General features: G+C 39.7%; 2 protein-coding genes across 2 annotated transcripts; one reads left to right on the top strand and one right to left on the bottom strand.

The window, feature by feature from the left end:
* Positions 1-35521: 35521 nt before the first annotated feature.
* Positions 35522-94966, bottom strand: CDYL2 (chromodomain Y like 2). The gene is made up of 7 exons (XM_058846147.1): positions 94827-94966; positions 62388-62982; positions 54397-54614; positions 47688-47860; positions 42958-43168; positions 42112-42255; positions 35522-39998 (listed from the first exon to the last, which is right to left on the bottom strand). Exons 1-7 carry the CDS (start codon positions 94848-94850, stop codon positions 39840-39842), a joined length of 1524 nt encoding a protein of 507 aa, XP_058702130.1. The 5' UTR covers positions 94851-94966; the 3' UTR covers positions 35522-39839.
* On the top strand, positions 94849-236797 carry LOC131582779 (uncharacterized). Its single transcript, XM_058846250.1, has 3 exons — positions 94849-94856; positions 95338-96257; positions 235773-236797. The coding sequence occupies exons 1-2, from the start codon at positions 94849-94851 to the stop codon at positions 96050-96052; spliced, it is 723 nt and encodes a 240-aa protein (XP_058702233.1). The 3' UTR covers positions 96053-96257; positions 235773-236797.
* The last annotated feature ends 5723 nt before the right edge of the window (positions 236798-242520 follow it).

Here is a 242520-nt window from a genome sequence, read left to right as displayed (position 1 = left end):
TTGCCCAGCAACTCTTGTCTGTTTTATGCAAGTGAGTTATTAAGGAATGGGAAGAGGAAGAAGTAAATAAATGTTGGATTGTCAAAATTATTAGTAACATCTAAAACTAGATTTGGAGTAGTGTTGTGTGTATGCATGTCTACCTATATCTATATGTATGGATATGTATAAAAATTGGTACAGTGGTGAAAGAAAGGAGATGACCCATTTAGCCAACATTTCCAGCGTGGAAGGGTTATGGTCCTTGTTATCCTCTCAAGCTCTCTGATGGATCAAAACCCAGCAGTAATACAACAGTGCAGCCTTAGTGAGGGCTTTCACTTTTATTTGGGGATTTTTATTCACCATATGAAAAGTGAAAAAATATAACCAAAAATCAAGAGCGAAAACAAAATACGTTAATCTTTCTGTTGTCTTTTGACACACTGCAAATAGGCATTTTAATTTAGGTATGTTTGACTTGGGTTTGACAGTGAGAGAAGCTAAAATAGCTTAGCAGCAGCAAGAAGTTTTGAATTATCATCTGCCTCTGTGCTAACCTGCATTTTAGAAATATTTCAGCTAAGTGCAGAATTATGTTCTGAGTCTTAGCACTTCCAAACAAATCAGATCACTGATGTAATGACAGATGTGAATAGTATACAAATACAGCAAATAAAAATTTTGCTATTTTTTAGCCCATGGGAAGAGACGACTGACTAGTAGATTTGCATATAGACTACACAGATGCTAATATTTTTCCTTAAGTAATACAATAATTTCTTATAATAAATACCTTTATTTCAATTTGATCAGCAATGATCAAATAATTCAAGTTATTTTTGTTGATGCTATAAAATCTTTTAAGTAATTGTGGCTTTCTCTTCAAAATTAAATCACCATGCTTCATCTTCATTTGAGCTTTCTACAAGAGTGGTGATGGATAGAGACTTGAGCACAGCCCCTTGGGGTCTGTGGTACATTGCAAAGATCCAGTATTTAGCAGATAAAGCCGAAATCAGCCCAGGGAAGCCTCAAGTCTCTTGAGTCCTTTAGATTTGAGCTAGTGATGGGCTCCTTCAAAAGCCTTAGTCTTAAACAGCTGTGAACTTAAGTTCAGATTCAGATCTGGTTTTGTTTTCCAACTTCCTCTTATCTTTGTGAGCAGAACCAAAACCATGGTTTCAAGTCTCTTTTGTCCTGAAGATTAGATGTGCAGGCTTGAAATGTAAATCCAGATTTGGTGGTTTAGGTATGTGCTAATTTTTTTTCCTTTTAAAAATGAAACAAAGTATGAACAACCACCTCAGCAGCTGGCCAGAAAAGCTGCCATTTTACCATAGCTAAATTTGGATTCTCAGTTTAAGTGTAAAATTTGCCTTTTGGAAAGGGAAGAACACAAGATGCTGCCCTGAGACAGTTGGCAGGTGGCAAGTTGACAGAGCATTTTCCTTCAGACCTGTGTCCAACCCCTCAGTCTTGACTTGAAACCGAGTACTGGAATGATAATGTGTTATTACTGCAGAGCAGAGAGAGTGCTTCCAGCATAGAGAGCAGTTGTACACATACGGAGTGTGTGAAGTGATCAGAGTACATACACCAGCCATTTTCTCTTACAAGTGAGTATGCAGACAGGGAATTTGTAATTGCAGTTGGTTTTCTGCAGAAATTATTTTATTACATTCTTTTCACAGAAGTATTAGGGAGTTCTTTCAATTACGCATCTTTTGAAATTGGTTTTAAAAAATTGTATTCTTCTTAGTTTACAAATAGGCACTGGCACCAGGCTCGGGGTTTTGTTTTTTGCATGGTTGTGGGAAATTGTTTAATTCTCCTTTCTGAGTCCTCTTTCTCTAGGTCAGCAGCCAGCAGCGAGGAACATCAAGTAAAAATAAAACTCCTATTTTTAGTTCAGCTACATAATGTCCTATTTATAATACTGAAATTTCAGCTACTACCTGGCCCCTTTCAATTCAATGAACCATCTCGTCTGTTTGCCCTTATTGCTCTTTTTTCACATCTGCCCCTTTAGATTCTTCTGCAATTATTTTAGGTTTGGGGATGCTTTTTCAATGGGGCTTTTAATTCTGCCCAGTGGTGACAGTGATCAGTTCAAGTAATTTGACTAGAAGTAAGGGCAAGTAGCAGCTAGCAGGGGATACTCAAAACTTCACATAATTCATCCTCAAAAATTTTAGCACCATGAAAATCTTGGTAGGGAGGGAAGCATCTGCAGTCATAATGGTATATGAGTTGATCCAGATAAATGTTTGCTTCTGGTTTTAATCCCTCATGACAACTGAAAACATGATACTTTAACTTCATTTTCCTTAGGATGATTCATGACAGTAATTTTCTTCTCTCTCCCCCACCATCCCTTTTGTTTTGTTTAAATTTTAACACAGGCCAGTGAGAGGGAGACAAAGAAGAACACATACACAAACATCTCCTGGGTAGCCAATAAACTACCTAGGATCTGGAAGTGAAATGGTTAAAATTGTGTTGAAAACCTCAGAGTGTAGCTGAAGTCTGGGGTTTGGCAAGTAAAAGATGGCTCCCAACACAGGACCCTAGGAAAAATGCCTTTGTCTGAAGGCAGTTTTTACCCTGCCCGCAGTCTTGGAGATAAGGCGGGAATTGTAACAGGAATAGTTCCAAAATACATTTGTCAGTTTGAAGAGCAAGAAGAAGATGTTGATGTGCTACTGGGCAAGGTTCTGCTGCCGTCAGAGAGTAGCCTTCAAAATGGGGATTTCATTCTCGTTAAGCCAAAACTAATGTAGAAAAATTTCCAGTTAGAAGCAACTTATGAAACTGGATAGACCCTATTATCCACTGGGGACCAGGCACTGAAAACATTTTATTTATTTCCTCCATATGATGTATCTCACTTGAGAGAAATGAAATGACTTGTAAACCTACAGCTTTTCAACGGGGTTGAGTCATGCTAGAGACTGATGAGAAGTTGGATGGGGGCGGAGGAGGAGGGAAAGTAATTCTGGTAATGTGGAGACCTTGTCATTGTGTGGCAAAGTTTGAGTTTTAAGAACCATGATTATGCTTGAGCAAAATTTTTGCACGATGTGTATGATACATGGTGCTGAGCTGTGTTGGAAGCTGAATAAATAGATTGAGTAAGTACTTATCCGGGCATGGTCACGTTGTTGTAGCAGAGGTAGCAAAGTCTGATGGCTGGAAACAGCCATTCTTTAGGAAAATGGGGAGCTGCTTTAAAAGAGCCAAAATAATATAAAAGCACAATTTAAAACCCCTGAGCCACAAACCCTGTAACCCACAGCATTCAGTGGCAGAGGTACAGAACACTTTATGTAATTAGATTCCAGGTACAAAGAGCTCTGCATTTCACAAAATTTCTGTTATCTTCTGAAAAACAACAACATAAAGCTATTGTTTCTTCTTGTCCTGTTTCATCTCCTTGTTTGAATATAAATCCAAAGAGAGTTCCTCCTTCTCAGACAGCTCTTTTTCTCCTTCTTTAATATGCAGAATAAACAATATAAAGTGGAAATAAGTGAGGTATAAATAAAGGAAAAAATATCTGTCTTATGACTGCTCTGTCTCAAAACCTTCATCTGTAGTTGGGTAAAAGATTCTTTTTGGAGAGGAAGGTGATGGGTGGAATGAGGTTAGGTTGGATAAATGTGTAATTCTATTGTTATATTTAGTATCGCAGTATCTGCAAGCCAAGAGAAAGGTAGCAGGGTACAGATGTGCAAAAGAGGAATATTTGAGCGTTGTTGGTCCCTGTTTGAGGAGAGACCATATGAGTGAATGAGGTCAACAGAAGGGTAAAAATAGACAGTGTGAAAAAGGGATGGAGTGACAAGAACCCCTTGGAAAGTGTCCACAGGGTGTGAAGGGAGAAGGAAGAGGAAGAATAAACCACTGAAAGGAGCTTTAAAAAGAAAGGCAAGGAGGAAGCCCACAGTATAAACTGTACCAATCTGAGTTTTAGAGAGAGATGGTTAATTTGTGATGTCGAAGATATCAGTGGGGGTGTGTAGAAATTTGGAGAAGACAGTGTTGTGTCTTGAATTTACAAAGGTCAGCAGTGATGCCTGGGACAGCTGTTTTAGCAAAAGCTTGAAACTACATTTCTGTAGACATGAGGTGGAGACTCACAGCAGCTTCCTGAGTGAAGAGATTCCCGTTTTTAACCTTCTTTGCCTTTAACAAGTTATGATCATTTCATGTCTTGCAACAGACACCCTCCAGCTTTTCATTAAGTGACTAATATTCTTGCACTTTATACAGTCATAAATAATGTGTTAGACATGACCATTCCTGGCAGAGCTCCAAGTTCTTTTCCACAAAGAAACATTTGTTTGCCTTCTACCTAATAATAATCAAAGCGATGAAGACACTGCTATAGTATTTTTGAAGTATTTGGGGTGTTTACTGCAATGTAATACATTCACTGCTCATTGCATTCTCCAGATAATTTATTTTAAGGATGAACACCAGCCTCTTTCCTGAACTCCCTTCCTCCATTCACCTTTCACTTTGTGAAGAATCCTTTCCAAAGTAATCAGCTGGATCTGACCCAAGTACAAATATGCTAAATTATGCCATTGTTCTGTTTTCCTGAAGTATTTTTTCCACCCCCCCTCACCCCCTTGTTTAATATCAACTCATTTGATCCTGTCCCCTTGGCTTTGTAGTACATAGCACATACATTTAGTGTAGCCTTGTAATTATTTCTGTGTATTTAATTTCAGTATCACTTTTTGTCATTTGTTTCCATAAACATTTAAACAGTTTCAAACTGGTAAAGTTTTCAAAGCTCATGCTTTCCATGTTTCTGGTGCCTGAAATGACACCTTAGTATATCTACATCCACATATGCAATTAAACATCTTCACTTAGAGACTGGTTTAAGATGGGAGAAAAGTAGCATGGAAAACTTGTTGTTTATAGACACCATGGTAATTACCTCCATTTATATTAGAGAAGAACAGTTCATGGAGGCAGTGATGATTTTAAATATTTTATCTTAAATAAATGAAAAGCTACTATTGCTCTAGAACATAGAATGTTCTGGTTGCTGTTGTTCACCTGTGCTCTGCCTGCTGTGGATGAAAGGTCCTGAGAAGTAAAGAAAAAGTGTGTGAAAACAGTTTACATCCCTGGATCTTTGATTCTTTAAGGTGACCAGTGCACTGAATGGGATTGAAAATATTCTCCATAAGCAGAGAGAGTATTTAGGAAAGTAGATGATGAATGATTTCTTATGGTGATACAACCATTAAAATCTGTCTGTTTCTTGGACCTTAATGGATGAAATTGGGTTTGTTCCCTCAGAAAAGGGACCAGTCTGTTGGGTTGCATCAACCAGAATTATCAAATAAAACTCCAGGTGAAATTCCACCAGGAAGGCACCTTATCCTCTTTTTCTGGTATGTGTGAGAATTATGACTGGAACACTGCTTCAGTTTTTGCCTTAAGCATCTTGATTTTTATATATTTATTTTTTTATTAATATGCAAAATTTTTCTAAGATATAGGAGAAATACAGATTCCGTTTGATATTTGAATATGTATGAGAAAGAGAAGGCTATCATAGGGGCCATCTTCATATAAGAGAGTCTTATTCACAGGAAATTGGGAGCACAGTTCAAAGAATATATTTAGGCAGGCAGCATTGAAGCAGCCAGAAGAGGATGTGTGATGAGAGAGTACTGCACTCATAATAAATAGAAATACAATGCTACTGCACACAGTAATGACATGGAAAACAGTATGGAACTATCTTCCACTGAGATGGAGATAATGAAGCAGAGATAACGTAGGATTTAAGCTTGAGATACAAACTGTGCCTTCAGAATCCAGAGGTTTTTCATTAAGTATCTTGGATACAGAGAGCCTTTGAGTTACTGCCTCTTCCTTGAATGGTGTAGTAAAAATTAATACCAAATTAATTGCAGAGAAAATGATTCTTCTTATTTTGTCTTATAATGAGGAATCTCAAAAATTATTTCCTATCCTAGATGGAAAACTTCTAATTTTTATTCAATGCTATTCTATAAAGAATAAATGAAGAAAAATGTTGATAGAATTTTATGGTTGGTTTGCTACCAATTAATTTAAAGTACTGGTTTACTGTGCGTTCTCCAGGTTTTCAGTTCTAAATTTGGTATTCCCCATTACCTGTTTTTCTGGAAATTTGAATGATTGCTGGAATTTGGCAAGAGCAATTGTGTAATCACATTTTGCAAACTAGGTGGTAAAAATTTTATTTTGTGGAAGACAAAGCAGAATATGTTTCAGAAAGGCTTACTTCTGCCACTAAATATCATGGTATTTGTACAAAAATAGCAAAACATCCTGAAGAGAGACATGCATAAACCTTTGTGCACATATAGAGAACCTGATTTTCATCTGGGGGTCCATGTAGAGGACTGGGAATCCAAAGGTCATTAAAATGCCATGAAAGGTCTGGCTTTGAATACCATTTTGGCTCCTCTAGAGCCAGAAGAAGGATGAAGATGAGCAGGGCAGGACTTGCAGAATGTTGATCCCCAGTTCTGTGTGTGATGGTTCAAACACCAAGCTCTTCATTGGCATATTCTTACCCTTTCAACTGAAATGAAGCTTGGAAGAGCTGAAGACAGGTCTAGGATTCTTGAGTGCACTGATCTCCAGGAACCTTTTATCACGTTCCTTTCCCGTTTTTTTTTCTTCCTTTTGGGAGGAAAAAAGCTTCTTAATTAATATAGTGTATTTCTGCTTCCACACGGAGATTTTGTGTGCTAGAGCTCATATTTCTAGGGGAGTAAGCCTGAACAAGAAGGAAGCAAAGACTTATGTATCCCTCTTGTGACAAAGGCTAAGTACTATGGACTTAAAGGGTAGAAACCCACTAAACTAGAAAAACTTCCAGTCGGTTAAAATAGAACTTTTTCCCTCAAGAATAATTCTGAATCTGGTCTGTTCAGCAGACCTTTTTTTTACATTAATTCATGTTTTGTATATGTGTAAGTGGGACTTGTCTGTTCTGGTGTTGGGTGTCCCAGGCTCTCAAGGTTCTCACTTTAGTTGGAGAAACAGAGAAAAGCAATAAAATTATCAGGTATGTCACTCCTTTAATTCAGCTGTGGAAAAACTGAGTTGTTCCATCAATCTGAGTGACAGCTTTGGACAGGAAATTATCATGTTTATTTTACTCACAGTCATCTTCCTCATTGTTAAAGGACAGGCAAGGAGATATTGTTTTGCCGATGGTAATGTTCATGGCAACACAGAAAATTAGATTTAAGTAGGTGTATTTCTGAAATGTATGTTTTTCAGTCCCTGACAGGGATTGGAATGTATTTGCTGTTATGGGTTTAGTTGCTAGTTAACATATTTTTGTGTTTTATTCTTGGGACCTGTTTCACAGATGCCTGTGGCTCATCAACAAGTATTCTGTGCATGTTTTGCATGGTAAAATTTGGTACAAAAATTAGGCTTCTATACAAACCCCCATTTGTCATGTTTTTTGGTTTGAAATGAGAACAGAGCCGTGGTTCTGAAAGTTGTCCTGTTTGCAAATGGTTAAAATTAATTTATTCTACACAGAAATAGAATGAAAACAGGTAGAAATCCTCTTCACTTACTCCTTCTGTTGAGTCGTCCATTAAGGATGGCACATTAAGAAAAGAAGGAATGTGCTATTTGTTGTTTCTTTCCTGTTAACATAAGGCAGTTATTCTTGACTGGAATTTTGAAAAAGCAGTGACTTTTCTAGGGAATTATTCCTAACTTGATACTCAGTGCCCCTGAAACTATACTTTTCATGCAATCTCCTGAATTTTCTAAAGTCAGTTTTGGCCTTTTCTGCTTTCTTTTTGTTTCTCCGTTTCTGTGTATAAACATAAACACAAATTAGGATAGTAAGTAGTGTTTGATATGAATATGTGCAGCATAAAACTTTCTCTCTTGCCTGACCCTTTAAGGATTGGATACCCCACTCCTGATGTTGTCACTGAAGATATGTAGGGTAATGTGATCCAGTTTGGTTTCCAAGTCGAAAGCAGTGAGCTGTGAGGTTCCCCTCACTGCTTTTTCTTCTGATGTTTTGCTGTGATTCTGGAGGAGGAGGACTGGGACCCCTTTTAGGACAACACCACAATTCCCTGTGAAGGAGAGTTTTTGCCTTCCCCTCCAATGTGTGCACATTTTACAGGTTTATTAACCTTTAAGACAGACAGAACTTTTCCTGAGCAATGGTGCACGTGGTGCGTAACGGTGGAGGCCAACCTGTGTAACCTCCCTTTTCTAGGAATGAAACTCTAATGAATGTTGGGTCTTTTGTCCTGGCTGTTTATCTTGGTGCTGTTGCTTCTGTCAGTGATGTAATACTGATTAGAGCATCCATGGAGGCACATGGTGGTGATCATTGTAAGCTTCTGTCGCTGCTGAGGGCACAATGTGTGTGGCTGTGTTTTGCCTCTGTGCCAGGCTCTCCTCTAACACACTTCCAGACTTGTGGGACACCAAGCTGGGTAAGCTGTTTTCCTTGGGTAGTTGTGCATCATACCTAATTTTCTCCCTACTTTTCTCTGAGCTGGCAGTGATTCCAGAGGCAACAAAGCAGCTCGTTGGCAATCATCCAGGAAGTATTGCTTTGTTTTCTTTATTAAACCATGAGTTTAGAAGACAGAGACTGGAATGGGCTTAGTTCTAGTAAGTTAGAACAGCCTAGAGGGCTTTCTGTGCTACCCCAGCAGTCTCCTGTGTACCACTGGTAACGTCCCTACTGCGGTGTAAATCACTGGGTAACTCAGCACACCTTTTATTTAGCTGAATATAAATAAACAGCAGGATACTTGAAAGAAATAACACTCCAGAGAAAACACAGTCCTAGTGCAATTAGAGCATTTCTATTTAGATAATTGCTCACAGAAATTATAAGCTTGGATCTAATCCTCAAAGGATACAGAAAATTGGCAGTTCCGGGATGATCTGCTTCTTTCACTCTTTTCCTCCCCTTAATGCCTTAATATCTTTGTTTCTCAAACCCTAAATGCTGAATTTTTTCGGCCTTCTTTCCTACGATACTGAGAGTGATACTGCAAGTGACAAAATAGCAAAGGATGCCCTAGAGATAATCTAATTTTTGAGAGAATCTGTGTAGAGAGAGGAGTGATAACAAGCATGGTAATTTACTGCTGCTTGAAAGAAAAACATGACCTCATGCAGTTACAGAGGGGCTTGCCCTAATTATGGGTGCAGACAAGTTGGTCCCTGGGGTATTGGTGAGACAAGCACTGATCTCCACAAACAAGTATTTACCTCAGCACGACTGTTCTCTCCTATGCTCCCTTTGTAGGAATAGGCTTTTTGTGAATATTTTTTCCCATTTCTAAGAGCTGTAGCTTGGTCCTCAGGTGAAGAGGGAGAATTAGGGTTCTGTGCCTGACTGTGCTATTAACTTGGGCTGTGAGTTTAGGCATGTTAACTCCATTCCTTTGCTTTACCCATGTCTATAGAGTGGGGATTACCAGCTACAGGTAGAGTGCTTGGAGTTACTTCCCATGTTTTAATTCGGTTTCTTTCTTCTCTTCTCTGTTGATTTTTTTTTTTAATCCTTAATTTTCCTGAGACTGAGATCCTTAAAAGCTGGAAAATTTGGAGTATAAAGAGAATTCCCTGTTACACTACTTAACAGAGCACTCTGAAAGAATGGAGTTCTGGTCAGAAACAAATACTGGCGCGTGAAAAATACTGGTGTATAAAAAAAATTACCCCTGTAATCCAGGTCACCCCTTTGTTCAGTTGTGTTTTCTAAAATGTCTCCTCAATCCTCTGTTTTCAATGCATTCTGTGAGACATATTTGCATTTGCAGTTTATAGAAACACTTGCTGCTTTGAACACCTGCCAAAAAGTAGATTTCTAAAGGATGAAACTAGAATAAAGATCTTAGTTTATGTTGCAGTTCATCAGATCAAAATCAGAAGCTTTTAAACATAACACTTCAACAGATTAATTGCTGAAAAATGGTTGAATTCATTGATAAAGCAAAATGTGACGTTAGTTAAGATGTGTATGAAATACTCTTACTAGTATTGAAAAGTGGCTTGGTATTTATATGAGAAGGTTCTAGATCAGAAAAATAGTATGTTGCTCTGTGTGTGAGTTGGAAATACTTGTATGCCTTGAAGTAATTTGTCCTGTATGCCATTTTTTCCCCTGCATATTCCAAAGCTCAGATTTTTTCACAAATATATGGAAAAATGGGTAGGTATCCATATGCAGTTTCTGTGCATGAGGCCTCTTCCCCAGCTCTTTAACATTTATGGGAAGGGAAAAAGTGTGGGTGTGAAAGTACGGGGGCAGTTTGAGAAGGCACTCTTTAAATGGTATGGGATTGTGTCATTCTCCCCCGTAATTTACATCCTCAAACCATCATTTACTTCTTAATCCTACTTTGAATAATGAATATTCATCTAATCTGTTCTTGGTTCTCCATGTAACTCCCGTTGCTGAAGAACATCTTTCCACAGCCACAGAAAGCCACTCTGGATTTCACTTCTCAGGACTGCTGTGACTTAGATTCACAGAGGCTGCTCTGCTGTGTTTGAGCAAGTCTGAAGGTCTTGGTGCAGGAGGAAGAGATGGAACTGCTGGAGTGTGCTGGTGTGTATTTGTTCCAGTCCCCAGAGTAAATTAAACCCGATGCAGGCTCAGCCTCTGCCTCAGTGACTGGGTTTATTGATTTGGAATTGGTAAAATACAGCGACGGTCTGTTCCAGTCCTCCCCATTCATTGTCTGTGTGACACTCCCAAATGGGTGCAGAGGAAAAGCCACAACAATTGAGGATTCTTCTGAGCTGAGGAAATGCTTGTTGACAAATTTCCTTGATTTTAATTTTGAATCATGCTGTTAGATCAGGGCACAACAGACTTAATGGCTGATGAAGTCATCCACATTCTCCTTTGTTTCTTGTGGTCAGCTGAATGTTCACTTGTGTTACTGCAGGACACAAGTTTATGAAGTTGATGTGTTGTTATCAAAGCCTTTTAGTGTGGCCATTATACACCTCTTTTTTTTCCTCCTCTTTAGCAGCCAGCCACCTGCAAGAGCTGTTTGTTGTATCCAAATGATTATGAGAGCATTCAGTGAGGGTATAAACAATTACAGAGCTGGTTTCATTAGCAAAGGCCATGCAGAATCAGTGTCCAGGTCTGATTTCTTCCTTCTTAAACTTGTATCACTGTAATTCACATTGAGGTGGTTAACTTCTGATTTACTTGAGCTCAAGTAAAAATAGATAGAGGTCCACACACTGACACTATTCATGTTGATGGGAAACCATTTATATTGCTGCCAAATTGTTCGGGTGTTTTATTACAGTGGCTGTGAATAAAAGCCAGAGTAAATTTTTAATTTCACTACCTATTATATGAGGGAAACTGAGCTGTCTTATAGGAGCATCCCTAAACTAATTCACAGCAGTCATTTATCTTTGTTTTCTGCAGAGATTGGCTGAACTTTTTAATACACATAGTTTTATAAGGGCAGCAATTATAAAATATTGTTACCTTTCTTACTGTTGAAACAGTTTTCAATGATTACATAGTGTTTGTCGCAAAGAGGAAAACAGTAGAAGGGTTCTCATGTAAAATTTTTGTTCCTGTTGCTTCTCAGAGAATACTGAAAAAACCCACCAAAATCTCATGAATCTGAGCCTTGGCTGTGAAATCTTCACATTTCTGTGGGGAGTAGATAACAGATGAAGCAGGCTTTCTCAGGGGGAATCATACCTCATTACTTGGGAAAATTAATTGGTAGTGCAAATCCCACAGAAGCATCTACAAGATACCTGAGATGTCCAGAATAACCTTATTTTTTAGTCTTAAAAACGGGACAAACAGAAAGCCCTGCACACTTAAATATTATAAATTTAATTAGGGTGAATCTATAAGCTGTTGAAGTGAGTGGTTCCACTTGGTGCAATAGTGAATGCTGGCAGGAATCACATTTCCTGTCTCCCCTCACTCTCCATGACCGCTCTGCCATGCAGCTTTTAGGCTGAATCTCCTTGGGGCAGGGTCACTTGGCACACTATTGAGGAGCATGTGCATGGAGCGTTGCATGTGGATATTCAGGGAGTGAGTTTACCACCAAATCCAGCTGCAGACTTCTCTGTGTCATCAGATTCCTGTGAATTCATGTCAAAGACATGGGACTGGAAGACAGTGACTTGCCTGTACGGAACATATTACAAAAGATATGAGTCAGAGGAACTCAGACACACCAGCATCCTCTGATATATCACAAAAAAGGCTGCCTAATACTTAAAACAATGTACCTGATTTTCCATTTACATAGGCTTTTCTGAAATACAGTTTACTTTTGCTTTGAATGTCCTTTAATGCATATATTGATCTTGTTACAGGAACAGAGGCCTTTTATTTCTGTATATCTATGAGGAAAATCCCCATGTCTCTTCAGTGTCCCAGCTCAATGGATATTAAAACTGGTGCTGACAATATCATGTCATCATCAGTTCTCTGGAACTCACCACAGTGTTGAGTGTTTCTTACAGTACCGCATTCTGGAGGGCATAAAATTACCAGTGCAGGAAAGGGGCTGTATTCTGTGTGAAAATAAAAGAAAGATTGTATTAAAATAACACAACATTTATGACAGCAGAGGCTTCTCAGCATTCACTGCTGTAGCCATTGTTGCCTCTTGGAGACAAGTGGATATTTGACACCTGAAAAGACTGTATCATCCTTCAAGGTTTTTATGATTTCCCTTACTGCCAGTGGTTAGCCCACATTGATACCTAAAACTGTTCTGAAAATACTCTTGCTTGTGTAAGCTTTTCAATCAGGCGAACGACTGCTGATTTAGGTACTTCAGACAGGTTTTGGGATACAGGAGATGCTTTTGTGACAAAGCAGTTTCAGGAAAGTGCCATTCTTTGCCCTGAATTGTGGCTCCAGCACCACTTGCTTTGTACCTGTGCGAAGTACAGATAGAATGTCACTAAATCCAAAAGACTTCTTCCACAGGGACAGATCCATTGAGGTGAGATTGTTTCTTACCTCCACCTCTACTTCGCATTGCCTCTTTGTGTGCTCTCCATGGTCACATAAGCAGTTGTGTAATTCCTAGATCCACAGTGCAGCTGTTTCTGTCTTTATATCATTTACTCTACTTCAGAGGTTCCTGGGCCATAAAATGAAGCTCATTTTTCTGAGCTACGGAGACAGTTTGCTGACCCCAGAAACTTATCTTTGCCAGAGGTTTCTGTACTGCAGCAGAAACTGTGTGAACATTCACTGTGAAACTCTCCCTAAAGGTGTTAATTCACCTTTGTTGGAGAACATAGTCCTGGTGGATATTGGTGAGAAGGTAGAGATGGATGTAGACTTCAGCTGAATCTGGCAAAGATGTCTGTCTGTGGTTTCCAATAGTTTGTGGACAGGTGGCCATCTTCCAGCCCTGCAACCTATTTCTGTCAAGTTAGAGACCTCTTCTACAGCTTTTTCTTGTACCTTGTTAGATTTAGTTGAAGCATTTGGGGCAGTGCTTACTAAGTGTGTCTGAGGAGATGGTGGTGCTGGCACGGTGTTGAAGGCTGCAAATTCCTTCTAGACATTTGTGTGTTTACAAGGTTTGTGATGTCAACCCTGTGTATGCAGATGCAGCCTGTGTTGGTTCACACCAACAAAAAATATAGCCCATAATCCTGGAGAAGCAGGAAGAGCAGATCACAGTAAGGATACAGGGACTCTCAGTGATGTTTTCTCCTTTGCACCACTTAGGTCAGGCTCTTTCTTCTCTGCTGGTGTCTATTGTTTCTGTTCTTTGGGACAGTAATGTAGAGAGTTTTGGTGTTAAAATTTAAGGTCAGGACCATCCAGGATATGAAAAGAGTTAATGTTCCAGCTATAATAAGGGGGCTGAAAGAGCTGAAGAAACGAAATGTTGTGCTGCCTTATCATCTTTCATCTTCCCTCCTCTCTGTTTGACCTGACACTCACAACAGTGGTAAAGGCTCCTGGGCAGGGTTATCCATTGGTAAATGGAAAATACAAGCTCAGGAGTAAAGAGGCAATGTTGTGCAGGGGGTCTCAGTTATGAGGCTTCAATGTTTTGTTTGCCCCAGGACCTAAACCAGCTTGTGGTGGGAAAGCTGAGGTTGAGCTGCAGTTCTGTGCTTTAGGGATCAATACACGAATGTTGGTAACAAAATGTTCTGAACAGCGCTGACTCTTGGCTGTCACTTCCATCTGGCAGCTGGAGGTCAGGGAGGGGTTTCTTGCACTGGGGGAAGGGACCTTTCTGTAGAACCACGGCACAAGGCACTGCTGGTGGGGGCCTGTGCCTGGGAGTGCTGATGCTGATTGAGCCACTGAACTGTTATCTCTTCACAGCCACTCTGAGTGGCTTCCTTGTTTCCCTTACTGCCTCTGTGTGTTGGTTGGGAGCACTGTACTTGCTTTGAAGAGCTCGGGAGTGGAGGAGGAAATGCGCACACGCACACGTAAGCATGCACACACACACAGGAGGAAATTAGGAGGAGTCAGCAAAACAAGGAAGAGTCAGCAGCCAAAAGTCATAGCAGTGAGGAAAGAGTAGCATCTTGAGGAAGTCTTATTAGGGGTCCTTTTTGAGTCAAATACATGTTTTAGTGATGAACCCAGTGAGAGGTTTACCAATCTTACAACAAACAAATGGAAAAGGGGAAGATTCTGGATGGCACTTTTGTTTGACCAAGCAGGCAATATTTGGATGAAGTAGACCTTTATTGTTTTGACAATAAAATAACATAGCTTAAAGCCATATTTGGTTTAGTACTCTTCACTGCAGTATTAAAATGCCCCTAGCTTCTGCCCTGAAGAGCTTACGATTATACAAACTAGGCAGAGAAATAAGGAAGTGTGTGAAATGATGATGATTTATTGTCATTTTTCAAACACATGGAATAGATCAGTAATTTTAAATACTGTCTATGGTAGTGATTTTTTGGGGGAGAGAGTGTTGTTTAAAGGGGCTACTTCCATCAGGGCTAAAGACTATATTGTTCCAGGACACAGTATTTGTGAAGTGCCTCAACTGCCAGAGATATCTGCTGTATGTAGTCTTTGCTATTGTCAGTGACTCAAGCAGACTGACCCTCAGGGATGTGTTCTGCTCTTGTCCTCTGGATGTTATTGATCCTGCTGCAGTGCTACTTGTACTTGCTCTTTTGAGGTATTATTTGACTGGCTGGATAATGCATTCCTGGCTTAATACTAATATGTTGGCACTTAAAACATTTTAGCTAGCCAGCTTTCAAGGAAGGAGAATGACCTGACGTTTCTGGAATGGAATACTAGGAGTTAGGATGTAGAGTTAAGCTGTTCTGGGTATATTTGTCAGGAGGAAAGATTAATGTTTGTGGTGGAATGAGAAGAGCTTGGACTTCAGGTATGGAGGGAGGTAACCCCCACTGCATGACAGACCTCACATAATACTTTATTTGCTACTTTAAATCACCTCAGCTGTTCCTCAGCTGTGTGAGGGATGACAGGGATGGGCTGTATGGAGGGTTCACCTCCCCCTGCCATTCCAGCGTGAAAGGGATCAGACATCTCTTCTTGGTTCACATCAGTGTCATGTCCAACATGTTTTGTTTTTGCCATGGGTTACAAACATGGTTGCTCTGGCCTTACCTTCTGCAAGAAAAGCTCATATTGGAGTGTTATGTGCTGGGAAGTTTAGTGAACAGGTTAAATTTGTCACTGCAAGATTTATCCAGAATGCATTAAAACATGTTAGTTAGTTACATGAAAAGAAGACCAACACCACTCAGTGAGGGTTATCTATGCAATGGGCAGGAGAGACTGAAGAGTTCAGAAAGTTTTGGTCTGAGCTTATTACCACTGTGTTGCAGAAATGCACTTGTCATAACTAAGGTATAATTAGCTTTTAGGTTAATATTATAGGGCTTTTGAATTACCTTCCCTAAAATATACAACAGTTCTTCCTTTTGTTTTTTTTTGGTTTATTTTTTTTTCCTCCAAATTAAACACTGCCCATCAAAAAACTGCACTTATGTGTAGAACACACATGCACTGTTTTTTCTACCCTTTATTTATTTTTCTTTTAACCAAGCAAACACTTGAACACAGACATAAAATTAAATGCAGGAAAAATGCTGTAGTTACGTGCATAAGCAATAAGTATAATTTTGAATATGACAGTATTATCTGTTGTACTCCAAAGCAGAGAAACTACATCTTTTCTACTCTGACATAAGCAACAGTAAAAGTTAAAACATCATTTCTCAGGTTCTGTAAACCAAACTGACTGATGTGCTGTCTGCTGAAATACACATTGCTTCAAAATTGATGCTGCTGTTAGTTTTTATATGTCTAAACTTTTAGCAATTTGTCTTCCTCAAAGACAGAAAAAAGAGGTCGAGGGAAGAGATTCCTAGCATCTGCCCATAATGGAGGATTCTTTTCATTCTGTATTTCAAATCTTTCTTGATCAAACCCATGCCATTTTCTGAAGTGCTTCTCAAGAAGGAAAAATAGTGTTTAGCCTCAAAGGCAAGAATTAAACAGCTTGCCCTAGAGGGCCCTAAAGTAATAGAAAGGGTGAGCACTTGTAATTATTCATTCTGGTGTTTCAGGTTTGAAAAATTTAAAGTAAACCAATCTGAATAGTCTTTCTAAATGGTGAACAGTAAAATATTTTCTTGTCATGAGAAGGATAGAAGATCTTAAAGAAGAGGAAGACCTAGGATAGTTTAGACCTGTCTTGCAGGTCACTTAGTTTACTTTTTTCTGGCACATTCTGTGTTTTATCTGCTAAAGAGGAAACATTATATTTCTCATTAAGTGAAATAAATTAACCTTCCTACTCCCATTTGTGTAGTGAAGATTAAGCTGTGGCTTGCTGGTTACTTTAATTCAGGAGACACAAAGCTGGCAACTGAAGAAGGCTTTCCTACTTTCCCCCTTCTTCTGTTTTTTCTCCTGTTCAATAAAAAAATCATTATTTGTCTATTTAGCATCCTGTGATGCCTGAAGGGGTCACTTAAGTGCTGTTACTTGCATGAGGGAGAGGATGAGTGGATTGGAGGGGGGAAGGGCAGGGGATGTATTGCCAGCTTTCATTGGCATTTTTCTAACAGTATTAAGAGGCAGATCTGTGCTAATCTACTTTGGTTTGGCTGAAATGGTTTTGGTACTGGTTAGAGAGGACAGCTGGGAGCTACTCTGAAGAGGCAGAAACCTCTGCAGCTGCTGCTGCTGAACATCTGGGGATAAACCTCTTCCACCAATGCAGTCTTCACAAGGTGGGTGTTTGTCCAGACCCCAAATTCTTCTCTGCAGGGCTGAAGGAAGAGTCTGGTGAAAGAGATAGGTGCCTGCAAACCCCTTGGGTACTCATTTGGTGTGGAAAGCTCTCCATGTTAATTTCCCATTCTTTTCTATCCTTTCCTATACAGTATATTATTTTATTGGAATACAGAAGGAAGTCTTGCTATAATATGTTCTTATGTGAACCTACTGTCAGTTAAAGGATTGGCAGAGATCCTTCTTCATGGTTGCAAGAAGATGTTGAGAATATATTCCTCTTCATTTTCTTTTTTTCCCATTAAGTGAATGACATTTCTTCAGGAATTAATAGCCCCATCTTCCTCCTCCTCTGATCTCTTGATCAAGGCCGCTGAGGATCTGTAGTAAGGTAAAGCAGGGAAGAGCTGATGGCAGAACTTGTGTTTTACAGTATTGCCAATCTGGTGCCATTAAGCATGAATGAGGCATTGATTAAGAACCTGTGGCATTGCTTTAACAGAAAAAAAGAAATTATAACAAAGTATGAACTCTTATTTCTTTTCTCCAGCTCTGCCACCAAAGTTTTGGAGGAAACCTGGCTATGAATGAGTGGTGGGTCTCCCTTCAGTGAAGCTATCATTCACCTCTGCTCTGGAGCAGCAGTTGTTGGACAACTTTCAGCTGTCCCCATGAGCACTGGGACACTTTTGTGTGTCTGCAGCTCAAACGTGTTCCATCTTTAAAGATTAGGATCAATGTCTTTAAATGATTAAAATAAATGAATGAAATAAATAAATGAAAACGCTTCCTTTATGTGGCATCTCCTGTGGGTGGACAGTGTGCACTTCTTTGAGTTCTTGATCATATCAGAAGATGAACCAGCAGCCAGTCTGTTATGAGCATTCTTATTAAGAGAATAATAAGATAAATAATTAATATGAACTCCTGGCATTGCAGGAGTTCAGTACACACATCATAAAAAACACTTAGGGCAGGTTAAAAAATAGAAATATTTTCTTAGATCTCTTTACCATCCTCTTTGTTGTCATGTTTTTGTTCTTGATTTTTATGTTTTGAAAATACTGTAAAATGTCAACAGCACAGAGCTTGGAAATTAAAACTTGGATAAATGATTATCTAGTACAACAGAATCTGATGTATAAAAAATTATGGAAGCAAATATCTTTTACTAAAGCAGCTCATAGCAGCTGAAGTTGGCTATTTAGCCTTTCAGAGAGCTGGTTTATATTTTATGATGAGAAATTAGAAGCGTTACTGAAACATGATAAAAATCAGCTGCATGTTTTGAAATTAGTGACACTATTTCATCTGGATGTGTTTTTTTTTTGTACAGTTCAGTGCCTTCCATAGTGTAGTGCTCACTAGAGGACCTGAAAAATGAAAGCATCCTAAATTTGATGTTTGTATCATGACCAAGGGACAAAATATTTTAGTAGATGTATGAAATGAGCAAGATTCTCCATGGATGTAAATTATGACAGCTCCATAAGTTTTACTAGATCATGGTATATAATTTAGAACTTGGGGATCTCGTTCCAAATAATTTTCCTTACAGTATTTGATGCCATGAATATTTATGTCTTTCTTGCAGCCATGGTAATCTAAATGATTTGCAAATATCTACATTAAAAAAATACGAGGAGAAAATGTATTATTTGAGAAGTTTGAGAGAAGGAATAGCCAATCCGAGTACTGCCTTTGAGATTCATGCTTCATTCAGGCTTTGAAAATGACAAAAGTCTTAGCTGGGATCATGTGCTGGTTTTAAAACTGAGAAACCAAGTCTGAGAAACTGATGTGATCTCAACTTCCTGCTGTGTTCACTGACACCTGTAAAAGGATATTGAGTGTTGGCGTGCTTGGATAGATTAATGTTGTTTTTGGCAGATGATACAAACTAGTAAAAATCTGGTATTGTTTCCTACAGATCAATAAGAAATGAGAAATGAGTTTAGAATTTTTAAAAAATATTATATTCTTGGCTTTTTGCTTTCCTTGTCTAAAAATATTATGATGAAGTACTGTGGCTACCAAATCAACGAGCTTCTGCAATTTCATTCTCATGTACCCCACCCCTCAAATTCTGAATTATAGCATAAAGAGTGAAATAAGTGAAATGTGTACAATGAAGTGCATTTGTGATCTTGTAAATGCTGCAAACAGCTCAGAGTGTCCCCAGTAGGTTTGTTTGAGTATTGGTTCTTCCCAGTAGATCTGATGAAGTGCAGCTGACTGGAACAAGAGGCTTTGGGTTCATTCTAAGCACTGCTGAAGACCATGGGATTGGAATGCAGGAAGCTTTAGGGCACATCAGAAAGGGAAAGTAAAAATCTTATATTACATGAGGACTATGGAGGCTGAAAAAAAATCAGTTTAATTTTATCTGTGGTTGTAGGCTTTGCTGCAGTAATCCTTGCACATGAATGCATGCATTCACAGCTGTTTTTTAACATAATAAGCTGTGCACATACTTTTTCTGTTCCACATTGTGCTTCTTCCTCTTCTTTTCAGCAGTAGTGGAAGCTGTTCTTGCAGATGCTGATAATACCCATAATACAAAGACTGCAGGAGTGTGTGTTTTCTGAAGTACTTAGAGCTCAAAAGGAGCGAGGTATTTTTGGAGGCTTTAGTGTTACTTCATGGTTAATTTCTTCTCTCTAGCAGTAAGAATTCATCTGTACTTCTCACTCTGTGTGGAGCAGAGTGAGTGCAATAGTAAAATAGGTTCTGTTAAGAAAAGTAGTGATGCTGAGGAAGATCTGTGATGCAAAATACTCTGCAGCCTTCTTTGTCATGCTCAGAAAATAAGGGAATTTCAGTATATGCATGCCCCCATCAAAAGCCTGAAGGTTTGATTGCTGCTTTCAAGCTCATTGTAGGTTTATATGTCAGCCAAGTTTAATGATGAGTGGTATCCCTTCTGTGTTTTATGCAAAATGGTGAAAGCACATTGTCAGCTTTGCTGGAAAGGTTGTCATTTCAATAGTGAAATTTGTGAATGGACTCCTTATACATTAAAATGGATGGCAACTTGGTATTTTGGGTTTTTTTCTGATTTTTCAGTTGACCTATGCACAACCACACTCGACCACATAGACAAGTAGATTAATTCCTTCACAGGCTTTCATGCATGTTTGCTCTTGGATTATCATTTTATTTCAAAACAGCCTGAGAGATGTGTGTACCAGTCCCATTTTACAGGTAATAAACTTACAGCAAAGGAAATGAACGACAATTTATACTAATTCTGATGGCCTAAATTGTGACACCTAGTACTCAGTCGCCTCTTTTCAACCCCCTTGTGGCCCATACACTCCATGGTCAGGGAAGAGCTTCCAGTGCAGTGGGATTCAGAAACATTGTATCCAGTCAGAAGCTCTGAAATTGTGGGATATGTTTGAGTCAAAAGATTTTCCAACGATGAGAAAGTAAATTAGAGATGGGAATGAAATCCACTCTGCAATATGCAGCTGTCCTACCATGAGACACACTTCTTTTTGCTTTCCTTCCTCTGCCCACTCCCTGCCATTTCAAATGTGCTCGTGACCTTCGACAATGAGAGCCTTTTCCTCTGAAACCAAGCTGCACATGTTTCTGTCCTGAGCAATAGGGAGTGTGGAAAAGAATGTTATGGAATTGCATAATCTAGGGCCATGTGGTACTACATAATGTATGGGATGTTTCTCCAAATACTAGTTCTGCTGGCACCTTGCATAGCACCTCCCAAGTTCTCTCCTTTCCCTTCCCACTGAAAAGTCTTATCCTGCCAAATGTGGTTTAGTTCTCTTCCCTATTTATCTGCTGTTCTCCTCCTTCCAGACAGACGACTGGCATGGATGTGTAAAGTCTGGCAAAGGCATTGTGAGCTGAAAGGAGGGCTGCTGTGCTGGGCTTTCCCTCGCTGGGGCTGCCAGGCCAGAGAGTTCCTGCAGCTCAGCTGTGGCTTACTGAGCTGCTGCTGTGCAGTTCCCAGGCATGTGCAGGAGCCTTTATTAGACTTGAGGTGTAATGATTTGTTTACTTAAAGAATAAAGCAAATAATCAGGTTGAGTATCATTCCTAAATGCCCTCACAGTCACTTTGTGTAACTTCTCACTACTTTTTGTAATGAAACCTCTTTAATAGAAAGGCTTGCTCTGGGAGATCATACCTTGTACCTGGAACAAGAACATTTACCTGCTTCAGTAAAAGTGCTCTTAGCTTAGAGTGTGCAAGACAAGTTTGATTTTTGTTCCAAATGTGAAAATTCAGTTTTCCTTGCCTAGTAGGTGTGGTTATGTGTTGTACATAATCTCATATGTAAAACGTGCTACTGTGTTGATGCTGCATTTGTGTATAAAATAATACACTTTGGTTAAACATTTGACTATATTTATATCCCTCTACTTCCTTCAGTGCATAAGAATAAGGAGGCATCTTGAAATTTTAGTGTTTAACAGCAAATTCTCTACGGATTTAGAGGTTTTACTGTGGGTTATGACTGTAGAAAAAAATACAGTGTATCTGTGGGCATTATATTGCATCGATTGAGGAGCTGTATTGAAGCCTTAATCAGTGACACAGGATGGTGAATTTTCTATACAAATATCCTCTGGTAATTATTGTTCACAGAGGTAACAATAGAAAATAATGATATTTTAAGAGAAGTTAATATTTCAAATGTATACTGAGTATATTGTGAGACTTGTGACCTTCTGCAGCTGTCCACAGAGCCTCCCAAAGACATGTTTAAGGTACATGAAGCAATTACTATTTAGTGTTTATTTTAAAACACTAATGAGAGATACAGCACAATAGAAAAGAACACTGGCCATGATCTGTGGTTTCATTTGCAGTATATTTAACGCAGAGTGTAGTTTGTGTTACCCTTTTCTAGTACAAATTGCCTTTGCTTTTGCTAAATGTGCAAGTATGTGCAGTTGAGCATCTGTAGTCACTGTGTTTTAATTTGTGGACATTTTAACTTGTGTGTGTAAGTCAGGAGCTGCAAACTACAACTCAGAGATTCATGTGCCCAGTTCTGAGGACGTGTATCTCCAGCTTTGGTGGTATGAGCACCTGAACATTTTAAGGATAACAGAGAGAAGAGGGATGATGTGAAGTCGATGAAATATGTTAGTGGAAGGGTAGAAATGTTGAAGACTGTGAATAGCTTTACTTACATTCCCCTGAGTGAATTCTGTACGTTGTGATAAAAGACAAAGTGTGTGTTGGGATGAATAATTCAGGGAACTGTTGTATCTCTCTCCCACTCACCAGCCTGTAGAATCCACACTCAGGGGCACTCAGCAGTGACTCAGCTGCAGGACAGGACATGGGAAGTTCCCAGCTAATCTGGCACACACACAGTTAAAAATGTTTACTTACTGCTTCAAAGGCATCACAGTGAACTCTCACACTGGGGTCCCAGTAGACATCATAAAAAGTTCCTGTTTGTGAATGTGCAGACACAAAAGGAAAAAGGCTCAGTAAATAAAACTCCAATCTTGCAAGTGATTGTCAATATGGCCTTTGGTTTATGCACTTGATATTTTCAGGTATGTTCTGCTCGAGTGTAACTTCTTAAGTCATACCAAAGCCCCTGCAACTCTTCAGTTCAAAAGTTAAAATCACTTGATGCAGGAAGGAAGCAAAGTTTTGAGATCTAGAAAGAAAGCCTGGATGGAGTAAGTAACCAACATTCCCTGGGTGTGATGTGTTTTAAAGTGTGCTTGGTAATGAATGCTATGGTTAAATTTAGACTTGCACAGTAAGCCTGCTTTACAAACTAATTTCTTTTCAGCAGTTGTTTTTTTTTAATCTTAAAGATGATTTATGATTTTAGATTTTGAGAAAGATTGCAAAATCTGTCTTTTCCTCTCTTATCCCCATGCCTCATATCCACATTCAGACCAAATAATAATTTCTGTGTGCTTTTAATATTCATCAGATTCACAAGCCAAGCCACATTGGACATTTTGTTCCCCCAAACCTCACCCCATTTCACTCTTGTGGCCTTCCTCCATGTCCCTGCTTTCATTGCTCTTTCCCCAGGGCCTTCTCTCTCTGTCTTGGATACATTTCTTCTAAACTGGGAACTGCTATAACCCTTCTGGAAAAGAAGAACTGTAGAGAACTTAGAAATTCCTTAGCTATGTAAAAATGCAAGCCATATACTAGAATGCCTTTAATGATGTAGCTGATGACATTTGAGTCTCTGAAATTTCCTGACAGAGACAGGGAAGTGGGAATGTGGTGTGCTAGTAATAAAATGTTTTAGGAAATTTCAGCTTTCTTGCATAGTTTCCCCCTGACCCTTTGCTTTCAGAGGCATATCCAATATTGCTGAAAAATACCAAAGACCAAAAAGAAACTTATGATTCATCCTGAAAAATTATATAATATTTATAATTCCTAATCCCTGAAAGTAGAAATTGCACTCAGTGTTCATTAATCAAAATCAAATCAAAATTAATAAGAAGGAAATATGTAGCTTTGCATATCTCAAATGAGCACATAGCTCATATGTTTAGGGTACCATTTTCAGTGTACATGTGTATATACACTGAAAAAACCAAAAAATAAATTTATTCATTAGCATGAACAATATTTCATGAAGAGAAGTTTGATTAATTTAATATTAGTATTTTCTAATTTCCTGTTCTTCTGAGAAATGCTTTTAAACAGGATATTGATTCTGTTTACAAATAAGAGCCAGTTTATTAATATAAAATTAGAGTTGTGCCCAGATGGAAATATGTACTCCCTTGCAGCTCTCTGCCTTGTATTGGAGCTAAATGCTGAGGTTCATTCATCCACAAATAGTGTCTGTCTTTATAGTAAAGGACTTTGGGGACTTCATTTTCTTTTTAGTGTTTCTTCCTCTGTATCTTTGGTAGATTTCCTGTAGAGAGTACCTGCCTGCTGTCTGCTGAGGGGCTGCTCCAGCACAGGTTAAATGCCTGGGATGTCAGTAGGGGGTTCAAGATTCTCATCCTGACCTGTGGAAATTAGCTTGGGCTGTATCACTGATTTCAGGGCTTATGGAGTTATGACCTTTCCAAAAGAGATTTGTAGACACCATTCATGTACTATGCATAATTTATTTACAAATACACTTCTTCAGTGACTAATTTCTTAGTCACTTTATTTTGCATTTGTTTAACTGTGGAGCTGGAAATTTGAGTTTATCCCATGGATGGATGAATGGTTAGTCTGTGTGATGTTTATTTTTTAGAGGAACCTTAGTATCTCAGAAAGAGAGATTTAACTCAAGTGTAGAGTGGCATTCATGTATAGAACAAAAATATCCATTCCCCTCTGATACCTGAGCTTTTTAAAGAGCTTATGGTTTTGCTGTCTCTCTTGATTTAAACAGCTGATCACAGACTTGGAGTTACAATTTGTGGTAATTTGGATACAAGGGAAAACAGCACAATAAAGATGTGGATCTGCTAGAGGGGTCCAAAGGAGGACATGAAGATGCTCAGAGGGCTTGGAGCCTCTTGTCTGCCATGGAGACAGGCTGAGAGCTGGGGCTGAGAGAAGAGACGGCTCCAGGGAGACCTCATTTGTCTCTTCTGCCTTCCAGTGCCTTTAAGGGGGCTTATAAAAAGCAGAGATTGTGGGACTTTTTATGTGGGCAGATGGTGACAGGACAAGGGGCGGTGGTTTTAAGCTGAAAGGGCAGGTTTACACTATATGATAGGAAGAAATTCTTTACTCAGAAATTCTTTACTGTGCCTGCACTGGCACAGGTTTCCCAGAGAAGCTGTGGCTGCCCCATCCCTGGAAATCTGGGATGGGGCTTGGAGCAACCAGGTATAGTGGAAAATGTCCTTGCCCATGGCAGGGGGTTGGAATGAGATGATCTTTAAGGACCCTTCCAGCCAAAATCATTCTATAGCTCTAAGAAACTGTTGATGGACTAGGGTTCTTCACTGATTGTCTAGTTTAGGGGATTTCAGTGGAAAGTGCCTAAATATTTTGCAGACTGATACCAAAAGCAATCACATGTCACACCACATGTATGGAGCACCTCATGCTGGAGCAGAGGATTGAACCTGGGTTTCATAGGGCTAAACCCACCACCTTGATCTGCTTACTTGTTTTCTCTCTAAACTGGCTGATTCATTTGAATTCATTTGAACTTCATTTGAAGTATTAACTGATTATTTGAATGCACTGATTTATTCAAAAATATAACCATGAGAAAAGTAAACAGCAGAATGCAACAATTGTACATTGCAAAAAAAGGGAGAGCAAATTTGATCTGCTGTGATGAGTCTGAGTTTAACTGTATTGGCTAGAGCTTAATTTGGGGGAAATATCATAAATATGATGATAGAGCATCTGATATTTTTCTGGAAAATAACTGGTCATGTAGGAAAACCTCACAGTCTTCCACCCTCACAAATAATTTAAATTCCATCGTTCCTTGGGGTTTTAAAATTACTTCCAGTATGTTTAAAAGGGGCTGTTGACTAGAGATGAGTAAGCAACCCTTCTCTTGAGATAAAATAAACTCTTTGGCTGGCAGTCCCTAATTCATTTGTCTTGCTGTCAGTCACAGTGGAAGTATCTTTATGTTTTCTGAATCAAATCTTCATAGCAGTGATACCCACTAACAGCTCATTTGCTTATTAATGTAATTGTGCACTTTGAGAACACTCAATTTTTGGTGTTTTTAAATTTCTGTGGTTATTTTAACAATTGCTGCTTCAGACTTCAAAATCCTGTATGAATCAGTCAGTGCATTACTCTGCCCCTCATGTTCAGACTAGTCCCTCCTTCCCTTCAAATCACTAAAAGCCTTCTTACCTGATGTCTTCCACTGTGCAGGGTGACAACAAATCCATTGAGTAATTCCAAGTCCCGATTTTGAGAGAATCATTTTATTTCCCCTAATCACCTTTATATAAAAATGCACTCAACCATCCTCTTTTCTTGGAGTAAAGCCCTATTTTCAACCTCTTCATTCCTTGTGCTTTTCCCTGTTAGTTTCCAAGCCCTGTATTCATGAAGATGTTTCACAGTTCTCTTGGAGTTGTAACGATTTGTATCACCTGTTAACCTGTGCTATTTCCTACTTGTCTGTTGTCTCATTGTCTCTTGATCCCCATCTTCAAACCCCATTTTTACATTTCATACAAACCTACTGTGTCTGTTTCTCTTTTGTATTGATCTTAAAGACCTCCCTCTAATGTGATGATTGTAATAAATGAGCCTGTGCAAAGGCTAGATAGAGGCTGATGAGCAAAGCTGGCAGATCTCCCATCTGTGGGCTTGATCCATTCAAGTTGGTGAAAAATCTCTTATTGATTTTAGTGCAGCAAAGTCAATATCAAATTTCCATGTATCTGTATTTATAACTGTATTTCTGATGGTGAATTTTCCTCCTTCTTGGTCAGGAACTATCTTTGTCTGTGTTACCACAGCATCTTGGCAACGGAGACAAATCTGGGTTTAGGATCTCATCTCTATTGTAATAAAATCATAAGATCATTTAGGTTTGAAAAGACCCTTGAGTCTAACCATAACACCAAATTCCCAAGTCCACCACATATGTGTGTCCCTTAATACCATGTCTGCCAACATCACACACTGGGAAAGAAAAGGGAAAAGAATTTAGGTGTTACTGATTCACCTTACTGCCACACTGGAACCAGTGAATTTGTCCACTTTCTGTTCAGTTTTATAATTCTTAATTCTGTAGATCAGTGGGAGACAGCAAACACAGTGTTGGGATTTATGGGTCAGGACACTTGTCTGGGAGGGTGGGAATGAAGTTCCTGTTGTGCTACAGCAGTGTCACTTTGTGGATTATCACATCTGGAAACCAAACTGCTGTAGAAGGGGAATTCTAAAGAGATTGAGGTGACTGTGTATAAATGGGTTTGAACAAAAAAAGGTGCAGGATTGAGCAGCAGTAGATGCAACCTGATCTTTATTTCTTGGCTGGTGCTGCTCAGCAGTTTCCTTGATGACTCAGTTACATGGTGAAATCAGCTTTCTGAATCCACAGAACAGAAATGCCTTTTATAACAAGGGAAGGTTCTTTCTTGGTAATCTGTTCACAAAGTAGAACATTAACCCGTTGAATATATTACTCCCTTAATATAAATGTCATCTTTCTTAATGTTCAAAGCACAGATTATACACAGGGAAAATTGGGAGGTCTTGAAGAACAGAAATGAGAACATTTTAGTGCATTAGTTAACTTACAGGGTGAGAGCCTCACCCCAAGCATGTGGGTTCAGCATTTTGTACTTGCTTGGTTATAAGTCTTTTTATATCAGTTGAAGATGACCTATTTTTTCTACTTGTAAGATTTGAAGCTCTAAAAAATGAACCATTCTTGTCAAATGAACAAGAGCTTCCTCCTGTTTTAAAAAGGTAGTTATTTTCATGTATATAACCTATGGTCAGCTGCTTTAATTGAAAAAAAAAACCAACAAAAGCAGACCAATGGTTTAGTCTTTTTGTAGATCATCTGCAAGTAATACAAAGGCAAATATAACCCAAATACCTCTAAATCCAGTATTTTAGCCTACCTCTGTTTCTTGAAAGGTGATAGGGAGGTTTGTGATCAAGAAGGAATGTTTTTAAACACCTGGACATGTTAAGAATATGACTGTGAAAGCGCAATACTGAGCACATGCTCACTGGCCATGCTGGAGTCAGGCAGTGCTCACAAAAGCAGGCACTTTGGCATTTTAAAAAAGGGATTATTGGCACAGCTCTAGGTGAACAAAGGCTTTGCCAAAACACTAAAAGCTTGCCAGGGCAGACACAAAGGACAGGTTCTCAAAGCAGCTCTGTGCATTTGGTACCTAATTTCTATTGATGCATATTTTGAAAAAAATCACATCAAGAGATGTCTGGTTTTTGACTTGGAAGGAGCCCCACTGCTGCCATGATGTCATTCCATGGATTACCTTAAACACAAGTGCAGCTCTGGCCTTGGGAAGTCAGAAGGGTTCAGTGGTGCAGAGATATACTCTGTTAATTTGCACATCATAAAATAATTTACATTGGAAGGGCCTGCCAAGCTTTAGCTTCATATACAGTAAAATTAAAGTGTTCACAATTATTATGTATATGTATAAACTATTTGTCACCATAGTAATTATATCAATGACATTTAGATTTGATTTAAGAACAAACAGGCCCGTGTTCATGGCAGCCTGTCATTAGTTAGTCTAAAAGACACTAATGACTATTATGGAGAAATACAAAGATCTATAAAGAATATAAAGATTCTGCAAGCAATTTTGGGACCTACTAGACTGTCAGCTACTTACTACATTTATATCACAGGTTGAGAACTACTATCATTTTGTTAGAAAATCAAAATACCTCTGTACTTGGTGTTACTGGTTTTTATCTTCTGGAGATAATAGTATAAATTATATCTAAAAACTAAACATTTGTCTCTGCAGTATTTTTATTTAATCTCTGCTATGGTGGCAATTTTATGCATTTCAACTTTACCCTTATGCATTTTTTTTTCCATTGAGCCTTTATCTTCATTGACACATTTTTAAGTTCTAAATATTTGCATTTTCTTTTGGTTAAAATTCATCCTGGCTGTGCCAAGTTCCTTTTGTCTACTGCCCGTTTTGCTTACCCATGAAGAATTATACTTATCTCCCCATACCTTGCTGCTGCAGAACATTTTGGTACATTCTCCACCAAGTTTACTTTTGAATTGAATGCCTCACCCTTAGGCAAGTCCTGCAGGGACAGGTTCCTGCTGTGTCCCCCGTGGTGAAGTCAGTGAGTATTATCCTTCCTCACAGGCTCTTCCTTGTTTTCCTGGTGGTTTTTTATTATGACTCTGCAGAAGAGCTGCTGGCCTCACTGCTACTGCGTGCTTATTTGTTCCTGTATGTGTTAAGAATATTTTCTTTTAATTTCTGTAGCTTCTGTTAGAGAAACTTAGAGTGTGCTTTTAAGTAAAAGGTTCTCCTCTGTGTCTGAGAGTGGAAATTTCACAGCTTGCCTGTGTCCTGGCCACTGTACAGTGGACATTGGAATCTTTTCTGTTTTCAAATGGATTTGCACAGTGCATGAAAACTGAATGTGGTCTGTTGCAGAATGCTTTTGGCACTCTTTTTTAGTAATTACATATCATTATACTTCTATTTAAATGCAACCTGCCTAAACATTTTATTAGTACTTTACTACTTAATTACCAACTATTGCTGAAAACAGTCCCCACACTGAGACTTATTCCACTTAAGCATCCATGCTAATGAAATGTAACTCCCCTTTTGAAGGAATATATGACATTCTGTGGAATGTTTTTTCTTGGTTGGTTCTTGAAAGTGAGCCACTTATTTAGTGCTGAGTATCTGAAATTATTTAAAATAGTATCTGCCAATGCTTTCTGCAAAAAAAATTGATAATTATATAAATAAAATTCTCAACAATTTTTCACACTATCTGGGTGAAGAGCCTTCATACAATAAGCCTCCAAGCTCAAAAGTGTTCAGGTATTGCTGGTGCTAAATCAACAATTGTGTCATTCTTGTAGTGTCCCTACATGTATCATTTCCTTTGCTCTCTGACTGTCCTGGTGTGTTTTGTAGTTCCAGACAGTGTAAAATGGAATGGAGATGTTGTCATTGCCCAGGAAGGTACACAAGGAAAACAAAAAAGTTTTGGGTTTGGGAGGAAAGTTAAAGAATTTCCTATTTGTAAATGTCTTTTCTTAAAACATAATTTTTAATGGAGGAGTGCTGGGTATATAAAATAGTGCTCTAGAGAGCTCTGGAGCTCTGTGGGTTATCTGGGAATTAGTGTTGTTATAATGATGGAAGATTACTTAGAGCCTTCTGCATACAAGAAAGATGTGTCTTGATTTTCTTCTATAAACTGCAAGCTTAATACTGCACACTGACAATCTTTTACATTTCTCTTTCTTTCAGAATCTCAGCAGGAATTTAGCAGCATGCATAGGGAATTTTCTTCCTAAACTGAAATTCTGCAGAACTTGGTTCTCTTCTCACACTTCTGTAGGTCAAGTGAAACCCATGGCAGAATTCTTCAAAGTGAGTGACATTGGTTTCTCATAAAATTATTCTTTGGTCACAGTTCTGTATTTCCAGTCTATAAGATGATGGAGGGGAATGTGGTGTTTGAAGAGAAAATCTCCTTCCTGCTGCTGTGTTCTTCCATGGGACACTGCCATCTTTCAAGTGTCCTAGATTCTGGTCAACCATGTGAGCTCACAGTCAGCTCTAATTTATCTCCTTTGGCTCAGAAATTTCTGTGTAATCTGCAGCCCCTGCTACAGTTGTTAACATCTGGCAGAAAGACAGAGCTGAAGGATGGGGGGAAAGTCTTTCTGACCACTCCAGCAGGGTCTGTCAGCCCTTGTCTCTTAGTGCCATAAGTGATGGTTTTGTCTAAATTTTGACTTAGACCTTATGCAGGCCATTAAATGGGAGAAAAGACTTTCACAGATCTCAGAAGGGATCCTTACTGTATTTCCACCCTTGGATATATTAGGTGTCTATACAAACTAATTCTTTGCCATTTCACAGCCCAGGCTTAGTCAAGGCAGGACAAATACAGTAAATGGGTGATACTGGCTGTGAGTTGAGTTCCTGGAGGAGATGGCTCAGGCCATGCAGGTCAGTGGGGCCAGGTGTGTAAAAAAGCTGCTCTGTGTAGGCTCAAGCAGTGTGAGCTGGCTGTCTTCAATCTTAACTGGAAATTGTCTGTTCCCTAATGGGGGTAAACTGTAAATTCACAGCTGGTCTATAATTACTCTTAACTAACACTCTGAAGGTAATAACTGGACTCTTTTCTCCCCCTTCCTTTCCCCTCCTCCCCAGGTGTCCAACGTGGTTATTTACACCTGTGAAGAGTGAGTAAGAAAGTAGGTATAAAATGCTGTCATTCAGGTTTGGCAGTGTTTAACAACCTTCTAAACGAGTGTTCAAATCTTCAGGTGGATGATTGAGTACTCTTTCAAATATTTTTTTTTAATCCTCACTTTTTTATGCTCTTTTTCCATCCTGAATAGAGTACTTAGAGTGATCGTGCACAGTGATGCTTCAGTGGGGAATTTTTTTACGATGGGTTAATTTAAAAATGATTTAGGAAATTTCGTGATTGCATCAACCACTCCACAAGAACACTGTGAAGCAAAGCAGTGTGCACAGATACTCCTTTGGGAATAGGACAGATGAGTTGAACTGTATTTTCATTAGGAAAATGTACTCCTTTTTATATCAGAGCAAGTATTAAATATTACCAATTCTAATGCTCTCATAAAACCCTTCAGCTCTGTCTTGCCAGAGTTATCACTGGGATTTTGGTCAGAGTAAGGATTTTAGGACTGCACTGATATGTGTTCATGAACCTCTTTCTCATCAGTTTGCTTTTTTCTTAAGTGTTTGTCCTAATTTAAAATTTGAGAAATTCTGTAAAGTTGGGAGAAAATTGAGATAATAGTTGCTTTTATTAGTGGTTTAAAAGTTCCAGTAATTTTTTTCATCTTTATGGTGTGCTTCCATTCTGTTAGTAAGAAGAATGTTCTCTGAGTGAGGGTTAAATGCATTCTTGACACTTGATTCCCTCCCCTGCCTGCTGACTCACCATTTCATTGGCACACAGCCATGGTACAGTTGTGGAGTGTGTTTACCAAGTGCTTGAATCACAAATGGAGAGCTGTTGAATTTTCTCATACTTGAAATGGTTGGGAAAAGTTTTAGCCTTTCAAATCAGCCACATTGCAGACTGTTCCTTTAAAGCTCAGTTTTAATCTTTGAATATATTTTCAGATGAAAAGCATTTATTTTAAAAGCATCATTTAGACGGAGACAGTGTCTTTGTGTTCTAACTAGTTACAGCCATGTATGGAAGATGAGTCCTACCAGGTCTAACGTGCTTTGGGATATTCCTTTCCAGCTGGCATCACATTAGCATCCAGGAAAATAAGTCTGCTTCATCCTGCTACATGTAAATACGTGAAGAATAAGATGTGCTGTTTTTCTGGTCTGATGAAAGCAGGTGCTGGGGGTGTTATCAGCACCATGTCTGGCTGGGGCTTTTGTCAGATGCCCTGGCCCTGGGCATAAGGAGCTTGTGGGTTCCTTATAGTTAATAAATTACATGGCTTCAGACCTCATTCCAGGGGCAGCCCTATGCAAAGGAGTGATGAAAGGTCATTACCTGAAAACACAGGCCTGGACCCCTGATCTCAGTAAGGCTTGCTCTCAGAAATAAAGGGAAACTCTGGAGCCCACAGTCCAACCAGTGGGATGCTGCTGCCAGCCATCAAAGCTGTGCTCATCTGACTTTTGGAGCAGGAGCATCCCTCAGCAGCGCAGCCATCGGGAGTTTGAAGTTCTTGCTCATTTTAAATTTAATGGGCAAAAGGTAGACTTGAAGGGAGTTGTTTGTCAGAGTCTGAGCCCCTGACAAAGTTGCTGCAGCTGCATACAAAATAAACAAATGAGAGACTAAAATAATGTAGATCTTGAATAATTAGACATGGGAAGAGTTTTATGTGAATTCCTGTGTTCATTTAATGAAAGTGAATACCCCAGAGCCTGGTGGGCAGCATATGGAGTAAGCAGGCATCTGGAAGGACAGCAGTAGGAAATTGCTGATCTTGTTGGAGTAATAGATAGTGTAATACTTATTTACAGACACATCAGAAACACATTTCTGGATGACTGTGAATGATTTATTTCTAGATGATAGTAATTAACTCAGTTCTAAACAGTCAAGATTGCTGCTTAGTGTTTAAATAATTTTTCATTCTAGAAACTCAATTGTTAGATGAAGCTTTTTATTTCATCTTAGGGAGCAGCAGCAGTTCAACAGCCCTTGTTTCAAACATGACTCCTGGTAGCAAAGAGCATTTTCACTTTTTTCTTTACAGCTGTTCACCAATATATTTCTGTCTATGACCAATGTATAAAATCAGTTTCACAGATGTGTTACACAGTCATCCAGAATTCAAGTTGATAAATGTGACTGAAGAGTTGAGGAAGGTTAAAACACAGCAGGGCATGACTTTCTACTAACAGGAGTTAGCAATAACATTGAAAATGTTGAAATCCATACAAAATTTCATAGACACTGCTGTTAAATTTTGAAGTAATGGAACCCTTCCTCCAAAGCTAATAATGTTTCTCATCAAACACTTCATCTTTTGAAGAGATGGCTACAGGATATTCTTGTACTATTACTGTGAAGGAGTTTGCTGTGGTATCTGTCAGCCACTGGGGTTTCTTTAGAAGCAAGTGAAGTCAGGAGGAGGATCTCCATTAATGCTGGTGGCTCTTGACTTGGATCCATGGGGTTTGTTCAAGTAACACCAGTGTCATGAAGTGATAAGGAAAGGTATTACAGTCCAACAATTTTTAAAGTTACTAAATACAAAAGTTTTTATTTTCTCAAAATGAAAATTGCCTTCTTTCTCCCATAGTACTCTTAACTGTTCCAGATGAAAATTACTGAGTTACACCAGACAGACTAAATAATTGGAATTTAACAAAGTTTTTAACAGTTCTATTTTTATCATACATCTGTCATGAGCAAATTTGTAAAACCAAGGAAAGAGTATAAATGAAAGCAAAGTAGTGCTAACAAAGTTCAAATGGTTTGAATTCTAGAGGGGGCTGTTAGTCTGGCTTTCTTAGTAATCTGAAACTCTCCATGCCATGACTGGAGATTGGTTTTAGGTTAAATCAGAGTTGTGAAGAGATGCATTATGTTTGATTAAATTTTACTTCTGAGGGGGTTTCATGACAAAAAAGACACCCAAGGAGAGGTGAATTCCTGAAGTTAATATGACCAGAATCAAACCTAACTTTTTCCTTTGCAACTAGACCGTCCCCTAGTCCAACTTCTGACAATTGTTTTGCTTTGAACTCCCCCAGTATTTAAAATTGTCTTTCTGTTATTTTTCACATGCTTTCATTTGCTTTCAGAAGCTCTCCTTGTTCTTGCCATATGCAATCTTGTTTCTGTTATTCCAAATGAAGAGTGGCACATCTTAGTGTATGCAGAGCTTTGACCTGTTTTTATACCTTAATTAGGATTAATACTTTCCTGTTCTTTTATACATGCAATTACTTCTTTATATTTACTTAACAGGTTGCTCCTTCTTGTAATTTGTGTATTAAGTTTCCACAACAAGGACTGACATTTGAAAAAGCTCCCCCCACATATTTGGATGAAGTTTTTAATTTTAAAGAATTTTTGCTTTCTTTTAAAAATGAGTTATTTAAAATGAAATTTACATGTTGATAATTTGTGTCAAAACTAAACCAAACTTATCAGTAAAACTGTTAGACAGGAAAGGTGTCACACCCTGTTCATCATGTGCACGTTGCTCACAGTCCATTGGATGCTACAATAAGTTAATTCCTGACAAGAGTCACCTTAATAAATAATTGGATTTGTTGATAGTGAAGCAAGACTAGATTGCTCAATCCTCTGCTCCAAATAACTGACCACGGTTTTTACTAACAGTGTCTGTCAGTTTAAAGCCAACCAATATAATTGCTAGAACATAATTGTTTCCTTTGAGTGAAGTGTAGGTCATTTTTTCAGACCTTGTTGTATAGCTGGGTTGGCTTACCCTGGCTCTCTGTAAAAATATCCTTCCTTTTCTGCCCCAGGCAGAAGTAATTTACAGTTACTCTTCTAATCACAGGAGATACATGGTTGGAAATAGCATTTGTGGATGCTATGGGCAAAGCATCCCCTGGTATACAAGAGCCCCTAGCAAGATTGTTGTTTGGAGCCCTGTGGGGGCCCACAGGCTGATCCATCTTCTCCTGCACCAGGCTGGGGCTGGGCTGATTCTTGGTCCTCCTGGCAAACACCACTTCCAAATCAAATTTCCTTATGTGGAGCTAAAATCCTTCCTGGAGCAGCTGGTTCTGGGCAGGAATGCTTTAGGTGATGTACATATCAAATAGTGGAAGTGATAATGGGGTCCTAGAAGTGCTTTTGTGAGACAGTTCTTGGTGGATTTCTTGGACTTGATCAAGAAATGGTAATTAAAATGGATCATAACTGATTTCAGAGAGTTCTCAATGCAGTGTGTCTTAGTGCCCTGGGTTTTGCCATTAAAAAAAAAAAAAAATTCCTTTGAAAACCCCTCTGTGTGCCTGGTCCCTTTGGAAAGGCAGGAGCCCATGAATAATATAATCATATATCATGGCTACCACTTACCACATTTGTTCTGATTATGTAAAACTGAAAATCACTGCATTGAAATGAAGTTTCAATGTTTTTATTCAAAGCAGCTTCTCACAATGTATAAATACTGCATATTAACACACATGAAAAATACAACTTCTAAGGCACCCAGAAATGTGTCCATACACTAGTTACAGGACCATCAACAAATAAATTGTGTACAATTTGATCTAGACAGTCAATATTTGATATATCAGAAGATACAAGTCCCTCAGTACTGTACCAGTTTCAGAAAATATTTACAACACTGTGATATAGGGGTGCCTGTACCCTTATAATATTATAATATGTACTCATCATTACAAATATTAGAAACTGTTTTAGTCTGTTCCATGGCATTCTGACAAAATAACTTAAGGGCCTAATTTGCAAAGTTCTACAATTAATTATTTGTGCAAGTTCTGAAAATAAATTTACATTGACATAACTTGTGAATTTTTGGTTCTTTGCTTCATCTCAGAGGTTTGGTAATAAGCCTTACCAATAGACATGCCATCCCAGCTGAACATCACTCCTTTCCCAATAGCTCAGTGGATACATCTTTCCCCCTTACACCTGACATGGATGAGGACGCAGTGTTTGAAGCAGAAAGAGACTGTTTGATCTTCGAAACAAATGTCAAACTAGTTCACTGGCAAAGGAACTAATGCTTCTTTAGAACAATGCAATTCTTTGGTCCTTTGTTTTTTATGGAAGGCATAACATTTTTATTCACTAAATATCGAAATCCTGTCTGTGAGCAAGCAAGCTAGTGAATGACTTTCAGTGTAGTATTTAAAATAGCAGTAAAGAGATTTAATATGGCTTAAAACATACGGTTAATTGGGCAGACACAGATAACACATCGAGGATAGCGAGTACCCAAATGTACTATGATAAGATTGTCTATAAGTCTCTTATGTAAACTTCTTTAGTGTCTCCTAAAGAGTGCTGGCTTTAGCCAGATTTGACTTTTATAGACCCAGCCACACAAAGCCTGAGATTAAACTACCATGGTTGGGAGCACAAATGCACAGTTTATATATAACAAAGCCCATGATGACAAGTCTACCTATGTTGTTCAAAAGAAACAACCCGTATTATCCTTTTCACAAGAAAAACTTAAGGCCCTGTACTCTGATTTGCTAACTTTCTTACAGCAATTATTTGGGGAAGTCCTTAGTGCTACATAAGCAATTATGCAGCTTTAAAGATTTCTTGTACCTAATGGTAAGGCTTATTCACAAATGCAATACATTTATAAATTATATTTAAAACTGTAAAGGCTGGCAAAATAATTAAAAAACCCAAAACCAAAAATAAAACAAACCCCAACCAAAATTGTCTGTTCATCCCTAACATTAAAAGAGCATTTCATTCTAATGAAAAACTATTGGCACAAAACCATTATATTATAGATTAAAAGAACAGTTCATAGTAGTGAAAAAGATTGCCTAAAACGCATACCCTAACCTACCACAGAAATATAAAAGTTTATATTTTGAAAATATATACTGTATTAAAGTTTGTAAGCTTATTTATTTAAACAGAAATGTACTGAAATAGTAAACTAAGCAACACTTATCTACAGCAAAAATATACATGCAGGACAACACAAAATAAATTGCTTACCTTTAATTTCTACAAATGCAAAACTGTAGATTTTTAAAGATTGTACAAAACAATTTACACAAGAATAAAATAACATACTTAAACAACAAATTGCATTTTTAATCTTAAATACCGTGAATATTAGTAAAGGTACCCAGACTAATATGTACAGTACATCTAGATATCTGAATACCTAGTAAGGATAGAAACACAAGAGAAAACTCAGATTCTGATATTTAAATACTGGAAAAGAAGCTTTCAACATTGTTATTACTCTTTTTTGACGGGAAAATAGATTCCATGAAAACTAGATTGTAACTGTATAGATATGAATAATTAAAAATGTTAACTATGGTTAGCGCTTGCTTTAATGGAAAAATAATTATAGAAAATGTATTTCAACCATTCCTTTGTCATAAAAAATGCTAAGATACAGATATCTGAAAATTCAGATGAAATGGTGCAGTTTAAAAGATCCAACAACGTAAGATTCTTCTCTTTGCAAATCTCGTTCAGAACGCATTCCTTCACATTGCTGAGCAATCTTGCTATATTTATCTACAAAAAGTAAGCATAGTATGGAAATAAAATTCCTAATATCTTATTAACACATGATTAGGAGTTATGGCTCTCTGGACGGGAATAAAGGAAATAAAGGAAATTGAGGAATTGTGGTATTTTCCATTGGCTTTTTTCTTTTTCTGAAGGTGAATGCTGGAGGCCTGATTGTGCAAACTCGTGTGTGAGTGAGTGGTTTTCACTTAGGTGATTCCTCTTTTTCCATGTGCACCTGCCCCACCAGGGGCTCGGGGCCTTGAGCCCCCTTTGTTGTGGACAAAAGCAAGGGTTGGTATAAAACAAGTGGTGCATCCATCACTTCAAACAGTTATTGAAAGAGTTCTCTTTCAGTCATTTTAAATAAGCTAATGGTTTCAATAAGTTTATTTTAAAAACATTTTAAACAGGCTAATTAGAAGGCAGATTCTGTCTTTTTAATGAAGAATTTCCATGAGAACTTCTGCATTTAGGGTAATGATTTCCTTAAAATTCAGTACAATTAGGGTATAAAGACAGCACTTCTAATTATTTTTGGAAAAAGAAATGTTACATTAATATGCTGAAGGCTACTGTTTACTGTAATCACCTGTTCGTTAACTTTACAAAGGCTTTGTTGAAACTCTTTATGGAAATTCTAAGAGGGAGAAAGCTGAGCAGCCTCATTTGCAGAGGTTTAAATCATAGTAAGTCACTGAGCTCAAGGATGGAGAGCAAGTGCACAAATTACAAAGCAAACAAATGTGCAAAGCTTCTGCTTCAAGAGGTTTCAATTTGGGCGTACTCTAATGGCAGGTGAAGTCTCAGAGCATGCTCCTGTCCTTTCCACACAACTGCCCATAGCAGGAAAGAACTGAGAGAGATCCAGTGTTCAGAAGTCAGTCAGTGTCACTGAACAGTACCAGGATCACATTCAGAAAGAGCAGATTGGATTTTCCTTGTTTATTGTGGACTGCTTTTATGGATAGCCGTAAGTTCTTGTAACATGTGCTTGGGGTGGCCAGGTGGAGAGCTGGGAAAAGCAAAACAAAACCTCTGCCTCCACTGAGTTCAATGCCTAGCACCTTGTATAAACTGCTGGCCCACACCCAAAGGCCTCCAGAGCAGAAATTATCTCACACCTGAGGAATCAGGCAACTAGACTAAGGCTCATAAGGATTTGCTTTTAGACTTCAGACCAAAAGGGGTGTTTAAACCTGAAAAACAGTACGATGCCACGGAACGGCACCATTCACCCTGTTACTGATATCCGGCTAACAGGAATATAGTAAACTCAAATAAAGCATCTGGTTGGCAAGCCCTTCAGTGCTCCTCAAGAAGGCAGAAAGTGAAGAGAGACCTAAGGGGGACTCACTGTGTCAGAACCCACTTTTTTTCTCTTAACCGTGGTGAATTAATCTGTTTTCATACATTTTTTTTGTACAATTTTACACATAGAGGAGCATGCACGTGGCTGTTTCATTTACTGCCCACAACATTCTGTGGGTTTTTTATATATTCTTTATTTTTCTATTCAGGTTGCTGCTAAAAATGTGTTTGCATTCTCATGTGATGCCTTTAATTCAGTCAAAAGGGAAATATGAAAATAAGATCTGTGATCAATAAACAGTTGAATATGAACACAAAATAAATAAGTTAAATAAATTTAACAAAGAAAAAAATTCTAGTAGTTTTTGTAAACTAACTTTACATATTATACATATAAATTATCAGATTTTTTCATTAAACTGTTAGAACTTAGAAAAAAATAATTAACATATTTCTAATATATGTTTTTTGGGTCTACAAAAGGTCATGCTGACCCGGATTTTAGACTGAGCCCTCTGTGTCAGCCCAGATGTGCTGCAACAGCAAGAATAAGTTAAGAAGGACAGACAAAATAAACCCTTACAGGTGGGTGAGCCTTGCTGGGCCTCAGTGGTGCTTCTCAGCACATGGAATGTAGAGTTGGATGTGGGTGAGCAATGTGAAAGATGCAGCCTCTGCACAGGTTACGTGCACTGAACGCCTGCCCACGTCTTGGTTACACAAAATCAAACCGGCTACAAGCAGCTGTGCAGCTCACACAGCCACAGGCATTGGGATCACGGTCACAAATTCCTCACTGATGCATTGCCTCTGCTTCTCAAACATGGTCATGTCTGACTCTGGTCACAACTGGAGCAATTTCTCTTTAAGTTAGGTCAAGATATCAGACTTCATAAATTTTGTCTTGCAAGTAGCTGAATAATGAATCCAGTCCTTTGGAAGAACTCCACAGCTGTTTTAGCATCTGACACTCTTTCTCGTTCACATCTTCAAGTCCGGATTTCAGGAAGCTCCGCACGAGACACTTGGACTCTTCCAAGACCTAAAGCCAAAATACGACTCTATTTTATTTTGAATCTGAAAAATTTACTATGGATAATGGTGTGACCAGCACTTTTAGACTCCCAACTCTGTTTTACAATCTAAGTAATTCCTTTGGGCACAGAAATTACATTTGATTTATAGCCACAACTCCACTTGCTGGTAGTCAGCATCTTTAAGAATTGAGGTTGATGGGTTAGTGCCAGGTTTTTAAAAGAATGAGGGATTCTAAAGTACCTTAGTTTATTGAAGATCTGCCATGAAGCACAAGAAGGAGCTGAACTGCCTCATATTGAAATGAAAATGTGTGAGGGACAATATACTGGCTATCTGTTTTCTGGAAGGTGGCCTTTAAGGTTAGACATGTTGGAAACCCAAAGAAAAAAAATGGATGTCCATTATCTTTAACAATTTTCCTTCATGTATTATTTCTTTATCAATGCAGACATTAATACAAAAGGGCCTTTACAGCAAATCCATTTTTAAGCCTATTTGCTTACATTTTTATAAAAGTGAAATATTTTGCAAAAGAATGGTGCTATGCAAAACAAGCATCCTTTGACTATGCTCTGAAGTTTGATTTACTTGGCACATGCAACAAATCACCTGAGATCTTTGCAATAGAAAGCCCAACCTCAAGCCCTTAGTAATTGTTCCAAGTTCTGAAAGGCACAAAGTGCAGGTCTATGGTTGCTCCCATAGTTCAGCTCATTTTTCCCAGACCCATTTTTAAGAACATTGAGACTGATTCCTTTAAAATTAGTTTTTAAATACACACCACCAGTATGTATCTCACAAGGAACTCAACTGGTCAAACAAACCCAATCATAATTCCTACATCAGTGATTTTCTGAGGACAGGAGATTTAATATAACTGATACAGTGTTCTGTGGGAAGGGAGATGCATTCTCTTCACTCAGCTTTGTCAGCACCTTCATGTTAAGCCCAGTTCCTACATGTTGTGGATTTCAACTCTGCTATTGTACAGTAGTATTTAACTCAAGTAAATGGTGTTAATAGCAAATCAAGGGGCCTGTGTATTTTTGTGGTCTGTTTGTGAATAAGTCTTTGAAGGTTTATCTTTGTCCACAAGTCAGCACTGGCCTTCCTAAGGGGTCTTGAGAAAATTTCACTGACAGCCAAAGCAATGAGGGAAGGAAGAATTAACAGTAAAGCCCAGAGGTTTTCCCAACTCAAATAATACACATTATATCAGCATCATCAAATAAAATTCTGCTACATTTCCAGAAAGTTTCATTTGCAATGTCTTCTGTGAGATTTAATCTACATTTTATTTAATTAAAAATCTCTTGTGCCTCTACCTCCTTTCACAGAAGATCCTTTAAATGAAACTGAAAGATGCTGAGACAGTTTCAGGCATAGGAAATATAGCAAGAAACGATAACAATTTTTACTTTAATTACTGCAGTTTTATTTCAGCCAGTATCACTTTTTTCACTGCATGTTTTTTAAACAAGGATGTGCCCAGAATAGAGTACATCTGCCTGAAGGAAAAAACCCCTAGGAAGTAAAGATAGGAAAGGATTTTCTTTCAAGTTTTGTATACGCAAAAGGAAAGTTATAATACACTGTGACCAGACTGTGTTCAAATCCCTCTTGTCTGGTTCTCACCTCTCCTTCACAGCAGAGCTTAGCTGGCACTATCCCACCCTTCTGGGGTGCTGTGTAGAACATTCTGCAGCAGCAGGAACTGTGCAGGTGCAGAAAGAAGGCAGATTCAGCTGAAACTTGGTAGGCCAGGACAAAGTGAAAGGCAAATCTGTTTTCTTACAGAGGTTTCCCATTACAGCTGTAGAGTTTCAGACTGTTACACCTTCATGAAGGAAACCTGTGCTAAAATCCCCCTTCAAAATCTGGGGCAAGGAGGTACCACTCATTGAATAAATACAAATACGGTGAAAGGAAATAATGCCCCACCCTTGTCCCTGAAAATGAGAAACTCCATGAGCTCACTGATCCCTATCCAGGTTTTCTGATGTCAGCCTTCTTTCACAGGTATGGTTGTGGAAACTGAGGTCCCACGTGTGACAAGCCTTGGGAGCACACCTTACCTCTGTCAAATGTCATTTAATGAGGGAGTTTGGATTTCTTACCACTGCACTGCAGGATGCCATTTCTTTCACTCGTAGCATCACTTCTTGGCTAAATGTTGTTGGCCAAAATACTTGTGACACCAGTCCTCTGCTGCAGGCTTCCTGTGCTGTTAGCTTTCTCCCACAGAACAACATTTCATTTGCCTGTGAAACCAAAAGATTCTGGTAATCTTGGGTTATAATTCCCTTAAAATTTTTCTCATACTTGCCTGCTATTTTTACGATTAAATTACAAATGTTCTTCTGTATCTTTCCATACTGCAAAATACTTTAAAAGGAGTTTCAGTAGCTATTTAAGGATTGTGCAGGTGGCCAGAGCACAGCATGGGTTTAATTTAAGAGAAATGTGCTGGCATGCATGGTGAATCTGTATTGCTGATCTTACAAGAGTAACTGTCAGAGATACTGTGTCGAGAGTCATGGAACCCAGTAGGAAATATTTGTGGGGCAAATTCTGATTTATTATACTGGTAAAAGCTAAGCAATCTTACTGGAATCATTGTGGATTATCTTTAAAGAGCAGAGAGCTGTATCTGGCTGTAATACTGCCCACTCCTAACATAATGCAGACAGCAACTCTGCAAGGTTATTCTGCTAATGTATTTCTTCACTTTTCTACCATGATGTTGACAATCTTTGCTTTTTCAATCTTTCTTGTGTATAGCAGGTGTTGTATATTGAGCTCCAAGGTTATTCTTTGATAAGAAGTTGGTAGTGATTAGATGAACTTTCCACAGATTTAATTTCCATTAAAGACAATTAAGAAAATGGTTTACTTTTTAAAGAGAGAAAGAAGATCAGGAATTTATGAAAAGTTCTTCAGCAATTTGAGGTGGAAAACCTTACCAGTGCGACACCCAGAATTTGTGGGAATGTGTATGATGAGCAGCCAGCTGGAGTGAGTCGGATTGTTGCATAAGGTGTCTGAAACCAAGCCTTCTCACTTGCCCAAACGATATCACAGAGTGGTAAAATAGAAGCTCCTAACCCCAGAGCAGGGCCGTTGATAGCAACCACAATTGGCTTCTTAAATTGAATAAAAGCTTTTACAAAATCCCTAAAATAAAAAAATAAAAAAATATCTTGAATACAAAAGTAACTCATAAATACCCAAGTTTAAAGTACTTAATCTGAAAGCAAATTAGAACCACAGAAGAACACAACAAATGCCCAGTTTTATGAAGTCAGAACTGCAAGATATTTTCTAGTTTGCACATGGAAAAGTTTGCTTATTTTTAGTTATTTAATCTTTCTGGGTAACTGGGTTATTGCATAGTTTTGTGTATGTTGTATTAAGTGGATTGCACTGAGTGTTGTACTTTTTGCAGAAAGGTTTGGTTGGGTTTAGTTTTACTTCTGGACCAGTAACTCCTGGGTTTGTACACACAACACTCCTTGGTTTGCTCCACAGTGGCTGGGATGGACCTGGTTTGGCTACTGATGAAATATTAGTCTGAATATTTATTTTTTTTGGAAAGTTCTCTTAAGATCCTGTATCAAAGGTTGCTGCAAGTCCCATCAGTGGACTGGGAGATTGTCAATGTTTATGGCATACCAGCAGAAAGAACAAGATGTTCGAAGGGGAGTCAGAGAGAAATGTTTGAACAGGACAAGTAATCTTCAGTTGGGTCTTCATTGCAAAAGTCTTCAGCAAAGCAGTTGCAAAGCAGATGCCCTTGCCTGACTACCCCAGTAATGTGATCAGAAATAACAGGGAAGTTAAATGTCATCAGATTCATCTGTGTGAATGAGCTAGAATATGTTAAATTCTGTGCAATGAGGAGATCTTTTAAATAAGTTACCTACCAGCAACTGTGGAAAGACAGCTGTTGAATGGAACAGCCTTTATGCCAATTAGGAAAAAGCAAGAGTGTAATTGTGGGCAAATTATGGGCTCCAGCAGCTCAGTGCACAGCAGGTATATGGAGGCAAACGGGATGCTCAGTTACGTTAGAAAAAAGACATGGATAAATCAAATTCCAAGCAAAAGAGGAAATTGAGATTCAGTCCCTGCACTGGGTATTTATTAGGTCCAGAGTCCATCTTTGCTGACAGATTTTAGGAAAGAACTTTTGTCAAATGTGCCATTTGATGAGTTGCTGCTCTCCCACTGAGGTCAAAAGGATGTAGGCCTCTGTACCTGAACACAGGTGGGTCTTGCAGGTTAGAGGGCCCATGTGGCAACTGGGCTGAAGTGTGGGGGCACTGGCTATATTTTAAATGATGACAGAATCTGAGATGACCTAGCATTATATTTTCTATTAATACATTCTGGTTTTCAAGTCCTCTAGTAAGGAGTTAAGTTTTGACCATGGGAAAATAGAGAATTGATGCATCTCTGTTCACCAGTAGTAAACCAGGAGATCACTGTCAAGACAAAGAGAGTGAAATAAGGAACATTATTTTTGTCTCTTCAAGACCACCTTTGTCTAGAGGAGAGCAGGGTTGAGAGTTGTGATTAGTTTTCATTGCAGGAATAATGCTGTTCCCTTATCTCATTATTTCTTTGTTTGTTTATGACTGAGTAGTGACTGTGGATCACTGCACCTTATTAATTCCAGAATTTTGAGAACCTCAGTAGTTATGTAAGCCTTCCAGACAGGACTGCAGTTGGGAATAAGGATGTGATGAATGATAGCTAAAGAGAAAGCAAACTAAGGATAAATGGTGGCAGTAAATCTGAGTACCATGTGGAAGCAGATAAAACCAGTGTTGTGGAGAAAAGTGGGAATCGTGGTGATAAATGGGGCTGGAAGTGAATATGGAAAAGCAATTAGGGATGTGGAGAGGAAACAGATAATGTGGAGGAAGAACAAAGCAGAACACATTAATGGAGGGGAAGGGTTGAAGGAAAGTTGAAGGAAGTCTATGAGTGAGCAAGGAAGGGAGGACCTGGAGAGAGTGGAACATGACATTGAGAAGGCACAGCAAGCCTCTGTCATGAGGGAAGAACGGGGAGCACAGAGGATGGTAAAATGGATGGGTGTGGAACATGCTACCTATAGGATGGAGTGGAAGGCTACAATATTGGGAGATGATGAGTGGAACAAATGCCTGCCTTTGGTCTCCAGAAGCTGCAGTGACCAGCACTCCATCTGTTTCCTGTTTGGTGCTTTGTTTCAGTTTCATCTCTGTACCCTGAACCTGGCATGTTTCCTTGTCTCCAAACCATAAGTTCACACAGGGAGTTTCTGGGTTACAGGATCCTTGTTTCAATTCAAAGCAGTCTTTGAAAAGGATTTCAGATTACAGCTGTTGTTGCTCAGTAGATCCAGATGCTCAAAGATAGGAAGAAGTGTCTGCAGAAGGCTTCTGGATTTGCTAGAGCATGTCTATGAGGCTGACCATTGAATACATGCTGGGAAGCCCAGATACCTCTGCAATGTTTCAGGCTCTTGCTGCTGGTCAAGGCTTGTAGGTAAATCCAGGGCTGTAAATAAGTTGAGCAAGTAAATTTGTCTGATTTCTTCTGAGCACACCCAGAAAGTTGTGGCTCAGGTCCCACAATGCTGCCCAGCTGATGGTGTGAACCCAGTGGTAGGAATGCCTTCCAGGGAGTGTCAATGCCAGGGCTCTGCAGGCCATGCTGTGCAGCCTGTCAGCCCTTTCCCTGCTCTGGGAGGGTGTGTGGATGCTGGCAGCTCAGACTGGTGGGTCTGGGATGGATCTGGGATGGATCTGGGATGGATCTGGGATGGCTCTGTGAGCAGTGCCTGCAGAGGAGCTGCAGTGCCACACATCCGTTCATTGCCAGCCCCGGTGGCTGAGGACACAACACCAATGAATGGAGCATTCATGGGAGAGAAGACTCGACAGGGACTGAAACTTCAGCTGTAACGTGTGACCGGTATAGGAGAGCCACACTTTGGAAAGTGGAAACACATGGTAACCAAGATTTCATTTTCACTTTGGTGCTAGTCTAACTTGATGTAGAGCAGTGGAGGCAGAGATCCGTGGATGTATTTTAGGACATCCAAACCACTGAAAAAAGCAATGGACATTTTTTCTTCTCTTATTACAGTTTCTTTTCCATGAGCTGAGTCCTTTGTTCACAGAAAGCACAGAGAGTGCTAAATGGAAAACGTAGGGTATTGTTTCCAGAAGTACAATAAAAATCTATTTTCAGTGGGCTGGAAGCGGACATGCTTGACAAGGAGCAGTACATTGTACCAATACTTCAAGAGTGTTCTGTGAGTCCAAGGCTGGAAAAACTGAGTACCACAGTCTGGCTTATACTTATTTAAATGTTGGATTGATAAGTACACCTGTATATTAGATGTGTGCAAATAATTGTGAACTTATATAACAACACCTAACTGCAATTTTTACAAGAATAATACTAAATTTGTATCTTTTGGTGGGCGGTGAGTGTGCCTGTGTTTTCAAACAAGACTAGTGATTTTCTTCCCTCACTTTTTTTTTTTTGGTTCCACATTGTTAGAAACCTCTCACATTTAAAAAATAAACTTAGGCTGTGTCTTTCAAAGGGTTTCTCTTTTCAAAAATATCACTCCATGATATTAGAGCATAGTTAGGGTCTTATAAACAGGTTGTAACTTATTACATTTAAGAAGTATCTTTTAAAGTCTTTCAGAATAATTGCTACTTTGAGAATTTAAAAAGTTTTTAACCTGGAATCCAAACTGATCTGCAGTTGTTGTAACCAAGATAATTGATTTTTAATGTATTTTGTGTAATACCTAAGCCTGATCTTATGTTATGTTAATAAATCCCAAGTGGAGATATCTTGTAAAAAAAATTCTTTAATTTTCCTTCACACAATTGTTGCATAATGTTTTAAAGCTATCAGAAGCATATTTATTTGTAGAAAATGGGGGGTGGAAAAGGGACCAAATTGTGTCCTGGTACAGACTGGTGAAATACCATTGGCTTTAGTGGAATAATGTTGATTTATACTGGAAAATCTACCTTGTGGATAATGGAATATTTGGTGATGTGTTGTGCAGATTGATTTGCAGACTGCATGTCATAAACCCTGGAATTCTATTAAGGTGATGTGATGTATATATATATATATATAAGGAAAGTCACATTTTAGTTACAAAAATAAAACTACATTTACATATATATTAAGTAATTTAAATTTAAGAAGAAGAGTGGAGACCCTTCTAGTAAGGTTCTGAAATACAGTGGCAGACTGCTATGTCAACAGAATATGAGTAAGCCATGGATTCCCATTTGGACTGAAATGAATTAAAATGATGAACATTAAAACAAGTAAAAGATCTGCCTTTCAGGAACCACTTTAGAACATGAAGCAATACTGAATTTGGAAAAACAACAAAAAAGTTGTATTTGAATTTGGAGGAATGATTCGAAATATTAAATACAGAGAATTAGAATAAAATAAATCCCTATGGATATTAGCACTGGAAGAAATGTGCTTTCTTTTCTAATACGGAAAGGTCCAAGTTTCTTTTTACTAAACAAATTTGCAGGACTATAATTAGAATGCAATCAACATTTAAATATACAACATTTTTGGACCTGATAAATATCTTTATAATCACACACTGCATTTCATAATTTAGAGATCATAGGTAAGCTTGGGTCACCTTATAGCTTCTGCAATCCTAGTGCTTTCCTTTCTTCTGTCATTGGATAACCTGCCAATTAAATATGAGTAATCTAGGCCACTACAGAATACACTTCCCACTGCGCTGAGAAGTAAGAGTTTACTGTCATCAGCTGATGCATTGCACAATGCTCTCCGAACTTCCTTCATGATCTGTGGATAAAGAAAAGTAAACAATTCGACATGCATGCCGTGGCAATATCATTTCCCTACTTTTACAAACCTTATTGATTTTGAGAGTCTTAAATTTTGGGCACTATTAATAGTTACATCAATTATATATATAATTTTAATATAGAATGATATTAGAATCATTAGAATGATAACACTGAGAGTTTGCAAAATATTTTATATTTGGCAGTGCTTTGTTGATGTTTTACTAATTCAAAGAGGTTTTAGGACTTGGTGGTTCTTTGGTCTATGGGAAATTCTACCCGGATCACGTTATTTGACTGCAATTTAATAATTTCAAATATCACTTTTTTATTTTCATTGTGTACATCACTGTATCCTCGGGAACATGTTTATCACAGCAAAAGCTTATTAATAACCTCAACAGCTTGAAAGGAAAAATTTGTAATCCCCAGTTTTCAGTTCTTCAACTACTTTGGTTTATATGACTTCAACCAGAGCAAAGCAGGACAAGAGGACATCATATATATCATTATGACAAATATATTATTCATTTTTCTGTAGTCAGTGACATTTTTACGGTTTACAAAAGTTAAATCATAAAAGTCCCTTAAAAAAGAGACATTTTGACTTTGATTTACAACTGGATCAAGCTATTAATTGCATGATAAATCAAACCTAATAAAAATCTGTATAGAATTGAGCTGCTGGTATTGTACGAAAATGGCCTTTCACCTGAGCAGAGAATTGTTTCCTAATGATTTTTAAAAGGAAATAGTATTTCATGGCTAACTTCTTGTTTGGTCACAGCTGGGCGTGGTTTGTGAGCTGTAACTCATTTCAGCCCCCTCTCCTCTATAATGTGCTCCTCACTGCAAATAATTTGCTCCTCACTGCAAGGGCCCTGATTTCATCTAGTGTGACACCTCCTATCCTTAATCATGCCCATGTGTCAAAGTATTTCCTATAGACATGGTCCTGCTGCCTCAAATTTTTTGCTTTTGCACCAAAAGATTTGCTGCTGGTGTAAATTTAGGTAAGAGAGAGCTAAATGTGGCTGAGGATTTAAATAGTTTCCATTTCAGAGAAACCCAAGATTTTTAGCCTGTGATTATTTCTGTTCACTACTTTCTGTTACCAAAACTTCTTTAGATCTCTGAAGTGCCTTAAGAAATGTCCCTAAACACTGAAGTTTTGTTGATGCCACCCCCTAGGTAGCCTTTTAATAGAAATCCTATGGATTGTGCTGCTTTCCCTACGGGTTTGTGGGAAGCTGAGTATTACTGGCTGCTGGGACCGGGCATGAGAGAGCAGGTGGTGAACTTTTAGATGCTTCACTTTTACAAGAGCACTTCAGAACGCCTGTAATACTGAGTGTGTGACAGTGGGTGGAAGTGAAGTAATTAAAAGCTGCAGAATTTGGAAGTGTATTTGAAATTCTTATGCAGGTACAAAAATGTCATCAGCGATTTTAGGAGCACTGTTTATTCTGAGACTCTCAGAGGCTGTCTCAGCCCTCAGCTGGGAGAAACACAGCAACACTACACATATAATGGGGAAACAAAGGGGAAAAACCCCTGAAACCTCTGTTCACTATTAAAGGAGAAACTTTAGAATGTGGTAGATATTAAAATTAAAAACAAAAAAGTATTTTGGTTTTCCTAGTTCCATGTGAATGCAATGTTGTCCTCTTAATTCACTGTAAAAGATCTCACAGTCTGCTCTTTCTTAGGGTGAATGTATAAATAATATTAGGGAATACCAGTCAAACATTTTTCTGCCCAGTGAGGAATGCTGCATTAAGTTTGATGCCATGATACCCATTGAGCAAGTTTATTATTCCCCTTCCCCCAGTGGTATTTGCCTAAGTGCCACCTTTTTGCTGTTACCAGTGCTCTCCTTCACACACACCACTGATGTTACAAACCTGCCTCTTTTTTATCTCTCCCCTCACTCATCTGGATGACTTAAGCCATCTAAAACCCATCCAAAGAAAAAAAAATATTTTGTCATCACTGTTTTTTCAGTATTCTGGAGAGGATGACATTGAGTCTGTAATCAGGGATCAATTTCTCAGAAATGGTTAAAAGTGGGAAGGCTTTGGTTACTATTTTTGAGCAGCAGGGGAAAATCAGTTCCCCTGCACCACGTGTTTCTATCAAAAGAAACCAGGAAACCATTATGCATCAGCATTTCCAGGCTCCAAAAGGTATGCTTTTCTCTAAAGAGCCTTAAGTTTGTCATTAACTTTATCATCCAAAGGTGCTTGGAGGCTCATTGGAATCCAGCAATGCCAGCCAAGTCAGTGCTCACTCCCTTGGTCAGGAACCTTGCCATGATTCCTTTGCAGTCCAAAATTCCCTGGGTCCCTTTGTCACTCAGCCTGGTTATGGGCACTGCTGCTCGTGCTGCCTCTGGAGCCTTGGCTTTCCCCTTGGGTTATCTGGGGATGGGCATTTCTATCCAGTTATTTCAATGATTACAGGGAAGCTACAAACAGGAAAATAAAGATAAAAGAGCTGGTTTGTCTGCAGGGCTACAGAGCTGTGTATTGAACTGTACAATTGTAAAATAAATATAACTTTAGTTCAGAATTGCTCTCTGTTTTTAAGGACAAGTTTGTGTTTAATGTGGGTTAAATTCAGTTCTCAAATACAGAGATACAATCTGTCTTTAGTTACATTTCTTTGTCAGATTCCATACTCTTTTTCTTTCTTCCAAAGTCCTTAAAGCTTTCCCCATCTTGCTAAAACTATGGCATTTGCCCAATTAAATTTTATTTTCTCTAGTGGACCAGATCTAATACTACTATTTCCAGAGCTCCTTAGCAATATTCTCCAGATCTGCGCTTTTATTAATTAGCTTTTTTATGGCCTTTCATGTAATTTTCATTTGTGGGGACAGTATTTCTATTTGAATGCATTTGATGAAATTTCCGAGGAAGTATTTACAGAACAGTATGGGCCAGTTATTTAAATTATGATAGTTGACTGGACTGTAAATTTGGACCAGACCTAGTGCTTCACTTACTGTTTTACTGAAACCCAAATATATAATAAAATTATCACCTTCTCAGAAGTTGCTTATATTTTTAATCCTGTCAAGTAAATAATCTCATTAGTTCTTGAACAGGACATCTTATATTGCAAAATAAACACAAACCAGTTAAAGACTTCATTAAACTTCCAAGAGCTTATTTTAATGCCTTTTGCTGGATGTAGGAAATTTCCAAAGGCATTTGATGCCCTTTGCTTTCCATCTTGCTTACATTCTGGGAAAATCAAAGAGCTGGGAATTTATCACCATAATTACACAAAGTATCTTGAACAGAAGTCTCTTGTTCACATAAATAGAAGCACTAGTTAAAAAAGTCAACTTCCCTAAATCTCTGAGGACTCACTGTGATATTCTTAAAGGTAATTATTCTGTAAATATTACCTTAAACCCAAATTTTAAAGCTATTCTGTTGTTCTTAGAGCCTCTTCCCCACTTGTGCCTTTTTACATAGATAAACTTTGTGTTACTGATTCCCTGTCCTTTCTGTCTGGCACCCAAAGGACTCAGGAACCTCTAAAGCTGCAGGCACAAGCACTGGACCAAACCCACAATTTAATTTTGTGTAGAGAGCAGAACTACAGAGAACAGAAAACTTGTACCTGCCTCTTTTTTATTATTTCCAGGTTAGGAAAAGTGAAGGCAAACCAGTGCTCCTAAATGCACCTGGCAGAACTTTAAACCCTGTTATTCACATTTGAAATTTGAAACCCAATTCTTGTGTATGAGAAGGTGCTTGAGGTAGTTCTGTCACTCTTCAATGGAAGCACTGGCTGTTTAGAGAATGTTTCACTTTTAATTCAGGGGAATATGAACTCCTAGCTCTGTTAATAATGTTAAATGAGAAGAGCAGATGGGACCACTTAGTCTGAAACAGAATTTGGATCCTTGAGATGTGCTGAGTTTTAAGAGCAGCAGCATCACTGGAAGAAGAGCTTCAGAAGCAGCAAAAGTCCCACAAGAAAAAATTCCCTAATGGAATTAATAATGAAATATTTCGCAAACATATTTAAAAAACAAATCTTAAAAGTAGCAAGCCTAAGCTACTGAAATAAGAACAAGCCCTCCTGTTTCATGACACTGTCTTGGAAGTTTTATAAGCTCTTGTAAAAAAATAAGAAAGAATTTCTATAGTACCATGAACATTTTTGTAGAAAAAACTCAATTACTAAAGAGGCACAGAGCCAACTTCAATCAGTGCAAAGGCTGCTGGAAAGAGCATTGGCACATTTCATGCTAAAATCACCTGCACAAATGGGGTTACCAACAACAGAGGATGAAGAGTCAGGAAGACTTCTCTAGACTTATATATTTTTTTTTTTGTATAAATAAGTTCTTTGCTATTTTAATTAAATTGACGTAAATAGCAGGGGCCAATGGTTGAACACAACTATTAAATTTCATCTGAAGATTCTTATAAAGCACAAAGGGAAGCAGAGCTGTTGAGGGGTGAGAGGGATTTTGTATATGCTTAAGTTTAAAAGTGTAAAATGATTGCTTGCAGTGCACACCTTTTTTTCTTTAACGTAGATGGCTGGGTATAACCAGGCCACTATTTAAGCACATCAAATAGACCTGCTCTGAATAAATGATTCATTTGCTATTTGGCAAACATAATTTACTGAATGTCTAATAAATCCTGAAGTTCTTCACACAAAATGAAACACACTTTCTTCATTTTGTAGGAGTTGTGTGTTCGTACTTTGCATTCACTGGGGATAAAAGGCATCAAAACAGAAAATGCTCTAAACCTCCCTAAAACACTTTGTCTCACCTATGGCTATGGGTGAAAAACTGCAGGGACAAGTCATTCAACACATTCCTCCTTTCACTTCCTGGGGTTTTTGCTGTAATTGCCAGCAAGAATGTGAAATTGCCAGTCCTGGAGGTGCTGGATTTTGTGGTGTGAATGATCATGGGCAGCAGCCTGGACTGAGGCCAAAGAAGCCGTTTCATGCTTACAGCCATGAGTCTTCCAAGGGCAAGAGCCTGTGATTGCTCTTGGCCTGGATGAGGTTTAAACAGACAATCTCCATGTGGAGAACTCAATACCTGATTAATTCCTGTCCATCCTGGTCAGTAAAGTGGTTTTCTAAAATGTATTTCCTGGTTTTCAAGGGAGCTTCAATAAAGGTTCTAGAAATAGTCTACGCCGGTGATGCAGGGAGTGGACTATTACATGCTTATCATTTATTCTTCCACAGAGGTGGGTTCCTGGCATATTGATAACTTCCAAAGGATGAAATGGATTGGTTTGGCAGATCCAAAGAGCCTGAATTAATCCCCTGGTCAGAGCATCTGAACACTGCTGATGTGGAACAGCACAGCCAGCAATGTAAAGGTATGTCTCTTCTGAATGAACAAAGCAAGTCCATGATTTCATATTTTTTCAGGCCCTTGAGCTCCTTCATTTAAATTACCTGCAGTGTCAATTAGTGCTAATTAAGACAGAGATGGAATGATATATTTGATGCAATCTAATGCATTTTAAGGAATTAGTGTTAAAAAGCAAGTGTTTGGTGTTTGATGGTAATTGCCAAGATAGTCCTTCTAAATATTAGATAGTTTAAAAACTAGGAGTGATAATGTTTTGTATCATCAGTTTTAGCCATTTAGTATCACTCAGTGTATTACTGCCCACGTGTACATGTGCATTTGAGAAGGGCACTCATCATACCTGACCATTGTAAGTAATTTACTTCAAAGTTATAAATTTTCTTATTGAATAGAATGATTCCTCAAAGCTAAAATCTTTGTACAATCTCTCCAGGACATCCATCCTGATGCAAGCACTTATGGACATCCCTTTTCTCCTGACAGGGGAGTGGCAGAACAGGGCACTGTAGCCACAGGGAATGGAAGGAAAAGCCCCTCAGCCCTTCCAGTGATCCATGTGTGCACTGGGGCAGTACAAGCTGCAAGTCTGAGTCTGCCCTTGTGTGTATAGTGTTTGGAACAAGGGAATTAATTTCTATCTTTTATATGTTGTATGACTTTATGCAATTCAGCTGAGGATAGAGCCCCTAATTGGTTAAGATTTCATAAATAAGGACTCATACAGTGATTCAGAGAAAAAGTAATTAGGGAACAAGATAGAATTTAGAATGGTTGTCTCAGGATATAGACTGAAATCTCTGTATACAACTGGAGCACTATTTAAATTAGTAAAAGGAAAGAGACCAGATTTCTCCTAAGGATAGTAAATATCAGTAACTTCAATGTGTGAAAAGCTGCTTCACACAATTCCATGCTGGAAATACTGATTCTACCATTCCTTTTGTTATTATATTTTTTTAGACATGTGAATTAAAATTTAATTTCCATTGCATTCTTTTGGATAGGAAGCCCAAGCGTGAAAAAGTTAGATAAGTCTGCACTCCAGATTTCTTTTCTAAGTTCATCAATTAGGAAAAAAATACATAAAATCAAATTCAAGTGCAGTATTTGCAAGATAAGCCACACATTAGGATGGCTTTCTTTGGCTTTTAGGGATAAACACTTACCTCTGGGGTCAGTGCATTGTTCTCTGAAGTCTGACTTGACAGCAAAATATGTGTGAAACCATCTTCTTTCCGGACTACAATGTCCCTGAAGCGGCAGTTACTTTCATTTTGTCGCACGCTGTATCTCAGTCTCTTATCGAAAACATAATCTTTCTCTCCATCAAGTTTCCTTTTCACAGTGCTGTGTAGATTCAAGCTTCCATTGGCCAGAGAAGAACCTTGCAGATGGAAAAAATCAAAGCATAATTACCTCTATACCATCAAAGAAACGGAGTGATACTATTAGCTTCAACAAAAATAAATAAATAAGAAAAAAATAAATAAAAAGATGTGCCTGACTAGTCAAATGTGGCCTCAAGCCATTGTTCTTATTCTGTACTCCAACGTGCAGAACTTTTTGTTCTCTGATCAGACAACCCCTAGACACAAGGAACTGATGCCATTTTGGAGAGTATCCAGGAGCAGGGAAAAAAAAGAGAAGAAAGATACAATTCCTCCTTAAAAACAAGTAAGAGCAATAGTAAGTCAGTCTTAAAAGACAGTTTATTCTTACACTGTGTATGAGCTGCAAACCATTCCTTTGCTGATGTCTACAGTGTTTCTGTAACAGGCAATAGAGGATGACTGGCAACAGTGCTGAGCGGGGGTGTCGAAGGAGCTTTACAAGGTTTACATGCAATAATCTTTTTCTAATTGCAGATGTTTCATACTATTGCCATTAAAAATAAAGCAGAGACAGGTCATTGAGGGGCAGAGATTAAAGTCACTGTTTTTTGTTTATATAGATACCAGCCCACAATGCACCATTTTTAAGAAAGGCCAAGAGAGAGCTGAATGAAAACACCTTTGTTTGTTCTGTTCTTTACTCCTGCCAAAACTGACCTGTTCCAACTCCTGGTTTCAAATAGCCAGGAATATTTAAAGGGCAGGCGACATGAATATTAGAATACAGATTTAAATTTTATACTTTAAGTGACCATCATACAATTAAAAATGCTCTGCTAGAATAGAATTGAACAGTGAACTCATGAGAGATGACTAAACCAAAATCACTTAGCCTCATTTTGGATTAGCTATGTTTCAGCCTGATGCTTACGTAGGTAACTGATCTGTCTGACACCTCAGAGTTGGCAGTGGCCTGTGGAATTGTTCACAGTGTGTGAAATGCTGTATGTGCACTGCAGTTAGGAGATGGGATGTGAAAACACAGCCAGTGCTCAGCGGTGTGTGGCTGGGTCTCATGTGGTGCGTGCGTGTGCGTACTCACACATCTACACTCGGGGATCCGCCTTCGTCCAGGAGCCTGCTCAGTCAATCAGGAAACTCTTTTTTGTTGTTGAATTAAGAGATACCATCTAAAGCACTGCCTGGGTTATACTGAATAGAGGATTTACCTGGTGCAATGCAAACATGGCCAAATTCCATTAAATCATCAGTTTAAAAAACAATCATTTGAAACCAGAAGTTGGAAATTTGTTTTCTTGACAAAAAGTGTCTACAAGTGTAGAAATAACCATGTTTGAACTTTACTATTACCATGCTTGAACTTTAAATGCTATGAATAATTTCCTATGACACGTTTCTTCTTTTTCCTAAGGTTTTTTTTGGACATGTATTCTTACTAACAGAAATCAACTTGTGAGATTACTAATAGAACACCAATGTCATTGGGAATAATGTACTGAAACTAATTAACTCTTTGACTGGATCAGGCTATTAAATATTGCATTTTTATCTATTCAATGTTTAACCAGCAATAAGCTACTGAATTGTGGTGATTTCAAACTCCCAAAAAAGTGTAAAGAACTTACAAAATCAGAGGCACAAATGCCCATTGAATGGAAGATGTGTCAGACTAACTGCACTGATTATCTACCTACTGTGGAAGATTATGCTACATCTATTTTAAATACAGATGGCAAGAGAAGAGTAGATTAATTCACACAAATAATCCAGCTCAACAAAAAGCTTCACAATAATTTTTTTGGTTCGTTTTATTCTTCCTTATGTATTCAGTTTGTAAATGAATATATGATGTAAGAAACTATAGATCTTATCATACTATTTTAACTATCTGGATGCCAGATGAAAGAAATTTAACCAGAGAAAAGATCTAAATTAAATATGAGAGAAACATAAATGAGAAAGTGCCATTTTCAAAAGTAGATCATTAACAGAACAATATATAGTGAGGAGCTCGGGGTTTCCGTGTCTCCAGTGCGTCCCTGTAATCTTGTTTAATCCGATAAACTGGAGAAAATGATCAGCACACTCTAAAGACAACAGTGATGTGGAACCAGGCCAATTTAGCACGTCTGCTGTGTGGAACTCCTGAAGTCTGCTCTGGAGCCACTGGAGCCATTGGGATTGTCCCTGTATGAGGGTCAATAGTCAGCACCTGCTCAGGGCACACAAGGGGAGCAGCACCTGAGTATGTCAAGGTGAAAAATGACTGTGACAGGCAAAAAGAGACATTCAGAGTCTCAAAGCAATTTATACTGCACATGAAACAAATTGAGGATGCCTCAAATTAACTAAGGAAGCTTTAGATACATCTAAGTATGGTTTTCTGGCTTAACAGTAAGTGAGTATTTGATGTTTAGTCTAAGTACAAAAAGGAAACAGACTGGGAGAAAATACTCTTTCCTTTAGTGGGAGTTTAATCTAATTATTACTTTGTGTTTAATCAGCAGTAGAACTTGTGGAACACTAAGCCAGCATTTATAAGAATATATAAATTCAATTTTTTTTAAGGGAACCTAAGATGTTCCCAGACCACTGCTGCATGCAGTAATCCTTCTCCAAGAACAGCAATAAAAGATGGCAGTAAAGGATGCTATTTAAGGAGAAAATGCAAGCTTGGTTACTTTCTGCAGTTCTTTCCCATAGTATCATCCGTAAGTGTTGTATAGAAATATGGAAAAGCTCATCCCTCCTGTTTTCCTTCAGTGTTTGCTTGTGGACCTTTTCATGGATTTTTCTAATCCCCTTCTGAGGCTGTTGATGCTGTCTGTCTCCACAGCTTCCTGTGGTATGACTCTGAGAAGTTGGGTAGCCACTACACAGAGAAAAAATTTCTTTCATCTGTGCTTTTATCTGATGTTCCACCAGTTTCTGTGAGTGGTCCCTAGTTCTGCTGTCGAGGGATTTCAAGAGCAACAGTTCTGCATTTAGTATATCTGAGACCTTGATGATTTTGTAAACTTTGATCATGCTGCCCCTCAGCCACCCTTCTCCTAAACTGAAGCCTCTTTTATTCCTGTAAGCCTCTTCATTTTAGCTGCCCATTCCTGCATCTTTTACAGTACTCCACCACTGCTGAAGGGTCTGAGACTGGGGCTTCATTCTACCAGGCATTGCAGAAAACACATTGTAAATTTATATTCCAAAAAGCTGAGGCAGACAAAGAGTGGGAGAGGAAAGTGAGCAAGATCGCGCTGACCCTCAGTGCTTTGGGGGACTTGGAACTCCACATCTCCTTCCACCAGGGGTGCTTCTGCCCACTGGTAGAGGACACCTCAAGCTCCTGCCATTTTCAGATACATCTTTTCTGAGTGTTCCATCAGAGCCAGTTTAATGGTGCAGTGGCTGTGCCACCACCCTCCACAGCAACCCCAGTGCTGGTACGAGCAGCCACACCATGGACTGGCCTGGTGATCTGCTCTGGCTGAAAACTCACCCTGCAAAACTGGTTAATTTTCAAACAATGCAGTTCACCTTGTAGCCTCAAAAGCACTAAAACTGGTGCAGAGGGAGGGATGGGAATAACAATCAGGGTGTCATGGGAAGGAGAGCTGGACTGCTGCTTTTATTAGCAGTATGCATATATGCTGAATGGAAAGGATGATGGAGCTGAGGCTTTCATTTTTCCAGGTGAAATAAGCCATGCTCCCTCACTCTCCCTGGTAAAGCAGCTTGGCATTCCTCAGTCTTCCCAATAGCCTTTAACTGCCTCTTTTCCGTCTTTCTTGTGGGTAATGGTTAATACTGTACATACTTAAAAGCTGTGTTCTGTTGATAATTTACTAATAATTTCAGACTTCTCCAGCTAAGGGAGCATCTGTAAGATATCTAAAAGCAATGAGTTTTTATCCAAACTGAGAGAGCAAGCATGTTTACTTGTCTTTTACTGCCAGTATTCTTTCAGAATAAATAAAACAGAATAAGCTAAAAAACCAAGAGGAAGCAGTGACTAAGTCACAGAGCGTATTTAAATCAAGGGCACCATGAGACTACAAAGATTTTTGTAATGGAGAAAAACAGTGGTTAGTGATACATGACAGGCAGAAATTCTTCAGCAGATGGTACAGAAAAAGAGCGATGTAGAAAAAGGAAAGAGAAAATTAAAAGGGGATGTTTTTTGATGCTGTCAAAAAACTTGACAAAACAATCGCTCTCAATTACAATATCTGGAGAGAAACAGAAATGTGGTAACAGAAGACAACAAATATAATCAGAAAGACCAGTATTGTTAGCTCCTGGGAGCATCAATGGATGTTCTTCACAGAGTTTTTCAATATTTTCCAATTTGCAAACCCTGAAATAACTGTCAGTAAAGATGATTCTGCTCTCCTTATGGCAGGACGTGTAAAAGGTAGAAGACAGTTTTTGGTATTAAAGATCTGTCCCAACTTCCACAAGGTCCCAGGCCTCCACTGGGGTACACTGAACATTTCGTGTTGTATGTAGGCCCAGCCAGGTTTTCAAATTGTAGGGGATTTTTGACTTTTCCAAATCTAGGCTTCAAGACAAACCTAAAATTTCTGTCCATATTTTCTGTGCAGTCTTACACTTAGCTGTGAAATGAATCTGACATTCATTTGGGCTCCACAAAGGCAATCTCAAAGCTGACACAAATGTCTGCTTCCTCGGATTCTGAACAGGGCTGCCCAGGAGCCACAGCTTCTGGGAGCCAAACCAGGTCCTCCAGGCTCCCTCTTTGTTCCACATCTAATGCCTGGGAGCCCTGTGAGCGCTGATGGAGCACGCCAGGCTTTCAACTTCCAGAGTGAGTGGCAGACTGCCTGAAACCTCTGGCATAGCTGGCTGCCTCCAAGCTAAACGTGGGAGTCCTGCCAAGCAGACTGCCACACTGCTCCTGCTCCCCAGGGACACAGCCTTAGGACCTTGGCTCAGATTTGGAGAAAGTTTTGAAGCCCAAAATGTTTGGAACAAAATTTCTGTTGTCCAACAAATTGGGCGTTTTTCTCTGAAACTTTCTTCATTTGTAATTTGTAAAATTTCAGCCTGGTTTTATTGTGGCATCAATCCCAATTCAAGTGGGTTTCTGTGATAATAATGGGACACAGGGCAGAATCACACTGGCATCCTCTGTGTGAGTGTGAATACTGAGGGAGTTTAGGAAATTGTTGGACTTGGTGAAGAGTAGCACAAGTTTCTTCCACTTGACATTTCAGACCCCTCTATCAGGAAATGTGGCCTCTCTCAAGCTTGCAGGGCAATATTAAGAAAAAACCTAGTGATTTGATTTTGACCCTTCTTCACCAGTTTCTGTCTGCTCTTACTCAGGCAGTCTCATCCCTCCTCTTTGTAGTTTTCTCCACGCTGCATGTGCTAGGTATCACACAGCAGGACTCGAGGGATTTCTGACCTTGGCAGTGCTGCTGAGTATGGGCTTTTCAGAAAGGAGCCAGGCAGAGATTTAAAGACCTCTTACTTTTGCCTACAGAATGCAAGGGGAGCAAAATATATAACACAAGTCATGGATTTGGAGAATGCAAAATCTGTCATAAAGAACTGTTTGAAAGAAGCTGCAGAGATCAGCTCTTGGGCCAGGAGAGAACACCTGGCTGCTCAGGCAAAGAAGCTTTCCACTGAACGAGAGCTTTCTGACAGGGATTATTCAATCAGGGTGCTGGAGGCCATTCCTTAGCTCTTCTGGGTTCAAAGGAAAGGCTCATTTGGCCTTATAGTTCTTTGTGACCCATTAGCTCTTCATTAAACATAAGATTTTAAAATATGGGAATTAATGAATTTCGAAGATACATTTTTTATCAGAACTTCCACAGGAATAACATAAAAAAAAAAAAGATTAGAAAAACTTCATTAGTAACAGTAAAAAAAACACCAAAACTTTATACACATCTGTAATTAGATATGCAAATTTTCTTAAAGAATCAGGTAACATTTTAAGCATTCTTACATGAGCTCAAACTCCCCAAAATACAAAAACCAAAATACACTTTTAAGTGCTTTAACTTCAAATTTCATTGACATCATCAGGAGTACTTATGCATTTAAATCTGACCATGCATTTTGCTGGTTTGGGAGTTTTTAATAGCATATTTGATGCCTGGTTTGAAAGATCCCAGTAGGTATCACATATAGCCAGTAAGACTGGGCAAGGTCAGCTCTACTTCCCAAATCAAGGAGCATTTGCTAGGCTGCCAGTAGGGTGGAAAATGGAAAGCAGGGTGATATAATTTATGTTGACTTCTGAAAAGTTTTTGGCAGGGCAATTCACCAGAAGCTGTTAAGGAAATGAGTACTATCATGAGCTATAGAAAGTAGCTAATAAAAATAAATAATTGGAACAAATGGTTACTTTTCATCATGTCAAGTTGGCTGGTCCCAAGGTCCCAAGGACCTGCAGAAGGATTAGTTTACTTAATGTATGTATTAATGAACTGGGAAGAGAAATATGAGAGGAAAATTTGAAGGCAATACAAACTAAGTAGAGTGAAAACTAGGAAAGATTTTGAAGAGCTTCACTGAATCAAAAGAAAAAAGGTGAACTGGCAACAGTAAAGCAGATTAAATGCATAGTGAAAGGGATCATACATAAAGCTGTGTTCTAAATTAACTGTAACAAGGAAGGAAAAAAACCCCAAGAGCAACTGTGGATCACTCAATGAAAACCTTTATGCAGTAAGAGCAGAAAGAATAATTCTCCAAAGGTTCTATCATCACCATATCAGTAAGCAGTAGGAAATAATTTGGAACAGCTCCTGCTGTTTTTAAAAGGTATTAAAACCACCCCCCAGACCAATGGCACAAAAGGATACTCAAAACTCTGAGGAATCAGTAAAGCCTTCCAGGTGGTAGGAAGGCTGAAAAGGCTGGGGCATCCTCCACTTCATCCCTTCCGAGGGACAAGAGGACATTCAAAGAAAGCAAAGGTCAACTCCCCCCAAACAAAATCCCAAATCCCAAAACCTGATCAAATGAAATCTGCATCCTATTGTTAACCCCTGGAAATTACAGTCACAAAAGACCATTGAGGCTGTAAATTGGGTAAGACTGAAAACAAACAAACCAAAAAGATTGGACATATATAGATAAAGAGAAGCTATTTAATTTCCATTAAGATGAACAGTTTTTATAGAGAATATAAACCTCATTCTTTGAGAACTAAGCCAGTCTGTAACTATGAGGATTAGAGAGAAATTTCTCCTGTATCTTCTTGTTCACTTCAAGACTGTACCTTCCTCTAAAGTCTGTCTTAAGACTTTTGATGTGTCCAGTCACTGTCAGAGACAAGGACCTGAGTGTTCCTGACTATGACAAGCATTAATACTGAGAACTTGAATCTTATTAAGCCACACTTACCAGGACACTTTAGCAAGAGTGGTATTAATTCTAAAATAATTCTGGTTTCTCTAGACCACTGGGCTTAAGCACACCTAACTGAACAGTGATTTGTTATGTGGAGATACACAAACCCAGAGTTGCAGCACTGTACATATCTCAGTTGTCATTCCTGCTCCATGCCCTGTCCTCACTTCCCATAGGGATTTACACTGCAAAGGCACGTGACAGAGCCCACACTGCTTCATGTCACTCTGTGGGAAAAGGAGAGAGAAGCCAACTGATAAAAAAAATGTATAATGTGTCGGGAAAGTGTGGAACTTGTTTGTGTGTTTCTCACCATATCACTTGTGTGACAACAATTTTTCCACGAGTGGGCCCTACTTGCAGTTGCTGCAATTAACACCCCCCTCCCGCACAGAGGAGTTGTTTAAATCACATACCAATTCCATTCACAACAGGGGAATTGTTACTGACTTCCAACACGCTGGGCAAGTTTTGTTCTCCTTCGTGATCATTTAAATCCACGTTTTGCTGCTGTGAGCCATTCCCAAAATGTCTAGAGTCTTTCTCATGGCTGCCATCTCCATTCTGCAGACCATTATGTGGCTTTTTCAGTGGCATGATCTGTAAACCGCTGGGAGTAGTTCGGTAAGTCACAGTTTTAGCAGCCCTGTCATTTGCAGATCCCGGCTTTGCTGCATACCCTCGTTTCTGTTTTTGATGAGATGGATTAATTCTCTTCCTTTTGTGTGTCGATCCTTTAGACTTCCCAGATTCAGAAGGTCTATGTGAAATTTTCTCAACAGACGACCCTCGGCTTTCCCGCAATAATTTTGGCGCGCTGGCCTGTTTCCCGTGCCTGGGTCGCTTTTCTCTGGTAACGTGCAGTCTGTTGAACTCATCAATAAATTCCTCACAATGGAGTAGATGATGTTCAGGTTCCCAGGTGTCTTCATTGCTCCCGTAGCCTTTCCACCTGATGAGATATTCCCATTTGCCCTTCTTGTTCTTCCTTTTGTCTACAATCCTCTCTACCTAAAAGGAAAAACCAAAATTGTATTATAAAGAATACCCATGAACATATGTGGCACTACAGGAGTGAAATGCAGAACCCCAGTGGTATTTTGACAGCAAGGCCACTGCTCCTTCTGAAAACATTAAAAGAAACATAAACATATCCTCAAATCTGATCTGGCCATTTGCAGTAGCTCCAATGTGAAGAAAAGTCTGAGATCATTAAACAAAGCACAATTTCTTTGAAAATCTGGTTGCAAAATGAGACTATTACTGTTACATTCTTCAGCTACCTCGTGTTTCAAAGAGCCAAATAAAGCTTTTTTTTGCTGCTGTTATTTACTGATCATTCTCCTGAATCCACACATGTATTATTTCCCTATAAGCTTCCCCAGCCGTCTTTGTGTCTTGAAACTACTTTGAACAGAGAACTGATGACAACAAATTGAAGTGTTTCACAGCAAAGATCTTATTTGCAGTAGTGTACATTCACTTTGCTGCTTCCAACTTATAAAAATTTGTATTTTTAGGAATGCAATATTTGAATAAACACACAAAATTTTTGAATGCATCAATTAAAAAATAAAATAGCAAACAAAGGACATTAAGGCAGGATTCTTACATGGAAGGAATGAAATTTATTAGCCCGTTCTGGAGAATGTCATTGTAAGGAACATTTCTACACCAAGGGCTAATGGACTGTATTGGGACTGCTCCCTGAATGTGAATTAAAAGCATCATGATGCTGTGGAAACTGGATGCTGGTCAAGCCTCAAGTAGAGGGAGAATGCAGAGGAAAATCCAAACACACCTGTGGCAGCAAGCTGGGGTTAAACTGCACCTAGTGAAATTCAGTTCAAGTCATTAGGAAAAATGTTGTAATGGCAGTAGGAATTGGGTATTAGAATAATAGTAACATAGGGAAGGTAGGGAGGATTTTTAGAAAAAAGTTTTTGTTACGTATGTCTGCCCTGAAAAGCCAATGCTGGAAGATCAGTTATGATAAGGAAACCTTCAAAGACTCTCCCAGGTTTTATTTTTCCATTCTTCAATTTTTAAATTTTGTTTTTAATATGTGGTTTATGAAGGATAAAGATGCCACTAATGAAAAAAAATCATTATCATTAACCCAAAGCAGTATTGTTAATTTAGAAGAATAAATAAGTGGATAGATCATGTAACAGCTTTCACTGCTCTTCAAAGAAAAATCATCTCATGTGAAGAACAACAGTGGAATCTGTATGGAGAATTTAACCTTGAAGAAGGGCAATTGCAGCAGTGTAAGTAATTGTTCATTTTAGGTCCCTTGTTAGAGCAAACCAGTGGATTAATTCTGTCTGTTCACTGGCTGGAACTGTACATTCATAGAAATCTTGGTGGGTTCCCCAAAGGAGTCTAAATGTAATTAGCAACTAAACATTATACTTCTATCTCAGTTCATTTACATAGGAACTGTGCTAATATATCTCTCTGAGTCATAGTGGACAACTTCCTCCATGTCCAGGGCTCCCACTGCAGCATCCCAAACAGCTCCTTCCTGTGCTCTGGCTTATCAAATATCTACACAGAACCATCTCAGAAGCAAAGCAAGGCATCCTTTTACTCTGAATTTAGCACAGTCCCCTTCAGGATTGCTCAGAGAGGGAAAACAATTAACTGAAGCTCAGCCTGGACAAGTTTGAGATCATTTGTCTGAAAAGAGGGAAAAGGCTCCACAAAATAAATTAACTGGCATTTTTTATTTTCTTTTTGGTCCTTATGTGGGATGTCTGGCTTTCAATTGTCAAACTAATAGTAGACTTATTATGATCTTGTTGACTTTATAGACAGCGGCTGTCCAAATTATCCTTAGCTGTAAAATACCTTCATCTTCCTATCAGGGACTAGCAGAAAAACTGTACATTGAACTGTGGAACTCTGTGTGGGCTGCCTGTGGATTTGTTACCTTAATTACTGCAGCTTGCTGTACCAAGGAGCAAAACACATACATGTATGTCCTGGGGAAAAAATTAAATTGCTGCTAAACTCGGTAGACCACAGCTATCAGTACTGGAGAGTCTGGGTTACTGCTTTTCTGTCTGTGCCAGATAAACAACACATGCATTGCCCTCCCTTTTAATTCAGGACTTTGGACTTGGAAAACAAGCTCCGTGTCAAGCTGGTGCTACTTGGGAGTTCCTTGACTTTGTTTTGAGGGATTGCACCAGCTTTGTTCCCCAACTTGCTCACTGAAGGAAGAACCTCAGAAAGGATGGACAAATACCTCACCTTTTTTGGGATTGCACACAAAAACCACCTCCCCACCCTCACCTTTTTTCACTCATACACGTATCTTTAATTACACAGATTTCTTGTTTGCACATTGTTGCTCTATGTTTTGTGGTTTGAAGAGGTTTTGTGCAGGGTATTTTTTAATATGGAACACACTCAAGTATTTTGGTGATGAGGCATCCTGCATTTCAGTTAGGAGGATGAAATGAGAAAATATGAGTTCCTGGGAAATAAAATAATGGCAATGGAGAATATGATAACCAGTTAAACACAAAATGAAGAGAGAATAAAAGTATTTATGAAATTGGGTCAAATTTAATAAATAGTTTCCAAAAAAAGCTTCAGAAAGCAATTATGTTTGGGAAAGACTAACCATTTCATTACAGCATTTTCAGAACAAAACCATCAATGTTCAAATTTAACTAACTAAAAAAAAGACTAAAAAACTGATGACAAAATGTTTTGTTTCTGGTCAACCCTCTTTTCAGTTTATTGTTTTGCTGGGGAGATAAGGTAAAAAAAAAGTGGTTTAATTCAAAATTAGTTTGTTTACCTTGATTTTTTTAGTTCAGCCATAATACCCACTGGCTTGACTAATGATGCATAAAAAGTCTGAGTAGATATTTTCCTGTCCTCATTACTGCCTCATTGTTCACTGAATGCATCTGAGGGTAACATTGAATATACTTGACCTCTCAACATGGTCCTTTTCTATCACAGGGTTTTAAGTTCTTCAGTAATATTTATCCCCTTTAGAGTGCCACTGGGAAGTGCTTCAGTGGAGGCATAAATATCAGGGTTTTATCCACACCTGCTACTGTCTGTCTCATTTTCCTTCTATCCACAGTCCACAGTAACAACAAACATCACTACTTTGTTTTTTTTAATGATGTGTATTTGTTTTAACAGGTACTATGCAGAATAATAATCTTTCTGTATTTACTTAAGGTTGCACAAATCATATCAGTCTTCTTAATGAGAAATAATTCTGTGACAGCTAGTGATTAATAGAAATAATACTTTAAATCCTCCCCTAGAATAAGCAATACACATCTCTGAGAATATGCAGAAAATATCTAGGGCTTCAGTGCCTGATTTTCCATTTCCCCCTCCGTTCTGTCTTTAATCAGAACTGAGTAACATATTCCTGAAAGTGACCCTGGTAGTTACAGTTGTCAAATCCATAATTTCACTATATTCACTTTGTAAAACTAAGGGGTTGATTTTAATGAAAATGCAATAAGTACAAACAAATTTTGTAGAGGTATCACAGTTAAAGATTTCTAGAAATGTCATGTACCATCGCTTCCCTGGATTCCCTCTCTCCCTGCCCCTGCTGGCTAATTCTGGATGAACTGAGGTTCTGATATGTTACCATGTAAATACTTTTCAAGAGAACAAATAGAATAAGAACATGGCATCTGTGCAAATGCATTTGCAACACTTTTTAACTTCCAAGTAGCCTTAAACCTAGCTCTATACACAGCTGCACAAACTAGGATGAAAGTCATAAATAAAAAGCCTTTAAAAATATATCTGCATTCTATATACATGTGAAATAAAAAAAATATGTTAGTGAATTAAAGTAAAAATATCTGGAGCTTCATAAACCTGAGTGTTTTGCTTATATAGGCAGAGTAGAACCCTACTACCCTTCCTTCACAGAAAGTTCTGGGTCCAAATAATTTAACCATGCAATGTTATTGTTTGCTTGTCAAAAAAATTAAATCTAGGCTAAGTTAGAAAAGGATAATTCCTATGGAATAATTTCTACAGCTGTAACTAACAGTCAAAAGCACAGCATACTCATCTCACTTCACAGCTCTGAAGAGCATAAATAAAAATCCTTGTGCTTCCAGAAAACACCTTCTGGGAGATGAGTATACTTCTAGAAAGGTTTGGAAGGTTGCATATCTATTTTGTAATTTCCAAAATAAATACATGTAATCTCCTCTTCTTGCCATGCACATCCATGTAAGCAATTTAAACTGTAATCAGCGGTGTTCAGATGGTCTCTGTTAGTGAACTCTTCAGAGCTCACATCACAGCAACTGCATGACAGGCACTAGAAAAACTGTCTTTCATTACTATGATTACAGGACTTATACTGGTTTATGTGGGTTTTTTTTCATTGGAGGTCTTTGTCCCATGTTCTGCCTGAGGGTGTTGGAAGGGTATTTGAAGAAAGTGCCAAGGAAGGAAAGGCAGTAAGATTTCTGAGAGAGATAAAGGCCATCTGATTAAACATGTTTGTCTTTTAAAAATTCAGTATTGCCCTAAGTTCCCCCTTTTTGTTACCTTTGCTTTGAGAAATACTGTATCTCATTAGTGGTAAATCTTTTGCCTTCTTGTCTTTGTAACTTATTGCTTTTCTTGTATTTGTATTTGATTTCACAAAATCTGGTAATTGGAGCATTTGTTCCAGATGTACAAAAATATGGCAACATATCTTCTGAAGCAGCCAGTATTCAAGGTAGAAAAATAACAGTGTTATTGGGACAATAACAGGCTGTTGGGACTCTATTCAGAATCTGACTCACAGAAGAGGTCCAGCTATGAAACCCCCTCACTACTAAATTTGTGTTGTTACCTGGAAGGTCAAAATGAAAGTGAAAGGGCTAGATAGTCTTAAAAATGAAAAGGAAGCCACTCCTCATCAGAATTACTCTTAGGCAAAACATCAAAGACATCTTCCCAGGAAAACCAGTGAACACCCCATTAATCTCAAAAGACATTGCTTTTTTTTTTTTTTTCTTTTTAAGCATATGGGGGTTTTATTTTCTGTTTTCCCATTTTATTAGAATCAGAAGAGATCTTAAACTTAGAAGGGAATTCCAGGAACTTCTGCATTTTCACTGGGAAAAGCCTATCAGCCTGTTAAGGAAAGCACTGGTATGGAAACCACTGCATTGGGTGTATGTGCCCTTCAACACAGACATGGGAAGACTCACAACAGAACAAATAAATGCTTAGTTACCTTGCCTGAGCAACATTTGTGTTCCTTCTGGCAGAGGGAGTTTCCCTTCATTAGCAGTGGAGATCCAATGAAGCCCTGGCTGAAGGCTGGAACCAACCACAGCTTCCATGAACACTCATATCTTCAGTGACCTTATGACAGTTTTCTGGGAAATCCCGCCTTTCTGTGAAATTCAGTCTCACTGAAAATGAAATTCTGGTCTGGTCTCTGTTGTTCTTTTCTGACTCTCTTCAAACCTGTCCTAGTGCTGCATCTCCAGTCCCACACTGGGCCCCTGGTTCCTCCTTGGTTCCATCCGTTCCTGCTGCTCACTCTACCAGCAGGACCCATTTTCGTAACTCTGTCCTCTCTTGGTTTCCAAAAGATTCTTCCTGGTCAGAACTTAAGAGTGCTCAAATCTCTCAGTTTGTTAAAGCCATTTCCCTCTCCCACTATAAATTTAAGGATGTAATCTACATCACTTTCTTTTCTAATGATATTGAAGTGTATGTGTATAAGCTATACCTGTGGGGGAAGTGTCATAATCATTGTGGGTTTCACAGCAAACAGGAATAAGAATGTACACAAGAATCTCACACTAGAGGGAGGGTGTTTTTACAAACTGATACTGTCCCCTAGAACAGGAAACTTGGCACATGACACAGGGATCAGAAAGAGGCTTTTTGGTCAACCTGTGTAGCCCCTGTCGTTGTAGGCAATTACATCATACAAACCCTTTCATACTGGACATGCTGGTGATACAGAACATATTTCTGTCAGCCTTATTGCTCAGAGGTTGCACAGCAAACAGCTGTTCCTTCCTAAATGCATTCATTTTCTTAAAAATGTTTTAGGCTTTCATTTGGAAAGCAAGAGAGTTTTCAAAGTTGCAAGAAAAGTGCATGAAAAAATAAAGATCCTTTATAGCAGCAGGTTAAGGTAATCTTGAGAATATTCTTTATATGGAGGAAGAACAGGAGTTTTTCCTTTGCAATCCATGAGTGTCATCCATGTAATCAAAAACTGTTATTTGGGGGAGATTTCTTTCGATCTGTTCCTCCATAAATGGTTTAAATCCATTTGACTTACAGACATTAATCATCACATACAATATAGGTGGAAATCCAAAGAACATGGGGGGTTCTGTTTAATTTAAAGCACAGTGACACATTTATCTATTCTCTGCTTTTTTTCTGCAATAAATCAGTTTGTTACTGTATTTCAGTGGTAATAGTTGAAAAGAAAGCAAGAAGCAGGACATTCCAAATTCTTGGTGTTCTTTATGCTAAAAAGTGGTCAGTTCTGAACACACCCACAACAAACTTGCTGGCACAACTGATTTCTGCCAAATTCAGTGGGATTCTCCAGTTTTCTACTATCTGAGAGTGTGTGTGGGAAATGTGTGCATTTATCAGCAAAAAAGTGTTTGGCACAACCTAGGATTTATGGTTCTGATTCTGCCTATGCTTCCTTTACAGTACTGCAAGTCAGCAGTTATTCCCTATTTACTTACATTCAAGTAAAATCTAAGTAGGAATCCTGGGATTTAAACCATGAAGTTTTTAGTTTTTAATTTTAAATCCAGTTTATAGGAACAGGAGTACCACTTGAAGAGACTTCTAAGCAAACCTGTGTTTACATGAACAGATCACTGTTCTCTCAGTAGGACTGCCTGGAATTTGTTAAAAATACTCATGTTTCCAAATGGATTTTGAAATGTGTAAGTAATACTTAAAAAATAAAAATGTGGCTATCACTAAAGGTACTCTTCAACATTAAAGCAACTCTAGAAATGCAGGAAACAATTATTAATTTACATGAAAATTTTACCGGAAATCATTAGAAAAAGATTAATGTTGTTTCCTTTTATATTCACTGGCAGTTTTTTCTCCTCTACTCTACTGCCTTGTTCAGTTATGGCTTTTTTTGGTGGTTTTTTACAGTTCACACAGTATTTTTCTTCACCATATGGGCTTCATTCAGATTCAACTCAAGGCCAGGACTTCAGTTCAACACTTTTACATCCATCCCAAAGCTTAGTCAGAAGTGAAGATTCCACATTAAAAAAATACAAAGGTTTAGCTATAATACAGCATAAACAAATATTTGAACTGCTTGCTGTACTACCACTCAGTGAGTCATTGCTTTCCAAATGCTACTGGTACGACTGTCATAAAACAAACCACATGTTCTTGTGGGGTAGGTAGAAAAATATTTTCTTAGCCCTTTTACAGCAAAGTGGTAAACTTGAGCACAGAGATGTGAAAACCTCAGTTTTGGGGAGCCCTGTGTCACTAGATGTGTCTACAGGCGCTGAGGATTTGGGATTTCTGACGTTGAGAGGCTTTACCAGCTGAAGAGGGAGGTTTGCTGACTCTGAAAAGGTGACATGGCAAAGAGAAGATGAGGGACAAGAGGGGGCTACAAGGGGACACCGGTCAGTCCAAGTGGCCATTGTATTAAAAGGCTCAAACTGGATTTTACACTGATATATAAGGTGGGAGTTTTGCAGGTATTTTCAAGGATTGAAATGACAGCCTGGTAAAAATGAAGGCTCTGGGTTGGAAAACAAGATAAATGGACAATGAGATGTAGTTAGTCCAGGATCTAAGATATGAAACAGTGGTTTTTGTGTAAAGAATCTCCAGTGGCAGTATGTGTTTCATAGTTCTTGTACACATGGAGATATAACTATTTTTTAAATTATTCTCATGGCTTAGAAATTATATTCTCCAATTTAGTACTTCCACTAAAACCACCCTCTGCTCCTTCTCGCCCTCCAACTGGAGACACAAAATGCAAAGACCATGGGTTGAGATATGAACAATTTACTGGAAACAGCAATGAGATGACAAAAATTTACGGTAAAAGCAACAAGAGGAATAAGAAAATAAATAATTCACATAGAAAAACTCCCTGTAAGTAAACAATACCAGACAGCTCCCTCTACCACATTTTCTTAACCAGAAGAAACCCCTTCTCCCTGGAAGATAATCCCTTTCTGTGCCCACAGCAATGATGTGAGGTGGTGTAGAACAATATCAGGGTACTAGCCATGCCCCTCCTGGCTACCACAAAAATTAACCCTGTCCTGGCCAGAACTAGGACAACAGTAATACATACCTGACAGAAAAGAAAATCAAAAATAATCCCCGGATGACAGGTCTGAATGTGATGGAGGACAGTAATCTCTCCCCATTGTTGACACAGAAGGGAAGAGAAAATGCAGAACCCTGTCCAACTTATAAGAGTGACTGGACAGGGGTAAAGTGACATGAGGAAGATAAATTATATATATCCACTTCATATTTTCTCTCCAGACCAGAATAGGGGGCAACTGGTTTGGAACATCCATATAGCAAAAGTAGTAACAGTCAAATTTGTGAATAATACCATGCAGGGATAGGTTTTAAAGGGAAGTGGCTAAAAATAGATGACTTTGTACAATACAAAAGGCTGAGGGGTGATCCTTTGAGTGAAAAGCTGAAGTAGCAGTTTGTAAAGTAGTGGAATAATAAGAGAAGAAAACTCATGAAACACAAAGGTTTCTTTCAGAATTCAGTAGAATTCTTCATTTTCTTGGTTACACAAATGAAGTTAATGTGGTGGCAGAATACAGGAAAGAGCCAAAAAGAAAGGTAGAGCAGAAAAAGGAATAAAGAAACATGCTTTAGGCAACTATAATGGCATGACAGGAGCACAGGATATTACAACTAAGTATCCAGGATACCACAGCAACATCACAGAAAAATGGCACAGAAAATTTCAAAAATTATCTGTGAAGGAGTAATTGTCAAAAAGGAAGAAGAATACATCATTATCCCCTCAGAAATAGCATTCAGATGAGCAGGGTCAGTAAGCCAAGTTTTGGCCTCAATTATTGCATTGGTTTTCACTGCAGATTTAATTTGTGTTTGAGATATGAATTCTGCCCAGTGTAAAACCAACTTTCTACTGGTGCTTGGAAGGAACAAACCATCTTATGGACAGCAGTAAAGGCAGTTATGAAAGTGGTCAATGTTCATCAGACAGATGCATCTTAAACCATCTGAGAGCACAGCTAATGAGAAATCTGCATTTAAAGTATGGGGACAGTGCTCTAAACATGGAGATGCAGGGTGTGAAAGCATATCCATTGATCTAACAGAAGTGTGCTTTGGAGCAATCAGCTGGGCTCTGAGGAGCCTGTTTGCTTCCAGGGTGGGTGAAAGGCACTGCCACATCTGGGCTTGTCCCAGTGTCTGCAGTGAGTCAGGCTGAGCACACCACACTGCTTGGCACCGACACTGCCCTGAAACTCCTCTGGCAAAGCAATCCCCAGGAGCTGCCATCACAGCTACTGCTGCTGCTGCTGCGGAGGCAACTACAGGTTACCCTCTTTGGCAACAGATGGGCACCTTGATTCCTTGATCTCAGCAAGTCCTCTGTCAGCCCTGGTAATTCACTCAAGCCAAGGATTTGTTAACTGATGAGTCCTGAGTTCTTTCAGGTCATCATGATTCTTGATGATAAGGTTTCAGCCAAGTGTTGGCAGTACTTCCAGCCAGGCAGTACTTCCAGTCATAGGGGTTGCTCTAGACTGGAATCCATGACTCCTTTCAGGGAGGTCCTAAGGAACAACACTTGGATTTCTCAGGTGGCAAGGTACAGACCTTGCCATCCTGCTCCAAATGCCTGCCAGATCACTCCAAGGGTTCCTGTGGAGGCATCTGCACATCTCCATGCTGCAGCTAGCTTTTGCTTCTGTTCACAGACAGTGCAGACCCATCAAGCATCAGGGTGCGACTGGAACTCTGATGAAGCTGAGGAACCATTTAGAAATGCCTATGCTCAAAGCAGTATTGAATATGTAAGTAGTGAATATATTACTGAGGAAATTTTCCATGTATTTGTTAGTCAGATTCCTAACTTGGCGGTTGTGTGAATACCTCAGCTGCTCCTGGATGCATTTGCAGCAGTGATGTGGCAAAGGGCTTTGTTCCATGTCCCTCCGTAGAACAGGGCAATTACAGAATTATATTTTTATAAATGTAGGTTTTTCTGAGATTTATACCCTACATTTGTCTCACTGGGACTGGGCTAGTGCATGCTCTTTACGTGGCACTATGCCAGTCACAAACTGGAGCTGGGGAAGGCTGCAGCTGTCTGCTTGTTATTAATTGAGGGTTAGTGCAGAGACCAATGCACATTGGTGCTCCAACACCCAAACTGTTTTCCAGATACTTCATGAATGGAAGCTTAAATTCCCACTTTAGTATAACAAAACTCTGAGTCACATTTAATACTGAGATCCCACTTGCAAATGATTTATGAGTTTACAAAAAGGACTTTTAACTTCTAGGACTCTTATGAATTGGATAGCTAATTAATCTGATTCTAGCGCGTCAATAATAATCTTCTGCTGTCATGCCTAGCACAAACCATACATGTGGTCAAATACTGGGACAGATGTCCAGAGAGGCTGTGGAATATCCACCCTTACAGATATTGAGAACTTGACTGAGCAAGACCCTGAGTAACCTAATTAAGTCGGTGCTGCCTTAAGCAAGGAATTGGATCAGATGATCTCCAAAAGTCCCTTCCAACCTACATTATTCTATGATTCTGTAATACATTTTGCCTAAAATATTTACTAATGATTTACTAATTCTTTATCAATTCTTTTCCACTTAGAAAAGCATCTCCATTTGGAAAACTGAGTTCTGTGCAATCTGTGGAAGGGTGTGTGTGAATTGATTCAATTAATCTGTGTTTAGAGTCACCAGGCAGCTGGAAGAGAGCTTCCCACAAGCAGCTTTGAACGTCCAACTTTCTTTGATTTGGTACCATCAGGGTTTGTTGGCCTTCAGTCATACAGCAAAAGCCATCCACTCTTTGAGATGTAAAAAGGAAAGATGGGTTGGAAGACCAAGTTCAGCTGCTCACAAGGTTAAAAATAGTTTATTAGTCATTAAATGGATGTTTTTTTAATACTGAGATGCATTGTGAAGTCATTTGTCAGTGTCTTTTCAGTGTTTAAATGAACATTCAGTATTCATGGTATAAGCAGAACAAGGAATGTGCTAAGCTGGGCTGTGAACATACAACATCCTCCATGGCAACAGCTGTATATTTGCTCTTCATTCAATATGATGGAACTAAAGACAAGGATAAGAGGGATAAGTTGCCAAACTTTTACCACAAAAGTAAGAGGAAATATGCTAATCAAAATATACTTGTGTTTCCTGTACCTGTCCTGGAGGTTTGTGCTGAGGTAGTAATAGAATGTTCTGCAGGATAGGATGCTTAGATGGGACTTCATGGTCAGAGTTAGTGTTTCTACTCCTTGTCACCATCTCAACTGTTCTTTTTGCTTTTATGTGGCTCATCCAGAAAGAACATCCACTCTGTGAAGTAATTTCAGACCTGGTGTTGAAAATGGGAAAGGTGCATTGAAATAACTTGTATGTAGAGCAGTATACAAAATAAAAATTTTGGTGAAGCAGATCTGTTTTGAAGTGTAGTGAAACAAAAAATGGGAAAAATTCCCAAAATTAACTCGTGCTGTATAGGTGCATTTTGTACTGGTGCTCACTGCTTGCATCTCATAGTTTGGGAGCAGAATATGGAGTATAATGGCCCGACAAGACCAAAAGATTCCTGGCATACTTGGGAGGGGCAAGAAACTAACAAGATGAATATGTGGGAAAAAGATTACAGCTGGATTATATGGCGCTGGAATAACATATGCAATTTCTGATCACACTTCAACTGTTGTTTCTCTCCAAAGAGCAGTTGTGTACAAAGGCATACAATATCACAGAAATAAACAATAACACCCACGATGGAGAGGTGCTATATTCTTAGTAGCTCAGCAGAAATACTGATAAATATTGGGAAAAGTTTTGCTTTTATTATTCTTATAATGTATTTCTGCTTATATGCTGTAGTCCAATGGAGGAATATAAACCTCACCCTTCTGGAATATCTTTAGGGCTAATAACTAATGTAAGGTATCTAGAATAACTAATCTTGCCTTCTAGATAATAAGTATTTCATGTTTTGAAGATTTCAACATGATGTGCACATGTTTAATTTTTTTAATTTCCATTCCAAGGAAACAAGAAACTTTTGTGGTCATGCAAGAAGGATTTAAACAAACCAAGTTTGTTTTTAGATAATCAGAGGATTTCCCTAGAGAGTATATATTTCCCCAATTACCACTCTGAAATCTTATTTTCATAGTTACAAAACACCATGTAAACCTATCCTACTACATGGATACTAATGATCATTACTGCTATTTAGCAGCATTACAGGCAGAGCTTAGAGGAGTGAGTTCTTTCCTTTAATGTGTAGCGTGCCATAACGTTTGACTTGTTCTTGAAATGAAATGCTCAGAATATGTTAATCACAAAATCTAGTACAGAGTGTCTGTCAGAAAAGTGCTAATGATTGCCTAGTGTGCCCCAAAGACAGAGATGTTAGTTTTGCTGTGCAAAAATTCAGTGTTATTCTGGAAAAGACCTTGCCCTTGGCTGCTGAATGTCACATGGACTGTGCAGTACAGGGCACAGCACAGGCAGCACCGTATGCTCCAGGATCTTTACAGTTCTTGCCTTGCTGATTCCATTAATGCAACAATCATAAATAGTTAGTGCAGGTTTTAAAAGGCAAGTTTGCACCTGTGAATTACTTCTGGAGGGAATTGCAGATATTTTAGCCATGGGTAAGGATAAATACTGGTTAGATGACACTGGGGAAAAATGGATGGAATTGTCTCAGTTTCTCTCTCAATGGCTGGAAAGAGTCTTCCAAAGGTGATAGTAAGAGAGAAAAAAGTGTCTGAATCACCCGTACATCTCTTACATTTTGCTGGAAATGTTCCTTACTTAGATGAGCACTGTGAGGTGTTTATTAAATTCTTCTGATGGCCATAGAATATCAAGTAATTTTTATTCAAGATAATCTGAATGTCTGAAATCTTTCTACTTTCAGTTGTTTGGTGATGTACTTTCTCATTTTTTAAACTCTTCATAATACCATATGTATCAAAATGGACAGCTCTGTCCAAGTTAATCAATAAGCCACTTCAATTTTTTGTAAAGGTCAGAAGTCCAATTTATCTTCAATAGAAAAAATCTATTTGGCCTCAATTATTTTTAAAATAGTATTTTAAAACCTATGATTAAAAATTAGATATTTAAGGAACAAAGATATTTTTCTGCTATCTTTACCCCAGAATCTGCATTTTATGATTTTGGTTTGTCTCAGTTTCGAGACAAATTTCAGGAGAAAATGCCCTGAAAAAGCATTTTCTCTAAGGAGAGAAGGGCTTCAGTAACTCAGTTTTCTTCTGTCAATGAGAGAAACAGATAGCAGGAGGTGAAAGTGAAAAAAAAACCCCTGTTTATTAAAAGAAACTAAAACTGAATAAATGCTGGATATTGAGATTGTTAATCTCAAAATCCCAGACACCCAGTCCCAGCCTTCTCCTGGCCACAGGCGCTTTCCCTCGGTGCAGCTCCAGGCAGGGCCTGCAGGGGCGCTGCTGGCTCCTGTCCGGGCAGGGGGTGCGATGATTCCTCCCCGCCTGCAGGGGTCGCTGTGCCGTGAGCCTGGCCGCCTTTCTCCACACGGTAATGGCGGGCAGGATGGAGAAGGGCTTTCCTTTATGAACCCACTGGGCAACCGATCCTGGTGCCCCCTCGGGAGAGTGAAAGGAGCTGTAGCAGGAAACCTCAGAAGCAGCAAGCAGGAATGGCAGGGCAGGCTCACCTGGGGCAGCAAGCAAGAGGCAGCAGAAGCTCTGCAGCTGTAGCTGGACTGTGGGGCCTCCCAAACAGCTCCAGAGTAGCACAAACCCTGGAGCAGCTGTAGAGGCATGGTGGGACTGGGCAGCGGCAGCCTGGATCCCAAACACGGCAGAGAGAGACTCCCTGGGATTTCTCACCACTGCTAGCTGGTCTCTGGGTTCCGGCTGTGCGGAGGGTGGGGGCAGTGCCTGGAAACTTTTGAAAAAGAGGATGTTCCTGGGCCTGGCAGGCATGCACTGGCTCTGGGCTTCCCAACCGCAGAGCAGCAGAAGAAGCCAAGTCGGCAAGCTCAGTCGCAACGCTGAAGCAAAAAACCCAAAAAGAAGCAGGCGAAAGGCACAGAAACAACAGGATGGATGCCTGGCCAGAGACACCGGCAGCGTGTATTGAATGGAACTTGCTGAAAGGAAGGGCTGTCTCTCACCCTGCCCCAAACTCCCTCCAGAAACCCCAGCTTGGCTCCCAAACTGTGATAATAGAGGATGCGGCTGGGGCGGGGACTCTGGGCACAAACAAAACAGATAAAAAGCCCCAAAAATTATATGGGCTAATAAACCATCCCCAATACATGGTTCTTTCCCTTTTCTAGTGCCCATCTAGTCACAGACTCATAAGTCAGCAACATTAATTATGTAAGTAATTGTGGGCATTGTTCAATGAAGGGCATCCAGTGATAATCTAAATATACTGTGTGTACAGTGAAAAAAATATGTAATCCTGAAGAATTAGAGTCTGAAATCACTTGTTATTTGAAACAGCATAAAGTACTGGAAGTTTATGCTCCATTAGAGCAATCTGCACTTTATTCACACACTAGAATTCATTCTCCAACAGTTGGTCACCATGCCTTTCTTCAAACTATAGATTTTTAACCACCGTTTAACATAAAATGCTAATAATATCCTGTTCATCAAATGTTCTAAAAAAAAATGGTGAGACAGACTCTGCATATGAGTTTGAGGTTTCGAGCATTTTAGGTGTTTAGTGTATAGTATAATCTAATATGAAAACAACAAAACTATTAAAATAATAGCAACCTTCTGGAGTAAATGATATATGATATCACAAAATTTTCTCCAGTGTCACCAAAGTTTTCCTGTTTTGACACATGTTTATTCTATGGCTATAAACCTTTGGAGATATAGTGTCTAGATAACACTAAAAACCAAAGAAATATAGATTAAAACTCAAATGCAGATCTAAAGTAAGTTTTTCATACCAGGGCACCAAAGAACTCCCAGAGCCACTCTGTTAAGAGGAACCCATGTTCCTTTTCAGTATGAGGGCCTGGACTTGCTTATTTGTATGTCATGACATTACTTACAAGCTCAGAGTTACAGATTTGAATGCCAAAAGGGACAATTATAGCCACTGAACCCATTCTGGCTTGCACAGGAATGTTCTTCATCTGTGTTCTGCATGAGGTCCCAAATTCTGATTTACTTAAACCACATTATTGCAAAGTCATCATTTCTTAATTTGAAGTGATTCACAGAAAGTACACCATTGCTGGTAGTGAATCAAAGTCCCATAAATAGAATGCTATAACCTTAATGTTAAAAAGTGTGTCTCAACTCTGATTTTGAAGGGTAAACTTCCAGCCACTGGCACTTTTTATATCTCTTAGTTAATTTAATTTTCCAAACATTAAATCCTGCAAAATGGTTTGCAACATACTGAACAGATGGTCTCCGTGTTTCTTTACATTCTGCAAAATTTGGGAGCTAATGTGATGGCTCTGTCTAAAATTTTGTAGCTGCTTTTAGAGTAATATTCTGAAACTTCACCCTAAATGTTAGGGTTCATCACCTGTGTTTAAAGTTCAAATTAATTATTGATCAAATTCATTTTTCATCATTATTTTGTATATTATTGGTAGAGAGCACTTTTATGAAGTGTGGGACTATAATAATTGCATTCACCAGATCACAATATAAGTAACTTATTTTCTTAGTTTTATTGCTTAGAAAAACAATGGACCTCCTCTTAAAAAGGCACTACTTTGACTAACAAAAATGGAAAAATTAAATGCAAGGAAGATGTGCTCAGTGCTGTGCCCCAGTTTTATTTCTGGTATGCAAAAAGTTTATTCCTTATTGTCTTAAATCTGTACCCATGTGCTCAGTCACATGGCCAAAGAGACGTTTTCACTGTGCTATGCTGGATCACTGCAAACAACTATATAATTACCCACATCTGTCTACAAACTGCTTTACATCTGCATAGATCTGCTGGAAACAGGACAACAGCCTTGTTCATTTGCAAAAAGTTCAAATGCTAAATATGTACTTGAATAAATTTAGAGTCATGTTACTACATAACTGCAAAAGCTTAAAAAGAAGTTGTCTAAGAAAGATGCACATCTATAAAAAATTAACAATTCACCTTAATTTTTTTTTTTTTTAGTGTTTGGGTTTTTAAAAACTCTATGCCATTCATTCAAAAAGACCAATTAAATAAATCGAAACAGAACACTCTAAGTGTTATGAAAGCAGACACAAAAAACATTAATAAAGTGTAAGGAGTTAAACAATTCCAGTTAGTGTCTCATATATTTTTTTACCATAGCAAAGTACATTCACATTTTAAATCCAAAGAATAAGTGTCTTTTAGATATTTGTGCCCAAAAATAAGAAAGGGGTTCATTTTGCTGACCTGACAGACCATTTACTAGGCACAAGTGATTCACCATCAGCTGCATTTGGGAAATGAAGATGTAACAGCATTTTCTTCTCAATCTCAAACGGACTAAATAGTTTGCTGAGCCTGTTGGGGTATGTAAAAGAGCTGCTGTCACTTTAGAGCAGACAGTGAACCAAAAATTACATGATTTTCTCAAATGAAATTCATGACTAGTAAATCAATTTCCACTGAAATAGCCCAGTTCAGCATAATCAGGGAACTCCACGGGGTAAATTCAGTGAGTATTTGCATTAGTGGCACATGAGCTCCCTGGCTCAGGGCAGCCGAGTGTGAGGGAGACAGAGGGTGTACATCAGTGACACTTTCCGGTCCTGGCAGCATTTTTGTAGCGTACATGACATTCAAAAATACACCCTGAGTTTGGTTTTGAGGCCAAGTTCTCTGTAGAGTCAGCTGTGGACAGCCTGTCTTATTCTCCAGGCATTCCTGTGCATGAGGCGGTAGAGAGAGGCAGGGGGATGCCAGAGAGCTGCAAATGGGCAGGGGCACAGCAGGGCTGCCAGGGGACTTCCCAAAAACAAGGCTAGCAACAGCCAGGGAAATACCACCGTCAGCACAAAGGGAAGGGATGGGAAGAGCAATGGAGCACAGTTGAGTGGCAAGAAAGCTCCTGATAGAGCCTTCAGAATAGAACAAGTGGTTTGGGATTAGGACTGATCTTGAAATGGCTGTTTGTATTGCCCAAATTGTACATCCCTGCTGGTGAAGTGACTGCCTTATCCATATGCCACATGGGAGATTTACTGCTTGTCTGAGCTACACTCACACAAAAATGAGCAGCACAGATCTACCATAAGGAAAGATGCAGCAATCCTGTTGTATTTTAGGATGCCATCCTTTTCCTTCAAGAGAGACACAACCTTTTGCTCCAGGAGCATTCTGGAAAATTGTGAATATTTTCACTTAAGGGCCAAACTCTCAGGTATCTTTTGATTTTAGATACCCAAAGATGTTTTCAATGGCATGTTGGACATTTCCCTAATCATCAGTATCAAAAGCTGCAGATTTTGTATTAGTAGAAGTCACAACCTTACACCACAGGCAGATTCTGATAAATTATTCAAACAGTGCTATACTTGTAGCTGTACACAACCAAAACTCTTCAGCACTGCAATAATAACCAAGGTCAACTTAGTTGGTTGAAGTTCTGTTTTTTAAGTGACTTTTGTAAAAATATTTAGCCCTAAGGTTTTCATTTTCTTGGTATAGCTACCATATTTCTCAGCATTTGATATTAAACCACACTGAAATAATTTTATAAAGCAATTTTTTAGTTTGACTGTTCCAAAGTAGACTGTCCAAGTATAGATAACTTACAATACACATCCATTAATAAAATTGTAACATAGCCAGAAAACAGCTGTGATAGTACTTTTTTTTAAAAAAAATTATACTATTTCATCACCCTGCTTGGCCAAAAGTGAGATAAATGCTGCTGCAATGAATTTTTCCTTGTGAAGGTCAGTGTCCATACTGTACATGGAATGAATCCTTGCCATTCATGCTTTACAAGAACAGTATTAACATTCATGAACATTTCAGCTTCAATCATGTGATGAGTTTGGTTAACAAAATTCCAACGCCTTATCTTCTGTGGGTACTTCTTTCACAAAGCAAATAATTTTGTTTCTACATGAGTGTGGATCTCCTGGACTTCAGTGAGCATCTGACCATGATGAGCCATGGCAGTGGAAGCCCTTTGCAGTAGAATGTCTGATCAACTTGATGCTGAGAACAGCTGCTAGAGTGGGTGAACTACTTCCACTGGGGTTGCTGATGTTGCTGAAATTGGTGCAGCATAGAACTGGTGCAGTTTTCAGAGCTCTGCAGTGTACAAGGCTCAAAGGTCAGACTGAGAGCTCTGCTTTGCAGGACTGAGAACTCCAAAGAAACTTTCAGTCCTATATAGAATTTATTAAGCTCATTAAAATAACACCCAGTCCTAAATGAGCCACAGCTTTACTTACTCTCTGTTGTGGCTCTTGAAACTCAGAGTGTGATTCCCTCACACAATAGCAGTGAGAAGCCACAGATCGAAAGCAGCTGCCACCATGTTTGCAGAGGGGAACATGCTCTGAGCAGTCAGCAGTTTCTGTCCCAGAAGTGCTGCAGCTACTGGTTTACCCTGTTCAGAGATGTCTCTGTTTGAGTCAGGTTCATGTAACCTTCTCAGAAATGGAGCTACAGACTAGTCACTTCAAAAGAAAAAAAAAAAAAAAAGCCTCAAAACTGACTGTAAACCAGCCTTGGTTTATCCTCTGCCTCCTTCAGTCAGGCTGTATCTGTCTCTGCAAAGCCATATTGCACTACTGTATAATCAGGGGGGAAATGAAAAGGTAGGTCCTGCTATCAGTTCTTGTGTGAGATCTAAGGCTTATCACACAGCTCCTCTGCTAACCCTCAGGCTTACTTCTCAAGTACTTTCCAAATCTTGAATAAGTGATATATCAACTACTAAATATCTGTAGGCAATCCCCAGATATCCTCTCAATGCCTGTGAAAGTGTACGCATTTAAATGTACATCCAAAACATGTCTTGGTTTTTTTTCAGTACTAAACAACATCCTTGGTGTCTAACCCAGCACTTGGAAAGATCAACTGCCATTACACTGCAACTTTTTAAGATGCTTGTTATCGTGGAATGGCTGCCTTTGGTGGTAACAGGAGCAACAGCAGCTGGACATGAGGTAAGAAAGATATTTAGGAAAAGTTCTGTTAAAGCTGTTCTGAGCTCCACAAAATCCTAGAATTAATATGGGAATCTGGACATCTTAGAAAAGTGTTACATTAAAGCAGAATTTATTTCAGTTAACTAAATGAATTCTGCCTTGTGGCTTGGGGATAAAAAATACAATAAAAAATATTGTCCTTGGTTTGTCAACTGTCCTTTGGACATATATCTTCAAATGGACGGTAGAAAATCAAGGGTTGTGTAACCTAAGATATATCAGCAATGCAGACTGCATAACCAATATAAAAACTATATGTAAAGATATATATACATCTCTTATTGATCAGTAATCAAGACCTTTTTTTCCCTCTAAACTAAATAGGCTACGTGAGTAGCAGTTAATAGCAGGGGAGGAAATTGCATCATACATGATACAAATACAAGGTTCAGTTATGTTAAAAGGAGACCCCGCCTTTCTTCTAAACAGAGCAGGTTGTCAGTGGTGTTTGACATGAGTGGATGAAGCACAAAACCTAACAGCAGCACAGTTGAAAACAATTTGAATCACAGCCCACAGCAGCTTGTCAGTAAGTGGTCGCCCTGTGCCACTGCAACACCTGACAGTGCTTCTGAGACGCACTCACTAGAAATCCTGAAAGTGATGTCATGTCAGAAAGGCAAGGCACAGGCTGGTCAAACAGTGCAGGAAAGAGATCTGTCATCCTTTGTGGTGCCCATGACAAAGCTGGGGAGATGCTATTCAGCTGGGAGAAAGAACAGTCTTCCTTCAATTCTGGCAATTTCTTAATGCTTCCTGTGGCATCAAGAGGCAGCTCATAGGAGATTATGAACTACAACTGGTAGTCCACATGTTGAGCCATGCTGCTCTTCAATGAAAGCACATTCTCAGTGTAACAAAAGATTGATGAGAATAATAATGCAAGGCTTGGGATATGTACAATGAAAAAAAAAAAAAGGTGTCTTCTTTGGAGCTTGTAATTTTTATTATTTTGATCCATTTGATAAATGACATACAAGAGACTGTTCACATCAGCAGGAGAGATGGCAAGGCCACCTTGGCACTCCTGTTTTAACTCATCACCTGATGCAAGTCCATGGGAAAGGCAATGGAAGTAATTTGTTGCTGGTAAAAAGTCTCCTTCCAATGGCCTCCAAATGCTGGGAGAGGACGGGGGAGGAGCACAGCTCTCTGATGCTCCTGAGTTCCATCAGGCCACACAGGCAGCCGGCTCGCTGTGTATTCTGATGGCTTATTTACACTTCAGCTTCCCTAAAAGCACCAACACATCACTATTGTGTACAGAATGCTGCAGAAGGTCCTCAACCAGCAAAAAGTAGAGGAAGGAGCTGATCCAAATCACATGGGCTCTGAAAGTGCTGCTCAGCACATTGATACTCAAATATTTTCCTCTTAGAGACCCACATTTCCTACATTTAATTGATGATCACCATTCTTGACACCAAGAGGCAAATAAAATGCAGCACTGGGAAGGCCATAAAAGCTGGCCAAGAGCCCCATCCTTTTCCTTTTCTTAAGAAACCTGAGGGCTTCTGTGTGTGCAGGGTTAAAAAGAAGCTATTTCTTTGGTACATATAAAAACAGATTATCAAGCACAACTTCATCTGGTGTTTCTGTTACACCTTCTGGGTATCATCAGTGCACAGATGATTAGGGCTTCTACTGCACGTAAGACATTAACAGACCATAAAGGTAAGTTAGAGGAACATTCAGTCTTATTAAATTTTGTTACCTGAACTGCCTGTCTATTTAATTGCCTGTCTCACACTGTTTTTATACACAAAGACAGAAAAGTGGTCATTTTGCATTTCCATTGTAAAAAACGAAACAAACAAAATACCCAGAAAACCACACACAAAAAACCACCCCCCCAAAAAAATTTCTTTTTCTTTGCTTCTTATCAGTTTCCTGTTACCTTTATCACTGTTTCCATACTATGATGTATTTTGCTGACTGTACAAACACTGCATACCGCCATGTATTAATCTGCAGCAAACAGTAACATAAGGTCTTTAATAGTGACCACATGGATACAACACTGTCAAGTTCTTCATCACCTCTACCATCTCCTTTTCTGACTGTTGTAGTACATTGGTTCTGACTTGTCAGCACAGTAGAAAATAATGAACCAGTGCTAATATTTACTGAACACAACAGTGGAAGTTTTTTCTCAACTTTTCCAATTTTCAGATTGTAAAAAGCTTGAGTTTATGCACCTGGACTCTACTACAGACTCATGCTTCCAATTACTGCAGGCAAATCACAAAATTCTAATTGCCCCTCCTCAGCCAGTATTTATCATTACTTCAAAAACTTTCAGGTTATTTCCCCTGGAATCATGTGAAGTCATTTTTGGTACATAAATGTAGTTTTCCCTCTAATTCCTAGTACTTAATTTGGGATCCTAAGTTTCCCTCCTCCTCCTCCTCCCTGTATAGCTTTTGATATGTGAGTCATATTCCTATTTCATTTGAAGCTTTGCTGCTATGTTGCACCATTGCTGAACCTAAAAGTTTGCTACTTCCTTTGCTTACGTAGAGATAAATGCAGTCACTTCACATCAACGAAGGTCTTCCCATGCTGTGTCATCCCAAATTCATGCATTCCCATTTGCACTGCAGTCTCCTATTCTTCCCTTACATTAATCACCAAAACTCTTTGTGATCAACATCTTTGCAGTTTCTCTTAGAATCCATTTACAAGCCCTGTAAGCATTACCGTGCCTTTTACTCATATGTGAACCCTACTTCTCAGCATTTCTCCAGCACCTTTCCTGTCAGATTTCCTGTGCTAAAATACCTGAAACTTATCACAAAAGATTTCAGAAAGACCAATTCATTAGATGTATTAGTGTATTAATTTTGAAAAGTTTTCCCTTCCTCAAAAAAAGGAAAACATGAGAGCAAATTTCAACTGCATAACATTTAAAGACAAATCCATTAGCAGAGACAAACAAATTTTACAAAGTAGTCTTTTAAAAAACTATGCAATGTCACACTTTATTTTAAGATCCCTCGTATTACTAAGAATAATAAGATACATGAGCAACGCTCTGTCCTTTGTTGGAGTGACTGCCAAGTGATGTCACAAAAAAGTTCATTGTGTATGTGTGAAAGAATTTGACAGGTCAGGCTGGTCAGTTAGAAATGAGACTGTTTACGTATCAGTATATTAGTAATCACCATCTCTGGGAAAAAACCCCCAAACAACAGAATAACCACTTGCTGGGTTTGTTAAAAGCTTGCTAAAAGTTAGTGGCTTTTTGATGGATATTCAGGTAAAGCAGATTGACAATTCTGTACAGTATTAAGGAAGTCTATGGATTCTATCCAAAACCATAATGTGGGAAAGCCATGGATAAACCCTTTTAGCTGCTGAAATGCTTTTCTCTTAGGAGAAACCTGGTTTTGTTCATCAGAAATGTATTATTCCATTAATGTAACTTTCCCGTGATTTTTGACTCCCAATGATTTTTGACTCAATCATTTGCCTCATGCCATGCATTTAATGGAACTTTTTCTAGTTTATCTTTAACCCTTTAGCCCCAGTTATTACACAGAGCTACAACAAGGAGCCAAAACTTCATTTTTATTACATATGTTTGATTCAATGTTACTTCATCACCTTCTCTCTTTTGCTCTTTTGTTTGTTTGTACCACACAGTGCAGCTTGTAACAAGTCTGGAATAGGCTGCCCTGGGCAGTGGTGGAATCACCACCCTTGGAAGTGTTCAAAAGGCTTGTGGCACTTGGGGTCATGATTTAGTGGGGAACATGGTGGTGCTGGGTTAATGGTTGGACTCAATGGTCTTAGAAGACTTTTCCAAACTTAATGATTCTATAATTCTAAATCTAGACTCTGAGGGCTCTGAAGTAGAAACCAAACCCACTATTCTGATTTGTCCTTTGTTTTGCAAAGATATTAATTGACAAGGGTTAGGAATTAGAATACCGGGACACAGCTTGTAAGGCAAGTGTGTTTGTGATCTCTGCAGACCATATCAACACCTTAGTCAATAACTATGTTTGTTTAATGACTGTAGTAAGTACAAAACTAAGAACTGCCATATGAGGTCAGACTAAAGGTCCACTTAGCTCAACGTGTTGTATATTCAAACAGAAATTAGTACTCGATGCTTAGGAAACAGCATCTATAGAGTAAGTGCTGCCCTTGCTCTGCCCTCACAGCTTCTCATGATTAGTGGTTTAAAGATTGGTTTGTACTGAAAAGTATAAAAGGATCAATCCACCAAGAACCTGTTTTGCCATTCTTTGAAACTATTTACAATTCTGATTTCCACAACATCCCATGGCAAAGAGTTCCAAGATTTAAATACTGTGAAGTACTTCAGTTGTCTCTGTCACTTGTCTAATTATTTCCTTTGCTGCATATCTTTCCTTGTGCAATGAGAAACAGCATTCATCTCTGACTTAACTAAACACCCCCCATCTGTCTTTTCTACAGCATTCAATCACTTCTTTACCCAGGCAGAAAGTTGTCATAAGGTGTCACTTCACTGACAGCCTCTCCATCCCCTGCATCACCCTGTTGGCCCTTCTCTGCACTACTTCCAGTTCTGGGTCTCCAGGCAGTGGGTGCAGTACTGCAGAGGTGAAGCACTGTGTTCCCCAGGAACACAGGGATGATCATCTTCTCTTTCATTCTCAATTGCTCTATAATAACATGTAAACTTCTGTTTGCCAGAAGTCTGGTCCCATGGACTTGACACCCATTAGGAGCTGAAGCACATTTTCTGGTTTGGTTTCTTTGGAAGGGAGTGTGGTCACTGCTCCCCAAGACAATGCTGTGATGCAAACAGAGGTGTGGTAACTGGGGATCACAGGGAGATTCACTCCAAAAGCATGCACGTGATCCAAATTAAAATACTAACATGGACACACCCAGAAACCTTCCACAATGATTCCAGGATTTCTCCAGAAATCAGCCTCTTCAGGGTTCATTTTTATGCATGTATAGTCAGGATTATTTCTCCTTTTTTCATTAGCTTGCATTTGTAAACACTGAGTTTCAGTTGCTGTCAATTCAGCTCTTCACTGTCAACTTTTGTCTTGACAATTATTATAATAATAATAATCTATAAATTATCAAGAGTAAATATGATTATTTTCAGTAATTGATGGCTCTGTAATGCAAGATAGGTCTCAATATCAGGGTTTGAAACTTCCATTCATAGACACCTCTCTGTAAACCAGGTGGTCTAAGAAATGACCAAACCTTCTGGACCATAGCTTGGTTTTGTTACGAGCTGCTCCTGTGGGATCTTACAGAAAGGTTTTTTGAAAAACCATTTACAGCAGCCAGAGACATTCTTCTCTAAATATTGACCCTAAGATCTGTGAGATGTCCTATAAAAATGTTAACTCTTGTCTAAACCAAGACATGTTCACATGTATGTGCTAATTCTGTTTCTTTTGACCGGTGCTACTAATCTGCATGCAACGGAGCTCAGACTTAGCGCTGTGTAGTCCCTCATATTCCTTCTTAATCCTTTCGGTATGAGCACATATAAGTGATTAATAGAAGAAGATTTCTATTTCTACAAAACCCCAATAAAATCTAAACAAATGCAGTGAAGAACCTGAAGGAAGAAAATACCCTCATTGTTTCTGGTTTGCTCCTCTGAAGGAATAGGTTGCAAATTTTGTGGGTGTTCTCTGAGACATCTAGGAAAGCCCAAGTAGGGGAACTGCTATTTTCAGACACAAGTGTCTTTCTGACAGATCTTTTAAATGCTAGTTTGGTTTTAGTGTTTTGTTGTAGTCTCCTGTTCATACTACTACCCTTTACCACTTTGTAAGAGTAAACCTAATTCCTCTTTTTGTTGAGCCATGAGAAGAATAATTCTTTCCTGCACGGGTCAATCATATAAATTTCTTTTGATAGTCTTTAGAGACCTAATAGATTTCCAGCAATATTTTGTATCACGGCTTGTAATGAGATAGTATTGAAATAGTACTTTAATCTACATTTGCTCTGTGTAATATTAGAAAACAGACTGAAGTGTTAGTGTTAGGACATTTAGTGTTACAACATTACCAATGTAAAGTTTTAATAATAAACAAAGAGTATGACATTGTAGTTCAACAGACAGAAAGGATTAATTTCCTTTTGTTAAAAACAAAATATTTGTATTTGCATGAATGTACATTACAAACATTTGACTTTAATCATATTGTTCTAATAGTTTGAATGCAAGAAACAGTTAACTATTTAATAACTTTTTTTGACAGCATCAGGATGCCAGTACCATAAAATGTGCTGCAAAAACTATCAGAAAAATATATGGACAAGAAGAAACAACAAAAAGGGATTGCACTGATGAAAATGTACAGAGCCAAGAAACTGTACTAATGCTAAAAGTCAAATGAATGGACAAAGAAACGCTATTTACAACATAGCTGGCCATCACAATCACTCCATTGATTTTAAAAAAATACTTAGCCCATTTCTTTCAATATTAGACCACATTTAAATTTTGCCATTATTTGAGCTGTCTCTTTCCAAATATTTTAAGTTTCAAAAGAAATTACTAAACAATGATTTTATTGCTGGATTTTAATATTAAATCAAAGACTGGCCCAAAATAAAGCACTGTATTTGTCATTCAGGAAGCATCGCAAAAAATGATGGAATTTTAATCTTTCAACAGTTATGGGCACTGAATCTGGACACTGAAGGGAAGGAAAGGAAGCCTGTTCAGTGGCTTTGGTGGTATCTTCACAACAAATGTTCAGCCTTTTATGAGTGACAAGGGTGTATTTCAGTCCCTCCCTAGCAAGAGCACACTTAAGACTTGTACCTTGAAGCAAGCTACACTTGAGCCAGATGAAACACTTTATAAAGACTGTAACAAGAAATCAATTGGTTTTGGGTGTCCCAAAATATGCCCAGCAGTTTACAAAGTAATGAGGAAGTTGGGCTTGTGGTAACAGTGACACTGTAGGTAAGCAAGACAGTCATGGGCATTGCAATGTTCCATATGCAGCTCTAAACTAGAATGTCTTAGTAAGTCAATGATTATTGCCAGAGTTATCCAGGTCTGGCTTTGAACCTCATTCAGTAATTTTAATTTGGAAAAGTCCCATGATGTGGGCAGAAGGGACCTCTGGTTAACTCTTTGTTATTATCTTTATACCTCAATTCATACCTCAGATGATTGCCCAGTTTAGAATTGAAGAATACAGTCTGCACTACAAATCACACCACATTTGGAACAGAGTCATGAAAACTTTCATCAGGCAAGAAAATTTCTGTTTTTCTACCTACTTAAGGTAATACTATGTGGTGGTTACTCGATTTTGAGGACAGTTGTCTTCTAAACACTGATTTTGAGATCAGTGATAATGTATTGATAAATAGCTGATTCTTCAAAGTAGCTAGCAAATATTTTCCACTAAAAGAAATGAAAAGGTGTTACTTACAGACAACCAAATCTTAGAGCTTGTGGGTGCCAGCTCAGTATTACTGAAATCAGCATTGCATCCACAGCTTGCCAGTGTACAGAAGGAGTAGGTGCTTAACTGTTCTATATTCCCCAAATCCTACTTCAAGTCACTGTTTTCGGCTTGTGAAGTCAGTCCTTCACCACAGAGCAGTTGTATCAATACAGAGGTTGATTTGAGAAATAGTAACTTATACTAAAATACACCATCTTCTTCCAAGTCACCTCTGCCTTAGAAAATACACATGCAGAATAATTACAAACTAGATTTCTGCTTTTCAGTTCAATAAGCAGGTTTAAGTATGTATCTCTGCTAAAAAGTGACTCTATTGAAAGAGATGCAAGATGGAAAGCACAACACTCAAAAACTTGCATTTCCTTGTAAAGCAAAGATGATTTTCTAAACCCTGCATCTCAAGCCAAACCTTGCATCCAAAAGTTCAACCTTGCTCTCTCCTATCTGCATGTCTCCACATGTCACAGGGATTCAGCAGCCCAAACACTGCCGTTATTATCTTCAAGTTTTAACTTTGCTGGTACCTGAGTGCAGGTATAAATGGGAAATGTTGCAATTACCTGGAAGTACGTTATCTTTCTGGTGGATCATGTGAGCTGAAATAAACTGCAGCTCATTCTTACACTGTTGCATAAACAGACTCAGATTGAATTGAAATGTGTCACTGTGGTGGACATGCTCCTGGCCATGGGCATTGCATCATTTCAGTGAGAAGCCACCACTTTTAAAAATGTCACTTCTACCCTTTAATGCAATAACTATTGAGCTTTAAAGACTGGTTTTATTATTGTGATCCAGAAACGCATACATGTTAAGTCCTCTTCAGAGAATTGACTGTAATCCTTAGATCACTTACCAAAGGTGTTGCAATACAATCTGACACAACGGTAAAATACCGCTTTAGATTTCAGCTTCATCACCCCTGGAAGTCTAATGGTGTTCATTGCATACAACCCCCCAAAATCTTAAATATAAAAAAAGCATTGAGATGAGCTTAAAGAGCATTTCTGTAATACTGACAACTGGTTCATACATTCATCAGTAAAGGAGGTTTTTATTGCAGTAAACAGGATGCTCTGGGCTAGGAAAAAAAAGTCAGGAGCACTGTTCATATGGAATTTTTTCCCCTCTAAAGTCATCTCATATACTTAAAATACCAGAGTCTGTGATAACTGTCTGGGCTCAGATAATGTAACAAATTGTACATGGAAAATGAAAAATGCTACTTCAAGTTACTGACAACTTTAATGTGAAATCAACAAACTTGGTATTTAAGAGTAAATACATTTCCCTTTCTGTCTGTTTCCAAAATAAACGAGTATTTCCTGTCAATGCATCCAACAGTGTATTGTGAAACACAAGGCAAACCAGGGCAGCCTCACTGAAGGTTACTCTGAAGACCCTTTTTGCCAGACCCTTTATTTTCAGATTATTATTTCTAAGGAAACATGCACCATAGATCTTTAATATTTAAGAGATTGCCTCTTAAGAGGAAAAGCAAGGGAATCGAAAGGAATATTCCATGACACTTTCACCTACTCATAAGAGCTTGAAATCATAAGCACATGGAAGTCAAAAGCCAAATGGGTATTTCATATAGCCCAAGAATTACACTAAAACATACACAGCATTCTTTACTGGTAAAGGAAAAAAATGTACTTAAAAACGTCAAAACTAACACCTACATTTTACTATTTAATGGAATAATTATCTTTAGCTGTAAAGTGTCGTGGTTCTAACACATAGGTCTAGAACTGACTACTGGCAAACACAGAACTCCTCATGGGTGTTCTTTTTCTTCTAAAATAAATTGGTACCTGTTTCACAGTCCTAACCCAAACATGATAAGAGGTATTTCAGATTACTAAAAGTCATTTCTAAGTAGAAAAAGGCACCTACCAAACCAAACACTGAGGTTATTTTGTCTGTGATCTTATTTTGCTTCAATATAAAGACAGGAATTGAATTTATCTGTAAGTTTAAAAGGTTGAAAAGCCTTTTAAAATAATACGACAGTAGAAAATGAATGAACTGACAGGATAAATATGCACATCTATTTCCAAAACTTCAAAATTTATAGAAGTTTCTTGGGTGCCACCAAAGTATGATGAGTTCATATAGGCAATATACACACTGTACTTTTTCCATGTGCTTTATCAGGGCTTCTACATCGTGATTGGCTTTAAAAATAATTTTGCAGCCAGTACTAAATTCTTCAACTTGCAGAGTTAATTAATGGTCTTACTTGAAGATGTTCATTAAGAATCCATGAAGCATTTGGATATTACTAAGGAGTGAAAGGGGAATTAGGAGTGTACTATATCTTTGGAATGTCACGACAAGACCCAAATTGTTTATTTACACCCACAGCCCCAAATTATTTCAAGGTAAAATCCTAAAACTGTTTAATGGTCATCTTATGATCCCCGTATCATTTTACCTGTTTAAGAACTTGGAGTGCTCTGAGGGCACAAAGCCCCTCATCTCACTTGCAAAGTGGTGTGGGACATCCCAGCTCTAAGAGCTTTTTTCTAATAAATCCCCTGGAGGCAGTTGCTTTTTGGGAAGGGGAAAAAGCAAGGATGCAAAACTGAGTCATCTTTTAAATGAAGCCACTACTATCTGCAGAACTGCAGATATTAGACATACAAACTCTTCAGCTTTCTAGACATTTCTTCTGACATCTGTCATGGAGAACTTCCCAGTGAAGATGCAAAATGCAAAATGCAAATGAATTGATAACTGAAGCCCTGCACGTACTTTTTGCCACATGTCCAACATGTAGATGAAGATTTTACACCATGACCAGTTGAGGTCATTTTATTTTCCAAGCACCTCACACAATAGAAAAGGGACAGCCACACTTCTTCCACCTACCTGTTCTGGTGGAGAGAATTCTTCCAGATTGTACAATGACAAGCAAAAGTATTTCAAATAGAGTAACAAAGAAAGGAAGAGATTCAGAAGCTTTCAACCACAGTTCAAAAATTCACATTCTTCCATGGAAATGTCTGCAAAGAGACCAGGCCTAACATTGCCTGCAAACTGGGCTGTGAGTCTCCTCCCTCACACAATAAACCAGGTGACTACTTGAGCAAGCTCACATGGATGTCACACAGTGACACAGTCCACATCCAATTACCAAACGTCATCATCTTGGAACACAAGGATCATAAAACAGCAGAATTTTTTAACAATGAGTCAGAGTGAAACCAGCATGGCTACCATTAGCCCAAGACATACTAGCTTGCTTTCTTTCTAGAACTAATCCAAACATAGAAAGAAAACTCAGACAACAACTGGCAAAGGTCTTCTATGCATCTCAGAAACTACTATTCCTAAAATTGTATCACTAACTTTTTTGGGTCAAAGTTGTTTTTCACAGAACTCCCACTGGCTATTCTAGAGTCACAACAGCAATACAACTGACATACAATATCCTTAAAATTACGAAGTTAAATGACAGATACTGCAGAATGCAGGGGGAAAGGTCAATGACACTATTCAGATCATCATGTACTTCCGATAATTTAACACCATGTAGGAGAGTTTAAGTGCTGTTCACTTCAGAGGAGGTCTGTGTCACACACAGTAAAATACCATCCTAATAGAGCATTGTCATCCCTTAGCTATGACCCCTGCTAAAGACTTTGAAAGACAATGACAAAGTGAAAACTGTACATGAAACCTGTCGGATCCTGCACTGCTTGCACTTGAGACCCTACAGCTGATGATCAAGATCATCAAATGGAGAATAAGTCCAACCATGTCCAACCAACCACAGCAGAGTTCACATCCAAGCACACCCTGATGGCTGAGCAGTACCTATCACTGGCACACAGCTCCAACTGGAAGGTGATGGTTTCTGTTCTAGCCCTTCAAGTGTACACTCCAGAGAATACTCAACACAAACATCCATTTCACCAGGAAACATGGAGCCTGAGGAGGTGCTCCAGACCAAGAAGTGTAGGACATCCAGTCATGTTTGGTGTTTTTACCACTTCCACCCTGGTTCCACTTAATGGAACTGGGTATTTCGAACATCCATGTCCAGTCTATCTTATCTTTCATTTCAGCTTTCTCCCTTCTTCTTCTCTGGCGTGGCAAAAGTGGCAAGACTCGTTCTCAGTTGGGGCACTAGAAGTGGGTGCCGGAGGTCAAAATTCGGCTGGGTCTCGCCCACTGCCCGCCGGCTCCTTTTTCCCTGCCTGCCCCCGACCCCGCGGCCGTCGCCCGATGCTGCCCCGGCGCTGTCGCGGCCGCCGCGGCCGGGGGGCAGCGCTCGCCGGGCTGCGGGGCCGGGGGCCGGTACCGCCCCACCTCGCACCGCGGGCCGCCCGGAGCGGGGCCCCCGCCAAACTTTGCGGCCCGCGGGGAGCCGGGGCCCGGCCCGGCCGCCGCCCCCGCCACCCCCGCAGCACCCCGGGCAGGAGGTGAAGCAACCTGGCGCCGGCTCCTGCACTTTGCACAGCGGGCGCAGAGCCGCCTCCATCCCTGCGCCTCACGGCAGCGCTAAGGCGCATTTTTTCGCACTAATCTGCACATTCAGCACGTCCAGAGCGCCTATGACTTTACCTGGACTTTCTCCACTCTCCGGGCTCATCACACCGCGATCGCCTCCCCATCCTACCGCTAACTCTCGCTCTCCTTCACTCCTTCCTCCTTCCCTCTTGCAAGGCCTGCTAAGATCAAGCCCGATGGAAAGTAGAGAGAGAAAGAGAAAGAGAGAGGCAGCGGGAAGGGAGGGGAGCCGCTCCATCCCTCCCTGCCCCCCCCCGGGCACACACGCCAGCCCTTTTCCCCCCACCCCAGCCCTTCCCTCGGCGATTTCCTCCGCTCTTCGGCAACTACGAGGGCTCGGCGGAGCGGCTCCGAACGCGCCCCCGCTGCCCTCGGCGGCGCCCCGGCCGGCGCCCCCCCCGCCGCCCGCCCGCCCCGCGGCCCCCGGTACCTCGTAAAGGTCCCCCGAAGCCATGCTGGGGTGCGGGACTGGGCTCCTCCGCGCCGTCTCCCTCTCTCCACCTCTCCCGCTCCCCCACTCGCTCTCTCTGTTGAGTAAACTGTGTTTTGCAGAATGACAGGCTTTGGGGCTGGCTGTGCGCAGAATCAGAGGCGAGGAGAGCGGAGAGGCAGGCGGCGGGGCTGGCGTAACCAGCAGCAGCAGCAGCTCGGGCGCACAGCGCCGGGAGCCGCGTCTCCCCCGCGGCGGCGGGGCCGGCGCCCCCCGCCCTCCCCTCACACCCCGCCCGCCGCCGCCGCCTCCCGCCCCGGGCGGGGACCGGGACCGGGACGGGTCCCCCCGCGCCCTCCCTCCGGGAAAGTCCCCGGGCCGCTCTGACGGCGGCCTCCTCTCCCTCCTCCTCCTCCCTCCGCCACCCCCCCCCCCCCCCCCCGCCTCAAACTCTTTCCGCGGCCAAAATAAATAAATAAAGAAATAATAATTAAAAAAGAAATAAAAATAGAGGGGCGGGCGGGAGGGGTGGGTGCCGGAGCGGGCGCTCGGCGGGGAGGGCCGCGCCGCCCGCCCAAGGTCACCACGGGGAGAGGCGAGCGCGGGGCCTCGGGCGGCCCTGCCGGCACCTTCCGCCCCCCCGGCGCCGCGTGGCCGCCCCGCCGCCCGTGGCCATCGCCGAGGGACCCGCGGTGGCGGCAGCGCCCGAGGAGCGGTGGCCCGGGCAGCGCGGCGCGGCTCGGGGACACCTCTCGCCCCCGCTCCCCGCCGGGCACGGCGATGTCTCTCCCGCTGCCCCCCAAACATTTTGCAGGTTCGCCAGCCCACTGGGGGATGTGAAAGCCAGCGGCCTCCCGCCACCTGCCCTTCACGTGGAGGCGGTGGCCGGGATTTTGGAGAGGCTGTGGGATGCGCGGGGACACGAAGCCATGGGCCATCGCCACTTTAGAGCCGTCCGCGTCGTTTCTCGGAGGAAAAATGCCACTGTATGGCCGCTGGTGACCCCGGGTGCTTACCTGAGAGACGGAGAACGTGTGAAGATGATGCAGTGTGAGCAGGGACGCACCATGACTGACCAGCGGCCTTCGCCGGCCGTCACTGCGGAGCTCCTCATGAGCGCGGAGCTCCAGCCTGAGGGGCTTCCCTCACAGGACCTCGCCGTGAGGGACCCGAGTCCGGACATACTCAAGAACGGTTCGGACGCAATCTGGTGCCACATGCTCTAGGATGACCCTACAGTAGGGTGGTTGGATCAGATGACCCGCTACGATCCCTTCCCCCGTGACTGATGCTGTCAATTGGTGATTCGGTGAAGAGGAACGAGCTCGTGGTGACGGGAAGCCGCACTTTGCATCAGTGATGGACTCCAGAGGAGGCAGGAGCCGGAGTGTGGCAAAGAGCCCTGGCTGGGATGCCACGGCCACCGAAAAGGTAAGGGCTGCTCCCTGTGCAGGCTGATGAGCACCACGTCCTGTTCCTGCGGCTTCGGGCTGTGGAGGATGTGCTTCTCCAGGTAAGGTGTTGAGTGTCCTCTCGGTATTTTATTTATTGGTCAGAAGGTGAGAGTGTTCTCTCACCAGCTCTTCACACCTTGGCTCCGTAGCCAGCCAGCTCTAGTTGTTGGGTTTCAGACTCATTGTTCTCACCTTGCAGCAGACCCGTGACAGCCATTCCTCCTAACCTGGGATCAGTGGTGTATGTTGTATGGTCTAGCTTTGCCATGGCTGTGGCTTTTGTTCATCTTCTTGTGTTTGTCATTTTTCCCCCTCTTGATTTTCCATGTGAATGTGAGAATTGGCACTGCCCAGAGCACAGGCTGGAGAGGGTTATTGAATGTGCTAATGGTTAATAAAAGTCATCGGTATTGAGCGCTGAATTATTTCCGAAATTTCATTTACAACCAAAAATCCTGGTGTGGTTCAAGTGGTGTGAAGCTGAAGACTCTTCTGTCTGAGATGATTCCTTTTTAAAATATCAGTGTTGGGTATTTTAAACACTGTCACTTTATCATGTAAGTAGAGAATCACACATGCACATCCAGTTCTTGCTTGACCCCATCTCTTGAACTGTGAATATTACCTCTGGTGATTATGAACTTGCCAGCTAACCTGTTTAGTATTGACTGAGAGTTCAATAAAAAATATCTAATGGTAGTTTGGAGCTCAAAGATGTTTATGGTTTGTGTGCTCTGCACGGGTGTGTGATGACTCCTAAGGACAAGACTAAGGACAAGACATTCTGCTTACATGAAACAGAACTATTTTTTTGTCCTGACTGTGGTAACTGGAGAGTTGTCCTCTGCTTTCCAATTTGCCAGCAATATTTGGATTGTTGGGATTTGATATTTGAAGAGTAGAATGTTGAAAAGATAAAGAAATACTGTAAACTACCCATGCATAGTAATTCCAATAATTAATGCAGCAAATACTTCTTAATTGCCAAGAAATGCATTGCTTAAAAATCACACCCCATGGTTTCTTCTTGATAAATCAATTGTTTTGTCTTACTGTAAAGTGATGTTCATTGTTTACAGTAGCAAATCAGCTCATTGAGCCGAATAGAAGAATATATCCATTAATAAGTAGGAGTTTTAATACATCTTTTCAATGTTTGCTTTATTACAACTACATTTTGCAGCTTTCCACAGCAGTAAACAAAATGGCAGTCAGAGCTAGTGACTCATTTTTCAGATGCATACTAAAATATTCCTTCCCTGTTGGCTTCCTTCATAGTACCAACTCTTTCCAAAGGTGTCTTGAATGAATTAAAAAAGTCCCTTCCCAAGCTGTAGAAGAGTGTAAGTCTTTTGAGACGGGTCTAATAATCAGACTGTTCTTTCTGGGCTTTGCTGTTCCTGTGTTCCCAGACAGATGAAATGAGAGCTACTCACCCTGTGCCACACTGGAAGAAGTCTCCATGACCTGGTCTGTATTTTAGACAATTTCATTTACATTGTACAGTGTTTACGGTAACATTGTCAATATTGTTGCTGTAAGATTTACAACCCAAACAAATAGTAGCTTGGAAGTTTTGAAAGGATGAGTGCTTTAGTGAATACTTTGAAGAGGGGAAACATCTTTTTCCTGATTACTCACTCCTTGTTTCAGAGTGCACAGCCCCTTGGGATGTGGTGGTTTGTGAGTCAATAATGAGGAGCATAAAGAAGACTTCTGCGATTGTCAAACCCAGGAAAAGTTGACTATGGTATTGGTGTATTTCCTTGTGAGTTAGCAGAAGACAAAGTTTTAAGTTTTAAAATATTCAAGTGACCTTCATTTGCCCAGCAGGTCTTTATTGTAACTAGACAAGGCAGGCAGTGTCTCTCTGAGTCTTGTGTAAAAACCAGAAATGATTAAATTTATGATAATGTTTTAGAGTTTCTGATAATAGATTTTCTGGGAATACATCTTTGCCAATTTTATTTGCCTTTCAGTGGTAATATCTATGAAATGAAATTGCAGAAAAATCCAGATTGTTGTACAAATTTCCAACTCTAAACTTAATGGTTTTGTTAAGTATGTGATTATTCATTACTCTTATTGTTTTGCTGCCTTCTCCTATTTCCCATCTCAAGAGAATAATGCAGGCAAGGGAGGCATTCCAAGCATGATACATCAGATTTGAACACTTCTTTGGATTTGATGGATGCTCTGGTTTCCACTGCTTTATTTGAAGGAATTATCTTTCAGTCTGAATAAACTTAAAAGCAAAACTATTCTATTCCAGAAAGCAAAAACACTGCTTTCATAGTTGGGCTATTGATTAGTTATTGACTCTTTAGTCAATCAGTCCAGGGCTATAGAAATATGTGGGAACTGTACAGTCACTGACACAGTTCCCCCAAGGAGTGCGGGTGAGTATTTGCAAACACCTTGTATGAAAAATTACCATGAGGGGCTGCGTTGGCTCTTGAAGAGGAACAAGAATGATGGTCAAGAATAATTAATAAATGGAAAAATGGAGACAATTACTGTGCTAGGGTATGAAAATTAAATGAGAGAAGAGGGGAAGACAAGGCGTGAGTGAAGAATAAGGAACCAAAGGCGAATGCAAGGAAAAGGCTTTGCAAAGCCTTGGTTGTGTGAAAAAATGGGGGAGGCAAAGGAATATTTTAGCAGCAGTAACTGGGAACAAGGTAGCAAGATGTCTATCGCCAGCCTAAGAAGGGAGGATGATCAGAACATGGAAAAAGCCAGTGAGTGAAAATGAAAAAAGTCTCGTAGTGGGTTCATAGAGTAGCAGATGACAGGAAATGGTGAGCAGCTACTGCAGGAAAAGGAGAATTTCTTATGGCACCACTGTCTGGATGGGTGATAGGCAGGATCAGGGATCCCCAGGGCTTGGGGCTGTGGTGGCTCCATACTCACCCATTAGGTCTGAGGAAGAGCTGCCACAAGAAGCTTATCACAAAAATTATCCAAGACATGAAGCCAAAAAAGAACTGCAAAACAAGAGGAGGGTATCCTTGGCATACAGAGAGCATCTAAAAATTAGAAATTAGATGAACATGAGAAAAGAAAAAAAACCCAGCATGTGTTTTTTTTAATAATTGATTTGCAGTATTTTGTGACAAGAAGTAGGCTTGGGAAAAACCCAATGTACTTTGCCCTGTGCTGTCTTTGGAAGCAAACAAGTAGTTGGGATCATTTGATTCTGCTGCTAAATTAATGTCTTCCTCCAAACCCTTTTTTGGATCTTGTAACATGCGATTAGTTATCATCAAGAGGAAGCATTTGAAATAGAAGCTGAAATACCACAGTATAATGAAACAAACAGTAATATATGGAAAACAAAGTAATGTTTGTTTGTTGCAGTACATCATATACCTTAGAACAGAACTTTTCTAGGGTTGATAGTACATTTTAATGGCTGCTGTTCTGAAAAGTGACTTCTTTCAACTTTATGAGTCCATTCTGTTCTCTTTAGTATGACTAATACAATTTTGCCTTAATTGAGGAAGGCAAAAAAATAAACTTCGACCAAGAATAAAATTACAGGAACTTTGTCTTTCTCTGAACACATTGAGTACCTCCAATATGGCACCAAAAATAGAATATTTCCACATTCTTCTCCCCCTCGTTTGCAAATGCCTTTTTTCCCACTTGACATGTTGTCAGAGATAATAAGAAGGTGCCAACACATTCCTGTTGGACAGTTTACTGACTTTCCAACTAAGGTGAAAAAAAAGATGAAGAATAGATCATGTATGTAGAAGTCAGTCTCATTTGGGAGCTCTTATGTACACAGAACCTTCAAAATTGTTGGCTCAGCAGTTGAATTTCAACTGATTGAGGAAATCATGATGTACATCTAACAGGAGCAAATGGCACATATTGTTTTCCTGTATTTCTCTGTATCGTGAACATCAGGAAAGAGTCCAGTATTAGAGATTTTGGGTTATGGCCTTATTTTTTATGTGGGTTGAAACTGAAGTGTGAAGTGGAGCTCCAGTGGCTTCTTCTGTTAAGCAACAAATAACAATTTTTGAACACCTTAGAATATTATAAGTTGTAGTAGAATATGGGATTTGAAAGTTGAAATTAAAGGAGGTTGGGATATGTTTTATCAGTACTATCTGGGTGTTATGAAGAATCCATAAATAGCAAGACTATAGCAGACATTAATCTGAGTGATTCTTTCAAGGGAAGACATCTGACATGTTCAGTGTGGTTTACACATAGAGTGCATGTGATATTCACAATGATCACAGTGTATTACAGCACATTAGCAAGCTAATTTTTTAAGCTGATTTTTCTCCCTGAATCTTTATAAAAACTGCACTAAACTAATGATATCCAGCCTACCAATATGCAGGGTTTTAGGATCTAGGTGTATCAATTGTATATGCTAAGCAATAATGTGTTTTGGGACTTCTAATCGTGAACTTGGCTCGTAGCTCTGTGTTTGCCTCTCACAACCCCTTGGTGTGTTGTACGCTGCTCATGGGGGTTGCCCAAGGGCAGGAAAATCACTGGGTGATTTTATAATAACTCTGAAACTATGCAAGGACACATAAAATTTCAGAAAACTAAAAGACTAATTCCTTACTAATGAGAAAAAGTATGGAGCTGGATCCATCCATGAAGAGGATTATATAATGTCATTATTTGTGAGGATGGAGAGCCTGAAGCCACAAGGTGCTTTCAGGTCTGTTTTTTTGGGCTTACAAGCAAAAACTCCACGATACACTGAAAGTGTTTAAAAATACATGCAATTATAAGAAAATGTAGAATAGTGGTGGCTGGAGACAATCTCTGTTGCTTGTCTACTCCAACCCTGCAGCTCAGCCTTGGGTCATCTAGAGTGCACTTGCTCATGGCTGTCTCCAGTTGGGTTTTGAGGATAGTGGCATGGTCAGGGATGAAATCCATACCCCAACTCTGAGGCCCTTTCTCCATCAGTTGATTGGCATATCTGTGGCATTGTTTCTGATGACATTCTTTAAGGGGAGACTTCTTTTTATGCTTCTAGAATTCTTGGGCCTATGCACATTATGTTAGATTTCACTTAGGAAAATGAATATATGTTGTATTTGAATATCATAGCACAGCCTAAAATATTATTATGAGCTAGTCAAGGATTAGCTACTCTTTGCCTGGAAAGCTAAAATAAGAGCTTTTTGATCTTGGCAAAATGGGAGAAACCGAATGTAGTCCAGGGAGAAGCAGCATTCATTTTGTCTGCTGGCCATTCAGAAGTTCTTTCTGTGCCAAGTTAGCTAGGGTTCATAATGGTACACTTTTTAAAAGATGCATGTATTCACAGGAGTTTTTTTTTAGGAGTGTGGAAACTAAATTTTAAAGGAGTATTTTCCTTTTCTATTTATTTTGCTAAGATGTTTTATGTTTTGAAATAATATGTGTTTAATGGTGCCTTATCATACAGTGTGCACTTTAAAAATGTGTAAATATATCTCACATGTTAATTACTTTTTATTATAGATGCCTTTAAATACAAACTAGTGGAAGTCTGCATTTACATACAAGGGCTGCTGGTGGTTTGGTAGTGTCTCTAAGAAGAGAATTATACCCACTGTGAATGAATATGCAACAGGCTCTGCATTACAGTACATACTTAGCTATGCTAATCATTAGGGCTGCTTTTTAGGGTATGGGCTATAAACTTGGTCTTATGGGAATTAGTATTTGCATTACATTTATTTGCAGGAAAAGTACCCTTCCAAAGCGTTACTCACACAATTTTTAATAAAGAACTTGGAAACTGGTAATATCTTTGTCTTAGACATTATTCTAAGTTTTTATATTCTCTATTTTTAGACATTAAATATTCTTAACTTCAGAATTGTCAAGAATTTAATTCCTTTTACTTGTTGATAGAGTGATTTTTAAAAAAAATGTAAATCCATTTGTAATACTGATTTCCAAATAACAAACCATTTAACTTTAGTGCCTCTACCAGAGTGTCAGTACAGATGAGATGGCAGCCAGCACACTTGTGGGAAGCATGAGCTGGTCCACAGCCTCCATAATACCATTTCTTAAACTAAGATGGATTGTCTTAGAGTGAGAGAACTCAATGAAAAAAGCCTAGTTTTAATTTGAAAGACTAATTCATTTATCAGTGTGAATTGAGAGTAATTCTTGAAAACTCAGGGAAGATAAAACCTGAGGAGATATGAGCATCAGGTCTGTACCTTTACACTCAACCCCAAACTTCCTGATGGTCTTGTCAGAACAAAGCAGGCTGGAGTGTATTAAAAATGAAAACCTGAAATCTGAACTTTCAGTGAATTTAAGTAATGATGTCAACATAGCAACAGCAATTCACCTTCCCTGAAATTCCCACCTGGACTCTTTAACTACAGATAATGTTGGAAGGAACCAAGGATTACTCTCAATTTACCTCTCACCACTTTGTCTTACTCAGTGTTATCCTAGTTCTGTAGCAGTGCATTAATTTTCCTTTTTGCTCTATTGGCTGGTTCAGAGTCCCCTGAAAGCAGAATTTGGGACTTTGTTTCAGCCTGACATTCCGGTCTGTTGTAGTTGTACTTCTCACTGACTTGTATTGCTGTGTGTTCCCTCTGTTGTTAACTGGTTACACCAAACCAAATCAGCCTGTCTAAATGTACTGTATGGAAATGAGAGCTGGGTTTTGATTATTTGTGAGTTTGTGAAACTTCATGTATATGATACAGATAATTTTTAATTCAAGACTAGTGCGGAATATTCGTGCTGATATCATCAGATGACAGTCTTGGTTTGTTTTTTGTTAACAGCCTCTCAGTTACACTCTCTTTTGTGCACAAACCAGTCTATTCTCATTGTAATTCTGGGTAATGAAACATATAATTTTCTGTTCTAGTTTTAATAACACAATTTCAGAGCATGTGTCAACTAAGTATCCCCGTGAAAACGGCTACTCAATTCCTTATTGGTGTTTTTGATCGTTTTCGCTCTTTAATGCAGAAATTTTTGACATGTGTTTTCCGGCCTGTTCACCCCTGAACTGAATTTGAGTTCTGAGGTGGCAGTAAATGCAGAGGTCTCAGATGAGCACCTGGCTTCACTGAGAACTTTAAATTGAGGTGGAGACTGGGACCTCACACCTGGGTGGGGACAGTGTTCAACCCTCCCAGCCTTGTTGGTGCAGAGCAGGACAGCGTGCCTGTGCTGAGGGCTGTGCTGAGGGAGCACTTGGGTCATTGAAAGCTGGGGTGACCAAAAACCTCACAGAAGAGGGGGCTGAGGGGCAAAGGTTTGTTCAGTCCAGAGAAGAGAAGGCTAAGGTGGATCCAGTAGTGGTCCTGAGGGGTGGTTATAGGGAGGATGTGCCAGACTTTTCTGAGTGATGCATAGCAAAAGGATGTGGTGCGATGATCACAAGTTGTAAGTGTGGAAAATACGACTGGACAGAAGGAAAAAGAAAGTCATAATGAGAGAGATTAAGTGCTGGAACAGATGCCTAGGGAGTTTGTGGGTTCTCCATCTTCAGAGGCTTTCAAGACTCAACTGGACAAGGCCTTGGACTGCTTATCTAACTTTGAAATTAACCCTTTGAAAAAGAAGATGGACTGGATGACCTCCAGAGGTTCTTTCCATGCTCAGCTATTTTGTGATTTTATAAAATCAGAGGGAGAGATCTGAGATTTTTCTCCTTGATCTGTAACAGCAGTTCCAAGGATTTTACTCCTTGAAATTGCAACTGTTAACATCGTGTCAGTACATAGTTAGATGAAATAAAAGTGTTCAAATTACTTTGTGTGGGTGGAGGTAATCTGTGCAGCCTTGAACTGCAAATAGTAATTAAACAGGGTGGTAGCAGAATGTATCCTGTGCTGGAGCTCCTGCTCTCTGCCTTGCTGTGTGCTCTTTCTTTACTGCCTTGTGTGTGAGTACCAGAGTGGCTGCAGCTGAAGGAAGGCAGGAAGCAGAAGAACTTGTGAGGTGATCATGATTTGCCAGTTATTGTTGTGATGCTGATGCTCTACTCAAATGTACAAAAAAAAAAAGGTTAGTAAAACACACCTGAATTTGGATGCTTGGCATTGCTAGGAGGAGGGACAGCATTTTCTACATCTTTGTGATGCAAATCACATAATTTGTCTTTATATTTTGGTTTCAGACTATTTTGGAGTCTGACCCATTTCCAGAATGTTAGCTGTACAGGGCACTGTAACCCAGGGACATGGTCATTGATGGCTGCTTGATAATTCTTGGGTGTACCTGCCAACATTTGACATTCACAAGAGGTAGAGTGGGCTGATGTGCCTGGTCACTCTCTCTGCCTTGGCAGTCTGGAGCTGTTTGTGGAGCAGGAGCTGCAGTCTGAACCAGTTTCTTGGAGGGTCCAGTACTGTTACAGGGGGTGTTTCCTTGGGTGCCCAGAGCAGCAGAGACAGTGCTTGAACTGAGAGCTGTACTTACACTCCCAGTGGTACCACCCTCCCATGCCCAGAAACAGCTCCTCTCTTGTCCACAAGTCTCATTCCCTCACTGCCTGTCTGAATTCTGCCTGACCCCCTGTGATGTCTCACCATGGCCATGTGTGTGTGTTGTGCTGGCTGCTGTCATGGACGTCTCAGAGATCATGGACAAGCAGGGCTGTGGACTCTGCTTAACTCATGAGATAGCTTCAGCGGCTCTGCTGTCACATGGTGGTGACAGCAGCAGAGCCAGGAACTGCCTTTGGCTCCTGATGCAGCCACTCGTGCTCAGTAGCTGCCTCCTTGCTGCCTCTGTCGGTGCAATCAAAAGGAAAAGCAGCTGGAGTGGGGGAAGGCTCATAAAAACAGTAGTCTGCTCCCAACTAGAAAAGGAAAATATGTCTATGAAGTATGTTTGGAATCTTGAGTTTCAAGTCCCAGTGAACTGTTATTTATGTCACAAAACCAGCCACTTTTTCTATTGGTCTCAAGGACTAATGCTGGTGGGTACAAACCCAGAATGTCCCTGTCATCTTCAGATGTGGCCTGCCTAGCCCGAAGGTTCCATGTATCAGCTGTCTGCTCCCAAGAAATCCATGAGTACACTTCAGACTTTATGGCTGTTAACTGTCACCTTTCCTGGGTAGTAAAATTTCTTACAGAGCAAACCTTGCCTCTACTTTCACATGATTAATAGGATAGAAGTAACTCAGTTCATGATCAGGCTTTAACAGAACAGTGAGAACACACTACTGGTGTTAACTGAGTTGGAAGATGGCACCCTAAAAAGCAGTATTTCTTCTTGACAGAAAATTTATTTCTGCAGATGTGTAATGAGGAAGAATAATTTCAAAAGTAGAAGATTAATTTCAAATTGAGCTATTTGCCTTCAGATGGAATAATGTTTCTTTCTCTCAATAGCATCTCATGGGTGAGGGCAGACATGGAGGAAATTTCATATATGGATGGAGAATATGTAAAGCTACAGAAAGATACTGTATTTCCTACAAGAGGACAGAGACTACAGTATCAGGAGCCACTGAGAAGTTGCTGTTGGGATCTACAGCAAAATTGAGCAATAACAGATAAAACTGACTCAGGAGGACTTGTAAATCGAATGAATAATCAGTTATGGTATCAACTCCTTTGACCTATGATTGGTCTTGAAAGCTATACAAAGCCTGATGGCCTTAAAGGCTCTTGGGATGTATTCTCACGTCTCTTTTCAGTACATACAACTCTTTTCCTATTTTTATAAGAGGTTAATCTGCATTGCTGCAGATTTCAGAGCTATCCAAGGAGGGCGGAACAGTGGCAATATGTTGAAGTGATGTACCAACATTATCCTTCAGCTAGGCTGGACTTTGGAATGTAATATTGAAGCAGCAAGTCTCCTGCTTGCTAAAATGTATTGCTGTTTTCCCGCTGTGGCATCTTCAGAATGTATTTTATAAAGTCAGGCTGAACTGAACCACAGCAGTGGCACATTGTGCTGGCTGAAATGACATATAAAGGATTAATTTTCTGGTTTATGTGTCTTTCTTTGTGTGTGCCCATGATGGATGCACAAGACTGTCCCAAGTGCACTCTGAATACTAAGTCATTCATAAACGCTGTTGATAAGTGTTCATCTTTTAGGCTGGCAGATGATTCCCTTGCTCTCACTGCCCTTCTCCAGTGCTTTTCAGCTATGGACTTACACAAAAAGAATGGTGGAACGGAGGTGAGGCTCCTCTCCCTGCTCTGGTGCGTCAGATGTGTTCACTGTATGAGAAACAGATATGGTCTAGCTGATCTAGCTGATCCATCACCCTGAAATTCCTATACAGAGAGAAATTCAGGGTGGAATTTATAAGGAAATTTAGAATAGATGTAGACTACAAAAAAGGATAACAAAATCCAACAAAGAATGACCATCTCAAACCCTGAGAAACAGAAGACAGAAAATATAGAGTATTAAAATACTTTCTGTCAGATCAACACTACTTTGTTCATGCAGTGATTTTTGCTACAAACTTTAAGTCTTTCACTCTTTTGCAGTATCCAAGCTCTAGGAAATAATGAGCTTTTCCTAGTACTCAAGCTAATTTTCCGTGGTTTTATTTTGTTTGTTTTATTTTTTTTATTTGTTTTTTTTTCTTGATCAAAATCAACATTGGTTCACCAAATGTGATTACACAATCTCTGGGGTTTTTTCTATCCCATTGTAGATGTTGTATTCCCCCACTTTTTTCCCCCCAGAACTATGTTTATTGTATCCACCAAGAAGTCCACAAGCAACATAAGTACACCAATCTTTGTATACTATGTTGCAAGGATCTAAATCCCATCACTTCTGTTGTCTCAGCAGTCACTAAATGTTCAAAACCTACTCCCAATTGGTTAAAAACCTTTTGAGAGCTTCTAGAAAATTCAGACTGATTTCACTGGCTTTATATACATTTAAAAACCCTTCTTGATGTTTTCTGGGTTTGTCCTTAGATCGCATACTTCCTGAATTATCAATTCCAAAAGAACCTGAGAAATAAAAAAACCTAAACTTGTGCCAGTGCTGTTCTCCTTTTGTTCCCTGGTGGTGCTGAGTTCCAAAAACAGGGGCATTGCAGGAGTTTTGCTTAATCCATTTGTTGACTGATGTTATTGATGGATGCTCAGTGATTTGGGTTGGGGAAGAGCGCTGTGCCAGCTCTAGGTTAGTCCTGCAAACCTAGTCCTTTAGGATGCCCATGGACAGTTCATTTTTGCTGTGCTCCTGAAGCTCATTAGGAGAGTGAAAGATCTATTTTAGGATAAGGGACTGAAAAAGACTTGGCTTGTTCAGCATTGAAGGGAAAAACCAGAGACAATATGAATACCTGAGGGAATAAATACAAGACAAGGAAAAGAACTATTGAGCTAAAGGGCAGTATTTGCTTATGGAAAAAAAGTGGGTCTTAACTGACTGGAAATCAGAGGAAACCTTTTTTTACTTCTGTGAGGTTCTGGAACAGCCTGAAAATGAAGTAGTGGGTTCAGAAAAAGAACAGCAGCTTTTAAGGTGGAGCTCAATACTTTTATGAAAAGAATTATATAACATGGTGCCTACAGACTGCATCTGACTCAGGAGATCCCTTCCAGTCCTATGGTCCTAAATTTTCCTGAGCAATTCAAGTTTAAGAAGAAAATGTCAATTTTAAACAATTTGTAACTGGGCTCAGCTTGAATACAATTCAATGGGATGAAGAAAAGGCACTTTTTTGGCTTAAGGGCATTCTGCCTTCTGAATTTCAAAGCCCTGTGGCAACCATGGTAGCTTGTCAAAATGCTTGTAAGAATCTTAAAATATACAGGGTTTTAGACATTATAAATCTTGGACAGGCCAATAACAAGAATGTTTAATGTATTTTTTTAAAACTTTCTAAATTCTCCCCCCCAACCTACAGGAGGAGGAAGAAGAAGCTCTATTTTCATCATTTGTAAAGGGAAGGATTGACATAATCCTGTTGAGGGAAAATTATTGTGCTGCTCTGGATTAATTGTGGCCTGAGACTGGTCTGTAGCAATCCAGTACACAAACATTATGGATGAGAAACTTCAAGAAATGTTCTTCATCATTAATTTGTTGGCAAAACACTTCCTATATTTTACAGAGAAATTTTGCTACATTTACCAGTTCTGGAGCACTGGTTCAGTAACTAAATTCTCCTTGCCCATTACTCAGACTTCCTTTATCGACACAGATATCTTGTTACTGACTGGAAATACTGTAGGACTCTACAGAGTGACAAGAGTGTTGGGAGGTGACAAGTTGATGTGTATCAAGCCATGTTCTTGTTTTCAAGCTTTTTCTTCAGCATTTGGGATTTTTCTTGTGCATTAGGCTCGTTAGAAACTCTTGCTCTGGCCTAGATTAATCCCTAAAAACAGAACACAAATTACTTTATACTTGTGGATTAAGAGTCAGTTAATGAGGACAGTTGGTATTGCCTCTCCAGTTTGGCTGAGTTTCTTGTGACCCAAAAGCCTCTCCAAGACTGCAGCTCTCACCTGCAAAAACCTATCTGGGAAATAACTAATCAGTGCATTTTCTTCCTGGCCTAATTGCATTTCTCATGAATCAGCTAAACTCACGGTGGGACTTTGGCAGCTATTTCTGGGTCTCTGAAGGGAGGTGGGGATTGCAGGAAGTTTGCAGCATTGCTCTGCTAATGCAAGCAAATTTATCAGTGTCAATGGTTTCAGGCTCTTAGGCTGAGCATTAAAACCAGTAGTTGCAAGTAGGACATTCTTCAGCAAAACTTTTTTTTTTTCTGGAAAGAAAGTGGCTTTTCAATTAAATACCACTTTGGGGATGGAAGAACAACTTTTGTTGGGACATCTATTTTTTTTTTACTTAAAATATGAAAACATGCAAACATTCTCAATTCTGATAATTAAGAATATGATTTATACAGATCCCTTTCCCAAATTTAATGAAATATTTTTGTCGTTGATTAAAACTTTCCATGAAATAAAAAATGTGGCTTCTCAGCTGCCTTTGCTCTACACCATTTGGGTTTCCACAGGTGGAGTTTGTAAGGGAATTTTGAATCCCTTACATCTTCAATAAATAGGGTAAAAAGCACTTGTAATATTTGCTGAGTGTCTCTCCCTCTTCACCATTATTCAAGGCTTACATTGTCACATTTCTAAAAAACCCCAATAGAAATGTAATATTTCTGTTGTTCTGTAGTTTAGCACTGACATTTCCTACTGTGAAAAGGTTATCTATTTTTTTCTGGTATGTTTCTATGTGAAGAATATTCCAATTTTCAGTTAGAACGCACTGAAAAAACTCCAGCTTTTCTTTTAACATCCATTACTAAGCTTTCAAATTCTCCAAAGTGCAGGAGGATACTTTATGCTGGTAATGATTGACTGACCTTTGTATTAACACCACTTCGAAGGCAGTTTAGTGGCTTACCTCTTAAGCAAAATTAATAAATTCAGGGGTTCCTTTAATGAGTATTTTGATTCATAGTTCTTCTTTAAAACATAATTATGTGTTTCTCATAATGTTGCTTATACTCCTCTAAGTTCTGCCTCTTCATTCTAAAGCTGGCCTGTGATGTAGCTGCATTTCCATTCTTTCTTTTATCCCTAAAGCCACATCTTGAAATCAGTGGGGCCACATCATGGCAACAGAGAAGGATTTGGCACTGCCTCATCTGAGAGTCTCGTCTCTCCACACATTGTTCTTGTTGTAGCTGGAAAACATATGTCCCATTACTTCTGTTGTGGAAATATCAAGTGAGATGTAGAACGTCAACTACAGTTGTTCATGGAGAGCATTAAGGCTGGGGAAGCCTCTGGAATAAAAGCTGGAAGTTCAGGAAGAGCTCTCCAGATCACTTACTCCACCATTCCAAATGATGGGAAATTCTGAAACCAAAAACATGGTAGACATTGGTTGCTTATATATATACACATATGTATATCTATATATCTATATATATCTTAATAATAGTTATTTTTATGTGAGTAGAACCAGGATAGGAAATTCTAATCCTGCTGCAGCTACTTAACTAAAATAATTTCTCTCAGGCTTTTCTTTCACACAACTAAATTGAAGCAGCCATGAGTCAGCAGTGCACCCTGAATGACTCAGCAGTTTATCTGATTGCAGGTATTTGAGTATGACTGGTACAAAAAAAAAAAAATAATAGTAAAAAAAAAGCAGAAAGGCAGAAGAAATTAAAGTACATGACTCCATCATTAGTACTTCCTTTGTGAGTGCAGGCAGAATGTTGTCTGTATGTTCAGTGCATTCACTAAAAAGTGCAAGGAGCCAAATATTTGGGTGTTTTTAATCTGTTGTGTGTGGAGGTTGCAGCACTTCTAGCATAAGATGTGTTCATTCATGGTGGAAGGTATTGCATGTCTGCAGTCTGGGCATGGCCTAGTTGAAAGTTGGAAACTAATTTCATTACTAATTTCATTACTAATTTCATGTATTTTAATCACTGTTTCCAATGAAGACATTTATTTTAGATGTATACAAATATTTTCTATTTAAGGTTACTTCTCATTACTAGGCTAAACCAATGAGGCTAAACCAATGATGCTGATCTGTGGTGCCTCCCTCTCCTATTGCTCTGTCCATGATTATGATCTTTGGCATCACAAACACTTGCCCTGGAAGCTGTAACTGTGTCACAACAAAGGCCAACTGCATTAATCTGTTACAGAACAGACTTTTTGTTTAAGTCCGTGCATTTTCATTGTAGAGGTCACATGATGACACCAAAGATCAATAAATAGTTAATGTGCTATATTTGTGTGGTGAGGAAAGAGCAGATGAAGAACAGCTATAAAAGGTAATTGTACTTTTTCAATGGTTACAGTTTAGCATTTTGACTTTTATTTATGCAATTGCCATATTCCCATGACTCCGTCATAAACGAGTTGGGAAATTCAATAGTGTATCCTGGCCAGGTAAATAAATGGGGACAAAACATGGTAATGGCTTTCACATTTTGTATCCTATGTGTTTTATCTCAGATAAATAGACTCAATAAATGTTACTGTATATGCACTTGTGCCACAAATATTGCATTTGATTCCTAATGGGTCATAAAGTGCCTTTTGCAAACCTTCAAAAAATGTCAGCCTGTTATATGGAAAATATATTTCAGTGCTAAATTTACTTTATACTATTTGCCCTACTGAACTGGTTCCTGTCTTATATTTCTACACTATGTAGATAGTAAAATTTATGTTTGGGTTTGATCTGCCTCTTGGTTATAAAGATCTTAATTCCACTGAAGTGGTACTAGCTGGGGTCTTTACATCCTGTTGCATTTTAATGTGTTCAATATTATAGTAAAATAAGAATAATAATATCAAAACCTATTATAAGCTACATGAATTTTATTATTTGAACGTATAAACCAAAAGTAATTTACAATATTGCATTAGAGCCTAAATTATGTTACAGAGATCTGCATTATATAGAATAGATCCTTTGCTGTGTTTAACATTTTGACCTTGTGGGATATGACTCATGGTATAAACTGAAATGATAATGGGAAAATAGAGGATAGATGCAGCATCAGCTATAGTCTTGTGACTTTTGATCACTTGAAGGAAAACTCAATGAAAATTTTATGTTAATATGGTAGCAATCTCTAGCTAAGGTTTGTTTTGATGAATTATCTGACCGTCAACACACTTAATGCATTAATGGTTGAGTCAACTTGGGAAGTTACAGAAAAGCTGAAAATCTGAATTTGTAAAGTAATATCCCATAACTGGTAACTTTGCAATAAGCTTGTTTCATCTAAGACCAGAATTTTATAAATGTCATTCATGAAAATTGAAAAGGTATTTATTGTAAGTAGAATATGGCACATATTGATAGAACCAAATGTAGCTACATCTAGATGGTGGTATTTGTTCCACATTTATTTTAGTATTTAGGATGATGCAGTCCCAGATGATTCCATTTATGTATAATGGGAAGTTACTGTAAGTTACAGAGACAAGGCTAATATATAATTTTTCTTAGTAGTTCCATACAGACAAGTACCAGAATAACCAGAGAATGGCTGCAAGATGTCAGTAAATCTGGGGCACAGAATATTAAAACTGTAGAATCTGAGTTAATTAAGATCCAGCATGTTCATATTATTACATATGTGTTACTGAGGATTCCATGTGCATTATTTCTGTGGTCTTTGAACCATTTCTGGTTGTCATAAATCTTTGAGATAAAGAAAATGGACAGCTCAAGTGGCAGCATAGTGAAGCTGGAGCTAAAGCCTTCAGCTCTACTCTATCCAGAGTTTCAGGAAACTCCAAGGAAGTTTTCTTTAACTTTTATTAGTTTGTAGAAGGTTATTTAATGTTCAGAGTTTGTTGACCCTAAGGAAGAGTATAAAATTTATATTGGCACTTAGGTAAATATTTGTGGAAAAAGTGCAATGATGGCCAGTCAGCTGCCCCTTAGACCTGGTGTTCCTTTAGGGAACCATTAGGAACCCATCCACTTCCAGCCAAGTCTTTCAAAGACTTCCCATCAAATGAGATGGGATTAAGCCAGACTTTTTGGCTGAAATATTCAAGTGTGTTCTTCAAGCAGTAAATTTCAAAAAAAAATGACAGGAGAATTAAGTAGAAAAAAAGGAATATACTTGGGCAAATAAATCTATTCACATTCAAATTAAATTTTTGATCAGAATACTAAAACCTGTATCAGTTAATTATACTGTTAAAACAGCCCTGGTGTCCAAAAGACTTTGAAACAAAATCTGTTAGGCAATCAAATAAAGCATTAAAAAAGATCCAAAAGCAAACACTGACAATTGAGCCTGCCTTGAACCTGTTCACCCCTGCTCTATTCCCCAGGAACTCTCCAAAGAAGGTTTACAAGGCAGCTGCCATCACTATTGCTCCACAGCAGGATGGTGATTGACTGGACTGGCTGTTCCTAGATGTGATCTGTTCCATCACACAAGAGTAATTTGTTTAAAACCTGTCAGAAGTTCACCACTTTAATAAGAGGGAGATTCCTGTAATCTGCAATAACAGTAATTAAAGATTTAAGTGTTGTGCACTTTTATGTTTCTTATGTACATATTCAGAAATAATTTATGTACAAAAAGTGTCTTGAACTGACTCTCCTGAGGCCAATGATGTATGTGCCATTCCCTTAGTGAGGTCAAGACCTGGTAAGAGAGAGTGATTAAAACAAGAATTAAAATGTGAATTGTAGGGAGACTTGTGTCCTCTCCAGAGATAATGTGGTAATGCTGCTCCATCAAAGGAGGAGTAAAATGATCCTCAGAGATGCTGATATTTGCCTAAAAACTGGAATAACAATTTTTTTTTCCTGTTTCAAATTAAAGAGTTAGAACAGCTCTGTTGCTTTTTCTTCAGAAAACAAAGAAATCTCTCACCTGAATTGATTTTTCCCTGCATGTGGTGCTCCCCAAAATACGATGTCCATGTATGTCAGGGACACAGCCTGGGAGGAGGAGATCTTACTCAAGCTGTTTATGAGTAGGCACAAACCCTTTGCGTGGTGTGACAGACCTTTTGTCATAGCAGCAATGCACTGGACATGCTTTATGTACTTAACTAGTCCTGAAAAAGTCAAAGTCTTTGGTTTAGAATGCTCTGAGTAAAAGAGTTTATGAAGTGTATAATGTCTCATGCTCTGCACTTCCTATCTGCTGGATTGACTTCTTTAGCTCAAATAAAATCTGACATGCTGGGTCTTCTGACACATCAGCAGCTGAACAGCTCTCGAGGGCTGAGGCCAACGGGTTCCCAAACTCTGCCCCACCTTTGTGTAGCTTAAATGCTTCCTGCACAGGGAGGTCAGGGAACACGAGGTTTTAAAAAGCAAACATAGAAGCCTGTTCAGTTTGATTAATTTGATTGTATTTTCTTCTTCTGTTTTAATAGGCAGAATATAGGCTGTTGTCTTGAATTTTCTGACCTAATGTTCAAGGAATTTGTTGTTGTTTCCAGTCGTTAAATAAGGGCCTTTATTTGAGGTAATAGAACCATTGCTGCTTTAACTCTGTAAACATTTGTCACATCTCCTTAGAAAGAGCAGCTATAATTTCTAAGTCATTAATCACCTTTTCCAAGAGCTGTATTTCTCTGGGCTCGCTTTTCTTTTTCAATATTGATAGTTCTGAGACTTTTGAAATTTTTCATCATTTTATTGTTAAGAATTTTATCCAGAATTTGTGGAAGGCCTCTCTCTGACTTGTTAGTATGTCTCATAGATTCAAGCTGCATATATTGCACTTGAGATAGATGTGGATAGAGAAATTTCAAGTGTCATATTCCATTACAATCTGAAATTCCATGAAAGCTAAAGCACATTGTAAAATTACATTTTCTCTCCCATTATTTAGTTTCAAGAAAGAAAGAAAGAGCTCAGAAAAATGTCAAAACTTGGTAAACTCAATATTAAATATAATGAGCTTTTGACTTTGGTACTTCCAGAATCACTGGCAGATGAAAATGTTGTTTAAAACCTTCATAGAATATTTCTCCTATTTTCTAGCTTGAGTTTTTTCAAGAATGGTTCATACACCTGGACAATTTGTTGTTAATTCAATGCTGTCATATAGCTAAAATAGCCATTCAATGTATTTATCTCTCTAATGTACTTCAGACATCAATCATAAACCTTTTCAGGCTTCAGTCTGCTAGGCTGAGCCTAAGTTCATTTAGTTTTCTTGTGGAAGATAAGCTCTGCCGTTCCCATTCATCTTAGTAATGATTTTCTGCGCTTGATCTAGTTTGTGTTCATTTTTCTCCAAAGGGAGTTGCTGAGGCTCTGCATAACCCTGGGACAGGAGCCATTCCAGTGTCTTGGACAGTGGCAAAATAGAAATCTTTCATCTGCTGTCCCCTAAGCTTGAATCCCAGACTGACTGAGTTGTTGAAATTGGAAGAGACATCTAGAGAAACCGTACTGCAACCCCCCTGCTCAAAGCAGGGTCAGGGTATCACTCAGGTGAGTGTCACTCAGTTCAGTGTGTCAGTCAAAAAAATGGGATATAGAGGAAAATCAGGAAAAATATAAGGAAATCAGAAAGCATTATGAACTTGTTGCATGTTATGCCCTTTAATCCATAACTGTATATACAAAGTTCTGGTTTTGTGCCTCAAAGGAAATGCAGTAGAATTCCAGAAGATGAAAAAATATGGAAACAGCATTCCAAATCAAAGGAGTGATGCTGCATCCTTTTGCATAATGAATGAAGAGCGAGACTTTTTAGCCTGTAAATGAAGGCTATGGTAGATATCCATGAAGTCAGAGTGGCATAGAAAAAGTGAGGAGGAAATTGCTCACTGTGTTTCCCAACAAAATGAAATGAAAGCAGCATCAGGCAGGTTCAGAACAGCAGAAGAAGGTTCTCCTTTAAAACCTTGGGATTCAGCTGTGGAACTCTCTGCCACAGTCTGCTGTGGAAAGCAGAAGTTTTCATAAATTTAAAGGCAACTGGAAAAATTTATGAAAGAAAAATCAGTCAACAGCTATTAATTAAGAGACACAATAATTGGCTTAGTAATCTGAAAGAGTATTCTGGGGGAAATACCTTTCCCTGCTGGTCTTGTTCTTTGCACTCTTTGTGTGATAGTGTGCACAGTTTTTACAAGCCTTGATTTCTAATTTAGAATGAAGTTAAATTTTAAAATTTTGATGTCCTGTGTAAATATTTTTTCTCCTTAGAGGTCTAATTTCTAGAGACCAATCACAGTGAAAAGTTCTATTAAAGAATACTGGTTTTATACAATGCAAGAGTATAATGGGCCTGATACTTGTTCTCTTTCACCACTGTTATTTTATTGAGTTAATAAGGGTACCTTTAATTTACAGGGGGAAGGAAAGAGACAGCTATTATCTCTTAAGAGGGTGAAATTACAAAGACATCAGTAGGCACAAGAAATGTGTATTTCCTCCAAAAGATTCATGTTTTCTGAGATGTTTCAATTAGCACACATCTGTGTCCTCTATAAGAACTAGGAAAATTGTACGTGCATTTAATGTTCTGAGTTGGCCTGAAATAAACAGAATAAGAGCTAATTATGTTAATGGCTGAGGGCTAAAATCTCCTTCACTTGAGTGTGTCTTCATGGCTGTTACAAAGGCTTAACAATTTAATGTTTAATGACCACCCAGAAGTCAGACTTGCCAAACGTGAGGACTGAATATTTTTATTAATTTTTATTAATTGTGGTCAGATACACCCCTGGCCACTCAGCCTCTTCACAATAAGAGTTCACTCAAATCCTGTTCTGAGATGGGGCAGAAGCCACAGCCTCGTTCACATTGCAGTAGCTGCTCCTCAGCATCCTCCTGCTCCTGACCTCACAGGAGGGAGATTTTAGCAAATGTTTTTGCCTTGTACTTCGATAAATATAGTGCAGCAATGTCTTCAGCTTCTTAATAACCTTGTGGGAGAGAAGAACATTTTTTTTTCCTAAACCCAGTTTGTACAATCTGATCCTTCTGCTCTTTCTCAAAGACATGTCCTACTCAACTGTTCTTGCAATTATTGAACTAAGTAAATATCTCTGCCTGTTTAGAGAGAATTATTCTGAAAGTTTGCCTTGAAAGCTAATGGGAATACTTTCTGATTTTGTTTTGTAAAAAAAAATTAAAAAGGAAACAGTGAAAACACAAAAATTTTCAGTCAAAAGATTTTGGTTTATAATCTCAAGTTTTGAATTTGGAAATTCTTCCAGAGTGTCTTATTTTTGTTATTATCCTCTTAGAGTTACGTTTCAGTTTTTCTCTCATGGAAGTATTAGACTCAAACTACATGTCTGTTCTAGAACCTTAATACAGTTTAAAGCCCTGTGTGTATTTCTCAATGATTATTTTTTTTTCCCACTTTAATGAATCAGCATTTTACCAAGAAAAGCCAATGCTTTATGGAAAACATTTTTTCTTTTAGTAGGAAAAAAAAAAACAAACTCCTTTTAAAACCAGATGTAGCTATCCAGTTCATGGAAGGATGGAGGAAAAAAATCTTTTGCTTCCATTTTAGATATTTTAATGTCACCTTTTGATTTAGGCAGATTAATTCTTACCAAGTTAATTTGTGATTCTTAGGGTCAGTGTTTCCTGTAGCTTGTCAGATCAGAGCATTGTAGTGTTACATCTCACAGTGAGCAGGGGTCTGCTCCCTAATTCCTGTTTTCCCTGTTTTCTGTTAACCTGCATCACCAATGGGATTGTCTGGGGCCAGCCCAGCAGCTTCTCCCAAGCCATCTTGCTTGTTTCCTGCTGAGGGTCTTATAATGGCTTTTCACTGTTTGCCTGTTCCAGCAATTATTTCCTGGTTTCTAGCCAAACAGTGATTCACACAGCATATAAAGGTTTCATTCCACTTCTTTTTTCAGTTTCCAACTTTCTGGTGTTTTCCTGCAATTTCAGTTCCAGAAGACATACTACCTTTTTTCTTCCCTTTTAACCTCCTACTTCATTCAATTTACCATCATTTGTCTACTCCACCTCTTCCTTTCATGCTGTTAGAACTGAGCTGTGCTGCAGAGTTCAGAGGCTGCAGCAGCTTGCATTTAATTCTTCTTTGCTCTTGAAGATTTTTCACATTCATCATGGAGTTTTAAGTTTCACATATTCTCTTCTGTATGGAAAAGACATTGCAGCAGAAGACATTCTTTTGATGCATGGTCTTAGCTGTGCAGAAGAACACAAAGAGCAGCTCAGCTTTGCAAGATCTCTTTTATGAGGCCTCATGCACAGCAATGAAGGCTGGAGCTGGCGATCATAAGGAACAATACTACACACTTTTTTCCCTTCTCTTCTTTGTTTTAAGAAGCAGGACTCCACTCACATGCAAATAGCAGCTGTTTGCAAGTGAAAAGCAATGAATAATGATGCTGTTCTGTTCAGGAAACAAAATTGTGTTCTAGAATTGATAATGAATCGCAGAAGATATCTTAATAAACACATCTGCTTTAGTGTAAGGCCAGAGCTTTTAAATGCGCGACCTTGTAGTCAGAAGTAACACGGACAAATCTCAAATCCCTATGATTTCACAGATATCAGGAGGGCCTTCTTTCCCTCATTTCTGAGTTTTGGTACTGCAGGTGGCATTCAGTGGGCTCCACTTCATCCCGGCCCACATAATTTTTAAGGGGAGGAAAAAACATCACTAAAATGTGGGTCTAGGTGAGTACTGCCTCTCCTGAGTGAGAGGACCTTAACTTTAGATCTTCTTACCAAAGCAGCCAGGATTGGGGGCTGTTCTGGCACTCCAGCATTAATTTAAAAACTGACCTCCTCCTGCTTGCATCAGTGCCCTGTGTCTCATTTCACGGTAGTGACTCACATCCTTTCCCACCTTTCTGGTCAGATTGCGTCACTGGATGTGCTGGAACCAGCTATTGTCATGTGTGGGCTGATCAATAACAGAAATCAGTCCCGTTCTGCCTGCAGCAGGTGGATAGTCAGTAACAAAACTTGTTGATTCTGTCCCGAAAGCAGGCTCAGATCTCAAGGTGCTCAATCATTTCTACCTTTGGTGCTTTTGCAGTTCCTTCCTTCTTTGCAGTAAATATTTTTACTTTCAGCTGAGCTAGAACCTAGCGCAACAACTGCTGGAAGATGTTTTTTAGGGCCTTGGTAAGCAGAAGCATTTTGTCTACCAGGGCAAGTGCTAGTGAGGATTCAGTCCTTCACAGAATGGTGGCAAGGGTCCCTCCATTGCAGGAGCAATCCTTCCCTTCCTGTGATTCCCCTTCCTTTTGTGCACAGGAGTCTGGACTCAAAATACAGTGCTTAATAATTCTTAAACAATGCTTTGCATTTAAGATTGAAAAGTGAAACTGACTTGTATATGATGAAACCCACTGGAATTATTTCCTTCCAAGGGGGATGAAAGCAACACACATGTACAGCCTGTGAGTTTAGTGGCATTAATTATATGGTAGTGATATTTCGTGTGTGACAGAAGAATGAAGTCACACTTTTATCAGTGGCATTGACATCAGTATTCTTTCTCATGGGAGATACATGGATGACAAAATGTTGGTGTTACTCATGTTGTTGTTTTATTATGCCACTGATTTTATTAATATACTGTTGTCATGCTAATGAATTACTAGTATTTGTGTCTTGGAGGTTTGTTCACAAAATGTACCCTGAATGGAGAAAGTGCATGAAGTACAAAATTGTCATATATGCACATCTGTATCATTAATGTGAGAAGTTGGAATAAAGTACCATGAAGTGCTTACCCAGCCAGTGAACTTTCATACTGAAATGTATTTTTCAGTAACAGATCCTCCTCATTTGCCTTTGCTTGTTATTTTGCAGTAAAGATGTTTATTTTCAGCTGTTTTACAAGTTAATAATGGAAACCAAGGGTCACTGAAAGACTTTCTGTTGATTTCAATAAAAAGTTTCTTGAAGTCTTTCTTAATTTTGTGTTGTAAAGGGTGGGATTTTGCAGGGAAGTTTCTATTGCAGCATCTCCTACAAAACACTTCAATTCTGTGTTCTGGTAGAATTCTGTAGAGGGTCTTATTTGTAGTTGGAGATATGGGGTTATGGCCTGCCCTGAGATGCAGACCCCTCCTTGTTTTAATTTCTTATCACCTTTGGAAGCTGCGATCCTGATATCTGAAGAACAGGACTATGAATCAGTAGTCACTTTCATCTTATTTTCATTTAAATGTTTATTGGAAATCTTGAAAATATATAAATAAATATTCAGCATCAAACCCCTGTAATTTATACTGCCTGTGAGGGCATTCCTGGGTTATTATGCTGAAGGTGGCTGCCTTCTGGGATCACTGCAAAGCAGATAATGTATAATGCCTATGAGTTGGGTTTTATCTACTTCCTTTGCTATTATTGTCAATAATAATGAATGTATATGAATTTTTCCCTCACTTGAAGTAGTGAATTAGTTAAAAATGTGAATCCTGATTTCACTTTCAGAACTTCTTTCTGCTTGTCACAGTATTTTCACAATTATCTTCCCAATTGCCATTTGAAACTCATTGGATCAGGCCCCTTATGATGCTCATGCGCCTGTAAAGAGAATCCTATAAATTCCCTGCTCTTGAGGCTGGGATGGAGCCAATTAAACAAAATTAACAACATGATCAAAGGGGCTGGAGAAGATTTTAAATACTCTCATCAAATATATGACATTCTGCATGAAAGGGAGCAAGAACAGAGGAAATACCACTTTTCTCATCTGCTACATATTTTTTAGAAGTCTCACAGTCCAAGATAAGCCCAGTGAATTCCAACCAGCAGGCACACTTCTCTCAGTCTTTGAGATGTTCCTTGTGAAGTTGCCAGAAATGCAAAGAAAGAGTGATAGAATAATGCTGTAACGGAAGATCAAGCTCATTCTTTCTGCTACATTACTCTAATTTTTGTAATGCCCTCCCAGGAGCATAAAAGATCCTTGATGCATGGAGCAATGCTGGTATAAATTATTAGCTCTCTGCTCCAATTTGTTCATCCTGGATAGTCATAAAATGTGTTTGTTTCAAATGAAAACCTCTGCTTTCCAATTAGATAACAGTAAACCATTTTCTGTTTGCTTGTTTTTATTTTCTATAGGAATATTTGAAGGCAGAGGCTAAGTTATTTTGACTTTTAAATTTATATTTTCAAGGATAGGGGTTTAGGATCCAGCTGTCCATATCAGCATGAAATTATTGAGATTGTTTGTTTGTGGTAGTAAACCAGTCTGTAAAAGACTTGGAGCATAAGCTTTGTGATAGATATTTCCAAAACTATGGTGATAGTATTTACTATTAAGTCTGGCAATGTATTGCAAATTAATGATGACTCAATTTTCCCCTTAAATTCATTCATCGGAATGTCCAAATTAGATTATACTGACTCCAGGCTTTTGCTTTAACAGGCTGTGCAAACCCCTGTGGAAAAACAATAGGAAATTTAATAGGAGCAAGTATAGTAGGATTCTACAAGAATTTAATAAAACCCCACCAAAACTTTTAAGATTACCCCTGGAATGAAACAATAAGTGATATCTCAGATAGACTTTTGCAGTAGCTTGTAAAATTGGATAGCAGCGACACAGCTTCCTAGAAAATTATGTAGGATTTTTGAGGAAAAGAGCTCTCAAAGAATCGGAAGACTATGATTTTTTAATTTCCAAAAGAATGTTTCCATGCAGGACTATTCAAGTCCAACCTATCATTAAGATATCAGATCTGTAATGGAAAAACCCCAGGTAGAGCAGAGTCTGCTGAGTTATTTTTACATTCCAGGCATTGCCACCTCTTTTAGAATGGGGCCACACCTTGTGGCTAACTTGAAACGTGGAACTAACCTCTGGCTTCAGCTGAGCCTTCAGAAAAGAATTTGATGCTTATCACATCTGCTTGAGCATTTGTGGGGAGATTTCATTACCCAGCCCATCCTTGACATGGGATTGGGACAATTAATTTAGGAATTGTTTCAGGAATAAGAAGGTTTCAATAGAAAAAGAGAAGGAGCTGCACTGTGAGAGAAGTAGTTCCATAGAATGGGTTGGCTCCAAAGAAAGGTGAAAGAGCATTCGTATGGGGCAATGCAGGTGGCACCAGAGCACTGGGGTTTGGTTCTGAATTCCACTCCTCAGTGGAATTCCTCCTCCTTCCCGTGCAGTGAAAATCCCTTCTCCCTGGCTGAGCACGTACTGTACATTGTGATACGAGCAGCGCTGAAGACATGAGTAAGAAAGCAAAGAAAAAGTCTTTCTATTGCATGGGATGAATCACCTCTCTGGTTATGGAAAACTTACTCTGACCTCAGAAAATGCAGTAAAATCTCAGCTTTCACTTAAGTTTCATTACTGGGAACTTAGGGGTAATTCCTATAAAATTTAATACATGAAAGGTAAGAAATTGCATCTTCCCTTATAGTACATGAACTTGTATATTTTATAGTTTTTATTATTAGATTTATTATTTGTAGATTATTTATTTTCCAGTCATATTCCATATTGGTGTAAAGGAAAAGTGATTCATGAGCTGTGTCATGCTTTCAGAGGTACAATGTACCATGGAACTCAGGGGGTAGCTATTCCAGTCCCCTGCTACCCTGAGCAGTTCCTTGGCATGACATGCTGCTTGAACATTCACAAAAACAACAGTGATGTTCCTTCTAGACACGTGAGAAGAGTTGATCCTCCCCTGGAGCAGAAAAGATTTCAAAATATTAAAAAATATAAAGGCAGAGAAGGTGCAAGTGGATCTTAGATATGAGATCAGTCATGAGAGGGAGGGGAAGAACTCTGTCCACAAGAAGTATCTGTATCCATTGGAGCAAACTTCCCTCCCCAGCACAAGATCCAAATCTGGATATTGTCTTCACTGCATAGCCATCACCCAAACTCACAAATTGCTGTCCTGCCATTTCAAAATTATCAGTGGGGGGAAAAAAATCTACAAAAGCCAGTTTTCTTCTCCCCTTCCACTGCCCTAGGAAGAATCCAGTCAGATGCCAAGAAAACCAAAATGACACAAAACTGAATGGATATAAGCCATCACTAAAATACACCAACATGTTTTGTCAGCTTTACCTGGGTATGCTTAGAGGGCCATCAAAGCCTCTGCTAAAATAATGTGGGTATTTTGTTCTGAAAGCACCTTCATAGTTACAAAAAAACCCAATAAAAAAGCCATCACCATTGTCTAAGAAAATGAGACACTTTCACTGAGACAAGCCAGTCTGCCTTGCAAAAGGGTATTTGCACACACAACCCTCTATGTTTGTCCAAAGGCTGGCACTACTCTTTGGCTTCATAACTGGAAGTTCAACCCAGCTGAAAATTCATGAGGTGGAGAACGTAAGTCCAAAGTTCCTTGCTTCTTAGCACAGTTCGTGATGAACTGGATCTATAAAGGAATTAAGGACTTTGATCACGCAAGACACTTTCAAAATGTGAAGGGTCATTTTGAAGTTGGCTTCTAAAATCTTGCTTTCACTGTTTATTTGGAATGGTTGATGTGTTTTGGGGTCTGATTTCTGGTGTCCTTTTGATGTTGCAGGAGTCATAAGTACCATGATCTTTTTAGCTTCATCATTGCTCATATGAGATGAATTTTGCAATCAAATTTTTGGTTTGCAAGATGATGATGTGTTCTACAACATAAATTTTATTTCCATTTAGTTCCACATCCCTACTTTGAAAGGTCTTTGAACAACTGTTCCTGAACTTCTTTTTTGTATATCCCTAATCACCTTTTTTTTTTCCTTACTATGATTTTTGGATTTTTTTTTTATTCTTCCCTGTGAACAGTTTTAATTCTGAGGAGGTGTTAGAGTATTTTATGCTCATGTTATTTTTATATTGGAGTGCTTCAGTGTGGCTGTGGTTTTTTGGTTTTTAAATTACAGCTATTTCTATTGTTAATATTCAGAGAAGATAGTTTGACCTATAAGTTTGACTTTTGTGATTGTTTCTGGAAAATTGTGAGCCATCTGTTGGGTTCTTTAAAGGAAAATAAATGTCCATAAAACTTATGGAGGCATCACTGATGTTTGCAAATCTGTTTCTTTACTTCTGTATCTTAAAGTTCAGATGATTCAATATTCTGTCTTTCTTAAAAGAGAAGCTGCATCTGAATTAAAAATTTAACATGCAGCAAATTCAGCAAAAATTGATGAAGTCCATTATGAAAACAGAAGGTGTTTTGATAAACTCACTGTGCTGCCAAGTGGAATGTGACTGAGTTACCTTAGGAAAGGTCAGCCTTGGGTACAGCTAGTTTAAAGAGTGGCTCTTCCTTTGCAGGCTCTGCTATCAATAAAAGTCATTCTCGTGTGTTTTGCCTGATGTTTTTATGCTTTGGAGGACGTTACACCGTAACCACGGTTTGCGCAGTAATTGCCTTCCTTGGGATAGTCCCAGTGTATGAAGCACGTTGCTCACAAATAAGGGTTTTCACATGCTGAGAGGAAATTGGCAAATACTTTGAATACATAATAGGAGCTATACTGAGGTTTCCATTAACTACTCCAGTAGAAAAATGTTGCAGTGGTCAAGTATTTTACTATTAAAGTGCTGACTAACAAGAAGGAATGTGATCCTGTTAGATGTGACATTTATTTATAACTGATAAAAAAAATGAAATGCCTGCTCAAAACCAAGTGTAGGGGATGGCATTTGCCAAATACATTGTTTTTTAGTTTAATCTCCCCATTTAAGTCGGTGGTAGAATACAGAGTACTTTAATTTTAGTAGAATGCTCCAAACATGGAATTTCTTTAAAAAGTTACTAAGAAAAGATGTTCACTCCCTCAAAAGATGCAGCCAATCTGAAATAACTTTTAATATTAGACTAACTTTGTGAGGAAAAATATACAGAATAAGAAAAATAAGATCTTATATAGATAGTCTATTAATTATAAAAGGTGAAAATAAATTTAAATTATTGAAAATATTGTGAACAGGTTGTTTTAAGTAAAACATTCAAGAAAAGTGGTGAAATACTCAAATTCTCACACACACTGAGAATAATATTATTGGTATTTCTAAAAATATGGTAGAAATTAATATTTAATTATGCATGACCTACTCTTTTATCTTGACTCGGCTGCAGTCCTGCTGCTTGGAACTAGAGAAGTAACCTCAGTGGAGGAAGTAAAGTAGACTCATACTTATTCTCCAGCAAAGCCCAAAGCCTTCACATAAAAGACATCAGCTTTTATAAAATATGTAAAAATGAGTATCCTTGTTAACTGTTATCTGGCAAAATTCTTGGAATGGATTCTGACATCCTGGTCTGCGTGTTCCATTATACAAAGGACACGGGGCTTGGCCACAGCTGGCTGGGATAGAAATCCTTTTCCGTAGGAGCATTCCCTGCTGGGGCTACAGAGCTGGACCTCAGCCCAGGAGCTCTGTCCTGACTAATATCTGCTCTGCCTCCTGCACCAAGCTGAGCTCTGCTGAGGAGAGGATCTCTTTCTGACCAATACTTTCCTTACTGTGTTCTTAGTCTCCAATACAATTGGAAAGCTATAAAAAAGGAAAATGAGTTCAGAACAATATGTCTCCTCTGACCTTTTTCTTTGTCCAGTTGTGAGTATTGAATATCTTATCCAGAATTCTCATGCCAAGGTTAAAATAATTTCTTCTTGAGCTAGTCCACAATGATGAAGTAGAGTTTTTCAGGAGACGGATTACTCTGAGAGCGGAAGATTATTATGTGCAATTCACTCTGTTAAACTGAGCAAAAAGCATGGCTAAATTGAGCTTTCTCAGTGCTGGGTGGTCATTCTTCTAGTTTTATGGTGTAAAAAGGGGATTGGAAGCAAGTTTCCTGCTTGGATCTGATCATCATACCAATCCCTGCCATCTGAGCTCCTAATTATGATTTACTAAAAACTTGGCGTGAGGCCCAGATCTGCTGAGGAACCAGAATGGAGTGTCCCTGCTGGAATCAATTCACATGTCAGACCACGTAGCAGTCGTGGATCCCAGGGTGTGACCCTGCTGGGTTGTGTGACAGCAGCACTTTAATCCCATCACCACCATCGCTGGTCCTGCTGGGTGCTGCAGGGAAGGAGGGCACCGGCAGCCCCTGCAGGGACGTGAGGTGCCCTGCTTGGTGCCATGGCCACCCTCCTGCCCCACATCTCCACAACCCCACTGCAGCTCAGAGAGGATCCAACTCGCTGTGGCTGAATTATGGGATCTGGGAGCAGGGAAGGAGCAGGGGTATTGACCTGAAAGTGTGCATAACATCAGCGAGGAAGCATGAGACAAAGCCCCAAAGGTGAACTTGATATTCTGTATGTGAAAATTGATGTCTAAAAGTACTGTAACAGGACTACTTTCTGCTGTTTGTATTAGTGATGGAGATGTTTTTCTAAAGATTTCACTTCAGCAGCTCTCTGAAAAAGTGAGAGTTAATGCTAAATTGTGTTATCTGGTTACAATATTGATGTTCAGTCAACTTTCAGTCACAAAATTATGGGAGTTGGAAGTTGGAACCCACAAATATCGAGTCCAACTCCTAATCCTGCACAGGGGAGCCCCAACAATCCCACCATGTGCCTGAGAGTGTTGTCCAAGTGCCCTCAGCCACTCCTGACACAGCTTCCAGTCCAGACCTTCACCATCCTCATGTCCCTCCTTTGGACACTCTCTCATGGCTTTGTGTCTTTCTCATATGTGGTTCCCAAAGCTGCACACAGGGCTCGAGATGAGGCTGCACCAGAGCAGAGCAGGAGAATCACCTCTTGTCATTCTTCCAGGAAAATGAAGCAATGTCGCGTTTTTGGAGAATCTTTTGGTCTGTAGCTTCTTGTGAACAGCAGGGTTGGATGGTTTTCAAAATATTCCTCAGTCAGACACCTGGAAGCTCACAGAACTAAAGAGTCATTGTCCCTATTAGTTATTAAATTCTTGGTTACAGTGTTTTAAAATTGCTTCCTTCACTGGTGTGATGATGTTCACTTCAGCTTTCTGGAACCTATTTTGGGGACAGCACCATTAATGTGGATCTTCCAGTCTGTGTCATGCTATCAGTTTCTCCAGTTAAACAACGTGCTTTGTAATTTCTGACTGCATTATTAACATGTATTTGGAGAGGGAAAGACACAAAGCTTACTGTAATATCCTTTATGAGAGAGAAATATCAGAGTTCCTTTTGGCCCAGTGTCAACAGGAGGAGATGTCTCCATCTGAAGGAGTGGCTGTTCTCTGATCTAAATATTAACCTACAGGACTTGGCAGCACAATGAGAGTGTTCAGCTGACTGACTCAGGACTGATATCTTGCACTGAACACATCGAGAATCATTGTGTGTTTGAGGTAACTTACGGCTTTTGTCATGCTTTAACTTCATCAACCTTTAAAATAATGCAATAATTTTACTTGCCAGAAAATGTCTTGCTGGACAAAACTTGCTAATATTTCTAAATACCTGCCTTTTTTTATGGTTGTAGATGAGTTCTGGAAAATTCTTCAAAGACTGGTCTTCTCAGATTTATAAAGTTATAGACTAAATTCAGTATAATCATGCACTAAGTATCCAAAAGCTGATGAAAAATCAGGTTAGAGGTATTTTCTTTTCTTACCACAAGGCCAGTTCTGCCCTTTGTATGAAATGCAGGTGACTTCTATGCAGCTGCAGTGGAATTTGACCTTCAAGCAGTGTTTTCCCAGCAATGATCAGGCACCTTCTTTTGTTTTCAATACAGTCATACAAAATGATCACCTTAATTAGAAGGAAAACTGTAAGCACACAGCCTTCTGCCTAATTTCAGAACCCTCTTGTTCCTTGCTTTGCTGAATGAAGATGCTGTGTTCATTTCATACTGCAATATCCTCTGTGTTTAGTAACCCTTCCTGTTCCTTCAGACTGGAGTTATTCAGCACAGCCAGAATTCGGGCTCACTCATCAGACAACATGGATTTTATAAGTTCATTATATTTCCTTCCTCAGGTATGATTACATCTGTCTTAATAAAAACTTCGATCTGTAGAAGGAGTTTCAATTGTAATTTGTAACTGTACAAAAAGCAACATTTAACATCACTGTAAGAGTCCCTGGATGCAAAAAGTCAGGAACAGTCTTGGGAAAGGTTGGTGATACCTACAAAATAGATCCCCAAACTGCACAGTACTTCTTTTATCTATAATTACCAGCTTTTTTGTAGAAAGTTCATTTAACCAGACCTTTCTCTCTGTTGCCCTGTGAGATTAAAATGGAGAAAGTGAGTAAATGGAGAAGAAGTTAAAAGATTATCTAGCAGGAGTAGACTAAATTTTTGAAGCATAGCCAGTAAAAAATAGAAGAAGGATTGTATTGTCACTATTAACAAGGGCATTTTGGGCACTGGCTCCTAGATAAGCTACAATTTAATATTTCAGTTTCAGCACAATAATCTTAAAGTTGTCTGCATTCTTAAGTGCAGGTTTTGATATTAATTTTCAGAGCCATTCACCTCTTTCACAATGTGCTGTCCTTCTCCTACACAATTTAGTTGTTTCACAATTGTATTGCACAGCTGACAAATTTCCTGTAAGTTTACAAATAATGCAGGTCTTTGGTGATTTTAGAAAGCAGCTTTGAAGACTGAACTTTTAGCCCCTCTAATTTAATTTTTTGTGGATGAAAATTGTTTGTGGACTTTTCCCTAATTTGTCAATGACATGATCAAGTAAATGGCGTCAAAAACCCAGCAACCCTAGAAATAATTTATTTCACACATTTAATTGCATTTCTTGAAACCTATTTGTTGGCAGAGTCAGCATTTGGGGCTTTGAATAGGTAAAGATTAAAGTAGTGCAGAATGATCACTGGCTCTCCTACTTCCTTTTTTTCCTTTAGAGTATATTTTGTGTTAGAAATGACAACACTTGAGATCAGATGTGTCTGTGCCTCCCTTTCTGAGCAGGTGCAGGTGCAGAAGAGCCTGTCCCAGAGGGAGCCTCCTCTCCCCAGCTCTCCCAGGGCCAGAGCTCCCAAGGAAGGGCAGAGCCAGTGCCTGACCCAGCCGCCTAAAATTAGACCCTGATGTCAACCCCGCAGCTAAGCCCTAACTACTCAACTTTCATAAAACTGCTTTTGTCATTGCTTGATGCCTGCTGGCCCACTGAGCAAGCAGGTATCAGGACTAATCCTAAAAATGCATGGTTATTTTTACAGTGACCTTTCGAAACAACCTGGAAGTGGTGTCACTGGGATCAAACCAGAGCTGTTGGTTGTTCATTAGGCTCATGTCACTCTGCATTTGCCTCCAAAACATTTCATCAGGTATTCCAAGTACTTGTTTAATCTAATTAATTTAACCCAAGACTACCTTCTTTTCCATTTGGAAATAAAATCAGCATATGTTCTGGCTTTGAAAGAAAAAAAAAGGAAATGTTTAGCTTTTTTAGCTATTTTGATTTTTTAAGATTTGAAGTGACAAGGTCTGTCTACATCAGAATGGAAAAATCACTGTTTAGCTGTCACTTAAACTTTACCCTTAAAACTTTAAATATCCCAGTGTTACTTTTTCTGATGCTGTAGTTCCATTTAAATTACTTTTGTGGGAGTTGAAATGCAAGTAAGAAAAACATGTTTTATTTACAGAAATAACTTAAAACTAATAGTATTCTGAAAAAAACCAAACCCAAACAAGCTACCCTGTACTTGAAAGCAGTTTGATAATTAAACAGAACAATTTAAAACCTAAAAAAAAAAGTGCAAAGCAATTTGGAAAGGAAGTAATTTGTATAACTAGCAAATATTTAAATAGAACAGGACTATTTCCTGCAGCGTAGGATCCTTTGCAGAGTGTTTCAAACAGTTGAACTCACAACAGGAAGTAATTTGCTGCTGAAAATAAGATCACATGAAACTCACTGCCTATAGTGATAAAAGGGAAGTGCTTCACTTGGTGGAACTGGTGGTTAATGTGAGGCATCAGAGCAGGTTAGTGGCACTGTGTGTTTGAAATTAGGTTGGGATGTCTGAAACAGGAACACAGAAGATATGACAATTCCATGGAACAAGCATTAAATGAACAAAGGTCCCTCTGGGCATTAGATTATATGAAATGGCTGTTAGAAAACATCAATATCTTGATTGTAGGTGCTGGGAGTGTGAAACCAATCAAACAAGGATGTTATAGATCTCTGTGCTGTCACACACAAGGAAATCATTGATGACATTGATGACAGTGAATAAAATTCTTTCTAAGTTCCTAACCAGGCCAAGGTGTAGGCATGGACCTTTAAGCAGAAAAATTAAACAACTTGAAAACCCATTTGCGTATTACCTCTAAAGTAGCCACTGTCAGGATGATGTTTGAGGACACCAGATCATGCAGTTGGAGACAGTAAACCAGGATAATTCTAATATTGATGTAGTGCCCTTTCAGGTGACAATGGGGCAATCCTTTTCAGAGGCTGAGGAAAAAGTAAATTCTTGGTATTAAACAATGCAGAAGGATTAACATTTTTTTGGAGGTGATGCACAAAGTCACTTCTGTCAGCTGTATCAGCTACTCCTTGTGTCCAGTCTGCAAATTGCTTCAATAAAGCAGTGTATTTTTATAAACCTCTATGTACTTGACGTTGTGCTGCTGCGTAACCCACCATCTTTACATTCCTAGAGGGTTTAAGACAAAGCTACTGCTTTTCCAAAGCAACTTCTTTTCTTAAGGGCTAAAGCCAGAATCAGTGGGAATTGTTGGGTTGACTTTGGTAGTGCATGTCTCAGACACATTTGATCTGTTGGTCCATCTTTGTAAGGAGACATTCTTAGGCAATATTTACCCTTATTTGTTCATTCTCTGGTACTGCCAGGAATCTTTGACTGGGTTTGGATGAAGTACTTGGGCATTCAATAGCTGATTCAAGAATGTGGTCATCTGCTCCAATCTGCACCTAGTTCCCCAACGTGATAGTTTGGTGTTTTCCTGACACATCTATCTGTGCTAATGTACTCTTTTGAATTTAGGAAAAGAAATTTAGCTCTAGGCTTCACTGTTAAATTATTATTATAATCTGAATTTTAATTAAATCTCTGCTATATAAACATGACATTTTAATGCTCTCGGTAATAAAATAGTATTTTACTTTAAGTAAGTCACTAGAAAGATATTATAATAGTTGAGATAAAATATATTTGCACTCATTCTAGGGGAAGAAATGATATAACACAGTGGTATGATTTATCTTTTTATTTTTTTTAATCTATGTCCAAGTATGCCCATACATATGTAAAATAATTGCGTTTCTCCATTAGTCACAAGATCTTTCTTAGTGCAAGTGGTGTTGCTTGGAGTCATGCGGTTCATTCTGCCAGGAGAGATACAGTGTCTTCCTTCCTCTCACTGAGATCAGCTGGACTCTGGCAGAGAAGTCACTTGGAGTTACTTGACCCTTAATTAGTTGCTCCCAGATTTGCCCAGGGTGTTAAGCCTGGAGGGAGCTTCCCCAGCTTTCCTGGGACACTGCCCTGTAAATGTGCTGTACAACCAGGACAGTGCAGCATTGCTCTGCTGGGGCTGCTCTAAAAGATGAGGATCTGCAGGGGAATTGGACTCCAGGCCAGGCAGGAATAGTTTGTGCAGTTTAAGAAATTTGTCTCTTTTTGTTTCTCCGCCCAGAATCCCAAAACAAGAGGCTTGGATTCTGCTACTGAGATCATCTCAAAACACACATGATGTAATGGTTTAATTCCCAAAGTCCTGCACACTTGGGACTCTCATTAAATTAGAGATTACCAGTAGAGTGAAACTAGTTGAAGTTTTGCTTTCCACAGCACTTGTTAATTTTGCAGTTTGTATTCAGAATCATCATTGTCCAAATACTTTCCTTTAATCACAACATGCCATGCTGACAAAGTTATTTACTTAGTAATCATGCCATACCTCAATATTTATGCATATTCATGGCACCACAGAAAAAAATATGGTATAAAAGTTGCTTCAGACCAATGCAATCACATACACTGATAATTTAAATGGGTATTACACAATTATTTATTCAGCCTTTAAAAGGAGAAAAATCAGTTACCAAAGCAACTGCTATATTGTGTGTAACTAATGCTATTTTTAAGATAAAGGACATTGGTAAGGCACACATATCAGTATCTCTTGGAAACATGTACACACTTTGCAAAGGGGAAAAGCACCAGGACTGTTTTAATAACTGAATTTGTAAAAAGAAGTTATTATCTGTTAGCTAAGTATTTTCTTATAAATGAGTTTTATCACCATTCTTCCAGAATTGTAAAGTCTTCTGACAAGACTTTTAAGTAACAGTCAGGAAAAATAACCCAAAGAGAAATACTAATATGCAACAGCAAGGGAAATACGTTTGTATTCAGGGTAAGTCTAGATCAAACAGCATTTGCAATCCAAAGTGTGCAGCCAAACACACAACATTTATACCATTGCAGAAGACCCTACATAAATACAGGCTATGGAGAATAATTTTATTCCTTTCTTTTCTGTTAAACCAGTAGAATATTGCCCTATCCTTGCACTGAGACTTGGGAACATAATGTGCTCTGTATTCCTTGTCACAGAGCAAATGCTTGAGGCTGAAGATGTTTGCATATCACTGTTATGGGCTGAACAACCATGATTCTGTGTCAGAGTGGAAAATAATAGCACATGACGTAAGCTTCAGTAAATCATTTTTGTCCTAAGTGCACTCATAACCAACTTAGAGACTTTTAAAATGCCTGGTTTTACTTTTTGTTCTGGCATTCCAAAGGGCAGAGAAGAATATTGAAGAGCTGGGTTTTATTCATCATATTTTAAATTTTTCTGTTAACATCCTGTTCATGAATAGACTGACATTTCCTTGCACTCCAGAATTGTTTACAAAATAAGTTTCAAAAAAAAAATCTTGGTCCCCGGCTCACTACAGCTGATACTTTGTGAATGCCTAATGTTGATCAAAGTCCTTCAGGTGGGATAAGTGAAGTGATGCTGTGCTGAATGTTATGGCTTTCCTCAAATGCTTTTCGTGAACCTGAAGGGTTATGAATATGAATATATTTTTCTTTTAGTATTAGACAAAAATCTGTATTCAGAAACCCTGGAAAACTTGGCTTGAAGGATGCCTGCAACTTGATCGCTGCAAAACCTTTGAGCAGCCAAAGATACAGCAATAGTGAAACTGGAGCTAGTGGAGCTACCCTGATGGTCTACATTAAAGTTGTGATGTTCTGGAACAAGTTTTTTTCTTATGGGGAAAGAAATTAATTATGAACAACTTGCCCAAAGTCAAATGTTGATGCACCTCTTTGAAAGATCAGACCATTCAGACTTTGGGTTACTCAAATCGTTGCTGCTGTGATTCTGTAGCAGGACCCAAAATGAGCACCCAATAAATGCTGAACTTAGGCAAAGGAGGGACCTCTCTCTCCCAAAGGAAATTTTCTGGATTTTTTTTGTAAAGAGATTTACAAAAATGAGCCCTGGGTGAGATTTTCAGAGCTGTGTAAATAAGACAACTTGCAGTGAAAGAAGTACACCTGGGTTTTGCTACAACTCATGGTGATCCAGTCTGTTCAGTTAGAAATAGAGTTGATTTATGTGATATTATTAATCTATCCAGTAAGTTCTTCAGTCATTTCTGTTGCTGGCTGAATAGGGCTTCAAATCATCTGCTGTCCAATTTGATGAATAACAGCAATGTCTGAGCCCGTGGCTAATCCAGCATTAGTCATTTCTCTGCTCAGGTGTGGTATCAGTTTCTCAGTTCAGGGATAGTCACCTGTGGAGAGGTATTTTGGGAGAAGCATGAGCCATGGATCAGTGCATGCATCTTTTTTGTGGCTCAGCTCTGCAGAATACTGCAGGAGAACTGTTGTCTCTGATACCAGGATCAAAGTCCACAGCAGGCAAGTCATCCAAATCCATGCAGAACTCTGTTTTCTCTACAAATTGAATAAATCCTGTTGGTCTCTGGTAGAAAGTGAGTTGAAATATTTAATATGCCTCTGCAGGAGTGGAAATAGATAATCTGGGTTAGGAATCCAGGAGTGTGAGACTTTCCCCAGAGAGAGGAAGATGGGAGAAATAGTGTTAGAACAGACACAAGTGTTTTAATTTCTCTTTATTCCCTCACTGTGGCTATGAAGGGCTTTTCCTGGCTCCCTCTGCTGGCTATGAAGCTGGTTCAGCTTTTCTTTTTTTTTTTTTTTTTCCCCATGACAGTATTATTTTTGCTGATTAAAATAGCTATGGCAGCTTTGTGTCTATCTCAGCTTCCCTCCCTCCCCCCCATCCTGTCTTACACATTCTTCTCTGCTTAAATACACAATTGTTTTTATGACTAATTCCTTTTTTCCCCGTAAGATTATTGTGTGATTCATGTTTAAAAATGAATCGATCCTTTTAAAAAACATCAATTACTCCAAGTACATAAACAAGGGTGAAAAAAAAGAGAAAAGCATGTGAAATTTATAAAATATTAAGCGTAATTTCCAGTATGACTTAATTTTTTTGTTAACACTGAATTTAAATAATGAAAGAAAATAATAACAGCAACATAGCAGCAGCTGCCCCAAACATAAAATGTTTGTGTTATGCTTTATGCAGTGCTTGTTTTCTAATCACCTGAGATTTGAAATGCTGCACCTGCTCTGTAGTACTTAAGCAATAGTAGTACTTTGGCCTGACACTGAATTTCCATCTCTAGAAAATTTAGGTATAAACTGATTAAATCTGACAGTTTTCCTGTAGAGCAGGTAGTAACTACCATCACAGATGGATCCCAGAGCATCCCCAGCCCACAGAAGGGGACACTAATCTGTTAAGATTTAGCAAAATATCAAGTCCCAACACTGGCTCAGACATTCATTTTTCCCTGTGAATTCCACCATCTAGGTGTAGTTTTCTCCTTCACCTGTGACTGATCACAGTTATTTTTGTCTGGCTGGTCTTTAGCACACTCAGGGGTGTGTGCTTGGGTTTGGAGTTTGCTCAGTCACAACCACAGCCCCGTTTCAAGGCTTTAATGAAGCAGCGCCAACAGGGGCTGGAAAACCTTACCTGGAAAACCCTGGAGCACTGTGGCCACTGTGGCAAGAACTGCAGTAGCCAAGCAGCTGCATGCCCCAACTGCCTCTGCTCCAGCCTGGAGTGGAGCTCCAGGAAAAGCATCTTCCAAATAATGTCAGCCCTTCCCTTGTGGAGTTACCTCCTGAGAGCTGGGCTCCTGTCTGTCTCTGTCTTTGGTGAAGTCCTCTGTGTGGGAGACAAGACCCTGGCCTAAAGTTTTTTTTTTGTGTGCCATTTTTAACACTCCCTGGTGACTCAGCCCACATCCTGTGGGAACTCCTAAACCACTTTTGAGGGTTTTGAAAATGTTGCTTTGTACCTGTGAGGCTCCCTGTGTTCCCAGAGATAATGGGAAAATCTGTTAGCAGTAGGCAGAAAATTCTCTTAAGATTCTTGTGTTATTCTTGCTGTTAGAATATATGGATGCTGCAGGATTTTGAATGTTTCTGTCCTTACAGCTTCCTGCTGAGATGGTATTACTGCTTGGGTTAAAAGCTAAGTGGCTTTGTGTATGTACACACTCCAGTCAAATACATGATTGCTAATAATCTGTGTGGCATGAATGGAAAAGAGTTTCAGATGTGATAATACAGAGCATCACTTGGTGAAAATTCACATTTGGTTTGGGATTCAATCTGGGTTGAATTTTGTCTTAAATTTAGGCAGCTCTTCTCTTAGCACTTCTTGGTTGTTTTTATCCTCATTAACAAGGGATTATAAACTCAGCCTTGAAAGTGCTTCCTGAAAATTTTATATGCAACACTTTTCTAGATGTAAAATTGAATTTTTTATTAAGTGAAAATGTTAAGTTTTTAATAAAGTTAAAGAGCTGCTATGAAAATTATCAACATATAGAAAATTAATGAAATAACTTGAGAGCTTCAATTTTTTTGACAAAAAGTCTACATTTTTAGTGACTGGGGTAGAGAGAGAGAAGACAGGAATTCTGAAACATTGAAATTCCTTTCTAATTGACTGTAAACTTCCCTTATCTGACCTTTCACAAGACCAGATCACACAGCAGAGGAAGTGAGTTTATATATTAAGGTCCCCTAAGTGTTGAATAATTTCCCAAATTCATTTCTGTTTGCATGCAAGGAATGATTTTAACACCTCAATTGGAATTTGATAATAATCGATATATATCACAGCACAAATCAGTTTTAAGATATCAAAACAAAGTTAAATCAGTGAAGTTACATATCTGAGTTGTTACAGCTGCATAGGTGCTCATGGTTTGGTGAGGTGTCCACCACCCCACCTGGCTGCCTTTGCCCCTTTCTATCAGGCATTTGCTGCAATGACTTTTGCTGGAAGCGCTCCTGTGTTTCCAGAGCCCAGGGTAATAGGATCCTGTCTGCTTAGGTAATGAAAAGCTGAAGCTTGATGACAATTTACATTCACATCAGTCTGTTTGGATAAAACATCGTAAGTGCTGTGACTTTCATACAACATATTTCCTACAAACTCAACAAAGAGAGATTTAAGCTGCTCATATTTTAGCAAGTGTTTCTAGTGCATTTTTCTCCTGACTCTGCTTACAGATTTTCAAAACCTTATCATTGCATTTTCTGCTCAAGCCAATGTGAGGAGCACAGTCTGTCATTTGGTTGAAGATTTGTGTCTGATTCCTCACATTTTTTGGATTTGTCATCATATTAAGAGCATTTCTGATGGAAACAAGATGGCTGGTCAGGGTCAAGGGCAACAATAGGCCACCTCTCAGAAAAGTGACTGTCTATAGGTGTGTGTGTGTGATTTTTTCCTTGTAATTAGTTTTTATTCAGAAGGGAAATATGAAAATATATGAAATATTAAAACACAGTTCCTCCAGCTGCTGGGCTTTTTCTGCTTTTCATGAGTGCTGTGTGTGATAGAGCTGTCTTTTCACCAAGGCTTCTCGTGTGACAGATGATATCTATGTATTGCCCTGCTGTTTAATGTGAAGCAAATGGGATGGCTTATCTAATGTGACAGGTACAGTCGTCTGTTGTCAAAGCTGTGACAGGACTGACCAGGATTATCTGGATGAGCGGTCATCATGATGCTGCAGCATGGAAGGTGTGGGCCTCATGGATAAACTGCAGCACAAGGAGATCTAGGGCCACTGGAGTGGAAAAGATGAGGCAGGCTGGATGCTAATGTGATGTATAAAGACATCAGACATTGATGAGTGAAATTAGGATAAAGGTTTTGGGGTGGAGGTAAGTAGTGGAGGAGGCATGAAATACATACCCCTTGGAAAATCTGCTAGGCATTATTTGCAATAAAATAGGATGCAAGTTCATTTTTCTGCACTTAGGCAGATGTCTGTGCAGACTGGTGCTCTGCATTTTTTGGGACTCAGTGGAGGATTCTCCCAGTGCTCAGGCTAATAAGGTGCAGAGGCAAGTGACTGAGCAGCCAACAGCATGAGATATTTTCACTAAATATAATTGCAAGCAAATGAGCCAAGCATTTCTGTAGTTTAAAAGTTGGTTTATTATGTGGTTGCACTGTCCAATGTGAAATGAGAGTGACATTACTGTAGCATTGCTAGAACATAAAATTTTGCTGTTACAGCTGTGGTTTTCACAGGGGTCACCCAGTGCTACATTATGGACATTCATTGGGGAATGATTTTTTCAAATTGTGGTCTATGTTTCAAAATGGAAATGAGCAGAAAAAAGGAGGTGGACATGCTGCTGGACCTTCTGCAGCACAGCAGAATACACTCAAGAGCATTTGAGTGTGACAGCCCAGCAGACTGGAAGGCTTTAGCAGGTGTTTCACAGAGTTCTCTTGGATCTGCGTCCTCCAAAGCCATACAGGTAGACAAACCCCAAAGCTCTCAATTGCAGGAAAGCTCACAAGGTTCTTCTGTAGGAAAACTCACATTGTTCAACCCATCAGGTGTCTGTTGTGAGACTTAAGCTGAACTGGCAGCCTGTCTCACACCTTTTCCAGTGGGTGGGACTGGCAGCACTGCTGTAAGGGTGTGATTGGAAGGGGACATTTTAGTTTCTTCCAAAGAGCATCTCTGTGTCACAATGTAGGGGTTTTTCATGCTTTGTAAACATCGAAAGAGTGTGTTGGGTATTCAGAGAAATGGTGTTTCTGCCTACCCTCCCTGGTCTGAGGAGAAGTTATGTCCATCACAACCTACTTGGCTCTTCTTGGGAGATGAAGACCTGAAGAGTAGCCTCAGTGGTTGCATCCTAGTGCTTCTCTCTTGCTCTGAATGATCCAACCTTTTCTTCAGTCACTTCTGTTTCTGTGTTTCAAGGTCGTGGGCACTGGGAAGTTGTGGGTTTCAGTCAGTACCAGCTTGCTGTTCTGCTATTTAGTTAATTTCCCAATAAAACCAGTGTCATTATTAAATACAACTTCCTTATACCTTAGTGACCAGAATGATGTCAAATGTGCTGTGATTATACACAGGAGCATCTGTGGGGTCTGGGAAAGAAAGATGAGATGCCTCACTGCTATTTTTGGCACTTATGCTTGGTATTTCTTCCATTTGCAGACCCTCTGTGCCATTTTCTGATGACAAAACTGATCCCTGAGGGCTCAATTGATATTAATGAGATGTAAATGGCAGATGAGGTGACAGATGACAGTGTCATCAACCAAAGAAATAAAGAACAGTATCATGAATAAGCACAAAACAGTCAGAAGACATAAATGAACTGTATATAGTGTTGTTGAACAGTTTTTTTTTTAAAGGTAATGCATTGGAAAAAGAGATAATCAGAGCATGAAATATTAGCATGAAATGACTCTGACTGTTGTAGCTCTTAGCAAATATTTTTCAGGGTATTTATTGTAGGAGACTGAGTAAGAGAAAGATTATTCATTTATTTATTTAAGAGTGACAGTGACAGAAGACATGTGACAATGGGAAGCAGGTATAATGCACTTGCTGTTTAGGAAAGAAAGGTTTGATGTTTTCATGGGTCACCACATGAATAAAAGAGGAGAAGGAAAGATGATATTTAGCAAAGGTCATGAAAGCTTTAATCTGGAAGTCTAAGACATATGTCTTGGCATGTTAAATAATCTTGAAGCCTGGTAGATGAGATTTTCACAAGGACTTTGTCTTGATGTTTACAGACTGATTCATACCTGTCCAGCTACTCACAATCCATCCAATTTTTTAATCACTAAAACATGTAAAAGCTTCTGTGTAACTCACTGGTGCCCTTAGGAGCTCAAATTTGAAGAATGGGCTGAACTTATGAGGATTCCATATGGATAATTCATTTTCCCCCTCATTCTGGCCTAGATACTCCAGACATTTTGTCATAGTGTTTTGGTTTTTTTTGGTTTTTTTTTTTGGTTTTTTTTTGATACCCCATCGGGTTTCTACAGATTTCTGGCTCCAGCTCTGCGTGGTCAGAGCTGTTAATCCTCCCTCCTGCCCTTGCCATGGTTCTCTTTCCTGCAGAGAGTTATTTTGGAAGCACAGCTGCAAAAAGTGAACAGAAATTTACCTTTGCCCCACACTTTATTTCAAATGTGCTGTTCTGCCTCACTGGGGCACAGGAATCACTTCTGTGGGATGACATGGAGTTCTTCCAGCTCAGCAGAACCTCTGCAAGAATATTTCTGTGTATTTTTCCCCCTTCTCTGTCTTCTCCTCCTGTTCTTTTTCCTCTCATCTCAACTTTGGAGACAGCACTTCCAATGAGCCATACAGGAAGTTCAGGCTGTACATGACAAAATAGTGCTGGTATTATTAACAGGGGTGGCATCAATTATATGACGTATGGGATTATCATTAAGTTCTGTGCACATGTTCTCTTAATTATTTCCTTAGTTAATAATGACTGTCTTCAGTCCTTATTGATGCTTTTGTAATAGCTCCCAAAATTTAGATGGCTAGCACAATTGATTGAATTCCTTTTCAGCTAAAACTTCTGTGTGGTGTAACCTAAAATGTGGCTTTTTTGGGTTAATATACACATTTTTTGTTGCATATGAAACCAAATAATTTTATGTTGCAAAAATATCTTGCAAAGTTCCAAATGGGCAGAGATTGATACACTTGCAGTCATGTAGTTTAATGACTCAGCTTCATTAAGGCCTGGTGAAGTTTGGACACCATTTGTGCCTCAGTAGAAGGAGAAAATTCCCTGTTACTGGATTTACCCAGGGAGCTGCAGTTCTGTTATTTCTCCAGGAACAGTATCAGTGGGATCCCCCTCCTCTTAAGTCACTGGCTTGAATCAGCTGGATCAACTTCTTTTGGTATAAGTGGGAGTTAGAGTGGGCTGGAGTTGCATAAATTACTACATGTGGCTGACAGTAGACTATAGAATTTGAATTCTTTTTGTATTTTTTTTTCTGCTAAAAACTAAAAAGATAAGATTAAAAAATACCATGCCGTTAAAATTCAAATATTTTAGTGTAAGGAAAAATACAAGCCATGTCTAATTAATTCTTGGTGTGCTGTTTGTCAGGAGCCATTTTTCTTCTTTGGCATTTGGCATTGGAAATTAAAACTCTATTACTTGCTCTCACAGGTCACACCAAGTATCTATTTGATTGGAAGACCCAAAACTTTTAGAGGCTTGTTTCTGATGTGAATGCTTAAATTAAAAATTCATAGTTCACTTTCCTCAGCTACTGTGCAACATTCCTTTAAAATTCAGTGTTCCAGTGAGCAATCTTCATTTGATACAATATTCATGATGGTAATCACAGAAGGTTGCAATGCAGTCAGAGCAGATTTGTTTGGAAGTTCAATGGCATTTGTTTGGGAGCCTTTGCTGAGTGCTTGTCCCTCACTCCCTGATGCTCTGTGGTAAATTCCTCAGTTCTGTTCTTTGGCATGGGGAGTTTCTCTTGGGCTGCTTGTTCTGGCACTAATGTGTTACTCAGCATCCTGAGAATCTGTCCTTTAAATCAGGGGAGCTGGAGTAGTTTGGCTTTTCTTGCAGTGACTGCAATAAAACCTGTGTGCTTTGGTTTGACAGAGCAGCGTTGCACTGATAATCTGGTTCCTGATTCAGTCAATGGATCTGTCACTCTGTGGACAGCAAAATTCCTTAATTTAGTTGTCATGGGTTGGATTAATTCAACAGGCTTTGGCATAAGGGCTGGATTCAGGTGCAACTATTTATCTAACTTATGTGCTGTGGAAATCTCTCCTGGCACAAGTGGGAAGAGAAGAATACAGCAAAATACTGTGCCTTTTCCAAACAGCCCTTGATTTTATGGTTTGACAAAATTCATTTTGAGGGAGTTTTGTTGCAAGCCTACAGAATGAAATTGGCAACTCATCCTCTGTTCCCTTAGGGTGATATCTTCAGTGATTTATGTAAAAGTCTGTGTAGCTGAATATGTAGAGAGATTATTTTTGACATTCCTGGCTTGGATAAATGATGCATTTTGAATGGCTGGATACACCAGTTCTCAGGTGGCACAGGTTTTTCCCATGTAAAGAATAACGATAGTTAATGCACGTTTTCACATTTAATTATTTTAAATATATTTCTGTTCGCCTTTCTAATCAGAAGTATCATTTTCTTGCATCTTGAATTTAAGTAAATGTGAGGAGTTTCAATCACAGGTGTTTAAAGAACTGTGTAAGGTTGAAATAAATGAATAAAATGGAAAGATTTATTCTGTTACCCTTTTTGTTCTGTAGGAACTCACCTGTTTCAAGTGCTGGGGTTGCAGAGAGATTTGGTTGGGAAATTCTGGCAGAACATTTAGGTACACACCTGATAAATATCTAGAAATCATAGTGCCCTTGCCTAAAACTTCCTAAACCAAGGCTGAACACAAGGACATTTTTATCTCTAGATATGCTCCCTTCTATAAAACTATTCATAGATATATTTATCTGAAGCCAATATTTACCCATATTCTGGTTCTATTTTTAAAAATTATTTGTTCCTTTCCTATTTCCTATGGGAGTATGTAGCATGGACTCTCATGTCCCTCATCACAAGTGATTCAGCAGGACTCAGTGTTTTCACTGACACCACTACATGTTCTACACACAGGCAACTAGAAACTTTCTCTGCTCTGCCTGTTTTGAATTTATTGTAGAGCCCTTTTTTACTTCCTTGCTCACTAACTCAGCCCTGATTCCTCGGGGGCTTCTGTGCCCTAATCAGGTTGATTTCTTGATACAATTCACTTAGTGGAATTACCAATAATGTCATTTAATTTGGGGCACCAGTACCATGTTCCTTTACCTCTGACACCCTCATTTACTTTTCTTCTCACCACTGTGTCATGAGCAGGGTCTCGTAGCTGAGGAGCAGCCAGCTCTTCTGTCCCAGTGTACATCCAGAGAGCTCCTTGGCTTCCTTTGACACCCACCTGCTTCACTGTGGTTTTCTCATCATGGAAATGTCTGGTTGGGTTTAATATGCAAATATACTGCAGGAGCTCTCTGTTCTCAGTGGAAAATAGCCCTGGCAGGACTCTGAATAAAACAGGCTCTGAGTTGAATGGAGTGGCTGCTTTTAGGAAAAGAAGCATTGCAGAGCAGCACAGTATGGATGAGGTATAATGAGTCATTTAAAGCCATTCCTTGTCTCTTTTTTCTGTGAACCAAATGTGTTTCTGAGCTGAGAGAATAAATGTGACATAAATCTGGAAAGGAGACTCTGGATCATTGTGGCATTGCCTGGTTTCCCTAGCGTGGCAGACTGCTCATGGTATGGTTGCTTGACAGGAGTAAGTTCTTGGTTTGCCTACACACTTGAAACTGAACCAAGTGACTTTCCTGTTTTCTTAACACATGATCAGCAAACATAACTCTTGTTACACTACATACCTAATTCCCATAATATTGTCAGTTGTGCCCTGACATAATGTGTAAAGACACAGAGGATCATTTCTTCAGTAGATGTAAGCGGGTGAGGATGAGAGGTATTCTGACAGCCAGGCACTGGCATTCCAGAGCTCTCTTCTCCACCCCTGAAACAGAAGAAGCTGTGCTTGCATGAGTTCCTGGGTAGGTAATTTTTAGGAAAGGCAGAACTCTGGCTGAGGCAGAGAAAGCATGTGAGGACACAACAGAGAGAATTCCAAGGAAATGCTTCTGGTGGAGTTGCATAATACCTATTATTGGGAAAAAATGTCATAATGCTCCTTGCTCTTTCTCTTCAGTGGGGGCAATTTTAGTGTTCCAGTATCAACTGCACAGACCCCAGAGTAATGGATCAGCATTAGTGGGACTGTCAGGGAAATGCAGGACACAAGCAGCATTTCCTAGATGGACTAAACCAGTTTACACAGATAATAAGGTAAGGACAGGCCTTGGAGTCTCCAGCTGTGGCTGTGCCATGCACAAATGACCAAGGGAAAGCTGAACATGCTGTTTCACACAGCATGCCAGGGACACAGCTGAAGAGACAAAGTAGTCTGCTCACTCATGGACTGTTCTGGTCTCCTTGGTCCACTCTGTCTTTCCTTGTAAACGGGGGCTGCAGGAATTAATATCTGCAAAATGTGTGCTTCCCATGCTTGTGTCTGTAGAACTGCTTGCAAAACAAGCCAGTCCAAGCAGACAGACACACTCCTAATCTTAAGAAAGAAACAGTTAAGGCTCATTTTGCTGGTAGATTATCTGAGGGGATTATCTCCCTGTGAGGATCCTGGTTAGCAGTGAGGGCTGCAGCAGTGCCTTTGGGCTGTGTCAGGATGTGTGGATGTGCTGGCTGGGCAGCTTTATTGGGATATGTTGGCTTTTTGTGAGTACAAAGTCCTAAACCACTTAGCATAATTAGTTTAAGTAGTGGCTAAAATAAATAAATCTATTACACCACAGTGATTATTTACTGGTTTTTTAAAATACTGAGGTCCTGCTATTCTCTTGCTTTGAAAGTTCAAGAAGGCACAGTATGCATTTCTGACATTCTTTTCTAATTTTTAGAAAAGGCTGATGAAAATGAGTGATATCTGGTGAGAACAGAAATATTAATGTGTTGGTCAAGACAAGTTAAAACAGGGAAAGGCAAACAATAGCAGTGAGTCAGCCTTTCAGAGAAAATAACTAGCACAGACCTTTAGTCTGGGTGACACTATCACAACTCACTCAACTAGAAAAGTTCTGTACCAGAAGCCTTTTCTGAAGATGTCAGGGAGATAAAAATGCAAAATATAGTAGCCATACATACAGAGAAGGATCAAGGGAAGATTTAGGAAAAACAAAAGAGGTGCAAATCTAATTTCAGATATGAGGAAAATGTTAGACCCATAAATAAATTATAGCTATGGAGCATTTAGAACTGTAGAATTAATTATAGTCTTAATAGAAGTCTGAGAGCAAGAGCCTGCTGTGAAGGCATTACAGGGCTAATTAACGCCAGTCTTGGAAACACAATGCTTAACAAAAAATTTGGAAATGCTGGTGCAGAAACCTTACATAGATTTATGCAACCACCTGTACACAGGAAAGGTAAATGCCAGGGGGACACTCCATTTTTATTTTCTATATTGAACATCTATCCTAAAATTGAGGCCTGTTTCTGTGGAAATGTTAAGTTCAGATATGTTTTTCTGACATGTTTTCATATTTTTACTGTCTCCTTTAGTCAAAATTGTTGTTCAGATTGGTCACTATGAAGCTAATGTGGATTTATGGCCTATACAAAGAAACTGCAGTTGGAATATAACACCAAATAGTTGGGGGATGAATTGAAAGGCATTGTTTCAATCTGTCTGGAGTAAGGAGTCATGATTTTTTGAGTTAATTATTTTCTATGAGCATGAGAAGAACTATTAAAATAGAAATTACACTAGGTTTTGTGGACTGGATAGCAGGGACTATTTTTCCAATGTGTGAATTCAATTACAGGCTGTAGTGAGAAGTGTGATGTTACAAATCTAATTGATAGGCAATTTGTTAAGGATATAGTAGATTTGCTCAGTTCTTTCATCCTGCAAGTACAATATGTTCTTGTGTAATTTTACTCAAGTGATCAATTGAAATTATAAGATTAGAAATAAATAGACATCTGTGGGCAGTATTGATGTGTCATACTCCCAAACCTGACATCCAGGATGGGATGGTGGTAATAATGGTTGATATAATTATGATTCAGTTCTGCTTGTTTATTTGTGAGGTTAAATGATCACAGACTGGCTGGAGTCGGGTGCAATGGGTGAAGCAAGGAGAGATGTGGTAAGAATCACCAGTAAATTTAAAAATAGATTTCAGATTTAGTTGAGCTTACTGAAGACAGTGTTAAGGCTGATGTAACAGTTGCTCTCAGCCAAGGTTCATAAACATCCTGTGTTCCTCTGATCCATTGTTGTGGCAAACTGACATGCAGAAAATACTGCAGATTTTGTGTCTGCAGATAGTTGGAACTGTGCCACAGTGCTTTTCCCTTTCATTTTGTTTGAGAGTCTAGAATCTCCAAATCAGGAATATTAGAATATCTGGACAGCAGTTGCTGGCATTAGGTGCTGTTGCTCTCAGCAAAAGCTGAAAATCAGTATAAAACCTTTTGGGTTCAATTACAGGAGAACACTCCATCTGAGATAGAGTTGCACACGCTGCCCTGCTCTGTGGGTTTCCTATTTTCTCAGCTAACATCTGTAAATAACTTTCAGCTTGTCCCTATTGATTCCCCAGCTGCTCTATCTCCCTTGTTGCTCGTGTCAGAGACAGATGAGTCTCGAGGGGAGCGCGAGAAGGCTGGAACAGAACTGCAAATGCCCACAGAGCAGGCAGGATGTTCCAGCTGGTCAGCAGGAGGATCCCGGTGCCCAGAGAGTCTGGAAGCTCATTGAGGTCATACAGGATTTCTGCATATCCATTCTGAATAATTACACTTGAAAAAAGGAAAAACTGAGTTTGCTGTGTGTTCAAATGTAAATCGTCTTCCTCTTCCTTTTTTTTATTGTGTTTCCTCTCTGGGTTTTTGCTTCCCACTCATTGAATTCGGTATCAAAACTCAAGTTGGTTTAAGTGGAACAGGATCAGTTCCCATGCCAGGAGGAATTATAATGTAATAATGGTAATCTGACTTCTAGTTTTTTATGTAATGATAACATGGTATGGTTAGGATTGTATTTACCTGTGAGTTCTGTCTGATGGTATGAAGCTCCTATCTGATAATATTTTCCCCTGTGGATGTGTGATTTTCCACAGACTGTGTATTTCACAGTGATATTATATTGGAGGGTCAGTAAACATTAGAACCTATTCCAGTCTGAGCAATGGACAGCTGTTGGTTAAATAAACATAACTTCCAGGTTTGTCCTCAGCTATTTGGAAGGTGGTAATTCCCCTGGAAAGTGGATTACAAGACTGTGTGCTAAGACTTGGTCTGGCACCACAGATAGCTGCTAGGTAGGAATGCAAATAATCTCTGAGAAAGGAAGCAGACACTGTGAGCTTTGCTGTGTTGATAGGAGGAATGTTTTTAGCTGCAGGACCAGCTTGCCTAGAAAGGCCAAAGCAAAGGAAAGGAGCGTTTTTGAACCAGGGATCGAGGTATATACAGGGGAGGAGAATCACGTGCTTCATTAGGGCCAAGGTAAAGGCAATGCTGGAGCCCCTTGGGCCAAGCAGAGCTCAGCTGTACCTATCAACACTGGCAGGTCCAAAAGCATCATGTCCAGAGCTGGCTGCTGCCCAGCTGATGGATCCATATGGAGTGAATCCAGCACATCCCAGCTGGGGCAGCCCTGCTGCACGTTTGCTCCTGGCCTCAGGAGTGTGTGGGCAATGGAGTTGTTGCAGCGGTTTCTCTGCAGGTGTGATTCAGCATTCTTGTGAAATGGCCATTTGCTCGGGATACCCAGACATCCAGCATTTGGGGAAACGTATTCAGCCACTGCTCAGAGGGGCAGAGGCTCTCCTGCTGTAAGCTACAGACAAATATCCATGCTGGGAGAGCTGGCAGGTCTGCAGAATGTGCCTGGATCCAATGCAGCTGGGACCCAGGCACAGCTGTGTGTGAGCTCTACCAGGAAGATACAACAACTGAACTACTCCCAAACCTGCCTAGAATGATGAGAGTGGGTTCACAGAGCCTGGTACTATTGGGAAGGGAAGAAAAAAGGACTTTTGGATGAGGGTCAAATGGAATAATACACAATTTATTCTTACAGGTACATTTACTTGTTCACATTCAGTCCCTACATTGTCTCTCAAATTTGTCTATTCATCACTTCCAGCTTGCCTGCTGCAGCTTTCCTCTTTCTCATTCCTTTCTTTCTGTTTTCCACTTCCTCTGTGCATACGTAGATCCCAGTTTCTCCTTTATATCCTTGTCCCATGAGAAGGTATTTCTGCAAGTTGCATTCCTTATTTAAAACAATTCTTTTATTCTTACCACACCACTAGAAAGGTAAGTCCCAGTGCAATTAGGGATACACATGTCAACAACTGGCTCTCATGAAAACTGCAGAACTGAAGGTTTGCTGCATCTGTGTTTTATTTTATTTTAAGCAGTTAGTGTCTTGTACAAGTTCCTGTGAAAAGTCAGGGTTTCTGTTCTTTTTTTGGACACCTGGAGATGTTTGTGTGGCTGAATTCTGTAGTTGAAGTTCCTGGGTGAATGAATAATATGCAGTTTATAAAAGGTGAAGCAACATGGATAGTAACAAAAAATAACAGCACAGAGCAGTTTTCCTGGCCTCCATCCAGTACAGGGCCAATGGGAATTTCTTCATTGACTTCAGTGGGACCTTCATCAAGTCTGTTGAGACAATACTGTACCAGACATTCACTTCAGACAGCAAGGTTAATGATACCTGAAGTCATAATCATCAGGAAAAAGTAGTGGGCTGACACCAAAGGCCAGTGCAAATCAGCTGTCATGGAAAGCTCAAAAGCTGTTCAAGCACTGTGTCTCTGACAAAGTGACCTGGTGGTTACACATGAGACCAACCTGCTTAGCTGGGCTGGCTGAATTTCACAAGCACTTGTGGGATTGCAGTGTGTCCTCAGGAATGGCTGGGTGTGATGAGCTCTCCAAATGTGGCTTCTAGTGGAAGGTGTTTCAGGTGTCATAGCACTGCCAGCAGCATTGGAAAGCTGCCCTTGTTTTTTAGTTGAACTGTTCACGGTCATTAATGGAAACAAACCAAAAAATCTGTCCCAGTCATTAGCAACAAATTATTTTCCAAAGCATTTGCAAGATGCTAAATGTCTTGAGATGTTTGCAGAAGCAAGAGCAAACACTGAAAGCAAAATAATGAAAATTAAACATTTCCATGCTCATTCAAGATTAATGATGTCAGGGTTAATCACTGCCATATAAATACCCAAATAAATAAAATAGGCCAGTATTATCTGAGTGTTTTCCTGGCTATCTGGCTTTCTTAGGATCTTTAATTATTGACTTTTCAAAACTTATTTCTAATTGACTTGAAATTCACACTATCAAGGAATGTCTAGAATTTTTAAAATCACTTATCAAGTTTCTGTCTACTAAATGCATATGTTACACAGATTAACCAGCCTCAGATCTGACATACAATAAATGTGAAATAAAAATTGAGAAACTGTGATTAGACCAATTAGTTTAGAAGCACTGCCTCTAAATTATTCCCCTGTCTTAAGAAAAAGTGAGAGTTTAGTGCAGCACCTGTTCTCTAGCCTCTTGTACCAGTTGGAAAACAGCATCACCAATGAAGAAAGCATTTAGCCTGAAAAAGAAAGAAATAGCCAGTGGTAACCATAATTCTCCCTCTGAATATTTTGAATTTTTTATGCAAAGCTGAAAGATTAAATGCGATGCTCTCTCTTCAGAGTGCCTGGAGATGCCTACGTAGTGTGATGTTATATTTAATAAAAATCTTACATCTATGATCAGTTAGATCTGAATATACCTCACCTCCCAGTCACTTTGGTATTTAAACTAATGTTTAAATCACCTTTCTTTTGGCTTAGAACCTGATGATGCTTTTGAAGGCTGAGACAGCTGCTACTGGGCAACTTATCAGTGTATGGAAATGTGTGCCAAGAAGTTTAAAATATTATGTTTGTTGTAAAATGCTGATGCTAGGACCTCAAGATACAAAACATGCTAAAAAGCCTTCTTTGAGTGATAAGCGTGTGTGCAGTGTTTGGTGTACACGTGTATATAAAGCAATTTATTGCTATTTTGCAATGGAGAAAACTGACGTGTAGACAAAACTAAATTAATTTCCCACAGTCAGACAATGAGTCAGTGACAGAACTGATAAAAGAAACCACCAGCCCTGATGAGGCGGAGGGAGCAAAAGCTGTGGCTGGAGACTTTCACAAACACAACACAGAACTCAGCACAGATGGAGATGAATTCAGCATGGACGTGGTCACCCCTTCTCCAGCTTGTTCAGCTGGGGCTCATTAGTGGGGCAGAAGCTGCTGCTCAGCCAAAGCTGATCCCTGCTCCTGGCCCTGGGCCTGTGCTGCTGGGGATCCACAGGTTGTTGAGTCACCTCCCTGCATCCACCCTGTCCTGGTGTGCCCCTGTGTGTGCCAGGGATGGTGGGAGGAGGGAAGGGATGGATGGATGAGGAATGAGTGCCAAGGAGAAGCCTTTTGTCGCCTGAAGGAGGTTACTGCCATGCGCAACACGCTGAAAACCCCTAAACTGCTCTATAATTTCATTTGGTCTTTCAATTATCCAAAACTGTGGTGTTTACTGATCATGACTCAAGTTTACATTAAACCAGGAAATCTTATTTCAGACTGCAGCACAGATTTACTTGGCTTCTAGATAACACACGGAAACATCAGGTACAATTTTATAAATAGAGCACTTTGGATTTTTACGATGAGGAGTAATTCACACAGCACATCTTTGTCCTGCGGAGATTTTGCTGTAATTCATTGCACAAGTGCTGTAAAAACTCAGTAATAAAACAGCAAGATGGTGAATCGAAATTGGAATTTTGAAGAATGAACTCAGTAACAATTACTACTACCACTGAATGAATTTGTATTTATATTTCATTACAAGAAATTTTCTGCTTTTCTTCTAGCTCCAGGTAACTTTTTTCATGAGGTGCAAAGTGTAAATCACAGATCTTAATCAGCAGATGCAAGTGTTTCTTGTGGCAAAAAATTAAGCTGTTCAGATAACATGGCTAGTGGTGACTTACTAAATTTTATTGTTCAAACAAGGGAGTGTATTTAATAAGAAGCTAAAAAGTTTAATAAGTATATGTATATTTTTCTAATGAAAAACCAATTTCTTCTGCCATGGGGTAGGGCCAGGCTCTAACTGTACAGTCTGTCCTGGCACAAATGCTGCTCCAGGCACAAGATTGAATCTAAATTTGTTTCCTTTTCACAGGGAAGAGGTAAAATACTTCATCCTTCTCCATGATGCAATGCATTCTCCTCTGGGCAGATTGCTTAGCTTGTGAATGGAAATGTTTTCCACATTGCAGAGTGAGTTGCAGTAGGACACTTTTGGGTGCATCTCCTGTGCCCTCCCTCCACATCTGTGGTTATTGGCTGAGTACAGCTCAGCAAAACTGGGGACCAGATTTGTCAGTGCTTGGTGTTGTGTGGCAGCCACGTGAAAAACCAGAGGATGCTCCAGTGGAGGGCAGAGCCAGGAAGTTCGAGTGTCAGTAAAAGATCTATGAAATTACCTCTCCATAGACTGTGCCATTGGATTGATACAAGGAAAAAATTAATTGTTCAAAAGCTATTTTCTTTCTCTCACAAACCAAACAGACATACTGAAAGTTAGAGCCTAGTAGTGTACTGGTAGCCCTGCTGCCTCCTTTCATATGTCACCAAGCCTTGCAGCAAACAATGGTGTCACCCTCTCAGATGTCCTGTAGTGCCTTTCTCCCATCCCTTTTGCTTTATCTGCTCGATAACATCTCACCTCTCATATGTCTTAAGCACTTAGGCTGCAGCCTTTCCTGCCTTCGGTAATTTCCCCCTGCACATAATTTCAGTCTGAATCTCTTCTGTCCTCCAGTAGAGCTGGTTTTATACACACTATAACTCTCAAAAAAAAAAATCTATCCCTGATTGTCTTTCACACTTCCTCACCCAATTCTATTGCCAGGTAAATGTTTTATTCCTGCCATATTCATTACAAGATGGCATACAGATGCTCTGGTCCTGCATATATTATGTTGCCCATTCTACTGCTTTTTATTCTGCTGGGTTTAATCAAGAATTGCTCCGTTACTCATTCATATTTTTCTCTGGTAAAATATAACCTCCTGAAAGAAATTATCTGGATTTTTTAAAAATATCTTGTAGTGTCCTGCTGAAAATTTACCTCTTAACTAGATGGGGAAAATTTCCTTGTTTTATGAACTTCCTTCAGTTCGAGTTTCATAAAGAAAAATCCAATAAATTTCAGTAAAATGTACTTTCTTGGTGTGTAAAGACATGCCTTTTCAAAAGCAAACATACACAGACACATCCCTTATTTCTTAATGTAATTTTTAACACTTATTGTTATGCTTAGCTACATGGCAGTTGGGAAGGCATGTGTAAAACAGTAGTGTTAGTAGTAGTAATATGTAAATTCGCTGCTACAAATACAGTTTTCCTAAATACAGGACAATAAACTCCTGAAAACCACTTTTACTTTAAAAAATACCCTTAGAAATAGAACTCTAAATCAACAAAGACCCTCATGAAAAGTGTCTCAGTCATAAAGAGATAAACTTATTTAAAGGTAAGGAGAGTGAAAATAGCAGTTTCAAAATGAATACCTCTGTAGAGCTGCTGGAGAATTTAAAACAGTGTTTTCTATTGAAAACCTCTCTGAACTCTCAACTTCATGCCTGAGATAATTGAAGGAAAATTAAATTTACCCCTAGGACTGTTCGTAGGAAACTCTTCTAATAAGGTTTATATTTAGTAGATAACAGTGCCTTTATGGTGGTCACAGCCTGCCTAATAGAGCTGTAATAGATACATTTTGTATTCAATCAATATCAATTAATAATAACATCTCTTTATTAACTGTGATGCCCCTATGGTTAATGTTAGCTTGTACTGTAGCGATATCTGTTCCTTGTTTTTCAAAGACTATAGATTTTTTTTCTTAAATAACCTCATATAACTGCTTTTATCAAGGCTTGTAAAAAGTTTAGCGATGGCCTATTATACACCAAGTGTTTACTTTGATTTTTCTTTCAGTGTAAAGCATATTTTCACACATACAGAGATATTAAAAGATTCCCAGATATGTAGAAGACTATGTGCAGATAAAATTTTGGAAGTGTCTTTGTTCTATGTGCGTTATAATTTATGGCTGCTCTTAAATATTTGCACAGTTTTATCAGATAATTTTATTTAGCTTGTTTTCTACTGAAAATTCTGAGAAGTTTCCGTGAAATATTTTAGATTATCAAATTACAGTGTACACTCTTAGGTTCTTGAGGACAGGCTTGAATCCCCACTGGATCTGGTTACTTTCTGTATGTCAGGTTCCATCTTTCCATCTTCTTGGCTGCTGCTGTCAGGAGGAGTCGTTCACCTGCTCTGGGGATGCTGGAGCAGCCCTTGAGGAGGGAGGATCCTGGCAATCCCAGAATTTCCCTATCGTGCTGCTGGTGATGGGCAGGAGGCTGGGCAGAATTCAAAACTTCCTTGGCTGCAGTCAGAGCTGTGTTGAATTTATGGCTGTGAAACTTTTCAAGATGCGTGACCCAGCACAGTCCAACCAGAGTTAGAACAGCTCTGAGCAAACATTTTAAGAGCTGCAGGAAAACTTAGTAAAACTTTAAATAGAGAGAGCCCTATGCTAAAAAAACACAGCAAGATTTTGCACATGCACACAAGCACACTCTAAAATACTGGCATGTTTTTAATACTTTCAAATATAATAATTTAATTTAGTCTGCCAATGAGTGAGACTTTTATCCAAGAGATTTTTTTTTTCCAAGAGCCCTTACTTCCACTGATGGTACTGTCTCCAAGAAGAAATACTTTCTTGCATAAGCCCTTGTCTGTGGGTATGAGGCATTCATGGGCTGGCCAGGAGTAGCTGCCTCAGCCTATTGTTGTTGGGTTTTATTTGCATGGTTAAATTGGAGAGAAACTTTTGTACTAATTGATTTATCATTCCCTCTTTCCAGAGGGAGATATCCCTGGTGAGGTATCCCTGTAAGATCCCTGTCCTGGGAGCATTCCCACTAGGGATGGAGTCAGTTCCAGAGATACCAGACACCATGAGGCTGCTGGAAATCTGCCAGTGTTTGGGTCAGCCCCTCTCCTCTGTCTGAATTTCAGCTGATGATACGAGAATCAGGACAACCAGATTTATATTTGCAGTTGTAAATTGCTGCAATTCCTATGAACTACCCCTTTGTCTCCAACTTAGTGCTAAAATTTCATATACATTCTCGCCAGAAAATATGTGGAAGATAAAGGAGGCTTTTAAAACAAACTGAACAAGTCTTTGAGACTTCAGTTTCACAACCAATTTAAGTGATGCTGTTGCTGGCCTTGTAGCCCGGCCTCACCCAGCGTATGGAAGTGGAGCCTGTGATGTGCTGCTTTTGTGCTTCCTACATTAATGTTCAAGGCAATTCTTTGTATGACTGAAATGGCTGTTATCTGACTCACCTTTGCAGCTGATATTATGTACCTTTCCTTACCATCTCTGTTCGAAGCTCCCACATCAATGGAAGGAGCAGTATTATCTGGATGAAATGTGAGTGTCACAAGAACGGGCTGTAGCAGGCCATCTTCTAGTTCTGCATTTTTAGTATTCAGACAACATTGTTGGCAACAGAAGGCAGGCATCTTTCCTAACTGAGCTGTTGCAGGCAAAGAAGAAATGCTGACGTGTTAGTGGCATTCCAAGGATGTTTAAACTCACATCTCAGTTACATTTGAACTTGGTTTTCTTCTTTGGTTCAAAGGCAAACCAAAGTTGAAGTTTGTCATTATGATATTGCTGAAACTCCACATCATTTTCAGTGCTCAGTTTACTCTTGTAAATGACATAAAATTCATGGCATTGGTAATGAATAATATTCCTTTTATTAAATTATTAGGGAACAATATAAGTCCGGTGTAATTTTATTAAAGCTCATAGGAAATAATATTGCTAAAACACTTTTCATTAAAGACCAGAGGTGGTGTAAGGCAGTGTGCTGTTAACACAGCTCTGTGCTGTACATGAGTGCAGAGATGAAGTAAGATTGAAGAGCTTTGGGTTTAATTCCTTGTTTCTCACAGATTTCCCATATGACTTTGAACAAATCACTTCCTCTTTTGCTTCTGTCTGGAAAATGGAGAGTGCAGGATGTTCCTGCCTCCCAGGCACACTGTGAGCATGGCATATACTTGGATACTGTGGTGTGGGGGGCTGCAAAAGCGTGTAGACAGAAGTGTTACTGCTCCTCAGCAGCATCTTCAGCAGAGAGCAGCCTGCTCAGGCTTTCCACAGGACAGAGTGAAGAAAACATGTTTTCTGCCTCCCCTTTGCTTTCATTCTTCTTCTTTTTAATTTTTTTTTTAAAAAATCAGCTATACTGTATGTAATTTGGTTATTTACTGGCGTGGATTTGGAAAGTGGTTGCAGTTTGGAAGATGAAGGTATGTGAGAATGCAAGAGAGCAAGATTTTCTTTAATTTGCATTCTGACAGAAGTGGACACACTTCAAATTCTCCCTCACCTCACTCTCATTGTCTCCTGTGGCAGCCCCTAGCATTGAAATTTATTGATGACAAACACTCATATAGAGACTTAGTAAGAGATAAATCAGCACTCACACAGCATCCAAACCGAGCACAGCAGGGAACAAAATAGACAGAAATTAAGCCTATTGCTAGGGAAAATAATTCAACCATAGTGAACCCTTAGCAGTCAATTTTAGCAATCATGAAAAGGGATAATTTTACACAAAAAAATGGGTGACTGCCACTTTGTGCTGTAGGATATATAACTGTTGTTTTACCCAAGCAACTCACATGACAGTTTCCCAACCAGGAGATTTCTCACACCATTGCACTCTTAATTTTACTGCCTTTTTACTCTGCCTCCTTGGGCTACCTTGCACCACTGCTTTTCTGTGGTGTGCACTGTCAGAGCAGAAGTGTTTGTCTTGCAGCATAAGGCACTTGACATCAAGACCATTGTCTGTGGCAGTAAAGCCAAAACAAAGAAGTGGAACTGTGCTTTTATTTGGGATTTAGATGGACATTGCTGCAGCAAAAAAGTAAATGGGGAAGAAAAAAATAAGAGCATTCTAAGTCTTGCTAGTACCAGATTAAACTGCTATTAATACAAATGACCTAAAAAATGTGTGATGTTTTCTACTTTTTGTTCAGGAGCTTGTGAAAACATGGCCTGATGATCAGCCAAGGTTGTCCTGAAAGGTGTTCTCTACAAGTCTGATTCCTACAGAGTCCTAACGTGTATGGTTGGAATTTCTTGTATCACCTTTCATCGAGAGACAACTGAAACCTGGAGAGATTTAGTGACTGGTTCAAAACATGCTTGAATTCCATGGAAGGGCGGCTGTCAGTCTGGGCTGTGACCTGTCTGCTCTTGTACAGAAAGTTTGAACGTGGACTTGATCAAATTTCTCCCCACAGCATCCATGACCCCTCTTTGAAGCCACTATTTGAAAAAAAAGTGCCTATCACATTAATTAGGTGGGATATTTCAGGTTCTTGGAAGGACTTGTTTGAAAATCTGCCAGAGTTGTTATGGTTTAAATGTAATTTGGGCAGATGACCTTGACGTGACTTTTGATAGTCAGTTTGTATTCATTGCATTGGTATAGATACCTGACCTTAGTTTTGCTATTTTTAGCACTGGTAGAAAATTTCTGTTTTCCATGGTTTGGGTTGTATTTTATCTAGCAGGAAGTCATATGGGGAGAGTTATGATTGTCAGTTAAACTAACTGATAAAGCTGTAAAAGTGGACAAACTCTCAAAAGAAGAGTCTTAGCAATTAGAAAAATCTTAGTTGCACTTTCCATCCTGAGTCTGAGAAAATGTCTCTTATATCATGTAAATCATAATTTTCTCATGTAGCCATAAATCATTCCATGTGCTCTGCTAACATGTTCATACTTGTTCCACCTCAAGGCTCTTTTTATTAATCACTATACACATGTGGGATGGCATAGATTGAGATAGGATCAAATTGATATGTTAAACTGTGGCATCAAAACAACCATGAGCTGTGGAAACAAACCCATACAGCAGGTAACAAATGTATAGAACAGCCACTTCAGAACATGTCTTTTAGCTATTTAATTGATTTTACATTTTTGTTGTTTGCTTTACCAGAAATAAACATATAATTCATGTATGTTCTGCTAAGCATTACAGATCAGTAACTTGTAGACAAATGAGAAAGCCTTCTCAAGACTGGAACAGCTTCTTGGTTTGCAGTGTGTGTGGGCAATACTGGTATTTCTAATGAAGCTGCCAGTGCCTTAGTCATGTGCAGGACTCTCATGACTGATACAGAAAAAGGCAAGTGGGAAAAGGTTATTCTTTCCTCATTATGAAGTTTGAGGGACCTTATTACATCTGTTCCTTTAGCAAGGAAATTGGATGCTGCATCACCTTGCCCAGAGCTTTTCAGGTCCTGTTTAAATTGTAGACCATTTCTTAACAAAATGTCCGTGAACCAACTCCCATTTGTGCTTGCTGTTTTAACTCCCACCTCTGACATTCCCAGGGGCACAGATGCCCCATTTTCTCTCTGACAGCAGGGGAAAATCATGCTACCTTCACCCACCAAGTGCCTCTTGTTGGCTTTCTGATATGGAGAAGATGGAGAAGCTGAAATACAGCTGCAAACTTCTGGCAGGATTTGAGCGAGTGGTGAGCAAGGGCACCTGAAAGCTGAACAGAAGGGGCTCAAGAACAGGGGCAATCACTCAGAAGAGCAACCTGAGCTCCTGTTGAAGAGCTTGCTGCCATCTCTTTACATGTTACTGCTGTTGACACCCAGCCCTCTCCTGTTGGGGTCACTCCCTGTGTCTGCATGACCACAAACACCTCTGAAGATGCTTTCTCACCCCAGAGGCACCAGACCCCTCTGCCTGAAGGCTGCCTTGCCTGGGCGCACTCACCAGTGGTGCTGAGTAATCAGGCTGCAGCCTAATGACTGAGTGTTCTCTCTCTGCCATCTGATTTTTCCCTTTGATGTTGTTAGTAAATATTTGTATTACAATATTAAAATTTGTACCTATATAAACCCTATTTTAGCAAAGTTGGTGAGGCATTGACCTCCCAGAGCCAGAGCACTCTGTCTGCACGCTGCAGCAGTGACTGCTGTGTCAAGAGTCACAGCTTTCATTTCAGACAAGTAATGCCAAGTTACATTATGTTGTGTGAGATTACAAAGAAAGATTGGGATATTTTATTACACTGTCAATCAGCCTGTAGCCTGGCTCTCATCTGAGTGCTGAGCCCTCTCCCCTCTTCCTCCTCAAACAAAGCAAACAGAAAGCCAGGGGTTTTGAAGGTGTTTATCATGAAATGTAGGAAGCATGGTGACACCTTCGAGTACAACAGAAACCACATGCCAAATCAGTCCTATTGTGAAGTAAAGAGAGCAGGTGGATTTCATGAATATATATGTGCATTCACTGGGCATGGCAGATTTTTCTAAAAATGATGATGAAAGTGAATCGGTACAAAATAGGGGGCAATTGACTTTCTTTAGAACAGAAGTTGTTATTGGAGAAACATAATAATTAGTTTCCACAACCCGTATCTGCAGACGCTGACTATTCTTCTAATGAAAGATGCTGCAGATATTGGCTGCAAAAGAATACAGAAAAATTACAGACACTGACAAAAGGGTGTATTTTTCATTTACTAACTTTATTCCCTGAATATTCCCTTGAGTTACCTTGTTTTGTTTACGAGAGCCTCAGGGGCGGAGGAGGGTGGTGCATTGCCTACATGGGCAATTACTTTACATACTCATTTCAATCATAATCCATTCAGAATGATAAAAATGAAATCACATGTAATTTATAATCTAGAACATTGCAGCTAGAGCTTTTTAAATATTACAGCTGCAACGTGATTTGACATAATCCCTTGCAGTCATTCAGGCTCTTCTAAAACGAAAACACATTTATCCATAAGTGACAATTACATCTCCACTTTTTTTTTCTGAAAATTTGGTATGTTATTATGGTTTGGGGGCCGATCTTGTGTAAGTAATGATTGCTGGTTGCATATGAAGCTGTTCATTTTCAGACCCCCACCTACCCTGAACCTGTTCCATGCACTGTCATTTGCTTAATGTTGCTAATTAATATGAAATAACATGCCACTGTTAGGCAGTTGAAAAGAAAGACTTCAAATGGAGCTTAGCCAGTTGTAATGGCTGTCTTGTTAATGCTGTTGTCATGTGCTCTAAAATGACACTAAACAGTAATTCCACTCTGTGAGTATTATGATATGAGTGGCATTTCATTCTGTGTTCAGAAATCCCAAACCAGCATGAGATGATTGTGTATTCCTCCTCCACACAGGGAGAGGAGTTCCCCTAAACCTGATGTGGAGTGTAATTTCTTGGTTACTGATTTGTTTTATTTCCAAAAAGCCATTGGTGACAGAATCTCAGTAGCCTGATGCTGAAGTACATCTGTAGCACATTTCTGAGCAAGCAGCTGCCAATCCAGTCTCTGTTTTGTCCACAGAAGCTGATCTCTTCTGTGTGGTTAATTGCCATTATCCTTTCTTCATCTCTCACAGTCTGCAATGTCTACTTGTTTTCCATGATTTTGTAAAACAGTGCAGCATTATTCACTTTGGCAAAAATGTCTGGTTGTGCCGAGTCCAGAGCTGACAGTGCTTGGAAAGACTCTGATTTCAGCAGGCTCTGGATTGTGTGTGAGTGTCATTCTTTCTGTGCTTCCCACTGCCAGCTGAAAGGCCTGCTTGCTTCTGGTTGTACCTTCTTGTCTCTCATAGCAGCCTCATTTCAGGTCTGGTGCTTCTTAAAATTGTATGATAATGGGAAAGTCTCACTCTGAGGTTTTCCATTTGATTTAGTTGGAAAATGAGGCAAATTCTCTCTCCCTCCTCCCCCATTGGCTGCGATTTCTTCAGGGACAAAAATGCTTGACCTCATCATGGAGTGAGTGATCACTTTCAGGGACATAGCAGAGGATCAGAGTTCCCCAGCTGGGCTTCAAATTGCCAGTATTGATGCAATGAGCAAAGTCCAGTAGAGAAGAAGGAAAGCAGAAACTACAGTGCTGGGGAAATACCAAGTAGTAGGTACTTGATACTAGTTAAAAGAGTATTGCAATTCTTGGTATTAGAAATTCTGGCAATTCTTGGTATTGCCAGACTCAGAGATAAAAAATCTTGAGTTGAATGTTAAAACATTCATCTGTTTTTCTGAAAAGACACTGATTCTTTGTTCTTTTCTTTGAAGTTTCAGATTTCTGCAGCTCCTTCATGTGTGTCAGAGACATACTGGTAATGCTTTGACATAATTTGAGAGGTGTTCCTGGGGTGCTGCATCTGGGCTCATCTCTAACATCTGCTGACCTGAATCATGCTGCTTTTCAGAGTCTGAATTGGCCCTTTTCCTGTGGCATTATATTACGTGTGCATGGCCATAAGACTTGGGATAGTTTTTTCCTATTCTATCCAGTTCTGTCCTCAGCTGTTCCCTTCCGCCCGTTGTGGAGTCACTCTTCTAACCTGCACATCCTCAACCACACTCCACTCCCTGTGGCTCAGGAAGGCTTTTCCCCCAAACCCTTCCTCCCGTTTCCCCTACAAACATCCTCCAGTTCTGTCTTTCATGTTCACCTCTGTCTTTGGGTTTTGTCTCCACACTTAGCAAGGTCAGCTGCAGAAAGCATCCTTTTTTCCCGACCTGCTCTTAACAGAAAGCTTAGGGATAAAAAGCTTTACCTGCTGCTTTAGGTTGTTGACAAAGAGCAGAGTGGAGCTGATGTGCTGCTTGTCCCAGGAGGTGTGGAGAAGTGGGGCAGGCAGACAAAAGCAAAGCTTAAGAAGACATGAATAGAACTGCAGAGATGCTGACCATATAAAGAAGAAATGGGAAAAATCTGATAGATCTTTTGGATTCAAGTTCACTCTGGCCAGCAGAACTCTGTTTACAGGGATGAGAAATAAGAGAGGCTGAGAGGAGTAAAGACAAGAGCCAGGGTTTCTATATTTACAAGTCTAAGATGGACCCTGAGTTAGTATTGTTGTGTTGAGCAAAGAAGATGAAAGAGATCCTGATGGGTTTACAGCTTGTGTTACTTTATTCTACAACACCAATCCACTCAAAAGGCAAACTTTTCAAAACAAAAGATCAGAAAAAATCGTAATAAAATCAGCCTAACATTGCAACTGGCTTAAATCTGGTGAAGCTATATATTCTGCTTAGATCCCTCTGCCCAACTCTATACTTAATTGATTTGATAATAGTGACATGAATTATCACTCTTGTACTCGCTTGCTCTTATTGCTTCTTCTCCTCCATGTCTCTTGGTTAGTTAGTGTATCCTTTGCAGAACACAGCACAGCAAAAGACAGCAAGAATGACTGAATAGGAAAGAAGACAGAAATAAACTTCACCTGGAAATGTAAGCCATGTTTTCAGGCTTCCCACATGGTATGCTTAACTTTCTAATTTGATCATATTTTTATGTTTTGAATATTGTATGAAGTGGTTTAGATAAAAATAGAATGAGTGCTAAGTTAAGTAGAAGTATCATATCATTTGAACTAGTTCAGTTTGAAGACTGTTTTAGCTGGCAACATAGCTGGGTTTTGTTATTTTTAAAATCGTTCTGTATGAGAGAAAAGCAAGACAGTTGGGCTTCAGTGATTTGTAAGTTAAAAGCAGCAGCCACATCCCTGTAAAGTGTCTCTGTAAATTGAAGGAAGTTTGTGTGAATGATTTATATTGTTTCTAAAAGTGTGTAACTTGAATGTTTGTCTCAAAACCATTGAAAATGGACTATTTAAAGTGCAGATATAATAATAATAATAATAATAATAATAATAATATTAATAATAATAATAATAATAATTATTAATAATAATAATAATAATAAATTGTATTTCTTTGTGTGTACACAAATGGATGTCACTTCAAGGACTGTCATACGTCCAGTGTAAGAGATTGTGTGTGGTAACAGGTACCCCTTAGGAAACACTTCTGAACAGGATATTGGGAAGACTAAATGAATCTATACAAACAAACTTTTACTTTCTTTTGTTGGAAGATGTAGAGATACCTGTGTCTCTGCTTTCTTGCTAAGATACTATATCACATTTTGTCTTGCTTCTTCCTGTGTTTCAAAATCAATATTCTAACCACAGTTTCAGTTTTCTTATCTGTTGAGTCTTATCTGCTGTCTTTGTGGAGCTGGACAATGAATTCAGTCATGACAAGTATTTGCAATGCAGAGCTTTTAAATAATATAATTTTGGATAGTTATTAAAAAATAACAGCATGTTATTTTAATGAGTGAGTTCCAAGGTAGTCGATTTACTTTAAGAAAACCTTACACACTGACTGGCTTTATATTTTTTTCATAATACCATACTGAGAAATACCTACTGAAGGCCATTGGGAAGAATTTTATTTGTGTTTTGTATGGCTCTCACCCACTAGAGAAACTCTACTTACAGCACCTGAGACCTGTTAAAATAGGTGCTGTATCATCCCTCCAAAAAAAGGCAATACAGAGAGGACAAGGGAATGTTATTTTCTTTGTTTTATGGATGGAAACACAGGCACAAAGAAATTGTGCATTCTTCTTGGTCATGCAAGAAATATGTTGTGGAGTTTGAAAATAGTCTGATATATTCTGAATTGTAGCACAGTGGCTCAAACCAATAGTCTTTGGTTATTTCTAACAAAAATGGCAATGTTGATATCAAGTTGAATTCATGTAATCATTTTCCCAAAAATATTTAAGCAAAAACTCAGGCAGAGAATGTACATTAAAGCAAGAGCAGTAGCAGAAAGCAATAGGGAATAATATTTTCTCTTTTAAAATACGGAGGCATAGTTTTTAGAAAATACTTCTCATTCATCACAGGTACAGAGCTCTGCTCCTTGTAGCATTTGTGTAGCAAGCAGTGAATGTAGAAGCCATCTATAACATATCTTCAGAAACAGCATCCCATTGCACCAGTTCCTGTGGGGTACCACGTGGACACAGGCATGTCTGAGAAGTGGGCTGTGTTGGAAGAGGTGCCCACAAGCCCACAGCAGAGTTCATGCAGATGCCATGCATGGAAGTGAACTAAAAAGCTGAGTCAGCACAGGGCTGAAAGTAGGCTAAGAAATAAGCTCATTAATTAGCTTGGGCACAGCATCAAACCCATACAGCTTTTGGGGTTCAGTCTCCACAACAGGGCTCAGCAGGGGCTGATGCCAGCAAAGGCATCTCTGCTCTGTTTTTTATGGCACAGAGCAGACATAAATCTATTTTTTTCTCAGCCTGTGCCTTGGGTGGGTGACAGAGAGACCAGTATCTTCTGAGAGGTCCTAGGCCAGGCCTGATTTGCACTAAACCTTCTCAGTCCTGAATTACTGTATGGCTCCTGATTTTGAAGAGGTGTGAGCGCTACTATCTTCAACTGAAGACAATAATGATGCAGGTGCTCAGTGCACCTCAAAACAGTTTATTCATTTAATCAGTTCTTGCCAATTCTTAGCACTCAGCTTCCCAGGACTGCCTTTCTAGCATGTCTAGACTTATTCACAATCCACGCCTTTGAAGATCATTAACACTACTGAGTAGATGTGTGGGACTGGAGGTGGGTATGTAATGAGAGTGCTCTTGTTTCTCCATGCCTTTTGGGGGCTGGGATGAAACATGATTTCGAGCCCTGTGTTTTGGAAGATGATGTGTGTAAAACCGGTCTCTCTGCTTACATCGGTGGGGTTGTTTGAAGAACAAATTACTTCCATCTTTATGCCCAAGTCTATGACAAATGAAACAGAAAGTGCCACCTTGCTTTGCTGTTTTGGCTGACTAACCACTGACTACCTGGATATGAGCAAATACCTTGGGACCTCACTCTGGTTTTTTAGAACCTCTAAGAGAAAACGTGTATTGAAACTTTCTCTCAGTCTTCTTTCTGACTTTGAGATTGAGCCAGCTAAATCTGCCTAAAGATTTATTAAAGTTGGGTGGACTAACTCAAAAATGCTAATTTTGAAATGATTTCATGTGGTTAATTCAGGTGTGGCTGAATCATGATTGGGGTCATTTCTTTAAGGACGATGAGGTCTCGGGTGTCTTATGCTTATGTACAAGCACAATGAGTAAGAACCAAGCAGCAGGGAAGAGATGCTGGAATATGGACTCTATCAGAAAACTTCATTTAATCTGTGCCACTCTAGAGAGAAGCCTGAAAATTTCCATTCCTTCCAGTCTGGCTCTGTTGTACCTTGCTTTAGAGAAATAGAGATGTATTTTGCAAAGAGAGTTGTTACTGAAAAATTCTCTTGAAGATTTTCAAGATTGATTTCTTTGAAACTTATTTTCAGAATGCATCTCCTGTCTTACTTGTCATTGGGAGAGTCCATATTGGTGAAATACTGCCTGTGTTACTTCCATGCAGGAACCCAGAGCTGGCAGCACTCAAATAAATCTAAAGACTTTCTTCTTTCTTCATAAATGGGACAAATTTTATGGCCTATCCTGCCACCATTTTAAAACACCTATTCTGGAGGTTCTGGACTGGCTGTGTTTGGATCTCATTTGAGCTTCCACACACTGAATAAGATATGGAGCAATCTATGATGAAATTTTAATGAGCAGCACAGTCATACTATCCACAGGCATAGATCACACAGCCCATGTTCATGGTTAGAACTACACGCATCTAAAACAGATGCCTTTTTCATCATTGTCTCTACGTTACTCTTCTCCTGGGATATAAAATAGCATTTAAGAATTCTCCCAAGGGTGCATTCGTGGAGCAGATAAGACAATTTCTTCAGCTAGATTGCAGCTGTAATTCTTTTCAATTGTAATTGCTGGCTGGAGAGGTGCCTGCAGGCCAGAGGGATGCTGTTCTTTACATTAGTGTCTTTGAAAAGAAAAGGAAATATAAACCCAGTGGTTGTTTTGTTTTTGTTTTTTTTTTTTTCAGGTGTCACCATGTGAACTCAAAAAGAGCAAAGCATCTTAGTAAAATAGAAAATAAATAATAATAAAACCACCATGGCTTACTCCTTGTAAAAGTCTCTTTAGGGTTACACATTTGTACTGGGAAAGCTGTCCCACATTTGGGAGGCTGTGCTGCAGCCAACTGCTCCTGATCACAGGGTGCTCTAGGTGGGAAGATAGCAGCCTTCTCCCTTTACTACTCTTTTATTTCTGTGTTGCTTTGTTTTTATGGCAAAGAATGAAATGTTCTCTCTCCAAACTTTCTGACATTTGGCAGGTACAGGGGAAGGAAGTGCCATGCCAAAGCAAATCCCTGTGCAAAAGCTGCAGAGGATGTATTATTTTTACTTTTTTGTCCTGAGAAAATCTGTGAGATGGCAGAGTCATGCTGCAAGGGCTGTTTCACAAGGTGCCCGTTAGCATAATGATGAATGGATTCAAATAAATGGATGCTGTGTACTTTAACGATACTTAACAAAACTGTTGTGCCAGATCTGAACTGCTGTAAGCTGACTGGATGCAGGTGCAAAGATCTGTGCCAGTCCTGAGGCAGAGCTGAGGCCAGTGAGAATCAACTAAAAGTACTGCCAAGTATAATATTTATTAATTTTGCACTTGCTAAGGGACAGCTCTGCAGCTCATTGCTGTGTCACACTGTTTCCAGGCAATCCATACTGCATGACAGTCAGCTGGAAGCCTAAGACTTGGGCTGAGGAGCATTTTGTAATGTTGAATATGGAAAGGGGAGGGCAGGGCTGCCGTGTAGCCACACAACAGCTCATGAGGACCCTGCCTTGAAGTGAGGGCTTGAAGACCTTCATGGCTTTTCATGTTGCAGATCCGTGTCTGGTTGCTGGGCTGTGCTTGAGCGATTCCCTGGAAACTGATGTGGTTTTAGGTTTGATGTGAGACTCACTGGGTGAAATTTTGTTAACTGTGTTAGGAGCTAATCAAAACTCTGGCCTTGGAATGTGAAAGGGCATAAGACACCTTCAGAAGTCCAAAGAGAATCACAGAATTGGGTCACTTAATAAATGGCACATTTCCAAGAAAATCAGGCATTTGTCTTTCCTGTTGCAGTCAATAAGAACTTCTGGCACTCTGCCCTATTTAAATTTGGGTTTTAGAAATGTACACAGGTTTCTATTTTTAATAAGTTTCATCTTTGTTATTGTATCAACTATTACATTAACTGTAAAAAAACCCAATCTTTTGAGATCAGTTAAAAACTGCTGATTTGACAAAAGCTGTTTTCCCCATAACGCTGCATGATGCAAGTGTGGTTAAATCAAGTCGCCTCATTCTGGTATGAGAAATAGTAGATTGCACATGGCATATCCATTTCACTTAAAGCCTGATGCAGCCAGCCTTGAGCTCATTAATCCACAGATACATTTTCCCTGAAAAATCATGTATTTTAGAGTTCAAAAGTCCAATTCTGCTCTGAAAACAGTTTGAGAAATTCACATAAGTAGTTTGAGGGATGAGATGAGTTGTCATTCCTCAGAGGAGAGGGTGTTTCTTTACTAATAAATTACAGTGCTGGTTGGATTTTTCATGAAAATTAGCAGGCATGTTGTTTTGTATAGAAGAAACTGTCTCAGGAATGTTGGTGCTGTGAAATGAGTGAGAATTTAGCTTACATAATGGTTCTTGATATTCCAGAATGAGGATTTTTTACATCTTGCAAAATGAAACTGGTTCAGTTGCCTGTTGACTGTAACAGATTTATTTGCAAGACCCAGTATCAGTGGGCTTTTGAGTTTAGTCTGCATTCTGAAAGATTTGTTGGTTAAAAAGACTGGTTAGAGGGTGGCCTAGAGAATTAAGAAATGTACAGTGGGATGAGGTTGTTGCCTCAGTTTGCACTCCATATGTGCAAAACAGACCAAAAATATGAAACCACATGAAAACAACTTAAAATTTGCACACTAACTTTTCAAGGAAGAGCATAGCTGTATTCACCAATCCCAGCTGAATTTCATCTGGACAACGGGGAATGCTCTTTGGAGAATGTTAAAATTTTTATGTCAGGTGGATGTGAGGGGAAAGCAAAAAAGTGCTACCTGTTTATACCAGCAGACAATGAAAAATCATTCTCTTTCAAATAGATAACAACCTTACTTCATCCTAGCAATACCTAAAATGGTCTGGAATGGCTTTTCATTATCTAGCTTACACATCTGAAAAATGAAAGGCAAGAAGAAGAGAAACAGGAAACCAGTTCCTTTTGATGGATGCAGTTTCACTTCTAACAGCACTCTTGAAATGCACATTCTCAGACACATTTGCCCAATAATTTTCAGAGCAGAGTCCATGGGGGTTTTCCCAAATGACTGGTATATGCATTAAGAGGAGCTAGTGCTTTTCTGCCTCTTCTCTTTCCTGAGGTACATATTTGTGTGCAGGATGCTTTGCCCAGATCCTTAGATGCAAGATAGGCAAATACATACCATAGCTGAGATTTGCCCTGCAGTGATGTTCTGTGCAAACTGCCAGCACAGCACCTTGTGTTGTGTAAGGCAAATTTAGGTCCTTTATGTGGTTCTTCTGTTGTACATAAGAATTTATGTAGATTGTTCCACTGGGGTAAGTTTTCTTTATTTGCAAACAAAAAAGATTCTGGTTCTGTTGCCGATGCAATCGCAAGCCATGCTTAAGAAATGCTGCATCACATACTCCTGTTGTAGTTCATAAAATACTAATGTCATCTAATCTTCACTGTCATTATTTCTGCCTTGAATGCTTTGGCTGTGGCTTGGCACTGCCAGTCTCCCAGGTTTTAAGAGCAGGCAGTTTGATGGGATGGGGAGATGAGGTTCTTGGTAGGGGCTTCTTTCTACAATAAAAACTCCAAACTAATGGCTTATTACTCAGAAAATGTCTAAATATCCCTGTGGCTTCTTTGACACAAAGTCCAGTGAAGTACCTGGCTGCTCTGTGGGGATAAAAGAAGCAGTTAGGGGTATTCTTCAGCCCCATGTCCACCCCAGCAACCCCCAGCTTTCTCAGTTGGATCAAAAAGAAGGATGGGAAAATAAGAAAAGAAAAACTTGCTAATAAATTATTCTACAAGAGCAAGCAATGTGTAAGATTTTAGTTGGCTTATTCTTGTACTTCTGCCCATTACAGAACTGTAAATTGTAAAGGGCAGAGACCTTGCAGATAATTTTCCATGACTGGACTTTGATCTTGTTTAGAAGCTCTGAGCACTAAAATTAAGGATTAGTCTTAGTTTGATTGACTTAAGACATGACTCCTTCATATATTCTCTGTTCCTCCATTCAAACTTAATTATTTAAATGCTTAACTTGTTTATACCTCACAAAAACATTGTTTTGGGAACATTTTATTGAATAACACGGCAAAACAGAAAAGTTTATTTAAAACTGTAAAGATTTGGACTTCATCCAGCTTCTGAGTTTAGCCTGCTTGCTCGGACAGATCAGCAATAATAGGTTCCACATGGTAAAATATTGGGGTGGGTTGACCTTGTCCAGATGATATTAGCAAATGGTAATAATTGGAAGTTCATGGTCCACTTTAGAGAAGGCTGTATGATACCAGTATGTTTAAGGAATGGTACAGAAATCCTGAAATTATCTGAAATGGTGTGGAAAATGCTCATATCAGGAATTTGATCTGTTAAAAATGTAAATACTGACTCAGTGTCCCCCTTGTAATTGCAATAAAAGTTTGCTAGATGTTAAATACTTCAAAATCATGCATACACAAAACCCAGTCTGAGGGAGAATACATTTACACTAAGCTTTGTGCCCAAACTATTTTTCAAATGCATGAAACTGTTGCAATTAATATCACAATGTTATTTAATGGCAGTACTACTGGGCATTTTATAGGCTTCTAAGGTCTTCTTCATTCCTCTCTTGACCTGTTTTTGTATGTCTGTGCCTCCTGCTTTGCTGCTTGTGTTTGATGTAAATGATGCTGTGAGAGAAATCAGGAACTGCAGGCGCTGGATGCTGGGCTTTAATGTTATAGTGGGTGTGTGTATAAGAGAGAACAAGCTGTTGAGAGACTCTGGACTGGGTATGCTGGAAGAGCAGAACAATGAGCAAATGCACAAGACACAAATGGTGATGTTTCCATGGAATCATCTAGGCTAAAAATTACAGAGTTGAACTGCAGAGGTAAAAGGATTCAGACACAGAAGTTAAATGTCTCCAATCATGCAGATACATGTGCCCCCTAAGCCTTCCAGATCAGAGAACTTCCAATGACAGCTGGAACCTGCAAACACCTGGAGAAGTTCTGTTGTATTTTGTGTATTTTGCTCTGTTGTATTCTGCTGAGGATGACAAGAAAATTTCTTCACTTCCACCAATATGTTGCAAAGTGCTTTATTTTGCTGTCTTTCTGTGCTGGCAGAGAGACATCATTAAGGACAACTGACATATTTCATTGATCTCAGAGAAATTATTTACAAGTTTGTTCAGGGTTTCCTGTGAATCTTACCCTTCCCCACAAATAAATAGTACTGCAGTTCAGCCACTGCTTTCAATTTGGAGAGAATTGGGATCCAACAGAGGATACAATCCATGGGACAGTTGTTAATACAGCAATTTCTATAGCAACCTTCAGTTTCTATTGCTCTCCATAGGTGTTCAAAGTCTCTGATGGTAGAAGCCTGAGGAGACCTGGCTTTGAAGTGTATCTGGAAAGTGGCCATAAAAAAAAAAGATACATTCTTCAGTTTCACCACTTGCAAGACTTCCATTCTTGGGCTCCAGGAGCACAGTTGTTGCCAACATGACAGACATTAGGAGGCAAAACCGCAGGCAGGAGAGTAATGTAAAAGGCCCACAGAAAATGCTGACCTTGTTTGCAAGTAATGGAAAAGGTCAGTGCCAAAAGCAGCTCGAGTTAGAGCTACAGCTGGAAAAAACTGGCAGAGAACCTGCTGACTGTAATTTTACACTCCTTTGCTAAGAAGCTGGGAATGACCGAGGATCACTTCCCAACACAGTGGTGAGAATAAATGGTGTGGCCACAGGTGGTAATATAAATTCTATATCAGTGGCAGTAAATTAAGTCTTCTGCCCTGTCCGTGTATCTGAAAATCATGAGCATCAAGGGGTCCAGGCTCTACAATTCTAAAATAAATAATCACTACCATGTTTCCACCCTAGAGGTTGAAAATCCATCCATTGTTGAAACATTCTGGGGTTGCTGCAACACCAGGCCTTTCTTTCAGGTGACTGTCCAGCAGCCAACTGACTTAAATCCGCTTGCAGTGTTTTTTAAATCTGTGAAAAGATACAGACCATCACTCCAGGTACAGAAGTATCTTCTAATAGTAGTGACAGAATGTCCCTTTTTCCACACTGTGTCATCTTCCTTGCCAGCACAGGGTGAGTAGTGAAGAGTCAAATTGAGTTTCTTCTTGGCAGGATTTGTGTTGCCCAATTTTAAATACCTACAACACAGATGTCAATGTAAGAGCTCATTATCCAAACTCCCCCTGCAATCAGTGGAGAGAAATGGGAGCTTCTAAGGCAGACCTAATCAATAATTCACCAAAGAAGGTGAGGGAAGGCACCTTTTTTTCATTTGTGGAGTCTCAGGGAATAAATATACTGGGTGTGAGAATTTCCATTCCTGGTGATATATGCCTCAGGTCTCTAATTGTTTTGTTAGGTAGTTGCAAGTGTTTCAATGTCAACATTAAAACCCCTCCCAAATTAATAACAATGTTATTTTTCTCGTAGAAGCAATAGAATGCCTTGTTTATACTTTCATTGCATTTAAAAATCCTGTTTCAAAGTAATGTATACATATAAAACTGTATTCTAGACTGAGTTAGTGGTAGTGCTTGTAAATATTTCTTAGGGCTGTTATGCTATTTTAGAGGCTTTGAGTAAATATATACCACTATCAAGAAGGAGCAGAAAAGTTAAATAGTAGAGCAAAAAGAAGGCTTTTGTAAATGAAAAAGCATCTGGCTGAAAATGGGAGGTGGAAAAAGAGCATAGCCTTGACTGGTTAAATATAAAACCAGACCATATATAAATATAAAACCATGGACAGACCTAAGAAGATTTTGAGGAACAACTTGCTGAAGGCATAAAATTGTTGAAGAAAAAACCCTCCTTTTCTCCAGAGAAGAGATTCTGCCAGAGAAGCTGCTCAGCCAATATATGTGTAAAATACACATGCATGAAGAATGACATAGCAAAAAGCTGAAAGAGTTATTTGCACTGGTGTTCACTCTGGAGGAAAGTTTGCTTTTTCTTTACGTGCCAAGGCTGAAGACCTGTCTTGTGTTCAGGTGCTGGTAGGAGAGATATTACAATAAATCAAAATGAGAAGATAGAACAGAGATGAAATAAATTTTCTCATTTTTCATTAGAAGGAGAACTGGTGCTTTCCTCCAGACATCTGGGTTGGGAATCTTTGCTATTTAATACATTCATAGCTGAACAAAAGAATTGACCAGGAGCAGTGAGTTGATCAGGTTTTCTGGTGTTAAATTAGTTATGAAGATTTTAGTCAAAATTAAAGCTGGGAGAAGTGTTTGGACATGAATAGTTCTCTGAAAATGCACATCAACACTTTGACACAGTGAAAAGGGCTAAGAAATTATTTGGAATAATTAATAAGGAAATGGAAAATGGTATAAAAATGCTGTATGCCAGTATACTCAGTGGCATATTTACATTCTGACTGTTTATAGAACAGAGTTATACAATCACTGAGGTTGGAAAAGACCTCCAAGATCATCGATTCCAATCTTTGACCAACACCAGCTTGTCAATTAAACCATAGCACTGAGTGCCATGTCCAGTTGTTTCTTGGATACTTCTGGGATTGATGACTCCACCACTACCCTGGGTAGCTCATCCCAATACTTGACAACCCTTTCAATGACAAAATTCTTCCTGATGTCCAGTCTGAAACTCTTATGGTACAGCTTGAGACTGTTTCTTCTTATCCTGTCCCTTGTTCCCTGGGAGCAGAGCACGAGCCCCACCTGGCTCCACCCTCCTCTCAGCAATTTGTAAAGCCAGAAGGTCCCACCTGAGCCTTCTTTTCTCCAAGCTGAGCCTCCCCAGATCCCTCAGCCACTCCTGATCAGGCTCATGCTCCAGTCCTTTCCCCAGCTCCGTTCAATTCTTTAGACCCACTCCAGCCCTCAATGTCCTTCTGGAATGGAGGGGCCCAGAACTGGACACAGCACTCGAGGTGTGACCTCACCTGTGCCCAGCACAGAGGGACAATCACTGCCTGGTCCTGTGGCCACACCATTTTTGATCCAAGCCAGGTGCCATTGGCCTTCTGGCCCACCTGGGCACAACTGGCTCATGTTCAGTCTCTGCCAAGCAGCACCCCCTGTCCTTTCCTAGTGGGCACTTCCCAACCCCTCTTCCCCAAGCCTTGAGAGCTGCACAGGGGTTTTGTGACCCAAGGGCAGGACCTGGCACTTGACCTGGTTGAACCTCATATGTTTGGCTTCAGCCCATCGATCCATCCTGTCCAGACGTGCAGTCCTATCTCCAGAAAATTAGTACAGAGTTAGGAAAGGCAGAGAGGATACTTGGAATGGTCAGCTATGAATGGCCATGGAAGCGACACTAACAGTCTTCAAACTTCAGTGTGGAAAGAGGGTGCTCAGAAAGCCTGGGACTGACATTTTAAATGGCCAGGCAGTGGTGGAAATGTTCATTTCTCTGAGCACAGTACCTCCAAGGCACCAGATAATCTGGTTGCACTGCAGCTTGAGAGCAAACAAAAGGAAGGACTCATTTTACACAACACACAATTAAGTCATGGGATCCATTGCTACAGGATGTTTCGTATGCCAAAATATATATAGGCTTAAAAAAAGATTAGACAATTCATGAAAGAAAGGTCCATTGAGGGCTACTAAACAGGAAGATGCTGATGTAACCTCCAGCTCAGGAAGTCCCCAGACTGCAGATTGCCAGGAGCTGTGAAAGTTGCTGGGGGAATACTCTTAGAGTCTTTGTGCATCTGTTACTGGTCACTGCCCTCCAGGGAACAGGGAGCAAGCAGAGGTTACTTTCTGCTATGGTTGTTGCATGCAGCTGGTGACATTGTATTTTGGAATCTGTGCCTTAGGATATTAAAACTGAAAGAACTGAATTTAATTTTCTTCCTGCAGTTTGTCTATTTCATGTGTTTCACTTAGCTTTGGTGATGAAACTGGATTCCTTTTCAGTTGCAGTGTGTTCAGTTTTCTAGTTATCCAGTGCTATCAAAATTAGAGAGTGTGGATGTCTGATACTCCTGGCCAATATTGCCAGATAAGAGTAAAGAAACTACCAAAAATAAACAGAAAAAACCAAAATAATAAGGATATTTCTACTGATTTTGAGTTCTGGATAGGTCTTCTACCAATGGATTGAAATATAGTGGTTGATTTTGGTTCACTGTCAGTATTTTCATTGAGCATCTATTTCAAAACAAGGCAGGTGCCCATTCCTTGGGAATTCAGTGAGTTTGGTGCCTATGTCCCTTTCTGGTGGGGGTTTTGAACTCTTCAGCTGCAACTTTTCATAAAGGTATGGTGGGTGTTCCTCCTCCCATGCTGGGAATCCTTCCCTAAAGGCACACTTTGAGCAGGAAAGAGCAATTATAAAAATTCTGTTTTGGGGAAAGTCAGTCTAAATAGAAATTACCTCGAATAAAATGAGTTCTCTTTGGTGGTAGTAGCCAAATGTACTCTTTCTATCTGATGGAAATGTAATGGGAAATCAATGACTGGACCATTCTTTGTTCTTTATATTTTGCTGCCACGCTAATGGAATCCCTGAATTTACTCAGCCTGGCTGCCAACTGCCATGTCCGTGGAGGAGCAACACAGCTGGGAAATCCAACCCCAGGAGACAAATATCAGATGGAACACACTGACATTTAGACACTCTATAACTAATTACAGAGATTTCAAGAATGAAATCTAAAATAACATGCAAAATAGCAAAGATTTTTAGTACTGACATTGCAAGACAGATTCACAGTTGGTGCAGGAAGTTGATAATTTCTAATTAAACGAAGACTCTACAGTTTTCTGTCGTTAGAAGTGTAGGTTGATATCACAACAAAATTTCATTTTTCTTAAGATGTTCACTTTAAACCAAAATTTAGAACCTTGAATAGCAAGTATTGTACTTTCCTGGGTAATCTGTTACTTTTAACATTTGTCAGTCATAGAAGTGTGATGTGATTAGCTGATGAGGACCCACCAGCTCATGTTAGCCAGAAAATTTCTCTTTTTAGTAGTAATTTCTATTCTTAAGTAGTTGTATAAAAGAAAGGATGATATTTTTTATTACCATTTCATTTCAAATCTATGTGATGCTTATATTTAAACTGACAGTTTTTGTATTTGAAAGAAATGGAACTGGAAACACATTTGCTGTAGGAATAACTTTTGTCCTGTGTAGAGAAATGACTATGAAATTCAAGGGAGATTGTGTCTCCTGGTGGTTTGATTCTTTGATTTTTTGAATTACTGCAAATTTTAAAAGTTTTTTTTTCGCTGCATGAAAGTTACCAATAACAAATTGGTGTTCATCTTGATAAATTGGCAAGTATTTTTATTTACAAGAACAGTGCTTTATTTGTGTACTTCACTGTTAAAGCTCCATAGAAACATAGAATATCCATTTAAAATCCAGCTAGATTTTTCCTCTTTCCATTATTCCTATTAGAAACTTCTCACAGAATTTCACTGGTTATTAGAAATGTCCTTCAGATTTCTGCAACATATTTATGATTAATGCTAATACTGTCTTTTTGCTTAAGGATCTCTTCTTCTTATGTCCCATATGTAGATATGGGACACAAGAATACTGGAAACAGTAGCTGCATCTTCTCAGCCTTTGATTTTACTTGGGTGAAAGAAATTCCAGTCCTTAAAACTGCTCTTAAAAATTCTTAAGACAAATCATTTGCCACCCCACCCATCTGAGCAGTGTTGTTTTATAATGAATGTGAAATGATTTTTTCCCTTAAAAGCGGAATTGTACCATTGTCTAGATAAATTCTGTTCTGTACGGTGTGCCTACAGAGCTGCTGTGTTCATCTGACTTTGGTGTCATGTTTTTCTTTGCACAGTACTTGATTAGGTTTGCAGAAGGGGATGAAGTGCCTTCTTTGCATTATTTTTGGAGATGTGGTTGCTTGAGTGCCCAGATAGTTCCTAGTTAACATGTTTCAGGCTTGTAGCAATTATGTAGTGACAATTAGCATTTCAGATATTTCTGTATGTTCCATTGACAGGCTCTGAAGTTTCTATGGAAAATGATGATTATAAGCCCATCAAAATAGCTTATAATTGCTTTCCTACATCTCTTTTTTTTGAAAGAAAAACTATGATGAAGAGCATCATGATGCATTATTCAACTGTGCTTTTTTTATATTCTAAATGCACATTGATGTCCATCCCCTGAACTTAGGTTGTTATCACTGCATAGATACCTGGTGTGTCCTGAGGCTCCTCGTGATCTGTGTAGCCAAAAACTTGGTCAATAATCACCATATCAGTGATGAAAAATGATTGTGGGTCCTTTTTGCCCCTTGTAGGATATGCTGAGCTCCTGGCTGCACCACCCCACATTGCTGAGAATCTGCCTTTTTCAGAGCAGAGCACAGCACTGTGGGGGCTCTGCTGCAGCTACGAAAACTTATAGAACTTGTGAGGAAAGCAGAGAATATATCAGTGTCAGCCCAGTCTGCAACAGCCTTGTTCAGCTCTGGGCCCCACGCCAGATTTCACGTGGTTTCATTGCTTCTGCCTTGTAATGGATAATAGCACTGCTGTGACCAGCTCAGGAGGGCTTCTCATTTTAAACTATGGGCTGAAACTCTGCCACAGGGTCAGAGACACTTTAGATGGCCAGATTCTGTTCCATGAAGCAAATTACTGATTTCTTAACCTTACCATGAATTTTCCTTTCCTTAGGGTGAGTGTGGAAAATGGTGCAATTCTGGTTTCAAGAAAAAAAATATTTCACGTTCATAAAACCTCTCCCCTGCTCAGATGGATGGAGCAGCAAATGATCTCTTATAAACTTTTAAGAATTTAATTAATTACCTAGTATGAGGCTGTAATAGTGAATTAATTTAATCGGCAATATATATATTGCCGTATTACCAATCTGCTCTCTACTGTTACTTAGCCAATCTATTTAATCTTTTTCAGGGTTTTTGTTGTACTTGTCCTCCAAATCAAAATTTAAACCTCCCCATAATTGGGTAGATCATAAATATTTATATGTGGATATTCAGGTGTGTCCTAGACTACGGCTCAAATTTTTCAGTGGAAAATCTGTGTAATCTGAGTAATCTGTGAGAAGCTCTGCATCAATGAAGACAAAGCCTAGCAAAATCTCCATCAATTTTGGTGAGACTGGGATTAGATAATAATAAATATAGTAATTTTGATTTCAGAAGAGATATGAATAGATAGTAATAAAGATATTTTAAGGAAAAAATTATTACATTTTAAAGAAATGTTCATATCTTTTCTTGTATTTATTTAACCCTTTTTTTTCTGTAATTTTGCCAAAGTCTCTCCACCTTACTTTTGCTATAAAATGCTAAAATCCCCACTAATGTATAAAGAGGAGACAATTTTTTATTAAATTACCAGGTTTTAGAGTGCTTTCTCTACAGTTGCCTGTGCCAGCCTCTTACTGTCTCGCCAGGTAATTTTGATGACACTTTCTCCATATAACTATTTGGTTTTTTTGAGCAATTTGTTTCTTTTCTTGTGCACCTTCTCTTTTGCAGTGCTCGTTTCTTGGGAAGTTTTCTCCAGTTCAGGGCTCCAGAGGGCTGTGTGACCCTTTCCTCTGTACTCCATAGCCCCCAATCCCTGCTGTCTCCTGGCTGTGGCACCACAGCAGCTTTCCTGTGCAGATCAGGGTTAGGAAAGGTTCCCACAGCCAGGTTTTGCAGGTGCCACGTGCTAAATGTTCTCAGCATTTTATAGCACACCCTTCCAGCAGCTGGATGTGACACCAGGGGCTGCTCTGCTGAGCCTGAGGTGATATTGGCGTGATGTGGCACCTAGAGATTAAATAAAGTAGGTGGGGTATTGCTTCACACCCCCAAGGAGTTATTCATAGTTTTAATTTGTGGGCAGGATATTGGATACGGGTTTTCTGTGATCCCTGGACTACAAGATGCAGAGCTCTGCTCTAAGGGTTAACACAGCCTTGCCAAAGTCCTTGCAGATTCCTGGACATGAGAACAGGGAGAGTCTCCTGGTGCAGCTTGGAGCTGCAGTTTCCTGATCCTGCAGGGAAGGGAGGGGAGGGGACGGGAAGGGAACATGACTGCCAGTATCTTCTGCTGGGAGGCTGCCAACAGGAAGCAGCTTTTTAATTTTTTTAGTTCCTTTGTGGAAAGCTCAGCAGTTCCCAACCATTCCAGCCATCTTTCTGAGAAGCACAGTCCTTCCTCTAGGCAGCCTGGAGGAGAAGCTGTGGGGTCTTGGTCTGGATTTTCCTCCTTGGGAAACACAGCTAGGAGCTGCGCAGAACTGAGTTGGGCCCCTCTAAAAATAATTACATTGGGATGTGTAGGCTTCTATTTTATTTTGGGCTTTTCTTTTGCCTTTGATTAAATTTTCTTTCAATTCTTGAGCTGCTCTGCACCATCCAGGCATCCACAGATGGAGAAAGTGGCTGGGCAGTGCCTGGAGTGAGATGAGGAGATGGAGGTCTCCACAGCAGCTCCTCCCTTCCCTGCAGGGTGACAGAAGAAATAGATCCTCAGGTGCCCATAGGCTGAAGCTGTGGTTTATTAAAGTAAATTACTTTTTTTTTTTTTTTCTTTTTCCTTTTGAGTTATTTGTTGTTATGCTTTTGCTCAGTTATCAAATTGGAAGCAAATGCTGGAAGAATTTGCTTTGCATGTAGATGAGAAGGACTGAAACTACTTCTCTTCACCGTGGCACTTTGTGTACAGTTTCCTTAAGCCCAAATGACTAATCTTTCCATAATGAACTCGAGGATGCCTTTTCACACGAGTAGTTTCAGTGACTTTAGTGAGATTTCATGCATTAATAGGCGAGCAAGATTTTACCTCTGAGAGTACCAAATCCTTTTGGAAAAATCTTACAGTGTTTAAGTAGTAAAGAAACTAAAGAATTTATAGATTAATGACTGAAGCCTAAAGAACCTAAGGGACGGTTTTCATAGATTCTTTGAAACATCTGGTAACATTTTGCTTTAATGTTTTGTTTACATGGGGTTAATAAACTGAGCAGCAGCAATAGGAATTGTAGGGAAGTAACCAAAGTCTATGGGAAGAGGCATTAGAAACCACCCTTATTAGCAGTCTATTAAGAAACAGTGGTTTGTAACACTTTATTAATGTTTTAATGGGCATATTAATAATTATTCCTCTTTATGAAGTATTTAAAAATGGAATTTCCATATAAAGCACAATGGTATATCCTGTCACATTTCAATGCAGGAATAGAACTTTTGTTCTGTGCTTTCGGATTTGTCCAAGCATCAGTAAAATTGATTCTCTTTCCTATTGTACCTGCCAAATGTAATCAGCCTAACCAAAGAAATGTTGTCTTTCTTGACCTATAAATACACTAAATATATTTTGTCTAACACTTTGCAGTTGTGACCTAGGCATGTACCCTATAAGTCTGGCTGAGAAGAAGGGAGGCTACCTGCTTTTTGTTTAATTATCCAGGTAACATCAGTTTCAATCAAAAGCTGTAACTCTCTAACATGCATCTAAGACTTTTTAGAAGTGGTATTTATTAGGAATAAATGGGCACTGCAGGGTTTGGCCTTCTGTGGTGACACAAACGGTGCATTTCAAAATGGGCAAATGCAAACCAGGAAGAGCAGATCATATTTGAGAAGACTGTGATCATATAAACTTGTTTGTTGGGGGAATTAAGTGTCAGTGATTTATTATTCTGCTTGTGCAACACAGAGCACAGAACTCCATGAGGCTGTTTGGGAAATCTGCACAACTGCCATTGGAGGAGTGGGGCCTTTCCCCCCTCTCTGTTACAAGGATGAGCAGATGTTAAGCATCGATTCGCTGTTTTATGACTGAGATTTATAAAGGCCAGCAATATGGATTGAGAAGGCTCTAGGTATGTTTTCTGTTAGAGGCTGATAAAAGAAATGAATGGCATCTGGAATTTTAAAGAAAACTAAAAAAGGCTTCATTTAAAACAGCAGCCAGAAGAGCAAAATTAACATGCAGAACAGCAATGGCTGATTTCTGCAAGAACATATGGATAGCGTTAATGGTTATCAATGTATGGGAAAGTGACAACTTGATTTAAACTACTGAGTAGGGGAACAGTATATGAATCACTAGGAAGAAAGGAAGATGTTTGCTATATTTTTGAAGTGTAACAATTCAGGCTTCACAATGAGAACTTTTTTATAAGAGTGAAAATTCAGATAACTTACTCCTGATGCCCTCTCCCCAACTAATAAATGTGATTCCTGATTCCTACAGAAGTTCTGTTCTTGTAAGCAGCCAATGAGTACAAGAAAGTATATTGCTAATTTTTCACTCTGTAATGTTTCTATTCATTAATGGGCTTCATTATTATTCAGTTATTCTGTTTTAGAAAAGCCTGCCAGTTATGCCAAATTATGTAGGGATATATGAGATTCTGTGGATGTTTCTTCACCAGATATGAGAATGATAAGTCACTATTTGTTACAAAATGTGAAAAATGATTTGTTACAGATTCAGAGCACTTTATGACTAGCCAGTAACATCCCTGGCTGTACCTGCAAACACGAACATTTGAAGCACAGAATTATGAAATACAGACTCATAATGATATAAAACACTGCTCTTGGGTTTATAGTTTTCCCCAACTGTTTGGTGGAGTGCCCAAGAAATCTGTGATTGGCTTTGTCATAAAGACTAAATCCGTGGGCTTATTTTTTGAATCTCTCTTACCACTTTCTAACCAGCACAGTTGTTGGAAACTCTTTATGACAAGAATTTTCATTTCCTCATTCACCAGCACATACCCTGTCAGAATCCTGGGGGCCTGATTTAGATGGTTATCAGTGTCACTGTGGCACACAGTCATTTTCTGGTGCCTGTTTTCTCCCTGGCTGAGAATGTACCATCCTTATTTGTTTAATAAATGGGCAGTTAAGGGTCTTCATTTTTATGCTTACAACACACTCATGTTTTATTATTATTTTATTCTTTCTATTTATAGATTTTACATTAACATTTGATGACTTTTCCACATAAATGGCAATGCTTGATGTAATTCATATCACTCTTAATATGTACAATTTGCATATATTATCCCAAGCAATGACCTAGTAAATGAATTAAATAAGCCTTGGTAATAAGAATGACGTATCTGAGCCCTTTTAGACAACAAAAACCAATGCCTCACCAAAGCTGGGTTCCTGAGAAAACACAGGAACCACCTCAGAACATCCTATATATTTTACTTCATCCCAATCTATGCTGCAAAGGCACAGACACCTTCAAAGAGTGAACCAGTGTCTGAAATTAACTAGTTAAGTGTAATATTTTCAGTTTTTTAATGAGCCCAAATTGTGAAGAACAAATCCTCCATTGAGTTGCATGTGGTTTTTATTAATTTTGAGCCTAAAAACATTAATTATATCAATTATGTAAAAGCAGCAGAGAAAGAATTGTAATTGCTTGCAGTGTGCAAGCTGTGCTGAGCCCCTGGCTATTCTTCCTTGAGAAGCTGCCTAAGAACAACCATTTAAGAAAAGAGACTTGCACAGATTTAGGCTGATGAAGCAGACTTGAGAGTGTCTAGGTAGGTTTCTGTGTGTCTGCTTTGGCTGATAACCATCAGGTTATCATCCATTATTCCAGGTAACCCAGCTCAGAAGGAAGCATCTTCTGAAAGCTACAGTGGGATTAGTTTGGATTGTGCAGCTTCCATTGGATTTTCTGAGACAAGATAAACATTATGATTTATTCCAGCAAGAAACTACCACCATATGACTTGAATATTACTAGGGAAGTATTTATTCCTTTAGTGATCACTCAATGTTAATATTAATTTACTATGTTATTAAAACTCTCTGTTGTGGTAATGCTTTTGTTTTTCTTTTCTCACTGATTCATACTTAGCTTATTGGACTTGATTCTTGTTTCTCACAGATTTTTACTTTAGCTTCACAGGAGCTATTTGTGATTTACATTAATTTCATGCTATTGGAATTATTCCCAGCAATCTCATTGTGAGGTTTTTTCCTGTCCTTACAATTGTTCATTGCTTTCCCTTTGGCAACTATGGAAATGTTAGGCTTTGCCTACAGAAGTTAATTATTTCAGGCTAAACTTCTTGGTTTTGATGGGAAAGAAAGTTATATAGAAGGGTGTACCATGGAGGCATTATATCTGCACCATATTGAGAAAATGTATTTGTACATTTATCCCAGTATAATTTTGTTTGGTGAAATAACTTGTTGGGTTTTATTAGATTGTTGAATCTTCCAACAATACTCTGAATCTTCACAGTTCCTTCACTGACTGGAAAGACACATTTATTCATTATTATTTATTCATTTATTCATTATATTTGATGGATGTGACAATCTATTTCCCTGGGTGCTCTTGATAAAACTTAAACTAAAAATACAGTCATGAAAAAATGGGTAATAACTCCTCAGAGTTATTTCAGGGGGACATCCCAAACACTCCATGAAAGCCAGCACGTTGAGTGGTTTTTTTTTATAACTTGTGCTTAATTCCACGTGTAGATCCATCTCGCTTTTGAATCCAGTTCTCCTCAATGGTCTAGATGAAGAGGCAGCTTCCTCAGGAAAGGAACAATCCCCAGCCTATTTTATAGCAAAGGCAGAAGCTTTTCTACAGCTGAAATCCCCATATGGAGAACACTCGACTGCCAAATTTCTATCTATTAAGTTGAATAGGATCCAGCATATGTGGCTCCCTTGATTGCAGTGCTGACCAAAATGTGCAAAGAGAAATGTGCTCTTTTAAACAGACAGCTCCTAAGACAATTTGGGCTTGAAGACTTGTAAAATTCAAGTTCCACCTGGATACATGCAATTGTCAGGGGAAAAACCCCATAGCTCTACCATTTTCTGCTCCTGGTAAGATGCAGAGCCTACCAGAGAGCAAAGCAGTTGGTGCATTGTGCACTAGCCAGTTTCTCCAGTTCATTTCAAAGTAATTTAAGCCTCTGCTTTTTATCCTTCACTTTGCATCTCTGATGACAAAACCAGGTGTCTACTCCTAACTGCTGGTAGGGCCCATCCTCTGTTCCATCTTGGGGTAAGGCTTATGTTAGACACGTGACACCAGGTCACTTGGGTGCAGGTGGCCCAAAATTGCCACATTATGGACAGTTCAGTGCAGAACTGCAAAACTCCAAGGAAGAGTGGATACCTATGGGCAGCTGACCTTCACCTGTATTTGTACTTGAGGCATTTGGTTGTAGCTGGGTCTGTTCAGTGTTCACACACACTTTTGGTCATTTTAGACCAGGCCACTGGGCTGATCAGCTGCACTGACTGAATAACTTGCCTAGTTTTGTTATGGTGAAAGCAACTCAGAAACAATGCATTAATTAGATTTAATAGAAGAAATGCAACCTGTTGCAACAGCATCTTTGTGCAGTTAGGAAATCTCTGTGGTCAGTTAATTGCTGGCTCTGGTTTGGGAGGAGTCCTTCATGTTGGCATTTGTACATGCCAGTTTTTTCAGAGGATCAGAGTAATCCAAGAAGATTCAAACAAGTGGTAGCTCCAGCAGAGCCCCTGGCACGTTGTCCCTCTGCACCACGTTACTGTCATTGCATGTGTCCACTTTGTGTCCAGCACTGGGTTAAGCAGCTGCTCTCACTCAGGTGACAAACCCTGCCTGCACAGCAGCATCTGAAGGGTTAAAGCTTCCTGTTGATTTTAGGGATTGGTTTGAGGCCTGGAAGAGATTGAACCAGATAGGTACCTATGTTCAGATCAGTGTGTCAGCCAGGAGCAAAGAGGCTGCCTGTGACTAAGCTCTAGTTATTAGAACATAACTGTTCCAGTTCCTGACCAGTACAGAGATAGGGGACAGCATTCTCCTTTGTTGCTACTCTATTTAGAGTGTCAAGTTTATAGAAAGTCTTTGAGAGTCAGTGGGATGTGGGGTTCAACCTGCTTAAATACATTTGTAAATCCCTTTGGACACCCACCTAAAGTGCTGGGCATGGAGAGCTTTACATTTTCAGAGGCAAAGGACATTAAACAATTAATCCCTGCAATGTTTCTGTGATCTCTTACCATCTATATGGACAAGGAGACTGAAATGAAGGAATTAAGGTTGCATGGAGGTGTACAGAAATATGGGATCTCTTGATAATCAACCCTACAGTTATTTCCTTCCTGATATTCTGCCTTAGTGTTATTTGTAGATGATTAAAGTTGGATTCATAGACTTCCTGCCCAAGTGAAGTCTCAACTCTGACTCACCTGCCATCCTATTAAGAAAATATAATAGAAAATGAGGACATATCCCGTGTGTTTTCTCAGGTTTCAATTGTTTCCAGAGGCTCAGGCAGCATGGAAAAGTGGTTAGTAATGCACTAATATTGAATAAAATCTTTCACAAACCATGTGTTGCTGAATGACTGCTTTTTGATGTGATGTGCAAAAAAACTTTTTTCTTCCTTTTATTTTTTTTTTAATCTGCCTGACTCCACTGACTGAATCTCTACAATAAGAATGTGAATTTGAGGATTTAGGTACAAAGAGGAGAACACCAGTTATTTGCTAGGTTTTTTTAAGTGGAGAGGTGATTTGATTAGACAGATGACAACTGGACACAAGTTTTGAACTCTCTAATTTTGGATTGGCAGCATAGCCCCAGTCTGCTGCAGTCTGGTGGTTTGCAGAAGGACTGGAGATAAACAATAACCAGGACTTTATCTGAGTTGCTCTGGGGAGTGGCTGCACTGGGGAGCCCTGTGCACTGAGAGTGGGTGATAAGGCCTCTCTGGAGAGGTTACAAATGAAGATCAGTGAGTAACAGCAGAGATAAAGGACTGCACCCTCATGGTGGGTGCTCTCCAGGCACCAGCAGTGAAGTCACTCTGTAGCCTGTGGTGCTGGGCAGCTCTGCTCTCCTGGTCACCTGTGTGTGGGATGGATCCTGTCCTCAGCAGAACATGCTCAATATGGCTGAGCCCTGCAAAACGTGGAGTCAAGACTGTTAAATCCCATCTGCCTCAAAGGTAGATATCAGCCACTGCAGGCACCTGCAGAGATCGAGACCATGGGAGAAATCCCACAGTGAAATTGTGAGATGCCAACTGGAGATGCCATTGCACAGTGGATCAGGAAATCTGCCCAGTGGTGTGGAGGGGCTGTGTCCATCCCTCAGCCTGCAGAAGCAAATCCCAGGCCCAGAAGTATCTCCAGTCACTGTGCATGCAGTTTAAGGATATTGGCTTTAAACCAGATTAATTGTCGGCATTTATATCAGAAAATATTAAGCCAAAGACTCTTCAGTAGGAGGGAAATTCAGTTTTTCTCTTATTTTTGGGATACCTAACAGATTGAAATAACCCAATAAAAGACTTGCTTAGAGAAGGAACATCAGAGTTCAATATGTGTCCTGTATAGCCTTGAGCTCAGCTTTAATAAATTAATCAGTGCTGCATGAATATTCATTGAGCAGACATGTGAGGAGCAAAGCTAGACAGAACTTAGGAAACATATTTGCTAATTTTATTTTCATAAATTATTATAATTTCATAATTTTAATCTATTTTTTGTTAGCATTTGAGTCTTAAAAATGCTTTATGACTAGTTTTAACTCCTGGTAATGCTATCCTTGATGTCTTGGCTTAGGGCAAGGGACACTTAGGACTTTTGGAATTAATTATATTTTAATAGTTTGTTTGCAAAGCCTTCTTTTTCCAGGCACTACATATTTACAAGAGAGTTCCTGTCTTGAAGGATGACATTGAAGACAGGTCTGGTTGTACAGCCCAGTAGTAGCTGAAACAGAATTGAGTCCCAGTCCATTTCTCTAAGCAAAGGGCCACTCTGTTTCCAGTCGAAAAGCTCAGGTTTCTTTTATTCTTGTTAATTTTTCTTGGTATGTTGCATATGTGGTACTATTCCTGGATGAAACCTGGTCTGCACGATTCAGAAGGTTTATTTTTCAGCTTTGTCAGTGCTGCTCTTGCTGCTCATTCAGCCTGGAAAGTCATTTCCCCAAGGAACTGTGGACTAATTTCAGATTCAGAAAGCTTGGCTTTCTCCAAAAATTGCTCCCCCTACCTATTTTTCCCATTTCTTACGCTTTCCCCTCTTGGACTTGTGTTTGCCCAAGAGAACCAGAGAAAGTTGGCTTTTCCTGAGCCATCTGTGCAACATAGATAATACTGTCATCAAGACACTTGCAGGATTGCATTGCATTTCATCACCTAGAATGTGTCTGCTCAGTGTTCATCCTGTGCTGTGTTGTCAGCTCCGGGCACGTGACCTCACTGGACTTTAAACGCTTGCAAAATAGGATCAGGAAATAGCTTTGTGGATTTCTCAATGTGGAAGTCCTTTCACAATGTCTGAACAGCTCAGCAACTTTCAGTTGTGCATCCTAAAAATAATTGTTTAAAAGAGCAGAGGTGTGATGACAGGATATTGGTTTAAATTCTTTATTTTTCTTTCAGTGATAGATAATAGTGACTTTCCTGGCTACACAGAATTCAGTGGCAGAATTTTCAGTGACTTTATGAAGCTGGAATACACGGCTGTAGTCTTAACCACTTAAATGGTTGACAGCTACTAAGAACCAATATTGATTTCTCAAATATTAGTAATAGAAATAGAAATAAGTTTTACTATAAAAAGTAACATGCAAATATCTCTGATTGAGGAAGATTCCTTACTTTCAGTTGTAAATATCTCTGATTGAGGAAGATTCCTTACTTTCAGTTGTGAGCTTAAATGATCCTAATATTCCTACTGCAGGATTTATAAGCAGTGGAGAAGGACTATGAGAAAGTTATGGCTGGTATCTGAGAGCTGTAACATTTACAAACACTAAATGAACAAACCCATATATTTTTATGCTTGCCATTCCAGACCCATGAAACTTATCTCAAAGGTTACGAGACAAGGGACTGAAAATGATTCTATTACACAATTGCTGCAGGGAGTTGCTGAGCACGGTAATTAATTGCTGGTGTATTCATTTGCGGCAGGAGGAGCAGCAGAAGGAAAATATCTCATTGAATTTGGAATTGTATTTATTCATGTATGCACTGTGGTGTTACAGCACAATTATTATCTGACACATTGGAAGCAGACTTGTGCTCCATTAGTTGCTGGAGCTATGTGCTATTATTGGATGATCTGCTACCAAAATGCACAAAACATTTATTTTGAGAGATGCAGTCAGGATTATAATTGATGCCTCACAGATCTCAGCCTGGCATTCTCCAAACCTAGACACAGAAATAGGAAGCTCAGCTTGGCATCCTCAGCCCATGAAAACGCTGAGGTGTCCTCAGGGGTGGTGGGAGCAAAGCTTGGGCTCCCAGATCAGCATCTCCAGTGAGGAACTCGGGGGTTTTGTCTGTCTGGAAGGAGACACAGGGGCAAAGCCAGGCTGTGCTCCTTTCCAGTTTCCAGTGCAGTGCTGGCACCAATCCACAGGCAGCTGCTCATCCAGCATTCCTGGCTAGGGAATCATTTCAGCAGCTATATAATATGTCAGCCAAGAGGAAGCAAGAAGAAAAAGGAAAGTAGAGTTATGAAGTTAAACCCAAGAAAATAAAAATTGCAGGCAGCTGTAGTGTGGCAGTGTGGCAATGGCTGCTGGTGAGGGTAATAGTTTATTCAGTGGTTCTGCTGCATAGTTTCTCATAAAACCTCACAAATCTTATTCCAAGACTTTTCCCCTGAATTGTTCATTATTGTTTGCATGAAGCTTGTGAAAGCTGACAACAGCTCATGTGAAGGTTTATGCTTTGGACAGCTTCTAAAAGAGTAAATAGTAACTGTAGTCAGAACTGTGGTGGTGTGCCAGTGTCACCCTCCCAGAAATGGGGGAAATACTCTGTGCTTTGCACACATTAATTAACCAGTGCTCAGCTGTAATTCTGACCTCACCAAGCTCAGCCATGGAGAGTGTTGTGGGAGAGCCCAGGTGGGATGTGCATGATCTGACCACACTCCAGAAATTGTATCCTGGCAGATGTGGAGTATATCCCACCCTGCCACAGAAGGCAGTGGGCACAGGCTCTTCCCATGCCCATTTTTCATCCACAGCATTGTTCCTGAGGGTGATGAAGAGCTCACTCGTGTCCTTGTGCTGCAAAGAGCAGTGCCCACCCCCGAGGAGCCTCATGGGTGCCAACAGTGTGGCTTCTCGAGTGAGGTTGTTTTACACAAAGGAGAATCAGGTTTGGAATGATTATTCCTGAAGATTTTAAAAATAAACCAACAGCTTTCTCTAGGCCTTCTAAACAACCAGACTAAATGAATGTGAAGTTAACCTCTCCTTCCTCTCAGTCTGATGAAAGAAACAAATGGAAGTGATGACAGGATTATATTACTCTATTAATATGACAGATTCTAATTTGTGATAAGAAAGGAACCTCATTCGCTGCTTTATTACTTTCAGAAATTCTAAAATCAATGCAAGATATGCCATAAACATCATTCTTGGCAGGCACTCATTGAGGTGAACATATAACTCAAAGATAGCTTGAGCTGAATTCTGACCAATTTAGCAAGTAATAAGCAAGGCGATAAGAACATTAAAAAGAAGAGACAGTAACAGAGTTAGGAACAGATGGTAGCCATAAATAATGCTGAAATAATAATAATATTTTAAATTTATATATGATGCCTTTCAGTCTGGAAAATCCCACAATGCTTTACAGAACTGAATTTAAAACACAAACTTAAAGAGGAATGCACCATTTCTGGTGTGAAATATGACAGTTGTTTGAGAGCCCAAGCAATGCCAAGTTGTTTGGGACAAGAAGAGAATAAGAATTTTAGTTCATTGCTGCTGCACTAAAAGCTTGAACTGAATTTTATTTCTTTCCTCTCTTCTAATCTATTCAATCTATCGTCACTGGTAGCATCTGGATATTCTGCTGTAATACATTGCTGCTATCTATAAAGAACTCTCTTTACTGTTAATGATATCAGATGCACTGTTGACTTTATTTATTGAAAACTCTAAATGATCAGCAATTTGGCATTCCCCAATTTAAAAAATAAAAAATTACATTCTCAGCAAAAATATCTCCCAAGGCCAAGTAGCAACAGTAGTTAGCATGTCCTTGTGCACAGAATATTAACTCCTGTGTCAGTCTAAATTCTGAAACCCTTGTCTTTCCCTGCAGAACATAATTGCTCCTTCCAAACACTTATGTAGCTCAGCCCAACTTGAGGCTGTCTTCTGATCTCAGATAAAGCCAGGCAATCCTTCTGGCTTTAGTGGGATTATGCCAACATGAGTGAAACTAAAATTTGCCCCACAGTATAGGAGAGCTGATAGGTGCATAAGGCACCGTGTGACGTCTGGAGGCTGCAATGGAAAAGTGCTGGAGGATAAGAAGGAAAAACCGTACACTGTGTACACAGAGCTATGGAAACTATTTAAAGCAGCTCCAGCCTCAAATATTCTGTGCAGTCCCTTCACAGGGAGAAAGATATTACATGATAGTCTGGATATCTGAGTGATTAGGTTCTGCATTGTAGAAACAGTATAAAATAGAAAATATTGAATGCTTCTGAGTGATGAATGACACAATCTATTTGCAGGGATGATGAAAAGAAGTCAAGAAGTGATGCTGGTTAAAATTAATTAATCTTTAATACTTTCCCATTCAGGTCTGTAGGAGTCACAGCCAGTGTTTTCCAATTCCAAGCTCACACTTTCAATAATGGCACCTGCAAGGACTCTGTGTCAGAAGAGCTTTACATCAAGCTTGTGGCAACTATCCTGGAAATAGTGGAATTACTGCAGGGTACTGGGTACCCTGGAATACTGGAGCATTTCTTGAAAATGGGGTACTCCTTTGGAAAAACAGAAAAAAAGTTGGTGGCAGGGCTTTACCTAAAATTAACTTTTTGACCCTTTTTGGAAGCTACACTAGTTTGCACTCTTTGAAGTGTTGTACCTCTCTAGAAGTGGGCTGGATTTTTCATACATAGGATTCCTGTGCTTACGTAGGAGTCCACGTTATTGTACTCTCAGAGCCATTAAAATATACTGGGTTGTTGTAGTGCAGTAGCACTGGGTGTGTGAATCAGATGTCCCATAAATTGGCAGAATTTAAGCTGGTTCCACTGGATCCAGGTTCAATTCTACTGTGTTTTGGTTAATCAGCATGGGGTTATGAATGGAAAGGAAGAAGAGAAATGCATAAATTCAATTATTCATGCCAGCAGGATGTGTATATAAGTATACTCATACCTACATTGATGGACTCACTACTGGTATCAGGGACTATTACAATATTTAAATTGTTCTTAATTTTAGACCTGCCTTTCTGAGACATTGGGCAGTCTCCTGCTCATGTGTTATTTTACAGCACAGTGGATTGGCTTCCTTGTTTTACTTTTGCAGTTGCATAGCAGCAATACGCCAGACTTTAGCTGCAAGTTTAAATTAAAGTTTATATTTCAAAAACACAGAGTTGATGACATTGGAGTTGATACTCTGATTTCCAGGGCTTTGTGTCACAATCTCATAGCCCTGAAGTTGTTGTGGGTAAGGACTGTCCATGTAGGCTCTGCCCAGTGAGCCTGGTGAGCTCGGGCTGACTCCTGATGGGGACATGTCCATGTGTAAGGGTCCAACAACTGCACAGAGCCTGAGTTTTGAGTGGACATGGGGGTTCAGCACATCTCCACACCACCACACAGAGACAGGCAGCTGGCACCTTGCAGCCTAGTCCCAGATCTGTCAGGCTCAGGAGCCCCTCCTGTCCCTCTGGGAGTCAGTTTGGGTTCAGAAATGGGGAAGCTGCTTTGATGTGGGTGGTGTCTGCAAACTGCTGTGCTGTGCTGCACAGCAAGGCAGGCTGGCTCCTCTGACTACACAGACTCCCTTGGGGATTCTGACTTCTCTGAATTCCTTTTTTCTCTTCTCACCTGAGCTGAGGCAGGAGGAAGAGAAAGATGTGTTAAGTTTATTCTTCCTGCTGTCTCTGCTCTACCTTTCAGTCCTGTCAGTGTGGATACTCAAGATGCTCAAATGCTAAATTTGTATGAAAACATAGACTCCAAAACTTCCATTTTAAAGTGCATTTTAGTCCAGCTTATAAGAAATGGGTCATTCAGTAGCCTGCTTGCTGGGTATTGTGTTGGCTGTTTTTGTCCACAGCCTTATCTTTTCCACACAGATTTCCAGTTTTTAGGAAATTGGTTTTAAGGTCAGTCTGCAGGTACCTAGATATTTCTGTCTGTTTTAAAACCTCAGTACCAGCTGGAATTAAGAAGAAGGTCTGAACACTGAACATACTCTACTGCTAACTTAATCACTTTATATAAATTCCCTTTGCATGATCTCTCTTGTCCCTCTTCTGGAGGGTGGCATTTGTTGTCCCAATCTATGGTGAGACCACAGTGAGCTGGCTGACCGCAGGAACTGCTGCACCTCTCTCTGCAGCTGCAGATTAGGAGCAGGGGAGGCATCTCTGGCTTCTCTTTTTTTCTTTTTATGTCCCCCTATGTCTTACTTGCAGAATGACAGAAAAAGGACAAGGTTGAGATATTTCCTGACTGTTGCATTGTGCCTTGCCCTGCATGGTGCATGAAGGAGGCAGGGAGAGAGGATGAAAAGAGCTGTGGGACAAACTTGACTATTGTGTGTGTAAGTGCTCAGAAAACACAGAGTCGACGGAGATTGGGGCTTCAAAACACTCATGTTGGAGGAGGCAGGGCTCTCAGCTTTTCCTGCACCAGCCTGTGGAATACTTGCTTGTCCATTTGATTTCTGTTCCTGTCTAGGAAGGTCTTTTTTAGAGTAGGAGTAATTCCTATAAGTATTCTGTATTTATTATTTTGCTAGAGGTTATTCAGTATGCTGAACTTAGATCAATAACGTGAGGAGAAGGAGGGAAAATACCCCAAGATAAAAGAAACTCAGAGCACTGTGTGTTCCAGAATAAACACAGCACTCCTTGACGTGGTACAGGCACTGTTTATGCCTGGCTTCCCAACAGGGGTTCTTGCACATCCAGTAACTTTGTTTGTATTTTGTAAGTTAGCAGATGGCTCTTTGATACAAAGGAGAATGTGTTCCCACATCAGATAGAGTATCTCTCTTCCTCTCTTTCCCCTCCTCTGATATTAAACAAATCACAGAAGACACAAACACAATTGCCAAAAGTAAGGCAGAGATGGAGCAAATAAAAAAAATATATGTAAGATAACTGTAAGGTTCAATTGACACTGACTGCAGTAAAGCAAAAAATATAACTGATACTCAGATTTCTAACATTTCTGAGCTCCAGGGACCTAGGTACAGCTACCTCACTTTGTACAACCCTTTTCTCTGTTTCCTTCCTGCAGGAGTTGCCTTAATCTCATCAGATGGGGGGAATTACTCAGAACAGAGTCACTGCTCAAGTGGGGCAATAATTTTGTACCTGTCAAGTAACCATTTCATAGACTCATAGAATTGTTTACTTTGAAAATGACCTCTAAGATCATGAAGTCCAACCTGTAACCCAGCACTGTCAAGCCCACCACTAAACCATGTCCCCCAGTGCCACATCTACATGTCTCTTAAATATCTCCAGGGATTGTGACACTTTCCTGGACAGCCTGGTCCAGTGCTTCACAACTCTTTTGGGGAAGAAATTTTCTCCAAAATCCAATCTAATCCTCCCCTGTTGCAGCTTGAGGCTATTTCCTCTCCTCCCTGGGAGCAGAGCCTGACCCCCACCTGGCTCCCATTCTCCTGCCAGGGAGTTGTGGGGAGCAAGAAGATTCCCCCTGAGCCTCCTCTTCTCCAGGCTGAGCCCCTTTCCCATCTCCCTCAGCCATTCCTGGTGTTCCAGACCCTTGCCCAGCTCTGTTTGCCTTCTCTGGACCTGCTCCAGCCCTGCAGTGCCAGGGTGGAGCCTGTGTCCTACTTGGTGATGCAGGTAAGGCACTGTGCCTATTTCCAGAAGTTGGGTTTGATCTTGGCTGGAACTTCAAGGCAGTAATTTCAGTAATGTAGCAGCAATTAAATGAGACACTTAGAGACTACATCTGGCCAAAGCATATTCCCCATTGTTTTAAAAACTGCTCTTTTTAATTGCTACTCTGAAATTTCTTTGGAAATATTATTGCTGCATTAGTCAACTCTCTCCTTGTTTGCTTGAACTCTTGTCTATACAGATAGCACGATGATAAATTATTATGTGTTTCTTTCTGCTTGTGTGTGTAAACTAAATATGTAAGAGAAATGAGTGTTCCTTAGGGCTGGCCTTCACTTTTTGATCTATTTGTACAAGACCTGGCATTACTGGGTCCTAGTCTATGATTGAACCATACAAACACAATGGCACTGCAAATAAATAAATTGCTACCCTGAAGATAAAATTGTATTTACTTGCACTTTTCCCTACAGGTCTTTGCACCAGAAGTCTTAAATGAAAAAGTACCTTCCTCTACTACTCCCACATCTTCTGCATCCACGTCTGGCTCCACTGACCTGACAGTGGAGGATTTGTCATTGGCCCTAATAGCAATGAGGGGTCCAATAGCTGTGATGGTTTAGAACAAATGAGTAAAAGGCTTTGCTCTCCTGAAACTTTGCCTGACATGGAGCTTGTGTCCAAAGGTGGGACAAAGAGTGGCTGCTTTTCCCTTGAGCACTGGGTAGCAGTTAAGGGGAAAATTTGCCAAAGTACTTGTGCGGAGGCTAAAAGGGTAAGATAAAACCAAAATGGATTTATTAACAACAAGTATTACTCTAAGTAGAGGAAAAAAGAAATTAAGTGAAAAATTTACATTATATATAAGAAAAATATGTACCATGGAAAAATGCATATCCAATACTAAACATGGGCACAAGCCCAACACTTATTTTACAATCATTGAGAGAGTCTCTCCATTGACTTCCAGGGAACTTGAATGAGATCCAGCTCCAAATCTGGCTTTCCTAGCTCATGAATACTCCTCTTGAAATTAATGATATTTCTTGATCTGGGAAAGTAAGACAGATTTTTGGTAGTACAAGTCTTGCCTTCAGCATTTCATCATAGGAATGATTTGTGAGAGTGCCCTTTCAAGGTAATGCCTGCTATTGACAGGCATAAATCTACAGTGATTTCGTCTGTTTTTTAAGGATGGGAGTCTTAGGACAAGTACAGCTGAACTATCTGGAGAAGTTTAAGGAGTCACCAGTCCACTCTCTAAATGTTCCAAATATAATTCCGTGTGAACAGGAGATAAATCATACATTGCATTAGTTTGCTCATTTCGACTGTTTAGTGACTAATCCATCCATGGGCACTTCTCCTTCCTGCTTTGTATTTATCACCTGAGCATAATTGTGTAGGTATTTGTAAAGGGTAAGTCAGATCTGAGAAATGGGAATGCATCTCTGCACATTGCAGCTCCATGTCCTGAGCAGCGCTGCAGCTGAGGCAGGGTCACAGACATTCCACAGGATTTTTGCAGGGTTTTTGCTTGATGAACATGTAAGACCTTTTCACTGAATACAGTGTGTTCTGAGTTAAAACACAGTTCCTGACTGTTCCTTTGACATACAACTGTGAAACTCATTTTCTGCGACACAAAAACATGAATGTTGTAAAATTTGCATTTTTCATGAATATTCACTTAATAATTATTTTAGTCTTGCTTACATACTCCCCTTGTTTTCCAACACTCAAACTGGCTTTTTAGTAATTAATTTGAATTTTGGTACTAGCAAGTGTCATCTCCTATGAAGCCTATTACAAACATGGCACATTGTTCTAAATTGCATAATAAATAATCGTCTAGAACGGTGACACATTCAGCAAAATGGCTCTACTCCCGTTTGACAGGGTGAACGCCTATGTGCTTTTCAAAGCAACTAGTTTAGCACTCTTCATTTACAAAGAGGGAAGGGAGACGAGAGAGAAATGCTACTCTGAGAACAGCTTGTCTCATGTTGACCTACTTTCTGCACCAATCTGCGTGCAGCCGGAGCTGCTGTTGTGTTGACACTACATATCCAAGCTAAAGCAAAACCAGCAGAATCCGTGGCCTTAGAGATTGGCTCTAGAGAAGACAAAAGGTCTTTTGGGTTTGATATGGCTTTTGGATGTGCAGGCACGGCAGGACTGGGATAAAGAGAGCTGATTTTCAAAACTGACTCCTGTGCTTCCCCTTTCCTGTGAGATCTGAAGTAGATTTTGCTCTCCTAACGAGGCCACTCTGTGTCTAATCTCTGAGGTACATTTATGTCTAAAACAGGTGATGTTGGTCCAGGGAGGGTCTGCTTATCTGCATGGGAGATGTGGTCACAGAACCAAATTTGTGATTCTTATCAGCATTTTCTCTCCTGCCAGGAAAATCAGAAAACAAAGGAAAAGGGGTGTGCCTATGAGAAAAGCAGGGATACCCCTTTTTCATCCCTATCTCTGACTCCCTTTCATCCCCCAGAGATTATTTGCAGAGGGTGCAAATTAAGGCAACCATAGAGCTCCCCATATCTCATACAGAGGGGAGAAGTTTTGTACTCAGCCTGCAGACAAGGGAAAATAAATCTTTTTTTGTATCTCCGCAAGGGTTAACCTTGTGCTGTTTGGAAATGATTGGATCTGGAGATTCAATTCATGATCTTTGGGTTTTGTTTTTTACTACCAATCATTAATTTTTGAGAGGACATAATTTTTGATGCACTTCACATCTACAACTCCTGCTGCCTACAGTGGGAGGAGGTGCTGCTACCTCTTGAGAAATGGGAGTAAAAAAATATGTTGTGTCAATCTGCATCAGTTTTATCATTTCAACCAATGTTTTCATAAAAGCTGATCTGTGCTATACAAAGCAAATATTACTCCTTTGCCTCCAAGAACCTCATGTCCTTTAATGGAAATGAATACAGTTTTATTCTTAGCAGCTTCTTGCAGAAACCTCCAGTAATGTGACTTTTCTCCAAAATATCTTTTTTATGACTAGTTGTAATTTAAAACAAGAACCTTGTTGATTCTGGGGAGAAAGATGCTAAAACTTTTGTTTCCAAACCATGGCAATTGCTTTACACCATTCTGAAGATTTATTTTTGCAATCAATTTTTTTTTTTTTTCATCTCCTCTGGGAAGGGTATCTGTGATAGGATACTGGAAAGATGTCTTGAGATCCATTCATTTCTTTAGGTCCTAAAGAAATTAAGTTGATCTCAGTTTAGTAGAGCAAGTAAAATAATGAGACAAATCAGAGCCTTTAAAAATACCTAAATGAGGTCTAGTACAAACTACTTACTGCTGGCTGAAATGTTACTGGGGCTTTCTTGTACTTTTTCCTGGAACCCTTGGGGGGAATTACAGCACAGTACAGTGGCACAGGAACATGAAGTTCACTAACCTGCCTCGCTCTGTGGCACTCTCATGCCACAGCATCCTGCCTTTTATGAGCTCTTGTGATCTGCTTTTAGAGTGGAGTAGAATGGGCACCATAGGATGGACTAAGAGTCCTTGGGTAAAGCCAGCCCAGAGCACCAAGTGCAGTTATTACACTGAACTTCTTCCCCACAGAGATTTGGGGATTTTAAAATTCACTTAATGCAGCGGGTTCCACTTCTCCCAAGAACAGGCAAGTGGGTCAAAGTTTGACTTCTGTCATTCTGCTCAATTTGTGTTTCTGGGGTAGAGGCTCTCCTATCCTCCCCAAGAAGATTTCTCTGCTGACACTGCCTATTGCTAAATGTTTCTTGGTTACCCAAATAATAAGCTGATAAACCATATAAGCCACTGGGGCAGGAATCTTCAGGGGCTGTTTTTACTGGCTGCTCCCTGGTTTTGAGAGGCTGGGCTTTAAGGGCTTGGGTTTGCATGAGTTCTCTTGCAATGCTGAACCTCACTGCCTTGAGAACACCTCATGATCCAAAAGTTCCTACACCTCTGAGCCTTGAAATGCAATTGAGGGCTCTTAGGTGAAAAGAACTCCTATTATTGTATCCCTCAAAAACTCAGGTACTTCGTGTTGAACTATCTGAATGTGCTGTTTGGTAATTGTTTGGCATAATCCCTGTGTCCTTTGATTTCAATTAGGCAACAGCAGCTTTCCCATTGATAGCTGTTAGGAATTAGGTAAAGTCAGAGGTAAGACATTGGAAAGAAAGTAATGATGAAATTATAGGTGGATCAGGTGAGTTTTAGACATCAGAGAGAATCACAGAAAAATAGATTGGTTCCCTATGCCTGCCATTTCTTACATCTGTGATATTTAATATTTCTCATTAATTTACATTAATTTTTAAGCTTATTCTATTTGAGGAATCCTTGTGAAGTACAGAGAGTGGTGGGAACTGAGAGTCATGAATTCTAGTACTGCCTTTCTTTCATCCTCATTTGGTGATGTCTGAGCTTGAGGAGCCAGGACAGTGTCCAGGCTCTCTGTGGTGGGACAACACCTGGGCATGAGCATCTCTCCCTTCCTTACCTTGACATCTATGGAAACCTACAGCTGAAAAAGAGTTTCAGGCTAATCCAGCTAAATCAACCAGGTCTCTGGTCTGAGTGTTCTGGCTGTCAGGACTCTTCTGCTCTACAGAGTGCAGATGCAGCCCGCAAAAAGCTTAGGTAAGGTGCTTAGTACCCCTGCTTCTGTTTACTGTGCTGTGCCAGTATTCGTAACCCTCACTGACTGACACCAGGACTAACTCCTTAACATCTGGAAAGAGATTTGAAAACTAGAGCAATAATTTTACAATTATGCTTAATCAACACTGGACATTTAATGTTTTGGTTATTATATGAATGTTCATTGACTAATTAAGGACACCTTTTAAACCTCCATTAGAAAAGTCAATAAATATAAAGTTTTCATTCATCAATATTGGTTTACGATCCTGTACCAGCAATGTTCTACCTTGTCTTTTATGGATGTGGACTGGAGGGACATGATGCTTTAGTGACTTCTCAAGCAACAGAGCTCATAACCCAGTTCTTTCCCAAACTTCAAAGTTTTATTTGATTGTGCTGGGTTTACTTCTGCTGAAAGTACAATCAATACCTGTATTTTCAATACCATGAAGATAAAGAAGTGCATTACATTTTTCAGCAATAGTATCACTTCCAGCAAGAATAGAACAAACAAACCTTTTTAGCTCTTTACATGAGTAGACTTTCAAGTTCCTCTAGTTCCCCTGTGAGGTTAATTTTTAAAACTTACATCATTGGAAGAAAAAACTGAGTTAGTGAAGTCCCTTTTTAAGGTATTGAATGAAATACCGGCTCCCATCCCATCCCAAATCCAGGTCAGCTGCTGCACATGGATTCTGTGTGACCAGCACCATACTGGTGACCAGTCCTGTTAGAAAACTGGGCTGCATTGCCTCAAATTGCCCATGGCCTGCTTGTACTGTCACGCCTTGGCTTGGCTTGCAAGCAGTGGGTATCTGTTCAGAAGAGCCTTCCCTTCTGCTCAGCTCAGCACCACAAGGGTCTGGTTTGGTGGTGCTGCACACTGTCTGTCCTGGGCTGTGCTGAAGTTCTGGGTGCTATGAAAGCTGGGGCCAAACATCCAGGCACAGCTAAAACCATACCTGGAATGTGTGTGCTGCCCCAAAAATCACTAACTCCTTTAGTCACTCCAGTGAATCTCTTCCCACAACAAGCATGCACCAGGAGTTGCTCCTGTGAACAGAGACCTGTGGGAGAGCACCAGTGTCAGAAAGGTTAAATAACTCAGTCCATAATTGCAGGGACATGTCTATAATTTCAAATTCTCTGTGCAGAAAAGGAAGGCTTTCCTTTCTATCAGACCATGTGGCAACAGAATCTGGCCATCCTGTGCAAATCTTGTAGGTGTAATAGATTCTTCATTTGACAGATTTTCTAGCCAAGGTGACTAGTAAGTCATAAATATAATGCTAAAGTGATCCTTAAAATAAACAACATTCCTTGATTTTAAAATCCTGGGAGATGAGGTTTAATTTCTCTAACCAATCTGGGCATGTAAAAGATTTTCCTGCAGTGCCTTATTGATATAATTTGACCTTGCTCAGCATTGGAGCTCCCTGATGGAGGTGTGGATGGAGGAGGGGTGTGTGGACACACATGCAAAGTGCTCTTACTTTGCCTGTATTAAAATTCTAATTCCATATTCTTGTAAGAACGATCTCACTGGGAACCAAAAATAGCACAGACAGAAAATATTCTCACAAGATGATTGTCACACAAATAAAGAGGAGTTTCTCTTTAACCCATTCTCTTATCAGCTGAGCTCTCTGCAGGCTCCTCATCTTCTGCGAGTGCTTTGCTTTAGCCATTGGCCAAGAAGCTTATTCATGAAAAGCAGCAATTTAACGACAATAAATATCTCTGTGGTTGACAGCATGCCACTAAGCTGGATTTAATGAAGTGTGCTTACCTTGTTTTAACAATATAAAAGTGTTTCAGCGATGGTAGTTTGCTGGCTTTGTAACAGGGCGTTTGGAGTTTTGGTGTAACTGTTTTTCTGGGTCTTTGCTAGCTTTGAACATGCCCAGTTACATCTGCTACTGCTCTGTTCCTTTCAATGAGATAGCACAAAATGCAAGCCCAACCCAGGTTCTTCCTGCCTGCCACAGTTTCCTGTACAGAAAGAGAAGGTGAATTAATGGTGATGCCTTCATTTATTTTTATTACTTCAGGACCCACAAACCTTGGTTTTGAAGGAGACTGGGCTGTGCTAGGCATTATAAATACACAGAATAAAAAGTTTGTCCTTTCAGAAAGCCTGTCCTCTATGTACTGAAGGGGGGTGACAGAGGATGCTGGTGGAGGGTGCAAGGAAACCACAAAACAATCTTACACACAGAGTTGTCTTTATAGGCACCAGGCAAAGTAGAGGCGTGAGGAAGAGAAAACCTGAATTCACTTGTTTAAAGCTCCAGTGAGTGGTGTGACCTGGCAATACCTGCACATCTGAGGTTGAATCTGAGCAGTGCCAGAAAGAGATCTACTGGAGAGGGGCCCCACAGGATGGAAAAGTGGTGTGTTAGGCACAGGGGAGGTGACAAAGGGAAAGAGGAGAGTTGATCCCATGAACCCTATTTTATCCAGATTGTTTTGGGGGAAATGCACTCTGTGGAGTGTTAACAGTGGTCTTCAAATGAGCTGATCTGTCAAGATGGCATTTTACAGTTGTATGCTAATTCCTGGACTTCCATGGTAGACAGTTTCATACAAATAAAAGCTACCATTCTGTTCTTTTCAAATTAAAAAATTTGAATTTATTCATAGATTATGAAGTAGAGCTGATGGTTGCATATTTACCACACAACAGATGTTCAAAGTTCTCAGGCACATCATCTGCCCAATTGCCCATGGCTTTGTCTATTCCAATTATTTTTTCCCATATGTACACATTGGGTCACATTCCAGCCCTGAGACAAAGTGGGTTTTATTTTTTATTCCTCTGCAGAACTACTGAGGTCCTTTGGGCTTCTCCCAAGGCCTGTCACGTCCCAAAGAGACCTGAAAACTTACCCATGGCAGTAACCTGTAAGGGAATGACTGTCAGGCTCCCAGTCAGAAGGTCTGGCGATACCTCTGCTATGAAGCTTTTCATTTTGGGTGTGATCCTCAGCTTGCCCATGGTGCTTTATTCCAAAAGGGATGCTATAGCTTGGATATTCAAGCAAGACTGCCTCATGCTGGCTGTGAGAGAACTTGGGAAAAACAGACCCAAGAAATTGCTGGACCAGCTAAAGTGGGTAGAGGTTATGGGCAGAGCCTGAGTGCAGGAACAGAGAGGGGATGAATGCTTCCCACAGACAAACAAAAATGTTTTTACTGTCATAAGCAGCTGAAGAATTGCTGTCCTCCCTTCTTTTTGGTAATGATAACCTTGGATGTCTCCAAGACAAGGGCTGCCAGTGAGCCTCAGTGCTGAGAGGGATTTGGGAGATACACTTCCTTGAGAGGATGCTGCTGTGGACCTGTCTGGTGGCACCTTGGCTCTTCCTGAAGCTGGGTGAGGTGCCCTCCTGGGATTTGGAAGGAGGCCCCACACATGTACCTTGCAGGCTGAGCTAATGTGCTGCTCAGCTCCCTTTGTGTTTTTGTGTCCTTGGCAGGAGCCCGTGCTGAGCAGCGCCCGCCGGTGCCGTTCTGGCACGAGCAGGTGAGGCAGGGAATCTCAGAGCAGCCACACTCATTGTAGTGGAGCCCTGACTCAGAGAGATGCAGTCCTGAGGGGAGCTTGATGCCGTCAGAATGCAGAATAGGCTGCAAAAGCCTTGCACAGAGCAGAGAGAACACAGCGAGCTCGGAGCAGCCGGGTTTGACATTGGACAATCAGCCAGGCACAGTGCAGCCAGCGCGGGATCATCAGCCACGCTGAGAGGAAGGGATAATTAGGCACCCAAAGATACCCTGCAGATACCCTTCTGCAGCTCTCAACTGATCTTAGAAAAGTTTTCCTAAGATGTAGCTTATCTATTGCTCCCTCTGAATGAAATGAATTCCTGTGTTATTGGTCTCATATTCTTGTTTACTGTGTTGGAAGATCCTATCATATTCTCCCGAGTCTCGTCTTTTCCAGACTGAGCAAATAGTTAAGAACTCAGCCTTGTCCTATAGAAGGATATTTTCCTCTAAAATTTGTCTGTGTTTTGGTTAAAATGTTTTTTTGATGTTACAAATCTTACCCTAAGAGAAGTTTCACTAATGCTTAATGAAAGGGAATAATTGCTTTTGATGTCTGGCACAGATCGGTCATATTAATACATCACTGAATGAGCTTTGCTCTTTTTGTTGCAGTGTGTCAGTGTTGAGTCATATTCCACCTGGGGTCCCCCATAACTCCCAGCACTCATCTTGCAGTACTCTTTTTTAACCAGTTATTTCTTATTTTGCATTTGTTCTTTTGACTTCTTTTCCTGCTACTTCACACTTACTTTTGTTGAATGTCTTGACTCGATCTAAGGGTCTTTATTCAGTACATCAAGACTGTTCTGAATTCTAGGATAGTCTTTCAAAACAGTCCAGCATCTGCATCTGCTGCACTGTCCTTTCTATGAGCTGAGTCATTTGTGAGAGCACTGAATTGACCTGGATTCAGGACAGATCCTCAGGAGACCTTGCTTGATACCTCCTGCTACTCTCAATGCTTGTGGGAGATAAAACTGGTGTTTGAACATAAGCTTTGGCCTTAATTTGGGAACAGCGAGGCATTAGGGCAGCTCATGTCACCATCTGAAGCCAAACCCTCATAAAATGGGATGGACATGAAAATACACATGAGCATCATCTGTACAAACTGTCCCGTGCCTCTGCCCTGCCCAGCACACAGCACCACGCACCGCCTTCGCTCCCTGAATCCACACTGTCTCGAAGGGGGTTATAAATATACATCCTCCTTCAGTTGGAGAAGGAAGAAGAGGATGCAGATGGGTGAGAACTGTTCCAGTGCAGCTCGCGCTCTCGCCCTGTGCATAATGAGATCAGAATGCAGGCAGGAATGTGTGGAGGAGTGGAGCTGGCAAGGATTCACCAGCCTGAATTATTCTAAGCCTATTCCATCCCTAATCAAACTGTTTTGCTTTTTTATTTTTTATTTTGGTGTGCAAAGGTGCTTTATGGAGCTATTTCTGTTGGAACATAAAATTCAAGCTCTTTTTACTACAGGAGCATATTCTAGTTGACAGGATATTGCTCTTTGGGTGAGTTTTTGGTGTGCTGGGCTTCTTACAGTATCCTTTGCTCTGGCTATTTCAGAGCACTTGGCATTTCCCTGCTATGTAGCCAATTTACTGGATGCTGGAAAGTATGAAATTGGATCTTTAAAAGGATCCTGGATCATTTCTGATGCTAATATAAATCTAAAAAAAAATCCCCAAACAGAAAGGGGGTGGGCAGAGTCATACCACATGAGTTATCCAGACTTGTTTACATCCTGATTTGCAAAAGATACAGCTTGACCCCAGTGTAACCTTGAAGTCTACACAGGGAGAGGAAGTACTATGTAAATTAGGGCAGCCAAAACAAAACAGGCAGACAGAAGCTGAGTGTACAGACCAAGTTGTGGAGGCACTCTGCAAACACTTTGCTAGGGAGAAGAATTTTTTTTTTTTAATTTCTGGGATATAAATGTCTGTGAAAAAAACCTTTGCTAAGAAAAAGCAGCTACACCCATTCTCCACAGTATAAGAACAATGTGTTTTCTTGCACCAAGCATGCCCTCCCAGGGAAGTCCCACCTTTCAGAGGACCCATTCAGAGTGCCCAGGGAAACCTCCTCGTGCCCAAGCTTTTTTGGCTGCGATCTAAATGTGTTTTAAAGATGACAGTGGTGTCCTGAGGGCTCTGCCAGGGGACCAAAGAAATGCACACTGCCTAAAAGACACTTAACAGCAGTGAATGGCTGCTGGTTGTGAGCAAGCTTAGTGTTAGTTCCCCATGGTGGATAAAAATGGGGAGAGCAGACCAAAGGCTGTGCATCATCCAGGGGTTCTGCAGCACCAGTGGACCATACAGTTCACTCTCCAGTTCTGTGCTGGGACACACTTTTGTTTCCAACACATGAAGTGACTGAGAAAGAGATCTAGAGGGAGAATAATGCCATTTTTGCAGTGAGTTAAAAGCTTTCCACCCCTCTTAAGTTTTAGTTGTCCCTAGCTCTGTACTTCCACTCCTGAGGCTGAGCCTCTCCACGCTTTTGACACTGCCTGGTATCTTCCTCTCGTGGTTTTGAGAGTGGAGTCACCTGAGGACTTCTGCTGTGCAGTGATGCATCATCACTTTCAGCTCCCTCGCAGGATCTGGTGACCTCAGAAGCAGCACAAAGGCGGTCAGAGCGTGGCACCTGGCACTGCACCAGCTGCAGGCTGGCATGGCAGCAGCTGTGTGTCCTGTGTCTAACCACAGCCCCACTGAGCTGCTCGGTGTCTGTGGGTGCAGCTTTCTCATGCACTCTGCCTGTCAATTTTCAGGGCTCTGAGCACAGGAAAAAATAATGGATTCAGAGAATGGTTTGGGTTGGAAGAGACATTAAGGATCATCTGGTTATATCCCACTGCCATGGACAGAGACACCTCCCACTACACCACTGGTTGCTACAGCCTGGCTTTGGACACTTCCAGGGATGAGGCAGCCACAGCTTCTCTGGACAATCTGTGCCAGAGCCTCCCCACCCTCACAGGGAAGAATTTCTTCTTAATATCTGATCCAAATCTGTTGTCTTTTAGTTTGAAGCCATTGTTCCTTGTCCTGTCACTTCATGCCCTGCCCAAAAGTCCTTCTCCAGCTCTCTTGGAGCCTCTTCATGCACTAGAAGGGACTCTAAGGTCTCCCCAGAACCTTCCCTTCTCTGGGCTGAGCAATCCCAACATTCAGCATGTCTTCACAGGAGAAGTGGTCAAACCTGATCACCTCCATGGCCTCCCCTGGACTTGCTCCAACAGGTCCATGTCCTTCTTTTGTTGGCTGCCCCAGAGCTGGGTCTGGGTCTCAGCAGAGCAGAACAGAGCAGAGCAGAGCAGAGCAGAGCAGAGCAGAGCAGAACCCCCTTCCTCCCCTGCTGCCCACATGGGTTTGGAAGGAGCCCAGAATGCTGTTGGATTTCTGGGCTGCCAGTGCACAGGGCTGGGTCACATTGAGCTTCTCATCAACCAACACCCCCAAGCCCTTCTCCTCCAGACTCTTCTATTCCAGGGTGTGCTTGTGGCCCAGCCCTGCTCCAGCTCTCACCTCCAGCTCTGCAGCAGCAGGAAATGTGAATGGGAGCTGGCTGCAAAGCAAATGTCTCTCTCCAGTGGAGACCACAAGGTTCAGCTAAGTCTGAAAATCTGGCTTTCAGTTCATTCTCTCTTCAGATTTTGACCATGTGGGGAATATTTATTCCTCCTTTCACAGAAATTTATGAGGTAAATGGGAAATGTATCTTCTTAGTACTTAATGTGCTTGGTGATTAAAAGAAATTAGTTTCAACCATTGAGCAGTTTAGCAAACCTCCATTAATTTTTATAAGGAAATACTTGCCTGACTTTTTCTGTGAATTTATATGAAAAGAATAGCTACTAAATCTTCTCCCATCTGTGTGTTTTTGATAAGGATATTGCAAATGTGAATAATCAGAAACTGAATCCTAATTGAATGCTGATGTATTAAGTGTAATGTAGCCTCTACTTCATAAATAACTGGATTGTGGAGTTAAAATAGTGAAATGACAGTGCCCAGAAGTATTTTGGACAGTAAACTTATTTTCAGATTTTGAAGCAACCAGGCAGAATCAGGAATGTAATTCAGCATTTACTCAAGCATTTGGCTGTTTAAGCCATGTCAACCTACAGTGCCTTTGGAAATCTGTTCCTTTCCTTTTCAAAGCATCAGTGAAGAACAGAACTTGTTGCATTCTCTTGGTTTTCAGACAGAACTGAGGTAATTTACGGTGATAACGCTGTCACTCCTGAGCTAAAACCAAAAGACATTTCTTTGAGTATGTGTGTAATGAAAAGCGTGATGTTTTCAAATACTGAATGAGTCAATATTTCCCCAATGTTTTTCAGACACAGTATGATAAAGTAGTCTTTCAGATTACTGATTTCAAGTTTGTATTAATCTTTTTCATCACACTTTTATAAGTAAGGCTTTTGTTATTGCTTTCTTTTACTACACTGAACCAGTAATCTGATCTCATTTTTTGAGACATAAGCATTGTTCTATAAATACAGCTTTGGGCTAGAAATTATTTTAATTTTTGACAGTTTCCATATGATTTTCATTGTTTGTGCCCACCACTAAATTATCTCAAAACATTGTACCATGGCTAATGGCTAAATTGGGTCTCTAAGAGAACTGTTTAATTCTTAGGCGACATTTATTCGTATATGATTTAATAAGACAGCACAAGGACTAGATGAATGTAATTTGAAAAATGAAAGGAGAAGTAAAAAATTATTTGCTTTCCAGCCAAAAGGGAAAGGGGCATTTTTTTTTGACTGCCACCTTCTCTGCCTTCCCTGTGGCTCTTGTACCCCAGTAAAGACATAATGGTGGTGACTCAGCCATGAGCAGTGTTCAGAACAGCTCCACCAGATGAGCACTGCATGAGCCCATTGCTTAGGAGTGCTGCTTATTGCACATCATCCTTGGGGCTCTGCTGGCAGGGAATTGCATTGGAAATCAGGGAATTTTGTGGTGCAGCCTGCTCAGCCCCTCACTAAGTGAGGGGTAATGGGTGGCCCAGGTGCTGACAGGAATGATATTGTACTTTATGGATAGCCTGACCTTTTCACCTGATGGGATAATTTAGAACACCATTAAAAATCAGACATTAGGAGCTCTAATTTGCAAGCTATTGCTGCAAGACTGTCTTTTCCCACTAATAAACCAGTTAACTAAGAGGGATGTAAGTTTTGTCTCCATTTTGATGGGACTATGCCAACACTGCCACACTGACAGGTCCCCCTGAGTTGAGCCAGGTAGTTCAGTGTCTGCCCAGGCTGGAGCTGGAGCAGCAAAGATCTCAGTGTGGGCTGCAGAATCTCTCTGAGATGCTGGGTAAGGGCTGTGCTAGCAGCCCAGCATCCTACAGTGCAGCCCTTCTTGCTGGTGAGACCTATTGAATGAAAAGAAACCTGGAGAAACCCTGAAAAACCTGCTCGCTCAGTGCAGCACAGGACAGGTCTGTGCTGTGCTGGGTTTGCTTTGCACAGATATCCCTCTCTGCCAGTGTTATTATTGATGCTTTATATAACATCATATATCCTAGTTTTTTATTATTCCCCTGTTGAGAATGTTCCATCATCTTAGTTTATTCTGCAGTTGCCTCTACACTTCTGCCCCATGGCTGTGTGCCCAGGAGGCTGGGACAGGTCCACTGCCCCCTTCCAGAAGAAACTGCATGGTTACCTCTATAAAGGGGCAGCATGAGCAGGCAAACCCATAAAGGATTTAATTAGGTTAAGTTTCAAAGCAGATATAAGCCCTAAAATGTAGACATAAACAGAGTTTGCCATGGGGCATGTGTGTCCTTATGCTGCTGCTGAGGACACTGCAGAGGCAGCCACTGGCTTCTGTCTGTAATTCTGAGCTGTGGGCTTGGATCATAGCTTTGTGACAAGCTCTAAACTCTGCTCTGGATAAATTATATTTACTTTTTTTTTTTTTTTCTTTTTTCCATCCATGAAACAATAAGGTTTCACTTTTACTTTGGACTTCATCTGAAATTTATGCTGACCATTAGTCATACCCTTTAAATGAATCTATAAATACAACCCAGACTGGAGCTCTGCCCCCACCCGCCTGCCAGTTTACAACATGCTACAGAAAAAATGCTTCTCCAGCAAACTCTTGCTTCTTGCTAAATAGTCTGACTCATGTTTTCTGGTTGGGAAAAGGGAGTGGCATCCTGCAAGGCTGCAAACCCTGTGCAGCTCCGTGTGACGCAGTGAGTGTGCAGTATGGAAAGGAAAACACGGGCTTTGTTTGCTTAACTTTATGGCTGACATGAAATTAATGGCAAATGGCTTCAAAATATGGATTATAAAGTCATGGTATAACTGAAGCTCATGTGTCAATAAAGAAGACTTAAAATGCATTTTTTAAAGAAATTCAATGTAGGGCTATTAAAAAAACCACTTAAGTCTGATGACTGAAAAAGTGCAGACACATGGAAATATTCTTATAGTTTCCAGGCTATTTTCATTCCAAGGTGTTTGGAATAGCTTCATTTTTTTATTTTAAATTTTTTGGTTTTGTTTTTTGGAATTATTCCTGCTTAGTAATAATTTCCAAACTTTCCCATAAGCATAACCAAAATTTTAATATACTTAAATGTAATTAAATATTTAACCATCTCAGCAAAAAAAAATGTAAATTCTGTTAGTACATTTTAATGGAAATAAAATAACATTTGTGAAAATCCTCCCCTCGTATTGCAGTAATAGGAACACTTTTTTTTTCCTTCTTAGAGCTTGTTTCTTTTCTTTGATAGAACTTTTATCAAGTCTCTTGCTGAAAGGAAAAGATCCCAGAAATATGCAAGTCTTATTTTGTGTATCAATATTAAACCATCTATAATTTAAAAAAAGTGAAACCAAGCTCTTACACTCAGGTTGCCAGATATTATCCAGTATAAAAAGCCTGATTGTTTTTTTGGGAACCATTATCATCCCCACAGGTTATAGCAATCTTTATATACTTATACTTTATATACTTATACTTTATAAACTTATACTAACCTTTATATACTTAGCAAGTAAAACCAACTCAAGAACAAAACAAAACCAAGGCTCCAAGAGTACAAACTGGCCATTACTGGTCCAGTGCCATTCCTTTTAAGCTTAACCAAGCTGTGAGATGTTAAAATCATCATTTCCCTTCCCTCCCAGGAGATCCTTGGGGAAATCCAGTCTGCTGCAATCGCTGCACGTGCTGCCAGCAGAGCAGGAGCAGGCACAGAGCAGTCCCCGAGGATGCCTGGGGAGTTTGGGGACATCAAGGTGGCACCATCTCATCACCTTGCATCCCACCCTCCTCTTAGATTTGTTGCTTTGTAACCCCAATTCTGGGCCATGTATGAACCCAGTACATGGTGCTAAGAGTGCAGTGCAATCCTTTGAAGGTAATGGGCTTCTCCTCTTGTGAGATGCTGCCTATTTTGCCCTGTTCCCCAGTGATGGGAACCTGCTTTAAGCAGAAAGAAATCAATTCTCCTCCTGGTATTGAGTCACAACAGAAAGAGCATGGTAGAAATTGTGTGCAACACAATGTTTTTCTTTAGTCTGAGTATTTAAAAATTCAGTATAATAATTAATACATGTGAGATGGTAGAGAATCCACACAGAAGTTTGGAGAATTTCAGAATTATGGTGATTATGCATTTCCATGCATGTAGGTATTATGATCTTGGACTACATGGTCACATTTTTTCCCTGACATTCTGCTTGCCAGAATACACAGGCTGGATGCACAAGGGAAACAAATTAAGATTGCATGTGCAGCTGTAAATGTGACATTTGGAAAGTCTGAAATAGAACAGAACTAGCATGATTTTAATGTAGCTTTTTGTATGCATGCAAATAAGCTTGTGGCTTATGTTCATCTCCCAGGTGCTGAAGACTTTGATATTTGTTGTATTTAGTGGCTCTGTATTTGTTTCCACTAGAAATGGGGATGTGAAGCACAGTGATGGAATGATGATTGCACTGAGCTAAGGTGTGTTTCACTGCACCTTGAGTCAAATTACTGTTGATGTTCAAGAGACATTAATTCATTTCATGTTTGGAAAGACACATGCTATTAATTGTGTATTGCCTGAGTAAGAATATTCCCAGTATTCTCTCTCCTGTCCTCATCTCTAATGGTCTGTCTGCTGAGGACCACTCTTAGGCAGCACTGATGAGGGTCCAGCTGTTTGTAAAATTTTATTAGTTATTCAAAGAATACCAGGTTTCCTTTAATAGAAAAAAATCCTAGTTTTTTATAGGCTTTTACAAGTCAAATGGCAAAAAAAGAGTTTGTTAAGCTCATTCTTTATGAGCTTACATTATGTGAGCCTCTTGAAAGGTGGCCAGAACCACTTAGACATGGTGGCATCCAGCTTCTCTATTTTTCTGTCAATGTCTGGGTTACTGAACACCCCAAACTTGTATGCACAAATCCTCCTTGTGCTGAGGGGATACACACAGATCCCTCATTCTGATAAAATAATCAACAAATATTACCCTGTTTTTTGATAATAGTATCTGAAGTTCAATTAGATCTTAATGTCTTTGAAGTAACTAATTTTGTAATTATTTCTTAGGAAGGTTTTTTAAAAGTCATTATGAAAAGCAAAGTCAAAGCCTTACTAACAATCTGCTTAAGATAACAGGTATGGGAAAAGTGGGGTGGTGGGATAGTCCTGCAAAGTGGTAGGTTTCTAGAAATGGTCATTTTTTTTGGCTCTGCTATTCTTAAATCAATGGCATTGACTTAATTGGAAGAAAAAGCAATAAGGAATGTGATGACTCAATATCCACCTTATTCTATGAAAAGGGTTGCCAAGGTGTGCATCAAGATAATTATTTTATTGTTTTGATTGCATTAAAAAGCTGCACCTGGAATATAAAAAAAGGAAATATTTTTTATCCACAATTATCACAACCACTGCTTAATACCTTAATGAAGATAAAAGTGACTTATTCCACTACAGAAAAGGAAAATTATCTGACCATATGGTGTCATCTCCACACAGAGTTTAAAATAGAGAGAAACTGTTTCACATAGATATGACAAAAAGCAAAGACATTTTACCACAGTGATGACTTTTTTGAAGAAGGTGCCCTTTATCCCAGAAACAACATAAGCATGACATGATGTGGCAGTTACCATGGCAACTAATTATTTTTTATTGAACAACAAGAATAAGCACAATAGCTTCACAAACCCAAGCATATCTTGGCAAGCAAGTTAAAATATCCTGGGGCATCATCAACATGTGCAGTTATCATTTTTCTTTTATTTTTTTTTCTTTATTCTTTCAGAGGGTTTTTAAATTTTTTTTGAATACAAACAAATATATTAGATCATGAGTCAGAAGATGTGTGCTACTTTTTCATCTGACCTCTTCCTTTACCAAAATCTCCTCTTGACACTGTTTGTGCTACTGATGAGTTGTGGCCACTTAAGTTACAATGGGCAGCGTCTGCCTTGGTTTTGCACTGGAATTGATGATTCCACATTTTCAGAGGATGCCCCAGTAAGGAGTGAAAGGTTGACAATTTAGCTGACAGGAGAACGTGACAAGGAAAACAGAACAGATGGGGCCCTTGAAAATACCATTCTTTAGAAGTATGTGGAATCAATTTAATCCACAATAACAGTACAATGAGGAATCTTATTCTGTAATTATGAGGCTGAAAGAGAGATGGTTTTGATCCAGATATTATTGATTTACTTGACTGTGGGTAATAAAGTAATTCAGAAATTGTAGTGTCTGGTTCAGGCCTGGCTGAAGTCAACGGCACATTGTTTTATTTAGAGACTCTTTTAATAAATTGAAATGAACTTTAATGAACATCACACTCAATGTGTGAGTCAAAGGTGGTGTATTGATGTTACCAAAGTTGATGGAACTTTTTGCTGTGTTTGCACAATGTTGTCTGGATAGAGATGCAAGGAGAAAGACCACGACACACTTCTTCATTTAACATCCTGTAGTGTGGGGGTTTTGATAAATTACTTCAAAAATGTCAATGTTTTCAATAGCAAATATCAGTGAGTAAACATTTCCATCTGATGGTAGTTTACATGTATGTAACTCAGTCTGTATAATTCTCTGTGTTAAATTCATGCTCTCACTCCTGTTATTGCAGACCATCTCAAAGGCAAGTATCATTTGAGCCTCAGTAGCAGAATTGCTGCTATAGTTTGAATTATGATTGCAGGCTCATCTGAGGACAGATCATATGTACTGCCAAAGCCAAAACATTTCAAGAATTTTTCCATCTCCATTTAATAGATCAGAATGAACAAAGGAAATCTCCATCTCGGTTCTTCCATTCAGGGTGACCTTATAACTGAATATCTCTGGTTTAATTCTAACCACAGTTTAGGGAAAAGAAAAAGATCCTTCAACCACACCTTCAACCTCAAGTTCAATATTTTTGTTTGGTTCTGAATCAGTTGTGTTAAACCAGTTAAGGTCAGATTTAGTCTGGAGAGGCTGCAAAATTACAGGATCAAATGACACATGATGTCCTGTGGACCTGAATCGCATTAGAGGTTGCATAAACACCATTAATATTGCTTAAGACTGCTGTGGCATCTGAAGCAGTAAGAAATCAAAGTGAGCATGATGGAGAGTCTCCTTGTGTAGTAAAAGTACTTTTGTGTGATGGGGAATTGAACAAGACCTGCCAGGAAGGCTCGTGTCTCACAGGAGGTGGTGCTCATGTTCAGGGGGGCCTCGTTCAACAGCCCAGCCTGGATTAGGGGAAATGGCCTCTGAAAGGGACAGGACAAAATCCCCATTGTCAGGCTGTCACTGTTGGCTGTCTTTCACTGAAACACAAAAGAGAGAATGACTTGTTTGGTACTGTTGAAGATTTAGTGATTCTATTTGTAGAGTTGGAAGTACCGATTTCAGTGCCCTGCACCAATTCTGATGGAGATTAATTAGTTTTGATGGTCCAAAAATGTTGCTGAAAAGCTGTGTCCAGTTGTGCTAGTGAGAATGCCTAAAATGTAACTTATTTATTCTCACTTTGGTTAAGACAGTATAGCAGGTTACTAATTTTGCTACTTAGTCCCTCGAAAGTCACTTCTAGCTTCTGCTGATGTGGATAGAGCAGAGTAACATCTGGGGAAGGGGAGAGATGGGATAATTTGTGAGGTGTTAGAAATTCTCATATTCCTGTAGGTTGAGGCACACTGGAGCTCTCCACTAGTATTGTCAGGCACTTTTTTTTTTTTTTGATTCTTCAGTTGGAGAGTATTTGTAGGTTGCACTGGGGTTCTCTCTTCTGCTGCAGAAGAAACTTCTCATGTCATCTCTGTGTATGAAGAGACTTTGCTGTGTGATCATCAGGGGAGAAGGTGAGACTGGGAAATAGTGCTAGCTTGAAAAATAAGATGTTGACACCCCCTCCCCAAAGTAATTTTAAAATTTATGTAAATACTGGAATTTCCATTCATATCTACTTGTATTTATGTGTGGTAAATTGATGAATTACTCCTTATTAAAAAGGGAAAGCACTTGGTCCTGCTAATCTGATTTACTGTAGAAAAGCCTGGAGTGTTAAAAAGTGTTTTCAGAAAGATGCCTTGCTCCTTCTAAAAAACATCAGTGGGATGGTGGTCTGTGCACAAATGCGGGTTTCATTCATGAAATGTAGAACATTTGGCAGACTGACACAGCAGCCAGGAGAAGTGTCATTCTGGGATGACAGACTATAAAGATAAACAAGCCTTTGTGGAATTTGCAGTGAAAAGGGATCATATATTAGAAAGATACATGCTTTCCCAAGATTTTGCATTTTCTTTCTGGCACTCAGCGCAAGGTCCTCCAGACACCACGAGCAGAGCAATGCCTGGAGGAGTCTGAGAGCTGAGACACTGGGAGACTGGGCTGGGATGATCCCTGTCACTACACAGATACACACCAGCTGAGAATGTAATCCTAACTGTGGACTGAGTTGGTCATAGCTCAAAAAGAAATTTATTTTTATCACTGAAATAAAGCTGTGCGGGCAGGAGATGCCGATGAGTTCACATTCCTCATCCAGCACCCATGAGGCTGATCCCTATCCATACATGAAGGCAGGAGAAGTCAACTCTCAGGCAAGTGCATGTTGTGGGTCAGACTGTCATTGACTTCTCCACTTTCCTAACATGATTATATGTTATCCAGGAGTGGGATGCTGACAGCGTTTTTTTCATTGTTGCTGTTGGAGGACAAGGACAATGGACAGCAAATTAGAAGTTCAGGGCAAATCAGTTATGTTATGTTTAAACATCATTTTGAAATGAAATATAACGTGACATAATGTTATAAGGAAACAGATTTGACTGCCCAGGCACCTTTATACCAGTGTAGGTAGTGATGGGGCCTTGGAGGAATAGAATATTATATTATGTTTATGCCCTACTCAATATTCTCTTACAGTATTGTAAGTTTAAAGGTGCTTTTGTTGGCAATGAGAAACATGTCCTGAGAATTTTTTGTTGATGATTTTCTTCAGCATTTTCTCCTCCATTGAATATCTGGGAATGCAGTATGTAGCACTGTGCTATGTACAGCTGACTTTCTTACAGATCAGTACCTGGCTTTGTATTTACCAGAAGGAACACTTGGCTTTATCACACAGGCTTTTGCTGAGAGATTTCATCCTGTAGCTGGGTGACATGGACTTCATATCACTTGCAACTAGCGTAAGAAAACATTAAGGGGAAAATAGCCATTTCCTACAGGACCAACAATTATTAATGCAGAGATCTATGATATAGTTGGATTTGTCAGATGATAAATATCAAAGCATATAGAAAGAGTTATGAAACTGTGTTCCTAAAAATGTAAGTGGTATGTCAGGAATTACAGCTGGAAGGTTAAAAATGGCCTTTTTCATACTACTCTTTTAAGCAGAAATATATCTTGAGTGCATTCAAAAGAAGGAAACTCAACAGGAATCATATAAGTTGTAAATAAATAATAATATAGTACTTCTCAATGATACATATTCCCTTACCTCTCTCCTCCCAGGCTCAAAATCTTCCTTTACCATATATTTCTGTGCTATCCAAAGAATTCTACTTGGGAAGTATCATCAAAGGCTGTAGCTGAAGTGTGGCAAGAGGCACAGGTGTCAATTTTGGCATGTAAATTTTACATCTAGTCGAAAATTCTGCTGAGTCTCATAGCTCAGACCTGCTCTGCTTAAATCACATTGTGGATCTGTCTGTACTGGAGTGTAATGGAAAAATACCTAAATTAGTGTTAACTAGTTACTCCTACCCCAGCACTCCAGGTACAGAGCCACTTTTCAGCAAGTACCTAATGAGCTGGCACTGAGCTCCAGGCTGCTGCGGGCAGAGCGCTGTGGAGGCACTGTGGAGGCATTACCCACATCACTGAATGTTGATTCACAAAACTGCATCGTTGCAGGAGCAGTGGGGGTTGTAGGCTGTGTCTTTTGACAGCCATGTGTCTTCTGAAGCAAATCCCTCTCCTGAACAGGGATAGAGGAAACTGTTGGTTATCCGTAGAAGAGGCGTTCTCTGGCAGGGAAGGAGCTTTTTGTGCTCTCTGACTTAAAAGTATCTCCACCAAAGCCTTCAGTTTTCTTTAGATATCTATAAAGTGGCCCTTCTGGGCCCATATGTGATGTGAAACCATACTCCCAGTTGTTTCTGATAAAGGCATTGAGTGCCCTGCAGCAAAAGTTTGAACTGGCAGACAAATCTCATGTTGTTAGCACTTGCTTTAATTTTCAAGAACAATAATTAGGCACTCAGATACCGGGGCGATGACTGTTCCAGTCTGAAAAAAGCAGCACAATGAACTGCCTCAGCAGCATGTTTTGAAGCAGTAGCTTTTCCTCCTACCCTTTGCCTCCTACTCTGAAGTTTGTAGGAGATCCCATGCATCTTACAGCAAAAGTGGTATGCACTGACTGCACTGTGGGGATTTTCTCACAGGCGGCCAAAGGGTTTTTATTTCCTAAGCACAGTTCTGTGGCAACACATGGGGACTATAGTGAAAGAAAATGTTTTGCCTTTTATCTGAACTTCAGCTGGAGTCAAAGCAGTGAAAGATGCTGAGCAGTCTCGTGTTAGCCTTGTAGTGCTCTTGACCCTGTGCTTAGGAGGCAAATTTGTGTGCAGTCCCTTTGAGAGCAGAGGCACTTGCACATCCACACCTTGCAGCATCCTGGCCAGTGCTCTTCAACCAAAGTGGATCAGGCCTTTGCCATGTGACTGCCTCTGCTACTGCAGAAATAGAGGTAGGAAAACCCAACTCAACTGGTTAATCTGTCACTGAATGCAGGAATGAGCTGTTCTCTGCAGTGAGGACCTGTGACACTGAGCAGTGTGAGTGGTGGCACCAGCTCAGGGTCTTTCCAGAGCTGAATCACTGAGCCACTCACACCTTTAGTCTTTTCCTGCAGAGTCTTCCTGTGCTGGACATTCTATGGGGTTATGTTCACATGGAAAGACATTGCCTTTCCATAAGGCTCCTTAAGAACCAGCCCTAGTAGGCTACACCTGATTAATCTGAAAGGTGATTATCATAATCTGTAATGCTGTTCCTGGGCTGCAGACATTGCAAGGACAAATGACAGCAGAATCTGACATGAGAACTGTAGTTTACAGGTAATATAGTATTAAAATGAAATGTCATTTGCCAGAGAAGCCCTCAGAAGGAGCTTCCAAATCACAATATTTGCAGGAGCAGCAGCCAGTCAGGCACAGGCGTGTGCTGCACTCTGTGTATGGAGCTGCAGGGCCCACATGCTCATCACCCTTCTCATCTCTCCATGCCACACTGAGTGGAGTCCCACTGCAATAACCACATTTAAGTATTGCCAGCCCCTGCCTGGCCTTGTCCCCACACAGCAGTGAGAGGTTGCTCCTCCTGCTCGTGTTCAGGACTGGCTGGTCTGGTGGGTTAAGATGCAAATTGTCCCTTTCAGGCACACTCTGGAACTGCCCCTTTCTCTGCAAAACACACAAGCAGCAGTGGCTCCATCAGGAATCTTTGATTCCTTTGCATCTCCTCAGAGCAAGAGCACAGAGGGAGTTTATGGACTTGGCTGTGCAGAGAACAAGGTCATGCACAGGAGTTGCTGATTTAATGTTCATTTAGTGTTAATCCTGCAGCTCATTAGAGACTACACAACAGTTGCTCCACATTTTCCAAAGTCAGATATATTTCCAAATGCACACACACAAAAAATACTAGAAGTATTGTATCTAGTGCAAAACACTAAAGGAGGTTATGAAAGGAATCATTAGTGTCCCTGTGGTGCTGAAGCATTTCTTAGCATCTACTATTTTAAGCATTACAAAGGGTCAAGAGAAGAGCTCAGGATCAGCTGTATGCTTAGAATTTTTTTGGCAGGATGGAGATGACTGAACACTTTGGCTAAGAAAGGAAGATGGGAGGGTCAACATGAAAAATTGGAAATGACATTTCTGGGCAGCCTTAATGAGACACATGCAGGCATGGGTCAATTCTCTTGATGACATATCAAGCTCAGAATCACATGAATCCAAACCCCTCTGTATATTGTTGTGAGTGTGGAGCTTTAGATGAAGTTTAATTCCAGTTTATCAACTTTTGGAGCATTACAGAATAAGGCAACTGTTCATGTTTTTCTGTAAACCTGGAATGGACTAAACAAATGACTTAGTACATCATATTAGTGTTTCCATATATATAGAATATGAATATGTGAATGTGTGTTTTTATGTGTACAGGCACCTACAGCCAAGGTTTTGTAATCATCTCTCTGCAATATCTGCAAGAGTTATTCAATAACATCATTTCCTTAGATCAGCTCTGCCTTTCACTAACATGTTTGGGTTTTTTATATGACACGGTACAACAATAACATGTAAAAACAATCTGAGAGCATAAAAATGCAAAGGTCTTTATAAATTAGCAGCAGCAGAAGAAGAGATATGCTTTGGTCAATTTACTTACACCTTTTTTCACACTTTGAAGAAAGTAGGCAAAAGACAGTGAGAACAGAAATGTAAACTCCTGGAGGCTGCAATTGCAGTCAATACTTACAAAATCCTCTCATTTTAGTGCCAAGTAAAATGTTATAGGCTGCTATGGTTTTTGTCATCAGTGGATTTTATAGGCCCTCTTAATGCTGTGCAAACCTTTTACAATTAATCAGAAATTATCAGCCTGTTAGGAAGTTGCACAACACTGCAGACTTTGACAGTTGACTCATTTTGTAGACAAATATGTTGTCAGCCATTAGGTGTAGCTCCTAAAGAGATTTTCTTGGAGAAGACCACAAATCAGTACTTGGAACAGTGAAATTCACCCCGTTGTTGACGGAGATTTAAAACCAGACAAACTCTAGCAGTGATCAAAAGGCGCCTCTGCTCTTTGAGAGGCAAAGTTTAGTGCTCCATAAATTCAAACAGCATCACTCATATGATCTTTGGGATCAATATTACAATAAGCAATTGTCAGTTCTGCCACTGCTGCATTGAGTAATTAAAAGTCATTAGTTTTAAGGGGTTCCACTGGCAATGTAGGGTCGATGTGCATTGATATGTTTTCTCTAATCAATAGTGTGGGCAATAGTCAATCTTCTTGGCTGATAAGCACATCTGCAAGTTAAACTCAGATTATTTACTATTAGTTCTAATGTATACGACATCACCTTTTACAGAAAGTGGGTCCGTATCTGAAGGAGGATAATGATAAAAGCATTAGAAAGAGAGGCAGGTTCACTTGACATATTTGTTATTTCTTTTGCTAAGGATAAATTTTGCAGGGCAGTCTGCATCTTCCCTTGCAGACTCCAAGCAATAGAACAATTACTAGAAAGAGTAGCTCTTGTGTAATTCAGAAGGAAAATAGCAGCAAATGAAAAAATCAGCAGGAAACTCCATGCGGGGAAAAATGCCTTGTGTTGTTGATCCAGTGAAGTGTTTCCTTCATGCTCTTACAGAGACCTGGTTATTCTGGGACCAGTGTTTCCCAAAGTGGCTGAAACCCCCCTGCAGCCCATCTGTGCAACCCCAGAGCAGCTCTGCCAGGGGCAGAAGAGCCAGGCTCTGCTGTGGCCATCCGCAGGGCTCTGGGGGCACGGAGCCCAGCCAGCCTGCCCAGCTGAGCAGCAGCTTGTGGGGCTCTTGGTGATTTCTCCCACTCCTCAGTCACGTTGGAAATACCTCCAGTTGTTCTTGGCAGTTCAATGTGTCCCTTGGCTGCAGCTGTAAGTCTCTGTTTTGCCTCCGATTCCTCCTCTGACCAGCCTGCCTGGGCTTTGCTGCCTGTTTTTGATCCCTCCTGTAAATCCTGTTTGTTGTGCCTGCACCCAGGCTTCCCAACCCTTCCCTTGGCTTCCCAGCATGCTTTCTACTCACCCTTTGGCTCCCTAGTTTTGGGTTTCTTGGCCCAAAATGTGATAATTTCTGTTTAAAACCTTGGCTGGGGCAAACACTTTTGGTTTTCTCTGGGTTTGGGCAGAGGGAGGTCTCCCTGTCTGTCTGCACATGATCCCAAACCCAGCCTGAGCCTGGCTCTGACCTACAGGTCCTGACTGCCACGTGCTGCCAGTCAATCCCACATATTCAGTAAGGTCAGTGGGTTTATGTGTGGGGACATAAAAAAGGGATGTGTCTGCCTGGAGCTCATGTTGAGTTTGTTGTGATGTGAGTATGTTGATGAGCTGGACACATAGCATGGTCCATCCATGGCTATGCCTGTGCTGTTGTCTTGCATGGTGACAAATAAAAAACATGGTGGATAAAACATGGTTTATGTGTTCCTAACACTTCCAATCCTGCTGCACTCACAAACACACATATCTCTTGTTGCTCAGGGTCAGCTGTGGTTTAAAGTCAGTCAGTAGCACTTAAGGGAAAATATTTCCACATTCCTTTAAAGTGAGAAATGATTTTTCATATTGATTTGTATTCTGAGTCTTAATATAACATCCTATAACAATAAAATATCTAGGATTCCTTCCCTGTTGCACACATAGGCCCATATTTTCAGTAGGACAACCTTCATTTGAAGGTTGGACTTGATGATCTTGGAGGTCTTTTCCAGCTTTAATGATTCTATATGGTAACATGGGCAAGGAAAGCAAGCGAAGAAGCAGGGAATGAGGTGATCTCAAACAGCATCACCCCCACATCCTGCAGTGAGGAAGATTTATCACCCAGCAGATGATAATCACCCAGTGTCTCCTACAGCACTTGGTCACTATTTCAAATGATTTGTGGGAGTTATGCCAGTGTTACCCACAGGTGGCTGTTTGTATCCATCTACATGAGCTCAGCTGGAAGAGCAGAAGGAGCTGGGAAGGTCCTCCCGTGTGGTGGCAGTACAGATTGTCCTTGGCTGTCACCAGATGACAGAGACCTACCAGGAGGGTGTTCTGGTCTCTACACATGATTAGGACAGGGTAGATTTGTTCAATGTGAATTCAGCTTGGCCACATCCTTATGGCAGCAAACCCTCCCACTGGTTTTATGCTCTGAGGAGCTGCATTTCCTACAGACCTTAAGATGATGTTTATGGAAATGTGTGGTTTTGGTGCTGAAGGTCTTGATCCTTACGAGTCCCTTCCAAAGTGAGATATTCCATGACTCTGTGATTTCTGGCACAGGATGGCAGCTGTAGCAGGGGACTGCAGCGGGGCTGTGTTCCATGCTCACGGAGCAGGAGGGCAGCAGCAGTCAGAGGAGGTGACCTGCCATGTTTGACACCAGATACATGAGAATAACCAATGACTGCATCTAAAATGAGTCATCCATAACCAGAAGTTTGAGGTGGTAAATTCTAAAGGTATAAGCGAGAGGAAAATCATGTTCCCTGTAGACACAAATTAAGATATTTTACTCTGGCTCTGATTCACTGTTGTTGTTTTTGTTTTTTGCTCGAGCAAGAGACTGTTCTGAATCAGACTTTAATTTGCAAATGTGTTTCCAATTCCCCTGGTGAACGTAACAGAGTGTGTATAAATAGATTCTTACTATGAAGATGAATGCCAACATGTAACCCAAATCCTTGCATTTAGGCTTTACATCTCATTTTTAACTGTTCACTTTCACAAGATGTATTTTTTCTTAATGGAATAACTTCACTGTCATGCCCAATAATTCTGATATTAAAAAAATTGAAAGAACTTATCGTGTATACTGAGTACAGTGCTTCTAAGGAATGATGTTTGGATTTGGTTGAAAACAGTTACTCAGAGCTAAAAAATCCAGCAAGTAAAGAAAAATGTAATACTTTGAAATGTAATTAGATTACATTCAAGTAAAATGCCAGTGCTATGTTATATTACCAAGTTTACCAGATTTACCAGCATGAACTGGAATTGTAGAGACAACTTCAGAGGTGGGTAGAGCAGCAATTTAAAGCTCTGGTGGATTAAGTGCAGTGGTTTCAAAACCTGTCACTGCCACTGTCCCACTCCTGCCTCCCCAGGTATCCACGTGCCACCCGTGGTGGTTTAAGTACCCCCCTGAGCAATAAACTGTGCCAGCTCAGGCATAAGTGCATCCCACTGGGCTGACATTAACCTCTGGCAGAAGGATGAGGCAGAGACCTAGAAACACTGTTCATTTAAATTGCCATTCCTAAATCCACTAGAGCTTGACTCACAGAGATCTTTTATCTTCCTCTGCCCTTAGGAAGGCATCCAAGCACACGTAGGATGAGGACCTGAGCATATGGATGCTTAGACCTGTGCAGGTCAGACTGAGATTGAACAGATATGATAAAATATGTCAAGAGACAAGGGTTTCGTGGATGAAATGTGCAGCGGCTTCCAGAATCCAATGATCCTGATGGACTCTTTTCAACAGATTGCAGTGTTTTTTAAGTCTAATCTTGTGAATACATTTTTTTTATTCACTATAAAATTCCCCAGAAAGAAAATACAGAGTTTTGTGCAAAGCCACCTGCATATATTTGAAAGGAAGGGCATAATTACCCATACTTATTCATACCATAAGAAGTAGTTAATGCTTCTTCAAGGCAAATATTTGAGCTTATCAGTCTATGAAAATATTTTTTTTTATCAGGATAAACTGGGTGCATAAATATCTTACTGTGAAAAAAGAAAAATTCTTGCCAGAGACTGGTGAAACTGTGAATTGTATGTGTTCAGAGTAACACTTCTGTGAAATAACAGATAAGGAACCTTGAAAAACTCAGAGTCGAGAATAAATAAAAAAATCGATGGCTTAATCTGAAAACCATTTTTGTGTGTTGTTAGAATTAGACCAGATTTTTCTGTGTTTGGCTTTACAGTACTACCAGCCTTCACACTTTTATAATGAGTGACAAATATTTGTGGAAGCTCTTACTTTACTTAAAAATCTTAGCTTTTATTTCAGAAAACATATCTATAGCTGGATAAAAAAAGCTTTTAAATATGATCAGTGTTTATACAAAAAACTTGTAGAACCACACAATAAAACTAGACCAGCCATATATTTTTGGTAGTGCACTAATTTATTTAAAAAACTTACTATTAAATGAACAAGACCAAGATACCATCAGTTATTCCCGTGGGTTATGCCCAGGTGCTGTAGCCAAATCATGTTTAATATCTGGAGAAGCTGAGTGTGAATTGGGAATCTGAATGTAGCCTGTGATTCGTAGTCAAGGTGGAGAAGAGTGGAGATGTTAAGGCACACAGGAAGTCAACCAGGTGAGCATGAGATCAAAGTCCACCTGAGGATGAGGCAATAGAAATTCCTGTGAGATACCCAAGAAATGTGAATCGCAAGAGCAGAATGAGGGCAAGGCCAAAGAAAGACACCCACAACATTTCTGAGTTCATCTCATGATTCTGAGGGGTTTGGTTTGTGATTCTTTGTGGGTGATTTGTGATTTGTGTTCATGACAGTGCTGTACTTATGAGAAAAGTTACATTGTCCTCCAAGTAAATATATGTGTAAATTTTCTTAGGGGATTACACTAAGCACTACACAATAGTTTATTTCAACAACAGCTAGAACAGCTCCCCATACAGAAACGATTCTCTTATAATAATGGCCCTTTATTGTATTTGCCTTAGACTGGTTTGGAAACAGCCAGAAATTTCTTTTGTCTAAATATTTTTGTCACTGCTTGTTTTCTGTGTGGTGTAACATGTCTGGAAGATTAATGTTTATCTTCTGAATGTCCATTATCAATTTTAAATCTGAATGGCACATGCACAATTTGTCCCTGCCTATGGTAGCAGATTGTCAAGCAGAATTATAAAGTATTGCACTGTCTTCCATGGTAAAAGCTATTCTGCTGTTTGGGTGGAATTATTTGATTAGTTCAGGAAACTAATAGTTCATAAATAATTGAAGTCTATACTCAACCCTTCAATTGGATAAGGTTCAACATCATGAGAGATTGTATATGCTTCAGTTTTGTTGCTGAGGGCTTGAAAATATACTGTGTAGATATCAAAGAGCTGTCAAGCAAGATTTCTAACAGGTTGAGTGCATTGAGAAAAGAGTTAGTTAAAGTCTAAGCATGAGTGATAGTGTTTGCATAGTAAAGCAGAGATTATGGCACTGCTGGACTGGAAGGAGATGACTGATGTGATACTGAGCTAATAATGCTTATGAAGCTTGAGAAAATGTACAACACAAATTATTTTTCTCTCTTGAAAATGACATTTGAAATCTACTCAGAGGAACGGAATTGGTTCCCACATGAAGCCCTGCAGGGGAAAAACACATGCCAAAGGCAGACTGGAGGGAAGCCTAGCTGTTTGCAAATATGTTACTGCTCCTCAGCTGGGCTTTCAGCACACACTGGAGCTATGTGGATGGGAGGCTGCCCAGGGTCCTTCTTGTTGGGTCTTGAGGGCATCCATTTGGCATTTCTGATCTGGACCGTGGGGAGAGGATTCTTGTCACTCCAACACGGGTGTGCTTTGAAAGCCAGTGTGCCTGGGTTAGAAAATTCTGCATGATTAAAACTCCTAATGAAGATGTGTGAAACTTGGGTTCCTTAATTCTTAGAAAGGTGGCATGCAAAACCATGAGCTGGGATGTAGGCTATGTCCCACATATATTTATAATCCAGGCATTGTTAGCAAGACTAGAGAAAATATTATGTGCAAAGCATTTATGTCACTGAGTTGCCAGTGATATGTGGGCTTCTATAAAGAAACCACCCAGATGGTGTCATTAGAGAAAAGTTTTGGAATGTCTGGTGTATTAAGGCCCATCTGGTGTCCTCAAAAGTGCTGATTCCTTGAGATGCTTCATCCTTCAGATAAATAGTGGGTAAGCCATGCCTTTGAACCTTATAGTCTGAAAAGAGAGAAGAGAGATCTTTTTCCTCCTGAATTTTGGTTTTGAAAGTGTATTTTAAGTCAAGAATTCTCCTTTGGAAGACCACAATATATGAGAGTCATAATATCAGACAATTTTAGTTGGGTGCAGATGTTCTTGGCGTGTTACTAATCTCAGAGCCTTAATTTTATCATGGAGCTGAAGAGTCAGTGTAGGAACTTCTCAATAATCTGTATCAGAAAATTTATTTCAGATAGACTTGTAAGTACTCAGTAGGGGTCCAGTTTTAGATAGCTTTAAAACCTGACCTTTAAAAGATGCTATTCCAGACACCTTCAGTAACTGTGCCTCTGGAAAACTTTATTCCTGCACCTGTACAGTTCTGCAGCTTTTGATCACCTAATTTATTTTGGTGGGATTTGAAGTCTGCTACCATTTGTTTGTGTGGGTTTCTGGTTGTCTGATTTCTGTGTTTTCTTGGTAAAACCTGCAATAATAAATTGCTTTTCCTTACCTCTGAGAGTGTTGCCATGTTCTCACCACCTGCCTTTGAGGAACAATTGCTCCATAACCATTCTGAAAACAAAGATGTTGTCAGGATACAAGTATTAAAGAGGATTTATATTTTTTATCGCCTTTGACATTTGTTTCATCTTTGTGTTCTTCTTGGGTAATTTGAAAAATTTCTTTGCAATACGTTTTAGGATTAATTATATTTTTTCTTACAATTTTGTCAATTCTTGATTAAAAATGCTAGATAGTGATAATAAATAACAAGGAAAATCAATATGAAGTTGAACTATTTTAAGCTCATTAGTACACATTCAATTAGGTATTCTGTATTATGGATAAAGAACAAAAATATTTATTCAGACTAAAGGCACTTCAGTGAAAGAAAGATTTAATTTTTAATATCTCCAAAGAAATATGCACCATTTTCACATTTATTTCCATTATGCCAAATGTAGGTAATCCAATCTCTTCTGGAGCCTAGAACAAGCCATTCCTACTGCTCCTTATTCACTCCCTGATAAAGCAGCAGACAATCAAGTCTTTCCTCCACAGCACATTTAGTGTGCCAAAAATATTGCTTACTTGCAAACACAAGTGTCTTCAGAAGGATTATTTCTGAAGGAAAAATGAAATACTCGTGCCTATTAAAACACATTAATGGAAACTGCAAGCGGTGGAATAAGACTTAATTTTGTTTTCAAGTTTTGGCCTGGAGCCTCCTTTCTATAATTGTTCTCCTGGATTTTACATGTAGAAACAGGAATGCAGCAAGGATTTATCCTCACCCCGAGTTTCTTCATCCTGTTTTAGGTGTGAAGGTAAGACCACCAGCACAGTGCCAGAGCCTTTGTGTGGTGTGGGAAGGCCGAAATAGGAGATAAAGGGTGTTAAATATCCCATATCTGGTGCCTGGAGCATGGAGTGGGATTTGTACATGACTTTAAGGCTGTATTAGAGGAAGGGGAGCAGCTGCAGAGACAAAGCTGGTGCCTGCAGCATGGCTGAGACCTCCCTTGGGAGAAGGCATCATCCTCTTACCTACAGCCTGCCCTCGCTGAGATCTCTTCCTCCTCCTACCCTGGCAAAGGGAGACAGCTATGGGGCACTCAAAGAGAATGGTGAACACCAGCGTGGGGAAAGCAAGACCTTTTTTTCCCCCAAATGTTGTCATTGAAACCTTATTTAAGCAGACAAACTCTCTCCTGAATGTGTATCAGAAAAAATGCAAGTTAGGTAATGCTTTGGAAAGCCTGTCAGGAATTTTGTTTCAGAGCTCTCTGTGAATAACTCAGCGGGATCAGATGCTGTATCTCCATGTGATAACATACTGCCAGTGTCCAGAGAGGTATTTTTGCCCAGAACTAAGCTGCCAGGAAGTCTGAAGGAGAATACCCTTCCAAATGGATTTTGTTATTAGTTCATACAGATCCGCACAAAAAATGAACACTGTGTCTCTGTTCTGAGGGCCTGGATTGGGAATTTTTTACAAGAATCAAGTACCTGATTCATAAATGAAAAATACACAAATCCTCAAAATCCTCATTTGCAAAAGGTGTTGACATAGTTTACAATTAACAATTAGTTTTTTCAGGAACAATAGCAGCAATAGGAAAAGTAGTTGCCCTCTCCATGTACATTAACATGACATATTCTAAATACTGTAAGTGAGCAGGAGGCTCTATTCTGCTCAACAAATAAAGAATGGATACCTTGATATGTAGAAGAATGGACAAGTATCTCAAAAGGTGGCTTCTGATCACCCATAAATGCTTTATAACCTGCATGATGCAAGGACTGTCAGTGTGGACCTTAATAGCTGCACTGGGAAGTGTGCACACGCACTGCCAAACCCATCTGTGTGCTGCTCCCTGATAGGAAAGATGAATGTCAATGGTTTACCCTCTGCACAATCTGATCTGGCCAGGGCTTCAGCTGGAACTGCCAGCCAGGAGCAAGCTGCTCACACCAGTCTGCGGCACTGGAGCCTTTTTTTACCATGCAAATAATTACTGTAAATTAATAGAACTATTACCATGTGAGAAATCACTTTGAACCCAAGCTATGGCATTTTACAAAGGCCAGATTTGAATAGCATGCATAATCAGTTTGGCTGATTAATTAGTTAATACAGATATAAAGGAAGAATGTGATGGACCTGCTTTCCAGTGATACTAAGACCCTTTTAGATCAGTTTTTTTGGCAGGAAATTATTGCTCAGAGTTGTTAGAAACCACTCTAAGCTCTGTGTTTTCATACAGCTGCCATTCTTCAGCATGTTAAGTAAATACTGTAAAAATATCTGCAAATACTGATTCAGGTTCAGGTCCATATTTTGTGTTGTCTTCTATGAGTACAACTGAAGTGTAAAATCAAGATGCCCATGGAAAGCTCTTGCACATTCAAGTGTTTGTGGAGATGGGGTTGTAAATTTTCACAAATAATGATGGGGAAAGATTTGTAATCGTGAGCTTGAAGGTGTGCCAAGGTTTCTGTCTTCTTACAAATTTGTCTGGGTGGATTTTAAGGGTATTCTTTCAAAAACCATATGATAATTTTGTCTTTAAGTTTGCTTTCTGTGAATATAGTATTTGCATTTGGAAATAGACTCTAAAGCTGAGCCAAGTGTATTACAGAGCTCTCCATGGCTGTGTGGTATAATAACATCTTGGTTGTTATAATGGTCAGAGTTAATGAGGGACTTAAAAAAAAAGTTGAAGGCATTAATAAATAACACTTAGATTTATCAGCCTTTGGTTATTTCCAATTCTGAAATAAATGAGTTGCATAGAGTGAGATAAATGCTGATTTATTTTTGGAATTATAATGTGTTACAATTCAAGATCAGATTAGGGTCAATTTACACTAAGTCTGCTTTGAAACTATTATATAAGCTAGCCAGAGTAGGTCACTATGTCCTGCTCTGCATACAAAAAGCTCCCAGACTCAGTGTCTATAAATAAAGATCAAGCTAAACCAGACAAGCAGCTTGAGTCTAATATTGGGAAGATCATTTTGTGCTACCTTCTGTAAATAATTACACTGGAGTCCAAGAGAGAAGGGAGAGCACACTATCATCTGGTGTGTACCACGCACAGAACTAGATTATGTTTTGGCATTAATATCAGCATTAATAAATAACCATTCCTAGCTCTTAGTAAACTCCAAGACTAAAATATGAACCAGAAGAGTGGATGATGTTCAGTTTTTATTTATCCATCCACTTACCTATCATATTTTGTGTTGCAGTGTCAGAAGACAAAATAGCATGGCAGGGTTTACTTGTGAGATGCTGTTGCCCTAGTTACCAGCCTCATATCAGGGTTAAGGTTGACAGTGTGGGCTCATTCCTTAATCTCAGCTCAGGTTGCTCACAAGGGAAGAGGCTTTAATGTTAACTGAGCCTGTCTTTGGCTTGGGGAGTTAGGCCTTTAACAATGCACCGGGGAGTATTTCTTCTTTGTGGCTGTCACACTCTGTCTGGGGAATGGGAAGGGGAGTCGTGGCGTGGGGGAGGGCAAACCTCGCTGCTCTGAGGCTTATTAAATGATGGAGGAGGGGATTATTGGTGGGAGCAGGGCTGTGGGCTCAGGCAGAGGAGCCCTTTGTGCTGCGGAGGACAGCACAGCAGCCTGGCAGAGGACAGGTTTTTGCTACAATCCCCTTCCAGGCAGCTCGGATAGGATTGCTCTGTGGTGGGTGCCTATGGCCCTGGAGGGTTGTGCTGCAGTTGGAGTAACAGAAGAAGGTGCAGAGTTTGGCTTGGGGTGGCAGGTGTATGCAAATATACTCTGCCTCCTTTGCAGTGCTGAAGGAAAGGATCAATTAATGAGCTGGTCCCACTGCCAGCTCTGCCAGTCAGGAATGGTTCAAGCTAAAATTGTCATTCTGGGTAGTCACCTGCTCTGCTGGAATTAACTCTAGAATTACCTCTCAGCTCTCAAGATAGCTCTGTTTTCTGTGTACAGTTGTCTGCAAGACACAGAAATGACTCTTCAATGCCACCCAAAGTCTTGGATAATCCAAGACACTGAAGTGTGTTTTAGCGACTGAGCGTCTGGTCCTGATCTGCCATGAGTTGTTCATCCATGTTTTGGGGCCTGATCTGGGTGACTTTCTCAGTGACCATGTATCACTCTGATTTGATCAGCTTTGTCCCAGAATACACTGAAAAATGCTGTATTGTTGAAAACCTGGCAAGGAGGAGCAGGCATCCCAACACAAACACTCTTCTCTTATGGCAGCCTAGTGGCTGAGCCATGGTCAGGCTGCTGGAGCTTGTTTGGGTACCTCCTTTGCCTGTGGAAGTTAGTATTTGTGTCTCACTTTCCCTGATTATTAAAGTTCTTAAACCATACCATGTTGGAGGGGACAGTATTAGAATTTAATCTAGAAAGGGAAAAAAAATGCTAAATTTTAGAGGCAAATGGTCTTACCTGGGAAAGACTGGGTAAGAATTTGTAAGAATGGTTAGAAAGCATTATTTCCCTGCTGGGCTGGGCTGCCAGGTCTTTTCTCTGGTACAAGAGATCCTTTGTATTCTCATCTGTGAAGTCATTAGTGTTCATGGAACAATAACCTCAATCCATAGCTAAACATATGGGAGACACTGGCCTTTAGGTGGGATTTGCACACCTTAAAGGATCCACAATGATTTCCTCAGCTCATGAAAGTGCCTTATAATTTTTTCTTGAGCCATTAATTTTCTTTACCCACTGTTACTTGTTTCCAGTCATCCATTATGGGGGGAACAGTCTGGGATATTTGTGTGCTATCATGACAGGTATTTCATACTTCTCACTGTTCTGTAAAGATAATGCCATGAACAAATCACTTGAAGACGCTCCGTGCTCAATATCAGTTAGCCAGAGACCTATACATCATCAGAACAGTTGCTTTTTATAGTATCTTTTCCATATGCTGGTTCTAACCGTGGAGTTGAAGCTGTGTGTGTAAAGAGACAAACCCCCAGCTGAAATATTTCTGCTCTGTGTTTGCCTTTCCTCTTCTCTCTTCCTTAGCATATTATTTGAGTTTACACATCAAGGTAAGGTTTCCTCTAGCTGCCAGTCAGGCAAACTTAACCTGGAATCTGATAATTAACTTGTGTTCTGCTTCATGAATCAGCAGCTGCCATGATCAGTGTTGGGGTGAGAACGGGATTTGTTGCTGCTGCTTTTGCAAATGATGCTTGAGGCCAGACTGGTGCAGAGTGGGTGTTACACAGCTGTATTTGCTCCAGCTGCCCTGCCCCACTTTGGCAGTCTCCTTTTGTAGATTAAGGACCTGATCTGCAGGGGATATAAATCATCATAGCTCTGTTGAGTTCAATAGAAGACCTTTTTGTTTCTTTCCCATGTGTTCGTAGGAGAATTTCCACCTTTTTCCTTCTGTTTCTCTTCTTTCTTTGCAAGAAACCAAAAGTGGGAGGTCCCTTCTGTGCCAGGGTTGTGAGCTGAAGGGGGTCAGCATGCAGAAACCCTGGATGATGCCATTGGTGCATACAAACCACAGCAGATACACATCAGCTCTGTTGTGCAGTTAATTACTTGTGTGCAGTCACAGCGGCTGGACACAGAACAGCACATACATTTCTTAAGATGTACTCTAAAAATCAATACTTAATGCCTGTCTGGCAAAGAGAGAGCAGCAGCAGGTCCAGGTTGGCAGAGCTGAAGGAACTGAGCAGCCACAGTGGATATGGAGATGAGAGTTGGTTCTTAGGAGCAGACGGGATGCATTTGGCCCAGTCTGATTTACTTTGCATACTCTTAAATGCACTTTCCAGCCTTTTCCTATTGAGATGATTTATAATTGTTGCAGATGGTGTCTGGGCTAATCCCTGATGAGAACTCTCTTAGGCTTCTGACAAATTTGAATCTGCAGCTATGTATCACATCAGGAGTGTTGAGGCATCTCTCTAACATGCTACAGAAACACAAACCACAGTGACCATGGATGGACAAAACAGAATCCATTTAAACATGTAACCATTTATTAATATCAAAGAATGAAATGTTTCCTATTTTGGTTATTAAAAGAAAACATGATTATTGACTGGTACTATCTCTCTACCAGTTTTCTTTCCTAATTGGTGTTAATAGACCATCAGTTAATGGGGTAGACAACAGAAAGGGATGCTACAGAGCCAGGAGTTGTCAAAATGCAATGCATAAAATGAGGCAAGTGGTAACAGAAGTAGCCCCTCCCTAAGACCACAAGAAAACTTGGCCACTGACTGACTTAAGCAGAGTATCTCTATTTTGGTGCAATGCAAATTCTTATCAGGATAGCACAGTGTTTACTGCAGAAAAGATCTGTGGTTTTCCTCCAAAAGTAGGTGGTCACAACCCACCAACTGTAAATATTCTCCCTGGACTCTCTTAAGCAGCAGGAATCAAACAGATGAAATTCTGCCTGCTTCAAGCTTTAATGAATGTCTGAGCAACATTAAGCCAGTAATTGACTTGTACTGTAGGTCAATGAAGAAGAGAAATCTGCAGTTCATGTCTCTGAACTGTCTTGCTGGAAGCCTGCACCAAGCCAGGATGCTCAGTGGAGGCTGTGCTATAGCAGAGCAGCCACAAAAAACAAACAGTTTCATTTATTTTAATATGACTACATTGCTGCGGACACACAAACAACATCTGGCAAATGGTGCCCGAGCAGTTACATGGATGACAGCCCATTTAGTATTCTGTACCTAATAAAACATCGAGGGAATATCTGTATTTTCACTATTTTTCCTAGTGGGGCTCATCCTAAGTTTAATCTAAGGTCTTGTTAATAGATGTAAAAATGGTGGTTTGGATTTTCTGTTACAAAAGGTGTCAGTTCCTGACTTGATGTACTGTGGATGCTTCTTCCAACCCTAACAACAACAGAATTGTTTGTGGCTCATAGCAAGGAGCTTGTGGATCCATCTAGTAGGAGACACCAGTGACACCAGTTATTTGGCCAGTATGTCAATCCCACTGAAGTCCATGACCTATATGTGATACAATAGTCTACATTCAGAGCTTTGTCAAGATAATTTCACCTCTTTTTTGCCTTGGGATTCTATTTCTTTCATTGCTTCCTTTCCACAGTCCTTATGCTCCCATTGCCACTTTCTGTTCTGTCTTGTATCTGGGCAGGAGAAATAGTGGACATTAGGAAATTGTTCCTACGTGTTACTTGTGCAGTGCTGCACTTACAGCTCAAATTAGACCTCTGAGACCTTGGCTTCAGGGAATTATTATTAACAGGGACCTTTCTTCCTAATGCTGCAGTGGGAACAGGCCTTGTACTTGAGGAGAATGGATGGTTTACATTCAAATGCATGTTAAAGTCTAACGTCTGTTTTAATTGTAGTAATTCTGAGAAACATCTCTAAGGAATTCTGGTTTCCTACAGATCCTCAAGGAGCAGAAGTTCTCTCTATATTCAGAAACACTCTCCTCTCCTTTGTGCTGTAGTAAATTCAATGTGGTAGTGGAAGATGGGTTTAGAGAGGAGCATCTGTGATGGGATTCTGGCTCATCAAATGCCTAAAACTCTTGCAATATTTGGATGTTGTCTGCATAAGCAAAGAGTTTTTGAAAGATCCACATCTGTAACATACCTGTTTTTGCCAAACTGGCTAAATCTCTTTCCTAGGGATTTTGTACTGGCATTTCAGCTGACAGTTTGTCTCTATTGCAGTCATTTCATTTTCTGCCTCATGCTTGAGGAGATGAGATTCCGTCATTTCAGTTCACCTTCTTTTCTGATCTCTAAAAATGAGTTTCCCAAACCAATTGTCCCTGGATGCAGAGGATTGTGATTCTGCTTCCGTATTATCCTGGCCATCTGTCTCTTCTCTGTGACACTTTTCCAGGCAGGAAGATGCTCTTTTTGCATATCCACGGAGCAGAGGAATCCTGACACAAGAGGGAACCATGTGGTTTGTGCCTGATGGACACATTTCCTGGTCAGAGCTGAAGGCTCATGGCATTAGGTCTGATTCCTTCAGATCCATGCTCACATGACAATGTCTAAGTGATTTTGCAAGCGTGGTAATTACAAACACAAGCAAAAAATTAGATGTGTATTCCTGACCATATATCAAGCTGTTAATGCCCAACTTACAAATATTAAATATTTGCAACTGACTGCTTCCAAGTAACTACAGATCAAGAACTATCTGTAGGAGCTATTTGGGAAATCATTTAAAATAATGAATGCTGCTAAGATGATCATGATCTACTTGCCAATGACGCCTGCAGACAAGTGTAACTGCAATGAATTATTCAGCCAATTCTATTCAAAATTATATATTTTTCTCAGAACTATAATTAATGATCCATAACAGTAAGTATGAGACACACTAACAAAGGTCTATTCTGTGCTACTTATGAAAGATTAAAATGAAAAGCAGTTAGTTTGGAAACCACAGACCTTGTTTCAGAATTGTCGTCTGCTCTGTTTATTGACAGTGACTTTTGCTGCTTGTTTACTGCAATTTACTTAGTTACAGCATAAGTTACACATGATTATCTTCTAAATATGATGCTAAGCTGACATCTGTCAAGTTTAAAAGTCATAATGGGTGCTATTAGTCATTGAGATGATCCAAAGACATAAGGATTGGTACGACAACAAACCTGCATAGTCTTTTTTAAAGCTGCAACAGTTTAGAAAGAGAATTTTGGGTGGGTTCTACCTGCTCAGAAGTGAGATGATTTTAGTGCCTAAAAGGCTGGCAGAGGCAGAAGTCAGGCAGAAGTGCACAGCTGGTGGTCATGGAAACAGTTATCAGAATAATATCAATTAAACAAGCAAAATACATTGTTTTTGTCCTTCTTTGTTTGCTGCAAAGGAGCAGGAAGTTTAAGCTCTCTGCTATTTGTGTCAGAAACCTCATTTCTAATGGGCTTATAAAGTGGTTTCAAGCCACATCAAGCTGCTATTGCCTTGCAAGTCCTCATCTCTAATGCTAATTAATATTCCTCTAATTTCCTTTTCATTTTTAAAAGAGTTCAAAATAAAATTTCTTGGATGTCTCAGATGCTTTTTACATTTTAATTTAAGGAAAAAGCAGATGCTTAAAAGCCCTGTTTTCAAGCCATTAAGGCTTGAGGCAAATCCTAATGAAGTCAGAGACCAAATATTGTCTGAGTTTAATGAGTAGATGACTTGCCCTTGGTGGCTTGGACATCTGTGGGCGAGGAGGGAGTCACAGCAGCTGCATTTGAAGCACAGTGTCTGTCCACAGTTCTTGGAATTGTGGTCAACCACCCTCCCCACACCTGGCTTTGACCAGATGGTAATAACCACATGGATGGTGACCACGTGGATGGCTTCACTTTCAGGGAACCTTCTGCAGATTCAGAAGGTTGGACATTGTTTCAGAAGATAACCCTGGTCAAAGACAGTGACTTTTCCTGCTGGAATGAGCTGTGTGCTAGAGTTACATTCTTAATGGATATTAATGGCTTTAGTTTTGAAGTCCATGATAAAGGAATTTGTTGAAAAGGATTTAGTTGATGTACTGACAATTACCTGTTCTATACTTAGAGTGTATTCTGTGTGGAGATATTTTATCTTCATTTTCCCTTTTCTCATACTCTGCTATATGGCTAAACCTGGAAATAGCCAAAGCAAGATGCTCTATAACAGCCAGAAAGGAATATCTGAACTAAATGCACCAAAGTTCTGTAGCAAGAAAAAAAATAAATGTAATAATGAGAGTGATCAGTCAAGCTAAAAAGCTAGAAATGGACAACCCATCAAACAGTTGAGGAAACCATAAATATATGAAGGGAAATACATCCAGACTGGATGGTGTAGAAAGAGAAGTTGTGAACATTTACTTTAGAACAGTGACTGCAGATTTAATAAATCAGATACACGGGTGGAAATATGGCCAGCACTGGAGTGTGTATTTTTCTTTGTGGAGTTATAAGAACTCCTCCACTCCATCTTCAAATCATTGTTAAATCAGTAATTTGTAGTCTTGAACTAAGAATAATGGCTTTTAAAAGATTTTAACTCAATTTATCCATCATAAGGTCTGATTATTTCACTGAATGTGTAAAGCATCATACAAAAATAATTTAGAACAATTACTTCCAGTGACAGGCCAATGTGTGTTATCCTAGGCAGACAGTGACTATGTGAAGATAATTATAATTATCTTAATTATAATTATATTAATATATATCCTGCTGAGATAATTCATGCCACTGTAAAGGGCAGTGTGTACAGTTTTGTAACAGGAGTGGTAACCCAAACACACCTGTAATGATGATGTAGAACAGTTTTAACACATCCAACTGGGCTAAACTGAAGGTGTACAGTTAGGAATTACAAGGAATGGTTTTGCCCATAAAATTGCAAGTTCAAAATTTGGTCGAGTTTTCAAAACCTCAGACAAAAATGCTAAAATAGATTCAAAAACTTGGGCTTTAAGGTCACATAGGCGCTTTTGAAAACTAATTGTGGCTCATATTACAGGTGTCTTCTGAACAGTAGAGCACTGATGTGGCATCAGTGAGGGCAATTCAGAAACATCTGCAATGTTTATTTAACTAAGTTAAAATTTCTAGTGCTGCTAAATAATGAAATATTAAAAGATAAATCTTGGTGTACATTTCAAGGAACCAAGGGTAGGACTAAGAGTCTAGTGAGGTGGAGGTAACGTGGTGCAAGTGTTAGGTCTGGAAGTCTGGGATACAGGAGTGCCAAGGAGATAAGGCACAGTGTGTAATCTGTAGATGATCACATCTACAGTATGTACTGCTCATGTTTAGTCATTCTGCACTGAACAATAACCTGCATTGTTGAGATTTTCTGCAGTAACTTACACTGGGATGTGTTTTTGAACTCATAGTTTATACTGTGAGTAAACTGGTTTTATACTGTAGTCATGGGAACTCTCAGTCTTCAAGCACTTTGTGTAATGAATAATATATTACAGGAATATGCACAAAGATTTCTTGTGCGCTGTAATATTAACAATTTCCCACATATGGGATTCATATTTATCCCTCTGTATATTGAAGGATAGCCTAAGTAGATGATATCTATTGTGCAGCAAACACACATAGTCTGATGTAGTATTTGTTAAAATTATTTCCAGAGCATGTGGAATACAAGCCATAAAAAAACCCTCCTAATCTCCTAACATTAATGAAATAAAGTAGTGTTATTCATTACCCACCGGGAGAATTTATAAGCAAACTCCACATTTAATTCCATAATGGCAGCACATGGGAATCTGCACCCAGAGGCTGACAGGGGTGTGTGCCAAGCTTGGCCATGGTGTGCCTTGTACTCTGTTTTTGAGAGCCCAGTGCAAGAAGTTTTGAACTGCAGACAGGCCCCAAAATATCCTATAGACAGGACTCCAGCAGCTGCAGTCTCTGCTTCTTGGGCACATGTTCAAATCCCAGCTTGCCAAAGTATTAATTTCTGATCAAGATAATGTAGTGCACAGCCCTTGAGTTTAATACGCAGAAATAATTGTTTCTGCAGCAGACAACAGAGTCCCCAGCTCACTGACTGAGTGGGTGTGCGAGGGGGCAAGGTGTGTCTGACGTGTGGTTCCGTGCTGAGGGAGGGATGAGGTCTGGGTTAACTTCAAATCCAGCCCCTGGTGGTGTTGAGTGAGGGGCAGTGTCTGTTCCTGGAGCTGTGCTCAAGGATGGAGCTGGTGTGGTAACCAAGGCAGGCACACGGTGAGGGACCCCTGCAAACCACCTGACAGTCAGCTGGTGCCGTGGGTGCAGGAATGTGAAATGAGTCTTCCCAGTTCCTGAGAGGATCCATCCCCCTCTCACTTCTTAACACACTCAGCCCCTCTCCAATTTGTCACTCATATTGGGGCTGTATGAGGAAGGGCTGCCTTTGCAGAGTTTTACCTGGGCACAGTGAACCAACCCACACCTTTTTGAACAATAAAATTCTGAGAAGCCAGAATGCAAAAGCATAGCTGGTGAAAGAGTCTTTTGCAAAGTGTTATGTTGGGCTTTTCCTCATACAATTTTAGAGTCAGTTTTTATGTCTTTTATGTTACTTGAAGCATGCCCCTCCATGCTTCAGGTAACAGCACATAAACATTAATTTCTTTCTCTGAATTTAGGATGACCACAAAGGGTCCTGGACTTTTTAAGAAAATCTTTTGGAAGTTTATTGTTGGATAGGATACAGCTCATGAATGACTAACAGATTATGTTGATGTCTGTTGATAATAACTTTTGTAGATCTGTAAATCACTATGACTTTTATAATGCCTCCTACCTCTGTTGTAAATTTGTTCCTGTAGATACTTTACCCTGTCTGCATTTTCAAAAGCTGGCCTTGCTTCCAGTGCTGTCATAAAGGAATATAATCCATGCAGTGTGTGCGGGTGCATGTGTGTTTGCATTATTCCTACTCTAAAATATCCCACAGATAAAGATTCCCATTAACTTACGCTTGTCTGTGCCTCATACTGACATTATTCAAACACATCATAAAGCTGGGCTGCAGAAAAAGCCACACAAACCCGACCCTACTTGTTCTACAGCAGCTTCCATGCATGCAGGATGTCCATGTAGATGCTGTTGGTGAAAGACGCTGCAGGAATGTTTTTGTTTTGTTTTGTTTTGTTTTGTTTTTTGATTGGGTCATTTATATGGGACAGAAGCTATAAGTAATCAAAATCTATATGAAACTCTATTTCCACAGCTCATATTGGAGAAGGTCTCTTGTGCTGTTGATGCACATGTTCACAGCTCTGTCACCACTAAGAAAGTCACACCACCAGTCTCACCTCATTCAAATTACACTAGTTGGGAATTTCCTGGTTTTAATGTGGCAGAGGGGAGCATTTTTCTTTTAATGGTTTGGCATTCTTTGAAGATTAACAATGCAATTACACCACAAAATGGATTTTCATATGGGGATGTCTGAAGAAGAGGAATGGATTGCATTTGTAAGACATGTTTCCGTGCACAGATCTGTTTCTGTGCGTTACAAATGTTCTCCTGATGTCAGCAGTTGTGCACAGATGATATCACTGGCTTATGAAAAACAAGGTCTGTTTGGCACAGGTAGATAAATGCCCTTGCAAATATTGCAGTGCTGATCCAAAGAGGAGACTCTGAGCATGCAGCTGTACTCCCTTGCTTAAACAGCTCTTTACCAGGAGAGCAACGTCAGGCATTTTCTGTACTGTTAAGAAATCTTGCCATGGGGAAATCAGTCATGGTTCAGATGAGACCAATTACTTCATTGCAGAGATTAATCCTGAGTGCACAAATGGTGGGGAATGGAGGGTGGGATGATGCTTTCTGCTTAGAGTGCAACTGATTGTCAGGGATAGAGGAAGGAATGGCAGATTTGTGGTTTTATTGCAGGGTTTGGGTTGCTGCAATGTGCTGTTTGGGAGTCAAAAGAAGGGAAGGAACCTTGAAGGCTTTTGGGATGCTGTGTATGTCATAGTGGGTGGCAAGAGAGCTCATTTAGAGAGCAGCAGCGTTTTCCTGCTGATTCCCTGATCTGAAGGACACGGAGCACAGTGAAGGCTGTTCAGCTGCCTGCCATCTAATGGCCAGAGCAGAGAGCATACCAAGCTGGCTTCAGCTGGGCGCTCCCTGTCACTGGGGATTCCTGAGCTAAATACACGGAAAATTCAAAGGAATTGCAAGATTTTGCTCACAGGTTTTATGTGAGTTTTCTGGGGCTTTTGTTACCATCAAAAAACAGTGCGATGCCAGAGTAGAAAACTGCTGAAAACTAAGAAAGAAATCCCACCTTTGCCTGCAATATATTGTTTATAAGCACTGTATATCTGACAGCAAATATCAGTCTGTATATGAACGAAAATGCATAATCTGAGAACTTTTTAATTTTCCTTTGCTTCCTTATTGAGCAATAACTCTGTTTTTTTCTTCTTTTCTCAGGTTCTCCCTTCCACTGACGCTCTCCCCCCCATTCTTTTATTATAATGAGCGATATATATAAAATCTCTCACTGCTGGGGAGGGTTAACACACCGAAGCCTCTTCCTCCCGGGCAGACCACGGTGGCACCTGCAATAACTGACACCAGCTCCCCAGCACCGAGAAAGTGCTCGAGGTAAATCTCTGCTGGAATAACAAAGAGGAGATGGGGAGATGTTCCACTTTAATATCCGCTCCATCTTTCTTATCTATATTAGAAACGCCTGTCAATAAGGGTGTCTGAGTAGAGCTGAAATTATGAAGCACCTTCTAGATTCCTTTATCTCCTGGAGAAACATTAATACTTATAAGTATTCAAGGATGCTGGGTGAAGGGAAGGCCATAATTCGTCTGAGCTGGTGTGTTTGTTTAGGAAATATGCCTTTTAATTTCTTTTTATATTATTTGAAATGCCTTCCTCTGCTCTAAGAAAACATCCACTTCTGTTGTTATTTGTGAAACAGGAGCTGAAGATTGCAAGTTTACTCAAAAAAACCCTGTTTTGAATATGCCAATGTTAATTTAAGCAGTTGCCAAATTTTCATGTAAAGGTATTTTTTGTAGTGTGCACATTTAATATTTGTATGTCCATTATTCCCTGTGCTTATCTGATCGACAGGCACTGAGTAAATATTGTCTTTGAGTTGATCTACAGAAGTCAAAAAAGACACTGTAAAATGGAACTCTCTCTAAATATGGACCTTTTTTCTCTGCCTTTCTCTGGAAATTCCTGGAAACTACTTCCACACACAAGGGTCTCATGAATTTTGGGGGGGTTTGATACTTTCATTCTAAATACCACAGCAATCTAAAAATCACAGCAATTTCTAACATGGAATCTGGTGGAAGTAATGATGTGTTTGAATAAATTCCTCTCCCCTTGTAGCTCTGCTTGTTTTGAATGCAAATGGTGCAAGTAAACACTGTCTCCTTCAGCAGGAAATGGTGATCAGTGGAACATTTAAAAATAAATTTCTGAGTAATAAAACTGTGACAATAGGAAAAGTTTCATGCCTTATCTTACAGAACATCATCAGGGGAGGGAAAATGGGTGAAAAGCTTGACTAAAAGTTGCTGAAAACAAGATTTGATGTCTTTAAAATGTGCTGTCTGATGTTCTAACCCAAAGTAGAAGGTGAAATGTGCTGAGACATTGTGTGTGTGAGGTACACAAAAACCTGGTAAAACATCCCCATTTTGCAATAAGAAATCTATCTATTAGCTGCCTAGAGCTGACTTCACTGAGGATGTAATGTATGAAATTTCACAAATAATTGGTATATCAGTAGTGCTTAGTATTTTCAGCAGTCCACTGGCTTCACAGCTGCCCTTTTTAAAACCCACAATCTTTTTCATGTCCTATCTGTGAAATGAACCTATAGCTAAGCAGGAATTTCTTGTATTAGTGCATCAGCATGGGCACCTCTGCGGCAAATTAAGGAAACTCCTACTGCAGGTAGGCAAGGGAGAGTAACAGAGCTCTTACTAATGGATTGCAGTCAGGTAGATAAGTAGAAATTGTCTGTTGTTGCTCTGTATTGCTCAAAGAAAGGGCTAAAACTGCTTGAAAAATTGCACTCATATTGTGTAGGGACTAAATTTTCCTGATTATAACTTCTCCTGTTTTGTGGTTTGCTGAACCATGAGACTTTTATTTCTGAAATTCTTCCAGAGTGGAACACACAAGGGGACAGTGAATCATGTATGAATGCAGAACAATTTCATTTAGTAGAAGGAAGAAAACTGGACCTACAGACTGTCAGCCCCTAAGGCCAAGGATGGGTTTATCATGTGAGATGGGCTATGGCAAGCATATTGGGAATGCTCCTGGAATGCCACACTGGGAAAGTCCCCCTAGAATAGTCTACAGTTAACAAAAATTTAGAATTGTAAAGATTGTGGATTAATCGGTCTCTGTTTTTAAACTGGATTATTGTTTACCTATAAACTCACTTTAACAAATTAAAATAAAAAACCAAAATTTTTGCTTAACCAGCAACAATTTCCCCTTTTCCATCTAGCTCCATTCTTTCACTTGCTTAGAGACAAAAATATTTCCAGTTTCTTCTCCAAGTCCTGACTTGTGTGGTCAAACCTGAAGTTGGCCAATATTGAGCTGAGGACTTAGACCTACCTGAGGGATTTTTTTGCGGAGAAAAATAAATGGGCACTCTCACTCATAAATCACTCATTGGCATATTAGAAGGAAACTCACAGCTTTTCTCACCTGAAAGTAAAAACTCCTTACAGAAATGGTACAGCTCTGTTACTAATTTATGTGTCTTATGATTATTTATTATCTCTATTTGACTTTACTGCTCTGGGGTTCAGCCTGAACCAGACAGTAAGATACTTCAAGTCACTCATAGCTCAGAAATCCTCATTAGGGGTGGCCATGAGATTTCCAGCCGATTTTAGCAGAAGAATATGTTTAAGTACTTCAGCAGGAAGAGTTGCACAGTAGGAACTGTGATTTAATGTGGAAGAAGCTGACACAGCTCTTGGGGCCAGAATCTGAGGTAGCCTTGGGCAAAATTAGCAACAGGTTTGACAAACAGATGGATTTGTCCAACAAATATATGCCCCCCTTGGGACAAGGGGCAAGGGGAGGAAGGAATAATTTACTGGATCCTAGAGTTTTCCTTCTGTGTTTGAAAAGTCACTTTACATAGTTTCAGTGGTGCTAATGGATGCATCCCTTGCCCTTCTTTGCAGTCATCTTCATTGACTGACTTGTGGAGTTCATATATATCTATATAAAAACCAAAGAAAGCTGAACCTTTGTTTTTCTTTCTGTGATATCTGAGATGCTTCATTACAACATTCTTCCCTTTATTCCTATAGTGCTTTGAAAATGCAAGGTTCCATTGAATGCTAATTTTATTTTTTTTTTAATTATGAATTACATTACAGTAAACTTTCTTAGCCTGGACCTCTGTTTACCTACTTTGCTGCTTGCAATCATGGCCTTTGAAGAATCCTTTGTAACCCTATTGCCAGCTGGTAACTCCTGCTGACTGCCCATCTTCCCCAAGTGCTCCAGTGTAATTGTTGTTTTGCACAGGATCTTTTAAAACAAGGCAATGGAAGGATGTCAGGATTTCTTCCTGAACCAGCTGCATCAAGGTGATGTGTCTTTCCTGCATGATTTTAATTGCTTTAGGTAGAAGAGATTTCACTGAATTCAATGGTGCAGATGATTGCAGGGCAACGAGAAGGGTGCTCAGGTCAAAGGCAGGAATACAATTTTGGAAAAGAAGTAGAATATTCCTTACCACAGCATCACCCAAAACAAGCTGGAGAGCTGAGAGCTGCAGCTGTCTGAAGCAGGACATGGGCAAGTACAGTCCACACACCCCTCTTGTTATTCATTCACTTTGGAGAATTTTGACTTTAATCAGTTTTGCTCTTAAAAATAGTGTATCCTGATCAATGTAACTGTTGAAAACTCTTCAGAAATAAATTATGAGTGCTTTTTTTATTATTTAAGGATAATTTGCAGAGATGGTGAAAATTGCATGTGTTTGGACAGGCTGATTTTCTGCTCGGTTGCATCCTGAAGGAGAATTAACCATTTTTTCTCTCAAATTGTCTGCAAAGCTCCAAGAATCATCTGTTTTCCCTGTAGTCTTTACTTCTCTGCTAGTTGCTGCATTTTTTTATAGGGGTCTGTTTCTAGTCCCACTGTTTTCCCAAAGGTCCTGAAATTCAGAGTTTCAAATCAGTGCCATGATCTGAACACACAATGTATCTCTGCTGTTATGCTTAATTAACTTAGGACATTCTAGGCTTTCTCTCTGAGCATCAGTCTTCCTTTCTCCCATGGATACTGTGAAGTCCTGCAGTGAACCTTGTTGTTATGACCTAATTTTCCTCCAAACTGAGAGATTTAATTTGTTCAGGTGCCAAGCAAAAAGAACACAAATTTGGAATTCTCCTGGCTGTTCTAATTTACCTGCCAGAGAATTTAAAAAAAAACAAAACAAAAAATAAGGGAAGTATCTTGCTCTTTCTAGATTGTAACTTAAAAATGAAAACATAATTAAAAGGATGACATGGGTCTATTCAGGAAAACTGTGACTTTTTCTGTGGGTCCACCCTAGAACTTGAGTCCTGCTGAGTAGAGATAGTGCAGCTGGGATTTATTGCTCTGCCTAGAGAAACCCTCAAGTTTTGAAAGTGCTGCTACCACTGTTTATTTCCCTAATTAATTGAATATATCTTGAAATTAATTCCTAACTGGATCTTCTGATGATTTTGATATTTTATCAATCTGCGCTTTTTGAATTAATTATTATTCTTACATGAGGTATTTTCTTCAGAGAAACCAGAGATCCAACAAATCTCTCAGGAAGTTAACAGTAATCTGCTTTATATACAGATGTGGAACTCTATATGCCTGTCATACATATAATACTGCTGTCTGAAAAGCCTTGTGTCATCAGTAAACCTGAGGAACTTCTCACTGAAATTGTGTTGGCAAGTACAATTAATATATGACAAAGAACACAGACTGGTGGATGATTCATTCATTGGTGGTAGGGGAACTTCATATTTAACATCTTAGCTCTTCCTAGATGAACTGTGGACATCCTTAATGACTACAGTCCACTTGAATCGCTTTTGACTTAATATTTTAATACCACCTTTCTCACCATTACATTCTCTCCTAAGGATTCTGTCACAAGAATGCCCTTGCCAGACCTGACAAAATACAAGTGTAGAGACAAAATATAAATTCCTGCACATCTGCTGAAGTGACAAATAATTAGCAGTTCATTATCTGACCAATGCTGTATCACTTGCACAGTTTGTGAATCACTCTTAATGTATTCCATTGTTACATTCAATCAAACGATGTACAAACTTAAGACCACAGATCAACATCAATTGTGAAAGTATATCTGGAAAAGACACCATTTTATACTTCTTTATGCATGGTAAAAAGTGAATTAAATGATGACTGTATGTCTAAAAACCAAAACAACTTAATGGAAAGCCAAGTGCAGTGAATGTGCATTACTTGAAATGTTTAAAAGTATTTAACTGTCAGAGGAGGAAAATGCAATGAGAAAGAACAACTGCCTTGACTGAATCAGCTGTTGCCCCATGAAGGACCCTGCATTTTGAAAAATATGTTAAGGAAAATCCAAGATGTTTCATTTCTAAAGCTCTCCATGAACTTTCTGTTTTAGTTTATTTTGAGGACCCCAAATGCATGACAGTGACATTATTTATTCTTTGGCAGGTTGCCTTACTGGCATGTTCCAGCTCAACCCAGGCACTGCTGTTCAATGAACAACAGTCATTCCTGACATTCTCAACATTCCCTTGATAAAATGTTCATCTATGAAAATAATCTCTTTCATGCTACTTTTTCCTCAACGTCCCCCCAGTTAATTGTTAGTTATTAAAGTCTCTGCTGGTTCATATAAATGACAGCTTAAATGACGTGGTGTAACACTTTAATGGGGTTCAAATAACTCACAAATTTATTTCCCTGTATTTTGTCTGGACAATTCCATTCCTTTTCAGGGGATCACCTTTGTTCAGATCAATGTGCTGAGTAAGAGTTTCCACTGGGACTATTAGAGACTTGACTATTGTTACTTCCATTTTCCACTGAAAGACCTAAATGAGAAGTTTACACGTGTTCAGCTTGCTTTTGCTAACAGAGAATAGGAACAAATTACCAGGGAATGAAATGGAGTATTTCAATTTCTGCTCCCTAGTGAAGATGTTGCCAAAATTGTATAATGCTGCAGTGCTTTCAAGGAAACCCGACTAGAGCTGGCCCTGCAAGAGGAGCTGGCAGCAGCACAGCTGAGCCCGTGTGTTTGCAGAGCCTTTGTTGCTACACACATCATTATAAAGGGGCCAAACTTTGCCCTCTTCTCTGCATCTACACCTCTCGTAGGAACAGCAAAAGAAACTCATTTGTGAGCAGTGTTTGACCCATGGAGAACTACACTCATCTGCTTGAGGCCATTTTTCCACATAAAGACCACTTTTCAGTAAGATGATTCAACATGTGTCTAATTTTAATGATCTGGCTAAAGTGTATTTTTGAGGGCTTTATCAAGCTACAGCAATCATCAGCTGCTTAATAAATATTGGATTAAAGTCTGTAAAGGGAACAAACACATGTATCAGAAAGACAAAAATGAAAGGACATTGCCAGATACCAAGCTTTTCTTTTTGCAAGGCACTAATGTGTTCTTGGGGCTGAAGGACATTTTTCAGTGGTTCTGGAAATTGCAACAACAATATTGTTTTTTGACAACAGAAAACTGTAACAGGGACTGTAATTCTGCCAGTTTCCTGAACTTACATAGTGAAACCTCCACTGAATTGAATGCTTCTAGAAAAAAGCACAGAAACAAAACCATTAGGCCCAAATACACATTAATAATAGTTGGAATTCAGCAGCAGTTTTGGGTATGTGCTGAAATGAAAAATCTGGGCTTTGAATTGGTAGGTGTTTGATGTGGCAGGATATTAGTAGAATAAATGAATGCATCATAATGCAGGCTGAATTTTAAAATTATCACAATGGAAGCAGAGAAGACAACAAATAAATCTTTTTTAAAAATGTTGCCTCATGCCAATATATTGCTTCATTGCAAACAACTCAAAATGGCTATTTTCTAGTGTACAATTAAAATTCTCTCCAGTGGTAAGGAAATTCTTCTGGCAGAGCTGTGACTGCG

Source organism: Poecile atricapillus, chromosome 10, assembly GCF_030490865.1.
Source record: "Poecile atricapillus isolate bPoeAtr1 chromosome 10, bPoeAtr1.hap1, whole genome shotgun sequence".
Classification (NCBI taxonomy): domain Eukaryota; kingdom Metazoa; phylum Chordata; class Aves; order Passeriformes; family Paridae; genus Poecile; species Poecile atricapillus.
The sequence above is the reverse complement of the archived record's forward strand: the minus strand, read 5'-3'. Positions and strand labels throughout refer to the sequence as shown.

Excerpts from the sequence above, each read along its gene's own strand:
- CDYL2 (XM_058846147.1), bottom strand. The coding sequence starts at position 94,850 with ATGGCTTCGGGGGACCTTTACGAG. Across the intron at positions 54,615-62,387 it reads CCCTGTTGTGAATGGAATTG|GTTCTTCTCTGGCCAATGGA; the intron begins GTATGTGATTTA and ends TCCATCTGCAAG. Across the intron at positions 43,169-47,687 it reads AGGATTGCAGAAGCTATAAG|GGATTTTGTAAAAGCTTTTA; the intron begins GTGACCCAAGCT and ends TTTTTATTTTAG.